General features: G+C 40.8%; 5 protein-coding genes and 3 long non-coding RNA genes across 11 annotated transcripts in view; 5 read left to right on the top strand and 3 right to left on the bottom strand.

Annotated features, from left to right (window-relative positions):
• OSBPL10 (oxysterol binding protein like 10) overlaps positions 1–115,857 on the bottom strand; it is a 134,120-nt gene extending 18,263 nt beyond the window's left edge. Inside the window, 8 exon segments of the mRNA XM_052797493.1 lie at positions 5,676–5,822; positions 26,215–26,369; positions 36,743–36,953; positions 57,895–58,086; positions 71,313–71,392; positions 73,152–73,327; positions 115,460–115,602; positions 115,604–115,857. Coding sequence (XP_052653453.1) covers positions 5,676–5,822; positions 26,215–26,369; positions 36,743–36,953; positions 57,895–58,086; positions 71,313–71,392; positions 73,152–73,327; positions 115,460–115,602; positions 115,604–115,774 — 1,275 coding nt within the window. The 5' untranslated portion in view covers positions 115,775–115,857.
• A 27,905-nt stretch (positions 115,858–143,762) lies between these two features.
• Positions 143,763–178,980, top strand: GPD1L (glycerol-3-phosphate dehydrogenase 1 like). Of its 3 annotated transcripts, none has more exons than XM_052797464.1 (8): positions 143,763–143,851; positions 149,476–149,653; positions 151,031–151,171; positions 161,707–161,845; positions 163,013–163,125; positions 171,965–172,198; positions 172,619–172,725; positions 175,997–178,980. In XM_052797464.1, exons 2-8 carry the CDS (start codon positions 149,546–149,548, stop codon positions 176,091–176,093), a joined length of 939 nt encoding a protein of 312 aa, XP_052653424.1. In that variant the 5' UTR covers positions 143,763–143,851; positions 149,476–149,545; the 3' UTR covers positions 176,094–178,980. The 3 variants fall into 3 exon arrangements, with proteins under 3 accessions (XP_052653424.1, XP_052653411.1, XP_052653418.1); XM_052797451.1 differs by lacking the exon at positions 143,763–143,851 and adding an exon at positions 143,860–144,003; XM_052797458.1 differs by lacking the exon at positions 143,763–143,851 and adding an exon at positions 144,534–144,634.
• A 188-nt stretch (positions 178,981–179,168) lies between these two features.
• LOC128142490 (uncharacterized) lies at positions 179,169–188,529 on the top strand. Its single transcript, XR_008235431.1, has 3 exons — positions 179,169–179,255; positions 181,201–181,322; positions 188,137–188,529. It is a non-coding gene; the product is annotated as an uncharacterized LOC128142490 (long non-coding RNA).
• A 1,359-nt stretch (positions 188,530–189,888) lies between these two features.
• Positions 189,889–191,505, top strand: LOC128142445 (uncharacterized). The gene is made up of 2 exons (XR_008235409.1): positions 189,889–190,093; positions 191,266–191,505. It is a non-coding gene; the product is annotated as an uncharacterized LOC128142445 (long non-coding RNA).
• A 1,852-nt stretch (positions 191,506–193,357) lies between these two features.
• Positions 193,358–229,986, top strand: CMTM8 (CKLF like MARVEL transmembrane domain containing 8). The gene is made up of 4 exons (XM_052797439.1): positions 193,358–193,734; positions 222,034–222,207; positions 226,546–226,662; positions 229,443–229,986. Exons 1-4 carry the CDS (start codon positions 193,567–193,569, stop codon positions 229,524–229,526), a joined length of 543 nt encoding a protein of 180 aa, XP_052653399.1. The 5' UTR covers positions 193,358–193,566; the 3' UTR covers positions 229,527–229,986.
• Positions 229,987–233,966: 3,980 nt separating this feature from the next.
• CMTM7 (CKLF like MARVEL transmembrane domain containing 7) lies at positions 233,967–262,656 on the top strand. The gene is made up of 5 exons (XM_052797416.1): positions 233,967–234,247; positions 257,196–257,369; positions 260,224–260,322; positions 261,339–261,420; positions 261,780–262,656. The coding sequence occupies exons 1-5, from the start codon at positions 234,083–234,085 to the stop codon at positions 261,791–261,793; spliced, it is 534 nt and encodes a 177-aa protein (XP_052653376.1). The 5' UTR covers positions 233,967–234,082; the 3' UTR covers positions 261,794–262,656.
• On the bottom strand, positions 250,865–262,780 carry LOC128146227 (uncharacterized). Its single transcript, XR_008236711.1, has 3 exons — positions 262,694–262,780; positions 252,957–253,158; positions 250,865–252,115 (listed from the first exon to the last, which is right to left on the bottom strand). It is a non-coding gene; the product is annotated as an uncharacterized LOC128146227 (long non-coding RNA).
• A 10,765-nt stretch (positions 262,781–273,545) lies between these two features.
• On the bottom strand, positions 273,546–286,899 carry CMTM6 (CKLF like MARVEL transmembrane domain containing 6). 2 transcript variants are annotated; one of them, XM_052797395.1, is made up of 4 exons: positions 286,686–286,899; positions 280,650–280,826; positions 279,654–279,752; positions 273,546–278,171 (listed from the first exon to the last, which is right to left on the bottom strand). In XM_052797395.1, exons 1-4 carry the CDS (start codon positions 286,800–286,802, stop codon positions 278,022–278,024), a joined length of 543 nt encoding a protein of 180 aa, XP_052653355.1. In that variant the 5' UTR covers positions 286,803–286,899; the 3' UTR covers positions 273,546–278,021. The 2 variants fall into 2 exon arrangements, with proteins under 2 accessions (XP_052653355.1, XP_052653364.1); XM_052797404.1 differs by lacking the exon at positions 286,686–286,899 and adding an exon at positions 285,810–286,192.
• Between the last annotated feature and the right edge of the window lie 1,459 nt (positions 286,900–288,358).

The following is a 288,358-nucleotide window of genomic DNA, read 5'->3' as shown; positions in this document are numbered from 1 at the left end:
GGAGGGAGCCAGCCCCCAGTGGTTTGGATGCAGTCTCCAGTGGCTCCTATCTAGCAACGCAGATGTTGCCAAAGTCACCCTCTTAGGAATAACACTTTGTTAACAGTATTCAGTGAAACATCCTGGAGTGCACTGCAAGACAGACAAGGGCTACAGGACCTAAAATAATTTATTTCTCTCCCTTCCTTCTCCCCACGCTCCACACCTTGTGCAGGACTGTCCCGGGCGGCTCAGAGGTCACTCCTGCATGGCCAGTAAGAACTTCTGGCACACACCAAATTGTCTAGAATCAAAGTGGCTCAATGATGCCAGATGCAGACCAAGAGCTGTCCTCTATTAAAGCAATTATTCTGCTTTCCTCTTTAATTCTTCATTGCATTTACTTTTTCCCTTTCCCAAAACCAACGGCTATTTACAGCAGGCAGGGAGCCATCCTTCAATCATAAACACATTTGCTTTCCCCCCTGCCGCTCCAGCTTGCTATTGTAAGTGGGACCAAACCACAGTTCAGTCCTTTTGGATCCCATGGATAATGAAATAGAAGCTGTCAAACTTTTATTAATCACTTAGTTCTTTTCAAAGAAAACTTGTAAACATGAAAAAAAATTCCAGTCACAACTGCTCAAACACAGTCTGAACAGCTACACAGGAAGTCAACATACCACAACTGCAAAAAAAGATAACCGCTCCGTTTGGTAACATACATGCTCACTCACTCTCTCCTCCTGTATATTATTTACACATATATAGTCTTTTATAGGCTAATAATTTTTATAAGTTTAGATACAAATCAAGCAAAGTTCCATGCATAATATTCCTCTGACTCTACTCTTGCAAGCCTGGAGGACTACATGGTCTCCATTACCAACCTAATGAGGCCCCAAAAGATGCAGGACCTTAATTTTACACTACGCGTGGCAAACTACTGAGTGCTAAAGACAGCCTACAGTCCCCATGGTGGTGTGATAGTGAGGGGCTGAGGAGATTGGTTTTTAAAAGTGAAATCTAAAACTTTGGAAGGCAAAGTGGAAAGGCAGTAGATTTTTAGTAGGTATTTTTAGCTCTTTAAACAATTCCGTCTGACTTGCAGCATTCTTATTCTGACCAAATAGTCATTATCTGATATAATCTTAAAAAAATGCAATTCAGCATTACTGACCCTCAATACGGGATCTCATTTTAATATAAATTGCACACTCAAACATCAGGTTATCAAAGGGGAAACTGACAGCAAAACATAGAAAAACATTCTGTCTAGAAATACTGGTAGTGACTATCATGAGCGCACTGCACAGACTTGGAAGGGCAAAGAAACTCATTTGAATAAACAGCACTCTGCATCCTGTTATGTCCAAGTGTCTCTCTCTAAAGAGTGACCTTTATTAGCACAAATGGAGGAGAAAAAAACTACAGACCATACTTAAGATGATGCAAATTTTATGGTACAACATTAAGACTGCTGTGTTTTCATCCTGTTAACTTGATCATACAGTCCTCATATCTACTCTCTCAAGTACCAGCTGTGTGCTTTGCAGCTACATACTTAACACAGCTACACCAACACAGCCACTAAATGAGATGTCACGAACCACTGGACCCTTATTATTCCATTTCAAGAATCAATTTAAAAGCTGACTAAAGCTTGAACTCCAGCTCAAATGATCTTGCTTTAAAAGGCAAACTAAAATGGAAACTACATCTTTAATTGCAGCAGGAAAGGATCCACTGCAAAATGCAGAATAATTGAATTCTTTCCACAAAAGGAGGCAGAACTACGTATGAAAAATATTTGAGTTTTAAAGCTTACACAACTCTAGTATTACAAAATATGTCTAGAAAATATTGCCTTTTACTAAATAATCTCACAGCCTCCAAGTTTCGATATGCTACACCACCACACACTAACATAGTAAAATAAAAAAAAAAAAAAAGAAAAATCACACCAGTCAATTTTTTCTTTAATTGGTGCTACCTTGATTTTTGCAGAAATAAGCAAAACAGAAATAAACAAATTTGGAAGTGTACAGCATTCTTCTTGCCAGCGTTGGACTGACAGGCACTTGTGGTAGTACTCTAGCTTCCAAAGCAATGAGTTTTCAACTCTTCTGTTGTGAACGCATTGTCCAGAAAAATACACTTAGGACTTATATTCTTTATATTGGTTTCGGATTGGACTACAACAATTTTTTTTTTTTTTGTAATTGCATAAAAAGTCAAAACTGCCTAATTTTTTTCCTCTAAGAAAAAGCCAGCACGACAACCAAATGAACAAAAGAATCTCTGTAGAATAAATACCAAGTTGCTGAAGTCTGAAGAAAAAATCTCCTGATTAGATTCTAAATTGTTAGAATAATCTCTGTTCTTATTCATTCTCAGACTTCAGGTGAAAAGGAAGCAATTTAACAGGCATTCTTCCATTTTCATTGAGGTTAAAAAGAGGATATTGGTTCAAAGCTTGATCATAATCTCCTAGGTTTGAATTCACCTATACTTATTTAGATCTGAATGCAGCTGAGAAAAGAGCGAGCATGACTTCTTAAGAACAGAGATATTTACCCCCACTACTATTTATTGTGAGGCAAAACATGGGTGTCAGCGCCATTCCCTTTTTTTTTGAGAAATCTGACCAAGGTACTCCATACATAGATGTCCTTCTCTTAGAGGTACAAAAGTTTTCCACTGTCATCTGTGTCACTGTGGGAATAAAACAAGCTATTTTCATCCCACTTATTTTAAAATTACAAGGTAAAAGTATATTGACAAGCAAATTAAAAACTTGCGACACTGTGAACATACTACAATGTTAATTTACAACAGGTTGATATTCTGCAGAATCACTGGCAGCCCTTTTACACAGAATGGCAGCCCTTTATTTTTAGCACATATTAACTGCGTATGGAAGGTAAGGGAATGCAAGGGAGTGATCACCCATCTGTACAAACTGTTAGCATTAATTGCCCTCCATTAGATGCCATTTGCCAACAAGTTTATCAGGCTGTCAGTGGTTTGGGGCACTATTTTTCATTTTTTAAAAGTCCAAAGAACAAACAATTTAGAAACTTATTTTTTTCCCTAGCAATTCCAATTTTAAATGAGGTTTAAAGTCCTAGCCCAGTCCAAGGCATCAGTTTTGTATTGTGTTCTGCTGCTGTGAACCGCTCCCCCCCCAACTCTCTCTAGCAGCTATTGAAGTCTATTTGGCCACCACAGAGTCTAGCCTGTTCTAGCAAATCCCCATGCAGACTTAATACTTCATTGCGTGCGTTTTTCTTCACAGTAGATTTTTACCGTTTAACTCCTCATTAAAAGGCACGGCAGCATGACACATTTCAAAAGTGAAGCACCTCTGCAACATTAAATGTGGCTATCATCACCGTGGGAAATTGATGTCAGCACAGGCAAGGCCAAGACTAACATAAGCAATCACGCCATAGGAAAAGGAAATGATGCTGTTTCCTCTGATATGGTACATGAAGGTAATGATTAAGCATCCAGAACCTAAAGCCACCAAGGGCTCAGAAAAGCTGTTTGTTCATGTGTGCATCACGTTACAATCCATTGCTCAGAAAATGAACCAAAGAAACAACCCTAGGGAAGAAGACACAGGAAAATGGAAACATGTAAAACATTCTCTGATATTAGCAACTACTGTGCCACAACCACTTCCAGCAGAAGCTGACTAGCATCAAGGCTACCTGAAATCTGACTTTCACAGGAATAATGAAAAATGAGAAGAGGTGCAGCCAACAAACCAAGCTTTATTGTCACACATCTGTGGCCCTAAGGGCCTCATGTCAGTAAGCAAAGTTAATAAAAAAAGCTGCCAGCTGTCTTGTAATTTATTTTTTTTAAATCCTCAAAATGGTCAGAAAAGTGATGCGCACATGTGGCACGTCTCATTAATACTCATCATATGTGTATTCGTGCATCACACAGGCTAGAGATAGATCTAAATCTGCCATATGTCTGTTCCTCTTTTGAGACTGTGGATATTATATACACACATTCATCCATGCTAATATTTTGCCATACTATAGATCTGATAATATTCATCGCTATCCTCAAAAACTGTGCTCTAAGACACTGTGTAAGAAAGAGGTTATCATATATTTACCTTTCTACTTTTCTTATAAGTGTCTATACTTCTCTTATTTACAGGATTTTCTCTTATTTACATTAATTGTGTGTCTTTGGGGTTTTGCCTCCTCTGCCATGACAAAAAGATGACACTGGAAATCCGGGAAGAAAAACCTTGTTCATTATCAAAGACAAAATGTTTTGAAGACACAACAGATAAGATCTTAGTCTAGTTTAAACATTATGGACTCAGGCAGCCTTAGCAAACCAGCACAGAAAAGAGGAAGAGCTACAAAAAATTGAGGAATGTAAGAAAAACAAAATAAAAAATGGACTGTACATAACCCCAGACATACTAAGAAGTGACAGGTATAAATTATTCACAAATGAAATTATGAAACTTTTGATCTATTTAGAACAGAATATTAACTTCTGTGAAGCTATTCAATAGCTATACTTAGCAACAGATCACAGGATTGCTCAGTCTTAAAAATATAAGTATTTTTAAATACTGTCAATTGGTCCAGAGGAAGCAGAAAAGACTATATTGAGAAACCTTGTAAGAAAGTGATAGTAAAAAGATTTTTATTAATGTGTAAGATCAAAAGGAAAGCAGATGAACTCTTCAGAATATCGAAATGCCCATGAGAAGAATCTCCTGCAAAGCTACTTGATGCACAAGGGAAATTCTCTGGTCATTCCCAACTTTTTTTTATTTGTGGAGGGTGCGTCAGAATGAGCTGTTCTTAGTTGTGGAAAGTGGGTTATAGGGATTTTATTTGGGGTTTTTTAAGTAGAAAACCTTTCCAGAAGGAAAGGGTATTCTGTATCTCTACAAAAATCCATTTGATTATTTATTAAGCCCCGTGAGAAGGTTTCACTGGAATGTAGGACTATTCAAAAAGAGGCATTCCATGGTTCCAGAACATCTACCTCACTTCCAAAACTCTAAGGACTTATGGGAAATCTCTCAGACACCATAACTTCCCTGATCATAACAGTATAGATAAGCTCATAACAATAATGGTACCAAGACCGGAAGGATGCACAGAAGGTTAAAGTGGTGAGCTGCTTAGCACAGACAAGAACAGCGACACATTGAAGACTATAATTTCTTTACCATCATGGGTTTTTTAAGCTGCCAAGTAATTAAATAGAATCCAATCCACAAAGCAGTAACTTGAGTACATACCTCCTTCATCTATACAATTGACGTTATTGTTCCTCAAACACTTGGTGCACCCTGACTTAACATACATGCGGGATACATACACAACATACGGTTGCTTTAACAGACTTACAAAAAAATAAGGAAGAGTTTGGGGGGTTTTTTCTTCTTTTTTCCCTTCCCCTTCCCCCACTCCATCCCCTCATCCCTAAAATATGTGATGTGGTCACTTCATGTGAAAGCTTGCCTAGCAGGAGACAGCACTCCATAGCTCTCTGGAACCACACCTGTTCAGAGGCAAACTTCCTTGTCCACAGGGGCAAAACATGCTCACAGGAGTCACATGTGTGCACACGCACATACACACACAGAGAAGGATGAGAAGAACTACAAATAATGAACAATTATAAAAGAGATACAGTGTCCGTACCCTGGTTAGGTCCATGCCAAGTTTGAGCTGAGAGATGAGATGGAGAATTACACTACGTTGATCATCCATGACTCCTAAATCCTCCTCTTCGTTATCTTCAGTATCTGTCATTTCATCTTCAACTAGGATCAACTCAGAAGCTGAATGCTGAAATGAAAAGAAACATCACCATCTGGACAAAAAGATACAGTATGGTTTTTTCCCCACTATATATGTTTAAAAATGGAGCTGTCTCAATGGAACAAAAGACAGCCCCTTAAAACTAAGAAAAGACGCAAATTCAAAATTTAAAAAATCCAGTAATGGGTTCATAATGCATTTTGATCCTATCCTCCTCAGAACAAGACTGGTAAGTATAAGATGCTAATTTACACATTATCTTCTCATATTTATATTGCAGTGATGCCAGACAAAAATCATAGCATATTAAAGTAACGGGTCTTCTATTTATTAAATAGAAGTACGCGGTTGAAAATGAGTCTTCAAGAGTTTGTTTCATAAATCTCTCCAGCAAATATTCATACTTCATACCTAGATGTTACATGACCTGATTTCACACTAGTTTTTTTTCCTTTCCTCTATCCAACTTTCAAGTTATATATCTAAGAAAGTCAAGACTATTAACTGAAGAAGATAAAGAGACAACTGTAATTAGAGTACACACCTTTGAAAAAAAATCAAAGACATTAGATTTTGAGGGGTTAGGCAATGCCATGAGTCTTTATGACATTTGCAACCCTACGATACTTCACCGCACAACAATGCCAATACTGCCCAGTTTCCAGACATACAAGCTGAGGATCAAGAGAGAGGCATCATGCCATTGCCCTTCAAAAGGAACTTTAGAGCAGAAAGGGATAATGATTTGTGATATTTTATTTCTCCTCAGGGTTTACAATACATTACTAACAACAATCCAAACAGGTGGTAGTTATTTTGTTCAATCCATTGAAACCACTCTGTAAGCCTTCCAAATAGGTATTCAGGTAAGCTTCTTGTACTTTAAAAAAAAAAAAGTTGGGTTATGTAGCCCAGCATTTCATTATTTCCCAAGGATTCCATGCTGTAAATGAGACAACACTACCTGCAAAAGTTAGCATTCCTTCACTCTAAATAGCACATCTGCAGAAAGAGCTAGTTTGTTACATAAAATGAGAAATTTTTCATCTCACTGTGAAAGCCTTTGCAACTGAAGGTTTCATTACAACCAGCTGATATTCAGAATTAGGTTTCAAATAATATTTCTGAATGATCACGTTAGAGACCCCTCAGGTGAACAGCAGCTTGTGTGAGGAGAGTGTCTCTGAAATTTAGTTACTACAGATGTTTCCAAGATGTTTTCTCTCCCCCTTTTTTTTTTAATTAAATGTTTAGGTAGCTATTCCCAAAAGAATAGTTATTTGGTGAAATCCAAGGACATTTGAAAGACACTTTACAATTACTTTATTTAGAAAGTAGAATACGTAGATTGCATAAAACAGAATCTGGTGAGCTATAACCTCAACAGCTTGCAGCTTTTCAAAAGGACAAAGCCACACTTTCTTCTTCCCACTCCCTCAGAAAATAAAAGGAAAGAATGATAAGCCCTTTCTTCCCAAAATGCACAGCATTATTATCCAACTGATGCCTTACTGACAAGTTCAATTAACATAAAACCTGACAACCTCGTACAAATTATCAGTCGGGGAGACATAAAGCACTGAAGCCTGGCTCAGCTGTATAGGCTATGATTTGTTTCGAGGGAGCGTGGAAAAAGCAGTATCAGAACTTACAGTAGATGCTTCCACAGAAGGTTTCCCTTTGATCCAGCTTGACCTCATTGAGAGCACTGAGCTACCGAATAAGCACTGCTGGTTCTGTGACTGCCATGAACCAAGCTCGCCCACAAACAAGCTCCAGCAGGAATTAACAGTGCTAGAAAAAAAGCAAGGGAACCTCCCCTCCTCACTCCCACCCCCTCTTTTTTTTTTTTTTTTTTCCTGGCTATCCCACAAGTCGGAGAGTGTGCATCGGATGCCAATCTGCTCCTTGCGTTTCTAGTCACATGGCATTGAGATCAGTGAGCTTAACTGCGCACAGCTCCAACTGGGAAATGGTGCTGCTGTTTCCCAAAGGATATCCTGGTGGGCTGTTCTCCAGGTGGGGGGCAGGAGGGAGGGTGCACAACTGTGCATGAGTGTGCACAAGTGTGAGAGAGTGAGAACATGCTAGCGGGTAACATGCTTTCAAGTGAACATAAAACAGCTGCATAACCTTTAGCTGTTAACAGCATCAGAAAATAAACAAATTACACATGGACAAGTTTGCAGACTAAATCATATATTAAGAATTTTCTTTTCCTCCTGAAGATCGCACATTCAGCCAGGGACAGAAATCCTTCTTTCTCACCTGCTAAAATAGGTATTAGTTTTCCATGCCTTTCAAAGTATTACTAACAAAATAGCAACTGCCTCTCGTTGCTACTCGACAAAACATGCACAGTGGGGGCAAGCAATCCTATAAACAGTTTAGGTGCTCAGGAAAGCAGCATTTGCATTGCTTTACATGAAAGACTTTTTGCTCATCAGGGAGGGTAAGTACAATGTAACATTAGGATCAAGCGTGTTTAATGACCATTCTGCAATAAGGACTGTAATTTTAATTATCTTAACTATCCCCTATTTTAAGAACATGTGCAAGGGTACCAAAAATCCCACAACTCTGCTATTAGAGTTATCAACATACTAGTGACCTTCAGTACATGTAGAATGGCATCAGTTGTCTGCACCTTTTCTCTTCCCAAGAAAATAAGAACTTAAGTAGCAATTTACAATTTATGTCACAGGAACTGAACAGCAGTCATCTTCAGTAAGCAATATCCTTTCTGTATTTCCCTCTCTTCTCATTAGCTGTTCTAGGTAATTACTGAATTGCTTTTTGAGAGCACAGAAAACAGACACTTCTCTTTTAACTAACTCATATTTTCTTTAAAAAAAACAACCATGTAAGCACAACACAGGGTGTGTGGACATACAGCCACAAAATAGAAAGCTACTGTTTTTTAGGTTTTTAATTCTTTTTCTTTCCACAGAAATAGTATGCAGTTTAGTAGTAACCGATGCGTAAGCATTCAGTAGAATGCAAAAGATTATGCTGAGTGATTATCCTTTAATGGCAGCTTTTCTGAATTATCAGACACAGACATACATTCCCCCCCCCCCGCCTCGTAAAATATAATTGCAAAGCTGAACTAGGAAAGCAGTGATTTGCTCCATTCCTGTGTGGTCCGAGCATGATGTAAAAGCTATTGAGCTGTGCGCAGCTCAGCCTGGGAATGAACAGCACAGCTAGGCTTCAGTGCTAACACTGAGAATCAAGAGAATCAAATACTGAACCAGTTACAAACAAGCACCAAAAAGGTGCTTATATTTAAAATAATTTTAATCAAAATGAATTTCCAACACTGGGCTGAAGCACCAGGATTTTTCAGAAAAATCTGAATGGAAAACAACAGATCATTTCTAGAAATCCCATGAAGGCATTCACTTCAAAGTTTAAAGGCCGAACACATGAAAACACATGCCAGCAGAGAGCTATTTTAAACAGGCCACTTCATTAGAACTGGGATCAATTAATTTGGAGAGGTCATCTGCTGGGATATGAAACGGATGTTCTAGTCAGCAGTCTTCATCAGAAAACATCCTGATTATTTTTTAACAGATGAAACCTGTAAGGAAATGAAATTGTTTCTGAAGGAAACATTCTGCATTTTAAAAAAATGTCTTCAGGAAAAAGACACTTCGACAAGCCTGGGATAGAATCACAGAGTTAAAAGCTACATTTCTGTCAAAGAGCAAACCTGCCTCTGTTCTTCCAAAACCTCTTCCACAAGTTAATTTTTCAAACTGCTTTGCTGGAAATTAAGTTTTAGATAATTAGTTCAGTTATAAGACTCAGAGCTTGGTTTTCCAACATACTTCACAAACCATATCATGCAACAGTACTGTCAAGCATGACATGGATCTCATCTTGTTTATTGGGGGAGGGGGAAGAAACAAATATACAGAATCACAGTATCATTTAGGTTGGAATGGACCTCTTGAGATCAACTTGTCCCACACCCTGTTCAAGCAGGGACACCTAGAACCAGTTGCTGAGGACCCAGTCCAGCTAGGTTTTTATTGTCTCCAAGGATGCAGGCTCCACAACCTCTCTGGGCAACCTGTACCAGTGTTTGACTATCTTCACAGCAAAAAAGAGTTTTCTGATGTTCAGATTGACTTTCACGTGCCCATTGTCTCTTGTCCTGTCACTGGGCACTATTGAGAAGACTCTGGCTCCCTGTTCTTCACTCCCTCCCATCAGGTATTTATACATGTTGGTGGGCTCCCCTGAACCTTCTCTTCTCCAGGCTGAACAGTCCCAGCTCTCAGCCTCTCCTCATGTGGAGGATGCTCCAGAACCTTCATCATCTCTGTGAACCTGTGCCAGACTCACTCCAATAAGTCCATGTCTCGTGCACTGGGGAGCCCAGAACTGCACACAGCACCACAGATGTGGCCTTGCATGCACCAAGTAGAAGGGAAGGATCACCGCCCTCCACCCACCAGCAACACTCTTCCTAATGCGGCCCAGGATGCTGTTGTTGGCCGCCTTTGCCACAAGAATGCATTGCTGGCTCATGGTCAGCTTGCTGTCCACCAAGATCCCAAGGTCTTCTCTGCAGAACTGCTTTCCAGCCAGTTGGCCTCCAGCCTGTACAGGTGCAGATACCATCAGATATCCCCAGATGCAGGACTTTGCATTTCCCTGTGTTGCACTTGATGAGATCCCTCTCTGTCCAGCCTGTCGAGGTCCCTCTCCATGGCAGCACAACCCTCTGGCTCATCAGCCACTCCTTCCAGTTTTTTTATCATCTACAAACTTGCCGAGGGTGCACTCTGCCCCATCATCCAGGTCATTAATGAAGATGTGGAACAGCACTGGCCCCAGTATTGACCCCTGGGGTATGCCACTAGTGACTGGCCTCCAACTGGACCTTGTACCACTGATCACAACCCTGCTGCACCTCTTCTCATTTTTCATGATTCCTCTGAAAGTCAGATTTCAGGTAGCCTTGATGCTAGTCAGCTTCTGCTGGAAGTGGTTGTGGGACAGTAGTTGCTAATATCAGACAGTTTTTAATCCACCTCACAGCCCACTTATCTAATCCATACCCTGTCAGCTTGTCTACAAGGATGTTACAGAAGACAAGGTAAAAACCTTACCAAGGTCAAAGCAAACATCATCCACTGCTCTCCCGAGACGCACCAAGCTAGTCACTTCATTGTAGAGGGCTATCATGTTGGTTAAGCCTGATTTCCCCTTTGTAAATCCACGCTGACTACTCCTGATCACCTTCTTGTCTTTCACATGTTAGGAAACACTTTCCAGGGTTAGTTGCTCTACCACCTTCCCAGGGATCAAGGAGAGGCTGACCAACCTCTAGCTCCCCAGATGTTACCGGAATATCCCCAAATGTTCCTTCTTGCCCTTCTTGACAATTGCTTTCTTCCAGTCTTCATGAACCTCTCCCAAACACCATGATTCTTTAAAGATAACAGATGGTGGCCTTACAATGACATTGGCCAACTCCCTCCATGCTCATAGGTGCATCCTATCAGGCCCCATGGAGTTAAGTATGTGCAGCTTAAGTGCTGCCTAACCTGTTCCTCCTCCACCAAGGGTAAGTCTTCCTCCAAACTTTCCCCCTGATCTCAGAGGCCTAGGATTCCTGAAGGCTGATGTCAGCAGTAAAGACTGAGGCAAAGGCGGCATTGCATAACTCAGCCTTTTCTCCATTATAGTAATAAGCAGACCACATGTATCCTGACAGGGACACACTGAGGACTTGTATAGGACTCATAAGGCAATTCTTCATATAATTACACCAAAATATTCTAAGAATTATCATTAAGGCATGAAAAAGATTTTATGTAGTACAAAAGGGACTGTAGTCAGGAGCAAGAAGATGAATCTTAGAAACTTAAAAGATACTAAAAAAATAACCCTATGAAACATTTCTGCATTGAAAGGAAGATGGAATAAATTACTTGCAGGGCTTGTTCAGAAGCAATATTAAACAGAATTAGCATTTTCAGACTAGGCAAGGATTGCCATATTTTCTGTAGAGTCATCTAATTACAATTAGTTCTACTAGTGCACATAAAAGTCAAAGGCCTCATTTTGATTTTCAGATTCCCTTCATTAATGATGCAAGTTTGCAAGCATCATTCTCCTGGTTTCAGCTGGGACAGAGTTAATTTTCTTCCTAGTAGCTGGTACAGTGCTGTATTTTGGATTTAGTATGAGAATAATGTTGATAACACACTGATGTTTTAGTTGTTGTTAAGTAGTGCTTATCCTAAGTCAAGGATTTTTCAGTTTCCCATGCTCTGCAAGTAAGCAGGGGCACAAGAAGCTGGGAGGGAACATAGCCAGGACAGCTAGCCAAAGGGATATTCCATACCATAGAACGTCATGCTCAGTATATAAACGGGGGGAGTTGGCCAGGAGGCACGGGTCACTGCTCGGGCATCGGTCAGTGGGTGATGAGCAATTGCACTGTGTATCACTTGTCTTTCTTGGGTTTTATTTCTCTTTTTATTATGTTACTTGTCATTACAATTATTATCATTATATTTTATTTTACTTATTAAAACCTGTTCTTATCTCAGCCCAGGAGTTTTGCTTTTTTTTTTTCCAATTCTCTCCCCAACCCACTGAGGGGGAAGAGTGAGCGAGCAGCTGTGTGGTGCTTAGTTGCCGGTTGGGGTTAAACCATGACAATAACTTACACTTGCACTTGGGTAACTTGAGAGCTTGCAAACAGGTTTTCTGTGGGTGTAAGAATAAATATAACTCTGTAAGGTCAGAGAGCTTTAGCACATTTACAGTAATGTGACAAATTGGCCCCATAAGATTTTCACCAGTCTCAATACCAAAGTTAGAATTCTCTTTCTAAAGTAGATACAGTAAGAATACCCCAAAAGTAGTAATATATAATGAGCTGTTAGCTTCTTGCAGGACTTGTCACTGTATCAGAATCAACAAAACTGCACTAACTTGCATGCGTCACTTGTCTTCTCTTCTTCCAGCATGTACACCTTCAAAATATTTAATTGCATTTACTACCAGTTGTGGCATGCACCTGAGAGAAAAACATGCAAGCTTACTGCACCCATCCCTTATTAGCAGTGATTTGAATCTCAAATGTAGCTTGTCAAGTAAGTTGTACTTATTAAACTATTTTATATACAGACTAGCATATTAGCATGCTTTTGTGGTGGGTTGAACCTGGCTGAATGCCAGGTGCCCACCAAAGCCGCTCTGTCACTGTCCCTCCTCAACCAGGCAGGGGGAGAAAAAATACAACAAAAGGCTCATGGGTCGAGATAAGGACAGGAAGAGATCACTCACCAATTACCGTCACGGACAAAACAGACTCGACTCAGGGAAATTAGTTTAATTTATTACCAAACAAATCAGAGTAGGATAATGAGAAAGAAAACCAAATCTTAAAAACACCTTCCTCCCACCCCTCCCTTCTTCCCAGGCTTAATTTTAATCTCAAATTCTCTACCTCCTCCCCTCCAGCTGCGCAGGGGACAGGGAATGGGGGTTGGGGTCAGTTCATCACACATTGTCTCTGCCGCTCCTTCCTCCTCAGGGGGAGGACTCCTCACTCTTCCCCTGCTCCAGCGTGGGGTCCCTCCCACGGGAGACAGTCCTCCACAAACTTCTCCAACGTGAATCCTTCCCACAGGCTGCAGTTCTTCACAAACTGTGCCAGCGTGGCTCCTTCCATGGGCTGCAGTCCTTCAGGCACAGACTGCTCCAGCGTGGGTCCCCTGCGGGGTCACAAGTCCTGCCAGAAAATCTGCTCCAGCGTGGGCTCCTCTCTCCACGGGGCCACAGGTCCTGCCAGAAGCCTGCTCCAGTGCGGGCTTTCCACAGGGTCACAGCCTCCTTCAGGCACCCACCTGCTCCAGCGTGGGGTCCTCCACAGGCTGCAGGTGGATATCTGCTCCACTGTGGACCTCCATGGGCTGCATAGGGACAGCCTGCCTCACCATGGTCTTCACCACGGGCTGCAGGGGAATCTCTGCTCCGGGCCTGGAGCACCTCCTCCCCCTCCTTCTTCACTGACCTGGGTGTCTGCAGGGTTGTTTCTGACATAGTCTCACTCCTCTCCCCAGCTGCAACTGTGCAGGGGTTTTTTTTCCCCCTTTCTTATATATGTTATCCCAGAGGTGCTACCACCAACACTGATGGGGTTGGCCTTGGCCAGCAGCAGGTCCATCTTGGAGCCGGCTGGCATTGGCTCTTATCGGACACAGGGGAAGCTTCTAGCAGCTTCTCACAGAAACCACCCCTGTAGCCCCCTGCTACCAAAACCTTGCCATGCAAACCCAATACAACTGTGAAAGGAGACGTAATCCCATACAGAAAATTGAAATGAATATAGTAGAAATGAAATAGAAAAATTCAGTTTACTTCAACCTAAATCTTGAAACAAAACAAACAAAAATTCCAACACATTTACTTCAATCTCACTGTAAAGACTGAAATCATCATCATCCATGCACTTCTCTAACTTCCAAATTCATAGCCATTTACAGATTAGCAACTTTAAGATTAACCATAAAGCAGCAACAGGTTTTTTTAAATCCAACAAGCTCCTGTTGGATTTATATAGCTTTATATAGCTTTACAACTCTTCAAGAACAGTTCAAATAAAACAAAATGGAACATACTTTTCTCAACATTTACCACCACACCATTACACAACATAAGCAGAGGAAGGGAAAAAGGAGGGTTTGAAAAGCAGTAGTAGAGTGAACTCAGGTCATTGCTTGAGCCCTGGCCTCCATCTTACTGTAGTCTTACTTATGCTTTGGTCCCGGTAGCCCTGTGACTGATCATTGCAAAGAAAGAGTAGATCAAAGATAAAACCTCAAACACACCAACATCCCATATACCCATTGTAATGTAGGCACCTGGATACCGAAGTTCCAGTGACTTTCAAAGAGACTTAAGGCTCCCCAGTGTTCAAGGGTAGATTTTTTTTAAGAGAGACTTAGTGAGCTCAGAACCAAAGCAGAGTTTAAATGGAGAATGTAGAAAGCAAACTTATTACAGCCCATACATCTCAATCTCATCCTAAAAAAGGTCTCTTAAAGGTAGCAAAACAGGTGGCTCAGCTCAGCTGATTTTCTTCATTTACTCTGAATATTTCATAGGAGCCGTCTCCTCTACTGCCTTTGTCAGTAGCTTTTGCTTTAATTGCTGGGAAAATTTTTGCCATAGTATTAATATGCAAAACGTCTACCACCTCAAGGGGAAGCCCACCCCCCAAAACCCCAAACCACACACACCCCTAGTCACAGTTTTCCTAGCATTCAATCGTTACAGCTTAGATATAACAATGATGAACGAAAATTAAAGTTAACTTTTAAAATATCAAAGCAAGTAACAGAGGATGACAATCAAATAAGAAGGATTTTACAATTAAAAAGTGAGCATACTAACTTACAACAACGCTATGGCAAGCAAAAATACCATTTCCTTTTTGCTTTGCTACTGTAATCTACATACAGATCCAATCAGCAAGACAGGTAGCTTTTTCATACAACTGGATGAGGGAAAAATGGCATAATAGGCAGATTTTCTACTACTGTAAACTATGTATACCAGGAAAAATAATCCAGGCATATCTATCTGGATAGATAAGTAACTACTGCATCTGGGTTTGGGGTGTGAGAGAGTGGGGGGTCAAAGCTTTTATGTAATCCTGGATACATCATTCATCATTGATAGGTCAAACCATAGAATACTTGGTAGAAGAAGCTTGCATCAGGAAAGAATGTCTACAAAGTGCCCAGAAATTAATTTCTTACCAAATTTGTTATTTGTGTTTGGTCATTCAGGTCTCCAGAGAAAATAAAAATCTTCAAACTAGGACTATCAATGATTAAAACATCTCCTTTCTTTTGTGTATGGATAATTTATATATATTTTGTGGTTTGTTGTTTGGGGTTTTTTAATTGAATATGCTAAACACATTGGATGTTCAGAAAATCTCTCCAGCTAAGTACAAGTGCAAGGATCAAAGTGTGGCAGTGTAAGGAATCTGTCTATCACACAAGATTAATTGGATACAACACATAATAGCAGAGTCATCTACTGAACCAAGTAATACCTAGCTCTCTCTAGGAGATTCTTACTTCACTGTGAAGCAAGCAAGCAAAGTAGAAATGCACCTTAATACTAATACTTCATAAAGATAGACAGGCTGACATACAGATGATGCGAGCAAAGAAAATAATCACAAAACCTGTATCTTAGGTGAGAAATAGGTCTGCCATCTTTTTCCTTCCCAACAAAACCAATCTGCCAGGCATCTGGAGGCAGGCACATTATCTGGATATTCACTATTTTGAGAGCTTTACTAATTTTTTTTTGTTTTGCAGTAGTATCTATGGGAACATAAGTCTCTTCATTCTTAAAGAACAAGCTCAGAAAGCTTCCTTTTCCTACACTGCAGATGTGTTTGGAAACTCTGACCTGTGACCATATTTAGGGGTAAAAATAACAATACAGCAGTGACAAGGACCAGATAACAAGAGATTTAAGAAGAAAAAGGGTTGATTTGTTGTTCAAAGAATAGAAAAAAAATGCATGTAACATGAAACAAAGGGCATCTATGTTTATGTTGCAGTATAGACTGTGTAAGCCTTCGAAAAAATATTAGAAACTAATCATTAAAATGATTATGTTTAAGAATAAAGAATCAATCAGTGACTTAATATCCTTTTAAACAGAGATCCTCATTTGGGTTACCTACAGCATTGTAATCCTGTTACGCACCAAATAATGTTTGTTGAACCATTTTTTCCCTACGTGTTCATATCTTCTTAAGACAATTCCTCTTGCAAATCTTAATTTTCATAAACCTAAGGTAGCCAGCTCTGAAAATCAACTGAAAAGCAGCTAATTCCCAAGCACAGACTCCACAGGAAAAGACTAAGTACCAGCACCAGTCCACACATCTTGTGAGCATCTTTCATGAAATGAGGGCTACTGAAGTACAGCACTGTTTAATCTGAATCCTAAAACACAAGAGGACTTTGCAGTATTGCATAAATTCAGTAAGAACTGGGAATAAATATTTTTCGTCACTGGTATCATCAGAAAGGAACAGCAACATGAGACTACAAAAAAATGCTAGAGAAAAGCCCCATGGACTTGTCCTAAATTGAAGCAAAAAACCTTGAAGGCTAGCATAAATCACAACAGTAAATTTTATGCTAACCTAAAATCACAAGAAATACAGTATCACATCATAAACAATTTTAACAAAACCTATTCCTAATGCAATACAGATACTAGTGAAGAACAATTTCCTGAAAGATACTCAGTTTTGTTCTGAGAAATCAATTTTTTTAGAAGGAAAATGGCTATAAATACAGCATCTGACACTATCCAAAATAAGTTACTCAGAATTTACAAGCTCACAAACCACACAGTGCAGCAGGACAGATTCCCATCACTGGCCAGGCAGGACTTCAGAGATTGTGAGGGGTCTGAAAGTCATATGCTTGTAACTTTTGGGGAGCTAAGACAAAAGACTGCACTGAGCTACAAGTTCATCAGGGAGACTAACATGGAGGAAAGTATGGCAGAAGGCTATACTCTATCCCCCTGTATTAAAAGAGACCCTCTCTAGAATGACATCCTTGGGGAGAAACTTGAAGAACTAGGAGCAACTTGCCCCATACTCCCACAAAGAAGGGAAAGACAAACACTTTTTGGTAAGGGACCCAGCAGGTGATTTTAGTTGCCCACCAGACAGTACAGCACACTGGTAAGGAAAGGCATCGTACTCTAACGAACTTTTGCTCCTGTTGATAAAATCCCTAGAGAAACGGCAACAGTTTGTGCAAAGAGGTTGTGGGACCTCCGCTACTGGAGGCGTTCAAGACTTGACTGGACATGACTCTGAGCAAGCTGACCTGATTAGCTCTGCTTTGAGCAGCGTTAAGCTGCAGGACCTCCGGAGGTCCCTTCCAACCTGGAGTACTCTCTGATTCCATAATGATTCTGCTTGCAAAGCCCAGTAACTAAAGTTCAGAAGTAACAGAACTGAAGTCATTCAGCCAGCTGTAATTCTATTCTCTTTTATGTCACTTTGTATGCTTGCGAAGCAAATTTATGGCAGAAAAATGCTACCATGTTAGTCAATAATCATACCATTCACATGCAGAAAGAGGGAACAAAAAGATGGACAACTACAAATTTAACCTTTACAATCATCTGGTCTTGCAATACTAATCTATATGTAAATCCAGTTCTCGCAGTGCTATTTCTTATATGCAATATTACATGCCAGCATATTTATAAGAGGAGAAAAATGGTAAAGACATGTTAATGCAAGCAGTATTAACAATCCTTCCTCAAGGGAACATGCTTAGTAAACCATCCTGACTCTTCCTGCAATTTCTTGTCCCATCCATTATACACATACTCGTTGCTGCCACACACACACAAAATAAAAAAATTAAAAAAAAAAACAACTAAAGACAGGCTCAAGTCTTTCAAAAGAAAAATAAATCATTATAAACCATACCAGGAGAACATTCAATGCATATGTGTAACATTGAGCCTGGAAGATTGTCATCTTTTATGCAGCTAAGTTCTTGAGGTCAGTGGAACTCTCTACTTCAAAAGCTTCTAAAATTTGTTCTCAGACTGATGAATCGCTTGGCCCACCTCAGACTGTGAAGACGACTGTGTGGTCTTTCTACACTATAATGTAGAAAAGTCCTGCCTCTTTCATCTTCTCCTTCCAACTCCTCCTCTGAGACAAAGCTTTATAATTAAATACTTTCATCCCAGCTGTTTCCACATTCAGGGCTTTTCAAATAAAGAATCACTAGAATTCATCACCACAAGCAGAAAACCCCATTTTTTTCTAGCAAGACCAGATGGAACAGCTGAAGCCAGTTTGGATGATGCTTCACTAAGCACGATAAAGCAATTCCAACCTGAGACAAATACTCATCATAGAAAAGTTCAGCCCAACTCACTGAAGTCTAGCTAAGTTATTGACAGTCTTAATGAGATGGATAAGCTTACTAATGGGCAGCACTGCCAAATCCACATATATAAACACACTAAGAAATAAAACTGACAGCACAAAGCAAATCAATAGCCGCACAACACATCAATTAGCACACAATCCTGAATTAATATTAACATTGGCTTCAGAGTTCATTTTGCAGAGGGCACAGGTTTTATAATGAACAGAGTAAGCAATTTATCCATTTTAACTCAATTTTTAAGCCTTACTGCAAGGGAACCCGAGTTCTTTACATTCCAATGATTAGTTTTCACTGAATATCACTAGTAATTATGGAATGCCACATGAATCAGAGGCTCATGTTTATTCAAATCAGATGCAAATTTTGTATGAAAGCTTCATATTTTTATTTTAAGTAGAATATTACTCTCAAATATATTATATAGGTAGCAGCTCAAATACATGCATTTTGGAGGTGGGAGTGACTCAACACAATGCAATGGCTTTGACTGGAGCTCAATTTTTATTAATTATTTGCATAAACAGTTTTACCAGAGATTGTTTGCTGACACAGTAACTATTCCAGAAAGCTAGCAGAAAAATAAAATCAAAATTAGCTAGATTATGTTAGTCATTGTCAGTGCTGCTGTACCAGGCTTAGGGTCATTTAATTCTACTTTTAGTGTAATTGTACATTTAATCCTTAAATATACCTTCCCTTGATTATCCTTAAATATACCTTCAATTGATTATCTCAGATTTCATTTTTTAGATGGTCTGCTAGCGAATGGATTAACTGGTACCATCTTTGTCTAGAGATTAATTTATCTATCCAAGTCATTAGGGGCCATTTACTGTGCTCTTCGGTCCAAAAAGTACTTAATCAAGCAGAAGGCAAAAAGCAGAGCACATTCAGAAATCCTGTAATGTCTGTACTAAACAGTGAAAAGGGACTCTCTGTAATACTGCAAATGTTACTCTCCCACCCTGATCTGTTCTCTCTCCATTACTGCACTTGTGGCTAGCACTGTATGTTCATGACTAAGCTGATCTCCCAACATCAATTACACAGGTTTATGTCAAGTACAAAAAGGAACTAAGAAACACTAGGGTCAATTTACACTAGCAAACAATCCACAGTCCTGGGCAAGTCTGCTGAGACACAGATATATAAAGAAAAGGTAATACTGAATTAGAAATCATTTCTTATACCTAGCTTAGTTTCTAAAATTGCAGGAGCACTTTTAAAATTATTTCTTAGCATCTTTAACACATTCTGTAATAGCTCTAAAGGCTATTACATCCTCTGTAAAGGATGAAATATCATCATACTAGGAGGTATACTAGCCTACAGATAGAAAAGAACTTTAGCTTGAAGACATTGGACAAAAACACATAGTCTTTTAAAATGAAGAACTAAACAATTCAGTACCTCCTGTAAATAGCGCAGTTCCTTCTTACAGTTGAAAACATCAAGGTTCAGATCATCCAGGCGACCGAAATATCTTTAATAACCTGGACTTGACTGCCCTTGCAATCACTATCACAATTAAAACCTGGTTTAGCAGTTAGATAATCAGAGCTAAAGCCTCAATCCTACAGAGCTAAAACTTCAATCCTATTAAAAAGACACTTCAATATGGAGCATGTGTACAGTTTCTCATGCACACAAGCAAGGGAAAGTTAGGGACAGGAAAGCAGAGGAGACTGCGTAGATACTAGATCCACAGGATGGAAAGAATCAGCTGGCATGGCATTTTAAGGCATAAAAATCACATAAAGAGAGCTAAATCACAGATGTAGCTACAGCAGGATTTTTGTAATAATTCTTAACTAAACTGTTAGAGCAAAAGAAAATTATTCCTTCCCTCTCAGGTCCCAGATAAGAACAGCCTGTTTCCCATTTGTATTTGGCTGCCAGGGGAGGCACTTGGCCTGCAGTTATATTTTGTCAGCTCAGAAGGGGAATTCTGACACCCAAAATGACAATAACTTGAACTGGAATAGTAGCTCACACATGGAAGTAATTCACATCTTTATTCTAGTTAGGCACCAAGTTTATTACAACTGAATTTACTATGAGACTCAATATTTTAAAACTAATCAATTTCAGCATTTATTGAAAGGAATTTCAAAATTACAAACCCTTAAATGAAAGAAGTAGGGTCACATTTACTGCAGACTGGATACAGACCAAGTTCACGTCACACGCACAGAAGTATTTTACATCAACTCACAGCAGATGGACAATAGTTCTGTTCCACTCAGCCCTTATCCCTGCTTCCACCTGATGTTTCAGGTGGACAGACCAAAAAAAATCCAAAAAAGTAAACTAACTAAAACTTGGAGGCTTATACCAAAAAAAAAGAGTATGGGAAAAAAAAAAAAAAAAGACAAAGATGCTTGATCAGGCATTTCACTGTCAGGGGTTACTTCTTTCAGTGAAGTTAACAGGCTTTAACTTCATGCTGCCGTATATCACAACCCTGAAAGAAAACTCATCTGGGAAGATGAAACAGCAACATCAAGAAAGAACATGCTAAAAGAAGCAAGGAATACACAAGATAATAATCTCTGCTACAATATCTTGTATTTTCTGAACTAGTTTAAGCAGTATCTCAAATGATATCCCTGCATTTCAAAGCAAGAAACACCTTAAGTAACAAAAGCAAGTAAACACCAACACAGTGTTTTATCTAAAGACAAGAATCTTTAGCTGCTCTGTTATTTCACAGGGGAGAAACTCTGCATTCCTGAAACCCTGACAGTGCGACAGACCAAAAAGAAAGGTTTTAATTCAGTTATCTACCACATCAAAACTCAATTCCAGAACTTACTATATCCCTCAAGAATGCTTAAGTATTCAAAGAAAATGGCATCAGATGAGCCTTGTTATTGCAGAGGAGAATTATAAAGATCCACGCTTCTTCATAAACATATAAAAAACACAGCAGAGAACAAGTCATTGGTTTGTTAATGATGTTGCTTAATGCACTGCTGCAAAGTGTCTACATGCTGTGTTGAGAATTAACACAGCTATCACTAAACACATTCAGCCACTTGGTCATGTTGCCAGGAAACTGCTGCCGCTGGCAGCCTGCTATATGGGAAAGACTCCTCAGCAGTCACACACCATCACCCCCCCACCCCCCACCCCAACATAACAAACATCTTTTTAAAATCACTGCTGATCCACATACCTAAAATTATCTTTTCCTTATAAATAACATTCTATAATATAAGCAGCTGAGTCGGTTGTTCCTCAAGGGTAATAATTTAATGGCTTTTTCTATTCCAGACTACAGGTCAATTCACAATTTGTTTGGTTGGTACATCTACTATATTATGCTGAGTGTTAGCCAAAAAGCTCTCACCCATTCCTATAGCTTCTGACTAAGAGATAGAGGTTATATCATAAAAAGTACAGACTTTTTAAAAATAAAAATCTAGGCCCAGTCAAAGAAGAAATTGGAGTTAATTTTTATAGCACTGATAGAGGAACCAGCACTCTCTTCTCATAACTTCTGTAAAAGCAAGGCTCACTTCTTTTGGCAGGTATATTTTGAAAGCTGAACCCCATTAATACACTACCAACTTCTTCAGAAATGAGGATCATCCAAATGCCTAGTTTGAGTTTTTTAAAAGAAAATCATTAAGAGAAATAAGCTTTATTTGAATGACACTTGTGGATTCCTCCTTTTCTCCTACATCTAAAAGAAGCTACCAGATAAATAAAAAAAGAAATCAGGGTCTTCAATGTCAAAAATTTGTCAAACAATGATGTCTAGATGCATTTTCTCAATCTCTGCTGATGCCACCACAGTTACTAATGACAATGTATCTGGACTACAAAAGAACTGGAGTGCGATGATTTGCAGTGGCTTTTATATACAATTACACATACTAAGTAATTAGCACAGTCAGTGCTTTTATACCTTTGAAAATGAACTGGCTACCCAGTGCCAAATCTAGGCTCCTGCCTTGAACACACAACAGGCCAGAATATATTTTAAAATAAGCTTAAATCCAGCACACAGAATTGTTAAAGTGTGTTAAGTCAAACACCTTCGTTAACTTTGGGGGGGGTATCAGACATCATCTCCAGGATGACTACCTGGCTCAGGTAGCATCCTTAGCAGGGTAACAGTTATGTTGCTCAAAAGATTTTTTCTCTTCTTCAAAGCCTGTTCTCTCACCGTCCTTTCTCTAGTCACACTAGTCGCAACAACAAGAAGCTCCAGCGTCCTGTTCGACACTTCGCTCAGCTTGGACAGCTGGGCAGAACCTGTAGCACTCTAGGAAAACTTCACCTCCTCTCCCAGAAAAAGATCTCACCACAGCAGCCAAGAGGTGTAGACTCTGTAACAGGGCATGACAAGTTGCTTGATCTGAAGATGAATATGAAAATACAAAAGCTCCAACTTATGTTAGATGCAACTGTTCACCTCTTCCACAATTCAGGTTTTGTGCTTCAGCCTTCCAATGGGGCACTGATATCTTGATCACAATGATCAAAACTGAAAAATGTATCAGCTACATTTAAAAGAGCACCTTAAATTGCGAGCCAACAGTATCCATCTCGGATAACATGAAGCACACAAGGACTCAGTGGAAGGGAAGATGCAGGTCTGGAAAGAGCTTCCAGGAATGAATCCTGATTCAGGCCACTTTCTTGGGGCAAAATCAAATTTCTGCTTAATAAACTGTACTACCATAATGAAGGAGTTAATGTCTCAAACATTGTGGTGGGGCAAGTTCTGCCCAACAATGAACTCTATATAACCACGAACCCTGCACAGCAAGGAACGACAGGTGAAAAGAAGCCCATCAGCACAGGACATCAGCAACAGGACAGGGAGGGCATGCTGGAGGGTGCGCAGCTCTGTGTTCTGATACGCTGTTCTGATATGCTGAGCAGGGCAGCTCACCATGCATGGCCAAAGATCAAACAATGGTCATGTCTGCAGGGAAGGAGAAGTTACTCCCCAAACGACCCCCAAGCCCACTGACCCATTTCCCAAAGGTTCTGAAAGCACAAACTGGCATGACACTTAATTAGCCTAATGAGTTCGAGTGCCCACCCGAAGGAGGGGAAATGATGATAAACGGACACAAACTGAAGCCCACCAGAACTGGACCTTTAGACTGACTGAACCAACGCTGGACCCAGGACCGGTGAAATCTTTCTCTTTTCTCTCTCTGTCTCTCCCTCTCTCTCTTTTTCCTGTAATCCCTACACCTCATCCCTTTAGACATAAACCGCTGACCAAGTCTGGGACTAGGAGTGGATCCAGCCGCCCCTAGGCTCCTCTCTGAGAAGGAGTCTAAGAAAGCAAGGAGGTCGACTCTGAACCTCGTGACTCAACGGAAGGGCTCTCCTTATTGTCTTCCCTGAACTGATCCCCAAATAAGCAAGGCCTGTAGTATATGTTTGGTGACATATGGTTAGCACGTTACACAGTTTACTGACATAGTTTCGTGCCAATTCTTGTTGCAAGCATGCCCATTCTTGTGAGCAAATAAAAGTTTGAGTTTTGTGAAACATCAGGGATCCTTTAACTCACCTTAATCCTGACCTGGGAATCAACAAACCTGAGTCGTCGTCCTGAGAAATTGGGACATGACACATAATAAAAATTACAAGCATGAGTCCAGCTGCTTCTTGTTGCTCCACCAATCCACAAACTTCCACTTACTGCTTCTGCCAAAACCACCATCTTCAGCTGAGCTTTTTATAACTTAAAAATCTAACTTATTCTCTTTTTTCCCCTCCCTTTTTTCTTCTTTTTTAAGGGCTAGTGCCCCAGGGCCTTCAAATGCAGGCTTCTGATTTCAGGAAGATTGCCCACAAAGCACTGAGGATTCTGTACTACAAACAGTGCTATGCTCCCCCGTTTATATCCATCTCTTCAAGGGTACTCCCTTCTCAATACATCATGAGTTCCACAGGCAAAGCAGTACCTCAGGCCACACACACAACTCAGTAACTCTCATCAGTAAGTGAAGGGGAGGAAATTGGACTTTTTAAAAAATTGTCATTTAAAACAAGTCATAAATGGCTCAACTCAACTGCAAAATGATACCCTGAGATGAGTTAAATCAGCTGCTGCTCTTTATGTTCTTGCTGCAAAGCCCATGCTTCCACATCCCATTTGGCTTTACCAGGTAGTCGGGAATAAAAACATCTAAAAAAAACTTAATGAAACAAATTGCAGTGTATCAGTGAGTAAATTAGTAACTCCCAAAACAAAACTCTTAAATAGCCTGTCTTAAGAGCATACTATAAGAACTGCAGTTGGCTTATCTGAAAAAGAAATTACACAACTTCCTAATAAAAAGCAATTACAAGTAATTTAAACATTGCGATTAATGGACACTAAAAGTAACTGAATTTGAAATTACTTTCTAAGGACAGATCTGGAAGAGGACCAAAGTAACATGTAATATTAAAAAAAAAAAAAAAATCTGGTTTATCCTTGGATTTTTTTAACTATACTCAATTCAAGATACTACAAAAGAACCAGAAAAACAAACAGCTTTATTGACGTCCCCAGCCATTACACATTTTGTTAAAGGTGATATAATTTAATTTAAGCCATTCCAATTGCCAAAGAGCATTCACTAGTAGAAAAGGGTTTCTTCAGCTCTCTTAAAACGTTCTTCCCAGTTCTCCAGGTCTCATGTGCTCCAGGTGCCCTATAATCTGTGGGGTCTCAGAGTGAAGTGTTTTCCTGGTGGGCAGCACTTGTAACCGAAGCAGACAGTAGAAGCTGGAGATGTTTGGCATGGTGAGAGACTTTCAGTGTATGAGATGCCTGATACGCAGCTGTGAGCCTCCTCAAAGAGCCGATGCTTCAGAACTGCCCTTTACCAAGTAAATGCCACAAAAGCACAAATCAACAGGCTGGTGCAGGATGACGCGGACAAGTTCTGCCCATAATCACTTAACAGGAAAAGGGGTCAGAAAACAATATATTTTTCCAACTCAAAGAATAGTCAGCTATACTCAAGAGACACCCAAGAGCAAACAGCAACATGGAAGCAGCAGCGTCTTCTTGTGGTCATAGCGTCTCCTGTCTACCTCAAACCAGCATAAAAAACAAACAGCTTTTTCTGTCACCAGAAGATAGAAATGTGTACTGACAGTCTGTTAATTGTTTTTACAACTACAAAAGAGACTGTACACTTGCCATAGTCCGCTGTCCAAAGTACCTCAGAGAAGCAAAAGCACACAGCAATATCAACATATTTTTCTAGTTTTTAGAGTGCACTTTCGCATGAAACTTAGCATTTTCACAACTAATTTCAAAGAGGATACCATAAAGAAAAAAGTACAATAAATAATTAATAAAAGCATCCACCATCATACATAGTTTGCATCTAACCAATGTCAAGTCTCAGATACAACAGAAACCACCTACAGAGACCTAGCATGCTTACCTCTGTATTTGGTTGTAATGCCTGTCCATCCTGGGCTGCAGATGGTACTATTGCCCATGTAATGTTGGCACTAGCAGATGATAAGGAGCTGAGGGCACCATTTTTCAGTTGCTCTGTGGAGTGCGACTTGGGCCCAGGCCATCCCAGGATACCTTCTGAAGCAGAAATGAGTGTCAACTTACACGAGACAGATTACAGATTTCTTCCATTCATCTCATCATTCTACTAATATAAATGAACTGCTATCTCTTCTCTGCTTCCATGCACAGTTTTACTTTAGTCACAAAAATACTCTAGCATCTTCTGTGCCGATTTATCGGTGATAAGTTTTTTTTTTTTTAAAGTCAACAAAGAAACATTTTAAAACATTACTCCTACCACCAGATAGAATTCTACATAAAGATTATACAACCTGGCACACCTTGGTAATTAAGCAAGTATTCTCCATCCACTGTTTTCATAGTTATGAAGTTATCCAAGTAAACCCTTCATTTCTTCTGCCTGAAATCAGAGTTTTAAGCCTAGCAGCTGTATTTTATTTCTGTCTGTACTATTAAAAGCTCTTTCTAGATTAAGTGCTAAAATGCTTTACTGGTCCCAAGACCACAGTTTAGAAGAGGTCTCATTAGAAAGATACACATTAAATATGAATCAAACAGAATTAGACATCAGAACAACCCTTATTTCTGGGGGCACCTGATTTCCAGGATGGGCCAGAATTTAAGGATTCTAAGACAGAAAGAACGACCAGCTAAGGTGACTGCAGAGTTATTCCTCCCTTACTGCTCTAAAACATAGTATCAACATTCAAATCAGCAGCCCTCAGCATAGGGTTTAAATTTCAGCTATTAATTACACGCTGCTATAAAAGGCAGAGATATGGATAAGAAAATTGCAGCTCTTCAGTCATTACCATAATTTGTATATGAAAATACAATTAGTGCTACAGGGAGGATCTGCTTCTCTCATCACTGACAACTTTTTAAGATGACCCAAATCAACACAAAGTACATTAAAGAACATGCAATTTACCTTCTCCATATCACCAGGGGTTACCAGAGGTTGCATCCTAATTAAAGTAAATGGTCTGATCTGGTGAGGTAATGCTGTGTACTATTACATTAATACTTACATTATTAAAAAATGGGCCACGAATCCTATAGCTGACCTCTTACCAAATTCTAAAGATAAAATAATTAGAGAACATTCCTCTCATCTAAAATGGCACTAAGTTATGACAACATGATAAAACTTCAACTCTACTTGGTTAGCATGATTTTGTGGCACCACCTTTTGCTGAAGAAAGCATAAGCAAATAGTTAAGCATAAAATGATTTTCAGAGAACTGAGTTACCAACAGCGAAAAAAAATCCAGCCTTTTTTTTTTTAATGTTTGTTTCACAAAATGACTCAAATTTCTTATTGCCAAAGGAAGAGCATCTCTGTGGCTCTGCTGTCAGGCCACATACTGCAAAGCTTTTTGGGTTTCAATGACTTTGAGGACTATGCCAGTAGATGTTATAAGACCTGGTCGAGTTATGTGAACCATGTGAGAGAAAATGCAAGTATCAAACAAAGGGTCATTTTCTTGGATTGGCTCTACACATTGATCCTACACATCAGGAAGCTAACATCTGTCCCCATTCCAAGTATGTAGATAAATCAACACACAATGTTGGTATACATGGCAAGTAATGAAGAGCACGGTGACTGTAGTCATAGTATCTTGAGCAACTTGCTGCTAGGAACAAAGGATAACCCCAGATCCCTCAAAACAAGCTGATTCAGAGGATAATCTAAAGATTGTTTTGGCAGATCCAAAATGAACTCTTGCTGCATGGGAGGAAGGAAGCATACCGTCAGCATGAACAATAAAACTAAATTGGAAAATTTCAAATAATAATGTTGGTTCCTTGGAGGGAATTCTCGTCTGTAAACCATCAACAATTTTTTACTTTTTTTGATGTTAATTAGTACAGATTTCAAAGAAAAAAAAAAGGCAAGAAGTTAAAATAAACTTGTTTCATTTTAGAATAGCCACAAAGAGTTTTATGGTGTGTGCCTATGCTTCTCGCTCTTCATTACTTTGCAGTAACAAATCTCAAACTATTTTTCTGTTTCTCCCTGTCAAACAGCTGAATATTGGATTATTGCTGCTATTTTCCTATTAAAAAAAAAAAAAATTTGAACTGACTTCTCTTTATGCCAATCTTTGAAAATAAGTCATCTGATCATTTCCTTAGGCTATCCATTTTCTCTGTGCACACACAATCTATTTGGCCTTCACTGTAAACAATTATTTTTTTAATTAGTATATTTTTTAAAAATCTAATTTCTGTAAATAAGCACAACAAGAAGCTCCCACTTGAATAAATACCTCACTTCAGGGGAAATTTTTAAGTGTGAACATTTACTTCACCATCAGTTATACATTTTTAAAAACACTATACTAGTTTTCCTTTTCAATACAAACACATCATAAGAAGACTATTTACTTCATCTTTCTCCACACATTTTAGAAACTCTCTTACAGAAATAGAAAATGTTAGAATATGCGAGCATGTTTTCCACCTGTACCAAGGGCAATGCTACCCTCATAAAACAACAAATCTTGTCAGCTCAATCAATTTTTAAACAGATCTTAACAATACATTATGACCTAGCCAACACCAATAGGATGCCAAGAGTTAACGTCCAAAGGATAAAGCACATCTGTTTCCTCAACACCTCTGCATACGAGAAAAATTGTTTTGATAAATTCTGTGTGCCTGGAACTTGACTACTTTGCAGAAGAGACATATGCAGTAAAAGATATTAGTCATACGCCACAGAAACCTAAATAAATAAAAAGTCAGCTCTCTGAACAAGTTGAAAAAAATTCCACGCCTAGTTTCAAAGTGCCATCAGGGAACCTTTGGTGATCTTTAATCTACAAATCTTACTCTGAGATGTCAGCACTCTCGTATTATCCCAAGGGAGTTGCCATATACCAAATATAGCAGCCTACTTTTCAGGCAAAAGCAAAGTATGAAGAGAGAATTCATCAGAAATAATCTTAAAATCAACTAAGGTCAGAATACAATCTCTATATATCAAGTGAAAGGACACAACAACATGGCTCCTACTTCACTCACGTTATCAGTTGTACATCCAAAACATTCTCATCTGCACTAGTAGAAATTATTCTCGCCATGAAATAGTACAGGTAGTTGTTCTCTGTCCTATATCAAATAAAATTATTTTATTGGAATTTACTCTCCACAGACTAAGTTGCTATCTGTAAATAACTTGATCCACTCTAATGGAGTTGCCATCTTTGCCACTTTATGGCACTTAAAATTTTTTATCACTAGTTCAATTCCTGTTCTTTTAAAGACTTCAAGAAGAAAAAAAAGATATGAAAACTAAACATATTATGAGAAAGAAAGTTTATCTTCAGAGCTGGATACGAATAGGAAGAAACTGCTGTCTCTGTTCTGTTTTTAAGCCAGCTTTTTGCGCTGTTCTCAGTCATAGCCAAATGCAGCTGACAGAAAGGTAAATTCAATTCTTATTTTGATACACTTCATAATTCTAAAGAAATTCTTAAGAAAGGCAGTCACAAATGATACAAAAGCATTCACAGCTACACAGCTACTTTATTATTTGCTTTAAGACTATGCAAAGCACTACATTAATTAAAACAAAACATCTGTTTCTGCAGTAAACGATGCAAAAATTAGAAAGGACGTAACAAATCCACAACTAGTAAAATCAGCCAGATCTCTTCTATCTGCATAGTGTTGGTTCTGTGGTTCCAGGAGTGAAAACTCAAGCCTGATTCCTATGGAAGTTCAGTGCCTATGTACACACAAAATGACAGCTCTTACAGAAAATACCCCCAAAAAAGCTTCTTTCCTGCTTCCCCTCAACACCGATTTCCACTGTGATGAACATGCAGCAGACAAATCCACCAAGGCACAGGAGAATGCTTCCACATAAGAAAAGTACAGCATCCAGAGACAACCTCCTCCCCTTTCCTTATAGTAATGCTATAGTCCACAAAACCCCATCTATTTCAGATGGCACAATAGGCTGTATCCCACACAAATGCCCTCAGGAGAAACATGTTTCCCTCTCACAGGTGCACACAGCTGGAGGGAGGGAAATCCTCCCGAAAGAGGTTTACTGGAGATTTTTCAGTTAAGCAAGGTTGATAATTTTCTTTTGTTGCTTCTGATTTTCTAGGTACCTGATGTACCTTCAAACTATGTTTTTGCACGATAATTGATGCATGCAATATGCCTAACATCTACCTCAATCCTATTATAAAAACCCTTCTATTTTTAAGTCTTCTGGTCTTGGTTTATAGACTAAAAAAACACTTATGTTTTTCCTGGCACAACTGTAAGCTAACATCTATTCATAAAAAAACCTCTTACAATATACTGTAACTACATTCTAACAAATATCCCCTTAACAATGCAATGGAGAGGCCAAGATTAGATCTGGATTCCCTCCCCTACCAGGGATGGATGTCACAGTTTTGTCTCTCCGCTGAATCCTACAGCAGGCTGAACCAGCAACAGCAAGTGGCAGCTGCACATCTGCTTTTCAGATTAGAAGGACAACGTGGTATTTGCTAAGGCTGTGCAGGACTAGAAAATAACGTAATCTTCCAAAGAAAGAACAACATATATGGAATAATGTATTAGCATTTAGATAGAACAGCAAATTGTTTTGGTTATTCTCGACAGAAGCAAGTCTAGCAATGATGCATTTAAGGGAGACCTGACTGACCATGCCAAATTTAGGAAATTACACCAGTAACAAACAATATGTTCTCTCCTGTCTTCTTTCCTCACTCTTCCCTGACCACAAGCATTTGGCAGGGAAGGGTTAAGCAAGAAAGAGGAGGACTCTGTTCATTTTTCTCTCCTGCCATCTCACCTGCAGGAGAATCCCTAGTTGTCATTTGTTACCAAATTGAAAGCATCTAGATTTTGTCTTTCCTGTCCATTTATTTTCTCCAAAAAGAAGGCAACAGAGAATCTGCTAAAACAAAGTTCAAATACATCCCCCCGAACTCCCGAATCATCCTCAATCCCTTTGCTGCCATGGGAGGCAAAATAAGCAGCATTTGCACATTCAAATGAACTTCAGAAAATCCATGGTGAGGATGGGTTTGGGTTTTGTTTTTTAAAAAAATCCTCAGAAAAAAAGGAACATTCTATTTTACACTTTGGAAAAGTGGGCAAGTGAGAAACAGAAAAATATAGGAGGGGATTCCTGTCAAGGAGATGCTTTATTCAGTAAATGAATGGCTAATGTGGAACACAGACTAAAAGAACGGATTTATCTGTGCAGGCTGCTACTACAAGACAGGATTCTGTCTGCCAAAACACTAAAATTAAAAAAACAGACTTAAAACACAACATAAGCTGGTAAAGCTACTTTAAAACAAACATTCAAGTTTGCTTTGTTTGCAGTGTGGGAGGGAAGGATGTTGTCATGGTTTAACCGCAGCCAGCAACTAAGCACCACGCAGCCATTTGCGCACTCCCCCCCACCCAGTGGGATGGGGGAGAGAATCAGGGGGGGAAAGTAAAACTCGTGGGTTGAGATAAGAAGTTTAATAGGACAGAAAGGAAGAGAATAATAATGATAATAATAATAATAATAAAAGAATTGGAATATACAAAACAATTGATGCACAATGCCATTGCTCACCACTCGCCAACCAATGCCCAGTTAGTTCCCAAGCAGTGATCCCCACCCCCCAGGCCAACTCCCCTCAGTTTATATACTGGGCATGACATCACATGGTATGGAATACCTCTTTGGCCAGTTTGGGTCAGCTGCCCTGGCTGTGTCCCCTCCCAACTTCTTGTGCCCCTCCAGGCTTCTCACTGGCTGGGCACGAGAAGCTGAAAAATCCTTGACTTAGAATCATAGATCATTTAGGTTGGAAAAGACCTTCAAGATCATCGAGTCCAACCATCAATCATGCCCACTAAACCATGTTCTGGAGTGCCTTGTCTACACGCTTTTTGAATACCTCCAGGGATGGTGACTCAACCACTTCCCTGGGCAGCCTGTTCTAATACCTGACAAACCTTTCAGTAAAGAAATTTTTCCTAATATCCAATCTAAACCTCCCCTGATGCAACCTGAGGTCATTTCCTCTTGTCCTATCTCCAGCCACCTGACAGAAGAGACCAACACCCACCTCACTACAACCTCCTTTCAGGTGGCTGTAGAGAGCAATAAGGTCTCCCCTCAGCCTCCTTTTCTCCAGGCTAAACAACCCCAGTTCCCTCAGCTGCTCCTTGTAACACTTGTTCTCTAGGCCCCTCACCAACTTGGTTGCCCTTCTCTGGACACGTTCCAGCACCTCCATGTCTTTCCTGTAGTGAGGGGCCCAAAACTGAACACAGTACTCGAGGTGCGGCCTCACCAGTGCCGAGTACAGGGGAACAACCACCTCCCTGCTCCTGCTGGCCACACTATTTCTGATACAGGCCAGGATGCCATTGGCCTTCTTGGCCACCTGGGCACACTGCTGGCTCATATTCAGCTGGCTGTCAACCAGCACTTATTATAAAGACTACTTAGCAACAACTGAGAACATCAGTGTGTTATCAACATTATTCTCATACTAAATCCAAAACATAACACTATGCTAGCTACTAGAAAGAAAATTAACTCTATCCCAGCTGAAAGCAGGACAGATGTTAATCACAGCAGTCAACAGGCTCTAGAGATACTCTTCTGCCAAAGGCTACACAGGCGGAAAAAATAATACTAAAAATTTTAAAATTTGAAGCGAAGACAAAGGTTTCTTCTACACACTTTTATTTTAAAAGGCACCTGTTTCCTGTCTGCATGCTAAATGAACTCAAGCTTGTCACAAGGCCCTTAATGCTGATTAACAAATACTTTCCATGTACCTAAGTGCTGACATTTTTGGCCAATAAGAAAATCCTTGACATTTTTCTCCCTCCTACAAAAAGAGCAAAATTCCCAAACCAAAGAAGCTTGTATAGATGCAATCTCTTATCCTCAACTCACACTACACATAACCAACACTTTCAGCTAATAATATCCTTCTCCAGCATATTTTTCAATGAAAGAAAAAAATTACAACTAATTTAGCTAGTGATCAATGTACATACCTTTAATAACAACAGCTAGAAATGAATTTGACATTATTTGACATTATTTTGACTCAAGAGTAGAAACATGGGATTTTGCTCCACTGACTGTTCATGTTGATGCACTTCCAAAATCAAGCACTAACAAAAAAGACAATCACAAAAAACCTTCCTTGAAGCTTTAGAGGGGAAATAAAACATGTATTGACTATCCTTCAAGACAAGATTGAAGACTTCAGTTTAATCTTCATGTCTGCTTGTAGGCTTGAGGTCTAGGACTGACAACTCATGAGAAACATGAAAATTAAGAGGAAAAATCATGTCATCTTTAAACTATTGTATGACAAAGAATGCCATAAAAATATTTAAAGTCAAGACCTACACAATCCTAGATTCTGGATAAGATTCCACTAAACTGAATGCCAAGCTGCTTTCTTTCTACTCACGTTACTGGAAACCAAAGCAATAAAAATATTTACATCAAAAGAAAGGAGACATTTTTTTCTGTTTAAAGCTGTAAAGGTCTGTAAATCTGTTTAAAATAGCTACTATTTAATTATAATCTTCGTGAGTGCATTCTGTAAGTACTAGGTCAGAAACTCTCAGCTACTTTAAGTCCTTGCTTTAGAAGCGGTAAGATTACAAGGCCTGCAGTGGACAAAGAAGACGACAGCAATCCTTGCATAATCGGCCATAAAGACTTCAAGGACACAAGCAGAGCAAAGGTACAGAGAAAGCAGAGAAAGTAGGTATCTATCTACTTTTCAGGCAGTTCTCTCTCTTTATGGCATATTAGTGACCAGTTTTGATGCTGAAGGAAGGTAAACTTAAGGGTAAGTTCAAATCACCAAAGCTAAGCTGTTGATTATTTCTCACACTCCACATGAGCAGGACTGTGCTGCTTTGCTGGACTGGACTGCTTTCATGAACTGTGGGCTAGAAGCAAGAAAACAAGTTATCAAATTCCTGTCTTGTCTCTCTCTACAAAATCCTATGGATCCTGCCCCACAATGCCCAGTAGCATCTTGGACACTATGCAGCAGGTAGTGAGAGAGCACTGGGATGGAAACATTTGGCAATAAATTGCACAGGGCCATCACATCTCATGGGAAAGGAGTTTGAGACTTCCTGTCAGAGGAATATATGGCTTTTAGCCTAACAAGAGTCATTTTCACCTGACAGTATCAACAGGTGATAGTAAAGGTCATCATCTTTTGGTTGCACCTTCTGTGTATGAAATTAAGAAAATTCACCTGAAGGACACAGAACTGAAATTAAATATATCATATCTCAGAATTAGAGTTTGCTAGAGAATTACTTAAAGGCATTAGGCTCATTAAGATGAGTTTATGCAGCTTTGATGACTCTGAAACTCTACCAACTCAGCAGAAACATTAAGTCTATCAAAGTATGCCTGAACAAGATTAAGTGTGTAGGAAAATCAGTAATCAAGACTTGTAGGCCAGGTTCTTTCAGGCAACTGTTGCATAACAAGGCCTGGGGAAAAGAAAAGGAGAAAAGAAAAAAAAGAAAAAATCATTTCACAGACTCTTTCAGTCTGGGAGAAGAGACGAAATACTTCAGCAGCTTTTACTTACTTCCTTCTTTTTTTTTTTTTTTTTTAATTACATACCAAAGAATTAGCACACATACACACTGAAGAATTAACTGTTTGAATTCAAGTTCTCACAGTTACACCAAAGATGCTGGCGTGAGCCAGTGCTACAGAATTTTAATTCCTGAAAGGATTCTTATACAAGTTTAAAGTCTTAGGAGGAACAAACAAAAACACTTATTAAATTTTATTAAGTACTTTATAGTCATGGCTTTCCAATTTTTTTTTCAAAAAATATGGGATTCCCTTTCAGCAATTACTAATGTTATGCTTGCTTTTCTCTGTTCTTGTGCACAGATCCTCAAAAATTATTGTCAAGTCTGTCAGGTCAAAATACAGACACTGATTTAACAGAAGATTATTTGGACACATTCAAGGACATGTACAACTCAAGTCACCTATCTCTGACAGTTCACTTAGATCACAGGGACAGGAAAAACAACCTTCAGGGACTTTGAAACTAGAAAGTGACTTTCTTCGAAGGATGCTTTTCATCTTTGTTCGAAACCATTCTCTTTTGAAATCAAATTATATCAAAGAATTCAATTAAATGCACTTTATCATTACCATTTAGATACGTGCAAGGCTTTTTTGCATTTTCTACAAGAAAACCAAAATACAGAAAATAAGAAAATTTTTTTTTAATTTATGTTCCTTTATGAAATACATCAGAATCTGGATGTGGGAAAGTCATGATATACCACAGTATAGGTGTCAAAGTTTTTACGCTGTTTTTTCCTAGAACCCTTTTTACATCATTTGCCTAATTCTCAGCTGCCCCTCTCATGTTTCTGTTCTCCCCACAATGGGAATTCTTCAGAGGGCTTCCTACCTAGCTGTCTCAGCAGCCCTGAGGGCATATGCTGCCCTGTAGTAAACCTACTGTATGTAAGGACAGGTTGAGGGGGAATGTTGTTGAAGCACCTGAAGAAAACATAAAAAGTCACCCCATATCCAGAGTTCTGCTGCTGCTGTTCCTCTTATATCAAGTCCTGCTCCTGCTTTTAGACTAGGCATTGCAGTCTGTGTATGGAAAAACACTGACCACCCTTCCAGAAAGCTAAACGTCCAACTTCCAACATTATTGACAGAGATGTAGAACTGGGTGAACTGAAAAAATTGAGCTACATGGGGACTGAAAGGTTCATGCCTGCAGAGCTCAATGCAGAATCACACTGTTTGACATTTTAGGCTCATAAAAATTTGCCACAGATTTTTTTTTTTTTTTTTTTTTTTTAATAGCAGCATGGAGAACTCTTTCCAGATTTAAAGAAAACCACAGACTGGAATAAATGTGCCTCAACAGCATCCTTCCATGTAGAAAACTAGAAATATCATTTTCACTGTGGCATTGCATAATATTACATATATTTTTATCAAACAAATATGTATTGTGATTTTAATCTAAAAAAAAAAAGCAAAACAAAACAAAACAACCAAGCAGGTTCTGCACTGTCATTAAGAATATAGGCTTATCTACCTGTTCTCCATGCCCCCCCTTGGGTTGTTTTTTTTTTTGGGGGGGGGGTCTTGCTGTCTTCAGAACCTGATTTCCCTCAGAAGACTTAGGACAGCCTCTTTTCCTCCTCTCTTCTGATTTCAACAGATTTTGCATCTTTTTTTAGGCAAAGAAAAAAATTATGATACTTGAGGCTGTAAAAGCTTACAAGCTGCTCACCCCAACGTACCTCTCTCAGGAATGGTTAATTTTGCCTGCTTCAGTATCATAATAAAAAACCCCAAGGCACATAAAGTAACACCCAAGAGAGCTTGTGCTCACCTGATGACAGTGTCCTGTTATGATGCTGGCCCACTTGATGCATGCTTTGCTGTAACAGAGTCAAACATTCTCCAAGGCAGCTCAGGGTGGCAGCAGAGGTAGCTTTTAAAAGCAGCAAGTCCTGATCCAAGGCAGAAAGTGGCCCAGAACTTGGGAGAGCTTCAATGGCTTGTACAAGATTCTTCTGTTGTCCCTCAACTTGGCTCATGATCTGTAAAGGTCCAAAAACATCTGCTGTCATAGGAAATATCACTATGTAGCTGTAAATTCTTATGGGTTGATAGAGTGACTAAATGTGAAGAACTACCACAAATGGATGTTAATGTTCTGATCCAAACATACCATATACTTACCTACAAAAACGAAGGGCTTGAGACTACCAAAGGCCTGTAAAAATGTCAAGACTATGTTAGAGAAAATTGTCTCTTAAAATAGTAGGTTCATAGTAGGTTTAAAAGTGTGACTCATACTTTCTCAAAGTCTTCATAAGGTAAAGTATGAAAATTCTACTTCCTTCTCTGTTACTAATTTAGGCTTAGATTTTCTTTCCTTTATATGTGATCTGAGACACCAGAGGAAGCTATACTGTCCCTCCTCCTTCTTTCCTACATAAAATAGCTAACCACAGTTTAAGAACAGACATTTTTCATTTCTCAAGCATCAGTAAGGAATTTTTTATAAAAAATAAGGTAACTTGTGAGTTTACAGACATTAGCATAGGATGCAACTTAGAGTACTTATTTACTATCAGATATGAATACCAGCTATCAGGGAGAAAGTTAATCTGTTTCTAGATTTGGACCATCCAGATGAAGACAAAATGCATGCTTGTATAGCAGATAAAAACAACATTATTTGAGCAGGCTGTTCTTTAAACAAATTGGCAAGCTTCCAAAATCCTTCTGAAAGCCAAAAGAAAAAGGAGATGTTTAAAACTTCTCTCTCCATTTTTATAGCCTGTAGGAAATTATACATGCACATAAGAAGCCTCTTTTCCTACACTTACCTTGCAAAGAACTTAATGCAAAAACTTAGAGGTTCATACTTGAGGTATCCAAAGCTTTCAGACAAAAATATCTGAAGACTTTGTAAGCAACAAAGATTCAAGCTCCATTTGTCCAAGCTACTACACCATAAAAATGTATTAGTATGAACTTCATGACTTTTGTATTACCGTTATCATATTTTCAAAGTATGGTGTGCTTCCTGTAGCCTACACTGTGGTAAATAGACTGATTAAAGTAGTATACCTTGAGCGCACTGAAAAGCAAGAAAGGAAACTGAACTCAAAGATGCAAATAACCATCCTTGCAAACAAGTTAGAGTAGAATTAAGTGAAAAGCTGTTGTTGCAAGGTTCGTAAAGAAATTTAGCCAAGGTTGCTGAAAGTTACAATAATGACATTTTAATAGTCAACATTTAAAACAGAGGCCAAAGCATCAGTAGAAGCCACAGTCAATTCTAATTCCCTTTGACAGAAAACAAGATCAGTCAGAAGGTGACACAGACCCCCACGATATGCAGCTTCTGGGAACTGCTAGAACCCCAGGCAGTGCTCTGCTTTGAGAAGTCACACAGCACAGAGGGTTGCTTCAAAGCTAAAACAAAACCAAAAGCACCATGGACACACATTTATGCAAATATTCCTCCCTCAGGAAGAGAGCTCAGGGAAGCAATCTGAGGAACAGCTAGGAGAAAAAAGATCATCTTCTCCCTGGAAGACAATATAATTGTATGGAAAACTGCTTCCCTCCTTTTCCCATCCTGCATAAGAGTGTGACATTGAAAACCTGACGTTCTCATGCTTCACAGCAACAGAAATGTTCTATTTTCATTTCTAAGTGACTAGTTTTCCTACCTTTTTTTTTTTTTGCGAGACAAAACTTACAGTCCTCAAGATTTGCTTCCATAGGAAATAAAATCCAAAATAAAACTTTGAAAAACTCAGACATTTCCATTTTCCCCTCCCCCTTCTTCTGCAGCTAAGACAGAAGTGTAAGATAAATTGACCAGAGAGCTTAGGAAACATTTGGAAAATTAACTGAATGTTTGCAGTTATCACCTAGCCCAAAGCTTTACAGGCTTTTATCAACTATATTCTTCCTAGATTAGGAGAAATTTAAATAAAATCAATGATTTATTCTCCCTTCATCCAAAACAAGGTATTGCTGAGTCTTACCATTCTCTAGCTGAACTAAGATAGTTTTAAAGAAGCCTTTTTGATTCATCCTTTCTGCACTACCTAGCTTCACGTTATAGTTGAGATACCAGCAGCCGTTCTACAGACCTGACAGAGCAGAGACACCAGGAACAGCAGCTTCTGTGTAGGATTCAAAGTATTAGAACTTGCTAAACATTTACTGCTCAAGCACTGATCAAAACCACTCTGTTTAAGGTGCTGAATGAACAGAACAAAAAGGAAGAACCTCCCCTATTCTAGAGTCATAGAACAACTCTGTGGCAAAAGAGGAAGGAATTAACGTATATTATTGAAATAACTGAATTTTTTTACATGCTTGCCAATTGTTGGGGTTTTTTAAGTCATTAACAAAAGATATTAAAAGAGTTCAAGTGTGGTTGTTCTAAAAAAAGAATATATCAAAGAGGAGCCCATACAAAAACACCAAACCATGCTAAACAAAACTCATTAAATAACACATTAACCCTTAATAGGACAGACACTAGGCCATGCAGCTATAGCATTGTCCTCTACCTTACTTGTGGGTCTGCTTTTTGCTATCTTGGGGCGAGGGGAGGCAGAGCGCTTGATTTATCAGCACTCTAAGCTGGTTTCAAAACCAGAATGAATAGCTTTGATTTTGAGAAAGTTAAATTGTAACTTTTGTTTTGCAAAGTGAAATAACTTCCTTAATTTTGAATGACTTTGCTCTTACACAGGGTTATTTTAGTACCTTACAGCTCTCCATCCTCCCCATTTGCAAATAGAGACAGCTCAAAGTAGTAGTTCTTTACTTTTTAAAAACACCAAAGACTATTTGTCCCCATCTCCTCATCAAGTCTCAAGCCACTTCTCTTTCCACTCTTGTTTTAGCTTTGGCACACCCTCTTCACCTATAAATAGCTTCTCATAATATGGAAAAGAAACTGCATATTCCCACAAATGCACTCAAACTTCAGAAATACAACTCTATGCTAAATATAAAATAGAAAAACTAAAAGAACTTTCAGGACTACATGTATTAAAAGGAATTATATGCGTGCATGTATCTAACATTAGTAGCCCTTCATTTACCTAACTGCAAAACATTCAGTAAGGAGAAGCCTCAGGCTAGGAAGAGACCAGCTCATATGCATGGCTTGCTCCTTTCTCCACCTTCAGCCTGCAGCAGTAGAACAAGCAGACCACATTATGTGTTCCCTATTAACAGCTGTTCCTGAATCTTGAAGGAGATTCAGACCTTTTAGACTGCCAGAAATTCTCAGGTATTGTCCATATTCTTGAGGTGGGTTAACCCTGGCTGAATGCTAGGTGCCCACCAAAGCCACTCTTGTCACTGTCCCTCCTCAACCAGGCAGGGGGAGAAGAAATACAACAAAAGGCTCATGGGTCGAGATAAGGACAGGGAGAGATCACTCACCAATTACCGTCACGGACAAAACAGACTCGACTCAGGGAAATTAGTTTAATTTATTACCAAACAAATCAGAGTAGGATAATGAGAAAGAAAACCAAATCTTAAAAACACTTTCCTCCCACCCCTCCCTTCTTCCCAGGCTTAATTTTAATCTCAAATTCTCTACCTCTCCACCCCAGCAGCACAGGGGGACGGGGAATGGGGGTTGGGGTCAGTTCATCACACATTGTCTCTGCCGCTCCTTCCTCCTCAGGGGGAGGACTCCTCACTCTTCCACTGCTCCAGCGTGGGGTCCCTCCCACGGGAGACAGTCCTCCACAAACTTCTCCAACGTGAATCCTTCCCACAGGCTGCAGTTCTTCACAAACTGTGCCAGCGTGGCTCCTTCCATGGGCTGCAGTCCTTCAGGCACAGACTGCTCCAGCGTGGGTCCCCTGCGGGGTCACAAGTCCTGCCAGAAAATCTGCTCGTGTGGGCTCCTCTCTCCACAGGGCCACAGGTCCTGCCAGAAGCCTGCTCCAGCGCGGGCTTTCCACGGGGTCACAGCCTCCTTCAGGCACCCACCTGCTCCACCGTGGACCTCCACGTGCTGCAGGGGACAGCCTGCCTCACCACGGTCTTCACCACAGGCTGCAGGGGAATCTCTGCTCTGGCGCCTGGAGCACCTCCTCCCCCTCCTTCTTCACTGACCTGGGTGTTGTAGAGTTGTTTCTCTCACATAGTCTCACTCCTCTCCCCAGCTGCAATTGTGCAGGGTTTCTTTTCCCCTTTCTTATATATGTTATCCCAGAGGTGCTACCACCGACACTGATGGGCTCGGCCTTGGCCAGCAGCGGGTCCATCTTGGAGCTGGCTGGCATTGGCTCTATCGGACACAGGGGAAGCTTCCAGCAGCTTCTCACAGAAGCCACCCCTATAGTCTCCCCACTACCAAAACCTTGCTACACAAACCCAATACAATTTTTCTGAATAACACTATCCTCAGAGAAATCTGCCACCCAATGACAGCCTCACAGAAGACTGAATGCAACGGGAATCATCTCTGATGTCTTCCTCAGTAGGTCATCTGCTCTCTACCGCTTGCTCCAAAACAGCCAATTCACAGCTTCTGTTGCTGCCTGCCTCCTCCTCTCCCTGGCTGGTCTTAAAATCCAGTGTGATTGCTTTCCCTACTTATCCCAGCCACAGCAACTGCTCACTACTCCTTCACAGCTGGAATTGCACCTCCTGGATCTCCCTGTTATGAACACACTGCCAACCATGATGTACGGGACCAAACGGTTAGGTGACGAGATAACAAATAAATGGGTAAGTAGAAATGACTCTGTTCTTGGGGTCACCCGCACAGTATGTGAGAGAGGCAGAAAAAGCTATGAGATACCCTAGGATTGCAAAGAAATGTATTTTGGATATAGTAAGAAGAAAGAACATTCTTTCATACAGTAAATAAGCTAAAATTAGCTGTTAAAAATTAATTTAAGAAATAATAATGAAAAAATAAGGTGCTATTTTCTCTGCTAAAAGAAAAATATTACAATAATTCAGTATTTTGTTGAAATAGTAGATGATATATTAATCTTTCCCATGCAGAGAAATCATCTTACAAAACCTGAATGTCATTTTTGATTTAAGGCTTCAATTTGTTTCTGAAACTAGAAAGAGAGATTCCCAAGTATTAAGTATAATAATAAACTCTCTGTTAAAGATTTTTCCTCACATCCTAAACCAAGGATAAATAGAAACTTCAAAGGAAGAAAACTGAATAGCCACACCTAAATGGAAGACCGTATGACTGCTTTTGACATGATTTTATTTACAGTGGAAATGCTCGTTACTCAGACTCCAGGACTACCAGGCCTAAGTCTGTTTGTCCAGCCCAGATGGGTATTAGGAAAATCAGAATATTTTTCTTTCTAGAATTAGTGATCCTACAGGATTTCACGCAACTAATACAGCACATCACACCAACCTAAAGCAAACAGCAGCTTTAAGCCATCTACAAAACTACCTGATCCACAGCTGTCTCAGGGGCATCTCCCAAGACACAGCAATTTCAAGCTCCCTGAAGCAAAGGAGGAATGACATCAGCCATATTACCTCAAAGGGCAAGCAGACACTCTCCCTTTGTCATACAGGCCATGTGGAGCTGGCCAAGAAAGTAAGTAGTGTCATCAATCCTGTCCTTCTATATAGCAATTTAAATACTTCAGATCCTCCTACCCTTCTTTTGGAATATAAAACCTGAGGAAGATTCTTCAGACCTCGCCAGCCTCAATCTGATACACACATGAACAATTTAAATTTTAACATACGACATTTTCCTTTTTTCATATTGATCTTCACACGTATTGAATCCCTTTATAGTAGGTATTAAGATACACTTACCCATGTGTATGAAAAAACCCAAAACACTCCAGAGAAAAAGGAAAATATTCTTTTAGTGCTGAGAACCCACACAAATTCTGTATCGTCACACTACTCTGTGACGCACTAGAAATCATTCATCAAGGAGACATTCGGCTCCATCAGTTAATAACTCTTTTTCTCTACTGCAGTATTCTCTGCGCACCACCACCAGCAGCACATTGTTTGCCTACTTATCTCTAGGCAATTCCTCTGAATGATTTAATGCAGTGATTTTTATTTTTAAATCCTTTCCATTACTGACTGTATGCAAGTTGAAAACAATTATTAAAAACATGGGAAAATAAACAACACAGTGCTTAGATGAAAAACAGAGCAACTGTAAAAATAAACAGTTGTGTGGGAAAAGCTTTAGACCTTTAAATAGTAACAGAAATGCAACACGGGTCACTTTCTTACCAATTCTAAGTCAAGTTGCCCTTGTGAGAAGTTTACTGCCTTCAAAGGCTGGGAAATAGCCAGTTTGCTTCTTCACTTTGGGGTTGGGTTTTTTTTGTTTGGTTGGTTTTGGTTTTTTAAAAATAAATATAGTGTTATATGAAAACACGATATATATCTCTCTCTCAATCACACACACATACACACTTTCTGGAAATATTAGTTTCCTGCTTTTAGACAATAGTACCAAAAGAAAAACATTTCAGAAGACATTGGGAAAGGACACGAGGAGATACCAGCTTTTCAAACCACCCTAGAATAAGTCCTAAGTGATGAGTTAGGATCTTAGCTGTCATTGTTAAACAAGCATATACCACAGGGGTTTTTTTTATTTTCTTTAATATAAAACACTGCTTTTCTTAAAAGCAAAAGCAGATGAGTGACAGAAGAGAAGAAAGACCACACACAAAAAATAAAAACCTTCGAAGTCATTGTAAACCCAGTACATTGGGTTGACATGTAAACCTAATATAATCATCAAATCTGACCTTGAGCAAGGACTCCTCTTGCAATCTTGACCTGTATTTCATCAACACCACCACAAACTGTCATATTGTAAAAATTAAAAGTTAAAACAGACAACAAATATATATAAAAGTATAATATATATATACACACACACATACACACACATTATGTACCAAGTATATATCAAAATATAAGATATAGATACCTGGAACTCCAATGTTGCTACAGCAATCATACCAGTCATTAATTTGACACACTAGCTACCAATTCAGATCATTCCCACTTAATATTTCCATGAAACTTTCCAGCTTTCAACTATTTATTCTGAGAAAGGAAAGAGCATAAACACACATGCAAAAAGACTATTGTAAACACTGTTAATCACCAGCTCAAGAGATATACCTCTCCAGTTGAGAGCTCTGACAAATTAAGGTAACTTCTACAACTGCAGTAAAAGTGACAATTTTTTTTTTCCAATTTAAAGCATTTTTTGTTTGAGTTTAGCATTTATACCTAACCACTGCAGAGCAAGAGAACTTTTGCCTCGGCTTAACTTCTGAAAAGCGTTCTCAAAATACTCAAGGTCACTTGACCAAAGACATTTTCTGATAAGGATTTATAGACTTCTCTCTTTTCTTCAGTAAAGTCACGTCCACAGATCTTTTAATGGGATTTCATCAATAACATGCAAGCTAGGAAAGCAAAATTACAGCTTAATATATAACTAAAGTGAAAGAGCTATACACAGAGGTTGCTGCTAGAAGTACTGCAGTATATAACGCAAATCTCTTATAAAGAGAATTTTGCATTTCAGCTTTAGAAGTGTCTAGAGTGGAAACATGTACAAGACCAGATGACCACAAAGATGCTTAAGTTCCACAAGTAATATACCTGTACACTTTGCTTACAATAAAACCTGAGCTTTTGACCAAAAAGAACCTCCTTGAGCTGTGAACAGAAGGGAATTCTATCCACAAAGCTTCAATCTGGATGAAGACCCACAGTAGCCTCTGTGAACATTACTATGCCAATGAGAAAAAATATTTTAAGAAGGGATCCTAGAACACCAAGTGAGATATTCTGAAAGCATCTTGGAAAGATGGAACAAGATAATGCCATCTGCATCAATTGTCCTTTCTTGATTACTGCTTCCCTCCCATTACAGAGAAAAAGCACATAATTCTTCGTTATTGTCACCTCATGGTAGCAGCTGCCTTGACCTCAATTATTTTAAAGAAGCAAACAATGAAAAGTACAATTAGAATGATTTGTTATATAATAGTTATTAAGGCTTAGACACATACATTCTATCAATGAAGCTTCAAAGCAGCAAGTTAATTTTCACTTGGCATTTAATTTGCTGAGACATAACAAAAAGTTACGGAACAAACAGAACTATACCTCTGACAATCAGGATGGCAGCTAGTCACCAGGGCACATTTCTTTCCTTTCCATCCTTGCCTCTGCTTTCACAATTCTATTTCCTCCCTCGGAGGAGAATGAAAACAAGCTCCCCTCACCCCATCCACATTTTGTTCTCTTTTCCCTAACCAGGAATCCACATAATCTCTGTTAAGGGAACAACTGAAAAGCCAGTTGCTACATATCTTCATTGTCTCAGCTAATAAAACATCATTTACTTTGGGGGTTTGTTTTGGCTTTTTTTGCTCAGCCTTCTCATTGCGTGCTCTGCAGGGTGGTTCCTTGTGAAGAAAACCTTACAGAACAGAGAGCAAATGTCATTAGGACTGATTCTAAAAGCCAAGCCTAAGACAACCAGGAGAAAACAAGGTGTGGAGAAGGCAGTCTGGCTCAGTTGTTTCCTGTTCTTAGCTATTCTTTCCAATCTGCTGCTTCCATTGACGTCGCTGCTGTTCCACTAGTCGCCATGAGCACCTCCAGGGGCTATGAGCTCTCCAAGGACTTCAGCACAGTATTTACACTCCAGGGAGCAGCTGTTATTTACCAACTCCTGTCATGCACTTTTTAAATTGGTTAGTTAATTTATTCATATACTAGACATGATCCTATGCTCTGTTCTTTACACATCCGATTCCTATTTTATATCTTTAAATTCTGTAACCTGGACACTTGCTGCATATCTTTACAACATAATATCATTCTATTTTGTGAAGACAACATTCATTAATCATTTGATGGGACTACAGACTTCTTACTCATTGGTCTACTATCCAGTAGCTTATTAGTCACACCTCCAAGCTCCCTTGCTGTTAGTTGTACAGCTACAATAATCAGACTTTGTATTTTGTAGGTCTGCATACTATTGCTTTAGCCCATAAGTTTGTTGGATTTGAGGGAGGAAAAAGGGGATAAGGGTCTTTTTTGTTGACGGGTCTGGAAGCCTTAAACATTCCTTCCAGTACCAGAGGAGGAAAAGTAATCTACCTTCCCAAGAAATTCTCAGTCTGTTGCAACTCAGGTATATGGGGTGAAGCTCATCCTTTCCTTCAATGCTTTAAAACAGGCAGAAGCTCAGCAAGAAAAGGAGCTGACCCAACTACCTGATTTACAAAAGCATCTCTCTGTTCAGAAGAACAAAAGACAGGATATACTTAACAGATCTATCTTCAAATACCTAAGAGCATATGAAATCTGTAATTGTCAGCATTCTCTGGGACTTTATGCAGATGCTTTATTCGGATGCAAAACACTCCCAAGGACAACCTGACTGTCCACTCTGAGTTTCTACAGAACCCTGCTTCTTACACTGGGCAAACAGAGAGACACCAGAGAGAGGTTCACAGCCCTTGCAACACATATGCTAGTTAGTAGAAAGGATCTAGCAGTTCTGGCAGGATCCCTGAGAGTACCTCCAGAAATCTCAGCAAAACAGCTCACCTACTTCAGGCCAAAACAAATCAGGTGCTTCCCTTTGCTACCTCAGTCAGACTTCTTATCACACCTCTTTATGACCACAGTTCCAGACTTAAGGTTAAATTCTTGCTTTGTGTACTCACTCTGTCCTTCTCCTCACATGAGAAATTAGTTTCTGAATGAAAGAAAGGAAACTGGCGGGGGGGGATCAATTACAGAAAAGACCTTGTGTCCATGGAGATGGACTAGGACAAAAAGTTCAAATCTTGCCAGAAAATGAATGTTTTCACAGACAATCTTGGATTTTCTAAACTAGAGAATGCTTTTAATCTTAATCAATACCCTGAGATATTCATCTTCCCTTGAATGGCTTCATATTTTATGGCTGAAAAAAAAAAAAAAAAAAAAGCTTTTCCTGTCACCCTCCCAAAATTTGCTAGTTATTCTGAGAATCCCTTCTTGCTGAAGATTTGAAGAGAACACTTCTCCCTTCCAAACCAATATAAACTTCAGGTTCTTTTACCTGTGGAAGAGAAAGATTTACAAACAAACCAGAGTACTAAAACACTGGAGGAAAACAAAATTCCTCTGACAGTGTCAGCTACCTTGAATGTTTCATGGAGCTACTCCACAAGTCTTTAGGTGAGAAGTTAAAGCTTTTCATAAGAGCTGGCTGCCATAATACTCAAGTGAAAGAGCATGATTCAGACAAACTGTATGAATGAGCACTACTTTTCCCCACAAATCAGAGTGAATGGGCTACACATTTTCTGCAAAATTATCAGTATCAGTCTAGCACTGGTCACTTGGCCACTGGAGGGAGATGTCTGGGGATCAGTGTATACTGCAAGAGACACTACAGATTGTCTTTTTTGCCTGTTACATTGGAGCTCCCTGTGGATACTCCACACCTGTAGGTAACGCATGACATCTGCTACCAGTATAAGGTTTGTACAAAAACACAACTAGTAAGTGCTAGGGTTCCTCCACCATGAGGAACCTCTCTTTTCTTGAATCCTCTTTTCTTGAGCATTTGCTAATCTACCTGCTATATTAACCATATCCTACTAACAGTCACCTACTGACACTTACCATTTACTATCAAAGATGACTCAAGGGGAGCAGGGTGTTGGTATCTTGAGGTAAAACCACAGAGAAAAGAAGAAGCAGACAGTGTCTGCCAAGGTTGTTTCCCCTACCCCGAGTTGCTTCCAGTGATCCAGAACCAAAAATTATAGACACAAAAGGAAGGAGCTTGCAAGTTCAAGTAAATCTTGGACAGCAACTGGCTGCCATCTAGCCAAGCAGGAAGCACACTGTTGATATTTTAAACCACAGAATGCAGCATTGAAAACACAGCTTGTAAAAAACACCTTGCAGGACATTATTCTTACACAATTTTACTATAAAAATTACCTCAAAATCTGCAAGGAAAGTAATTAGTTTTAGTGATTAAACATTGTTCATAAGCAGATGTTATTGTATGGGCTCTTCTGAGTTGCAGTTTTTCTTACACATTTCAGAAGGATCACTTTGGTCAAGTTAATAGCTATAGCACAGAGCTTGAAAGCATATTTTGATTATCAGCAATTAAGGCACATTTGTGAATTTTAAGCATTCAAAAGAGCACCTAAAAGGTTGCTGCTAGTCATTAAGTCAACATCAGCAATCACAGGAAAATTCTACTAGTTAACTGCGACATAGCATAGTATTGATAAAACCTGGGGTTTGTACTTTGAGTGAAATCAGTCTTCAGAAGAGAAAAGGCCATGTTGCACTGGAACATGAATTACACATTTCAATATGTGTAGCTTCAAGGATGAGGTTTCTCTCAGAACACATGGTGCTAGATAATGTAACTCTGAATCTTTTCTAATTTCTCGTTTTTTAAAAATGATTCCATTACACCTGGGAATATATAAACACACACAGAGCCATTTAGAGTAGTCCAATATGCCATATAGTACGTATCCAAATTTCTGATGGACATTTCCAGTGATTCTTCCCTTTCACAACACTGCTTATACTTCCTTTCATCCCACTCCCAGGTAGCCACCTAGATTGTAGTGTCCAAGCATAAAATAAAATTTTACTTCTGTCATTTAAACAATTCTCAGGTGTGTAGTATACACCAGAATAACCTTCAATTTTAATCAAAGTAGATATGACTTCCCCATCTGACAGTCAATTCACCTCATTTTCTGAAAAGCAAGCAAACTGTTACTATCAAGGCTATCTAATCTTGCCATTCCTGAGCCTTGAATAAAGTGTACCTCTATGACTTGTGACAAAGCATTCCAAATCCACCCCATTGACTTCTTCTCGTGTCCCAAAGCTGACTGTCAACTGGTTTAAGTTGACATCATAAACTTCACAGCACTGAAGTGATTCAACATACACTACCATGATTTTGAGTAGCCAACTTACGACATACTGTAACATGGCCGAATTGCATTTATACAGCAACTTTTCCACAAATTCATGTGTTTTGTGTATGCTGGCCTAGACCTACCAATAAAACTGCAATTGGATAACCGGGGATCTCTGCGAGAACAACTGCAAGCAGTCATCCCAGAACACAGTAGATATCACCAGAAGAACATGCTAAGCAGTATGTGCAAGAACATTAAGACTATGCTTCTGAGCCAAATACATGAACCATAATAAAAATCAGAAATAATTAATCAATTACAGGTATACGTCTAGTACTTATAATACAAAGCTACTTTAAAGTATATGTCAAATTCAGGCAGATATAGTTCAGTTTAGCTTGTTGGATGAAATGTTGCTAGCCGTCACATTATTAGCCATATTTTGAAAGCATATTGTCAGAAACCAGAATTGCAACCAAGAAGCAGGTAAGCAGCTGTTTAAAAGCATCCGTGTAACACACACACAGTTTCTAAAGCATTCAAAACCTGCAAGCCAAGCATTAGAGATGGAGATCACAACAAGAACATGTAGCAAAAGCTGCTAGAGATCAGGTCTTTGTTAAATAACTGATGAGAGCTATAGTGTTTACTAATCCCATTTGTTGTAAAATCAAAATGTTGCTTGTATTTCTTAGTGTAGCGTGCAGCACTTTGGGTGTTACACAAGGAGTTCAAGATTATAGTAAGTCCCTCGATAAATGTGTATAATAATGTAAACTGAAAATATGTTTATATTATATACACGTATAATAATATAAACCAAAAACACTTAAAATATACGAGCCATTTCTATGGTTACTTTCTCCTGGAGGGCATTTATGTAAGTACTTTCTGTACTTAATATTTGGAACTTGGCTACCCACTTAATATTACATTGTCATCTATTACCACCGAGAACATTCAAAAATATCTTCTAATTAATTTAATAAAAATAGCACTTAAGCGTGGGTTAACAAAATAGCCTATGTATCTTGGAAGCAGTAATTTGCATTATAAACAGAGTTGCAGAAGGTAAGTGCACCTTGTCGCATGCAGAGTTTGCTATGAAGATCACTGCTGCACCAGTCAGACACCCAGAAACTGCACTGAAGCCAAGACCACTAAACAAGCAGCCATGAGATGTGACACCCTCATCTGAAACAAGATATACTGAAGTATGCTTTCTTTAAAGCTTCATTTTCAACCTGTTAACTCCAAATTGAAACCACTGCGGTATTTGTGCTTTAATTATGAAAGAAAACAGCCTTGTAGCTTAAAAAAAATGTAGGTAAGTGTATGACATGCTATGCTGGTTTATATACATATATAAAACAGAACAGTTGAATTCTGTTTTACGTACAAAATTAAGCGACAGTTTTGAAGACATACAAAAGCCGGAGACTGAATTCCCTTCAAATCTGACTTCTCTCAAGCTCCTTTGGGAGCCTACCATTTACTTAAAATGTAATGAAATATGTTAATAACTGTAAAGAGTAATCTTAGTTTCTCTGCAATTGCTTAAGAAAATGAATGCTGCAGCAGTCTCTGAATGTAGCTAACACAGGCACTGTATTATCCCTGATTCATAAATTGCCATTTATTAAATGATTTAAAATTATTGTCTTTGCACATGCTTAATTAGTACTAAACTACAGGCTGAAAAAAAAATTAATGAAAAGAAGCCATGTTTGCATCATTTATATTTTTCAGATTTGGAGAAAAAAAAATAATCAGAAATCATGAACCAGGTTCACTCTTGGCATAACCTGCATGGACAAATGGTGTAATTTTAGTAGAACATTTGCTCTATGATTCCCATAACAACCTTAATTGTCCCTGCCTGGGTATCTGGATGACTCAACCTTTGCGTGAATACAAATCAAATGCACAGAACAAGGTATAGTTTAGGAAGGTGTAACTTATATGCACTCTTAGCGACCTCAAAGACACTGCAAAGGCAAGGCAAAGATTCAGAGAAAACAAGAGTATTCAACTCATGTTTATGTGATATAATAATTACTGGTTTATAGTATTAGAATAATTTACTTTTCCTCATCCCCAAAGTGAGACAGTTAATGCTACTTACTGAATAATTTTTATAAGCACATGCATATTTACTACTTAGGAAGTAACTAGACTGACACTCCCAGAGATTTAAGCATCCCATTTATCCCCTCAGGAGACCTGTTTTTATTGATCTTCACAGTACTAACTTCAGGTAAAATAACCAGACGTAGGAGATGAGACTTCTACAGACTTCTACGGCCTCCAAAGAAACTGCCACAGAAGATACCAAATAATTTCATCTGTTCTATATGCTCTAAATTCGCTTTTTGTCTGTAAGGATATGGCTAGCCAATCACAGTTAGCCAGAACATTTCTGCATGCTTGCACGGGTATTTTCACACTGTATGAGGCACACACATTCCTAGAACTGGGGTCAATATCAATTCAGAAGAAAGTGCAACGATAACATCTGCAGCTGCGCCTCTCAGCTCTCATGTTAGGTTTGAAACTGGTATATACTGTTACAGGTTTAATGCCCCTAAACAAATTATAATGGTTCCTGTTAAAACACAGCTGGGAGCAACCCTTTCAATATCAGCCAGCTCAGCTGCAACTAAGCTGTTAAACATACCTGCAACACAAATTTGTATCGTAATACTTCTCAATTCAAGAAGTATTTCTAAGCACAGTTAAAAAGCAGCAGCTGTAGTATAACTTACACAAGCATGTTCTATGCCAAATAAATAACAGTTGATTTAAGACTTAAGGCCTCATTCACTTTCTATTGACTTCAGCAGACACAGAACCGACCCAAAGGTTTTCTGCTGTCTCTTCTTCACTACCGCTAGCCAAGAAGAAATCATTGCTTTCTGACAAACAGCTATGGTTTTGGGTTGGTTTTTTTGCAAGCACTTTTTCATTATCTGTTTTAGAGTGGAGGCATTAGTCACTGTTTTCCACACCCTGCTAATTAAAATGAAAAATTTGTGACGAGTTTGCTGACAAATGGATGCGTAATACATACAACACATATAAAGTATAGATGTAGTGGTATTAAGATGTAACCTTTTAAGTAATATATCTCATTTTCTGACCAGCATCCATCTATAGTTACAGATTACCTATTTTGCATATGATATGATGCACTTGATTAAAAATTATCAAAAGGATGACCCTTTACCTTTAATTTATTATGTATAGTGGAGGGTGGGAGGAAGACATTTTAAACACAAGCCCAGGAAAAACTGGAGATCTATAATTAACAAAGGGTCCTCCTCTGTGTTCTTTTCCTTCTCTTTCCAAAATTGCCACTCACTGTACCACGATATTATTTGTCCAAATGAACAGAAAACAGGATACTTAGATGTCAGAAGTGAAACGCTATAAACACTTTCTGCAGTATCTATAAACTACCAAGATGAAACTCCCTCGTCAGTCCAACTGGGAAATCTATAGAGTGTATTTACTAGACTAGTTTTGAAGTACAGGAAGACTCTAGTTAAAAGAATCAACCACAAACTGCCACAAAGAAAACACCACAAAGCTACCTTTTATACTAAAACATGTCTAGAAGGAAAAATGGACGTGATTTTACATAACTAGTTTTAAATCTGCCTAGCAAAGGCACAGCAGCACAGACTTCAGCAGTCCTATTGCAGCTACAGTCCATTGTTATCAGGCCTCTCCCTGATAAAGCACCTACATTACTAGGCCAGAAAGACTGAAGTTAGAACAGTTTAGCAGTCCATCCTACATCGACACTTTTTAGTAAGGTCAATATGATGAGGCCATTTCCATCTTCTAAAAGCAAATATTTGACTTATTAGCCATGCAGTGCTGAAGGTCATCTTTGTCACAAAACTAGCTCTCATCTTCCCACACTCCAAAATCAAGATGAGAACTGTCAGTAACAGCAACAGATCTAATGTATAGCACTCCTCCCTGCTTACACAGAAGTTTATCAAACTAATCAAAATTATACACCTACTTTCAAACGGCTCAATTATTAGTAGGATTTTTTTAAATGTTCTTTGTGTATACTTCACACTCCTTACATATGATGTCCTGTTCAAGGATCTGAATCAATTTTTTTACATGCGCCCTTATCACACAACCTTGCATAACCTCAATGCTATGCCAAATACCAAGAGCTACAGCATTCTTTTTGCTAGCACTGGCATTAGATTGATCTTATCCATTGACCATTTTATGTACATACAACAAAAGGAAACAAAAGCAGGATTAAAAAAATTAAGTAAAAAGCAAAACTTGACTTTTTGAAAGCTGAAAAGTAAAAGCTGGCATGGAACAAAAGTCATCAGTTTTTCCCCATACTACCAGCTTAAATACCAATTATGAAATTTTACCACCAACATATTCACAGCTTAGTGTATGTCTTTGTGTGTTTGCACATATGAAAGTCCTGCAAGTTTGAATGCTTCCCTGAGTGGTTTAAGTACTGCATCTGCTTTTTCACCTACAATGCTGCCTGTGCAGTGCTATAATTCTGTAACAGAACGAACAGTTCTCCACGGACAACAGCAAACTTTTTCGCTAACAGTAGGTAGTCACAGTTCCTAATTTTGCTATCCAAATATTACAGTAACCTGAAGACATTCACTTCTCACTTGAAAAATCCCCCAAGTGTTTTAGAATAATCTTTTTCTCCTAGTAACCACATAAAATTGGACAATTGCAGCCCCACAAAATTGCAGGTAAACCTCACTCCATGAAGCCCTAGGTGTAAATCCTAGATTTTCCTATATTGTAAGGGAGAAAGCAAAGAACTATCAGCTAGTTGCATAATTCTGGCAGGAATCAAACAGTAACCATGTTTATATACAGCAAAGGACATGCAAGAAGCAGTAGGACTGTCATCTTACCAAAAAGCAGTCCTTTCCAATTTCTGGAACTGCCCACTGGCACATAAAATAGATGTCACACTGGTGAAGGCCCCATGAAATCTGGATCTCACTGTACCAGATGTTTAGAAACACATGCTGATGACTAGTCCACTGTAGAGCATCAAAAGTTGTAACAAACACCACATTTCTAAGGGATCAGAAATTCCTCTATCGACTTTTTAAAATTATGGAAAAAAAATATTTCTCTAGACTTCTTTTGGTTAAACTCCATTTAATTTCTCTAAACTTCTGTAAATAATCAATGTAAGTTACTACAAAATGTTCACATACTGCAATTCTTGCTTCTTTAACAACAATGGTAACACTGGCAGAGGTCATACAATAGTCAGACGTTCTCAGCCAAAATAAACACCATTCCAAGATGAAGTGTGTCACTATTATTTAGTTCAGTGACAGCTAAAATTTCATATGAAGTGTGATGTGGCCACTTGGCTTTATGTTCCAGTTAATTTTAATCACCTGCAGTAAAGAATTCTGCAAGCATAACTCTTATCACAAATTGCTAAGAGGATAATAGTATGTGTAGTTTAAAAAACATTATTCAATTTCAGGACACACACTTAGGTTACCATAAAATCACTTACCAAAAAAAAATCAGTTGAAAGCATCTCTTTAATCTAAGTTATGGCCCAAAAAGAGAGGCAGGATCTTGAATAATTCTGCATAAAATCCAACACATAGCAGATCAGCTCTCCTAAATTAATGTATGGTGAATTTTAGTTTTGATGTAACATTCCATAAATCAGTACAGACTGGACTATTAACATCAAGTTAATATAAGCAAAAATCTGATTTAACAGAACAATATTATTTTAAACAAAAAAATTACATTATGATGAAAAGTAATACTCCTGAGCTCCTTTTCAATTCAATGCTATACAAAAGTAACTTGAGTATTAAATGTAAAGTTTTTATAGCAGTCAAAAGCTCCATCTTCATGTTCAATTTTAACTTACCAAAATTTTGAAAAAAGGAGAAGTTGTAATTTCACAACAGAAACACTTATTACATGGGTCACTTTGGAGACCTACACAGTTGCTTTTACTACCTTCATAGAATTTTGCATGTCAGTTTGGTGCTAAATAGACCTCTTTGCTATAATCTGTTTTACACTAAAATTCTCTATGCTGTCAAAAAAATAAATAAATTAAATCAGCCATAACAAACAACAGAAGGAAACAACGTTTTGTTTATTCTTACTATGAAAGGAAAAAAGGGGAAAAAGAACAACCAAGTATTACCAAATATCATTGCATTATGTCAAATATAGGAGTACATTTTGTCCTATTTGCAGGATGGAGATACACTTCACTGTTTCCAAATAACATGGCCAAATCAAGAAAAACTCATCCAGAATTGAGTAGCAATTTCAAGTTCAGCACTTCCCAGGGACATTGTCCAAGCTAGTGAAGGGCATATGTCCCATGCGAAGGATACCCCTTTTGCAGCATTCCTGTTTTTCACAGATCTCTCTATATAATATTGTAATATTACCATAAAATAGTTCTAAAATTTAAAAAATACACACTTCTCATTTTCCAGAAGCATATTGACTCTTTCCATTGATTCAACTACAGTATTTTACAAGATGTAAAATTAGTTCATGTAGTCCTATTTACAGTACAACAACAAAAAAAAGCTTATTTGCATGTCAAAGCTTCAATGACTTCATTTTATAAGGGGAACACTAACACAGATCTATAATCCCTTTGCAGTCTGTTCCCTTCATCCAAATCATACCAAACAACTTCCAAACAAAAGCAAAGATTTGGGTGTTGAGGAGGGGATTAATTCTCTCTTATTGTGCTTTTAGTTCCTATTTCTCCTCGCTTCAGATTAAAAAAAAAAAAAAAAAAGGACTAGAACAGATTTAAGTGCACTTTTGTGAAGGCCTCTAGAGCCATCTCTTTATTCATAAATTTAACAAGGGAGGGTAAGATCTAACAGTCACCACTGACTCATATAGGGAACAAGAATATTCCCTGAAAAAAACAGGCAGCATATACCCAAGTTAATGCAATCACTCTGGAAAAGGGGGGAGAAGGAAATGCACAGAGCATGCCATTGAAACGAAATCTGCTTCCTTAATCTGGAAAAACAGACTTATCCTTTCACAAGATGGAAACAAGATCAGTCAAGCAGCCACTTTTTACATGAGACTGGGAAAGAGGGCAGAAGGACTATTTTTACACTGATATGCTCTTTAAGAAGCAGCACGCACACACAAAAATCCAATACACAAAAAGATAAAGTTCACATACTTCCTTATAAAATTTTCTTATGCATTGTTTATCTTGGTACCATTTTCCCTCCCTGAAAAACACTAATTTCTTTTAACCTTCAATCATTACCACATGTTCAATGTCTAAAATTTTTTTTATTGCAGCCCTCTAAGTTGTTCTCACAGCATTTGGTGTTGCAGCTGAGGTATCACTCACATCAAACATAGCAAAATAATCATCGTCCATGATTACAGATTAAAGTCCTGTAATATTTACCTTTTTGGAATGACATTACATTGCAATAGACTGCAAACAAATGAGTCAGCAATGCCCAAGCCTTTTCTGCAGGGATGATACCTAGCCACTTATTCTCTGTTTTACTATAGGCTAGTATTTATTTCTTCCTTCCCAAGTGTTGTTTTTTGCATCTGTTGACTTTTTCCCTTCCCAACTTATTATGATCAGCACATATACTAAGTCTCTCTTTTAAATTCTTTTCAGCCCTACCCAGCTTCATTTGACAAAACTGCAACAGCTCCCACTGTTTATTTTATTAATAGGTTTAAGGTGCACTCTGAATTCAACCTATGAGAGCAAATACATTTAGTAAGGTAGAAACAACTTGGGGGACATGATTGGTAGGCAAAGACAAGATATTCTCATGAAAAACACACAGATGTGTGTTTTCTATAATGTAAAGAAAACATGGGTGACATTCAGACAGCATGCTCTTCAGAGCAAGGAAAGATTATCGTAATACAATAGAGGATACAAGGGAAGTTTTCACTTTTAATATTACTAGAACAAAAACAAGCATTCTTCATCAGGATGCGTAATTTGAGTCTTCATTGTGAGCACACACTAAGAATTTATTCAAACTCTTAATATGAAAGGTCTCCATTTATAAAACATTTAGGGAGTGTAAACTTAAAAGCAGACTCTGGAGATTGCATCTTGATATTTTAAGTATTTTATATGGGTAGATATTTTAAAACCATGTGATAAAAGAATGCTTTAAAGCAGCTAGGCTGCCAACAGTTTCTCTGGTAGAAGGGGTGGGAGGGGAACCTACAAAGGCACTATTAGAGAATAGCTAGAAATTCAGACAAAGCAAAAATAACAAGGGATGAAAGAAAGGTGAAAGTGAGTTCTGTGAAAGTCTGCCATACTATTTAAGCTTAAAACTCTGTACTATTTTTGTTGTCTGGAAGACAGACTTAAATTGGTGTATGAGTTACACTTCTTAAAACCTGGTAAACATGCTTTGAAAGAAACATGCTTTCTTGTTTGCTTTTCATGTGTTTAATATGGACAAAGCATTCTTCCATCACAAGGCCAGCAACAGAAACTTGACAAAAAATTTAAGACTATAGCCATAGAGAAACAAACTGCTGAGTGGGGAGAGCTGTGCCTTCTTTCACATTCATTTAACAGACATTCAAGTTAGGGTTTTTTTTCTAGTTATATTTAAACGCTTCAGGGCCCTCTTTCCAATCTGAAAGGTTTTGCTGCATGCAGCTTAAAAGAGATGTTCCTCCAGCACTGCAGCACCACTGCAAAGTCTCGGAGCTGTGACCAAACTACTTCTTCTTTTAAGCACGTGCACACGCGAATTTTAACATCAGCATAAAAAAGCCTGTATACACCAGACTTTAAGCTGAACCAGAACTAAAGACCACCTTTTGCTCAGCAAGGGGATCAAAACCAAGCAGTCAAACATAAAGTAGGAAACAAAGAGAATTGTTAACCTGTCAGACTTGACTGCTTATTCTAAAGGAAAACAAGCATTTAGAAGTTATAGCAAAACAGCAGATTTTTCTTTCTTACCTCTCTGACTTCATGGAGTTGACCAGAACGCTGGCTCTTCGCTCTTCGAGCAGCTGCAGGTGATTTGTGATGTGTAATGGTTACAACAGTTGGCCCACTTTGATTCATATGTTTCTGGCCACTAGGAGATGCAGAATTAACTGTCCCAGGTGGCAGAAGAGATGAGCTTCTACTTCGTGAGGATGAAATGCTCTAGAACAAGCAATGGGATGTTGATATTAGCAACCTTTACACAAGTAAATAATTTACAATTCAGGCTATAGATTTGTGCTGCTCTACTTTCCTCACAAACCTAAATCTGGAGGTGTATCTGTGCTCAGGACTGATTTATTCCTTCTGAACCATCTGCATTGCTCAGCAGGGATCTTCTTGGAAACATTGTGGCTATTGCCTTTGTGTCTTGGCTTGTCTGAAATTGGCCTTAACAAAAATCTTCACAAACTCTTACCTATTAACATGCTGCTAAGTTCTTACAACCATACTTTTTACAAAAGATTAGAAAGGATTTTGCAGACAGAGTAATGACAACACCAACACAAACATTTTTTATTAAGCCATTGACCTATAGTTCACCAAACTGGTATGAACAGCAAGGAAGAAAAAAAATTTTAATGCTTTCACCTGATGAACTTCTGAAACAGTGCAGTGCTGTTTTCAACTTCAGAGGAGTTGCAATTTTGGCAAGGCCAATCCACACACCAATTAAACATTAACATTTAAAACAAAACATGCCTTAAAGAGTCAGCATGTTTTGGAGTAAGCTTGGGATAAACCCTAAATACAAAAAATGCCAGACATATATCTCCAACAGTAGCTGCAGTGTGAATGCTCGTAACATACAAACTATAAAATCAGTCTGAACATTCAAGAACTTTCTCTGTTCTTATCTAACCATTTGTCAGTGTTGCCATCTTGGTTTGTTTTCTGCAGCCCTCAAACCCAAGTTTTCTTGGAGGTCTTTAGGACAGCAATTCTCAATCAAGCTCAGATGTGCACTAGAGCACCATGGGACATCATATATAGAAGTGCAATATAAAAGAGCTGTTCCTTTCTATTTGAACTGTTGATTGCATCTGTAAGGTTACAGCTGAAACAGAGTAACTCTTACCTCATGAAACAGAAACCACTTCAGAGAGTGACATTTAATAGCACTTTCTTAAAGTGAGGTATATATATACAGCCCTATGGGTGAAATACCATTTCACCTCTCCTACAAACCCTGCACAACTAATGATGGCTGCCTTCAACATTGCTAATACAGTTACCATCAACATGAGGTACCACTCTTGAGTCTGCTGGCAAGTGCACAAAAGTATTACTTGGGTGCGATCTCTCTTCTTATCCCTTACAGGTCAAACTGCAATTCTGGGGTAATTTCATTAGAAGACTTAAAATCCAAGGTGGACAGGTTCCACCTAGCACTGGAATTAAAGTCAGGCATCATGTTACCTACACTGACTGTAAATGACAAGGCAGATTATCTGGCACTACCAAGAAGGAAGAGTGAAATAAATTACATGATCCCTCTGCCACCCCCACACAAAACTAGACTTCAAACTTTTTGTGGCATTTGAAGGTCTAAAAAATGGGTTATCACATTCTCAGTGTGCAAAGAGCTGCTATACTCATAGAAATAAGCATTATTCCATTGGTCTGGACTTACATTTACAAATACTTCCAAGAATGATGGACTGACTCTGTTTTTGCAATGAATATATTCTCTACTACCATGACTAGTAAGATTATAATAATAAGCATCTGTAAAATCAGACATTCAAAAACTATTCATCCTGCTGATAATTCACAATTGCACTAAAACTGGATTTGAGTCTAAGAAAAAAAAAAAAAGCATGAAAAGCAGTGAGTGGAATTTGTCAGAAGGGCACAAAAGGTTGCCAGGTTTTTAACTCATCTTCCATTTGAAAAAGCATTGCTTAGACATAACTACAATTAAATAAGAGCCAGAGGAAAAGGTATTTGGAAGAAGGAAGGGGATGAGGGAAACTGGGTGCAATTGGATTTCCTTTTATAAATAGAAGTTTCACAGAAAAAGACTATCCCTAGTATATAATAGCAGAATATACTTACCAATGTTTCTTTTTTAAACTGACTAGCATCAGAATACTTCTAAACTAAATTTAGAGTGCAGAATAAGAACAAGGTAATTTCATTTTTTTTCAGCATAAAATGAACTTATCTTCCAGTTTAATAAAACTTATTTTGTTTTTAGAATGAAGTTTTCTGAGAATGACTGACACTCCAGTATCATGCAATCACAATATTAAAAATACACGACTGCTAATTTCATATAGCTAAACTGATCCTAAAACTCAGATAAACAGCAGCAATGTAAAACAGTGAGTTTAGCCATTAGTTTTGCTTCAAAGAAAACAACATTCTGTGAGAAGGGAAGTTTTATTATGTTTTGATTTTCCTGGGGGTGGGGGGAAGTTATAGATCTGCAAATAACAAAAGTAACATAAAACAAATATGGAAAAATCCATGCACTGTTTCTGTTTAAATACAGAATCAGGAAGGAATTCTAGGAGAGAGTTGGCTTTCAGAAAAACCAGCTGCCAAAATAATCTCATTTAACCGGCACACTTTGAGAAGTATGTTCATAGATTGAAATGCATGTACATTCTAAGTTAATATCTGTATCACTGATATTATTTGGCATTTCAATGCTATTTTTCCTCAAGACTGTTTCAAACTGCAGTGGACTATCTGCAGCTGACCCATGGATCACAACAGACACCTTGATTGCAGCTCACACCTCACATTTTCTCTCATCACATCACCTAACACGATACGCCTTTCACCAAACCCCACTTATACTTGGGAGTCATAAATTTGATAGTGAACTATTAGTACAAAAGCTGCTAGCTAGCTGTGATTTTTTTAACTGGCTTTGTATCACAAGTAAGTAATGAACACATTTCCAAGAAACAGATATGCCCATCATTTTAGGAGTCTCTCAATCCACATTAGATTTTTTTCTGTGCAAGATTTGCTCTATTTCGTAACACAACTCACTGGGCTACATCACTACACTCCTAAACTGTGACTTGAGGCAGAATAAACAGCCTGTGGGACCACAATGCATTTAAGATGGCTTTTCATTAAGTTTTGCAAAGGCCTGTGGCAGCTCACAGCAACTGCTGGTGGACAATCATTTAGGGCGTGGAGTTTGGGAATCAGTGGAGCAGGAGAGAAAATCAGGAAGAACAGCCCACCTGTAGTTTCAGTGGCAGGTGGTGCTCAAGAAGGCTGTCCTGCTACAGGGTGTGGTGGTGTGCTCTCCCCTCCCGCCCCCCAACCTGACCCGTATTTCCCGTAACCCTGCTCAAGCGATAACTACCAGTGGCGGTCATGATGGATGTGTCTGGTCACGATGGCTGCATCCGGCTCAATGTGGACTCAGGGGAGACAAATAACAGTACAATAGCCGAGGGCTAATTTGAACAATGCACCTGCCTAACCACAGTGCTGGTCAATGTCTAACTTAAGCCAAATTTGGAAGAAACTAACACCTGTAGTCAGTGTGTAAATATGAGTCAATTATCTTACTCCATAAATAGTGGACAGCCCAGGGCCCGTTGAGCTCTCTTGCACGGTAGCGCGCTGCATGCCAGGATCTCGCCTTGAGTAGGGACACCTCTCAAGGTTATTCCTCAAGGTCGAGAGAGTCCTTGCCACAGCAGATTCTCAGTAAGTGATTAATAGCATGCTAAACTTTGAAATCTGAGCTAAGTGATGGAAAGGATTGATTGCGCATATATAATCCTTTAGACATAAACCGTTGACCAAGTCTGGATCCAGCTGCACCCAAACTTCCCTCTGAGAAGGAGCTTAGAAAGCAAGGGGATCCATTCTGAACCTCATGACTCAACAGGAGGGTCTCCCCAACAGTTTTGTCTGACCCTGTCCTCTATGCAGTAAGTATCAAGTGAACCTCGCCATCAAATCTTGTTAAACCTCGGTTGCATTTACTATCAAACACTGTTAAACTGCTGTTTTATATCAATAAACATATTGCTACTTCTCTCTTACAAGTGAAGAGCATCACCCCATCCGTGACACAGGGACGCTAGGTAAGCTCAAATCTCTACATACACAAGTTCACAGCCTGGCAAGGGCTGACCATATCACACTGCCTGGTGTGCCTCACATTCAGCTGCATGCCTTGCCCTACAATAGTGTTATGTGATCTCTAGGGAGTGATCACCTCTGCCAGTGAGCCTCTTCTAGAGTCTTCTCCTTCCCCTCTCAGCACAATATATCAATCCTATGCAGCTCACTGAGCCAGGAAGATTGGCAATCTTGAATTAGCACGTACAGCCACAGTCTGTGCCAAATATCAGAGGCAAATACATTGGTTTGAACAGCTCCTACAGGTCTATAAGCAAGTTTTCCTCACCTTTTCATTTTCTGTCCCTTTATACTCTTCATCCATCTAGCTAACCAATGTTTCCGACCAACGTGCCAGAAAACTCCACCAGCCCAGGACAGAAATCCTGTAGCATCTAATTAGGGATTATTCTTTAGAGGACATCTGTAACATGCAAACCCTAAATGAGCTCAGCACCAGGACCTCTGGCTACCCATGAAACTACCCTTAGGCAAGGCCTCATGATAAATAAAGAACTCCAACTTACAACTTGCAAAAGCAGTCACACACAAAGCGCAGGTGAATGTCTGCAGGAGGCAGTTTCTACAAGCCCTCAAAACCTTTTGAAGTGGGGTTCCACTCCTCAATGCCACAGAGAACAGCAGCAGAGCACTATGCCTGCTCCATCCAAGGAGACAGGGGCAGCAGCTAATCCCTTCTGACAGTTTCTTCCTGCCACTGCCAGAAGAAACCTCTCCAGGAACTACACACTCAGCCCCTTAGGCACTTTTGAATTTCACAACACATTGTCAACACCTATGTCCCAGCCAAATACTTGACTCCTCTTTTGCAGAACTTCTTCAGATTAAACACGGGGAGTGACAAGCATCTCTTTTGCGCTGATACACAGCTGTGCAAAAATAAAAATTTTCCATTTTTGTTAAAATGTTAAAACCTATGTGATGTTTTCTACAGCTAAAAACACTCTAATTACACATCATACTACAACAGTCATTAAAGTCACTATCCCAGGAAATCAAAGCAATGACAGTAACTCATGGATCTTTATTCCTTAACCCCTGCTCTTCTCCCTAGCGCTGCTGGTATGACTGATCTGCCCCTCTTAACTATTATCATATCTTGTTTTCTTTGGACCTACTGCTTTCTGGTTTGCAAATAAATAAATAGATAGTGAAATTCTGATGAAGGGAAGACATAAGCTCTTCAACAATTAGTAATGCATAGTGCCAATAATGAGTCAAGAAATCCACAGGCTGAAGCATCCCAAAAGGATTACAAATATTTTTTCCTGAGGCTACATTTTACCATTGCTCCAACAGTTTTCCTGCTAATAAAATGAAACTAATAAAAGAATAATAAAGCAGCTAATAAAAGATTCATTTGTAACTTGTGTTCATCTTGGTTTTATGACCTAAAGCTAGTTAAAGTATGCTTAGCTAACATAGATTTGGGTTAAGATTTTTATCTTAGTAGACTGTCCATCTCCAAGATAAAAAGGCAGTATAATGAATGCTTCCATTTGGATATCAAAAATCCTAACAATTAAAATAACGTAATTGTAGAACAGTAAGTTCCGACTATACTAATGTTTTCATGACTCATTCTCCCTGGAGATTGCCCTTCCTGCTCACAAAGAAGCTGAAGTGTTTTTCACCATTTACCAGAAGTAAACAGTTTTGTTTATTTTGGAAAGTAAATGCAATGTTCCAGAAATCAATAAACTAATTTCTGAAGTGAATTGTCATATCTGCTTATGGCTGATAATCATCATTTTCACAGGCACTGTGCCACAGATGTTTTCTACAGAATAACACATACTGAAATGACATTCCTTTACTCCTCTGCATATATAGCACAGAACCAATCCCTGCATGCTGCTTTAGAGCAATGAGAAGTCATACGCTATCAGAAGTAATTACAATTTTGAGACACCACCATTCAGTATTTTAATTCCCATCTACTTCTTTTCCAATGCATCCTAAGTAAGCAAACACTGATAAAAGAAAAATACAGACAGAGATCTGTTTCATTTACATTATAATCATTTACAAATACTAAAATGTAAATGACTGAATCTACATAACATCCAAACTTCAGCACTGCAAAGGCAAAAGCTTACGATACGCTTTGCACATTTGTGTAAAGCACCATCTATGGTACTAACTTTTCTGACAGAATATTATAGTGCTTAATCATCTTTAGTAAGGCAATACATGCATCTGCTTTTAAGCAAGAGACTATGATAATCATTCCATCATCTTTTCTTTGTCAAAAATCATTTGAGCAAGCTTATGTTCAGTCCTAAATGGAATTTTTTTCCATTTCTGTAGAAACTGAAAGCAGAGAGCTGTGAGCAACTCTTATCTTCATGCAGCTTCCAAAGCGAGGAAAAAAGGTGTCAAACACACACGCACCTACAGCCAAGCACTGCTTCCTTCTCAGCATCACCACTGTAAGGATTTCCAAAGCATGTTTTAATTAGAAGCACCATTCTTTAGTTGACTTCTCTAGGCCAGGGATGAGAGGAGGAAGCAGACAAGCATACCAGAGGAGGAAATAGTGAACTTGCCCAAAAGGAGAAGAGGCTTGATGTGCGTAAGAGACCCAAAACAACACTCACAAAGACTTGAAACTTTCACTGATCTGGCTTTATGGAAGCAGTTATCATGCAGACATTAAAAATACCCAGTGAATAATCCATTTAGAAATTTAAAGGTATCTCCGTGGACATTCATTAATAAGGCAAGAAGAAACCTGATAAAACCAAAGATCTATGATAGCCATTCTTCCAGCTGTGGAGAAAAATTACACATCTGCCTCATAGGGATTTGATAAAAGTGTTGACCTCAAACTTCCAGGCATTACTACAGGTGTTGTTTCACATTACAGCTAAACTGCTACTGCAGTTGCCACCGAAAAGGGCAGGTTTGGACTTGTTTCTCCACCATCTCTCCATGCTGGCTCTGAGGCCCATTTTGACCTCATGGATAGCCATTCCAGGGAGTTACACCAGAAGAGAAACGGAGATGTAGACACACATACAGAATTTTCTGTGGATTCAGCTCCCCAAGCTGCCTTTCCAGAGGGCTGGATGATGGTTATAACAGGCACCAGGAGCACTGCCTGAGGGGAAAGAGAGCAGGACAGCACCTCACGGAGGCATGCAGTCATCAGGGTGGCTCAGGTTTAAATATGAAGCCTCAGACTAAACCAGAGAAAGGTTAGGTTTTGGGCAGATCCATTTCAGCCATCCTGCATCCAGGAGGAACAAGAGAACAGAGCTTTACCATCAGGGGCTGCTGGAAGCAGTCCAGTTTCTCCTACATTAGTGCTCATCCGATTCCTCAGTGAGCTGGTCAGAAAGCTAAGTCCTTTTTAGTAGGATGTCATTTTTTCTGTTTCTGATGCCCAAGCTAACACAGAACCAGAAACACAACAGAGCCCACACAAAGGGTGGCAGCAGAAGGAAGGCAACTGGTCTGCCATTTACAGCTGAAGGGAATTAGCAACTGAGTTCAGCTGAAACATAAATCCACACCATCCAGTTTTCGGCAGCTCACTGTGCAGCTCCAAACCAGAAGCTGGAACAAGGAGGAGTCTACCCCCTTATTCTAGCACAGACCTAAGCTGAAAGTTACCATCTGAGCACAATTTAAGACAGAAGCTACTTCAACAAGATAAAGGTTTCTGTTCCCTGCCACATTCCTGATAAACACTGAGAAATACAAGGGTTGTATGCCAATCCAGCAACTCATCCACACGTTGGAATTAAGAACTGATATAAAAACCCGTGTTTGGTTTTAGTAGTGCTTTTACAGCCACCATCATTAAACAGTCAAGAAAAAAAGGGGTATGAAATAGAAGAACTAACAAGCTTGTGACAATTTATGGATATAAAATTGTTCTTGGAAGTTACCACAAAAATTATGCATAAGCCTACTTCTTCTTGGAAGCATTTTATATCACTGAATTCCAATTTGACTAATGCTTTAATTAAAACTTGTACAATAATATTCACTTAGAATAGTCTAAAAAAACAGCAAATCCTATCCAGACATAGAAGACTTCTTCCAATGCAGTGTGATTTGGCACTCTGTGGAGATTGAGCAATCTGTAATTAAGCAAAATGAGACTTGTATGGGAATACCAAGAACATTAAGACTATGTTACAGCATGGGAATTATTTGCCAGAGAACATTATCCTTTTACTGCTTTTTTTATCATTAAGATGTAAAATTTAATTAAAACAAAGTGACAGACAGCTTGTGTTACATCCACTTGTTAGATGTATAGCTCACCTTCAGACCATTCATTAGGATGCAACTAAATTTAGTCATTAGTATACAACTTTTTGTTTTTTTTTTTTTTAATAATCACTGCTCTGCTTCATTTCCTCCACCACTCCAAGTCCCCAGGTGAAGCTTTAAAGACAGCAAGGACAGCAAGCCATACAGTGGCATTTTGAAGCAGGCAGTAGCTCTGAACAAGGAAGGAAACCAGTGCTGATCTGGATCCAGTGCAGGAAGAAGGAATGCTCTCCTATGAATATTTCACAGAAATAGTGACACAGCTTCAGCTTTGAAAAAACATTCTCCAAATTCTCATGTTTTCCTATGAATCTCTTTCCAACAATATCTGTTCAAGATTTCAAAAACGTGTTCTCTCTCCAATATGAAAGACCTGTAGCTAAGAGTTGCTTCACTGGTATTCTTGGAAACCTTCCCAAGGCTTGCCTGGTTATCCCATTATTTTTCCCCAGTTAACCTATATCCCACTTGCGTAAGATAAAACATATCCCTCACTCCACATTTTACACTTCCCATTGCACCTCCTTCTCAAGTGTATGACTCCTAAAAAATAGCTAGAAATTTCTGGCTCTCGTTCTTCCTGTGAAAAAGGTGAGTTTAAGCTGTAGAAGAAGCTGCGAGCAACCACTCAGGCTCCAGCTTTCCCAATGCAGAAACATGCCTGTTCCCAGCAGAGACAGAGCTTGGATTCTGTTCAAACTCCAGAAGTTTACAACACGTGAGTATCTATCTGCCTGTTCGTGACAGCGCTATCAGAGACAGACAATTTGTGGTTATCACTTACCACAGCCCTCAAAGTATGAGGAAGGGGGGAAAGAGAGAGATCCAGCCCCGCTGCCATTAGAACAACAAATCACATCATGACAGACCTATCAATGGTAGGGCTATTTTAACAAAATCCAAAAATACAGATTTTTGTCCTCAATTCTGCAAAAGGAAGTCAAACATGTACCCTTCTCTGTGTCATTACAGACCTTTGTATGTAATTCCAGTCCCTAACCCCAACACAAAAGCAACAGTAAGGTGGCTAAAATAGCAACATGCTATTTTATGTAAATTTAAAATATTTTAAACAGCATGTTTCCACCCCCATGCTAATAACTATTATATTATTATATAAAAGTACCTTCAACTACAAGAAAAAAAAAAAACAAATCACAAAGAAATGCAGCAGTTCTTGCTTCCCTTACCTCCTATCAGGCAGTAGTTCTGAAGTAAGAAACTTTGAGGAAAAGAAAAAAATGATTTTTTTCTAGTTTCTGGAACCTCTGTGAAGCATCACTCCCTTGTAACCAGTATCTGATCTCCAAAATCTAATCATTGTAACATAAAAGCTTTTGATCACTTGCTTTTCTAGAGAAAAGCAGAGAGAAGCTTTAAAACTTACTTGTAGATAAAATCCTAGTTAGCACTACATGCAATGCTAAAGTCAGGGATAATCTGCCTCTCAGATAATACTCTAACCCTGAGAAGATAGGAGGGGAAAAAGGAGAAAAGTATATTGAAAAACAGTAAGAGACAAATCTTGTCAAAAGAAAGGTTCCTAGAAACAGGTAAGCACGACATTGCTTCAAGTACAGTACGCTTCTGAAGTAAGAAGCAGAGTCATCAGTGGTCTCATCTGAAGCACATAAATTCCCAACATTTTATTTTCTAGACTGTTAAGCTTAAAAATACAGAAGATATAAAACCCTATTTGCTCTGTGGCTTACAAAAGTGGACAATTAAGAGTGCTTCACTAACAAACATATTAAGTGAAAACTGACCTAGTCTGATTTTAGATGTAGACTTGTAACACAGAACTAAGAAAAATACTTTAGTTTTCTTCAGCATTTCTATTTCATACTAAAAGGATCCGAGCTAATTAAAATGTATGATTGGCTGTACAAACCAAAATGCATCTATACTCCAGCATCCTATTCCAAGTTTCTGTAACTCATCAGTCTTCTAAGAAAAAATGCAAGAACCCTCCTTCTGCTGTTTGAAACAATCTTTTGTTTGGTTCCTCAGTTATGTATGCCCACCACCCCTCAGTCAAGGAAATCCTTTTGTTTTCTTGCACAATGAGCCTAGGAACCAGAAGAAAGCCACAGCAGTGGTATGTCACTATGCAAGAGTACAAGAACAAGTCTAGAGAGATGCTCCCCATTCTAAGCCCTTCCTGTTTCTAAAAGTTGCATGTCAGATCTTCTGTGACAGTCACCATCTTTCTATTTTATAGCCTCCCACTCACTTGGTCAAGACTTTCTAACAACATTTTGCCTTTCAAATACTTTTCAAATCTATGTACACTTTTGGCATCCAAAGCATCCCATAATAATCTCCATTTGTCATTCATCTCCTTAAAATTATTTTGAGTTTTCATCTCGTTTTCTTTGAGAGTCCCCCATACCGATATTAACAACTAGCAAATACCTCCTATTCAGCCACTCCAGAGCACTTACTAACCCTATACTTCCCTGATTTGCCCTTTCCCTTCCCATCATCAGAAAAAGACTCCAGTGTAGCCAAGTTCCAGTACACAGAGTTCATTCTGTACAGAAGAGTAACAAAAGTGATGAAAAGTACTTTCCCCCACTCCAATGTTTCCATTTCAGAAATGGAAGGGGACTGATAAAAGTATTTGAGACAAGTATTTGACAGAGTTAGTGTGGACACATATTTAGCTAACGGTCGCAAGAGCATTCCAGACACCTTTAGAAGGCCTTGAACAGAATAAACAAGACGACAAAAAAAAAAAGATACCAATTAGAAGAACACAGGTGCACATTCCACGATAAAGGGAACTTGGCACAAAGAACCTCAATTCGGCAGTTTATCTTGACCAATTAGACTGAGACAAGTTTCGCATGTTTTAGTTAGTATAACCAATTATGTCTTATGTTTATGCGCGTGTACAGTGTTGATATAACCAATCATTAAGTCTAACTAGGCGCGTGGACAACGCGTGAATAATGTGTGTAACCAATAGTAAAACAGCTAAACGCATGTACGGATGTAACCAATGTATAAAAATGATGTCTGATGCTCTAGTAAAGGGTCTTCAACTATGATCATATTGATCTGTCATTGAGTCCATTATTATGCTCCCGCAGAGTTAGAGCAGTCTAAGTATTTTCCCTTCTGTTCCCTGCTCCTTTCCTGGTAATTCCTAAAATTCTATTTGCTTTTTTTGGACCACTACTAATTGCTGGACATTTTCGATGTTGTAACACCAAGATTTTTCTCTTGACATACTAATTAATTCAGAGCCTATCAAAATATGTAGATACTACTACTGCAGGAGCTCAACATGGAGAGGCAGTATGAAAAATTCTGAACATAAATTATTACTAAGTACAACAGTTTTTACTTAAGGAGGAAAAATGATCCAAACTTCACTTACACAAAGATCAGCTTCAACTCAATTACTGCCGCTCTGGAATGAGATTTTGGTATGAAAAAGAGACACCTCTACAGAATTATTTATCAGGAGCAGGCAAAAAGAGAAAAACAAAGCCAGTATTGAGAAATATTAGCAAACAAATAGAGAGTAGAAGTATAAGAATCACTATGCCATTGCACAAGTCTCTGATATCATATATACTGAACAACAGTTCTACTACCTCATCACAGTACACTGTAGATGCTAAACATTTAAATAGGTTCAAGAAGTGACCAGAAAACTTGTTGAGGAATAATTCATTGATGGCAATTGAGCATAAAAAGTTACCATCTCTATCTAGCACAGGAAGTCCCTGAGCTGCAAACCAACAGCAACTGTGAGAGTATCATGATCAAGCAGAGTTGCACCTTTCCGAATAGCACTGGGCCACAGCTATATAAAGATTGTATTTAATTGCCATGTGTAAGAAATGAAAAAGTACCGAAATACTGAAGTTACTTATTCTCCTTCAAAAAGGTCTTTAATTATACCATAAGTGCTTCTTGACAAGTCCACATCGCTCACAAAGAACAGAAAGTTGGTTTTATTTTACTTCACACACTTCAATGAATGCCAGTCTCCTCAAAATACCATCCATCTTTTCGAAGTCCAACTTTCAAAGATAGCCAGGATCATGACTTTGCAGTTAACATAAGACTGATATTCTCAACATCTTGGGGCAGGGAGGAATCCTTTCTGCTTGCAGTTATATGCATTTTTTTCATATAGTAAACAATTAGTCATGAGGAAAGCAACCTTTTTCATTCTTGTAAAGGTATCAGTAGAAGTGCTTAAAAGACTGAAGAAAAGAGCAGAACTTTTTTTTTTTTAGTGACTTAGTATTAACACCAAAAGCATAAATAAAATAAATACAATAATAATTTATTTCTAATAGGGATTTTTGTTTGTTTGTTTTTAATATCTCCCACTTTCAAAGTGCGTTCTAATTTAAACAGATTCATGTCATTTCTACTTGGAGGCAGGTGACACCCTCAACCCATCATTCTGCAATTTTTGAAGTCCAAACGTTTTACCTGTCCAAAATATTTATCTGTTTGAGGACAAAAATTCTGACATCACTTCCAAAGAGAAATAAATAATATAAATCTTCGTATGATGACCTCTTTCAGATTTGGTAAAGAAGTTGAAGACTGACCACTGCTAACACCTACCTGAAACTTTTATAATAAAGGCCATTAGATCTTATAAAATTAAATAAAACTAATATCAATTAACACTTTTAAATACTAGTCAGGACATCACACAGGTATTTATTAATAAACTGTTTACCCAGCCACTCAATTAACCATGTATTGATAGCATCCAAAATGCACTTCATTAATTTCTCATAAATAGCATAATGTTTATTTATTAAGATTGCCCAATTGACTTAAGCCTGCTCCAGTTAGTGACAAATGACAACTTGCTGCTTTTATTCATAAACCTCTAAACATCAACCCACTAACTGCAGCAGCCAGTCTATCATCCAGGTCATGCTGTTCTTCACCTACACCACTTATAAAATAATAGTTACTTCTCCCTCTTAATTATTTACCTTAGAATTACCTTCCTTGTGATGTTTGGCACAGGATCGAAGCTGAGTTATCCAGTACTGTTTCTCCTTTGCATCAGCAGCTAGAACAGAAACAAGAAAATGCAGGGACTCACACATAAATCGATACTCTTTTTTTGCATAAGAGAAGGTGATGGGCCGGGGCGGGGCAGGGCGATTATTTATTGGTTAGGATGCACTACAAATTCTAATTCACACTACTTAATTTAAGTATGTGTAAGTTCTTCAGTACAATACATCTAAACCTCAACTTAAGATGTCATGGCCAGTTGGAAGAGATAAGCTTGAGTCTTCTTCATAGTTATCTCCAAGTGTTATTAAAAGCAGAATTACCTCAAGGTGACTTTTTTTAATTTTTAATCCACTTTTGTTTTACTTGTCTCTCTTTGTGAGGGACAAGGGCCACACCAAAGCACTTACATCAGTAAAACCTCTGCACTCAGGCTGTCAATCAACTACCAGACAAGCTACCAGTTCCCCAGAAATTTAAGTACTTCTGTTTCAAAGTAGTTCAACTAAATCTCTCTTTAAACATGTGTATCATTTGCATGCAACTTAAATACACAAGGATGAAAACCACAATTTCCCCCTCACATTTTTAAAAAACAGCTTTAAAAATTATTGAAAAGATTATCTGCAGCCACACAGGTGGCTCCTGTGTAATATTAATAAGTCTATTTAGGAGAGAGGTTTGGTTTTGTTTTAAACAAACCACTACTACAGTAATTGTAATTAGGAATACCAATACAGAGTGGGTAATTTCAGCAAACATTTTCTCTTACTTCCTCTGCTATTAAGTATCTCAATGGTTATTGACTCAACATAAAAATTATTTACTGATTTTAATAAAATTTATAGATCTCATTAAATTAAAAGCAGCATATTGTAAGTATTTGATAATCTCAAGTGACTGGAAAAGCATGATAATGAAACCACAAGTGTTCATGATTTCTAGCTGTGCAAATTCCAAAACATTTTAACAGAAACTCTCCCTGGTTGTTCTTGTGTTTCAGTTCTACATATAGAACAGCAACACAGTGTACCACAGGGGAGGAGTCCTGCATACTCTGTCTTGCCAGACAACTGATGAACTGTGGTCAGAATAAAACTAACATAATTTTAAACTTTTGTTACACCATGTCACTTTTTTTTATTTCTTTTTTTTATAAAATAGTTTGATATTAAAGTATCCTGATCAATCAACCATACTGAAAATACCTTAGAATCAGAATACTGCCTTTTTTTTTTTTTTTTTTAAATTATTCCAAAGTAACTCTTACATACCTTATATTGTCTTTCTTATATTTGGGAGCAAGGGAAGGCAAAACTTTATGTTAAGGGTGCATTCTATTATTCCAAGACTGACAAGAACATATTATCTTAACAGCCTTCCACTGGCATTTTTCCCTTCTCTGACCCATCAGCAGATTCATTACTGCACATTATCTGCAGGATGGTGGCAGGGGAGAACAATATTAGAAATTAAATGCTATGCTGTGGACAGCAACGAAAGCTGCTTTTTCTACCTTTGGAAGCAAACAAGAGATACTGTACAAGCAAAATGCCACAGTAACAACTTACAGAAGGCATCTTGAGGTATCTTCCAGCCCTGAAAGTCTATATATTGTAAATTCACACATATTTAACTCCAGATTACTCTTCCAGTGTGTTTTATAATACAGTACGTAACAAGATAGCTGTATAACCACTACTTTCTGACAGTATAGGGAAGTAGAAGAGAAACGAGATATGAGAGAAGAGATGTAGAAGCAGGAATGGGAGAGAAAAATGACTCAGGTGGCACTCCAAACAACACTGTACCTCTCAATTTATACATCTCTCCATTAGCAGAGTAGACCACCAACATGTGTGGCACTTCGTCACTGGGTGATATTATAGCTCCAGCTAAAGACAAGGTTCCACGTGGCTTCTGGTTTTTACTTTGTTCATTCACGAAATACTGCAGAATCCCCGTCTCAAAGTCCAGCACAAAGTACCTGTTCAAAGAAAATGCAATTGTATAGTATTTCTGTTAGAGTTTTTCAGGCATTTAATCAAAGAAGAGCACAGACTGATCTTAAATCAAGATCATAAATAAACAAATGAGATTAAAGTTGTTTCTGTAATAACCTAATTTTATAAGGTCCTGTTATTTTGATCATTAGGTTTGGTTTTCAAGGGTATGTGTGAGCTGTTCTTTTACTCATGTTTCTTTCAGATTAATGGTGAGGTCCACATACAAGACATGAAAGCAAGGAAAGGAGTTTTTAATTTAAGAGGTTCCACTGAAGAAGTATGAGACTGCTTCTTTTGGGGGTTTTTGGCCCCTCCCCTTTTTTTACCATTTATAACCTTGAAAGACATGCTAATTCCCCACAACTAGTCTTTTGAAAAGATGACACTGTTTTTGCAGAGGGATGAGCACAATTAAAGATACAATGGTATTTTCATCTTTGTGATAATATTTCACATTCAGATGTTGAATGTAATTTTGAAAACTGGCCAAGGGAATTGAGCATTCAGTTCCCAATAAGTAATAGGTAGGAAGTATGGACACCCATGTATAAGAAAACAATCAGGAGGAGAGATAAGTAAAGTCTAAATTCTATTTGGTCATTCTGCTAACAAATTCTAACAAGGAAAAAACATTTTTACTGCTGATCATACATTTAGGATCAGGAAATAGTCAGCCAGTGAAAATCAAGTAAGTAAAATCCACAAAAATTAAAAAATAAAAATAAAAAAAAAAGTTTTGACGAAGACAAGCCATGCCACAATAAACCAACTGCTAGGACTGCAAGATCATACAAACAAAAATAAACTAATTGCATTGTCCAAGTGCACTAAATGAAAGTGAAGATGTTTCGATGTTAGTATGTCGGTCTCAAGAGTTGGAAACATAATTTTTCCCCCCCATATAAATCTATATTTCACAACAGCAGAGATCTTAAATTCCATCTCCCTGTGGAAATCATCTATGCTATTACACAGAACAACTATTTAACACTCTTTGCCAAGAGGGGACGGACAGCAACCTCCTGGCTCACATGAAGGACAGTTTGCTATGACTTGCAACAGACCAGAGTGAAGATCACACGAATGCAAGTGTCATGGTTTAAGCCCAGCTGGCAACAAAGCACCAGGAAGCTGCTCGCTCACTCTTCCCCACCCCCAGCCCTGGTGGGATGAGGAGGAGAAAATACAAAGAAACACTTGTGGGTCAAGACAAGGACAGGGAGGGATCACTCACCACTTATGGTCACGGGCAAAAGACAGGCTCAACTTGGGGAAAAAAACAAAAGTAATTTAACATACTACTAATCAAATCAAAACAAGGATAATGGGAAGTAAAAGCAAGCCTTAAAACACCTTCCCCCTAACCCTCCCTCCTTCCTGGCTCAGCTCCACTCCCTATTTCTCTACCTCCTCCCCCCCAGTAGCGCAGGAGGATGGGGAATGGGGGTTGGGGTCAGTTTATCACACATTGTCTCTGCCACTCCTTCCTCCTCAGGGGCAGGACTCCTTACACTCTTCCCCTGCTCCAGCGTGGGGTCTCTCCCATGGGAGACAGTCCTCCACAAACTTCTCCAATGTGGATCCTTCCCACAGGCTGCAGTCCTTCACGAACTGCTCCAGAGTGGGTCCTTCCGCGGGCTGCAGTCCTTCAGGCATAGACTGCTCCAGTGTGGGTCCCCCGCAGGGTCACAAGTCCTGCCAGAAAACCTGCTCCAGCATGGGCTCCTCTCTTCACGGGGCCACAGGTCCTGCCAGGAGCCTGCTCCAGCACGGGCTTCCCACATGGTCACGGCCTCCCTCAGGCACCCATCTGCTCCAGCATGGGGTCCTCCATGGGCTGCAGGTGGGCATCTGCTCCCCCATGGACCTCCATGGGCTGGGGGGGGGGGGGGACAGCCTGCCGTCTCACCACGGGCTGCAGGGGCATCCCCTCCTCCCCCACTCCTCCTCCCCTCCTTCTTCACTGACCTTTCTGTCTGCAGAGGGGTTCCTCTCACGTTCCACTCCCCTCTCTGCTGCAGGTTTTCCCTCCTTTATCCCAGAGGCACTACCACCATGGCTGATGGGGTCGGCCTGGGCCAGCGGTGGGTCTGACATGGAGCCGGGGAAGCTTCTAGCAGCTTCTCACAGGAACTGCCCCTGCAGCCCCTCCCCTGCTACCAAAACCCCACCACACGAACCCAATACACAGCAAGTTACCCCCTTAGCCTCTACTAAAAAAACAACCCTAACAATCTGGCTAATACCACTAACATGGGCATTTGGAATGCATACTATTTGCTACTTTTCCTCTAGATAGGATTAGCATAAGTCATATGAAGTTGTGTACAATATTTCAGAAACTGGGATTATTCAAGACTTCTATAGCTTTGTACACCCCAAATTTGCTCAAGTCACTACTTTGTTTTGAAAGTGGCATTCTGTCTTAGCCCTTTTTCAATATCCCCATATGCAGAACACCTCTAACCTTTCCCATCACGGCATATTTCCAGGATTGTCTTCACATCGTGTTCAAGTTATTGGTGTTCTTCTGGACATGATGCAAGCAATCATTGCCTAGGATTTACAGAGCTTCAGACATTTTGCTTGGGCAACCTTCCTTTGCCACATTTATGCATAACTCTCTACTGCCACCACCGCACCAGAACAAAGATCAAATTCTCTTTCAATTATTACAGATTAACAACCCATGCCCCAAATAATTTTAAGCTAATGCACCACTACACCCCTCACTTCAGCCCTGACTCCGTCTCCCACATCTCCCATAAGCACGTCTCTGCATCCCTTCCCTCACAAAACAAATGGAAAGCCTCCCTTTTGTAACCATGAAGCACATCTCTTTACCTTCCCTCTACAGTTTATCTTCACCACAAAAAAAAAAAAAAAAAAAAGCACTACAGAGATGGCAAACTGAATGCCAACCACCACAACGTTTTCAATAGTAGTGTTAAAAATAAGGAGGCCCTAAATGGAAAGTGCCAAAATTTCAGAAGATTACCTTATTGACTTGTATTACACTAGTACATAACCTTCCTGTTTTGTTTGTCTTCTAAATGATTTTACAATACCGATCTCCCACTTACAAAGCATTTTTCCTCTTCAGGGAAAGATGAGGTACTTAACTGCAGGTCAAAACAGCAGAATTGGAAAATATACCATAAAAAAAAAAAAAAGTCAGACTTGCACATTTCATAGTAAATTTTAGTTTCGCTCATTCCCAGTTTTCCTTGTCCATTTTAGGAATACCTGTTACATATTCAGGAGAAAAAGCAGAGCACTAGACGCAAGTGATGCCATGCTCCTGAGAAAATGACACAGTAGCTTGACCGTAGAGCTAGTGCTTCTCTCCATCCAACTGACAAGTTTTCAGCAATCTCTTCGGGTTTAGCAAACAAGTCTAGGCTTCATATGCAGTGACATCCATTCTGAGCCTGTGCCATCATTATAATTTCATTGTCCTTTTATTGTTCAGGTACAAATCATTTATTTCAGCCTTTGTTATCAGGCCATCTTTTATCCATTACTGCCTTGGAAGTCGTCACTGTGGTTACTGCAATACAGCTCTACCATTAACAAAAGGATGAACAACAGTTTAAAAAAGGGGGGGGGGGGGGGGGGAAGAGGCAAGAAAAATCATCTTCCCTTCTGCTATCAAGACCAAACAATTTGGGGAAAAAAGTTCCTCTGAGTCTGTTAGAACAGAATCTATTAAGTTACATAAATACTACGAGCACTTCAACTCAGAAACCTTTGCATGCTAGGCCAGCAAAGCACTCCCAGAATGACTGTAAGCTCCACAAAGATGGGCTTTGCATTGCCATAACGCTACCCCAGGGAAGGAAAACAGCCATTCGAGTACAGAATACACCTTTACCAGCATAATGGCATCCGAGAGCAGCAACTTCTGCAAATCCACATATGCAGAGACAGCATCCTTCCACATCCTTGTTATCATAGCTACAGCAGTAGTGTTACCTTGACCTTCTGGCCAACCATAACCTATTTTATGTACAGTGTCAGAAAAACAGACCATTAGCATTCGCCTTGTACCTTCAGTTTTCAGTACTTGTGATGATGTCTTAGTTGCCTGTAAAAGCATGAAACATGTTTCCAGTACAACTCAAGCAGTAATCTTAAGAAAGAAAAAAGTAACCAGTTCTCACAAGCCTTCGCATTGCCCTCTTCAATTATCCTGCCTTCCTTCTTGTCCCAGATGAACCAGTTTCTATGGCTGCCAACTTTGAAAGTCATAAGAGAAAAGAGAATTATCTACAGAAACGTAAGTTCCAACTGCCCAACAAAAAACTGTCATGTCAACAAAATAGCTTTCCTGTGACTTTGGAGAGCTCAGGAACTTTTCACAGGCATCATGACAGTGACACTGTTCATATCACACGGAACCAAGTATTTGCTTTTCAAGAGTTATGGTTTGATGTGCAACTCCCCTCTTCACCTTTCACACAGTGGTATCACAGAAAAAGATAGACAGGAGTAAACCACACAGACAACTATACTCTCACAAAAGAAGCAGGGGGATAATGCACTTTGAAAACTGCTAAAAGGATAGGAGAAGCCAGGAAAAGGAATAAGGAATTAAATGTCAAATCAGGCAGTGCAAGACCTCGTACAAAGTGTCGGGGGGGGGGGCAGGGAGGAACAGAAAGAGAAGAAACAGAAGCAGCTTTCAAAAACATTTTCTTCCATCACAGACCAAGTGATGACCCAGTTCAGAGCATCGCAAAAGCGCAGAAGACATGGATACCAGATTCTTTCATTAACTGAGGATGGAAAATGATTATATATACAAAGCAGAACAGAAGTAAGAGAATGGTACATGTCCCATTTTAGAAGCCCCATGTAACTGTATCAAAAGGACAGGGATATCTTTTAACTTGAGTTCCAAAAGTCATTTGTTCCGCACACTGCAGAAATAACAGCACTAACCTCTCCAGAACTGATTAACCTTGCCACCTTATCCTGTATTTTTCTACTGGCTTTGTTCACAGAGCACACATTTGCCCATGCTGTTGTATTTCCGTAATTAATTTACAGATTAACACTGATGAAAACTAACATACTCTTTAGAGAACAGTCAGGTAGGAGGTAGCAGAGTCAAGTTATGTCATACCAGACATACAAACAATTAGTACTATACAGAAATGATGACATAACTGTTACTGACAGACACTTCCAAAAGACAGCTAAATTTTTCTGTTATTCCAAAATTGGACAAAATCATCTCTTTTTTTTTTTTAAATTAATATTCATTAAAAGGGGCCATCTAATGGTAAGATAGAAAATTACCACTTTAATACATTTTCAGCAGTTTTAACTGCTTAAGCACTGTTCAGAGTAGACACATAAAATTACAGGCAAGAAAAAGCAGGCCATTTCACAAAAGAAAAGGCTTGGCCAATGGATTTCTCACTTTAAACTCAAATCCATTCAGAGACTACAGGCTTCCTGCTCCTCTGGCACAGCCTCCCTCAAGCTCCTGGGATTCACTGGGATACTACCCTCTGCCATTCCAACCAAATGCAGACGCATTACCAACCAATATCAATTACAAGATAAAACACTCAGCCACACTCAGCAAACTAGAACTTTATTGCTGTTCTAACAAGTTAAAAAAAACAAAACAAAACACAACCACAAAACAGTATGACACTACCAGAATTTTTTTAAGTTACTCATGAATTTGTCAATATGGCCTGATGACACTTTATTTCTATTTTATTTCCCGTATTTCAAAATCAGCGCACTCTCAGAATAAATACTAAGTCTTATAAATTCTGTAACTATCTGTCTTAATTAAACACTCATCGTGTTTCATTCCTATCCCCTTTATCCATTCACCTTGACAGCCATTAAAAAAAATAATAATAATCAAGCAGAACAAGTATGACATACTAGGAAGCATAACTATGTTGCCTTATGAATTCTTGGAGGGGAAGAGAGAGACTTAAACACTGTACCAATAAACTATTTCAACTGGATTTCATATTCACTGATATGAGCATTGCATTTATTATAGTAATGATTATAATATATTAATGTTAGAATTATATACTACTACAATCATTTATTATTAGTTCCCCATTCAAGAAGAATCTAAGAAAAAGCAATGACTATGGTTTAAAAAGCAATAAAATGCTGGTAGTATAGTAGGAGATGAAAATGGTCTACCAGCAGAGCCTGTCAACAGAGAACAGCAGCTATACAGGTCTTCCATGAGAAAATTTGAGATTTCCAATACTATCCCCATTTGAGGCAATAAAAACAAAAGACACCAAAAAATATCAGAAGCACATGATATGAACATTTCTGATGTAATTTACTCACCTCACTGGATATAAGAATTTTCATTTTCCTATTTCCAGTCAAATTAAGCATTTCCGTATTCGCCAGTGGAAATGCATACTTTAAATAAAAAAAAAACAAAAACAAAAAACCCACCACATTTTTAGGCATTTCAATATTCAATTGTACATCCATAACATGGTATACTGCCCACTGAAGCTGTCACTTGGATGCAAGTCTGCAATGCACCCAAAGGTACGTTCCCAGCAGAAGAAAACATACCTTAAAAGAACTTCCTTCTATTCTCCTCTTATTCCGAACACTTCTCAGAAAACAACCATCTGAATATAAGTTTTCAATACTTGGAATCCCAAGAAGTTTTCAAGGGAGGGCTGCCAAATCTTTCCATTGTGTAATGTATTCCTAGTGATTTGAATTCTCCCCAGACCCTCCTTTCCCAGTTAAGTCAGTCTTCTGGACCAGATTTTGTACAACTTCCAGTTTGAATTCATAATGTGATAGCGGTTTTTTATATAAAGACTTTTGCAACTGGACAACTGCAATCCCAGTCAAATCTTCAATTATGGACTCAATCTGCTAAAAAACTCACCTCTTTTGGAAAGCAGCATTATATTAATTACTTCCTTGGGTTCATAAACTAGCCTACATTGGAATCCATGCTTCATAGTTGGACTGTGTCCAATCCCAGAGCTCACCTGTTTAAAATTGGTATGGATGCCAAATACTGCACAGTAGCACAGACAAATCCTTTGACTAAAGACAAAATCTTCCATAATCTCCAAACAATAAAATGGTTTTCATTGTATGATGACCTAGCACAGCAACCACTTCTGGATGGAGAGGCATGCCGGGTTTCTACAGCAGGCTGGCCTTGGTTTCAGCTTTTTGGAGATCTTTTCCCAGTTACTTTCTCACTGATGGACAGAGAAGCTTTCCTCTCTAAACACCACTTTACCTCTTCCACAGATACATTTTCTCCTAAACCAGTCTCACAATACATACTTTATGGTCTACTTTTTATTTTGCTTTAACCATAAAAATGCAAATTTTTCAGATAAAATACACTGACTTGAAACAGCACGAAGTCTTCACCCTGATTTACAACCTTGATAGGCAACATCACCTTCCCTACCATATTAGAAAAGTAACAAACCATGTATTTCCCCTTCTCGAACTGCTGAATTTATTATTCCAGACAGTGTGACAAATACTATGCTCCACTACACGTTTCAGCATCGAATTAGCTTAAGAACAGAAGCAGCTCACCAACAGAATTCCACTGCCTTCTCCTTCTACCACTTTGTTCTCAACATTTCTGAGTTTCCAAACACGTTTTCCTTTCACTCCATTCCAATTTTCCTCCAGTCACTGCCAGTGATTCCACAGTCCTCAAAAAGAGGACATTTTCAAGAATAAGGAATCAAACTATTCTATAACTCTCTTCCTTTTTTTTTTAAATGTAGTTAAAAAAAAAACTAGATAAGAATTATAGGATAGAAAGTAAATGACTCTGTCAAAGAAAAGCAAAGTTTATGGTTCCAGTAACTGAACAAGATGTCACATAGAAATATTTCATTTTTAAGAAACTGTATCTTATAGGCCATCTTGGAGACAACATTTATGCAACTGCTTAATTCTTTTTTCCGTTCTACCTTGAGCCATAAGATTAATGGAATTATTCATGCCAGTAAAGATAAAGCACAGCATACACATTTGACAGTCAAGGACTTTATTATTAAAAATCATCTCTAAAGTTGTCATTTAAAGCCAGGTGTTGGGAGAACACGTTTACATTTCAGTAACTGTTTAACATCCTTTATGCATTGAGGTTCCTCAGTTTATCATTTTCTAACATAAGAAAACGTAAGAACTGCAGCTTTACTGACTTGGAGCATCTCAATGAAAACTGGATTTTCAAAACAGTAATTTCTCTGCATTATTACAACTGCATATCAGTCAAGCTGAACTACAATTTGCTGGACACTTTTAGAAGTCTTCCATATCTAAAATGGAGATAAGAAATAGAGGAAGTATTATCCACAGCTAATAGATGGACTGCTTGTTTCTGATCATCATGCCCTTCGTGATTTTAACATCCACAGAACTCTCACACAAATAAAATCTTAAGAGAAATCTCTTTTTCTGTTTTCTCAAGTCCCAGCTGATCTTCAAGTTTACAAGCAAGCCTGCTTTATGAACCAAAACATCACTTCTTTCTCAGCATCTGCAGAAGCTACAATTGCTACTGACCAGCTCACCCGTTCATGAACTTCTGCTTGCCATGCCAATTACTTTCAACAGTCTGAAATTCTATATAGTCAGCAATAGACATGCTGCCCGAATTTTATTTAAGTAAAAAGATACTAGACTAAGGATAAATATTACTATTAGTTTTCTAATTTCAAACAGAGTTGCTTAGGGGTTGCTTTTTAGGACTGAGGGAGGAAAAATAGGCTTAAAAAAAATGCATCCATTTTTACCCATCAGGTAAAGTTCATACAGATCTTCGAATTCATACAGACCTATGGAAAAGTACATTCATCACACTAATCTATGCTTTAGCAGAACACACCCACATTGAGGGGTAACAATTGCAGTTTAGGGGCAAACATAAACAAAAGGTACACAGTTGAGGTTGATACCATAAACAGCACTTACTGCACACAGCCCACCAAACTGGCTGGCTGCCCAATGCTACTTTGTGTCATTTAGTAGTCCTTGCCACCTTCCTTTTTATTTGCTCTAAATTCAGTACTACTTAATAATTAAGCAGACTCCAATTTTTGTATTGCAGATCAGAGAGAAAAGGCTAGCAGTGACATAATTGGGGAATAAATGAGCTGGTGCAATCTTAATTCTGGCAATGTTATTATCCAGCTCAATTCAGGTCACAGATTAAAAACAGAGCTTCCAGATAGGAAAATACATTTTCCTTCATAAGAACAACTAAGATCTAAAACAAAACAAGAACAGAGTACTTCCATGTCACTTCTAATAATCTGCATGTAATGAAAGGACATTAAGCTTTAGAAAGACACAGTTCTATGCGATTCTAAAACAAGACACAGGAAACGTCCAAGAGACAACTAGTTATACACACTAACTCCATTCCTCACCTGAGGGGAAGGCAGTGCTCTGTATGACACAAGACTCTGCTGCTAAATTGGTTCTCACTGAAGCCAGGTCCACAGGATAGTCATTTACAGTCATTTGGGCACCAAAATGAAGGAAGTCATCTGGCTTACCCTCTCTCAGTCCCACCTTTCCACCTTATCCAGGAGCAAGACTTTGCTCCTTTGAGAAAGTAAAATTACAGAGACCTACTTTGGAGCCTGTATGGACAACTGCTTCTCTGCTCCAAGTCTTTACATAGTATTGGTCTGTCCCAACTAGCAAAAAAAAAAACCACCAATAAACAACGCAGCTATCAGAAATCTAGCTCTTCATTTTCTTCTGTTTTCCCAAAATCTAGCTAAAGTGGGTTTTACATTAAGATGTTTAGATTTCACCTCGTCATCCCAAGAGGATGTAAAGTAGAATGCATGTACTTTGCTTAGTCAAGCAATACTCTAGCTGGAAAGTACCTTAAGTCTATCCAGGGAAACAACCATTAGGAGGACCTATAAGCAAACTAGGTGAGAAGTAGTAAATAAATGTGAAAAACTGACTCATTTTCTTTCATTACTATAACGAATCACCTACAAAAGAACCCCTAAGCATTGGCGGGGGAGGAATACAAGTAAAAATTGGAAAAAATCTAAGTTCCTTCCCCAAAATAAAGAAAATATATATATATAAAATGAGATATTCAATTACATCTAGCTTGTGAAAGCAGCTTTTCCACATTAGTATTTGCAATTCTTTCTACTCACATTAGCAGTTGTCAAAACTGCTGCTGAGCAAACAGCTGCATCACCACAAAGTTTTAAACATCTCCCAAAACTATGCCAGCCATGCCAGGAATCTTATTGCCTATTCTTTTCTGTAACAAAAACCACACCATAATTGTAAGTGATACAGAAATATTTGACCTTCCATAAAAACATGTGTACTTTTTTGCTTGACACTTTCTGCAATGAATTCCATAAGATTTGACAGGTTTGGCAAGCACACTTCACATCAAAAATTGCCTAGTGCGTAGCATCAACTCATCTTCCACAAAGTACTTACAAAATACAGTATGAAATAAACAGTTTAGAAGATGGCCTAACATACTAAAAATATAACTCTCCAACAAGCTGGAAGCCTGAAATGCTGAACCAAAGGCTCTACCATGTACATTAAACACACTAAGAAAATATAAGCATCCCACAGACCTGTTTGAAGGAAAGTAATCAAAAAGAAGGCAGCACTGAATGCAGTCACTGTGAACACAGCTGCTCAGAGCACTAATGAGTCCAACAATGACTGACACTATTATATATTATTCTTTCAACAGTCTCTGCTTTAAGTAGGGACATGTACACACGCACACAGAGAACACATTTCCAGGAAGGTCATATATGAAGACACATCAATAATGAAGTGAGATTTGACCAACGGCAGTATTTTACAGAAATTTCTGTCTGCTACTTGCCACATTCTGCAGGAAACTTCACAGACTGAAAAGGGAAGATGTGACCTTAGCTTGGTCTTTCTGGTACTTGCTATTACAACATCCATAAATGAATCAAATAAATCCATTTGACAGCCTGGTTCTCGTGCAACGTAATGAGAAAGTAGCAAATTCAGTCACGTAATATAATGCTCCCACAACACACATTCACAGGGAGCCTGGAATTGCTGGTTTTGTATCAGTACTACTACACAACAGAGTTTAAAGAAAACCACGTTCCATTGAATTTGTGTGAGCTAGCCAGGTCTAAATCACAATTTTATCTCAAAATACTATAATCCATAATCCAAATTCTCTACCATTACAGCTACGAAATTTTGGCAATCCCAAACATACATACCCGCGAAAGAGGCCGCTGAACAAAACACATCTATTCAATTGAAATATCCCCACACTCATCTCCTTCACCTTCGGCAACTAAAGCCTGCCCTCTGAACTACATTAAGAGAGATGGATACTATTACTAGAAGGACAGAAAACGTAAGAAGAAAGCAGTAAACCCCCACACGCACACCCCCACATCTACTACACAGCATCTTCCACTGGCCCCATCCTAAACTTTCCTATTACTTCCCTCTTACGGTGTACCAAGGATGAATCAACCCTTATTTGTAGAAGTAAAGTTGGCTTATGTTTCTCCGACTTGTGCCTCCCAACTCTTCCTCTCTCTTCTCCAACAACTTGCATTCCTCACTAGTAAGAACTAACCCTAACTCAACCCAGCACTACTGTTATTGGATATTATGTCCCATCTAGGGGAGGCACCTTCATACAGCAAACACCTGCAAATTTTTAGAACTCTCTTTTGCTGCCAAGAATTACAACTGTATACAGAAAAAGCACTCGGCCATAAGAAAACCAATATGACCCTGAGTTTTTATGCCAGACCTGATGTTAGTTAGGATTTCACCTGGAGATAAGATACTTACAGGGACTAAAATATTAATGAAACAAATAACAAAGGCACAGAGAGTGACCCTGAACAACAGCATGAACGCAGAAGCCGAGGAAGAGACAATTGCTGGATGACAAACCAAGGGATGACCCAAACACCTCCAGGTGGGAATATCAGGCAAACTATTCCGGTAATCAGACCACAAAACAGACCGCAAATAGAAGTAGCTCAAATTACAAGACTACTCTAGCTTCAATTAGAGTAGCTGTAGAGTAGTTCAGCTACCTTAAGTGCTGCTTTTTGCTCAATTTAACAATGAGAGAACGGAAGTTAGGAATATCATTCAAGTATCTTGAGTCAATTACACAGACAAAAGGAGTCTTATCTCAGCCTGAAGTATTGGGCTGCATGTTTCCAAGTTAAAGGCCAGGGAAATTATCTATGTAGGTGAACTCTAATGAGTCTGCTCCTCACAGGTGAATATGGTTCCATGCACAACAGTAACAGCCTGTAGTGGTAAGTCAGGGAACTTCAGGGAGTTGACCTGAATATAAATAAAAAGGACTAAATGTCAATGCAAGCAAACTGGCCATTGGAGTTCTTTCCAATTCATTTTTACTGCTTACTGGATACCAAGGTTGCTTTAAGACAGACTGTAAAAACCCCAAAGCCGCAGGAAAGTTATCTTAAGTCATGCAACTGAATTGTAAATTCTATGCTATAAAATCTGCACTATTTTGTACATAGTAATTGTTGAACAAAATAGCTAAATCACTGAACTGTCTTCACCATCACTTAGCTCTTCTCTCATTTTTAATTATTAAACATGAAATATAAAAGGTTAGATAGGATTCATAAACTCTCTTAACAAAAAGATGTCACCAACCTAGAAGTTTTCAATAGAAAGATGTTGCTGAAAATTAATTAGGGCAGTCACACATGTCATGGTTTATGGAGACAGAACCTCAGTGTTACTATGACCACTCTGCTGCCAACAAGTGAGGGACAATTTACAGAGGAAATGGAGGGATGAAGGACTAGACAAGCAGAACAGTTTGGCAACAGGACATGCCAAAAGGTTTTCAGCAAATTTATCTAAAACTAAGTAAACAGAAATCTGAAGAATCATTTGACACTACAGTCAAGAATAAAGCACTCCACTAGCTAGACTTCCAACCACCATCCAGAGCAAAACACTCTCCTGCACTGGACTATATGTACTATAGGTTAATTATTAGGTTAGTGAAGACTGGGTTTTTTCCTACTTCTCACCAAAACTAGTTTGCCAACATCTTGAACATATCCTTAAAGAAAAGAATTAGTTGGTTACTTCTTCCAAGGCTTATTAGGTGACTGACAGAAAAGGCAACATCAGACCACACTTTGACAGTACATTCATATCGTTCTCTTAAGCTACATAGAGCATTACACTTTCTCCTGATAGCTGCGTAGTTTCAATAGACTAAGCAAGCACACACTGGAAGCAGCAAAGATGTAACTGGAGTACTTTGAAGCTGGAGTACTTAACAAGAAAGATACCAAGACCCTGTATATACTTAAAGATTTTTTCATCTTTTTTGGCCAGGTTAATTTTCTGCCATTTTAGTGAGCTGAATTCCATTACCATGCAATCAACAGGGCTTCAGCGTCATAGCAAAGTAAGAGGGAGTGAGGAGCAGTGAGTAGCATGCAAGGAAATTGTCCCCCTTTTGTTAACAACGTGCTCTTAATTCAGTTCAAGAAAACCCATTAAACCATACCCTCTGAGGACTATTGCAATGGCATAGCGCTTTACTGTATTTATCAGCAGGGATAAAACTGTAGAGAATAATTCTGTTGCTTCCATTATTCTCATTTGGTCTTTTCTATTTCCAACACTACTAAGTATCGTAAGTGATGGCGTATGGTCTGACATTTGGGGGTTTATTTTTCAATTACAGAGGAATAACCTTGGTACTATTTTTTTTTCATTCACTTCTCTCTTATACCATATTCTTGACTTCCATCTCACCACCTGCTAATATAAAAACCTACAAGTGAAAATGCAAATCTACCGTATTTTGTACATTCAACACTCTCAGGCATGCTGTGTACAGATCTAGTTATATCACTTCTGCTATGCTTAAGGGTGACCAGCAGGCAGAAAAAGCACCCTCTTTGTTCCTTCGTGATGTATGAGAGACACCTAGCATGCTCTCCTCTGGTCATATCAGCCTCAAGATATTAGTTCCAGCTTTCCCTAGTCTACCTGGAAGAGTAATGTGCCAGAAACACTACCACAAGATAATAAATAAATAAAAATAAACAAAAAATCATTCATGTAGAGGAAGCAGGGAAATATTCAAGAAGTATACAGGAATCTAAATGAGTCTGTAAAGGCATTCCATCATCTGTGCATGCTTTCTCAGAACATATTTCTGCATTCCAAATCTTGAAAAACTTACAACAGGTACCATTTAAAAATATTAAAAGTCACATTTATTACTGAATACCTGCAGGCTCCAAATCAAAAGTGCCATTAATGCATGCTATGGCAGGAGAAGCCATTATGTCTTCCCGTTGTCTGCTCCCCTCCACTTCATTGCCATAGATCATCACCCCAGCAGAGCAGCAACCAACCAACCCTACCAAAGTCCTGTGCTTGCTGAAACTAAAACTGACAGACTGATGGCAGATGATAATGTATCACTATGCCACATTATGAACAGCAGTGCTGTTGGCACTGATTCACAACCTCTACTACAACGGTTAAATGAGTGAGGAAGAAGCGTGAGTGGTAAACTAGTGATCAGAAACAGGCCTCAGGTAAGTATTAACCAAGACAAATGATCACTTCCCTCTCCTTCAGAAACTGGTGTGCTAGACTTACTGCTAAGTGTGGGTTATGCTTACATACCTTAGATTATCTTCACAAAACACAGCACAGTTAACCTCACCTCATGTCTACAGCTCAGCTGGTTGTAAAACCTCATCCAAACTTAGGGCTCACCACCACTCCTCTTCCCTCCTTCCTGCCCTGCTGCATGGTCACAACCCATCCCTTGGGTCCTCTCTAGTGCTCATCAAACTCAGTGGGAACTAACTCAATTTGCTAAACCAGGGGAAAAAAATATAGAAGGAACAGACGGTTGGGAGAGGGTCTCTACCATTCAGCAGCAAGAATGTGAAACAGTGGCTCATCTTCTGGTCTCATGAAAGCAGTTGGTACAAGCTACCATGAAAGCAAAGGAGGTTGTTTCAGACACCATCTACCAGCTCGACCCAAACCACAAAATAAATTCATGCTAATTATATCAGCACACAACAACCGGAATATGCAAAATAATTTATAACTACTAAATCATTATAAAAGCCTACAAAGATACATAAGCCATGTTCATTTTTTCCTCTTAACTATGAAATAACTTTTACATTTTCTTCTCCTAATCTGCTTTTCCAACATTGTTATTTGGAAGAAAGTCAGAGATTTTTAATTCTGTGCAAGTTACTGATATGAGACTCTAAAGAACATGACATTCCTCTGGAAGCTAAAACCCTTCCAAAAATTATATTTAACCTGATTTACATTTTATGTATTTCCATGGATGAAGACATAGGAAATCAGGACAGACATCCTCTTATAATTGTTTGCATTCTATGTGAACAATTCCATTCCAGAACTACTTTTTCGAAGAAAATACACCAAGTAGTTCTGGTATTTCTCAATACATACAACTCCTTTATGATCAGTAAATTAAAATGAAAAAAAAAAAAAAAGTTAAACATCAGATATGAGTTCTTTAATCTCTAAATCACTTTTAGATAGAAATACAATGTTTTGCACATTTACACCACAGTCCACAGCAATGGTGTAAAATAAACAGGAATTGTTCCCCCAAAACCTCAGTAATTGTTACATCAACATAATTGGGCAAAGTGAAAAAAGCTGCCCTTAGAAAGTGCAAGTGAAAATCAGTTGTAATTTCTCACTTTCCCTCCTCAAGGAAAAATTGCTGATTTGCACTCTAAAAACCTAGTTCAGCTGAACTAGCTTTCCCCTATTTGGTGTCACGTCAGAACTACTGCTCTGTCATCTTCATTTCTTTGTTCCCATCGCTGGCCAACAGCAGTACTCAGCACCGCATCCCAGTATAGCCTATACAATAATAAGAGTGGTAGCTAGCTAAAGAATAATGCAGCCAGGTCAGTCTTTGGGCAGAAGAGGAACTTTGCAGAGTCATCCATCCAGCAGGAAAGAGACCCATTTCCTCTGCACCTGTGAGTGTTATATGGAAACCACTGGCCAACATTTTCCACCATAGGTCTGCAACGGATACACTTGACCCCTAGCCATACTTTGGTTCAGGCTGGCTGAGGAGCAACAGGCCTCACACCCCATGGTGAACCTGTGAGCTGGAAAGCTCCTGGCTCACATACAAGGGAGTGAAGGTGCCTCGGAAAAAATATTTCAAAAGGTGGTTTCGAAACCCAAAAATGCAAGATAACCAAAGTACAGAACAAGATACCACAGCTAAAATGAAGACATCTATCTTGTCTGTACTATCGACTAGCAGACAACTACTTCACTCTACAAATACTACCAGCAGGACGGGCCCAGCTGGAGCTCTTCCTGAACCGCAGCTGGACTGCATGCCAGGTGATCTCCCCTTGAGCAGGGACGCCTCTCAAGGTCTCAGATCTCTTACCTCAGACTAAGAGATCCTTCCTTGCCCAAGGCGGAGAGATCCCTTACCCACGACAGATCCTCAGTAAGTGACTGATAGCATGCTGAATTAATACCCATGAAACATTACTAATCCATGTAGCCGCTCAATATTTTTAGAAACACTGTATGGATAATTCCATTAGACATAAACTGTTGTCCAAGTCTAAGATTGGACCTAGCTGCACCTAGACTCCATAAGGAGTTTAGAAAGCAAGGGGTCCACTCTGAACCTCATGACTCAACAGGAGGGTCTTCCTCACTCTTTGCATCTCCAGTCTGTGTCAATCATTCTAACTCAATTCTAACTCAATTTTCCTTTGTATGTTTCTTCCATGCAGTAATTAATAAGGTGAACCTTGCCGTCAAACTTATGAACCTTGTTAAACCATTGTTAAACTTTGTTAAATTCCATCAAATTTATTGAACTCTGTCAAATTATTATTTGCCTCAATAAAACATATTGCTGCTTCTCTCTTTGCGTGAGGTGCATTCCATTCATCCACGACCAGGTCGCATTCATTAGTCATCGTACATAGCAGTCCTGACTTGACAGCTTGTCCAGCACAGAGAAGCTCACTCGCTGCCCCATTATCAACTTTCAACTACTCCGAACTCCTGGAAAGTAAGCTTTTGTGTAATTACGTGCAAAAACCTTCTCCCAGGCTGAAAACACAGCCTCTCCCACACTAACAACTACTTTACTAATACAAACCTTAGATGGATGGTCAAAGAAAATAGTACAAACAATTTACACCACTCAGCACCAGCAGTCCTGCCATATTAGTTTCCACTGTACTCAGTACTACATCAATTTCCATTTTAAAATTATGAAAAATGGTATTTTTCAGGAGCCTCCTACATTATATATGTTTCTGTCAAATCCCTTGCTATATCTTACTGACTTATTGAGAAGAGTCATATTGGCTGATCAGCTAGCAAGTAGGTAATTGTAAATAAAATTTGGCATCATTCTTAATACAAAAGCAATCAGTCTGCTCTACAAAAAGGCACAAACTCACTAGTAAGTTTTTAAAAGCTTAACATAACTTCTGTTGTCATTCCTACAGTTACAATCACACTAGTTATAAAAGCAATTCAGAAATTGCTGATCTAATCCACCCTCCCACACAAATAAAAAGAGCTCCTTTGCCACAACTGAAATTATGAACTTATGAGCTCTGAACAACTATGAACCAACAGCTTCAAAATAGAAGTTTAAATTCTTCACTTTTGCAATAAACTAGTACACAGGTATTAAAGAAATAATGCTAATAATGAAAAGATGATAGCAAAACTAATTTCTTTTAAACATGCTGACAATGTCACTGTTTATCAATGGTATAAAGCAGAATCACCTGGCTGTATAAGATCAAGCCATGGAACAATGAATTAACTTAATGAGACAAATAAAATGTCTTGTAGAGTCTGCTTCTAGTTCAACTTCAGATTTTTATAGTTTCACTCAGGTCAGGTTTGCGTTCTCCTCTCTTTGGTAAAACCAGCATTAAATATATTATAGCAAAACAACAGGCTTTTTTCCATGTGATGGGAGATAACATCAAGCTGTGAGATTTCTATTATACTTGAAGTGTAATGGTTCTAGCACCAGCTAGAATCCCAAATCTTATTTTTAGTGCCTGAACATTTAGGCTACATTATAAATATCCTCATGAACATCCACAGTCATAATAATTAAATGCTACAGGGAGATTTGGGAAAAGGAAAGATTGAGTTGTTGTAGCTTAACCATTTCCTCAATTAGCAGTTATAAGCAATATGTTTTCCTTCGGTTACCATAAGTCTTCAGCTTTATAAATCAGAAGCAAGCAAAATTACTCTACTGCACTAAGTTTTCTTCAGTAATGACTTAGAATTTATTTTAATGTCTTCCCTTCAAGTGCAGTTCAAAAAAAATCTTCCTTCTAGCTTTTCTCCTTGTCCCTAATTATGATAAAAATCAATGCTGTGTTAAGTACTTCTCTATTTGTCCACTTGTTTGTAGCTTTCTTTTAGTTTAGTCCCAAATGTTATCAACTCTTTGCAAACAGTCTTAACAGATGCTGCTCCTTAGCTGTTACCTGGCACCTCCAACAGACAAGATATGATTTGAGGGCTTCAGAATGTATACCATTATTCCCCCTCTTCCCCAACAAAATAACTCCCCTCACTCATTGTATCTGAGACACCCAAAGTATAATCAGAAATGCTTAAGCAAAAAAACGGGGGGGGAGGGATTCCCGAAGAAATATTAGTCCCAACTGAAAACTGGAACTACAGAGAGATGCATTTTTTTTTAACAGCCATTCCTAAAAACTTACTGTTTCTCAAAAGAAAACATTATAAAGAAGTATTTCTCCTTCACTTTAGGGAGCACAAACTGTTAAGTCCTGTTTCCTAACAGAGATTTGACATTTGAAGGTCACTCCTGCTCTGCAGTGCTCTTTGGTACCCTACTACCTGCCTTCACCACACTCCTCAGTACTCACACTGGTTCTGCACTGCAGCATTTGATAAGGCACCCTCTCTGCATTTCATTTCATTCTGAGCAATGACAAGCAGACAGTATGATAAAAGGACCTTAAAAAAAAAAAAAACAAAACAAAACAAACAAAAAAAAACCCAAAACACACAACCTAAATACACTTGGAGGAAAAACTCCTTAATAACAGGCTAAAACACGAGCAATAATTTTAAGCGTTTCCTTAGACAACTCTAGTAAACACCATGCTTGCTGTTAGAACTGCAATAGCCAGCTTGCCTACTATACATTCCCTGAAACAATGACAGAGCAGGAAACGATGCAGGAGAAGAATTTCAGGAACAAATTCAGTGGCAGGGATTTCAAGAAAGAGAACTTCTTTCCCCTGAGGGGAAAGACATAAGGTGGTCATTTTTTCCTTCAGCAGTATAAACATGCCACAACTTAACTGAACCTCTGAACCCAGTGTTGGCAAATGCATGCAGAAAGGGGGCAGAATAAACCAACTCATAAATGTAAAATACTCTTTAAAACAGAAGACACCCATCACAATTCATCCAAGCACCTAATAGATGACAATGCTATTAGGAAAAAAAAAAAAAAAAAAAAAAATGAAAAATGTAAGCACAGAACCAGTGGAGATAATAAATAAATAAATTGTGAGAACAGAGATCCAGTAGTTTTCACATTTCCATAACTAAGTTACAGTTTCATAATTCTGATATTTTCCTTTAAAACAGCATGCAATTCAGTGTTCCAAGAATTAAATCCAGTTGAGGGAATTATTTAATTAAAGTTAAAACTCAACATGAGTAGGTATTTTCAGCCTCTCAGACATCTGTTCCTGATGTCCTGACACCATCTCCAATAAGCAATCTGTGAGAAACTGCACTATATCTTTTCCTATACCAGCTGCTTTCTCTATTACTATTGACAGTTCCGTTAAGCTTTCCAGCTCCCTCAGTTGAGACACCTATTCCACACCGCTTGTGTTCAATCTGTTCAAATGCCACTTTTGAAAAATCAATTTTTAAGCTCAAAGGGAACAAAACCCAAAAAGGCTTCATGTCATTAGCCTCTTCTCTGGAACCTGAGGTCACAGCTCATCCATCTCTAATTTTTAGCACATGTAACATTTTCATATCTGACCTCCTTACTTTCGAGTGTTTTCTTCTCTTCAGTCCATCTCCTACAGCACTACTCCCCCTACACGTGCTGTCACAGTATCAAAAGCAAGATCAAATAAATGGGAAAGGACAGAGATCCTTAGAACATGGGAAAGAGGACAGGTGGATTCACACCATTCACCTGACCCTACAGAAAATCTTCATATTCAACTGCCAACCTGTTTGTTCAGTACAAGAAGGAGCAAGACTATATCTGGCATCTGTTCAGCCCTCTTCCTCAAGGCTTTAATTCTTCCATTTAAAAACTAGCACAGAGAAAAAGTAAGAACCCAAGTTATGAGGCTAACAGTCATAAGCTGCTACAGTCTGCTTAGAAGGTCCAGCTATTTCCTGCGGCTCATCCCTCAACTCAGGTACTCCCACCACAACTTCTGTGCCCAAGAAGCACCCACCATCTGACCCCTCTACAAAAGGTAATGCACAGGCAGACACTTCCAATATTCTTCCCACACTGAGAGGAGCACAGCGTGCTACGGGGAGCTCTGAGCTCTGTCTAGGTTTGAATGATCTGCCAGCCTTTAGACCACAGCATAGCAAAAACACAGTATGTCTTACAGGATTTCTTTTGGCCAACATATAAACCACCGCACTGAATGAAGCAAGCTATGCTATACCTGCAACCTACCCTTTGCCATTGAGCCCAGGGGCTGTGAATTAATTCAGTATAGCTCAAAAACTAACACCAGTCTGAGCTCACAGGCACAGATGAACTCCAGGCCACGAAGCACTGAGCACACCAAAGCAGGGCTGCGGGCAGCTGCCAATGCCAGCCATCAGAAACCACCACAACACTCTAGAGTGTCCCAAAAGCACGGTTATCACCCGCCTACGCCTTGTATCAGCTGCCTACGCCTTGTATCAGCTGCCTACGCCTTGTAAGCGGCGCAGGGCGCACAAGGACATAAAGGCTGGAAAAGCACTGTATTACCAGAAAGCTGCAGAATTAAACTTGCAATTTGAACCACTGACCCCCTGGGAAGGACAGAAGGGATGAACAAGGCTGTCATAACCGACAGGTTATCAATTGCTTACTGTCTGCAACTGATTCTCATGTTTGTACTGACATCTGATAGCTTTGCTTCAAGATACTGGCTGTTCTCATAGCTCCTTATGACTATCAAGTCTAAATTAGTATCTTAATTAAAAAAGAAGGATAAGAGTACCAGCAAAGTCATTATTTTCCCAGCATAATTACATTTTCGCTAGGGTTTCTACTATTAAAATATAACAACTGGGGGGAAAATTAGCAGTCCTGTTAGCAAGTTATTTAATGACAGAAGAAAACCAAGGAATTAGAAGCTTCTGGTATTCCAGTCTCTGGTTGTGTTTTTCTCATCCAGGAGCAAAGAGACCCAGCTAGACAGAATGACCCCCCACATCAGGTGTCCTAGCTTTCACTTCTGGGGCAAATTACCAACTTTCCCCTAACCAGTGCAATTTGGGGCTTGGGAGGAGAAGAGGATATTCTGAAACAAGCCTCAAAAGCATGTTTAGATTAAAGTGCCCTCCCAGAGAGAAACAGAGACAAGAAGAAAAGGAAAACAAAAATATGAACCACATATTTTATCAGCAACCTCCAGGTCCCTTGCATTTCACTATCTCCCTGATGATGAATTTACTTGGCACACTAAACGGCATTCCTTACTGGGTGTGGAACCATTGCAGGCATACTGTATGAAGCCTGGTAAGCATTAAATAAAATGTATACAAACACTTAAGTGGACAGGACTTGCATCAATTACAGCTGTAGTTTTTACAAACAGAATATGGAATTACAGAAATACCTTAGGATGTCCAAAAAATCTTGAACAAACCAAAGATAATAAAGGCTCTGACAATGGAGGGGTGGAGATGGAAGGGAAGTACAGCATGACTGCACAGTCAATTAAAAATAAATCCATGGAATTTTTACAGACAGATCTTCTACAATAGGAAGTAACTGTATTAGTAAAGGTTACCATACTACGTAAGAGGGTTTTTCTTCTCAGCACACATTATGTTAAGGACTGGCAAATACAAGTAGTTCATATTATCACTGTATGTTTAAAAAATGGCAGAAAAAGTTTCAAGTATATCCAAAACTACTCCTACTTTATTTTTAGATCAACTAGATTTCAAGTTGACAGCTTTTCAATATTCAGAAGCTATTTTGTTGAAGCCAACTTTTTAAGAACAAGAACATATCAAGAGAAAGGTACTGACTGTACTGTATTACAATAATGCAATCCAATAAGGTTCAAAGCATAACCACATCCCATCAATGGATATTATAGCATAAATTTTCAATTAGCTGCCTTGAGTCAGCAAAGTTTTATAGAGGTTGTATCAGAGTTCACTGACTGCTTTGCTCATCCTTGGTTTGCGATGCCCTGTCCTCTGCAAGAATCATTGCCAGGAGCCAGCAACTCTTCAGTGTTACTTTCTAGTCTGCAGCTAAAAACATCAAGGAGTAAGGGACCTCAAGATATAATAACCTTCCTATAAACTGAAAGATTAATGTTTAGATTTGAAACCCACCTTGTAATCAATGAAAGCCACTTGTGGATCTCAGTTTTACATCAAGAAAAGAAAAACATATACGTTACACCCAGCAATGATTTAATGAGGAAAGACTTGCTTAGTTAGAGATCAAGCACTTCTTCCTCTAACCTCAGTAGTGTAAGCATCACATTTGAGGCTTGTTCAAATTTTGTGAAGTACCTATGATATTCTCAGATGAAAAATAAAGCTTTTTTTTTTTTTTTAAGAAAACACTATCACCATAAAATATGGTGTTAAAAGTTTAAAAAGGAGAATGGTTGTGCTACAACTTAGTTTTACTAAGTATTTTATTTTTACTGAGTAATGTATTGCAATACTGGCAAAGATGCAAGCAATACTGACGACTTTTTTTCTTTAATATATTATGGTGTGTTTGAAGTATTAATAACATTTCTAAGAAAACAGACAAGTAGAACAGTTTGAAAACACCTTTTCATCTGAAGTGTGCTTATCTTCATCAATCTAGGTCATCAAAATGCCAATACAAAGCTTCTGTATTCAAGAATCTGGCTCCCCAATTTTTTCTGGTAACTGCCTCACTTTCATCTAGCTATTTTTGGCTTGTGCATATATGTACATTACTCATACAATTTATGTGGAAGAAACACATAATAACAAGAGCTGATTACCACCTGCAAAAGCAACACAAAAATTTAAAGGTAATTTCCAGGTAGAAAAAGACATATACGTGATGCCAGGAGACAGCTGTCCTCAAACCCATTCTTCATTCCTCCTTCATTCCACACTGTGTACTACTTATATAATTCACTGAGGGTATATTCTCTATAGCAGTTCTAGACACAAATTATTATGATATATTCTAAGTGAATACATGGACTACCAGATACCTTCTAGTAGACAAATGCTTTCTGAACACATCTGTTTGGACAGTAATTTTTGTGCAAGTTGATAGAATAAAACATCTGTTTTTAAATTTGTTCTGTGTTTTTACTGTAGTTTTTATAGCAGCTGTTATTTTTCACTTTCAAAATGCGGATAATTTATCATCTAGGTTCTCAAAATTGAACCACATGAATGTTGGCATTTCTCCCAACTGCAAGTTTCATTTAAAATATTATTTCACTGACAGAGCCTGTTCAACAAGTAATATTCATTCCACTCATATACAAGGGGCTAAGAACTCAGCTATGTTACACTAATGCCATTTTTTGAGAGCTGCATATATTTTTAATATATATTTACATAGAAGAAAAAATGCAAAAGGCAAGTTAAGGTCTTGCTTTGGGAATTTTTGGAATTCTCAATTTTATGTCTTCCTTTCTGCTTGTTCTTCCTAGCTTTTGAAATTATTTTTTTCTTTAAATCCATAGTCTAAAAGTTCCTGGTTGGAAAGAATGAACATATCCAAGACCATGCAGTATTTTCTTTACGCATGATATGGAGGAAAATACGATATACAAAGTAAGGATCTTGCTTGCAAGATCAGCGTGCTGGCTCATTTCCACCTCTTCTCCACCCCAGCTAGTTCAAACAAAGCTCTGCAGAAACCAGACCTTTCTCACATGCTGCATCATCTTAGGATAGTTGGAACTTATCAGCTTTCTGTGCCAATACTTTGCAGTCCAATAGGGTTTGCCTTGCCTTTACTCTTAGGTCTATCAATTCATTGACAGAAATGAGAAGTTTAAGTTTCTATGTTTGGTCTTTATCCTGACAGTTGATATGCAGCCATCTTCACAACAGAGTATCTTGTCAACACTGTTTCTTAGAAACATATGTATAGAGTCCACAGAGTCCATGAGAGGGTGGTTTCATCAATGTGTTGTGAGTTATGCAGTGTATTAGCCATGATCCTTCTGAAGAAAGCATATTTAGATTTGCGAGCAACAATTACTTCCAAAGACCTTTACGCATTAGATTGCTGCTTCATATATATATTTCTAAAAACGTTGTTCTACAAAAATCCAGATCCTCATTGTTTTAATTAAAAATAAAGAAACAATACTTATAATCTTTAACAGGAAAACAGTTTCATCATCACATATGCTTGAATTCCCACATAAACAATATTGTATTTAAAAGGGCAAAGGTAAGTCTGGCACATCAATATATATCCAGGTGGACACTGTCAGTAGCTACCTCTGGCTGCTATTCACATCAGTCATCTACTAGCCTGAAATGAGCTCTGCTACAGAAGGTGGCAGAGGAAAGACAGCAAAACCAGAAAAATTGTCACTGCGTTACACATTCTGCAATTTAGAAAATACTAATTTCCTCTCTAGTTCTTGTGTGCCATTCTTAAAGGCAGAATTAAAATAAATAAGAGCAAATTATCTCACTTGGGTTTCCAAGACTTCATTCTGAATTCATGTTATATGATTTCCAGACATTCTTTTTTATTTTTTTAAAAAGTGGTAAAGGTCTATCCTTGTGCTGTCTTCAGTTCAGTATCTACTTCCTTCCCTGCTGTTTCTTCCCTTTCCCTCCATCAGTTGTCCTCCAGAGGCTTTAACTCCTTTTCTAAACCTCTCCCACCATTCTACATCTCTTCATTCCTCCCTTGTTCTATGTTTTATTACCAAACTACTCTTTCCTTGCACTTGCATTAATAAAAATAAGATAAAGTTTGATACATGAACCCAATTGCTGTTGGCCAAAATCAAAGCCTACTAACCAGAGGAAAAAAGAGGGGAAAAAAATATGGGAAAGACAAAACCCACACTACACCTTACTGTGTAGAAAGCAAACCTTCCAGCTCAAAAAAAAAAAAAAAAAAGAAATTTCTTTATTCCATTTTCAAGAGCAGGAGCTTCTATGAAAAGCTTACTGTGGTAGGGCACCCCCACCCCCACCCCAAAAAAAACCCCACTCACCTTCAGGAGAGGTTTTTGTGCCATTGCAAAATGCCCAAATGCTTGCAGCAATGAATAACACGTTTTGCTTCTCCATTGTGCCTACACTTCAGTATCCTTTTCATGATCAAGTTCATTATCTTCCTCTTATCACCATGATAAAAGCAGTATGGAGAAAACCGATCAATTCCCTGCCACCTCCAAATAATGGCAACAGACAAGTTGGCCATTTCCCCTCTTCCCCCATTTTTTTTTTATTTTATAAATTTAAGGAGAATAGCAGCAGAATGCCTGGTCTTGCCTGCATTAGCTTAAGCCATTCTCCTTTTACCAGGAAGGTTTTCTCCGTATTCCAAAGCTAGAAGAACACACACAGCCCTCTCCTAGTGAGGTTAAACATACTACTCTGACGCCAGTGCGTAGATTTTCCCACAGCACGTATGTGTCCGTTACATGAAAGCATCATCCTATCTCGACTGAAGATGTAGCAACCACTATAGCTGCAAGTGGCAGTGTGGTTCACAATTCTGTATATAAGGTAAATGCAGAAGCTTTATCAACACAGATGCTCAACTTATATTTACGCAATTCCTCTAACTTTTAAATATACTGTTGAATGACCCAAGACAAGCTGTCCCATCACAATTCTTAACTGTGCTCCAAGTCCATTCTCAACCAAATCAAATAATCATTGACTTATTTTATAAAAAATCTTGGGAACCTGATGAAAGGCAGACTATATAAGGCGCAACTCTTAATACTGCAACAGTTAATCTCTAAAAGGCTGTGTAACTGAAGAAAAGCCACTTCCTAGGTCACTGAGAAATAGGTACTTGATAAATGAACTTGTAGTAATAACTTATTCAAAACCACAGAAAAATATTACATTAGGGATTTCAACTTACAACCATCCAACTGATAGCCTAAGGTCTTTTCAGTCAAATACCTTAAGGCACCTGCAAATACTGTACAACACTCTTGAACGGGTGCACTGGACTGGGAGATACACAACAGCAACTGCGTTTAGCCTGTAGAAGGGTCCTGAAACAAACACCAAGTATACAGCAATTAATACTACGTATCAGTGTAGCCCTGTCTTTTATTTTGTAGAATAATACTCCAAATTTTAAACTGTAATTTTATCGGAAAGACACTACTAACAAAATTGTTAGGTTTCACCAAGCATATAGTGAATGATTCAAAATGCTAAGGTTCATCAATACTTGGTGCATCCAGCTCCTTTCCACCAAAACCAATGGGAAAGTTCCCAAACTGAAGGAAACTACACTATGCAAATATTTTAAAAAGTATAAATGCAACAGCCTAGGTAATTGCATACGCCTCTCAGCCAATCCAATGCTCAATAAAGTAACACAACAGCTGATACAGTACATTTTTAAACAAACAAAAGATATTTAAAGCAAGATAATTAACACTAATGAGTATGCATTTACTAAAAACAAGTTTCCTCCAGAACACCTGCTAGGTTTCTGATATCACAAGTTTGCTTCATAATACTAACAGCACTGAAGCAATGTTCTAATGCAGGCAGCGCTGAGTTTTAAGTACAATAAAAAAAATGAACAAGACACATTAAACGCATTGAAAAACAGTTAAGAGATGGAGCCAGCCTCAAAATATAACTAAATGAGGATCTGCGAGTGAATGTATTTCTAATAGGGTTCCTTGGCAATCAGTTCTTGGCTTTGGAGTGTTTAGCAATGACCTAGATGGGAAAAAAAATTTCCACAGAGATTGCGGATGACATGAAAGTAAGCTATCATCAGCAAACAACATGCATTCCAATACTGTCAAAATAAAATTATACATGTCATGACAAAAAGTCATAATTACAAGATAGAGGATTTACCTGGAAAAGCACTGACTCATAAAAATTCAGAGTAAGGAAAAATCTACTGATTATTTTGTCCAAGTAATTCTTCCAGCTAATAATCAGTTTCCTCAACTATATTTTAAAATTATTGTCTTCTGTAAACAAATAATTAACTACTATTTTTACCCCCTCAAAAACAGGGCATGCACGCACCATGAGAAAGCCCAAGAAGTATCACTGGGGATATGCAAAAACATGCTAACCATGGAGAGAGCATACTGCGAGGAGACAGCTCCCACAGCACTCTTTTTCATCACCTTCCCATCCAAAAAAGGATAGTTAAGTGCTACTCTTCATTTCGACACTTCTGGCACTCATTTTGGTAGTACTATGCCATATGTTACTGGATCAAGAAGTATACCGGATATCAGGAGAAAACGGCATAACAAGCACCAGGGTGTTGGGCCACTGACAACTTAAGCAAAGCAAGTAGGAAATAACAAGAGCCTGGGTATGAAGATACCTGTCTGGAGAACCCAGGCAGCACCAGGGAACATGAGGTCTCAGTGTTTTGTGTAATTAGACTAACAGTTAAACTTACGAGGCAAGATGAACAACCTAGCTTTCAAAAAATAATGATGAAGACCTGAAAAGCTAATGGTCTCTGAACTTTTTAAGCAGGCAATATTGAGTTGGAGGAAATGGGATGCATTACCCCTGTATTTGATCCCCAGTGCAACCACAACTGAAACTGTACACAGTTCTGGTGTCCACATGTGAAGAAAAACATTGAAATACCAAATAATAATCAGAACTATCATAAACTATTAAAATTACTCGGAGATCTGACTTGCAGCAAGAAAACTCCATTGTTCTAGATACTCCAAATACAGACAAAAGATAACCTAGCCTGCCCAAAAAGACTGCACACAGAAATTAAATTTGATATGAGGTATCTTCAGTCTCATGCACAACCAGCATAATGAGATTCAGTGAAAAGTCAAAGGCTGACGTATTCAGAACAACAGGCAATTTTTTAAGTAGTGATTAAAGGTGGCCAAATTGTTCCCATAGCTATGGTAGAGAATCCTCTATCACTGGAAGATAAATTCTCAGATAGATATCCACAGAGAAACACACGTCTAGGTGTAACAGAAACCATGACAAATTCTATGCCTTGTGCTACATGACTGGCTAGTTAAGGACCTATGTTCTTCAACTTTAAATTACCTACTAATTAAATGCCATCTTCAAAAGAGAATGCAGTAGCATTTAGACAGTGTTTACTGCAACATTTTTATATGCAACAGTTAAATACTAAGCAAACTTTGCCTCCCTGGATTAGGTTCCAAAAAGTAATCAAACATCTCAGTAAGATATCCACAAAAGCCTACAAGATCTAAAGCACAATACCGAGATACTTGAAAATAAAGTTGTGGAAGTGTATTAGGACCAAAGAAACAAACTCAGCATTTTCAGTTGAACCAAATTTAATACTTTTTGGTTTCATCATTCATTATAATACATATTTAACAAATACAATTTTAGATTAAAAACCACTAGTTATGGCAATTTTAGCATCCTTTTCACTTAGAAGGTTCAGCCTTTTAAATACATCATAAAGAACAAAGCAAGAGTATTAGGAGAAGCTAAAGCCCAAATACATTCTTCTTATTAAACAATTGTTTTTAAATATAAAATGACTGAGGAAATCTTTTGAATACTTTTCTTATACACTCATAAAAAGACTCCAGGCACATTACTTAGTTTAACTTAATTACTTACTGTCACTTCTCCTACGTGAACAAAATCCATATTCATAAACTGGTGGGTTTTTTTAAATGAGCCAGCAAGTGCACGTGTGCTCCCTCGAACCACATTTATCATTGTGATGCCAAGCACAGAAATCACCATTCAAAAAGCTAGCAGCAAAATGAGCTAGTAGTAACAAAACCCAGATAAGGGTAAGTGCTTCAGTGTTGGTGCCAACTGCCACTTCTTTTCACTGTCTGAAAGCTAAGTGTGACATCTGGGTGAAAGGAAGACCACGCTCTATTTTGCCTATCACTTCATTCCCTCTGGTACAAGACTGCTGCTCAGCTCTGAAGTGCACTTGCAAATCCCAAATATATGCCCTGAGTGAAAATGCCCAAGTCTCATTTGTTTTAAACAGATTTCTTCTACGTTACCATCAAGCATCTTATGCATTAGATTCTTATGCATCATACGAATTTATTCTCTGCATAGGCATAAGCAGCCCTGACACCATAGGACACAAGCAGCTGAGGAACAAAGAACTTTGGTTACCTGCCTGGGGACAAGAGAAATATCCATGGCAGTTCTCCAACCAGAATGCACATCTCCACAGTGCAAACCAATTCCTTAACCACAAGACCATCTTTTCAATTTCAGCCTGAGATTCAAAGTTGTCTTCTTCCAAATGTTTCTTGTAAGCATCACTGAAGGGCAGAGAATGATGGATTTCTCAGCCTCCCTCTTACCCTGTTAAAATTCTTTCTCTGACTCCACTGTTTCAACGGCCTTCTCCATTATCCCAACAGAGCTAGTTTAGAGGCAACAGCAAAAGCTATTCAAATTAAATCAACCAGTTCATGATTAAACCAGTTAGGTTTAATCAACCACTAATGAAACAAAGACAAAGTGCGTGTTAAGTGAAAGTTCTAATTTTTCTACAAAGAAATTAGGGATATACTTTTAAAGATATTACTTTTTTTTTTCTTTCACTTTTTTGTTTTGTTTACTTTTTTTTAAGTGAGCATTAATGATACTTACGGGGAAAAAGTTTCAACACAAAAAGTGAAAGAAGGAGAGGAGAAAAAAAAGAAAGCTTACATTTGCATGTAATTATTTCTGCTACACAGATTTCAGGATTAAGAAAAAAAGATTAGTGTCTTAATCCAAAACAGAACTTATTAATAACTGATTTTTTAACATTTTAAATTCCAAGTTTATCTGAAACTGATGACAGACATCTTAATTTCAGTAATGTAATATATGAGACTCCTGAGTGTTCAGCACAGAAAATATCCTATTAATTTGTTCAACAGAACTAAAACATGTTGGTTTTAAGTAGTTTTCTCCCTTTCCACATTGCCTCCTACTACAAACAGAATCTACATGTGAAGGGACAACACAGTTTCTAGTAAAATCTCTTTTGCAAGTAAAATCTTTAGTAGAATGTTAGCCCAATATTATCAAAATGCCTTGAAAATTTAAAGTTTCCACAACTCCTAACAAATTATAATCAAGGTTCCAAAATTTAAGGAGCAGATTTCCAACAACAACAGGAGAAAGAGAGAAGGTTGCATCTCCAGCTCCTTAAAATGGAGTTGCCCCCTTCCCAAACGCTGCAAATAAGTCCTGGAAGGTATTAAAACACTACACAAAGCCCTGTATAGATATGCCAGAAACACACTAAGACAAAAATATAGGCAGTGGAGCAGTTGGCATTTATCTGATTCTAGTAAGAACACAACAAATTCCCATTTCAGCAAACGTCACAAACATTAAATAGGCACATGGTTATTTTCTCCCTCTCAGATACGTTCTACTGTTAGAATCCTGACAGTATGGTTTATCCTGTATTTAAAAAACAGTTTATTTCTCTAGGACAAACTTCCCTCCCAGCAGCTATATTGGTATACTTACAGAACTACAGTCATATAGTTTGTTCAGCAACCATCTACTCATTTTTTACACTGGAAGAAGACCACAATTCATTGCTAGAACAACTTGACTGGTACCATTGAAGAGTTAGCAACTACTAGAGGTGTTAACTACCCCAAAGCCCCCCAAGCAGATATGTCGATCCCAAAATTCTGCAAAAGATGGACTAGCTAATTCAGAGGGAGGGAGAGGGGGATTATTACGGTGTTTGAAGTATCTTCATCAATTCCCCTTCCAAGAGGTCACAATCTCTTTCTCCAGAATATATATAAAATTTAAAAAAAAAAAAAGTTACATGCAGATTTGTGTAGGTGCTATAGCACAAAACAGCATTGACATATTTTGTCAACATACTGAGAAAACGACCCTCCTGTAACAGCTACAGTCAGAGCAGCACAACCTCTGGCGGTATCCTAGCTGCTGTTTGGGATACTGGAAACACGGAAGAGTCTTTCCGTGGTGGCAGCAGTCAGACTGCAACTATTCTCTGCAACTAGACAAGCAAAGAGACCACACCACAGCATTGTGAAGCCCAGTAAAGAGACTGAGTGCAAAAAAAATCCCCAAATTGCCCCAAAGTACACTTTTTGTTGACATACAAGGAATGCAGCTAATCCCCAAAAGAAGTCTAGTGGTGCCCAAGCACGAGAAGTACATCGGGCATGATTCATGCAGACTGGTAACACAATGTATTTCTCAACTGAGAGAGTAAACAGGAATAGGCCAAAGTAATGCTTTAGAAAACACCTGGGCTACAAAACAATTTACACAGAGCAGTTCAGCTCAGAAAAGCAACAACAACGTCCATCAGCTGGGGCTCCATTTGTTGTTGTTACAAATCCAAATTTAAGCCCCAGCCCAAATACAGCTGATCCAGGGGCTTATACACACTTGCAGGACAAAACCCTACAAGTACAAGTACTAAAAACACTTTAAAGAAAAAAGTGAGGAGGGGGAGGCAACCACATGTGAGTTTCACACTACCTTGGGCAAATGGAGTTTTAAGACTTTTTACAACATTTTACCAATCTATTCAAAAATAGGATGATAATGCCACAGGCAATAAGTATTTCATTAATATCAATTTAATTCATGCAAAATAGGTTTTGCATGACATGAGATGATTCTACAGAGATATATTTGTCCATCAAACCCACACAACTCCCATTTAAAATACAAGCTACTACCCTCCCATACACACAGAACAAGTAAATCCCAACAGAAATACTTTGTAACAGTACTTCAATTCTGAGAACATAATTATTTGTCATTTCATAGTAAAGACAGTCAGATGCCCCAATGTCTCAGACCAGACACAAGTGTTCTCATGTCAAAGCGTCTGTGTGTTAGATTAAGTTCTGCTCTCTGCATTCATACCTGTGTAAATCCACAGAAAGTTACAGACTTCAGTGGAGACACTCTAGGTGCCCAAGCCCCTTGATACCTTTATCACACAACAAACTGCCTCAAAGCAACCAAGCAAAAAACAGCATTTCTTTCTGCTTCTTATAAAGCTGAAGAACCTCACTCATTTCCAGATCAGGTCGTGCTTGACCTGCTAGAGCAGAACAAACAGATTTCTTCAGTAATAAACAACAAACCCTCAGAAATTCTTAAACTAAGGACTAATGCAGCTCCCCAGATTGACTGAATTTGAGGCCTTCAATTACTTCAGTTAATGCTTATAAATGCAGTGTTATGCTTCAGTATTCATACTCAGTTGCCTTAACCAAAATAAGACTACCTTACATACACCTGTGTCATGGTTTCAGCCCAGCCGGTAACAAAGGACCACGCAGCCGCTCGCTCACTCCTCCCGCCACCCTCCGGTGGGATAGGGAGGAGACGGAGGAGAGAAAAGAAAAAAACCTGGAACCTCGAGGGTTGAGATAAGGGCAGTTTACTGGGACAACACAAAAAAAGGTTACAACAACAACAACTGTACTAATAAAAGAATATACAAAAAGAGTGATGCACAGCGCAACTGCTCACCACCCAGAACCCGACGCTCCGCCACTTCCCCCACCGAAAGTCGAGAGCTCTCCCCCCGGCCCGCTCCCCATTTATATACTGAGCATGATGTCACATGGTATGGAATAGCTCCTTGGCTAGTTCAGGTCAGCTGCCCTGGCTATGCCCCCCCACCTCCCAGGTTCCTGTAAAAATTAACTCTATCCCAGCTGAACCCAGGACATTATCCACCCCTTATTCTATACCATCTACATCATGCCCAGATCTTACATTTTCCAATCAACTACTACCACTTTCCTTGTCATATATATATATATATATATATGTATATGGACACCCCCCCCCCACACACACAAATAGTATTCCCTTAGTCGATGGGCTATCCCTCCAATGTGTCCATCAATTTTATTTAGTCCATGACTTTGGGGCTCCATCTGTTGTAACAGTTCTTCAGGGTAAGAGAGATGGTGTGAGGTGTTAGGTTGTTGTATGCTGCCTCTGGAACTTGTGGCTGGTACATTTGGTGCAACCCACACCCTTGGCCTGCAGGTCGAAGAGGCTGATCTTGAGGAAGTTGCTGGGCGCCAGTTCAAGTTCTATCACTGTTGTACTTGGCTTAGTTTCAAAGTCCACCCCTCAGTCATTTGGGTAATTCTTACAGTAACACCCTTGATATGGCATATAGACACTATAGATACAATGACATACATTGGCAGGTTATTTAGCAGTTAAATATCATACAGCCTAATTCACTGGCTATTCTCTCCCAAAACCAAACCTCCCTGAGGTACACATCGAACTTCCCCATCCCTCTGCATCACCCACCAGGTGTACCCAGATCCCTGAGCAAAAACAACCCCTTGGATGGGTTTGTCTCTGCTTGAGGGGGGACTGACCCAGACTGTCTTTCCTAACATACTCCTCATGCGCACTACAGGGACTTTATCTCCTTCTACAGTATGTGGAAGTCTTGGTTGGGCGGGGCCAGCCCGATTGGCAGATCCTCTAGTATTAACTAACCAGGTGGCTTTTGTTAAATGTGTATCCCAATGTTTGAAGGTTCCACCCCCCATTGCCCTCAATGTAGTTTTCAGCAGTCCATTGTATCGTTCGATTTTTCCGGAGGCTGGTGCGTGATAAGGGATGTGATATACCCACTCAATGCCATGTTCTTTGGCCCAGGTGTCTATGAGGTTGTTTCAGAAGTGAGTCCCGTTGTCCGATTCGATTCTTTCTGGGGTGCCGTGTCGCCATAAAACTTTCTCTTCAAGGCCCAGGATAGTGTTCTGGGCAGTGGCGTGGGACACAGGATATGTTTCCAGCCATCCAGTGGTTGCTTCCACCATTGTAAGCACATGGCACTTGCCTTGGCGGGTTCGTGGGAGTGTGATATAGTCAATCTGCCAGGCCTCCCACTGTTTATATTTCAGCCATCGCCCTCCATGCAACAGGGGTTTTAGATGCTTGGCTTGCTTAATTGCAGCACATGTTTCACATTCACGGATAACCTGTGCGATAGTGTCCATGGTCAAGTCCACCCCTCGATCACGAGCCCATCTATATGTTGCATCTCTTCCCTGATGCCCACAGGTATCATGGGCCCACTGAGCCATAAATAGCTCACCCCTACGTTGCCAGCCCAGGTCCACCTGAGACACTTCAATCTTGGCGGCCTGATCTGCCTGCTGGTTGTTTTGATGTTCTTCAGTGGCCCGACTCTTGGGTACATGAGCATCTACGTGACGTACTTTTACCACTAGCTTCTCTATCCAAACAGCAATATCTTGCCACAGTGCGGCCGCCCAGATGGGTTTACCTCTGCGCTGCCAGTTGCTCTTCTTCCATTGCTGTAGCCACCCCCATAGGGCATTTGCCACCATCCATGAGTCAGTATAGAGATAGAGCACTGGCCACTTCTCTCTTTCAGCAATGTCTAACGCTAGCTGGATGGCTTTCACCTCTGCAAACTGACTCGATTCACCTTCTCCTTCAGCAGTTTCTGCGACTAGTCGTGTAGGACTCCATACAGCAGCCTTCCACCTCCGATGCTTTCCCACAATGCGACAGGACCCATCAGTGAACAGGGCATATTGCCTCTCATTTTCTGGCAGTTTATTATACAGCGGGGCCTCTTCAGCCCGTGTCACCTCCTCCTCTGGCGACATTCCAAAATCTTTGCCTTCTGGCCAGTCCGTGATCACTTCCACAATTCCTGGGCGACTGGGGTTTCCTATGCGAGCTCGTTGTGTGATCAGTGCGGCCCACTTACTCCACGTGGCATCAGTTGCATGATGTGTAGAGGAGACTTTCCCTTTGAACATCCAGCCCAGCACTGGCAGTCGGGGTGCTAAGAGGAGCTGTGTTTCAGTACCAACCACTTCTGAGGCGGCTCGAACTCCTTCATATGCTGCCAATATCTCTTTTTCAGTTGGGAGTATAGCGAGCCTCAGATCCTCTGTATCCCCGACTCCAAAACCCCAGGGGTCGGCCTCGGGTCTCCCCAGGTGCTTTCTGCCAGAGGCTCCAGGTAGGGCCATTCTCCCCAGCTGCAGTATAGAGCGCATTTTTAACATCTTGTCCTGCCCGGACTGGCCCAAGAGCTACTGCATGAACAATCTCCCGCTTAATTTGTTCAAAGGCTTGTCGTTGCTCAGGCCCCCATTTAAAATCGTTCTTCTTTCGGGTCACTTGGTAGAGAGGACTTACAATTTGACTGTAATTTGGAATATGCATTCTCCAAAAGCCCACAACACCTAACAAAGCCTGTGTTTCCTTTTTATTAGTCGGCAGGGACACAGCTGCTATTTTGTTGATCACATCCATGGGGATGTGACGACGCCCGTCTTGCCATTTTACTCCTAAGAACTGGATCTCCTGTGCAGGTCCCTTGACCTTACTTTCTTTTATGGCAAAACCAGCCTTCAAAAGGATTTGGATTATTTTCTTCCCTTTCTCAAAAACTTCTTCTGCTGTGTTGCCCCATACGATGATGTCATCAATGTATTGCAGGTGCCCTGGAGCTTCACCTTTTTCCAGCGCAGCCTGGATCAGTCCATGGCAAATAGTGGGCCTGTGTTTCCACCCCTGGGGCAGTCGATTCCAGGTGTACTGGACACCCCTCCAAGTGAAAGCAAACTGTGGCCTGCACTCCACTGCCAAAGGAATGGAGAAAAATGCATTAGCAATGTCAATTGTGGCATACCACTTAGCTGCCTTTGATTCCAGTTCATATTGAAGCTCTAACATATCTGGCACAGCAGCGCTCAGCGGTGGCGTGACTTCATTCAGCCCACAATAATCTACTGTTAGTCTCCATTCCCCACTAGATTTCCGCACGGGCCATATGGGACTATTAAAGGGTGAGTGAGTCTTGCTGATCACTCCTTGGCTCTCCAATTGGCAAATCAGCTTATGGATGGGGATCAGGGAGTCTCGGTTGGTGCGATATTGCCGCCGGTGCACCGTCGTGGTAGCAATTGCCACCTGTTGTTCTTCAACCTTCAGCAACCCCACAACCGAAGGGTCTTGAGAGAGACCAGGCAGGGTAGACAGCTGTTCAATCTCCTCCGTCTCCAGTGCAGCTATACCAAAGGCCCAACGGTACCCTTTTGGGTCCTTGAAATACCCCCTCCTGAGATAATCTATACCAAGGATGCACGGGGCCTCTGGGCCAGTTGCAATGGGGTGTTTATGCCACTCATTCCCGGTTAGACTCATTTCAGCTTCCAATACGGTTAGCTCTTGGGATCCCCCTGTCACACCAGAGATACAGATGGGTTCTGCCCCTTTATAACTTGATGGCATTAGGGTGCATTGTGCACCAGTGTCTACTAGAGCCTTATATTCCTGTGGGTCTGATGTGCCAGGCCATCGAATCCACACTGTCCAGTAGACTCGGTTGTCCCTCTCCTTCACCTGGCTGGAGGCAGGGCCCCTCTAATCCTGGTTAGAATATCCGTCACTCACTTTTCGCACACGTGAATCAGAAGTCCCTTCAAGAGGATCAGAAATGGGATCAGCCCATCCACTGCGTCTGGGGGACTGCTCACGGGAAACTGGAGCAGCAGCTTTCCAAGAAGAATCCTCTTTTCTGGTTGCTTTTTCTCGCAACTCCCGTACCCGTGCATCCAGGACTGAGGTAGGTTTTCCATCCCACTTCCTCATGTCCTCTCCATGGTCACGCAGGTGAAACCACAGGTTAGCCCGTCGTGTGTACTTTCTCTCTCCTCTCTCTTGGGCAGAGGAGTGCTTACTCCCAATAGCTGCAATGCGGGCCTGCACAGGTGGGGAGGAGGACATATCCACTTTGAATTGCTGGAACTCTCGGGACAATTCCTCTACAGCCGAGACACAGGCCCGTAGGGAGGAAGAGAGACTTCCTTCGTATTGCCGGAGTTGGACAGCCAATTCATCCACCATTTGCCCATAGCCTTCTTTCCAGGACATTACTGCCAATGAGTTGGCATAGGTTGGTGGTGCACTTCGTAGAAACTTCCGCCACATCGGTTGTGTGCACTGGACTTCATCTGGATCTGTGGGTGACTGCGCATTTTCTGGATCATTATAAATCACCTCCAGCACGGCTAATTCCCTCAGGTACTGGATACCTCTCTCCATGGTGGTCCACTTGCCTTGGTGACATGTAACTTCATCTTTGAAGGGGTATCTTTCCTTTACACCTAACAGAAGTCGCCTCCAGAGGCTGAGGACTTGCGTTTGTCTCCCAATCGCCTTGTCGATGCCCCCTTCCCTAGACAGAGATCCCAACTGCTTGGCTTCCTTACCCTCTAATTCCCCACTACTAGCCCCATTATCCCAGCATCAGAGCAGCCAGGTAACAATGTGCTCACCTGGGTGGCGGCTAAAATCTTTTTGCATGTCACGCAACTCACTCAGGGATAGAGATCGGGTAATTATTTCAGGTTCTGCTTCTTCCTCCTGTTCTCGCAATGACCCTGGTTCATCTTCATCTCTCACTAAGCGAACTGATTTCTTTGTGTGTTTCTTTTTCTGTACAGGGGCGACTGATACTGGCATAGGTTGGTTCTCTGGTTTAGCTGCAGTATCTGTCACCGGGGTTGGGGTAGCCACGCTGCCTGTTGCCGGGGTAGGGGTAGCCACACTGCCTGTTGTCGGGGTTGGGGTAGCCACGGTGCCTGTTGCCCTGTTTTCCATCTTTTCCCCCTTTTCCCCCTGAGGGTGCTGCCTAATATCAAGCAGTGTTTGGTAGAAACTGGCCAGGGCCCAGCACAGTGCAGTGACTTGTACGTCTTTGGAATAGCCACTGCATTTTTCTTTCAAATATTCTACCACTTCATGAGGGTTCTGTAGTTGTTCGGGAGTGAACTTCCAAGCCACTGGAGGTGAGAAGTTCTCTAGATACCTGCCCATATCCTCCCACACGCCGTGCCACCCATGAATATCCAGCTTTGGGGCAGATCTCTGGGTGGTACTCTTAAAGAGCCTTTTTGTAGCCCTAAACAAGACCTGAAACATATTCAGGAGGCATAGCACTAACAGCACACTGGCTTGCGCATCCCAAGGATATTCAAAATTCTCAAAAGCTGTTGTAATTAGTCGGAAGGAGAGAAGGGAGGCGAACGGATGGGGGGAAGTATCCCCCCCTAACTTCCCCATGGATTGAGTGTAATTACCAATAAAATCCGATAGAAGGTGCCCGAAGTATGGAAATGATATCACTGCCTCATACAGATACCAGCTTAACCTCATGACCAGTGATGTAATCATTTCACAAGTCGACATTGCCCAGTACAGCAAAATGATAATCCCAATCACTCTCCCAGAGGTGAGAAACATAACTACAGGCAATACATAGAGCACATAAGAACTTACAAAACGCCACCATGTAAACAAATGAATCAACATTGTGACTAACATCTATTTACCTAATATAAGAAATGCATATGACAAATTTGTTTCAACACGCTCTGGCCAGATCTGTCGTTATCTCAACCCTTCGTGCCCCACGTTGGGCACCAAAAAAGGACTGTAGTGGTTTCAGCCCAGCCGGTAACAAAGGACCACGCAGCCGCTCGCTCACTCCTCCCGCCACCCTCCGGTGGGATAGGGAAGAGACGGAGGAGAGAAAAGAAAAAAACCTGGAACCTCGAGGGTTGAGACAAGGGCAGTTTACTGGGACAACACAAAAAAAGGTTACAACAACAACAACGGTACTAATGAAAGAATATACAAAAAGAGTGATGCACAGCGCAACTGCTCACCACCCGGAACCTGATGCTCCGCCACTTCCCCCACCAAAAGTCGAGAGCTCCCCATTTATATACTGAGCATGATGTCACATGGTATGGAATAGCTCGTTGGCTAGTTCAGGTCAGCTGCCCTGGCTATGCCCCCCCACCTCCCAGGTTCCTGTAAAAATTAACTCTATCCCAGCTGAACCCAGGACAACCTGTTAAAGGACAACTGATAAAAAAGTGACACTAGTTTATTATAATTCAAATTACAATAATTTCTTTAGACTTGTAGAGGCTACTCTGCACAGTAAGTGTTGGATAAGCTAGGAAACCCTTTCAACTTCAACACCACGTGGCATAGCTAACATTAAATACATTTAAATTATTTAGGCTAATGGATAAGGAGCTTTAAAGAAGAACATTCCAAATGCATGATCACTGAACTCTGTCAGTTTTTGCTTTATTTTTCCATTTTATTTATATTCATGCCATCTGGCTGTATTGATCATGCAGTTAAACAATCTTGTGTTTTTTTCAGATGAAGTAAATTCAAAACTAATTTGTATGATCTTTCAGTAACACATACACTCTTGATTGATTTGCAGGTGCCAGCTATGAAGTCACTTACCAACTCTTATAGACTGAGCTCTAATTCACAGAAAACATACTCCATAACAAATATTCAGAAGGCTAGACAGACAACCACACTTGAACCCACGGATCGCTAGTCATTTATTGGACGTTATGTAACAAGACCAACTTTTGTAAGCCTCAAGTTTCAACTCTTCTGTTTAGAAATTGTATCAGATTCCCTACCCCAAAAAACAGATACATACATCGACAGAACAGAATAAGCGAACAAACTAAAAAAGTTACTTGGCCTAAAAGCTCAGTGTCATCATAAACCGCTTGCTCAACAGCCAAATTTATAGAAAATAAAACTGGTAATTGACAAAGCATGATAAAGCAGCATTGAAAAAAGACTGCTAAAAATAAACAGACATTAATTTCCAGGTGTTATAGTAGAATTGTTTAAGTGACGTTTAGCTTTTTCCCATGATGTTTTCAGATAAAAGTTTCTTGGACATACACAGATTATACATGCTATTTCAAGCTGTCAGCCTTATCAAAGATTTAATCTGATCCCAAATACAACAAGCAGGCAGTTCTAGACCCAAAGATTTATAAGCAATGACCTGTATTTTGTAATTTCATCAGATTACATGAAAACGACCCTTAAAATCACTCAGAGTAAAAAGAGTTACCATTTCTACAAAAAGAGATGGAGGTGTCGGGGAAAAAAAATGGGGTAGGGTGGGGTCTTAATTTTCAGTCATGCATTTTAGTCCTACATTTTAGGTATCAAAATGTGTTTATTTGGTTTTTAAACAAAACTACGGGAGGACTGCATAAATCAACATATACAAGTCTAATGTGAATCTAGCACAGAACTGCAGTAACCAAGAGACAGTACAGGGCCTTCCCTACGTCTACATTGAAGCAGTCTAGTTTTATGGAGATGAGTGTGTATCCAAATCATACCAGACATACTGATTATCACTCACAGCTGGTGCACCTATGCATGCCTTCCATTGTATGGAATCAGACCAGCTCCTGAAACTTTTCAGAAAGTACTGCTACAGTACTCCTACCACTGATTTAGCCCCACACCACTCAGCATCATAGCATCATGGGCATTTGTGCAATTTAACTCTGCCACTTATAAATGCTTTAAAATTACTGTCAGAACATCAAGGTCCCAGCCATTCCCATGTTCTTACTGCTTGGGATCACTTAATATAAGCAACAGCAGGTTTTGGTAGGTTTGGGGTTTTTTTGGTTTTTAAAGGTTTATGCAGAGGTTTGTAACTAGTCCTGTAAATGTCCTCCTCTTCAAAACCATCACTGTGATGCCTTACATTAAAAAGTCAAGCTTCAGATAGATACTCATCTTCATCCATCCACTGAGAGGACAAAGTTTAATAACAGAAAGTAATACACTAATAAGAAATCTTCTCTCTTGATTTCAACAGATCCCAATACAGCATTATTAATTCCACAGTCTGGCTTCGACTCTGTAAGAAATTTTGCACTGAGACACTAGATTCAAAACCAGACCTTCCTTGGGACTCCCACAGATGCATGTCAGCCGGTCCACACCCAAAAAATTGCAGGACCAGGGCCTGTCACCGTATCAACATAAATTACGACTTGTCTAACAGGAAGGACATAGCAGCAGAGGAGATCTTACTGAGCACACAGGTAACTGTTTCCGCTGTCCCACCCCGCAGCAAGAAAATAATAGCCATAATAATCACAAGCATGGCGTTTTCCCCATTTCTTTTGGGACCATCTCACCCAGTTTTTCATTCTTCAGTCATCCAAGGTAACTTCACAGAAGAAGGAGACTAACCCGATAGAAACGGAGCCTAAAAACGGAAGGCTGCCGGGAGAACAGCATGTGCAGCCTGAGTCCTCCCCTGCCCCCGCCCGCACCTGCGGCGGCGGCGGCGCTGGGGGCCGCCGCTCCGGCCGCCCTGCCCTGCGCCCCCCGGCTCGACACCGGGCCGCCCGCCCCGTCCTTACGCCCAACTGGTCCTTCGCTTGGGAAAACAGACAAGCAACGCAAAATGAAGGGAAGCGGACGCGGAGGCGAAGGGAGCCTGGCCTCGGGCAGGGCCGGCGGCACAGCCCGGCCTACCTGTCCGCGGCGGCCGGGGAGGGGTCGGGGCGGGGCGGCGGCGCCAGCTGCCCGGACACCATCTTGGGGGCGGCCGGGGGTGAGGAGCGGCGCCCGCTGGGGGAGGACGCGGCCCCGCAGCGCCGCCGGGGGCCGGCCCAGCGGTTTACCTGCTCTGCCAGCCTTGCAGAAGGTTGGTGTATTTGCTGAGCGTCCCTTCCAGCACCGGCTCCCGCCGCCTGCCGCTGCCACCGGGCGCCTGCGCGCCCCCCGGGCTGGCCGCCGCCGAGCCGGGGCTGCTGCCGCCGCCGCCGCCGGCCCCCCCCCCCGCCTCCGTCCAGCCTCCCCGCGGCCGCCGCCCGGCCCGGCAGCCCGCGGCTGGCGGAGGAGGACGAGGGCGACGAGCCCGCCGACGTGGGGCGGCTGCTGCTGCGGCTGCTGCTGTTGCTGCCGCCGCCTTCGCTCGCCGCTGCTGCCTTCTCCATGGGGGCCCCGCGGCGGAGGCTGCGAGCCCGCTCCGGCCGCGGCTGCCGCCCGTGCCCGGCAAAGCCCTGACTCACAGGCGGCGCGGAGAGGGGGCGGCGCCCGCAGGAGAAGGGGCCGGGCCGCGCCGGGCGAGGGAACCGCCGCGCCGCCTCCCCGCGAGTTGCTGAGGGGAGTTGGCGGCGCTCGGTCCTCCGCGGCCCGCCGGGCTCCCGCCCGCCGCCCCCTCGGCCGCCCCCTGGGCCGCCCCGCCTGCCCGAGCCGGGGGCCGGGGCGCCGCCCCGGCGGCGGGAGCCGCTCGGCCGCCGCGGGCCGCGGGAGCCGGGCAGCAGGCCCCTGCGCGCGGGCGGGTGCCACGCACACGGGCGGCGAGGGGGGAAAGGCGTGACCTGCAGACGGAGCGGGTGGTGCAGCGAGGCGGCCCACGGGCCTGAGTGCCCGCGCACCCCGAGCGGCGACACGCCCGCGCATGCCGTGCGACCCCGGAGGAAACGGTGCCCGGCACGCGGGGCGGAGGTGCGGAGCCATGCAGGCGCGCGGGCTGATGGCGCGGGGAGGGTGCCCCGCGTCCGCAGTGCCAGGCCCGCCTGCCTGGGGCGGGGAGGGGAGGGACCCCAGCACGCAGGGCCGGGCAGACACCCGTGCCCATCCCCGACAGGCCTCACACGCACACACGTGGGGAGCAAGGAACGCAGCGGCTGCGTGCAGGGTGTACTCGCAGAAACGCCACGGGAGAGGAGGATGCCCGGGCTATGAAGCGTATGACTGGCACTCACAAAAGCTGTGCCCACCAGAGCGCAAAGCATAGCGCCGGGGAGGGGATTTCTTGGTACAGGCTGATAAACTCCACTGCCCGTTACCACAGAGCGTGACACCAAGGAGATGACTGTCCGTGATACAGTACACCAGCAGCACAGAGCAGTGCCTGCGCTCAGTGAAAAATCAAGAGGTGGGTGGTGTGCCCAGCAGTCAGGAGCACAACAGTTGTGCCCAACACACAGCACGTGCTGCTGCACATAATGTGTACTGGCATACCGTATCGGTCATGTCATTCATCCAGACTTTGCAAAAAATATGATTCTGGGTTACGTCACCCACCCTGAAAACAGGGGATGTAACCTCAAGATCACTGTAAAAAGCTAAGCAGATCCTTGTACAGTCAGCTCGGTACAAAGCTGTGCGGTTACATACCCTCAGATCACTTCTATGGCCATTCTTGCTGCATTAGTGAAGCGCCTCGGTTTTGTTACAATACGTGTCTTCACAGCATACCAGAGATGTGGTTATTCTTGTCATTTTCTAACTGGAGACCTGAAATGCAGAGGAGCTCGGAGAGTCCATGACAAAATATGAACTGAGCTTAGCTCCTGTGCTTTCAACCCTGTGGAAAGTTTTACAGTCCTGTCTACCAGAGATTTTTTGAGTGTACCGAGTGTCCTGAGCCCCCTGTGTTCTGCACCTCAGAAGATACACAAACCATCTGAATCCACCTGCAGTTAGAGGTCTCCATTCCCCATATAAATCAGCATAGAGAGGAGGGCTCCTATCTTAGATTCTCCCAGTTTTCTCTCCGGAAAATCCTACCATATGTGTTGTGGTTGGGTAGCTGAAATGTTGGGCAACCTGATCCTGAATTTTGGGTGGTTAAACTTCTCATGTTGTAGCTAAATACTGAGGCACTGCAGTCTGGAAACTTGAATTTTAATGTAGTATTTCATTGGTGGAACATTTAATGCACATCTCTTGCGGTACAGACGAAGATTATGAACTCAGTTATTTGTTAAAACAGAATATTTTAGAGTAACTACTTTTCCAAGTCAGAGCTATTATTTAAGATGTTCCTGTAAAATTCCCCAATCATTGTTTACTGTGGAAAGAAACTCCATGACTACAACCCAAAAATCCTCATTCTTAGGCTCAACTCCACTACTTCTGATGACCACAGTTTTCAGAAGGCATTGGAATGAACAAGGCATGCTCCTTCAGGAAGCTCAGGCCCTGCTCGCTGGAGATAAGGATAAGACCTTTTCATTTCTCCTCATAATCAGTTACAATTCCAGAACGGTGGAATAAAATGCTTTAATGAAATAAGAGTGTAATCACATCAGCCACTGCAACACATTACCTATATATGTTCTACATTATAGGTAATGAATGTAATTTTTTCTGCCTTCCACAGAGTTTGTTGGAAGAGAATTATGTCAGGAAAAGAAGCCGCCTTACACAGGTATAGAGAAGCTTCTCCATACCTTTCTATACAATAAAACTCAAGTAAGTGGTGCGCTCATCAGGGTGTTTCTGAAATGGACAACAGGCTGTAAGGACATTATGTCTCCAGGAGAATTTTGCAAAATCCCAAAATGTTCTTCACTGCTGCTAGAAGGATCACGGTGATGTGATAACATCATAACATCCTCTTACAGGTTATAAACTAGTGAGTAGATAGGAAGCAAAACACAGGAATAAATGGCCACTTTTCAAATAGAGGGAAACCACTACTCTGAGTTGGGATCTATGTTATTCAGTGTCTTCTTAAATCAGAATCCCTTCATTCGCTCATAGTTAAAACTAGAATCAAGTGCAAAAAATAGTAGAAGGATCTCACAGTAGTGACTAAATCACTGAAAAAATGGCAACTGAAATTTAATGTTGCTAAAAAGCAAAGCAAAGCACATGGAGAGAAAATAGCATTTGCTATGTACGCATAAAGATGATCTATAAATTAGCTATAGCTTCTTAGGAAAGAGATCTTGGAGTCATTTTAAGTAGTCCTCTGAAAACCCCATCTCCATTGTTCAAGGGTAATCAAGCAAACACCTGTGATGAGCTTATTAGGAAAACAGAAGTAACAGCATGCTGCTATATGAATCTATAGTACAGCCAGTGTCTGTATACTCTGCATTTATAATATGCCTTCAAAAAGGACAGAGTAAAAAGAGAAGAGGCATAAACCCCAGCTTTTCTACGAGGAGAGAGCTAACCGAACATGGTTTTCAGTTGGAAGAGACAACCAGTGTACAAGATGGTATTCAGGTTAATAGGAATGATTCTTCACTCTTTCTCATGAAACAAGAACTATGCGGCAGCTGGTTTAAAACACGCACAAGAAAATAGTTTTTCTCATGATTTGTACTTGTAAAACTCATTGTTATGAGGTGGGTTTGGATGCCAAATGTCTAGAAAGATTAAAACAGCAGTTGGTTTTGAAGAACCTTTAAACAAGGTTGACCAAAGTGTTTTGGACATATTCAAAGTTCAGAAAGGCCCTAAACTTCTCTTTGAAGACTGTTTACTTTATTGATGAAATAATGCCTGCCCTGTTCTTGAGTCTTTCTCTAAGCACCTACTAGTGGAAGGAATAAAGTACTGGACTAAATAGACCTTTGGTTTAACCTATAATGTAGCTTTTCATATACTAAGAATTCCTCCCCCTTGGTTAACCAAAGGTCCTTTGAGTCAAACATTGGCACTCTATGCAGCTTTTAGATTGTATTTAAGCGAAAGAGTATGTAACTCTTCTCATCCCTTTTCCCTTCCCAGTATGTACATACTGTTGCAATCTAACAGAGCTGGACAAGGTTTCATAGCAATCTTGATATCAGTGAGCCCCTACCCTCATTTATTTTAAGTTATTAATGTTCTTCAAAATGACTGAACCTGTATTTATCTTCTTTTACTAGCTAATGGTCTGTCCCAGTAGAGCTAGACTTCAGGGTAATACGCACTGACTTTGATGCAGTACTGCATGATACATGCTTTGTTACAAGTATTCTTAATTAGCTATTTATTAACAGCAACCTGCCTAATGAAGGTTCTCACTGTTCCCAAGGTAACACAGCTGCTACATTACAGTCCTCCTTTAGAACGCTACTTTCACTCTCTGATCAAACCAAAATTTTGCCTCTTTCATTAAGTACCCAAAAGAATCAAAGTAACTTATTGTTTATCCCACCTTTTAGAAAGCAAAACATCTGGTAAGGTAACAAATTTGATATTGTTTGCCCTTATCAGGAAACAGAAATGTTTCTCCATCCTTTGCTAAGCTACACAGTTTTAGCTTCTAGAACAAGGTCAGCTCATAATCCTTTGGCCAATTTCTGTTTCCTGGTTACCTTGGTTTGGGTTTCTATACCTTTTTAACGCTCCCATAGCAAACAGTTTCCTAGAATTGCTTTCCAGTTTCTTTTTCCACCTCCTCCCACCACCAGATTTCCACACAACTTCTTACCATCATAATCATATGGAGGAATTTAACTATATGGTCTACAGAAACTACTTCCGCCCTGTTGACATTCAAGCATTGACTCTATTCCATGGAAATGCCTCAAGGCTTGCTAAGTTTTACTGTCTCCTCCTTGCCCTACAGAGTTCTCCTGAGACACTGCTTCATTTCACATGAGCTTTGGAGACTAAAGCCATCTGTTGCTAAACTGCAGGAAGTACTTAGGGCAAAAACATACCACTGTGCACCTCTATCACCACTGTCTATAGACATCAGCACTGTAATGACTCAGACACGATCCCTAAAGTTCAGTTCATGCCACAGTCATACCTGCACCAAGCCTGCTCTCACTAATGCTTCCCCAATTGTCTACAGCAGCTGCCAGAGAGTGAATGCAGCAGGCAGAACAGTGCACGGCAGCTGCATGTCCTCCAGTCCTTCCTCAGATCAAGTTCCATAGATTCCTGGACTTGAAGGGTCTAAAAGAAGCAGTGATCCCTCTAATCTGGCCTTTTTCATAACACCGTCCAAGAATTGTAATACTATGTTCTATCTCATATAATGGTTTCACTTAGATTTAACCAGCACGTCATCCACGAGTAAAACACTTCTGACCTGAGGATTTCAAGAACTTGTTGAAGCTACCATTAACTTTGCAGTCTGCCAACTTTAGCATTGGCTTTGCTGAATCAGTATGCATCTTATTCTCCCTCTCTGGTTCCTGTAAGCCTGCAGTGTATGCTAAACATGGTTCTTCGCCACACTTAATCCTGTTGTCAGCAGCTTCTCATCCAGGTTTCTCATCCACCAGCATAACCATCCTTCTAAACCTCACTTAACTTAAAGCTGGTGAGAGGGAAACAGTCAAGAGAGATGCAGCATATGGCAAAAGTACACGAAGTACCTTTGCTGCTAGAAAAAATTGAGCCGAGGAAACAGAGACTTGCATGCAGGGTAACTTACTCTACCACGAGGCGTTACAAATTCATTTGGACTGAGGTTTGTGCTGCCACAGCTAGACTCTCATAGCTTGTTTACTCTGCTGCAGTGCACTGCTCTGTAATTTGCAGGTTAGACCAGTTGAAACAAAACTTGATCAAAATGTCTGAGCCTCTGGAAGACAAACTTTGGGATGGTTAGCTGGAGAGAATACTAGTTTATATTATGCATATGATATATATTTGCATTGGATGTCATTAAATGTGCCTGAGAAAGTGACGTGTATGACAACCATGACGAAAGGTATTTTCTACATAGCTACAATCAGCCCTTTGAACTGCAACTGGAAACAAATAGGAAACCAGTGCATAAAGAAACTAAGTGAGCATAAATATCACTAACACTACATATTGTGTATTTTAGCTAGTGGGAACAGCCTTATTCTGTGCCAGATAATGTTTGAACAGTTGTGTCGTGGTTTAACCCCAGCCAGCAACTAAACACCACGCAGCCGCTCACTCACTCCCCCCCACTCAGTGGGATGGGGGAGAAAATCGGGAAAAGAAGCAAAACCCGTGGGTTGAGATAAGAACGGTTTAATAGAACAGAAAAGAAGAAACTAATAATGATAATGATAACACTAATAAAATGACAACAGCAATAATGAAAGGATTGGAATGTACAAATGATACGCAGTGCAATTGCTCACCACCCGCCGACCGACACCCAGCCAGTCCCCCGAGCGGCGAAACCCTGCCCCCCCACTTCCCCGTTTCTGAACTGGATGGGACGTCACATGGTATGGAGTACACCGTTGGCCAGTTTGGGTCAGGTGCCCTGGCTGTGTCCTGTGCCAACTTCTTGTGCCCCTCCAGCTTTCTCACTGGCTGGGCATGAGAAGCTGAAAAATCCTTGACATTAGTCTAAACACTACTGAGCAACAACTGAAAACATCAGTGTTATCAACATTCTTCGCTCTGAACTCAAAACATAGCACTGTACCAGCTACTAGGAAGACAGTTAACTCTATCCCAGCTGAAACCAGGACAAGTTGTTATAGGTAGTCGCAAATACAGTTCTTTAAAATAGATTCATTCATACACTGAGGCCAGAAGAAAACACTGAGATTACCTAGCATAACCTGCTGGATAACGGTAACCCTTTTTGGTTTGATGTGGAATTACAGATAAATGTCGATATACCAAATCTTAACAGCATGCAGGCATTTTTACCCACTGTTTTTCTAGCACCATAGTTAAACATTTAGAGATTTGAAAAGTACACTAGCCCACTAAGGATGAAATTCAGATTCAAGACCAGGCTGAGTTTACTCAGTGCCGGTCTCTTACATCGTATCTCAAACCAGTGCTTAAGCTGTCTTTTATCCCCCTTTTTTGGAGAGCTGAGTGGTTCCACTGGAATCTGCCAAATTTCAACATTTATTATTCATAAGGCATGAGGCTGTGTATCACTGTAAAAACACCCAGCTTAGTGTCCATCCACTTTCTAAATTAAATATCTATGCACCTGTAATCTTATGCCTAATTTGCAAAATCATTTTTTACATCCTAAAAGTACTGCTATAGAGCACTTATACTGTAGAGTGTATATTTATTGATAATATGGTGCTAGCTTATGCCACTTAAGCTCTGACCTCATACTCCACCAACAGCAATTTGTATAGTTGTTTGATAATAGCATGCAGTATCTTATAGCTTAAGAAGTAGTCTCATTCAAATTGGACCAGTCTCTAATACGCTTATTCACCCACAGCAGAGCTGTGGTTTACTCACATCAGCTTTAAAAATACTATTTAGCTAGTTCGGGAATCCACCACACAATGGGATGACAGTTTAAGAAAAAAGGAAAGAACTATGCGCTAGAAATTAAAAACAAAACACAAACATTTAAGATTTTTTGGCACTGCAAAAGGGAGAAAAATTCAGTTAATAAAACTTTCTAACAACTACTTATGCAGAAAGTACTTCAGGTACTAATTTCAGACTCCATTCTGCAAGCAGTTTCATCTACAGAAACCTAATTGAAACAAATACAAGTTTCTAATGCAACATGACTGACTCCTTTTTTACCTACAAATCTGCATAAAAAATACTGATAGGTCTTTCAATATGTGTGATTGAAATATACAGACGTGACAAAAGACAGAGTATATTTGAAACTTTCTGAAACTGCAGAACCTCATATTAAAACAAGCATAATGTTCACTCCCTTTTTCATGACAATGTTTTAGAAGCTGGGCAGATTATAGAAATTTCCTAGTTTTTTATGAGTAATGTTAACACAAAATGCAAGAAACTTAGAGCAAATTGTGATACCTGTATTTTAACTGTTTTTTACTATCAAAATAAATCTCTTGAAAATTCAGTAAACTACTGAAATATATTTTGCCATTCAGTTCTAAATTTTAGCTCTCACCAATAAAACCAATCAATAAGCATGTAAAAGGCAGTAAAACTTGGGGTTTTTTTACAGTTTGGGGGTTTATAGCCTTGGGAGTTATACTTTGATTAACTCTGGAATGTGTGATGTGTGCAATTATCCCGAGCTAGGGATGACATTTTGTTTGCCAGGGTTCACCACTGAGTGATTTTAATTTGGCTGATAACAGACAAATTATAATAGCTTGTGAAAAATGCGTGAACCAAAAATTTCTTACACATTACAATAAATAAGATTAGTTTTAAAAAAAAAAACATAACAGGAGTGTGCTGCATATTGCCTCATTCATGCAAATGCTGGGCTAATTCTTTTGTGGTCTGCAGGTTTAATGCTGATATAACAGATAGACAACATTATGTTCAGCAGGACCCCACAGCACAGAATTGACTGTTATCTTCACTGATTCTGAAGAGTAGTAGAAACTGAGGTTTATAAAAGCCTGACAAGGTCATTTATCTAATCCTCTTCTGGTTGCAGGACAGAAAAAGACAGCCATATTTTTTTCTCCCTCTTCTCCAGTGAATTTGCTTGTCGTGTTTGCTCTCTCATATCACACTCGGCCTTGACAGGAGTATCCAGTGGAGATAACCTCAAATATGCAAAGAGCTGAATTATGATTCCGTCTCTCTGGTTTCTGAAACTCAGCTGTCAGCTTTGATCTTTGTCTTTTGAGATCCTATTCTGCAAAATTGAATGTGCATTCATACACGGCTTGATATGAGAGTATTTGCCATGATTTCAAAGGTAGAAACAAATGTTAATTTTTTAGAATAAGCAAACTACAAGTTCAGGAAGCTGCCATTTTTCAGTTTAACTTTTCCTAACCTTGGTCATTTCCATAGAGGATGCCTGGAACTGGCACTCCTTAGCTGCAGTTTCACAAATCCAGATATTCTAAACTCTGAGCTCTGCCAACTTCAATCAATCATAAACTTCCCCTACTATGGTGATACTGTGTTACAGCCTAAAATAGGGCTATGCTTTCAGCAAATGAGATAGCATTAAAGTTATGAAAGTTGATAAAACAGATTCCAGACACAAACAACTTGAAATGACAATAAGAGGAAGAATCCAGGGGTTTGCACACACAGAGAATTTTCTTCCTTCTTTATAAGATACACAGGAGACTGGAGAAATTTGTTGTCATTTTTCTGACATCCTCTTTGTGTGAAATGAAGAAGGAATGTCTAATCTTACTATCCTATTGGGGAAAAATAGGGACCAATTCTGGGGGACCTTGAAATCCTGATCAGGAGAGGTCAACCCCTAATTGACAAGACAGGCATTGGATCTCTAAAAAAAAACTTCTCACAGATATTTGAAACTGTCATCAGAAATAAATGTTTAAACAATATTACAAAGCTTTGAAGTGTCTCAATAAGAACTTTCCCCATCTAAAGTAGGCTTCACTTAATTTAATGTCAGATTTATAGGTTCTGTAAGTTCTCCACATAATTTTCAAAACACATCATGAAAAACAAATAGAAAGGAGCTGAGGTTTTAATATAAATATCAGATGGAACAGGAAAGGTCTTCAAAAGATCATGCACCTCCTGTTTTTTTTAGAAGAGTGCTTGAACAAAATCATCATCTAAAAGCTATAAATAAACTCATACATAGCATGTGCTTCATAAACTGGAATAGGGTCTTATTATGGGAAAACAAAGCCCATATACTAATGTAATCTGATGCCAGATTCCTTCATGTCAGAAATCAAATTCATATTGCTTTTAGCAGAGAAGGGCATAGAATTCTATTGCTGACAGGGAAAAATAGGGCTTATAGGCAGAAACAAAGACAAGAATCAGTCAGTTTGAAAGAGTTTTAGATTTTTTCTTTGCTAACAACGAGGACTGTGACACCACATTCAGAGCACCAGCAAGGTCTTTGGCAGTTGCTATTGCCTTATTTTGGCAGCAAGACCTGTTCTTACCAAGTTTAGACAACACTTTGATAGCAACACAAGTGGCTGGTCTACTTCAGAATTCCCAGTGGAGGTGGAGCTGCTCCAGTGTCAGCCTGAGTGTAGTGGAGAGTTTGCCAAAAAAGGCTGGGTTAGATGCAGTCTTCACAGGCTGCACATAAACCACATTTGTCAAAATCCTGGCAGTTAACTGCCAGGAAGTTTATAAACCAGGGAGAAACAGAAGACAAGTCTCCTGACATAACCACAGGATTTTCTCACTCTCATAGAGCTTCAGAAGGAAAACTGATGTTGTTTGATGATGCAGTGCACCAGAAATAATTCAGAGGTCATCGACCACAGACAGAGATAACCAAGCATTTCAGGGTAATTTGAAACTTAGGAAAATTTTACAAAGGGAAACAGATCTAAGCAAGCCAACCCAAGCCAAAGCACAAGAAAAGAAAAAGGTTTAAGGAAAAAAAAAGGTTTCTTTGCATGAAAGTAAACTGATGCCCTGATGCCATAAGTGTTAAGATTATTTTTGCTGAGTCTAGTAGTTTTAAGGGAAAATACCACTCCTATCTACACAAATTTTATGTATAACACTTCTGACACATTCCTTGCACTCGAGTAGTTTTCTTCACAGACAATAGGAACTGTGTTTATGTATTCAGAGGTACTAATAGAGGAACTGTGTTTATGTATTCAGAGGTACTAATAGCCTTATTAATTAATAAATGTGGGAAGAAATAAACAAAGCAATTTCTTTCCACTTTGTTTTTTCCTAATATTTCCCTACTGTACAATTAGCACAGTTCTCAAAAGTAGAAATTCTATGAAGTGGTTTAAATGCAGTACAGGTCCTCAGGCTTGAGTCTAGCTAAAAGAAAAAAATAAAAGTGAGGGAAAGGTAGAAAAATAATCTTGCATCACCCTCTTTCTCAGGAAAATTGTCCACTTTAGTTCAAGTCAAGAGAGCTAAGGTTATGACCCTCTTTTTCTTTGACCAAGAGCAGTTTGCTTCAACCTGGACTGTGGAGGTAGAAATAAACAGCAAGCAATATACACTATCAGTTTACAAAAAAGGAATTAATATCCATTTGTAACATAGAACCAAGGCAGCACATTTTTCATTTACAATCTGTAGCACAATGCAATTGATGTTTCTTCCTTGGAGAATAAAGTTATTTTCTTCTCACTAATGCTGCTCGTAGCTACCCAGGAATGCACACATGGAAGGACTGACCAGGAAGCGTGTACCTTCCTGTTTCACTGGCTTCTGAACTTCCCCTACATTCTCTGTACCGTTAGTGGCACCCTCTGTGAAGAGCTACGCCTCTGAGAAATTTGTGCTATAGAATAGACAAGATCAAGAAATTCAAGCCCAAGTGGAATCAAAGCACTTAATGTACTTGATCTCTGCTATGCATCCTGTGTCCCAGAGTCTACTTAATGTCACATAACATCAGAAATAAAATTAAACTACATATCCTAAAGGCTCAATCACAGCTCTAACTCTCTAGAAATACAGCAGACAATGGAATGAAGTTCAAATGCTGTTATACTGTATATACAAAAGCAATAGGTATCATTAAAAGAAAAAATGACATTGAGAAGGTCGCCTTTTTATGGTCGCTGGTGCTGAAATACATGGTACGTTTAGGCATCTCCTATTAATATAGGTCAAAGGAGGCAGTGAAACTGCAGCATAGAAATGTAAAAGAAGTACAATAGCTGTGCCATAAAATGAAACACAAAAATGTGGTTTTATCTAGGGTACAAGATTACATTAGAAGTATCTGTGGCTGAATGAAAACTAAAGAATCAAATTTGTTTTCTCATGAAGAAAAAAGAATATAGAAATCTAGGACACAAATAAACAACTTCAGAAAACACTTAAAAGACTGGCAGATTTAGAATTAAATCTGGGCACATTATTTAGAGTTAGCTCAAGATCTGCTAGATCCAGAACAAGGCTTCTAGCAGATGGATGGCAGTCTAATTCAGCAGACACGACCGAAAATTCAAAATGCCAGTAAAAAGGATGACTCAGTATGAAGTTCACATCCACATGGTAATAAGGAATAAGCATACAAAGCTCAAAATCGAAGTCAAGCAAAATGACACAAGAAGCCTTACATTCTGTAATAGCCAGCACCACCTAGGAAAACATGTCACAAAATGTATGTATAAAGAGAAGCAAAAAAATCTAATACATGATGTCATTTTGCAAGAGTGCACCAGCAGAGTGCACAACATCAAAAAGGAGATGATGAGGGCCTCATTAAGTCTGATTAATTCCTCACAGGAGTTGTACCAGGAGATGAATGGACTGTCAGCTAGAAAGCAAATGGGAAATATATTGCTTTTTGCACCAGTGTCCAGCTTAAAACTAATGTATTGCCAGAACTGCAGAGTTTCTAATATAATGCCACTAATAATAGAAGACAAGCAATAGGACTTAGATCTCACAGTGGTTAGCTTTTCCCACAGACATAATATATTAATTAGGCTATATTTCTATAAATTATGATAGTGTCAAAGGAAAAAAAGCCCCAACTTTTGGATTAAAAGTAACTAACGACCTTGGTCTTACTAAGGAGGCCACACTCAGAGGCAAATGGAAAGCAAAATAATTCAGGTTATTATGAAGACATCTTCCTAAAGAATAAAGAAGTCCTCACAGAGTATAGAAAAGAACTGGAGAAGTTCAAGCACTTCACATTTCATGCCCCTACTAAAGTTCCCCTTGGCCTAACACATCATGAGAAAAGACCCTGAATGCATTATTTTGGGATTCACAAAGCAAACAGAAGAATCAAAAGAGCAAACACATTTAAACATCATAGAAAAAATATTCCACTTAGGCATGGATTCCAAAGAATTCAGCAAATATTTAAAAAAGGAACGTGTTCCATTTTCTCAAAGGGAAGGAACACTCAGGGAACATATCTGATGCCAAGGATTTTTCTTCACTGAATGCATTCTCAAAATCTGCCAGATACATCTGCAATAGCCTATCCTGAAAAGCCTATGTATTTCACTTTTCCCTTGAGAAAAGACTAAATCATATTTTTCTTTAATCCAATATTCTAATAAAATCTCCAAGGTTTAAAGGTGCCAGAAAGTGCCCAGTTAATGTTGTAATTAATGACTACAAAGTCAATTTTCCATTTCATTATAATTTGGACAGCTCACACACTTCAGAAGACTTCTAATTACATTACTGATGATGAATTTTGAATGGTCAGAGCACGCATGTTTGCGCACATTTTAGTGCCTTCAAGGCCAACACACTAAACAATTAAAAACTTCCAAATAAATCCTCTTGCAAACTTGAAAGCTAAGCCATAAACTACATTACTAAGTTCACTGTTATTACATCAGATCATTTAGTCATGCAATAGAGTTTATGGGTGCACAAAGAAAGGCAATGCATCATCTCTACTAGCAGCAAATATGAAGATCTGAATCTCCAAGAGAACTGATAATACTTCTTCTAAAAGATGCAGCAAATTTTATAGCAGTTGAGAAGTGGCTTCATTATCTACTATGTTAATTTATTCTTCAATCCAAATGTTTTTTACACCATCCTGGTATCCATTCTTACGTATTAGGTAAAAACTAGAACATCAGAGCAGAGGAGACAAGTTTGCAGATATGGGGATAACTATAGGGAGGATAGTCTCCTTGTGCTAATAATTGTAAAGAATTTTCCGCTTTAACCAAATGAATACAAATTAGACTATCTGTTTTGGGTTTGATTGGCGAGGTTCTGGCAGCAGGGGAGGGGGCTGCAGGGGTGGCTCCTGTGAGAAAATGCTAGAAGCTTCCCCAGCTCCAAGTCAGACCCCCTCTGGCCAAGGCTAAGCCCATCAGCGACAGTGGTAGTGCCTCTGGGAGAACAGATTTAAGAAGGGAAAGCTGCAGCGGGGGAGGAGATTGGAATGTGAGAGAAACCCCTGTGCAGACAGCAAAGTCAGTGAAGAAGGAGAGGGAGGAGGTGCGCCGGAGGAGGAGATGCCCCTGCAGCCCGTGGTGAGACGGCAGGCTGCCCCCCCGCAGCCCATGGAGGGGAGCGGGGGAGCAGATGCCCACCTGCAGCCCGGGGAGGACCCCACGCCGGAGCAGGGGGTGCCCCCAAAGATAGCCATGACTCCATGGGAGAGCCCGCGCTGGAGCAGTCTGTGCCTGAAGGACTGCAGCCCATGGGAGGGACCCACGCTGGGTCAGTTCGTGAAGAACTGCAGCCTGTGGGAAGGACTCATGCCAGAGAAGTTCATGGAGGACTGTCTCCCATGGGAGGGACCCCACGCTGGAGCAGGGGAAGAGTGTAAGGAGTCCTGCCCCTGAGGAGGAAGGAGCAGCAGAGACAATGTGTGATGAACTGACCCCAACCCCCATTCCCCGTCTCCCTGCACCGCTGGAGCGGAGGAGGTAGAGAAAATCAGGAGTGAAGCTGTGCCCGGGAAGGAAAGAGGGGTGGGGGGAAGGTGTTCTAAGGTTTGGGTTTTACTTCTCATTATCCTTGTTTTGATTTGATTTGTAGTAAATTAAATTGATTTTGTTTTTTCCCCAAGTTGAGCCTGTCTTTTGCCCATGACCATAAGTGGCAAGTGATCCCTCCCTGTCCTTGTCTTGACCCACGAGCTTTTCTTTGTATTTTCTCCTCCCCATCCCACTGCAGGGGAGGAGTGAGCAAGCAGCTTCATGGTGCTTTGCTGCCTGCTGGGCTTAAACTATGACAACTGTCAAACAGTGCTAGAGCCTCTCCTCTACATAAAAAGACAGCTATTGTTTTGAGACAGTAGTTTGTGGCATGCTGTTTACTCTCAGAGTGGGTTTATGTAAATGAAAGTGGATTTATCCCTTGTGCATATTCAAAACTAAAACTCTTCTACTTAGAGATATCTGCTGATATTTACTGATATCTGGTGATATCTATTGATATCTAGCTACTGATGTTTAGTGGATTTTATTCCTATCAGTAGTGACCAAAACTCAACCCTTCTTCAGCCTGTTTCTTAATCAACATGATTGCATCTTATACTCCCATCATTTACGCCTCCACAACCCTATCCACGGCAACCAAGTTGCATGAGCTTTGGGGATGAATACTTCAGGCTCTAGAACATTATTTTAGGTCTGAATACCACATTAATACACATAAGCATTACAAACAATGAAGTTTTTCTATCCAAAATTAAAGAAAATCAAAACTAGTGATGAAATTGTTAATATCACCACAGTTCAACATTATTTTTCTAAGAACCTGCAGGGATTTTTTTTTTCCTGTTGCTTCTCCCACACCCAAGTAACCAACTGAGGCATCACTCCGGAATTTGGAACTCATACCTCTTTTGGAAATGCCTCTGTGAGCAGGGACCTAAGCTAGCTGCTAAAACCAATGAAGCTACCCATAAACGACAGATTTTTAGTTTTGCTGTGAAGAGCATCCCTGTCATTCTTAAACATAAAGGGTGGAGACTCAAATTAGGTCCAAACTGGGAGATTAATTCAAATAATTTACTAATTTTAAGAATCACAATAGAAATTGACATGTTAACTGGCTGTAAACTTTGTTTTGTGCCATATCTTGTTTGGAAATGTTCAGTCTAGTATCTGCTTTGTCTCCATCTTGGTCTTTTGCTTAGTCAGCTTGCATACAAACTCTCTAAAACCAATTAAGTCCCCCTATGTTTGAACCTTAGCTGCATGGGACAGGATTTATTGTCGGGAAACAGCAACTCCCTCTAGTGCCAAAGGAGCTTCCTCCTTCACAGCACACTAAATTATCTCCAGTGAAAGTCATTCTTTGCTGATCGATATCATGTTCTTGTTATAAAGTTGCATTCAGGAGTCTTCTGTTACCAGGCTTTGTTGTACCTGCTAATACAAGTGTTAACAGGCACTAAAATATAATAGAAAAAAAACATTTCTGTGCTAGCAAATCAGGACGCTGTTGGGCATTGATGATTTTTTCTTTGAAACAAATGATGTTAAGCTGTCCTGGTTTCAGCTGGGATAGAGTTAACTATCTTCCTAGTAGCTGGTACAGTGCTATGTTTTGAGTTCAGTATATGAAGAATGTTGATAACACTGATGTTTTTAGTTGTTGCTAAGTAGTGTTTAGACTAAAGTCAAGGATTTTTCAGCTTCTCATCCCCAGCCAGCGAGAAAGCTGGAGGGGCACAAGAAGTTGGCACAGGACACAGCCAGGGCACCTGACCCACACTGGCCAACGGGGTATTCCATACCATGTGGCGTCCCATCTAGTATAGGAACTGGGAAGGGGGGCGTGGGGGGAATCACCACTCGGGGACTAGCTGGGTGTCGGTCGGCGGGTGGTGAGCAATTGCACCGCGCATCATTTGTACATTCCAATCCTTCCATTATTGCTGTTGTCATTTTATTAGTGTTATCATTATCATTATTAGTTTCTTCTTTTCTGTTCTATTAAACCATTCTTATCTTAACCCATGGGTTTTGCTTCTTTTCCCGATTTTCTCCCCCATCCCACTGGGTGGGGGGGGAGTGAGTGAGCGGCTGCGTGGTGCTTAGCTGCTGGCTGGGGTTAAACCACGACATAAGCACACTGAAAAGCTTTGGTGTACATACTCAGGCCTATCAACTGGCTAGCTGCCACCTTTGAAAGCTGTTTCAGAACCCCCTGGCCTTTCACAATTTATGGCAAGTGTATGATTTCCAACTAAACAAAAACATTGAAATCAGTCACAGTTACTCTGGATGCTAAATTTGTCCTAGGTGTCGATACTCAGTAGGTTAATATGCATAGGCTCTACCATGGAATAACAAAAGAGAAAGTTGGAACACCCTCATGGGAGTTTTTATGCTCTGCAGATAAGATAAATAAAGCCCTACGCCCTTGAGTTACAAACTAGTTACGGCAGATCAGTTCCACGGGGGACATTCCATGCCGGCTTGGTATGCTGATAACAGGGTTTGGATGTGCTGGTACTGTTAGACTGCATATACTGTACACAAATGTTACTGAGATTGTCACACTCGATGTAGAGAGGCTTTGCACACATTAGGGTTGCACAGTTGCATTGTTTTCTGATGCAGAACAATTGAACAGCACGAAGGTAAAGGCAAAAAAACAGCCTGCTGCTGGTGAGAAATAAGATTGCATCTCGTTAAAGGTGACCAGAGGCAGCAGGAAAGCTGTCCTACCTCCATCACAGAGAGGTGACTAGCCTGCAATGCTAGACCTGCCCTCCATCCTTTAGAAACACTAAGCACTATGGGTGGAAAGGAATAGGAAATGGGGTTTATAGAAAAGATTTCTCTAGAAACTCCTGTTACAATGCTCTAAAACTTAAATAATGATCTGATGTCCAATAATATGTGTTTTTAAACCTTTATAGGATCACTTATTATGACCTACTGTCTAGAAAAAGGATGAACATGGGAAACAACCAGCTGCTCTGCTGTTTTAAGTTCAGAAGCTGAGGTACAAGCTGCGCCTCCTGTAGTGTATGTGGTGGCCACTTACAAAGCAGACAAGCACAGGGCCATATACATGCCCTGTGCAGATCCATAGCAGCAAGATTTAGCTCTGTATGTTGCAACGTGGCAGAGTTCTGTACAGCGCACAAGCTAAAACAGCACAAAGTCAGCATACAGAGAATTAGGATCTCTACACTGCAGATAGAAGGGGTGAAGACAGTGGGGCCAAGAAATGATATGTCTATCCCAGTGCAACTACCAAGTACAATTTGGCTTTCTTATTCCTGTAACCTATACTTTTTTTCTTCCTGGGATCACTGACACCCTGTGAGTCCCACATAGTAGAACTTCTGCAGATTGTATGGCTTTAAACAACTGATACCCCACAACCTGGTCTTCATCAACAACCAGCTTGGCTTGGTACTCAGCTCAAAGGCTCACAAACTTCCTTCCTGCTATAAAGAACCACCCATTATGAGAATGTCACCTGACGTTTAACTAAGTAACCAGCCTGACTGCCCAGGTGGAGCAATGGGATAACATGATTCTCTTAAGTCTCCCAAAAATCTCTTAAGGCAGTGTTTCTGTGTCGATTATGTATTTTGTGGCTAGTGAAACATTGGCTGGCATAGCTGCTGGAGTTTTTACAATTTGCATGAAGAGTTAGTAAGCTGCTTTTTACTAAATACCATAATCGTTTTGCTTGGCAAGTAGAGTGTATTTTTAAGATATAACATACTATAGATAAAGATTTCGTTTATCCTACCTGATTTATTTTTAATATGATCTGACATAATAGAGTGATTTGCTCCAATTCTACAACAAGGGAATAAGAAGATGTTTTCACTTCCAGTCTTAACTAGTTTTGTAATCTGGAATAATTTGGCTTTTGTATATACCTTCCTTGTATGAGTGAGTCGTGTATTGATTGTTAGTTCTTATGGCCCTAGTCCCTAATCCTGCATAACTTTACTCAAATAAACTGGCTCTGCAGCTGCTCAAATGAGTGAAGTCAGACAGGAACACAAGTAAATTGCCTTTCTCTGCAGCTGATCTTTGTTCTGTTGTTAGTCTTTCTCGTACTTTCAGCGATGAAGGATCAATACAGGTACATGCGCATAACTAAGAAAATGGTTATGCATTTGCTGTGCTAAAAGTGAATCTTAGATAAGGCTGCGTCGTTATAGCTTTTAAAGCTAGTGTAGAAAAATATTTCTAGGTTTACCTGTCAGGAAAGAGCAAGAATGAGCTGCTTGGCAAAGGAAGGTGAGCCAAGAGGATAAGCTAGGATGGCAAGCAGATGGGAGCAATGCCCTTCCTAACAAGGGTGTAGTCCCACACTACCTGAGCAAGAAGAGCAAAGCAGGTCCAGTGACAGTAACCAGGTTCAGCCAAAAGTCCACTGATGGCCCGACAGCTCTGCAGACACCTGGCAGGTCCAATGTCAACCCAGGGAGACAAGTCAGGAAGGCAAGATCAGGGCTGGCAAGGTACAAGGCCAGGCATTGCACACATGCAACATAGTTCAGGCAGGAATGGACAGCAATGCCTAAGCTGAAATGCAGCTCCTGAGCCAATGGGTGGAGTGTGCATGGATGGAAATGTGCATCCTGGTCCCATCTGAGGCTTCTCACAGCTCTTTCTCATGACCCAGCTGTCCTTAGAGCAGTCTGATCCAACCTTACACAGTTGTGCCACACCATAGTTGCCTGTGAAGAGAGGCAGCCAAAGCCTGGGAGATGGGGAAGGAGTTCCAGAGGAGGCTTACAGAAAAAGATGGCTACAGGCTGGTCAAGGCAACTGTAGCCTGTGGGCTCACTGAGAGCCCTGATAGCAGCTTAGTTAAAATGTTTTGTAAAAGCTTTTTAGCTATCCATTTCCATTTAAAAACAGAGTAGCCTTCTCATATTTCTTACTCTCCTTGGTACACCAAATGTTCACAAGCCCATACACACCGAGGCTCTCATTTTGCTTAAAATGAACCAACAGTTACTTTCTGATTGATTGTTTCACAGTGAATTTATATTGTTTATTGTTTCACAATGTTTACATTATGAAAAACATGTTCCATGGTTCTCAGTTCAGTTTCTCTTGATAGACAAGACAGTTCACTAATTTGTTCCAAAAAAATGGCAATGACATATAATCAAATTTGAATGCAACAAAAAAATCAATCATGGAACTGCATACAATTTCACATAGTCTATGTCAATAAAAGCTATTAAACAGTAACAAACTGACTTTCAAACACAACTATTGAGAGCATCAGCTAAGCATATCATTGATCTAGCAGGAATTGCTGGGCACAATTATTTCTAAAAATCAGTCAATACATTTTTCTACAATAATCTTATCTGAATGTTTTCTTCAGACTGCATAAGACTGAACACTTGATATATGGAGAGGAATGAAGACACATACATATCTAGGTCAACATTCACTATGTTAATGGAACTGCCTTCACTGTCTCAATCCTTATTCTGGAAATCCCAAACTGCACATCTTGTGTTACTAAAAACTTGTTGTGAAAGCACTGGGACTGTCTTTCCAGAAACTTTCAATCATCTGGAAGTGTAGCTGTGTGCCGGTTAAAATTAATTCTAGATGTAGTAAAAGTCACCAGAGCGCAGCAGAGAGAGACTATAAGTGATCTATCTTGATTCCAGATCATTGGACAGTGCATCAGATTCCATTATGGATGAGAGAACTGTGTGGTCACTTAGCTTCTCATCATGTGAATTCAACTGACCAGTCAGTCATTTTACATCTTGACCAGCTAGAAATAATTTTCACTTCAAGTCCAGACACTTCTTTACTATCAGATCCTTCACTACAACGCTGTATTAGTGCCAAGTACCCCTTCAGAGTTGCCCAGTGTCAGCATGATGCTAGCACACAGCACTGTACCTAACAATCCAAGAAACCAGTAGAAGCAAACAGCAACACTAAGAAAATCCTGACTATTGCTTGTCAAGAGCTTGCAAGACCACTCAAAACTCTCTTACGTTAAAATGTGGAGGCAATGATGCCAATGAATGTGCAGCAGATCTGCAGTCATCTGTGGCATCACAGTCATAAACAAAGAGGCACAAACCATTCCACTCCAGTTAAAGCAGAGTTTTCCTAATTGCAGCATTCCATGGGATAACGGTACATGCAGAGAGAGACCTGGTATTCTTTTTGTTCCTAGCTGAGAACAGTTATGTCACATGGACACTAGCCAGTGCAGTTTATCTAAAGATCCAGATTTTAATTTCATTGCACTTTTTTTCCCCCCCTCAATAATGCCCTTATAGTCAACAGACTGCAGGAAAAAGTTGATACATGATCCAAATCTTTTTTGATTAATAACTTTGCCAAAATTTTATGTAGCATTCCACTGAAATAGGGATAAACAGTAAATAATTTCAATTCACTCTTCCTAAACCTCAATTATACTCTATATGTGCTTGGCAATAGCCGTGTGTAGCTATAGGAACACAGTTCCAGGGATTGGGGCTGCACAGTAGTGGGAGGCTCACGTTAGAGTTTTGTGAGAGATCCGGTCACTGCACTGTCTGGAAGGCAGAGCAACCATGCAAGCAAGAGTTATCCACAGAGCAGAATTCAGTGAGGAGGGCAGGACATAGCTGCAATAAGCACCAGAGTGGAGGCACTAGTTAGTGTCTAGCAGATGTAAGGGTCACATCAGAGATACTGATCTATGCTTTGCAAATTGAACACTTTATCAAAGCTGACTGTTAAACAGCAGGGAACTAGGCCTACATTCTTACACCATCACCATTCTCCTAGCTTCCAAAGACAAAGGTCTTTGTTATTGTTTGCTCTGGGGAGGAAAGGTTAGAAAGAAAGCATTCCCTGCATGCCATCAAAACGGTTCAGTGACTAAGGTGAGATGAAGACTAGTTCAATTTCAAGAAGATAAGAATGGAAGATAGAAAAGAAAGGAATGATTTGAGGCCATCTGCACTTCAAAAAAATAAAAGAAATTCCACATATGTAGAGCAAAGCTTGCCTTTATTTTTTCTTTTGTAAGAGATACTGTTTATATATAGGACATAGCAATGACAAGAAATCCTAAAAATAGTTCTCCACTGCCTCAAGGTTTGTCCTGGTTTTGGCTGGGATAGAGTTAATTTTCTTCTTAGTATCTGGTACAGTGTGTTTTGGATTTAGTATGAGAATAATGCTGATAGCACACTGATGTTTTCAGTTGTTGCTAAGTAGCACTTATCTTAAGTCAAGGATTTTTCAGTCTCCCATGGTCTGCCAGCAAGCAGATGCACAAGAAGCTGGGAGGGAGCACAGTCAGGACAGCTGACTTGAACTAGCCAAAGGGATATTCCATACCATAGAACATCATGCTCAGTATATAAACAGGGGAGCTGGCCAGGAGGGGCAGATCGCTGCTTGGGCATCTGTCAGTGGATGGTGAGCAATTGCATTGTGCATCACTTGTCTTTTCTTGGTTTGGGGGTTGTTGGGGGGTTTTTTTGTTATATTCCTTTTCATCATCATCATTATTATTGTTAGTATTATATTTTATTTTACTTTAGTTATTAAGCGTTCTTATCTCAACCCACAAGTTTTACTTTTTTTTTCCGATTCTCCTCCCCATCCCACTGGGATGGGGGAAGACTGAGCGAGCAGCTGCATGGTGCTTAGTTGCCGGCTGGGGTTAAATCATGACAGATTGTAGGCAAGAAACACTTACCTGGCAGACACCTGTATTGCCCAAAATCAGTTTTGTGTATTGCCCTCAGCCCACATAATTCTGTCTCTGTTTTATATTCACAGTCTGTATTCCAGAATACAAATCTAATAGCAGTAAATTGCTTAGTCAGACATTTTACTTCATATGCTATGGACTGAGACAGTCATTCAACAAACACTTCACGATAGAAAAAGCAGATAAACAGAGCTAATTCTCCTATTTGATTGTCTGTGTGGACTGCACGTACAACAATTTGTGTGTCAACACCAGGTGGGGGAAGAAAGTGCAGAAAGGGGAATGAGAAACTGGGAGAGGATGGCCTTTTTACTGACCCAAAAGATTTATCATGCTATGACCTTAAATAATAATGATGCAGCACAAAAGCTTAAAGGAATAATTTGTAACAAATTACCATCAGTAATAGGTTACCTGAAAGAATTGCACCGTGTTCGGCAGGCAGAGGAAAAAACAGTACCAGCAGAATCTGTAAGATACAGAGAGAAAGTCTTTATGAAGTTAAAATGAAACATTTATTTTCCAGATTTCTCCTTATCTATTAAGCTTCATAATTTGTGCTTGACCTAGGTTCCCAGCTAGATTAAAAATTTATTTAACTTGTAAGGCCCGCCAAAATGCAATATGATCTCCAAGAAAAGCTGCAAACATTCTTTCTTCTTTGAGAATAGAGAAGTGATCTATTTGGAAGACTGACTTATTCTGAAGGAGCCTGTCAACTTTGCTTGAGGTGGGAAGTTCTCTACAAACAAGGTGAGTACATTTGCTTCAATGTAAGAAAAAGTAAAATGGCTTTTAACCCTGTTGTGGTTTAACCCCATGGAGCAACTAAGCCCCACACAGCCACCTGCTCGCTCCCCCGGGGAGAGAAACAAAAGAGTAAAAGTGAGAAAACTCGTGGGTTGAGATATTTCACTAGACTCTAAAATACAGTAAGGCAAGCAAGCCCCATGGCAAGCACAGAAGCCTGCCCATTAATAGCTAAACAGCAATAACAGCTATAAATTTGATCTAGCACATTCCAGTCAAACCTGTGGTTATCTCAAATCCTTCGAGCCCCATGTTAGGCACCAAAAGGGACTGTCATGGTTTAGCCCCAGCCAGCAACTAAGCACCACACAGCTGTTCGCTCACTTGCCACCCGGTTTGTTTGGAAGAGAGAATCAGAAGGGTGAAAGTGAGAAAACTCATGGGTTGAGGTAAAAGACAGTTTAATAGGTAAAGCAAAAGCTGAGTGTGCAAGCAAAGCAGAACAAGGAATCCGTTCACTATTGCCCATCAGCAGGCAGGTGTTCAGCCATCTCCAGGAAAGCCAGGGCTCCATCACGCCTAATGGTGACTTGGGAAGACAGATGCCATCACTCTGAACATCCCCCCTTCCTTCTTCTTCCCCCCAGCTTTTTATTGCTGAGCATGACATCATATGGTCTGGAATATCCCCGTGGTCAGTTGGGGTCAGCTGTCCCAGCTATGTACCCTCCCAACTTCTTGTGCCCCCCCAGCCTCCTCGCTGGTGGGGTGGGGTGAGGAGCAGAAAAGGCCTTGGCTCTGTGTAAGCCCTGATCAGCAGTAACGAAAACATCCCTGTGTTATCAACACTGTTTTCAGCACAAATCCAAAACATAGCCCCATACTAGCTACTGTGAAGAAAATTAACTCTATCCCAGCCAAAATCAGCACAAACCCTCAAAACACCTTCCGTTCCTCATTAACTTTTTATCCTCAAAAATGCAGAATAGTCAGCCAAAGAGGACTGGGAAGTCTGAGGTGAGAATGGGCATAAAAAAGAAACATTTCAATAAAGGTGTGGAGAGCTGACAAAATAAGCACAGATAAGTGGTAGGAAAACAGGTTATGTGAAGAAAGGATGAGGAGGAATAGGGAGTGTAGTTGAAGGGGAGGAAGTCTGAGTGAGAGGGAAGGTGAAATGTTTGTCCCTTTTAGCATTTCCTGGCCTTCATGCGCATTTGTTTTTTGGAGACTTTAAAGCTACCCAGCAGTCACTGGGAATAAAAACCCAAAAACTAAAAACCAAACCTAACTACTTCCCATTCTGTACACCTTCAAAAAAGTCAAAGACTGTGGGACATGAAGAGTGCTTTCTTATTCTATTATTCAGTTACATCTACATTTGTTTAATTTAGGCAGGACCTCATCTTCATATGTCTTTATGATGCTTTAGAAACTGAGGTGTCTTATGAAACTGTTAATTATTATATCTTAGTCTTCCCTTTGACATCATCTACTCGGAGAGGCTGAGCTGTGCTACCTAATCCCTACCCATAGTTAGGCTAAAGAGTTTATTCTACTAAAGAAGTCACACAGTTTTGCCAGCCACACACTCACACAACAGAATGTATGTAAAAGAAATTCCGACAAAATCAGCAGAATTTAGAATGTCTCAAGATGTGTTTCAAGACCTTAATGTGTTCCAGTGCAATAATTACCTAATTATATATAAATCAGATTCCTATCTTTTGTACAGAACACTAAGAATAAAATGAAAGGAAACTGCAATTTAATGCTTTTAAATGTATCCTAAGAAAACTATTTTTTATAATAATCTATTCAATGAGAAAATCAGCATATTTTCCAAGCAGGTAATCAGGACTGTTTTCAGAAATTTGCAATTAAAGCTAAATATTTATACTATTGTAGCTTGCCTGTATTTTCTAGTTGCCAGATGTTTCTGCTTTGTACAGGACTCTCTGCAGTTGTAGATTAGCACTGACATATCATATTATCTCTGGGTACTGAGTTTTGAAAGGAGCTTGTCAGGTTTTGATAAATGCTTGGATGTCAGACAAATAGAGAACTTCCTAGAAAAAGAGGAACAGGCATCCTAGCAATATCTAGAATAGCTAAAATAGATCAATAGATTAAGCTGTAAGTGCAGTGACTGCATATAAGTAGTCTAGAACATGCAACTAGAGAATCTCAGAGCTTTATACTGCCCTTATATAAGTTGGTTTTGTTCTTCTTAATGGATGCTTAATCCATGCTGTCTTTTTTATCAGCATGTGTACAGTCAAATGAAGCACTGAAGAAAAATATGGATCTATCTCTACTGACATTGGATCAACAAAGCACTTAACTACAGAGGAAAACTGGAAAACAAGAACGGTGATCTCATTGTGTATTACTTGCTCCCCCATCCAAACTGTATCTTTATTTTCTTTATCAATCTTCCTCTTTTTTTTTTTTTCTGTAATGGAACTATAGGTACCAAACTATCTGCTTTCTGACATGCACTAGATAAATTTCATATTGACTTAGTCTTTTGGGGTGTTGGACATGAAATCTGTCAAATCTTAGTGGTGGTTTAATAAACCCAGATGCCGGCTTCACCTGTCAGAGGAGCTCATACTGCTGCCATAGCAAAGCTGTCATAAGGGAACATGTGCTTCTTCCTCAGCTGCTTCCATACCAACCCCAGAATCTGAAGGACTTAACACCTATAATTCAGGCAAACAGTTGCTTAGCTTGATCTATTATGACCCATAGCTGTCTGTCACTTCCCTTTGGCTGTTTGCTGTATAAGGTTCAGGAGAATGGAATATGCACTTGAGTATCTGTGATTTAAATTCATTGGTTATACCTGGACTCTTACGGCTACACCATGAAAATGTGTTTTTTTATGAAAGAGGCTGCTGTTCTGATTTCCCTGAGATTACCTTTCAGATTGCCTTTGCTCTTAACCCATCTCATTAGCAATTAAAGGTAAGATGCCAGACTCTGAACTCAAGCCACTAACATGCAAAAAGTCATTTCTTCTGCCAACCTTGAGAAAAAGATTAAAATCTCCAGCTGAGGTTGGTATAGCCCACTAGGGTGGGAGGACAGTATCTTCAATCAGTACAGTTAGATTGCCTGAACACATCTGTCTGAGTCTGCAGACAGGGCATAAAAGAGTGTCTTTGTGTTCTTGCTACCATTAATGATCTGGTAGCACTTGTTTCAACAGTAGAAAGGTTCTTTCTTGCTCCTTCATCTCCATTGTCTGCAATGTTTTTATTTAAAGGATTGGCCACTTCTTACCTCAGATGCAGCTTAAATTAATCAATACTCTATTAATTGTCCTGGCAGCCAAGAGGGCAAACCACATCCTGGGGTGCATTAAACACAGTATAACCAGTCAGTCAAAAGAGGTGATTATCTCACTGTATTCAGTGTTGGTGTGGCCTCACCTGGAGTACTGTGTGCAGTTCTGGGCCCCACAGTTTAAGAAGGATGTGAAGGTCCTTGAATGCATCCAGAGGAGGGCAACAAAGCTGGTGAAAGGGCTGGAAGGAATGTCCTCTAAGGAGCAGCTCAGGACTTTGGGTTTGTCTAGTTGGAGAGAAGGAGGCTGAGGGGCGACCTCACTGCTCTCGACAGCTTCCTGAGGAGGGGAAACGGAGAGGGAGGTGCTGATCTCTTCTCCCTGGTATCCAGTGATAGGACGCATGGGAATGGCTCAAAGCTGCACCAGGGGAGGTTTAGACTGGACATTAGGAAGCATTTCCTTAAGAGGGTGGTCAAACACTGGAACAGGCTTCCTAGAGAGGTGGTTGATGGCCCATGCTTGTCAGCGTTTAAGAGCATTTGGACAATGCCCTTAGTAACATGCTTTAATTTGGTCAGCCCTGAATTGGTCAGGCAGTTGGACTAGATGATCACTGTAGGTTCCTTCCAGCTGAAACAGTCTACTCTATCCTATTCTAATAGGCTAAAGTCTCTATTTGGAATGGTACAGGTAGGTCTCTGCAACGTAATTCTGCAATGCATCTGAGGATTCTTCAAGATGAATATGTGTTTACACTATATTTTGGCTGTTAACAGAGTTTTCATAAACTTGAACTCTTTAACTAGACTGCAGTTTAGTTCGTGGTGAAGATGTATGTTAAAGTTCAGGTTGCAGGCTGCCAGTAAGACAATGACAATTCTGTGTAAAACAGAGAAGTACACACAACCTCATAAAATGCTGCAGACTGATGGACCATAGCCTTCTAGACTGCTGAATAATTGTCAGCTTTATGAGAAAATCTATAGAAGTTATAATTTGTCTGTATTTTTTATATTTCCCATTTAGCTTAATACTTTCATCTTTTCTGTCCAGATCATCAAAATGATCCTGAAGTGCTTACATTAAGGATGTACTTTTTGCATCATTTTTATTCCCCTATTTCATTAAGTATGTAGACTCCAGTCGCTTGTTGTTCAGTTTTATAGGACTATCCCTTCCCCAATCCCTCAAAAGCTAGGCTGGACATTATCAACTCTGATCTCTGGATGCTTAAGGCAAGTGCAAGCAAAACACTCCCTCACAGGACTCAAATAATAATGAGATGAGGGTTTTCTCCACATTAGGAAATGCTACCAGTGGAAATGAAGATACTAGTGCAAGCAGATTGGATTTAGGCATGTTTGGTGCTTTTTTTCCCCTCTTCTGGTTTAGTTTAATTTGATACCAAACCGGCATTGAGGTAAATGAAAACCCCGCTTTAAACAGAAAGGAGAAAACCAGGTAGCAGTTCACACTGCTTCAGTTCCAATGACCCAAAAGGCAACTGAGCTGGTCCAACTTTTCCTTTCATGTAGCCTCTCATTGAAGGAGCATTTCCGGAACAGCTAACACCATCAGGTCCCTAGCAAGCCACTTGGAAAAGGTACAAGAGAAGAAGTCTGCCACAGCTCCCTATAATGAAAAGCTCAAAAGGGTATTGTCTTGATACATGGTTTATTCTAATAGAGAGAGGGGGGCACTATCTTTGTGCAGAGACAAGAGCATTGTATTTGAGTGCTTCCAGGTTATTATTAAATACAGCTAAAGGTGTCAGTAGAAATACACCATTGATTAAAAAGTTTATTACGGATGACTTAAAACCATCTTACCAAACCAACAGCTCATCTGCATTTTTTTCCCCTGGAGAAGCATGGGGGAAGGAGAACAACATGATATTGGCTAAAGGAGTATTTGAAAACACTCATATTTCTCTCGTTAAGATCCCCCCAGGCCTGGCCTGCTTTACTACTTGATACGTTGGTTCCTCCACATCTGGGCGCTTCACAGACTTACGCCGAAGCTATTCAGCGCTGCTCCAGCCCTAGAAGAGAGCAAAAGAGTTTTGTTGTGACATATATGACTGAAATGTGTGGTATCAGTCGAGTAGAAAACAGTGACAGTAAGGATATGGCTCAGTGCCAGCAGCACTGCCACTTTTGGCCGAGGGCTCCCGCCATGGAGGTAGCCTCCGTTAGCCTCGCCCTCCATGGCGGGAGCCCTCGACCCCTCCCCAGAGCCGGCAAGGGTGAGAGAATGAGCGACGCGGTGCGGAACTACACTTCCCGGCAAGCCGCAGGGGCGGAGGGAGGTGAGAGCGATCCCCTGACGGCGGAGGCGGGGGAGCGTGAGGCGGTCTCCTCACGGAGCCCGTCGCCGCGGCCATTGGCAGGGAGTGGGTGGCGCTGCCATGGCGCTCGCCGCGGCGCCCCTCAGGGTCTGCATCGTGGGCTCGGGGAACTGGTGAGTGGGGCGGCAGCCCCTGAGAGGGCTGACACCTCAGCGGCGGCCGCGGCCTGACCTTCCCTGAGGCTGTGCCTGCCCGGGCCTTGCTGTCGCTTCCCGCGCAGCGCTGTCCTTCCCGCGGCCCGCAGCCGGAGGGTTTCGCGCCGTGGCCGCGCTCCCCTCGGGGTGGCGGCGGTGAGGGCAGCCGTGCCCCGGAGGCGACGGCCCCGGTGCCGGTGGTGAACCACGGTGTCGCCGGCAGCTGCTAGCAGGGCTCGGTCTGTGGGGGACTTTTGAGCGCGCTTGTGCCGTACGGGTGGGCTTCTCCAGCCCTCGGTCTCCCTCGGAGGCAGAGGTACTGCCCTGAAGTAAACGGAGGGAGAAGCGGCAGAGTCGAGCACCCTGTTTTGGCGTGCTTGTAGGCACCCGTCTGTTCTGTGAAGACGTTATTTTGGGATTATTTTTAGCCTGGTATTTGTTGTGTGGTGTGTGCGATGTCAGGTGGCATAGACGTTAAAGATACTGAACATTTTATCTTTTTTTTTCAGCAGGTCATTGCTAACTAAGCGCTGCCTGTAGGGCTTCTGTAACAAGTCCACTTCTCTCCAAAAGTGTTGTTCGGGGTTTCCTGTGTTAGCTGTTTTCCAAGGTAGTTCAAAGAAGAGTTGCAAGACGCTAGGTTATTTGAAATACCTTCTCTTTTTCAAATTGATTATGCTGAGGCATACTGAAGGCTTGAGACAAGGTTTTATTGCTGCATCTATCACTAGCTTATAATTAGACTTAAATAAACTTACTGTTGTGTCCACTGAAAGCAATAGATTTACTAAAAATTTCTCTAAGAGGAGCATCATGTTAATAATCCTTTGGCTTGCTTGTTCAATTTCTCTGCCATTCCTGATCACTGTTTTTACTCTGGATCCCTATTTGCCATGAATAAGTTAAGTACAATGTGTTATATAAATGTATCTTCACAGTTTGTCACTTTAATTACTAATGCTAAGCATACATTATTTCTGATAACGTTCTGGTTTTTAAGACTAAATTTAAATTCAGAGGACTTTGGTGTAGAGCAAGGTACCACAGTTTATTAAACAAAACTTAATAGCCTTTTGTCAAGGTGATCTTATACTTGTTGCTCACGCCCTGCCCCCTCTGTGCAATTGGCTTTTGGTGCTGTTTTGCATAGTTAAAAATATCAGCAGCTGCCAAGTTGTGTTTTTCTTTGTGATGGCTTGTTCAGGGAATGGCTGACATTTCAGTGCAGCATCTCTTGCTTTCCTTGCACTAGCTTGTAAGATGAACCGGGAGATTCTGTGCCTTGCAATATGTTGGAAATTATGTAGTTAGACATATCAATCTTTTAGGAGTATTGTTGCCATTCTTCCATGCTTGAAATCTAGCAAAAAGTTTTGCAGGAAGTTTGACTGCATTTATACTTGATTCACTGTGAAACACACTTGCAGAAGCAAAAGGATACGTAGATATTACCTACTAGCAATAACCACATGCATATATATTTTGTTTTCACCTCATTGGATCAGTTTAATAACAAGAAAAGCTCCTGCCTAACAGGGTGGATATTTGGGTGGCAAAATGCCCATATCTGTGATGCTGAGAGAAACAGATAATGCTATTATCAGACATCGGCTTTTTTCTTTCTTTTGGGTATAAATGTATTCAAATAACTGGTAGCTTATTTCATATTTAGTAGCAGTGTGGCAATTTTTTTTGTAGCAGGAAAGCAGAAACCAAAGCAATAAAAAATTTTAAATTGCAAATTATTTGATGTGCAACAGCTCTCCCATCCCCAACCCCCCCTCCCCCGCCACCCCGAGTGTTTCTGAAAACAATAATTCTTGGAGAGGTAGATGATTTCTTCCTCAGAGTCCAAGGGATGACAAACACCAAATCCTGACCACAAAGAGCACTGTGGTTCTAATACATGCAACCATTGAACTAAATAGGACTTAATTTGAATTGTGTACCTATGTGCATTTAAGTGCCTTTTTGAACTGGGGCCTGTGGTCCTAAAGTGGAAGCATTTAATGCTCAAAAGCAGGTAAATAGAAAGAAATTGAAGCATTTATATACATCTTGTCATTGATGTTTTGGGGTTATATATTTTTGAAGCCTGGATTACTGGAGTGTGTGACTGGTGTTGCCTAAATTGTAAGCATGTAAGTAGTTGAACTGAGTGGGGTTTAGCATCTTTAGCAGTTTGGAGACTGTGGGGTTTTGGGGTTCTGTGCGAGATGATTCTGTCCCACAAGTGCCAGTAACTGTATGGACATCTTTGCCTTCTCACAGCCCTTTCACCTATATCTGGGGTAAAAAAAACACTAAAGGAGCTTGGCACAACAGTGACTGTTTAGAAGGGTTGAGCCAATCACCTTGGATGATAAACTACTTCCAGTCAGACTTGTTTGGTCAGTTTGCTAGGGGGAAGGTCACCTTAACAATGAAGTTGACTTGGCAGTGGTCACTCAACACCTGATGGAAGATCATGGGACAGGACAGATGGCTAGCAAGGCACCGAAGAGCAGGAGCTGTGCTTTTTGCTGGCCTTGCCCATTTAGGGTTGCTCAGCTGCTGGATTAGTGATTGTATTAGGATCTTTAAGATAGGGAATAAAATAAGCTTTCTTGAATGTGAAGAGCGTATACCTTGGGAATATGCCTTGGAGCCTCAGGATTCAAGGACAGTGCCCAGATTCAGTGAAAGCACTGCAAACGCTGTCTTGGACACGTACTATATAGCCTGGTCTTCTGATAACACTTGCAGGGCAGGTGAACAAGGTGTGCATGGCCGGAATTTATCCCTGTCTGTTTTACTAGAACCAGTTGTTAATTAATCTGATTGCCCAACTTGAACAGAAACTGTAGAGTTCAGTAAGAGATGGGAAGTTACCAGAACAGAGGGGTTCATATGGCTATGAACTTGCTGTAGAAAAATGGGAGGTAAAACTTGTGGCTTAACTGAGGTGATTTTACAGGGACAAGTGGTAGAGCTAGCGTTAATGATATTGTTTGCACTTGCATGTTGTGACCTCCACTGATGCTGGTATCAGGGCAAGTTCAGGAGTTTCTGGGTTTTGTGCTTTACTTTTAAAGTGATGAGGGGAAAGCAGACCAACTGTGATACACTGTAACAGTAAAGGGCAGGAGACAAAGTGGGTGGTCTTGCTCAGTGAGCATCAGATACAGTTTTTCAGAGGTGTTAAATAAGTGTATGTGATTGTACTTGGGTGTACCTTTGATATTCGTTGCAAGGAAGAGAACTGCTCTTTAGCGTGCAACTACCTTGTATTACTTGAATAGCATTAACCATCCCTCAGCGCATGTCAGGGTTAAGGTTTATGAGGGGATCTTTCACTATGTTTTTTCTTGTGTAACTGAGCTGCTGCAGGCACCAAGTCTTGCAACCTTCCTCACACTAGAACTGTTATGGCTAGGAATAAATTGGCAAGAATTCCCATTCCTTTGCCTTGCGATGTGTTAGGAGCATACAAGACGAGCCAGACATTCCAGTAAATTATTTCAGAGTACACACTGAGGAGTATTAGGGCACAGAAGAGAATATAGGCTTGCTTGTTGGATTAACAGGTGTGGGGAGCTGATATTTCACCTTGCATAGAGCAGTCCTAGACTGGGTGTCAGTTGTTTGACCTTGCTTAATTCAGTCCTGCAACAGTTGTTGCGACATGACCGGAAATGAGGAACCAGAGAAGCCAGTCAGGAGAATCTTCCTAAATTCAGGAACTAAGACTAGGCAAATCTTCACTTTTTTCGTACAACATTCAAAGGCTGAGAAAAAGACAGCTAAGGCATTTAAGTGCTAAATACTAATAGAATTAATGTCTCTCTCAAGTAGCACACGCTGCCAAACTTTATGCTGGCAAACTGTTTGAAAATCCCAGTCGGTCAGTTGCTGAATCAGTTATTTCTGTCTTTCTCTATCAACCCTAAGCACACAGAATGTGTAGTGAAGTTCAAAACTGAAGACAGTGATTTGCCAGGATCCAGACTTTGTATATAAATCTGCAGTAGTAAATGTGCTTTTGTTCAAGGAACTCAAAGCACTTTCTGAGGAACACATACTTGTGTTGTGTTGAATGTGATTCATACTGTTTCCGTGGATCTGAAATTTGGGGGTTGAGCTGGTGAATTGTCTACCATTGCAGTGGAAGACACTGTGTGCATGCAGATCTAGAACATGAACTTTATAAGAGATGCCTGACAACTGTGGCTTCTGTATCACCTCCTGAACCCAGGGGAATTTGTAGTGTGTGAAGTGCTGTTAGAGAAACAAATTCCAGTCTTTTAAGACATACAGTTTTATGGTTTAACTGAAGAAGGTTTACTTAGGATACTATATTTTTTTCTGCTACTACGTAGAAAGTGACTTTAGGCCTGTGATAGCACACATCTTTAATATAGCACAATGAGTTGTGCCATATTAAAAGATCTTGAAGCAGAATGAATCTACCTGGTTTAGTTGCCAGCTGTGAGTTTATTACAAGCAATGTCCATAATAAATTTAGGGGAGTATGTGAGTATAACTAGATTTGAAAAGTTCAGGTGTTCTTACCTGCTAATAAAGTGTGCAGTTTCCACACATGCACACATGTAAGCCTCAGAGCAGTGACTCTGTGTATTTTTATCACATCTTTCTAAATTTCTTTTTTGTCTGTTTTCTAAGTTATCAGTCATTATGAAGCTGCCTTCTTGTCCCAGGAAAGGAAGTTAGGTTAACAGCTTTTATAAAATTACATCTTTTTCTTCCATATAGCATTCAGGCTAGGAATGGAAGGGAAAGTTACATTTATTCCTCTTCTTGTATGTAGCTTCAGTAATTCTGATTAATTTCATTGTTGCTTAGAGATTTGAGTAGTAAAATTCATCACCATCCTACAGGTTTCACTGTGTGCTGTTCTTGGGGAGAAAATGAGGCTAACTAATGGAATTGTCTGCCTGCAAATTCAGAGGATGCCGTTGCAAAGTTAAATTCTGTGAGGTTGGCAGCATAACCATAAAGCTTATAACTTACACAAGATATAAATGCTTCTTGGCTTTAAATGCATACCTGTATTGTACAGCAATTGATGGGTCAGTCATCTTAGCAAAGAAAGCTTCCTGTTTCTTAAAGGTGAAGATGATCCATTTTTAAAATTGAGTATGTCACTTTTACCACTGCTTTGAAGATATAATCTGTTTGATTTGTGGAAATACGGTAACCTAAACTCTCACTGGATAGGCAATAAGCAGTCATGTTTTCAGTAAATGCTTCAGTCCAACCTACTCTAGATGTATTTGAGAGAAAGCAGCAGGTGTGAATGACTGGTGTATTTTTCCACTTGTTTTAGTAGATCAAAAATGCTACTTAGTAACTGGTCCAATAACCTGTGAATTACTGTTTATTTTAAAGACAATCTCTTTCTTTTAGAGCAAAATCATAGTTTTTTTAGAATATTTGTTTTCTTCCCTGCAGGGGTTCTGCGGTTGCCAAAATAATAGGCAATAATGTAAAAAAATTGCAGAAGTTTGCTTCCACAGTGAAGATGTGGGTCTTCGAGGAGAATATTAATGGGCGAAAACTGACAGATATCATAAATAATGAACATGAAAATGTAAAATATCTCCCCGGATACAAGCTGCCAGATAATGTGGTAAGGCTCAGAAGCTAAATTCTAGTTATGGAGCAGAGGGAATATTACTCATGCTGTGAATGGAGGTAGAAATTTGTTTTGTTAACACCTTTAGGGTTTATAATATTTCAGACTGCATGCTATTTTACTGATGAGAGATCAGAGATTTGAACGTAAAATTATGCAGTTATGCAGGTAGGTAAATCCAACGCACCGTACCCTTTTTTTTTTTCCCCCAGTCTCATTATTGTCTGTATGTTACTTCAGCTTCTGTATAAGGAAGCAAATGTGAAAATGAGGGCTAGATTAACAGCTCTGACCATACCCATTAAAAAAAAGACTTTGGCCTCAACTTTGGAAGGGAGCTGGCTGGTCAGTGAGAATTGAAGGGATTTCAAGTACTCTGAAACTCTTAGAAAGTATTACAGGATGAGAACTAGAGTATTTCTCAAGCAAACTGCAAGCCGTTGGCAGTTTATCTGATTCTCAGTTGTGTTTCAACTATGTGCAGTCAGATCAGCATATTAGATGTGGCATTGCCAGGGCAAAACAGTGGGACTCCACATCTATTCTGTGTTGGTGTAACATGATGGTGGGTGGGCCGGTAGTGACTCTGGCCCCCAAAAAATTATAGGAAGAGGCTGCAGAAGCTGACAGTTCAGTCGAGTTTTTGGCCAGGAAAAACATGAATCGCCATGCATTGCAGTTTTCTCTTTAACAATGACACTGAAATCCCATTTCCCTACCCTTCAGCAAGTGTGGCGTTTCTGCTGTCCACTACCTGCTCATTCAAGTCAAATGCTTTGTACAAGTCCAGGTAGATGGCGTCTGTTGCTCTTTCTTTATCCACCAATGCTGTAACCCTGTTGTAGGCCACCATATTTGTCAGGCACGATTTGCCCTTAGGGAAGCCATGTTGGCTGTCACCAGTCACCTTGTTATTTTCCATGTGCCTTTGCATAGTCTCCAGGAGGATCTGCTCCTTGATAATAATATGATAATATTATTATCATATTACATATTATATATAATAATATTGTTAAATTATAATGATTTATAAAAAATGATATTATTTTGTCAAAGAGAAGGCAGCTTCTTATTTTATGTTTTCTTACTCAAAGTACTTGTTTGAATGTTATGGAACACTTTGAATTTTTGTGGCACTAACCATGCTGGTGGCTGTGAAGATGCCCCTTTCAAGACATAAACCAACTTATTTGAAAGCTTAAATTCCTCTGCTTTTCTGGGAAGTTTGTTACTGCTTATTTTCCATGATGAAGCACAGTAGTCTGTAGCATTCAGTGTAAGACCAAAATGTGCTTTTACTTATCAGATAACACTGGTGTGTAGTGTTAATTTTAAGAAGTTATGTGGCCCTTCTCTCCTGTAACTACACAGGTTGCTGTCCCAAACCTTAATGAAGCTGTACAGGATGCAGACTTGCTGGTTTTTGTCATTCCTCATCAGTTCATTCATAAAGTCTGCGATGAAATCACAGGACGAGTACCCAAGAAAGCGCTTGGTATAACTCTCATAAAGGTATAATAAATACTATGCATTAATAATAACCAGGAATGTGTCATGGAATCTTCTAAAACAAGATGGCTTGATATTTTGATATGAAAAGTCTCTTTGCATTATTCACTTGATTGTTCCATTAAACCTTTCTAGATATAAGACTGGAATTTGTCTTGGTCATTAGTGGATTGTTATGAAGTGTTTTATTTTAGGCTAGCGCTTGCAGGAAGAGGAAAACGAGGCTTTTCATAAGACTTTTGAAAAGAAAGAGGGAGTGAATATGTTTTGCACCACCAAGCTTTCCAATCTTTTATTTGTTGTTTCCAAACGCATCATTAGATGAAGAACAGAGCACAAGCATAATGCTTTGATTGTTAACACACATCCCACACGCCGAGTTGATCATTTTAAGAACTGCTGAGAGAATTTCATGTGACTGAGAGGATAGTGCTCTTGTTCATGTCAAGTATTACGTTGCAAGAAGAGAGTCTGTTCAGCATGGCCCAAAAAGACCGTTTGAGCATAGGAAATAGGAGAGGCCAGAGGTACAGGAAGTGTTTCACTGGTGTGTTTGTAGTTTTGGTGGCAGGAGAATTTTTAAATGTGAATGAGCTTCTTCCCCCCGCCCCGTGTGTTTATCTGCAAAGAATAAGCTATTGCCACAAGGTTTGGAAGATTCTGGTTTGTTCTTGCTTTGTACTTAGTTGAAAGCAGGCCATTTTCTCAGCACACATTTCCTTGTTCACTGTCATTTCTGGAAAATGATACATTTATGGATCTGTGCTCAAAAAGAACACCCCCCCCCCCCATCACTACTTACTGCGAGCTTGTCTCTTTAGTTTGGCTAACTAAGCCCATCAAATCTGTATTGTTTTGTCAGTGCTGACCTGATGTATTGCTGAGATGTATGAAAAAGTAATGCTTCCAGGTGTACTTGCTGCATTTTGTAGAAAAACTTTTCATATTGTAGAAGGATAAAATAAGGCAGTGTTAAAAGAGCTGAATGCATAGAATCAAAACCACACAACTGTCCTAGATGCCGGTAAGTTTATTGCTTTGAAGTTGTCCATTTATGCTTCTTTCTTCTGTAAGCTCAAGATTAAAGTTTATTCTCCTTTAATTTGCTAAATGTGATTTATGTTCTCATGTCCTTAGTGATAGGAATAACTCCAATGAAATTGGTGGAGTAAATGAGGATTTATGTCAGCATATCTGAAGTCAGAGTCTGGGCCTATGGGATTACTGCTCTGGGTATTGATTACCAGTGCTTTAATGGAGTGTTGATTAATGGCTATGTTTAAAAAAAAAAAGGGGGGGGGAAGGGGATACTTAGCTTTAAAAAAAAAAAATCCAAACCCTGAACAAACAAAAAAAAAACCCAAGAAAGCAAAAAGCCCATACTTAGTGTAGTGTAAGTAAAATAGTGACACTTGCCATGCAAAGCAGAGTTGATTACTAGGCAGCTTCCCACTGTCACATTGTGACACTGCTTCAGTAAGCGGTCTTTCGAAAGAAATAGTGTGAGGCCTCTTAATTTTTTTGCGGGAGAATGCAAAGTATGTTAGCTTTTATTTTTTGTGCATCATTAAAATTATCATTTAAGAAGAAAGGGCAGAGATTTAACACAACAATGAAACTAAGTAGTAGAGGCAGGAATGCATTCTTTCCTCTACTTCTGCAGCTTCTTTATGCATGCTGTTTTCACCAAAGTCATATTTTTAGTGGTCTCATTATGCTCAACACTAATGCTATTAAAGTGACTTGTGTTAACTTTGGCAGTTAAAAGTGCAGTTCTGCTCTGCAAAATATCATTAGTGGGACGTCTTGTTTCTGTTCTTTCTAAATTGCTTGGCAAGTTAGCAGTGTGTCATCTTTTAGTCTTTTTTTTTCTTTTTTTTTTTGCCAGTCTAATCTTCAAGCAGAGCCTATGTCTGATAATAAAACTGAGTCTTTGGGAAATGAAGACATTTTTCTGCTGATTGATCTGCATTCCCATTGAAACATTTGCAGCTGTGTTGCTTTACCTAAGTTCTGATCACTGATGTCTATGAAAACCTAACAAATCATTGTGTAGGTGTGGGGGAGGAACTGTATACAACTTACGATGCGGTACAGCAGCAAGCACAGGAAGCAGAGTAGGTGGAGGTCATTCAAAATAGTCTTCAGGCAGCCTCAACATCAATCTCATTTTCACCTACCTATATATAGGCCCCAGGGACTGCTCTGGCAGGCATGTTAGGATGTAAGCAGTAAGACCACCAAATTGGACTTGCATTGCCTGGGGATCATTGCTACCCCGTGGAAATTCCCATATGTTGGAGCCTTGGTTTTGGAGGGAGGGAGATGTGTTTGCTTCTTCTCCTGTCATCTGTCATTCAGTATTGGATTTAACTCTACAAGAAACAGGTGCAGTTCTCCTTGACTTTGTCAGAAGTTGCATCTGTTTCATAGCGGAGCTGAATTCGGCACCTACACCTCTCTGATCTCCTTTCACTGGGATGAATAATTGTTGTGTTCACGTTTTTGGAGTTGTTCGCAATCTGTGCGTGCTTTTGTTTATTAATTGCCTACTTAGGAGGAGGGGCCTTACAGTCGTTTTGTGGGGACATTATTAACACTGTGAGGGAAAAATACAACATGTACATGTGTGCTTGCTTTCAGATTCTTTCTGTATGGCTCATTAAAGATGAGAAAGCAGAGCTGTGCATTAAGTGATACAGATTGAAAAAATAATGCGGAAATGCAAGCACTAGTTTAATTGGCTGGTTTTATACAGGCATTTCTGCATGTCTCTTGATTGCACCATGTTATTTAAGGAATAGCACCTCTGATGTGTGGAAATGCAAATTACTGCCTGCCTGAAATGTCACTACTGGCAACGTACAAGTGTGTGTGTGTGTATATGTGTATCTGGAAGTAGTAGAGGATCACACTGCCCTTTTGCCTTTAAGTCATAATTCAAAATTACCAATCCCCGAAAGTACCAAATCCCCAACATTAAAAAATAGTACTGTATAAAAGGTGGTATACTGTGGGAAAGAAAGACCATTTCAGTAGCTTGTCTGCCATGTCCCTGTTCTAAAAACTCAAAAGGAGTCTGCATTTAGCAGGCTAGAAGAAAAGGGCTTTGTGAGAAGAAAGTGCTCTCATTTGGAGTTCTTGGTTCAGGCAATTCCAGGTACCAGACTCTCTTCTCCATTGCAGCATTAATCTCTGGGGTGATCTCTTCTAAAGTCCTATTTCTGCCCCTACTTTCACGCTTTGTAAAGAGAGCGTTATAAATACAGATTAAAAATATCCTTAGAAGTTAAATTATTCTCAGTTGTTCAGCTTTCTACATATCTGTGAACAGCTGTTCCATTTGTAGCAGCATTCAAAATGATTAAACTGGGTTTCTACTAGTAAACTGTTGTTGGTATTATACACAAGGGGATCTGTCTCTGGTATTTCAGTTCAGATACCTCTTCACAAAACAAGGTATTGGGACGCCATTTTGTGAGGTTTGGTGCAATTTCAAATCCAAGTGCAGGCCTGATTCACAACTGATGGATTGGTGATTCTTCACTGGTTTTAGTAAGGATACACTGATAATAAGCAGCTGAGATTCTGAACTAACAAAGCTGATGTCCTGGGTTCAGCTGGGATAGAGTTAATTTTTACAGGAACCTGGGAGGTGGGGGGGCATAGCCGGGGCAGCCGACCTGAACTAGCCAAGGAGCTATTCCATACCATGTGACATCATGCTCAGTATATAAATGGGGAGCGGGCCGGGGGGGGGAGGTCTCTCGACTTTCGGTGGCCGAGCGTCGGGTTCCGGGTGGTGAGCAGTTGCACTGTGCATCACTCGTTTTGTATATTCTTTCATTAGTACCGTTGTTGTTGTTGTAACCTTTTTTTTTTGTGTTGTCCCAGTAAACTGCCCTTATCTCGACCCTCGAGGTTCCAGTTGTTTTTTTTTCTTTTCTCTCCTCCGTCTCCTCCCTATCCCACCGGAGGGGGGCGGGAGGAGTGAGCGAGCGGCTGCGTGGTCCTTTGTTACCGGCTGGGCTGAAACCACGACAGTCCTTTTTGGCGCCCAACGTGGGGCACGAAGGGTTGAGATAACGACAGATCTGGCCAGAGCGTGTTGAAACAAATTCGTCATACGCATTTCTTATATTAGATAAATAGATGTTAGTCACAATGTTGATTCATTTGTTTACATGGTGGCGTTTTGTAAGTTCTTATATGCTCTATGTATTGCCTGTAGTTATGTTTCTCACCTTTGGGAGAGTGATTGGGATTATCATTTTGCTGTACTGGGCAATGTCGACTTGTGAAATGATTACATCACTGGTCATGAGGTTAAGCTGGTATCTGTATGAGGAGTGATATCATTTCCATACTTCGGGCACCTTCTATTGGATTTTATTGGTAATTACACCCAATCCATGGGGAAGTTAGGGGGGGATACTTCCCCCCATCCGTTCGCCTCCCTTCTCTCCTTCCGACTAATTACAACAGCTTTTGAGAATTCTGAATATCCTTGGGATGCGCAAGCCATTGTGCTGTTAGTGCTATGCCTCCTGAATATGTTTCAGGTCTTGTTTAGGGCTACAAAAAGGCTCTTTAAGAGTACCACCCAGAGATCTGCCCCAAAGCTGGATATTCATGGGTGGCACAGCATGTGGGAGGATATGGGCAGGTATCTAGAGAACTTCTCACCTCCAGTGGCTTGGAAGTTCACTCCCGAACAACTACAGAACCCTCATGAAGTGGTAGAATATTTGAAAGAAAAATGCAGTGGCTATTCCAAAGACGTACAAGTCACTGCACTGTGCTGGGCCCTGGCAAGTTTCTACCAAACACTGCTTGATATTAGGCAGCACCCTCAGGGGGAAAAGGGGGAAAAGATGGAAAACAGGGCAACAGGCACCGTGGCTACCCCAACCCCGACAACAGGCACCATGGCTACCCCTACCCCAGCAACAGGCAGCGTGGCTACCCCAACCCCGGTGACAGATACTGCAGCTAAACCAGAGAACCAACCTATGCCAGTATCAGTCGCCCCTGTACAGAAGAAGAAACACACAAAGAAATCAGTTCGCTTAGTGAGAGATGAAGATGAACCAGGGTCATTGCGAGAACAGGAGGAAGAAGCAGAACCTGAAATAATTACCCGATCTCTATCCCTGAGTGAGTTGCGTGACATGCAAAAAGATTTTAGCCGCCACCCAGGTGAGCACATTGTTACCTGGCTGCTCTGATGCTGGGATAATGGGGCTAGTAGTGGGGAATTAGAGGGTAAGGAAGCCAAGCAGTTGGGATCTCTGTCTAGGGAAGGGGGCATCGACAAGGCGATTGGGAGACAAACGCAAGTCCTCAGCCTCTGGAGGCGACTTCTGTTAGGTGTAAAGGAAAGATACCCCTTCAAAGATGAAGTTACATGTCACCAAGGCAAGTGGACCACCATGGAGAGAGGTATCCAGTACCTGAGGGAATTAGCCGTGCTGGAGGTGATTTATAATGATCCAGAAAATGCGCAGTCACCCACAGATCCAGATGAAGTCCAGTGCACACAACCGATGTGGCGGAAGTTTCTACGAAGTGCACCACCAACCTATGCCAACTCATTGGCAGTAATGTCCTGGAAAGAAGGCTATGGGCAAATGGTGGATGAATTGGCTGTCCAACTCCGGCAATACGAAGGAAGTCTCTCTTCCTCCCTACGGGCCTGTGTCTCGGCTGTAGAGGAATTGTCCCGAGAGTTCCAGCAATTCAAAGTGGATATGTCCTCCTCCCCACCTGTGCAGGCCCGCATTGCAGCTATTGGGAGTAAGCACTCCTCTGCCCAAGAGAGAGGAGAGAGAAAGTACACACGACGGGCTAACCTGTGGTTTCACCTGCGTGACCATGGAGAGGACATGAGGAAGTGGGATGGAAAACCTACCTCAGTCCTGGATGCACGGGTACGGGAGTTGCGAGAAAAAGCAACCAGAAAAGAGGATTCTTCTTGGAAAGCTGCTGCTCCAGTTTCCCGTGAGCAGTCCCCCAGACGCAGTGGATGGGCTGATCCCATTTCTGATCCTCTTGAAGGGACTTCTGATTCACGTGTGCGAAAAGTGAGTGACGGATATTCTAACCAGGATTAGAGGGGCCCTGCCTCCAGCCAGGTGAAGGAGAGGGACAACCGAGTCTACTGGACAGTGTGGATTCGATGGCCTGGCACATCAGACCCACAGGAATATAAGGCTCTAGTAGACACTGGTGCACAATGCACCCTAATGCCATCAAGTTATAAAGGGGCAGAACCCATCTGTATCTCTGGTGTGACAGGGGGATCCCAAGAGCTAACCGTATTGGAAGCTGAAATGAGTCTAACCGGGAATGAGTGGCATAAACACCCCATTGCAACTGGCCCAGAGGCCCCGTGCATCCTTGGTATAGATTATCTCAGGAGGGGGTATTTCAAGGACCCAAAAGGGTACCGTTGGGCCTTTGGTATAGCTGCACTGGAGACGGAGGAGATTGAACAGCTGTCTACCCTGCCTGGTCTCTCTCAAGACCCTTCGGTTGTGGGGTTGCTGAAGGTTGAAGAACAACAGGTGGCAATTGCTACCACGACGGTGCACCGGCGGCAATATCGCACCAACCGAGACTCCCTGATCCCCATCCATAAGCTGATTTGCCAATTGGAGAGCCAAGGAGTGATCAGCAAGACTCACTCACCCTTTAATAGTCCCATATGGCCCGTGCGGAAATCTAGTGGGGAATGGAGACTAACAGTAGATTATTGTGGGCTGAATGAAGTCACGCCACCGCTGAGCGCTGCTGTGCCAGATATGTTAGAGCTTCAATATGAACTGGAATCAAAGGCAGCTAAGTGGTATGCCACAATTGACATTGCTAATGCATTTTTCTCCATTCCTTTGGCAGTGGAGTGCAGGCCACAGTTTGCTTTCACTTGGAGGGGTGTCCAGTACACCTGGAATCGACTGCCCCAGGGGTGGAAACACAGGCCCACTATTTGCCATGGACTGATCCAGGCTGCACTGGAAAAAGGTGAAGCTCCAGGGCACCTGCAATACATTGATGACATCATCGTATGGGGCAACACAGCAGAAGAAGTTTTTGAGAAAGGGAAGAAAATAATCCAAATCCTTTTGAAGGCTGGTTTTGCCATAAAAGAAAGTAAGGTCAAGGGACCTGCACAGGAGATCCAGTTCTTAGGAGTAAAATGGCAAGATGGGCGTCGTCACATCCCCATGGATGTGATCAACAAAATAGCAGCTGTGTCCCTGCCGACTAATAAAAAGGAAACACAGGCTTTGTTAGGTGTTGTGGGCTTTTGGAGAATGCATATTCCAAATTACAGTCAAATTGTAAGTCCTCTCTACCAAGTGACCCGAAAGAAGAACGATTTTAAATGGGGGCCTGAGCAACGACAAGCCTTTGAACAAATTAAGCGGGAGATTGTTCATGCAGTAGCTCTTGGGCCAGTCCGGGCAGGACAAGATGTTAAAAATGCGCTCTATACTGCAGCTGGGGAGAATGGCCCTACCTGGAGCCTCTGGCAGAAAGCACCTGGGGAGACCCGAGGCCGACCCCTGGGGTTTTGGAGTCGGGGATACAGAGGATCTGAGGCTCGCTATACTCCCAACTGAAAAAGAGATATTGGCAGCATATGAAGGAGTTCGAGCCGCCTCAGAAGTGGTTGGTACTGAAACACAGCTCCTCTTAGCACCCCGACTGCCAGTGCTGGGCTGGATGTTCAAAGGGAGGGTCTCTACACATCATGCAACTGATGCCACGTGGAGTAAGTGGGCCGCACTGATCACACAACGAGCTCGCATAGGAAACCCCAGTCGCCCAGGAATTGTGGAAGTGATCACGGACTGGCCAGAAGGCAAAGATTTTGGAATGTCGCCAGAGGAGGAGGTGGCACGTGCTGAAGAGGCCCCGCTGTATAATAAACTGCCAGAAAATGAGAGGCAATATGCCCTGTTCACTGATGGGTCCTGTCGCATTGTGGGAAAGCATTGGAGGTGGAAGGCTGCTGTATGGAGTCCTACATGACTAGTCGCAGAAACTGCTGAAGGAGAAGGTGAATCGAGTCAGTTTGCAGAGGTGAAAGCCATCCAGCTAGCGTTAGACATTGCTGAAAGAGAGAAGTGGCCAGTGCTCTATCTCTATACTGACTCATGGATGGTGGCAAATGCCCTATGGGGGTGGCTACAGCAATGGAAGAAGAGCAACTGGCAGCGCAGAGGTAAACCCATCTGGGCGGCTGCACTGTGGCAAGATATTGCTGTTTGGATAGAGAAGCTAGTGGTAAAAGTATGTCACGTAGATGCTCATGTACCCAAGAGTCGGGCCACTGAAGAACATCAAAACAACCAGCAGGCACATCAGGCCGCCAAGATTGAAGTGTCTCAGGTGGACCTGGACTGGCAACGTAGGGGTGAGCTATTTATGGCTCAGTGGGCCCATGATACCTGTGGGCATCAGGGAAGAGATGCAACATATAGATGGGCTCGTGATCGAGGGGTGGACTTGACCATGGACACTATCGCACAGGTTATCCGTGAATGTGAAACATGTGCTGCAATTAAGCAAGCCAAGCGGCTAAAACCCCTGTTGCATGGAGGGCGATGGCTGAAATATAAACAGTGGGAGGCCTGGCAGATTGACTATATCACACTCCCACGAACCCACAAGTGCCATGTGCTTACAATGGTGGAAGCAACCACTGGATGGCTGGAAACATATCCTGTGTCCCACGCCACTGCCCAGAACACTATCCTGGGCCTTGAAGAGAAAGTTTTATGGTGACACGGCACCCCAGAAAGAATCGAGTCGGAAACGGGACTCACTTCCAAAACAACCTCATAGACACCTGGGCCAAAGAACATGGCATTGAGTGGGTATATCACATCCCTTATCACGCACCAGCCTCCGGAAAAATCGAACGATACAATGGACTGTTAAAGACTACATTGAGAGCAATGGGGGGTGGAACCTTCAAACATTGGGATACACATTTAACAAAAGCCACCTGGTTAGTTAATACTAGAGGATCTGCCAATCGGGCTGGCCCCGCCCAACCAAGACTTCCACATACTGTAGAATGGGATAAAGTCCCTGTAGTGCGCATGAGGAGTATGTTAGGAAAGACAGTCTGGGTCAGTCCCCCCTCAAGCAGAGACAAACCCATCCAAGGGGTTGTTTTTGCTCAGGGATCTGGGTACACCTGGTGGGTGATGCAGAGGGATGGGGAAGTTCGATGTGTACCTCAGGGAGGTTTGGTTTTGGGAGAGAATAGCCAGTGAATTAGGCTGTATGATATTTAACTGCTAAATAACCTGCCAATGTATGTCATTGTATCTATAGTGTCTATATGCCATATCAAGGGTATTACTGTAAGAATTACCCAAATGACTGAGGGGTGGACTTTGAAACTGAGCCAAGTACAACAGTGATAGAACTTGAACTGGCGCCCAGCAACTTCCTCAAGATCAGCCTCTTCGACCTGCAGGCCAAGGGTGTGGGTTGCACCAAATGTACCAGCCACAAGTTCCAGAGGCAGCATACAACAACCTAACACCTCACACCATCTCTCTTACCCTGAAGAACTGTTACAACAGATGGAGCCCCAAAGTCATGGACTAAATAAAATTGATGGACACATTGGAGGGATAGCCCATCGACTAAGGGAATACTATTTGTGTGTGTGTGGGGGGGTGTCCATATACATATATATATATATATATATGACAAGGAAAGTGGTAGTAGTTGATTGGAAAATGTAAGATCTGGGCATGATGTAGATGGTATAGAATAAGGGGTGGATAATGTCCTGGGTTCAGCTGGGATAGAGTTAATTTTTACAGGAACCTGGGAGGTGGGGGTCATAGCCAGGGCAGCTGACCTGAACTAGCCAAGGAGCTATTCCATACCATGTGACATCATGCTCAGTATATAAATGGGGAGCGGGCCGGGGGGGAGGTCTCTCGACTTTCGGTGGCCGAGCGTCGGGTTCCGGGTGGTGAGCAGTTGCACTGTGCATCACTCGTTTTGTATATTCTTTCATTAGTACCGTTGTTGTTGTTGTAACCTTTTTTTTTGTGTTGTCCCAGTAAACTGCCCTTATCTCGACCCTCGAGGTTCCAGTTGTTTTTTTTTCTTTTCTCTCCTCCGTCTCCTCCCTATCCCACCGGAGGGGGGCGGGAGGAGTGAGCGAGCGGCTGCGTGGTCCTTTGTTACCGGCTGGGCTGAAACCACGACAGCTGAATATTCAGCACTTCTTAGAATCAGGTCTTTGAGCATGGAATAAAAACTGTTACCATCACCTAGAGTTTAGTCCTAATTCTTTAGGTGCTACCTTCTATGAAAAGACAAGTGCTTGGAGAGGTCACAACAACAGCAGAAGTTTTACCAGTAGCAAGTCTGTCATCTCTAGTCTCTATCTGAATAGGCCTACTTGCACTTCTCACCCGTGAACAAGACTAATTGTGATGTGCTTCTCTACTGTATCTAATGAATGACTTTTTAGTAATTCCATTTAATGTTGGCTGCAGGGAATAGATGAAGGCCCGGAGGGACTCAAACTGATCTCTGACATTATTCGAGAGAAGATGGGAATAGACATCAGTGTGCTGATGGGAGCTAACATTGCCAATGAGGTGGCAGCAGAGAAATTCTGTGAAACCACAATAGGTACTGTTCCAAGTAATAAGAATGTTTAAAACATGCTCCTGTCCTCACAGTTGCACGCCAAATAGCTCAAATTTTATCATTTTTTATCAGAAACTGTTGGGTTCTTTTTATTCTAATGTTGAATTTCCTAGAATGTTTATACTTCCAAAAGTACTAGGACAATACCAGGAATAGGGGGAGAGGGAGGAGTGTGATTTTACCTAGTCTCACTAGGGTTGTGACTTTAGCAGGTGAAATACTAAGGATGCTTTCTGTCACCCTCCACATAACAAACTGCTTTATTTCATTACTGTGCTTAAGATTTTTCTTGGGTCTGTATGACTTTATATGGATAAATGATTATATATTCTGTACTCCAGCTCAGGTGTTATGGTCACAGACAGTACCTTTATGCATGTTTGGGTTGTGGGTTTTTTTAAGGTAATAATATCTTATTTTAATTTCTCAAAATAATTAGTTCCCCCAAAAGCCAGACATGGTTTTAGTTCTGTGTTGATGTCTGCACACCTTTGCAGCACAAAAATGTGCCTCGTCTTGGATTTCACAGTGTCTAGATAGTCGTGTGTGTGTATACACATACAGGTAGTCATACGTAATAGCACAGAGTTCATGTTATTTTTTCAGTGTTAATGTTTACAGTTTTGTGCATTTTTAGCTTTGTAAACTCTCATTAACAGCTTTTGCATTGAACTTATTTTTGAATGGCTGAATTGCCTCTTAGTGCTTAGAAACATATGTCAGTGGCAGCATGCTCAATTAATAAAACTTCCTTGACAAGCATTTATCAGTGGGTATTCTTCTGGAATGCAGGCCTTAAAATAATTGGTAGAATTGCACCTGCTATATTTTTAATTCACCTTTGTTTTATTATTAACTGTTCTTTTTAAAGAGAATAATCAAAAAAAGAGTGTAGAGAATTAATGGAATTGTTATTTAGAATCTGTTGCTGAGCACACAATGAATTATGAAGAAGTCCAGAGTAACTCAGTGCAGAGCTTTTTAAGTGCAATGAAGACATGTCTGTAGTCACTTAAAACAGGAGTCTGTTTAGGATGAATATAGAACAACCATATCTCTGCTTTTAAGTATTTTGGCTTGCACAGAAAAGGCTAAATAACACCCAAATAAATTATTAATTTTTTAGCCTTCCTTTCTGTCTCTCAACAGGCAGCAAAATCTTGGAAAATGGCCTTCTTTTCAAAGAACTCCTGCAGACTCCAAACTTCCGAATAACTGTAGTAGATGATGCAGATACGGTTGAGCTTTGTGGTGCTCTGAAGGTAAGATTAACAGGCTGCTGTTGGTACACAGATGGAACAGTGATCCTTGTAGAAGAAAGAGGGTATTTTCATTTAAAGAATTAAGTTTATTGTGCTTTATGTAGTATATAAAACTGCTACATAACATTTCTGGAAGAACCAGATGGGAACTTAGGGAGCAGCATGTTCTGAGAGTTGGCTTTTAGACTCTTGTCTCACCATCTCCCAAGTTCTCTTTCTACACCTTTCATGTAGCTTACACACAGTCATGAAACAAGTGTTGATTTCATCTAACTGGTCAGCATATTTCTAAATCCATCTTAGATCCCTTTTTCTTTTTGCAACAGTGTGTTCACAAAAAGAAAGGGAGAAAGAAGTTGGCATTAATCCTTTGTGTCTGTTGGCAAAACTGTTCCCTTCTTCATTGACTTACACAATGTGAGCATTCTTATGTTTTGTATTTTGTGGACATACGCTGCATAAGGTTCATGTGGATAACCACATACAGAAATGACCTGAATAGGAAAAAAGTTATTTTGGACAGTTACTCATCTGGAATTTTTTTTGGTAACAAAATTGATGTTGACAGGAAGCAAAGGCTAGCTTAAACATACTCTTAATGCTATTTTTTTCAGGTTAATTTACAGGCCATTTGTGAAAGGAAGGCATTAGTTGCTTGGCACCCTGGCCAATTGTCGTGGTTTAACCCCAGCCAGCAACTAAACACCACGCAGCCGCTCACTCACTCCCCCCCACTCAGTGGGATGGGGGAGAAAATCGGGAAAAGAAGCAAAACCCGTGGGTTGAGATAAGAACGGTTTAATAGAACAGAAAAGAAGAAACTAATAATGATAATGATAACACTAATAAAATGACAACAGCAATAATGAAAGGATTGGAATGTACAAATGATGCACAGTGCAATTGCTCACCACCCGCCGACCGACACCCAGCCAGTCCCCGAGCGGTGAATCCCTGCCCCCTCCCACTTCCCCGTTCCTAAACTGGATGGGACGTCACATGGTATGGAATACCCCGTTGGCCAGTTTGGGTCAGGTGCCCTGGCTGTGTCCTGTGCCAACTTCTTGTGCCCCTCCAGCTTTCTCACTGGCTGGGCATGAGAAGCTGAAAAATCCTTGACATTAGTCTAAACACTACTGAGCAACAACTGAAAACATCAGTGTTATCAACATTCTTCACATACTGAACTCAAAACATAGCACTGTACCAGCTACTAGGAAGACAGTTAACTCTATCCCAGCTGAAACCAGGACACCAATAGTACTGTAGTTATCTGATGTCTATCATGGAAGATAGGTGATCCAATGGGTGTAGTGGTTTAGTAGGTAATTTGGCTTGCTTTTTTATTTTTTATGTTTTGGATAATTATTTTGTATTGCTTTGTTTTCTCTGTTGAAATTATTTGTAAACTACACCATTCACTTGCAAAGCTACCACGCCAATGAATGATGCCTTTAAGCTAAGGAGTTCTGATTCCTGCTCAGCGGGAAGTAGATTGGTAGCTATAATAACATAATTTTTGGCACACTGGTTTTCTTGATAATTTTGTCTTGAGAGCTGTCATACTGGAAGTCCTGAGAAGGTGGAGGCCATGGGTCTGTGCATTGGGCTAATGGGATACACTTTGGTGTAACATGCTTTGGAGTTACTGTGTTTATAGCAGTTTCTCAAGATTGTGGAGCTCATAATTTTGCTCCACAGCCATTGCTTTAAAATGCTGTGGTGATGTGGGAGGTTAGCAGGAGAAAAATCCCTGTGTATAGACCCATGAAATTAGTCAAAAAGTTTTACAGATTTATTTTTCTTTGAACTCTGCTCAGCCTGAAGTTTTCTAGCTAGCTGTAGTGGGTTGACCCTGGCTGGATGCCAGGTGCCCACCAAAGCCGCTCTATCACTCCCCCTTCTCAGCTGGACAGGGGGGAGAAAATATAACAAAAGGCTCGTGGGTCAAGATAAGGACAGTTTAATAAACTGAAAGCCAAGGTCACGTGCGAAAGCAAAGAAAAACAAATGATATTATTCTCTACTTCCCATCAGCAGGTGATGTCTAGCCACTTCCTGGGAAGCAGGGCTTCAGTACGCGTAGTGGTTGCTCCGGAAGACAAAAATGCCCCCCTTCCGTCTCCCTTTACTTAGCTTTTATATCTGAGCTGACGTCATATGGTATGGAATATCTGTTTGGTTAGTTTAGGTCAGCTGTCCTGGTTATGTCCCCTCCTGAGATCTCGCCCTGCCCCAGCCTGCCATTGAGGGGGGGGCAAAAATGTTGGAGAGACAGCCTTGATGCTGTGCCACCACTGCTCAGCAGTAGCCAAAACACTGGTGTGTTATCAACACCTTTCTAGCTACTGATGCAGAGCACAGTGCTGTGAGGGCTGCTATGGGGAGTATTAACTCCATCTCAGCCAGACACAATACACTAGCTTAAATTCTTGCTTGATAGAGGAGTTCTGTCCCAGGTAATTTTTATTCCAGATAAATCTCGTGAAAGGGCGCTAGAGATGAGTGTACCCATCAAACTGAGCAGCTAGTCAGCAGACACTCAAACTCCACTGTAAAGGTCCAAGTCAGGCAAGATACCAGTATCTCTTTGGAAGTGCAGAAGAATTTAAATAAATTGTTGTTCTTGACCTGGAAAGATGCTGAGGTGAAACTTCCTTATTTTCTTTGTAGCTCTGTTTTGTTCTTCCCTCCTGCTTCATTATTCATCATATATCCTGCAGACTGAACTCTATAGTTGCATTTCTAGAAAGCTGTATATATTCTGTGTGCTCTGGTCATTTGGTTTTGATTGCAGTATATTTTGTTAACTGAGTTGAGACTTCCAAAGAAATGCATGGTATGAGCTCTAAACAAAAAGCAAATTAAGGATAGATTAACTTGTTTAAAAATACTATGGATTTCTTGCCTGATTAAAAGGCATGAACTGGTATAAAGTGGCATAGATGAGTCATACTAATATAGATGATGTTTTTTAAACATATAACTCTTCCTTAATCTCAATGAAAATTTAATTAAAATCATATTTTTAGAAGTAATTTTTAATTTTAAACCCTTTCTAGTTTAATCCTAAATTTGTACTGACAGCATGTAAATAATTTCCTGAGCTGTTTTTAACTCAAACATTGCAAAATTTTGTTAATGCATTGGGAACATGTATGCCTCTGAAAGAAAATGAAGAAGCTAAAATTAAACAGATGGGTATGTTTTTATTGCCTGTTCAAAGCAAAATGAAAAGCTCAGATGTGAGTAGTGAAATGTAAACCTGAGCTTTTTTTCTTAGAAGTTGTACATTCTTATTATTAGGAGAATTGTTTGCTGAGGGTAACAACAAGCACTTTGCTTTTTTATGATTAATCTGATAATCTTTGTAATAAAAATATGAAAAATAAGCATCTTTTCATGTGATTGTTTTTAGGGAAAGACCTAAAGTGTAGCTTCTGTCAGCTGACAGTTACTTTATTAAACTTGGAAAGTTACTTCATGAAAAAATAGTAAAAATTAGCATTATTTAACCTTCTGAAAGGAGGAAATTCCTATTTCAGAAGATGACAGTGTCGTGTTGTGTGGAGAGACAGGTATAAAAAGAGAGGTTCTACTGTCTTTCTATAGCAGTGCCAATTCAAAATGTCAGCAGCATCACTGCAAAGTATGGCTTAGAGGACAGAAGTAAGCAGGCACACATGCTAGTCCAGACTGTCTTTTTGGATGTGGAAATAGTAAAAGCAACTCCTGTATTGGCATTTAAAGGATGAGAAATAGTACACTATGAGAAGTAGTATATTCTCCCAGTTTCTGCATTTTTCTATAAATACCAGCTTGGAAAAGGAGGCTTTTCTGGTATTTCTGGCATAATAGACTAGATCTTGTTAAAAGTCTATACTTAACCTTGCACTTTATTTCTGCAAGCCTTTGTAAGGAGGGAGGATTTTCAATGTGGATGCTTGCCTAAAGGTTGGGAAAAAATACAGAAGGGTAACAGAGAGTGCTCTGAGCACAGCTTTCCCTTACAATAATGATAATTTTAGGTTTGAAATCTGGTTTTTGATACATATTTGCATTCAGACTGTAATAATAGGTATTGCAGCTGGGTGATCATGAAAGAACATGTGCTTGATTGCTATTTATGTACATATACATATATATATGCATATATATATTGAATATCCACTTCATTTACTCTATTTATTTTTTGTGACAATGGGCTGAAGTATAGAAATCAGCACAGTGAAACTGCAGTCTTGTGTCAGCTTGAAGACTGGCTGAATAGGCAATGGCAGTCAGTTTACAAAATCTGATGATACTGGGGAAGAGCAGCTGTCTACAGTAACTTGTTGGCTGTAGGAACAAAAAGTGCTTGGCTTGTTCTTCTCAATCAGGATTTTTTTCTTCTGAGGACTGAAGCACATTTCACATTTATTTGTTGACCTTTTCTAAGGATAGAGGTCAGAAATAAACAAACTTCAAATTTAGATAGTTCAGTTTCAAGGTGTCCAGTTGGCTTTACAGGCAGCCTGACCCAAGGCCACCTACAAGTTCCAGCTGCCATTTGCCAGATGATGAAGGGGCCTTTCTAGGAAGTGCTTAAAGGTTATGACACCACGGTCAGAGTAGTACGTGCAGCTATGCATACATATGGATGTGCTCCTAGTTGCTGATGGATGTGATACTGCAGAGTAGCACAGACCCAAGGTTGTCACCTCTGAGGTGTCCTTAGAGTCCTTAGTGCCTGTGCCAGTGTGTGGTCTTACAATTAAACAGCACAGATGTGAGGCAGGGCTGAGCTGGTGTATGAACCTAGCAGCATACTTGAGAGGCAATATAGATAGACATTGGTAGCTGCATTCTGGCGTGTAAACTGTACTGGAATGACGTACCCAGTGCAGTGGTGGCGGGGGTGTGAGTGTGAGGGAAGGAGAAGTGAGAATCTAATCTCTGGATATGGCAAAATGGCCATGCTCCAGCTGCCTGATGTATATGTTCAGGGATCTGGAGAGTTAAAAACCTTCAAGTGGCAGCAGCCAAGGATCAAGACAGATGTGACAGTTACTGTAGGAAGGAGAAGGAGCAGCAGCTGTGGTTGCCTTTCAGGTTGCTTCAGGCCCATCTCTAAATCTTATGGCTCCAGCTTAGCCTTAAGCAAAGAAGTAAGAAGTATAACGATGATTTATTATTTACCAGGTTATGTAACCCAGCATTATTACTTAGAAAGGTGGTCTTGCAAAGTGTGTTTATGGCAGTCACTGTTGGATAGTCAGTCTAGGTACTGTAGAAGTTGATTGTGGTAATTACTCTTTCCTGAGATTAAGTGGAAATGAAATCCATTATTTCCATTCAAGTTTGCCAGGAGCAAGCAAGCAGTTTATGCTTAACCTCTCTGACAGTCCTGCTGATACAGTCTTTGATTTGTTGAGTCTTCATTGGACCTCTCTCAGCCATGATGTGAAGCAAGGAGCTTCTCCAAGTTCATGTGTAAGCAGGAGGGAAAGCAGGCTGTGCTGAGCTGTGACAGTACCTCAAGGAAGTCTGGACATCCCAGGTGAATTAACATTTCTGCTTAGTTCTCTAATGATCCATTTAATTATGGAGAGGTAATGGTTGCCTCAGAAATGGCCTCTGAAGCTGTCTTTATGAGCACTCCACAAACTTACTGTAAACAGAGTAGGACTGTAAATTGGATATTTCTGAGCACTGACTGTGTAAGAAAACAATCTGTCAGCAAAGTCTGCAGACTTGTTAGCCTTGGTTTCTTGGTCATCTATTGACCTTGCATTTGTGACCTCTGGCATGTTTGCAGCAGGTCATGTGCAAGTAAAAGACACTTTTTCTCATTTGTTCTGACACATACTGTGAGCACTGCCTGGCATCAACATTTCTTTTCTGGAGCGTAGCTTCACTATCCCGGTGATAAAATAACTGAATCCAGTCCTTTTTCATGTTCTAGAATAACTAGGACTAGGAGTAACACCAGCTTCTGGATACCAGACCAGCTAAAGACTCACCTGTTAGTGCAAAGTATTTTAGTAGTTTAAAACCATATGCAATATAAAAACGCCCTGTGCATCTTGCTTACAGGATGCGTGCTTTAATGTAAAAAGCTGTTAATGCCAAGATGGGGGAAATGTGTTTGCTCAGGTGTGAAGTGGTTTTGAGAGCTCTGAATTCCTCAGGCCAAGAGGACCATTGTGTTGCAGTCATTTTGGGGTTGTTGTGACAGTATTTTTGAACATTTGGAACAACAGGTTTGTCTGTAGGCTAAAGTTGTCCTTGCTTATTGGGCTCTCAGACCCCCATGTTGTGTACGCAAATACAGTCAGTCTTTGAGCTCATGGAAACATGGGCTCTCTCCTGTTGCACAAATGTATGCCCATTGCATTTGCAGGAACTCTTGTAACTTCAGGTGTAGGCTTTGGCAGTGGCAGTGTTCAGGATCAACCATATCAGATACAGAAAGATGTTTTTGCCAGATAGATACATGATTCTCGCCCCCCAGTCTGCTTCTCAGAGGATTACTATACTGCTAGTGCCGTTAGGCTCTTGTGTGCTAATTTGTGTTTTGCTTATGCATCTTCCTGAAACAAACTCAGCTTAGTGCCTGCACCCAGAGATTTCAAGTACAAAGCTGCCTGTTTTGGTCTTGTTTTGGACTGAAAGATAACTCAGTCTCAAGTTTTGTGAGATTTTTTTGTTGTTTTGTTTTAAAAAGGAGTGGCTTGTCTTTCAGTAAGGTGTAACTTTCAGTGTGGTATAATTCAGTTCTCTGCAGTGTATTAGACATGAGAGAGTTGTCATAGATTCTTCACGGACTTAAATGAAACCAGATGGTAGACCTTGTAAATTCATAGTTGTGGCCTGAGGGTTATGCAGACCAGATTATAACAGTCTCCTAGGCATGGCTGTGTGTTCTAGAGCATAATCAGTTGTCTTGTTTCCTCATTATTTGCAAACTATGTGTAGGAACATACAATGGGGACATTGTACAAACGAGGAGCTTACTGTTTCAGAGTTAGACTCACAACTTCCCTTCTTCCCTATGACATTTCCTCAGAAGTAACTAGTCTTGGTATGACTTGCTTAAAACATTATTTCTGTTGCTCCGAAGAGAAACATTGCAAAAGGTAGAAGTAGACAACAGAATACCATAGGCCAAATCATACTGTAAATTATGATCAGGTAAGCTCCTTTGAAGTGGAAAGTCAAAGCAGGCAAAGTTGGAGGGAAGGGGAAGCTTTAGTATTGGAGTGTTCAAGAAGTATACGGAAAAAGCCCGGAGGTTGTTCAAAAACGTTTTAGTTTTCAGCTGAGCGCTAAACACTTGCAGACTTCATGTATGTGTAAATTCCATTTAAATGGATTATCCCATCTGAAAACTTCTTAAACACCTGTTTGACTTCCTCTTGTTTTGCCACCAAATGAATAAATATTGGAGGTTGCTCTGGGAGAGGCATCTGATAAAAACATACCTTGACTGAATCACCACAGCCAAGATTTAAGCCAAAGTGATCTGAAGTACCAGCTTTAAAAGTCTGATCATCTTTTGCTGCTTCAGGTCTGATGTTGAGATATCTGTCTGCAATTTTTAAGGTCACCTTTAGACCTCAGCTAGCTGCTCAAAAAGCAATGAGTCATCCTTTGACCTCATTTGATTCAGAGTCATGTAGCCATGACTGGCCACATAGCACTGGAGCTGCCTGCAGTTTTTGGTTCTTACAGTCCAAAAAGCAAAACAAAACTGGCAGTTAATCAGCTTATTGCTTTCATTAGCAGCTTCTGACTGTTGCTGTTTCTTAACCAACAGTTAAAGTTGGTTTGGTGGTTTGGTTTTTTCCCCTGCATCGGGTGCTACATTAGGTGCCGTAATGTTGGTTCTCCTGTGGTTTCTGTTGCAGTCACTGCTGCTATTGTTGCATGCAAAAAAGTATTACTACATCTATTGCTTCCTTGTTTGCTTTATCAGTACATCAGAATGCTAACTTTTTTGGAGTGTTTAGGTTTTTGGTAGCGATTGGGGGTTTTTTTTGGTAGGGGCAAACTAACCATGGCTAGTTGCTGAGTCCCAGGCCAGAAAATAGCTTTTATACTCACATCACTCAAACGTCTCTCAACTAATCTCTATGTTTGTAAACCAGAGAAGGGACTGTATGGCTGATTGTTCATGAAGAAACAGCACATTCTTTGTAGAAGGCTGTCACCAGGTCTAAGGAAAAAAAAACCCCGCAACATTTTTTGCTTAGGAAAGGTCTTCCTGTGTAATGAACCTTCTGGGAATCCTTGATTAACTATTACTGTTATAGGAACTCTGCATACTTGAAAGGGCTGAATACTACTAGCTTGGCTGAATTTGGTCCCTTAGCATATCAGCATTGAAGTCAATAAATGTTTCTTACATTCAGTATTTAATCATAAAGAAAATAAATGGATAAAGGGACTGTGGGATGTCTAGTCTAACTTTACCCCTACCTCAGGGCAGGAACAGCTCAATCTAGATAAAACCTTGTTTGGGTGTAGTGTAACCTGTTTGTTCTTAAAGATAGTCAATAATAACAGCTCCACAGCCTCTGGGGCAACTTGTTCCAGAGCTTTAACTATGTTTTTATCATTGGAAATACTTAGTAATGTAAGGCTTGTCATCTTTTTTTTTTTTTTTTTTAAAGGTTATCCCATAGACCTCAAAATCCCAAAACCAAAAAACCAAAAAAACCCAAACCAACAACCTAGTCTTACACTCGTAATGTGTTTGCAGTTCTTAAGGGCATCTGCACTCTGTCTTTTGGTGTCTCCTAGGATTCTGTAAGCAATAATTGACTCATTTCCCATTTGTTTTTTCTCTTCTCATTAGAATATAGTAGCAGTAGGAGCTGGATTCTGTGATGGCCTTTGCTGCGGTGACAATACCAAAGCTGCTGTTATTCGCCTTGGCCTAATGGAGATGATTGCGTTTGCCAGAATTTTTTGCAAAGGGCAGGTGTCTACTGCCACTTTCCTGGAGAGCTGTGGAGTTGCTGATCTCATCACAACATGTTACGGTGGCCGGAATCGACGTGTAGCAGAAGCATTCGTTAAAACCGGAAAGGTACCTTATTCCCTGGGTGAAATCCATTGTTGCAAGTACTAGAACTCCTGGTTTGTTGGAGTAATAGTACAGTTATCTGAGACATGCTAGCTGTACTGAGTGAGTACCCTTCTCTTTCCTGTCATTTTTGAGAGTGTTACAAGGCTACAATGAGTGTAAAGGTGTTAAGAAGGAAGGCTGATTAAAAAAAACAAACTGGAGAGATAAGATGTTGGGAGATGCAGATTTAAGAAGGAGAATATTTACAAACAAGAATATAGGAGAATATTATATATGCTCACTCAAGGTTGCTTTTGAGAAAGGAAAAACCCTCAGTAACATTTTTTTTTTTCCATCCAGATGGTGTTGTCAGGCTTATGAAAACTTTATCATAGCTCTCCTTTTCTTCCTTTTTTTTTTTTTTTTCCCTCTGTTGTTTAGTCTATTGAAGAATTGGAGCAAGAGATGTTGAATGGCCAGAAACTGCAAGGACCACAGACTTCTGCAGAAGTGTATCGCATCCTCAAGCAGAAAGGAATGCTGGAAAAGTAAGAACAGATGAAGCACATTCCGCATACCCCTTTTTTATCTCCATAATTCTTTCTGCATATTTGGTGTTGATATCTTCATGAAGGTAATAGACAAAAAGAAAATCACTGTAATGAGAGTAGCTTAATCCCCAGTTAAAATCACAGAGAGAAGTGAATAGAACCTCAAAATGCTATTGCTGTAGATAGAGCTAATAGTGTGACGTTAAATTTGTGAATGCACTTCTGTTTGCAGAATATATTATTGCCTTCTGCTATCACAGAAAAGCATGTGAAAAGAATAAAATATGTGAAAATAGAAGCTGAGCTTCCTATAGAGACTTGTGAAGAGGTTCTACAGCTCATTTCATCGTAGTAACTTCATTACTTATCTTCAAGGAGAGGAGCTTTGTTATTAAGGATCTGTATAGGTGATCATCTGAATAGAGTCGCTGTTTCTATCCACATGGATTCTAGCTTAGATACCGCAGTTCTGTTTCCTAATGTGAATTCCAGTTTGGTCGAGGATAAAACCTGCCATTTGTTTGTGTAGGTCAGGGGTTTTTTGTGGTATGAAATTAAGCAGGTTGTCCTGGCTTGTTCATTTGTATTCAAGTCAGAACATGTATGATTCCTAAAGCCACACACACAACTGTCTCCTTATGAGAGTAAGGATATTGCATCTATCTGTTCCTGTTTGTAGAGGGGGCAAAATCAGAAATAAATGACTGCCAGTCAGAAGACCAAGCATTGTTACTTTTTTTCCAAAGCAGTTTTAAAAGTCTAGTTTTAATGGATCAGCTGCATTAAATTACTTATTTTTTAACATTATCTTTGGATGTAAGGCACCTAAGTCTATCTCTGCAGCGTGTAGTAATTCAGCTAACTGCAGAAAAAAAATTAATTAAAATGTTGGCTTCAGTCTTTGCTGTTTATGATTCCCTAAATGAGACAGGATGCTGTGTTTGGGGTTTTTTGTTGGTTGGTTGCTTGCTTGCTTTTTTCCCTGTTCTATGTTACAACAAATAGAGCATATTATAGAAGACTTTTGGTTGTGTTTTTAATGAAAAATGTGAAAACAGAGAGTTGCTTATTTGTCTGGTATACCAACATACATGTGTCAATTCTTCATAAAAGGTCTCATTCAACAAGACTTTTGAAAGCAACTTTCAAAGTGTTTTTCAAAAACTCTCCTGCTACTGCTTTAAAACAGAAAACACAGTAAAACAGCCATGGTTTCAAAGTGAAGAGGTAAGACTCTAGTAAGAGTAAGATTTCATACTCTTACCCTACAAAAAGAGTCCCAAGGCTACACAGAAATATGCAAAAGTCAAAGTTCAGTAGAAAAGCCTTGGTGGCAGGGTTGATGCCTATTGGTATTTACAGTGCAATTCGTTTTTTCATTTCAACAGTTGTAGAACTAGCCCTATTAATGTGCTCAGACATAAGATGCATTTGGAGTTTGCTGGCCCTGAGCCTGCAGTCAGCCTTGATTCTGCTTTCCCCATGTGAAGCATGGCAGACCTGTGCACAGCAGAGTAATGTTCTCTGTGATAAACAGCAAGACTTATGTATCAAGATGTGGTTTGTAGTAGTGGTACTTCTTCACTGAGAAGTAACTGCCAGTACTGTATCTAAAGCTGTGTGAAACTTGCTTTTGCTTCAGAAGGTTCACATGTTTTGTGGCCGCCTCTGGTAAAATCTCACATAGGCATAACAAATTTTATTTTAGCGCATACATTTAAATTTTTATGGTAAAAGCAAATTCAGCCCACCCAGCCCAATATATTCTACAAAGTGAGTGATAATTGAGGCTTGTTAATAGATGCAAAAGTTTTTGTGTAAATTTTTTTTCTGCATATTTCCTAGTAAGTAATTTTGCAACCTAAACAGTGTAGCACTGGATTTGAAAGAGCAGCTATTTTGCTATTGCTGCTATTTTTTTCTTGTTGCCCACAGAAATAAATCAAAAGAAATGGACATGCGTTACATAGCAGGACATTAAAATGTTTCAGATGATAAAAATGAAATTCTACATTTGGAATTGAGCACTTCTAATAAAAGCCGTAGAAACAATGGTCTGAATTCACAAGCATGTCCGTTCCCCCACTTTTTTCCCCCAGTAACACAAAGTATTCTGTTCAGCCAGGTACAAATCCTGTATCTGCCCCTGAGAATGCAGTAGTCACCATGCTGTAATGGTACTCCTGAATGGCTCATGGCTTCTCTTGTGACCTCTGGTTCACTTTGAGGAGTCTAGTTCAGAGCTATGTGGCGACACCAGAATAACTTCATTATAACGCATTATAGCAGAGTGTATGGGCAAGCACATACGGTGTTCAGTACTGGTTGGGGGTTCTGCTCAATGCTGCATTTGTGAATTACAGATACAGCTTTAGAGTGACTGATGGGACCACTTTCCTGAGCAGAAAGTCCTAGTCCAGATGTATTCTGAATCACTCAGAAATTAACTATTTCACCATCTCCAATGCTCCTTATTTTTTATTTCAGTCAAAATAACGTAGTGTGTTTGGTCAAAATTTATCAATATAAAAGGCCACACTGAAATGGCGTATTTATTTTAGTGAACAATTAATCCCTAAAATTCACCAGGCTCTGTATGAAAATGGGACTTGTCTGGCTGTCCCTGTCCAGGATGGACAGAAAGCAAATATGAAGTTGTGTAAAGCGTCTTGGCTGTAACAAGTCTGCAGATTATCAGAGAAGCCTGAATAATTTGGGGGTTGTTGGAAACGTGGCCAATTTAAAAAAGAAAAAAAGAAGAGATAGAATTTAGTGTTTCAAAATCCACATTTGATTTTGGTCTCTTATTAAAAACTTGACCTTCAATTTCTTCTTGAGGCTCTTTGTGTCATGTTCTGCAATTGTATTATCAAATTATTGCTCAGAGATAATGTATAACTGATGTGCCAGTCATCCCTTTTAATCATAGATGAGTACTGCTATAAGAATGTCAAGGAAAGATGCAAGTATTTTTAATTTTTTAATTTTTTAGATAACTTAATGGTTGTGCCATACATAATGAATGTTGCAGGCTCCATTATAGCTAGCTAGGCTTCTGAGAGTGACTCATTTTAGAGATGTGTGTAGGTTCTGTATTTATCCAGTGCTTTTCAACCCAGCTTTCACACTTGACAAATACTAAAAGAAATTGATTTTTCAGTCTCTCTCTTTTCCCTCCCTCTCCTCACCCCACTTTATTTCTTTCATTTAAGAAAATGTTACAGAATAAACTTATGCTGCGTTTGCTTTCCCCACCTTGTTTCCTCAGGTTTCCACTATTCACTGCTGTGTATCAAATCTGCTATGAAGGGAAGCCTGTCAGAGAGATGATATCCTGCCTTCAAAGTCATCCAGAGCACATATAAAATCAATCAGGCCATCGTACTAATGCAGCTTTCTGCCTTTCAAATTTATATCTGAGTTCAAGTGGATGTATCATTAAGCTTCATTCAAAGCTGCTCACTAGGCAACAGTAACAAGATGAATGTCTCTGGATGGGTATTGGTTTTTGTTATACAGCCTAGTTTGACATAGCATGTAGTGTTGGCTTGGTGATTGTTGTTTTACTGGCTAAAATACAGCTGGTTTAAGACACGCAATGCAAAAGTTGTCCTACATATCTAGTGTATATACACAAGTGTACTTTGTGTGTGTTCCTACACCATTAAACACAATGTGTTGTTGTCTCTTATTAAGGCCTAGTCCAAAATCCACCAGACACTGTGGGAAGAATCCCACTGGTTTTGATGGAGACTGAATCAAGCCTGTAACCTTGAAATATTAGGAGTCTTTCTATTAGAACTTGGTTTTATTCCATATACACAATGAAATTTTAACATTTTGCATGCTTAAGATTATATTAATTTAAGCAATATTAATGCAAAACGAGTGGTAGCAGTTATTCAGGGGGCTACAGGGATATTTTAATGAACTCTGGTGAAGAATATTTTGATTTTTGAAAGTCTAAAACTGTCGGACTATTTTGAAACCAATTTCTAAGTGAATTTAAAGTTTTTAATTACACTGTTTTAAAGGGAATATGCTAGAGGGGGATCATTACCTCCCCTTCTGTTTTTTAATCCTTGCATTTTTGTATTTCTCCGTTTCTCCCTTGCTGTTCCCAGGTGCTAGGCTCTTCTAAAATCCCATTCCCCAAAACAAGTGGGAGATGTTGACCTGGGGATTCTGAACCCTGGAGCCTAGGGTTCATTTTAGTGTTGTACCTGTGGTCATTCTTCACTGGTATTGTTTGGTGGGTGGGGAAGGATATTCTTGGGTATCCACTGCTCAAAATTGTCATGCTGTGTTTCTAGTTTAACCATCAGCTACAAAGTGTTGCACTCCACGCAAGACTCCAAGGAATGTTTGGGGAATTCCCTGGTAGATCATGCTTGTGTCGTCAAAAGTGTTATGTGCCAGTACACTGACCGCATTCATTTCAGTGCCTGCCAGTGACTGACATGTCAACTGGACTGTAGTCCTGAACCAGCCTCTCCAGAGAAATGATGAATTCTGAAGTTATTCTTTTCACTGGACAAAACTTTAATGGGTGCTGGAGCAAGTCCTTTATGACCAAGCTCCCAGAAAGCTTCTCAAAGGCATCTGTCTCTTTTATTCCCCAGGTATCTCAACTTGTTTTTTTCAGGCACCTTTCCTTTATCAGGGAGGTTAATTTTATTTATTATTGGAAAATTTGTGATTTTATGGAGTTTGGGGGTGGGGTTGGCTTGGTTGGGTTCTTTGGGACTTCTTTTAAGAAGGTTGATGCAAGAGAAGATAGATAAATCAAATCTGACTTGCTTTTCTTGTATACTAAACTGTAATTTTTTTGGTAAAATATATGCTGGGTACATAAAGAGTGGACTCATTCTTGCAGCTGGGAGGCAAGGGTTAGCACTGAGATTTACAGAGCTCAACAAGAATGCCCATCTGCTCTGAATATCCACTCTAAACCTCTGAGCAGTATCAGAACTGTTGTTCACTGTTCTCAGTGATGTTTTTAGGCCAGAAATTGTGAGCACAAACCCATCCTGAAGATTTAAGTTGTCATTCAAAACTTGCTAAAACAAAGGGGATGCCTGGGAATAATTGTCGTATTTAGTTAAGTAGCGTGGATTACTCTGAAATAGGCAAGCATTGGGCCAGCTTTGTATAGACAGGAAGACGCTTCAGCTCAGAGGTGCCGTTTCTTGTGCTCCTATAATGCTTTGTATTAATTTTTGGAAGATCTTGTGAATATCATCAGATATTCATTGATGAGAAAAGTTATTTTGCCTTATTTCTGATTTAGTGCTAAATATAACAGATGGCTAGAAGTTAAGTAACATCAGGTGTTTGTGGCAATTGAGGAAATCACTGGTAGAGCTGACTTGGAGTAAGCACTCTGCTTAGACAAAAGGATGTGTTAAGATTGGAAGCACTGTTACACTAACGCACACGTGGAGCATACACTCCTCATTACTGCATAACTTTCAATGTGTCTGCTTATGCTTCGTGTTGTTTTTTTTAATACCAAGCTGATTGGCTTTGCCTTTATATGTGTATATATACATATATATATATATATAAAAATAAACTTTTTTTTACATGCAGTATGTAGAACAGTAGCATTTTGTAAGATACATAAAGGGCTATATGAGCTAAATGTGGTAAATTAATATATATTTTAAGATGATTTCTTTATTATTCCAATACTACTTCTACCACTGAAACCCCAAAATCTTAATTGTTCTTGTTTTGTACGGAAGCCTATTCTAAGGCAAATCTAGAAAAAAGGTTTTTATGGAATTCTTTCCTCCAGTCTGTAATGATATTCATGTTCTTTTCAGACAAAAAGTGAAGTTTCAGTAACTAAAATAAATTATTTAAATTTCTATAGATACTTCACCATTTGTATTTGATTTTCAGTGCTTGAGAACATTCAGCTTGGCACTAGATATTTTTCCCCCACTAATATTTGCTGCTCATTAGAAGACTGTGATATGATACTGGAACTGAATGATCAGAATCCTGTTCTACAAACACTCTGTTTTGCCTAGTACTGGGATAGTCTTACTGAAAACATTAGCCCCTGTGTAAGGGGTCGTAAATGTGTAACTAGTTCTTGATTTATGAACATTAATTACTAAGGAAGGCATTATCTTCTAGTGATACATACTCAACTTGCCCTAGACGTGTACTGATTTTGTTTAAAGATTGTGAATGTATACCCATTTGAAGAGTTAGTACAAATAAACATTTTTCTCTTCAGAATCACTTTGGTTTCTGTTGTCTCATTTTACATGGCTTGTCATTAGTATTTTACCCACTTGATGGAATGCAGGGTTTTATGGATATCGTATGTAATGATAGCAGATATGAGATTGCCATGCAAGAACTTAAATTTTAAAAAGAGCTATCTGGCATCCAGATGTCAGCGTTTTCATTTCTGTCCATTAGTGAAACAATTATGGTGTCTGACCTCTGAAAACAGGTTCTCATCTTCAGTTCCTTGAGTTGCTGTGTGAGCCACTGGAGGGCACTGGTGGGTAAGTGACCAATTCCCCCTGCCCGCAGTTACTTTTCTTCCCATTTATTTCTGAATTTCTTTAGGTTCCTGTATGACTGCAGCTGTCTTACACTGTGTTCCTTGTATTTGGAGATGGTTATAGTTGAGCACCAGATGCATGTGTTGTAGATCCACTGGAAGTGAGAGAAGGAGCTTGCTATAAAACACCCAGCACCTTACTACCTCTGCCCCAGGCCATGTCTTGCCTGTCATCTAACACCCTCCCAGTACAGGGCAACAGCCACTACCTCAGCTCTTGGACGTTATGGTCTGAGAGATCTTTCAGCACCACTTGGGTTCCTGCAATGTGTGTCCAGCAATGCTCGTTTCTGTTGCATCTTGAAGTTGCAAGAGCCTGGAAAATGATGAGGGCACATTGTGTTCAGTTTTGTCAGTTTTTACGTCAGCTAAAGGGGTGGGAGGTGTCACAAGTGTTTAACCAGGGAAGGGAGGGTCTACTATTTAGTTGTGGGGCACCATACTGTAAAAGAAGTATGGGGGTTTTGATGAACAGAATAACGCACTGTCTGCCTGAAAGCCTCAAAGCCTTTCACAAAATGAGACCAATGTCCTAATTTCTCATTTACGGACAGGGATACTGAGACAGGTAAAGGTCATTGCCTAGCCAACCTGTGACTGGGTGCATTTTATTCCTAATTTTAAGCCAGATTTTCAGCCATTAGGTCATTTCTCATTGTACTTTTAGCTCAAAATTGTATTTGTTTTAAGAGTGCATGAAATCAACGAGTAGAATAAATATGTAGGTATCTAAAACATACCATCCAAAGGGCCTTTAATTCTAGTAAGTCTGAGTCAACAGGAAAGTAAAAAACATCACAAGATAATTAGGATGGATACATTTCTTTCATATGGGCATTATCTTCTGAAGGGGTGGTGCTTTCTCACTAAATCAGTGCTTACAGGCTGGGTGTCTTTGATAGTCTGACTGTAAATATCACCCAGGCTGGCCCTGAGGTACAGGAAACACGGCAGACAAGAACGCAGTTTCCAATGGCCTGTGCTGATGCTGCTTCATAATGCTCCCACCTGGGACTTCATTGTAAGGCTGGAGTCACAGGGGCTGGTTAATGCTGAAATAAAATGTTGTCCCAGAACACATAGCACTTCATATTATTAGAAAGTGTAAAACTATTTCTCTTCTGCCTGCCTCCTGGCTGCACAGAGTTTTCTCCTGTGATTTGCCATGAGCTGATAGAAATCTGAGCACTAAAAGGTAACACTTCTATTTTGAATAATGGATGAGAAGAGCATCTGCCTTCAGTCCCAGCATGTGCAAAGGAGAGGTGTTTGGCATTCAGATTAAATGAAACCTAGTTCTCTTAATCAGTCTGTTCTGACTTGCTTTCTGATTCCTGCCCATATGCTTTGGGTAGGGACTTTCAGATACTCTCAGTCTATCAGCCTAGTCCTGCTCTTATTGAAAGCAATTGCAGAACTGGGTTTTAAGAGGAGAACAGTAGGGTGATGCCCAGCAGAATGGTATTTCTGTCGGAGTTCCCCATGCATAAATTGAATTTACCTATTTGTTATATTTACCTATTACCTACAGTATCTGTTTTAGAGAGATGTTGTGAAGGGTAATTGTAGGGAGCACTGGGAACCATATGTTGATTATTTCAGTAAGTTACTAGAAACAGCATGAATTACTGCTTTTAAATGCATGTCCTTCTTGTAACTCATGCTGAAGAAATTAGTGAGTAATAAATAAAGCACAGCTCTGACCTGTGAGCAGTCTTGATTTTTTAGGTAGGGGTGACTGCCAAAGTCTGGTCAGTATAATCCATATTGCACTCTGTGATGTTAGTGCTGCTTGTTGTCACTACACTGCGCGTTTCATTTTCTTACCTGGATGGGAGTCATTTAAGTGTCTTTCACCTTACAGCTTTTCTTCGTATCTATTCCAGCTTCCCTCTCCTCTTTATGGAGCTGCACCTGTATGTGCTATTTTGTAGCAAACCTTAAGAAGCCTTCTTCATATCAAAAGGTGGCTGTGTGTATACGCACATGCATATGCTCATCTATACGGGTAAACCCTTACCTACCTTCTGTTGAACGTTTGTGTGCACAAGTAAGCCTTGTAAGGGGCTGGGAATTTTGCACAGGCTTTTAGCAAGGCTGACAGGAGGACTGATGTTCAGGTGCCTTTGCACCAGCTGTGTCCATCCATTCATTTAAAGGTGTTTTGCTGTGAAGCTAGCGCATAGATCTCTTCCAGACCATCCTACAATCTCTGGGATGGCAGTAAGTCAGCTTGGATTAATTGAAAACATTGCTACTATTTTAGGGGAATATTATCGCATCTATGCCACCGGCCATTGAAGCTCTGAAATGCCACGTTTGTAAAAAACAGTGTATAGTCCATGCTTAGGTGAAAATAATAATGACATTAATTGAACTAGTTTGCCCTTTCTTTCTCCAAATCCAGGTTCATTATAAACCCCATTTCAAAAATTGCAAACTACTGCATCACATTCTTGTCACCGAAACATGCTTCAGCTCTCAGTGTGATAGATTCTTTCTGAATAGTTTCTTTTGAGGACTTAGTGAATATCTTTCAGTTTGATGATTACTGAGCACAGGCATGTGGTGGGCTCAGGAAGTACAGCCTTGGGGATTTTTAGTTTGCTTTTTTGCTTTTTGAAGGCTGGAGAGAACTGGAAAGCGAGCCAAATCTGCTAGCAAGCACTGGCTGGGTTGCTGATCTATGTAAATAGTAACATAGAGATATTTATGAAGCATTAGTTAGTATTTAAAATGCAAACTTCAAACACAAAATACTTGCATCACATCCCAGTTTCTGTAAGCCATTTTTTTAACATGCTATTGTGATACATGATTTTGAAGGCTCAAAATACTGACTTGAAAGCATTTTAGCAAAGTGAGCTCAAAACAAGCTGCTCTGTATCGTGATAGCTGAGCAGAGACAGCCTCAGCTGTGCCTGTGCTTTGGATTAAAGCCCAGTTTTTGTACAAGTGTTTTTAGTGATGTATTTAAACCCAGTTTGGGGATTTTTCTAATTTTGAATTACTGTGCAGAGTTGCATTTGAATGTGACAGAGGTGCTTCATTTGGGGGGGGGGGGGGGGAGTGTTTTGTTTGGTTTTTTTTTTAATGTAGCCTTCATCAGCATGATTTTCTCCAAGCTTTAAGTTAGGTCGTAACTGCAGTACCACTTCGTCATGACAGTCTACCCTTGTCTGTGTTTAGTCTTATCCTCCAGTTTTCTTCCTTCATCTGCACTTTTTTTCAGGTTGTAGGCTACTACAGAGAAGGAATACCTTTTGTTATTCCCAGAATTTTAGCCAGCATGGCAAAAAAAGATCAGCATATTGCCATCTGCATTTAGCCTTGTCTTATGTTTGTTGCCCATTAGAGAGGTTAAGGGTGGAATAAGGGCTTCCAAACTTTCATACTGTTGGGTTTAATCATTCTGCCACTTACGTCTTTATTCATCTATTCACTGTTTTAAAACAGCAGAAGCTCATGTTTTTTCTTAGTGGTATTGCCTGGTGCAGTTGCTCAGGCCGCTTTAAGTCTCCAGAATATGTGAACACACCAAAATCTTGGTACCTAGCAATGATCTTCTTCACCCAGCCAGAGTGCTTAAACTTTATAACAAAAGCTGCTTAAGTAGATTCTAATGTATTCCTACTCTAGAGCCATAGTATCCTACACTTAACCTTTAGTGTACCTAGTTACAATACTCATTTAAATAATCTTTTTTTTTTCCCTAAGAAATTTTGTCTCCAACTTATCCATGACTATACATTATTCACAGATATATTCTGAAACTTGTAATTTGGCTGCTTGTAACCATTTGGCAGAGGAATGTGCAGTTACCCAGTATGACAATTTCTAGGTGTAGCTTTTCTTGCAAAATACAATGTGGTTTTCTTGACAGTGCTGGGCATTCTCAAGCCGCAGAGGTGTTTCCTAGCAGGCACAATTAGCTTTCTGAAAGCAATCAGATTAGAAATGAGAGAAGAGAGTGGAATGGGGTTGGACTGCCTACCCTACAGGTAAATTGTTTTAAGTGTGACTTGTATGTACTATGTGTGGAGAAGAGAGGGAACAGAATTCAAAATATTGCACTTGTTGGAAAATAGGGAGTGAGACCAAGTCAGTTTTAACCAGTGCGAGAGCTGGTAATGCAAGAACATGCACTAAAATGCAGGAGGAGTGAAGTCAAAGCTGTTGAGGAGTTATTCGAGCCTCTTCTGGCCTGTCATTCTGTACCAGGCACAGCTTCACGGTAACAGCTTAGTGCAGCAATGTTCTCTTCAAAACGAAAACCTGGGAAATGTCTCCTCAGAGAACTAAGCAGTTGCTCAAGTGGAAGAGAGATTTCACAAGCACACTTGGTATTATCAAAATGCACTGAGATATATCAATTGCTGTTGAAGTTCCCCCTCCCTTCCATGTATCACTTTCCAAGCAAGAGATGGAAAACTCTTCAGATGAGAAAAATATGTTGTTCATGCACTCTAGACAGCTTATACAGAGGAAATATGCAGTTTACTCACTTTGCAGTAGGATTATAAGAGTTCAGAAAAATGCACTGATAGTCATGAGAAAGGCTGGCAAGAGAAATAACTGTAACCTCCTTGGGGTAAAGACCCCCATTCTTTCTTGCACATGCTGCATTTAACAAGTGAGGAATAATGAGAAGCGTTGGCTACCTCTTCATGAGTTCATGATTTTTCTCAGAGCTAAACTAAGCAGGATTAGGTCTGACTAAGTACTCGGAGATAAGCCTTCAAAGCAAAGCTCCTCAAAATGTTCTTCCTGAAATTCTGGGGGAATTTTCTTCCTTCTCTCTTGTGAATGCAGATTCAGAGCTAGAAGTGGGAGCCCTAGTAACAGCAAGGTACCCATAACCCTGGCTATTAAGGTTTTTGTGTGATCTTAACAACCAAATATTATAATGCTACCAGCAGCTGTGGCCTGGTGTTACCAGAGGTTGAGGTTAAATGATAGAAATTGAGCAAGAAAACTCCAGGAACAGTCCTGACTCCTGGTGCATTTTTATCCATCTAAAATAGGTCCTGATCCACAAGTGAGCTGGAATTCTTGCTGGTTCCTTCCACCTGAGAACTTGTGTGTTGTATACAAGCTCTCCCCAGCACAAAGCCAGCATCACTGGTTTTCTCATTGCTACTGTAATCAATTCTAAAGTGAAGAGTAGGGGACTTGGTTACATGATTTGTGAATTATCCCATATTATGGTGATGGGGGCACAAGAAGCACTTCTGTGAACTGATTGCATTTAGATAGAACCTGTCATGTCAGCATGCAGGCTGAGTCAGGGGAGCATCTACGGAGTGGTAAGCAGGTACTGGGAGGTTTGAACATCTCTGTTCTTCTAATGTTGGGACAGTAATTAGGCCCAGACTGGATGTTAGGAAGCAGAGTGAGTGGAAAGGCTTGGTATGGGAAAATTTGAGAAGCACAGCTCCAGGTACTTTGTTTTAATTACTGAGTTGGACTAGACTGATTTAAAACTCATTATGTTACAACAACTGGGAACTCTGCACCAGGTAATCAAGCCTCAGATGACTCCCTCTTGAATGCATCACTAGAAATGACAATGTGGTTTATTGTCACGGAAGTTATAGGGTAAATAAGCAGGGAACCTAAACTATTTGAGGCAGCCTGATTGAGTCAGGATGAAAGCATTTCAGCTGGGCTGTTACAAGGTAGTTTCTAGGATCACTGACTGTGCTGAACATGTCCTAAGGAATCGGTGACTTCATTCCCCGGGACTGCTTGCTGCCTACCTGCCTCTGTGTGTTAAATTCACATTTTAAAAAAGGAAATGCATGCACGTGCACAAACAACACTTGAACAGGGAAAATGCTTAATTTCCAAGTCTGCTTTCAGTTGCGAAGTATTAGTGTTAACATACAATTTATCTCTGTTCAATGCAGTTTTCTTGGGCTTACCTAGTCACAAGTCTTTGTGTAGCTAGATAGAGTTTTGGAAAGATTATTTTGCTTTCAAAGGCATTATCTGGCTTGAGATGATTAGTAAAATATATTGAAATCCAGTAGGCAGATCTTAAGAAACAGCTGACCTTCATATGCATTTTGATATGGATTTGGAGTGTTTGGGGTTGGTGGTGATTTGGGTTGGCAAATTTTTTTATTTTCTATACTGCCTTTGAGCAAACACAGCTTACTGCATCTGCTTTAGTCCAGTATTGCTGACTGATTATATTGCATTGGTGGCTTTTTTTGGCACAACTTATGCCAGGGAATTCACTACCACATACACACAGCTTCTCTGTGTAGTGCGAATGGAGAGACTATGCCTCTCTCTGTCCCTCATCTTACAGCTGATGCTTGCTAAAAGTTATTTTCAATCACATTAATGGAATACTGTGAAATAATGGTTTCTTTTTCAAGGCAGGGATACATATAGAGCAAGTGTGTGTGGGGTGTAGTCCTTCTAGACCTGCCTCTTCTTCACTTCCCCAAATTTGGAGGTGAACTTGAACTGTATCTCTCGCACTCAGATGAGGTAGACTGCGGATCTGCAACTCCTCCATTCCCCTCTCCTAGAGAGGCAGTTGTCATGCATCTTCATGGCTCCCTTTCTGTGCTCTTGTAAGAAGACACGATTGAATACTTGTCTTTGTATTAGAGATGCTTTCACCAGCATCTTTTTTTTTTCCCTTTTCTGTGTGTGTTTTTTTCTTCTTGCTGGTTGCCTTACACGTGGGAGTACTTTTGCAGGCTGCAGGATGTCACCTATAACTCATCTTCCGGTTAGATAGATACCTTGAAATACCCCTTAAAATATCCGTGTCGTTCATTGCTATTTATTAAGATAATTTATTAAATCCTGCACTTCAGCACTGATGAACTTAAGTAATCCCCTTACTCATATTTCTCTTACTTGTGAATTACACCAAGAAATCCTTCACTAGTGAATTCAGACAGCACATAAAAGTCGGCTTCTAGCACAAGAGGGACGCTTGTATGCAAGAAATAATCTCAGATTTCATCAAAGTAACACCTGGTTTGAATATATCCTTGCTAACTTTGATGTTTTTCCTTTTACTGCCTGCTTGAACAATGAATCATGAAAATATGACGTCCCTTATTAGTACTTCACTGAAATAGTAATCATAACATCACTTTAAAAGAAAGCACAGCAGTTTGATGCATGACCTTCATTTGCACACACTGATACAGCTTGTTTCCTGATTGAATCCTTGCGAGGAACGCAAGTAAGAAATTATTTGATTGGCATACTTGGAGAACCATACTGCTTTTGTAAGATCATATGTTTTATATATTTAGTGACTACTTTTTTTTTTTTTTTTTAAATAATTGTCTGGGTCTAGAAGACATTCTTTCAATGATATAGGTATGTCTGTGTGTGTGTGTGTGTGTGTGTATGTGTATATATATAAAACCAGTTTTCTGATGTGCTGAGATGAAGGTTAAGCTATTGCACTACCTCTCCTCATCTTCCTTCATAGTCTTTTAAACTATTGGTCAATTCCACCTGAACATGACAGAGTGGAAGAGTACTAAAAGATGTCGAATTCTTGTAAATGCCAAGAAAATGTGCTAACTGGGGATACCCTCTTAGTAGAAAAAAGCTACATGGAGTAGACTGATCTTACAAATACCCCCACTGCACCAAGTACTTCCAATGGAGTCTGAACTTTCTTGAACATTAAGGTGAGCCAACCTCAAATTTCATAGGAAACGCAGCTTTTTAATTGTGGGGCTTATGGGGACATCTGTGTTATAACAAATGTCATGTCAGAATTGTCTCATAGTTAGCATTAAGCTAGACATTCATAAATATATGATGGACTTAATTCACCTCGATATTAGTAATTAGAGCCACATCAGAGCATCCTCTGCTTACTCCAAATCTAATACTGCAAACCACAGGGCTGTGCCAAGTCACATAATTTAAATACCTAGGTAATGAGGATGCCCTCAGTAGAAAGGCTGTATTTTAGCTGCACTATGGGCAGTTAGTAAAATCCTTCTTGATATGTTTTTTCTCATGGTTCAAAGAGCTTAGATAGCCTAACTCCTATCAGCTCTTCTTTAAATCTCCTAAAATCCCTAAATGAAAACCTTCCTTTCTTCTGAAATTCTTTTTTCCCTCACTGATCTAGCAAAGAAGCATTATACGTGCTCAGTAGCTAGTTAGGAGGGTGATAAATGACTTGACAGGATAAGCTTTCTCAAGACATGTCATAAATGGGATAAACCTTTGTTCTGAGGAAATTCCAGTCCCTTCAGAATTCAGCCCATCATCCATCCTCTGACTGCTCTGTAGTCTGACACCATGCACCATTCTCACACAGCCCAAAGCCTGCAGTTTTCAAAGCAGACTAACTGAATAGCGAAATTTAACAAAATTTGGCTTTCTGATTAATTTAAAAATTCCAGCAGGTTTTGCTAGACCGGCAACAGACAACACACTCTGTTCCCCATAAATACATGCAGCCATAATGAAGAAATCATTCTCTCTTCTATTTATCTTCTGTTTCTCCAAGCTCCCATTTCTCTTGCAATAGCTATTTTCAGGATCCTAGAACAGAAGAATGTACTAAGTGTCTTGCATCTCTGCAGCTATTTTTTCATGTACTGACACAAGACTTAACCAGGTATCAGCAGCTTTGCATGCTGGTTTTGTGCATATCTGTTAACACTAATGCTATGAAAGCATCCAATAATTATTTATAGTCATGAGCAGTGCTCTGTATATTCTAAAACACTGGTGGCTGCGCCTCTGTGTCCTGCTTTGAGTTAAATTTGACTGTGTTTTGTGCTAGGGAGATTTGTTTCTTTGGTTTTGTTTTGTTTCAGGGCTAAGCTGCAAGCAAGTTGATGCCAGAAGTTATGAAGTGGCTCTAAACTCTCTCCCTAAACATGGATGATGTTGTGATGAAACCGTGGTGGAGTTGTTCAGTCTTTCATTAATTATCTAAAACCAAATATAACTGACAGTTGTTGAAGGTGATCTTTTCCTCCAGCTGTTTTCCACTGTATAAACATTACCTGCTGTGATTTACATAAACACTTAGGCAAATACCATCCTCAAGGAGTAGAAAACATACATGTCTTCAGTGGAAACGTTTATATTGTCAAGTACTATAATCACTAGTATGTGTTTGTGCCATAGTAATATCTAAAGGTCTATGGAGGACCAGTGATCCCAATGAAAGTATTTATGAGTGTGCCTCAGGCACAGCCTGTCTGGACACACTTAGGGGCTGAATAAGTTCCTTCCTCACACAGCATGACACACTTAGGGGCTGAATAAGCTCCTTCCTCACACAGCATGACACCGGACACTCCTGAATATTCAGGTGACTTGTGATTTGCAGGTGTGAGAAGGCATGGCCACGAGCTGCGCTTCGAGCTGTGCTTGCAGGCTTACTGTAGAGAAAGGCAGCTGAGGGCAGCTGAGGAGCAGCCTGTGAAATAAAATATGGGCATACTCTTGCAGGTGCATTACAGATTTGAGGTCCCCAACCCCAAAGTTTGAAAACCACAACTCCCATTATGAGAAGATTTGTACACAGACTTCACACTTCCCACTACAAACTCTTCTCTAAATTTGAGTAGATGCTCTCTCTGCCCTGAAGTTAAGCATACATGTACAGCGTGCAGGGACGGTGTTCTAAGTACAAATTGGCTCTGGAGGAAGTAAGCAATTTTTCCTCAGCACAGTATCTAAGACACGGTTGTGTTTCAGGGCTGGGAGGGATTTTTAGATTCCCAGAGCAGATAAACAGCTGGTGAAAGGCTAATGCACAGAAAATACATGGCTTATGTACTTCATGATTTCTTTTCTTAGCACAGTCTCTATCGCCAAACAGTTTACTTAGTGTCATGATAATGGGTTTCAAAACTGAAAAAAAAGAAAAATTCTTAAAGTCAGCATATTACTGTTGACAGCATGGAGTTAATTCTCTGTATGGCAGTGCATATGCTCTAAGACAGCTTTTTGGCGGGTAAAATGTCTGTGTGTCTACAGTCAGGCCTTTGTCCTTATAATTCAAGTAAGCGTCATGTAAAGAAAGAAATATTTGCAAGAAAAGGAGTATGGAATATAAGCAGCTAAAATTTGCATTTTCCAGCATTAGGGTAGTAACATGTATGTGATGATCAAATGCCATGCAGTCATTACTTGGACTGTAGCTTCAATTGGTATTGATTTTACGTTTGTTAATTTTGAGGTGCCCAAGCTGCAAAACCAAACAAGCCTTGTGTTCAGTAACACCATATACACACACAGATCCTCTACAGATTTGCAGAATAATAGCCATTTTGAAAATATGGGCATCTCATCTATTCTCTCTCTGTTGCAGCAACATTAGAAGATCCACATATCTCAATCATGAAAACCATCATTACTTTGCAAAATACCGGTTCATACACAGAGTCATTTGCCTTGATTGATCATTAGGCGTGCCTATAGCACATGTCACTACCAAAGTACAAATCAAGTATTTCTGGGTTAGTATAAATCAGCTTTTCCGTACGGTCATAAGCCACAAAAGAGTAATATATGTTATTAATTGTTTACTTAAATGTGTTTGTAGCTCAAAGCCTACACTTTGCTGATTCCAAAAAGCCATTAGGAAATATTCCAAACGTTTCTTGATTTAATGCTAACTAAAAATATCTCATCCTCAGATTAGCACAGTGGGATGTCAAGGGTGAGAATATTTGTCCTGGACATCCGACACGAATCCATATTCCTTACGTAAGACCTGGGTTCCACGGAAAGTACAATTCCTTTCTTGCCCTCTTCAGAGTAAGTTCCCTTGGCTTTCTTAGATCAGTCCTAGGTCGTTTAAAAACAGTAACTTTTTATTGTTGACTGAAATCTGCTGATGACCAGTGAAAAATCTCAACCACCTTTCCTTTTTTATGTTTACTTGTTTTTCTTGCCTAAAAAAAAGTCTGAATAACTTTGGCATTTGAAAATTCTAGGATTTGGGAGGGGGGAAGGGACGCTGTATTTCAAAAACAGAAAACCAGTTCAGGAAATTCCAGTCAGCTCTGCTCCTTGGGCCTGTGAGTCTACTTTAATTAGCACTTCCAGTTGGCCAGATTGTTGCTAAGATGGTAGTTCTAGAGAGCTCGATCAGTAATCTCAAATATGTTGATACCTCAGGATTTGAGAACCAAACCAGCTTAAATGGAAGAATCTGTTAATTAGATATTGAGATGTTCAGGAATAAGCCATTTACTTAGAAACCTGATAATACTTCTATCGGCTATTTTGCTTTTACTAAAACATTTACATTGAAAGGCTTCACTGAATTACATATTTTTTTCTACTCACAGTTTACTTTATTATAGTAGTTGACAAACAGAGGTTACAATCTTGACTGGTGTTTAAAAGCTTCACCAATCCTTCCCTTGAAAGGTTAATTTAAAACACAGAAAATGGGCCACCTTCTTCTCTCTTGGTAGTTCTGTAATAAAAGGTTGATTGTTCAAGCAGCAGCATTCAATTATTTTGTTTCTGATGCTATCTACATGTAAAAAAATCTAGCTAAGCTCAGGTGGTCCCTGCAGGCTTTCCAGTTCTAGCCTTCAGTGCGAGGATGCAAAACAAAAAATTAGAGCCTCGCAGTTAACATTCAAAATGTAAAGTGTTATGTTGTCAAGTTAAAGAATGAAATTTGCTTCCTGGAATATCAGTGATATAGAAAAGCTTCTGGAGTGTTTGCCCTTTTTTTAGTAAAATTTATTCTTCGAATATGTTTGCCGGAGAAAAATGTGCTAACTAAGGAGTTCAGAGTGGCAGCCAGGGTTCAGGGAAGTTGCTCAGAAATGTAGCTGTCCCATTCTTGTGGAATTAGTCATTATACTAGACCTCTACAACAGACACTGAAAACTTATGCTATATTAATAGATTTAATATAGTTGAAACAGAAAACAAATGGTTCCCTATCTGTTTTACTTCTTTTTCCACAGGACCTGGGATGCTCAAATGATTGATTTGCAGACCAAAAGCAATGAAACTTATTGCTGTGATTGTGATGGTTGAAAGAGAAACAACACTGACCTCCAGAAGTTTAGGGAGCAAAATAAATACAGAGTTTTAGCATTATGCATGAAAACTGAGACCACTGAATAACATCCTGGAAACATGGTGAGAATAGACATCCAGTGTAAAATAAATCAGCTCTCAAAGGGAGAGCAATGTGAATGACTCAGACCATTCTGAAATTTGTATTAACTTTGCTATTGGCATGAATTTTAGTCCCACATTTACTCATTTTTTACTTACTGATCTTATAGGTGGGAAACTGAAAAGACAAGAGTCTTTCAGAGGAGAAAATTGATGCTGTTACAATGGATCCTCACGAACAGCACCTCAAAGTGGCTCTGGCATTGGAAGGAAGCTTGGCAGCACTGAACAATCAGATAAAGCACTTTTTATTTGCAAGCCAGTTGAAGCAGGTCTCTAAACAGACCAGTGCACAGATGTGTTCTGTTCCTTTAAAATCTCAGCTCTTACTTAAGAGAAAGGGATCAAATAGGAATGCAACCAATACAGAAATGCTGGTAACTCCATAAAAAATGATGGTTTTGCCAAAAAGTGTAAAATTCCTTGTTCATGACTGAGATGTTGTGTTAAATGCTTTGAGTTCGTGGTTTGCTAATGGTCTTTTTTTTTTTCCTCACAAAGAAATTATATGACCTGTCTGTCATGTCATATGCTGAGTGGCTGGCATCTCACTCTGATGACCTGCAGCTGCTGTTTACAAAACTCTGCTGGATTTCTTCTGCCATCTTAAATAAAAAAGTCACCAGTGCCTATGAGTACACGGAGGCTCCACAGAGCCTGAGCCAAGACACACATTCCAAGAAGCCCATGGGGCCTGTGCTGTGACACACTTACACTGTGAGTGGAGGCACAATCATGCACAAGAACCAGTTCCTTTGGGTAATTCACATTTCCCGTATTTCTGGGAGAAACTCTGTCATCCTCCTCCTCCCTCCCCAGCTGATTCAATCCCTTGTGGAAAGGTAATACTGCAAAATCCATCCTTTGTTAGCCAGTGGGAGAGCAGCAGTAAACAATTCGAGGACAATAGCCACCAGACATATGGAAAACACTTCATTTTTACTGAGCTGCCACATGCAAATGCTTTGCTAATGAGAATTCCTGAACGTTGAAAAAAACTATAACCTGCTTTCTTGTTGTTGAAACACCATACTTTTTGTGGAATGGAAGATCACTTTAGAAGCTCTTAAATGACCCAGAAACGATTTTTTTTTTCTTTAAAGGCAACACTTTAGACTGGAAAAGTGCTAAAAAATATAGGTTAGGGAACAGCTTGACACTGTCAGGTAGTAGGCCAATAATGACCTCATACTTTCCACTTCTAGTGACCTTCATGGCTTTTAAAAAGTCTTTTGCATCATGGAGACTCTTGGTTGTTTGGCAGATCCCAGCTAAATCCCCATTTCCAGCTCCAAGAGGTCTGCGGTACCTCCTAACCTCTCGTTCCCTGCCCGCGGCACTTCGTGGGCACTTCTCTCCCAACAGTGTGCCACCCATGAGCGATGGCAGCCAGCGGGGACGACAACCCGCAGCGCCAGCACGTCTCCCGTCAACGTTTGCTGCCCGTGGAGCCAGGGGCGACAGTCTAGATGGACGACGATGGCAGGGGGCTGGGGTTGGACCCCCCAAACCGCGCTCACCCATGAGGCTACGGCATGGTTTCCTGCAGGGTGTTCTTCCAGAGGATGGCCAGCTCAGCTTGGCTCCTCGCCCACACTGGAAGCAGACGTGGTCCCAAGGGTGTATGAAAGTCCGGGAGGTCAGGCGATGGTTTCAGAGGGGCCCCGCCGTGCCCCCTCAGAGGGCCCTTCCCTAGCGCCGGGGGTCCCTCGCAACACCAACCCCGGGCCGGCGTCCCCCATACCGGCCTTGGGCGGCCGGTCCCCAGCACCCGCCCCGTAAGGCGGCTGCCCCGCCCGGGGGGGGGGGGGGGGGGGCAGCTACGGGACGGCTGGGCGGCCCCCTGGGCGTGCGGCACCCCACCGGACCCGCCTCCCCGCCCGGGGCCGAGCACCGAGCACCCTTCCACCGCCCCTCCGCGCTGAGGCGAGGGGCTGCCCGCGGTGCCGGGGCCACACAAAGCGGCGCGCGGCGGCGCCTTTCCCGCCGCCCGTCAGGCGGCAGCCGCCCCGTCCTCCGCCCGCCGCCGGGCTCGGGGCTGGCCGGGCGGGCGGCCGGCGCGGGGCAGCCCCGCGGCGCCGAGGATGGAGCCGCCGGTGCCGCCGCCTCAGGAGCCGCCGCGCCCTCGCTCCCACACGGTCACCACCACCAGCAGCTCCTTCACCGCCAACCTGTCGGCCAGCTCCAGCACCCTCGCCTACGACAGGGAGTTCCTGCGGACCCTGCCCGGGCTCCTCATGGTGACCGAGATCGTGAGTGTCCCCGGGGAGGCGGCGGCGGCCATGGAGGAGCCGGGCCGGGGGGGTGCGCGGAGCGTCGGGGGAGCGTCGGCCCGGCCCAGGGCGCTCAGCTCAGGTTTTCGGGTCACCGCCGTGGAGGGTTCCCGCTGCCGTTTGGAGGTCGGGCTGTTTCCTCTCGGGTCATCGTCTCCTGATGCGGCTTCGAGGGGTCCGTACCGGCAGGTGAAGCGGAGGGAAAGGGCTTGGAAACAAAGACCGGGGGCGGGGGGGGCACAGCGCTCCCGCCTCGAAACTGTCGACAGACGCAAAAGTAATACAGGGCATGTGCGGTCTCTTTAGTCTCCCGCAGCGCTTGCGGTATCATCGCCTCCTGTAGCGGAAAAATGAGTTTTGGCAGATCAGGAACTGATTTTTGGAGGCTTTTCTTTAGCTACGTTGGTTGTACACGCTTCGTACTTTATAGCGCACAGATAACCGTGATGTGAGAGTTAATTAAGCAACTTATCTTCGTTTTGTAGGTCAATAAAAAACGTTTCCTTAGGCTCTTAGTGGTTAGATACACCTGTGCAGAGCGGGATAGGAACTAACACCTTTTGGTTTTGGTAGTGATTTTATTTTTTGCAGGTACTTTATAAGCTGTAAACGAACATACAGATGGTCAGGCAGTATGGGGTTTAGTCATTTGTCTTAGTGGTTAGGCAGTGAACAACGCAGCGGTGGGATCCCTCTGCAGGCCTGCCTACTCTTGGTGTCTTAAGCAATAAATACTCAGCATCTCCGCTTAAAAATAATGCATTTCTTTTTAAGTCTGCTCATCTACGCTATTAATAGTTAAGGAACTTAAAGAGCTGGTTGCCCCAACAAATTTTTTGAGTTTTCTGTGTGATGATTTTGCTTTGATGATGCTGGAAGGATTAACTTATCTGACCAGATTAATTTTCAAGGCTTGAAAACATTGTGCTTCACCAGAGCAGTGGAATGACTGTTGGTTTTGCTGACTTCAAAGTTAAAATAACCAAGCAAAGCTTCAGGCTGAAATGTGGTGTAGGACCCCTGGCAGGAACAGTGCCGTCAGAGAGAGGACGTGGATTGAGATGGCAGCTGCTGTGTGGGCAAGTAGTGGTGAGGGTGTGAAGTCAGAGCCTGCTACCAGCTGGTACCTTGTATGCTGGCATGGTTGGGAATTCTGGCCATCTTTAGTAGGTAGGTGATTGTAGGCTTGTTTCAGTTGTTAAATACAGGGGATGCTTCACTGTTGGAGTTGTGGTAGATCTGTGAATAAAGAAGTCTCAGTTTTTGAAAGAAAAGCTGCTTTCTTTTCCATTCTTTTTCAGTTACTAATTACAACAGAACTGTGAACCTTTCCTGTACTTTATCTGAAGAGTGATCCCACTGTAGATTGTTAGAGAGGTGCCCAAGGCTTTTGCCAAGCCCTGCTGGGATGCCATATATTCAGCCTGGCTACAAATACTGGATCAGCTGCACTTAGGTTGAGTTACATGGCCACAGGGCATGGACAGGCTCTTGCTTACTTTTTGTTGGAATTGTGCTTTCTAGTTTGTGTTGACAGGTGATGATATTTGTGTAGCTTACCTTTCTAAACAGAGTGACGATGGTTTTTAGGGGGACTTTTTTTCTTGTTGGCCATTCTTGACTCCTGGAATAATTATAAAATCTTCAGCTACCATTTTGAGATGCTTGGGTCCACTAATATTGACATTTAGAGCCAGCTTTGGTTTAAGTTTCATAAGTACTTGAGAACACATTTACCAGCTTCAGAAAGAACCTCAATGCTACGTGACTTTGTAGGCTAGTGTAGAGTTGTGTCTGCGCTACAGGCTTCCACTTACGTATTTTTCTTGATCAACAGTGTGAAGATGTACAGTTCCTGGCCAACTCAAAGGCACCAACAGAAGTCTCTAATGTAGATGAACTTATACTGGTATGTGATGAGGTATTTGAGAGAATGGAGGGCAGTTTTAATATGAAGTTGAAAGCAATAAGGCAGGTCCTACAGAAGTAGAGTATTGCTAGAAAGTGCCTTTGAGGAAATACTTCTCGTTCTTAACCCCACTTATTTTAAAGCGGGTAGAGTAACAGTTCTTCTGTGAAATTCAAGGAGAAGAAAAACATTAGTGAATACCTTGATGTGGAATTAACTGAAATAAACCCAGTTATTAAAATCAAATAAGTGAGTTTATATGTGTGTGTATATATATATGTTTGTTATTGGGTTTTGATCAAACCTTTTCTACCAGTTCTGTACGTTCTTTTTTTTCTGAGAAAATGTGCTTTAAGAGAGTGTGACTAGCTTTACACAAGATCTCTATTTCAAAACTGGCTGTGCATATTCAGCAGTAATGGAGTTGTGTACCCTAAATCAGTCAGTTCCTGCCTGTTCTGATCGTCTTATATACATAAAAGTTGTGGCTTGCCTGCACAGATTAGCTCTTCAGGATATTTCTGACCCTTAGTACTGACCCCCAGCGCACAGCATGATCCATCTGCTAAGGATTTGCAAACCTGTAAATGGGACAAACTCATATGTGTGTCTGTATTTCAGTCTCAGGAGTTTGTAGCCTGATTATTTTCAGTCTAAGCACCAAGCTCTGAAGTGCAGCAGCTGTGGTAAGAGCATACCTTTGCTTCTGCTGCTCCTGCTCTGGAGACACCTGCCAGACGGACAGGGAAGAGGACTGTTTTTAGTAATACCTGTTATCACTGCAGCTACTCATCTGCCAGACACAGCATTTATTAGGATACTATGTTAAAGCTAACCTACGGGTGTTAAACAGCAGTGCTAAATGTTCTGAGAATTTGCACTGTGGGGCTGCATAAATATTTGATTATTGCTGCTGTCAGTCAGCGATATGCATGCAGCAAGAGGAGTGCAGTCTGTGACTCCTCCCTCTGAAACTGGAGCTTTCTTCTCTGTATAGGCAAAGGGCAAATCTGTGTTATTCTTCAACGAAAGAGAATGGAAAAGCACAAAGTTACCACATAAATGAAATCTTTCAGTCCCTTAAATGAAGGATCTTGATCAGGTTTTGCTCTTACCTCCTTAATTTGGGTGCTGTGAAGATGAATTAACTGCTGCGTGGACTTCCATGTGCACTGGTAACCAGCGTACTTCTGCACTGAGGCTGTGGTTTAATGGCACAGTAAATTCAGCTTAATGGCTCCTACTAAGAGATTCTTTGCAGTGCTGCAAAACACTGGTCTGCTATTAACTCAGTCTTCTGTTGCCAATTTGTTCAAAATGAGTTAGCTTTATAAAGACAGGTTTTATGATGGATCAGGTATTATCTGTCTTTTACGTAACTGCTTTAAAGCCAGCATAAATCTGGGATGAAGTTGACTGTGCATATTCAGCAGTAATGGAATCATGTACCCAAACGTGGTTCACATTAATTTTGTAATGCCGTTTGGCCTAGCACTGCACACATCTAGTATGAATGAACACAGAACTGCAGCCTGAAATGTAGGCTAAATTACCTGGTGCTGATAGATTTCCTTTGCCTTCTGCATCTGCCTCCATGACCAGAGAGCGTGCAAGGTTTCCTGCCACTTACTGGGAAAGAACTGGGGTCCGTTTATTTCAGTGCAATAGAACAAAATAGAAAATGCCACTGGATTTCTGAGAGGCGCCTTTGGGAAGTGGCATAAAACACAGGTTTGGTGTGTGGAAGCTCATCCAAATTACTTATATACAGAAGTAATGATGCTTGCTGAACAGGACAGGGTCTTCTGACTCAGGAAACAGATTCACTGGCCTTAGTTGGCCGGTGACTACTGACAATGAATTTATCTGCATCTCCTTAACTTCTCTGAATGACTTCTCTGTTCATGGAACATGGATACAAATCTTTGTAAGGCACACTGAGATCTGTTGGTGAAAAGTAGTATGTAAGATATAAGTGGTGTTACATAAAGTCTTTAATTCAGATGTTGTTCACCTGAGTTGACACTGCAGTAGAAATACCTCCTATAGAAGATAATTGATACTTATTCCTATAATGGAACACACGCCCCTGCCCCCAGAGGACTTATAGTTTCAAAAGAAGGACTTATAGTTTTGAAAGAAGCAAGTATAGCAATTTCCACAGATGTCTCTTGAGTGTTTGTTTTCTGTACAGTGATGGCCCAGAAAGACTATATATTTGTCTTCCTGGGAATTTGATGGCCAGGATAAATGATGGCTAGTGATACCTTCTCAGCGCTTTAAATCAGCTTCTCAAGTCAAGCATTATGGATCACTTTGGTGGAGAGTTTTGTGGTTGCTATGGATGTAGTTATAAAAATATTTACTTTCTAGCATGATGACATTGATTCCTTCAGATTGTTGCTTCACACCAGCGTGTTCCTAGATACAGTCTCTCGTAAAACTTGCCCTACTAATTTTAAGGCTTGCAATGGCTATTTGTCCTTAACAAAAACAAGTACTACATAGCTTGGAAGGTTGTTACGCTGGTGCTGCAAGAGAGATCTTGTGATAGAGTAAATTTTGGTAAATTGTAATTACAGCTGCATTTCTTCATGCTATTCTATGCAGATTATTCTTTCAGTGAAATGCCCAGAATAAGATAAGGACTTGAAATAGAAGCCTGATAGGAGGTTACTTACATTATTGGCACCACATAAAATTATGGTTTGAATTTACATTTCTGGACAATAAAAATTGTTTTGATCACTGTTTCATTATTCTTCAATTGTAAGACCTTCAAAGGGTAATTCAGAAAAGAAATCTTGTTGAATTTGTTTATTCTAGTAGAGTGGTGAGCCTCAGAATATTAAATAGATATTGAAAGTTATGTCAGAATTAAGATATTGAGGTTACCAAAACCAGAACAACTGAACATGTCCAAATGTTTGTTCAATAGGCTTTTGCCTCCTTTTTTTCCTAAGAGATGCATCAAAATCTACAGATATTCAGGTTTTGAATTGTTAGCAATAAAATCATATAAATGTGAAGAAAAACAGAAGTAATACAGTGAGACCATGTACTGTGAAAAAGCTAAAAGACAAAAATTGTACTTAATATTTTTAAAGCTCTCCTTGTATTTAGCTTTTTCTTTTAGTCTTATGTCCTCTCTGACTGCAGTTCAGAGTTTTGTGTATAGATCCCATGCTCCTCCTGCATCCCCAGTTCTTGGAATAGCCCTCAAACACAGAAGGAATTTCATAAAGCCTCTTTCCTCACCTGAGTAGCATCAAGAGTTTCTCTTCTATCAGGAACAGTAGAGATTTTTTCTTTTTGTTTTCTTCTTGTAATGCAATATTTACTCGAGTTACAGTGTGTCTGCTTGCATGTAGTTGACAACACTGAGGCACCTTCTGATGTGTTGAACAAGTGATTTGCCTAGAGGAGATGTACGTAAGTGTGGTCTTAAAATGATTCACTTTGAATTACTGAGTGAAAAAAAAAAAGGTATCCTGTACTAGTCAGTCACTTCATCCAGTAGCTTCATCTTCCTGTGCATGAATAAGAAAGCACACATATAAAGTCTCAGCTCTCTCCTTTGCTCTACATCAGACAAAACTCTCACTGAAGTCAGGTTTCAGTTCTCCCTTTTTAGGTGCTGTTGTTCCACTGCTAACCTTTAGTGTAACTGTCCTTAGTGTAGTGAATACACACCTATATGATTTCCATCTTCCTCCATGATCATATAAATGTTTAAAGTTCTGTTTCCTTAAAAGTCTTTGGTTTCCTGGACAAGATCAGGGTGTGTCGTGGTTTAACCCCAGCCAGCAGCTAAGCACCACACAGCCATTCGCTCACTTCCCCCTCCACCCAGTGGGATAGGGGAGAGAACTGGGAAAGAAAAAAAAAAAAAGTAAAACTCATGGGGTGAGATAAGAACAGTTTAATAGGACAGAAAGGAAGAGAATAATAATAATAACAATAATAAAATGACAATAATAATAAAAAAAGAATTGGAATATACAAGTGATACACAATGCATTGCTCACCACTCGCCAAACAATGCCTAGTTAGTTCCTGAGCAGCAATCCCCCCCCAGGCCAACTCCACCCAGTTTATATACTGGGCATGATGTCACATGGTATGGAATATCCCTTTGGCCAGCTTGGGTCAGCTGCCCTGGCTGTGTCCTCTCCCAACTTCTTGTGCTCCTCCAGCCTTCTTGCTGGCTGGGCATGAGAAGCTGAAAAGTCCTTGGCTTAGTATAAACACTACTTAGCAACAACTGAAAACATCAGTGTGTTATCAAAGTTATTCTCATACTAAATCCAAAACATAACACTACACCAGCTACTAGAAAGAAAATTAACTCTATCCCAGCCAAAACCAGGACATGGTGTTTCCTTGGGAAGAGAGAACTGTTTGGGGGACACACAAGAAAACAGAAGCTTTAGGAAGTGTTGTCTGGAACATGCTCCAAGTGCAGATAGAAACAGCATTAGGACTGACATGCTAAGAAGGTGAAAATGCCTCTCAGATAGAATGCAGATATTTTACAAAAGGTCAAAAATGCAAAATATTCTCAATACCTCAAGGTTAAGGTGGAATATGTATGAAAAGTCATTATCCCTTCAAGAGAAGAATGCTTTAAAGACATACTTAAATATCAGCTTTGTTCTTTTATATATATATATATATATAAATGTGAGTATGTATTTATTTTTTAACTTAGTTTTTCTTTTGAATAAAGTGCATATTGGAACGGCGTGATATTTCTGCACTTGCCCCTGTTCCAATTCCACAAAAGCAGTAGAAAGTGAGTCCTTGCAGAGAGGACCAAGCCCTCTTTTCTGGGGTCAAATCACAAATAGATTTTAGCATCCATCAGACCTTTGGCAAGGTATTTCTGTTCATGTGGCCTGTGTCAGTTCCCATGGAAGCTGCTGGCACCGATTCACCTGTCTCTGAAAGGAGCGGCTCAGGTATAAGACTGGTAGAACTCCAGTGAAGGAGGGACTGAGTAAGGAAAGAATCAAGTCACTGCTTTCAGTGGGAGCTGGATCTGGTCCAAGGAAGGCTTGGTGTTAAGCTTAAGTTAGTGAACTGAAAGAGGCTGGGGTCTTGGTTCCACATTCATTAATACTGGATTCAGGCTTTACCAGATGACTTCGCTACACAGACTTGGGTCAGTCCTGGGTGTGACTGCATTTTTGCCAAGTTTGAGCACAATACCGAGTGCTTATCCTGTTTGTTTTTGCAAGGTGTGGGTGTGCAGATGATGCTGATGCAACCACAAGTTTGCTGAGACAAAAATCTTGAAAGCAAAACAAAAACAGTTTCAACAAATTGGTATCATTACAGGGATGCTGTCCTGGCATTTTGTTCTAGGCAGCCACAATGTTTCTGGTGCAATGAGAGATGCACTAAAATCAGATTTAGAACTGGGGCAACCTAAGCAAGCATGGTAATAATCAGCAAGATGATGTCAGTCTTTGGATATATCATAATCTAGTTACAAAGAACAAATATATTGAAAAATCCTAGGTAGGACTGGAAAGAGGCCATGTGGGGAAAGCAGCCTCTCTGATCATACTCTAGTAATTGCTGTTTGTATTTAGCTGATGGTCTGATGTGCACAACTTGAAAGGAAACCTGTCAAGAACCTCTCCTTCATACCTGAAAACCAGACTGGTTTGTGTCATCAGCTTCAAATGTGACTGCTGTGTCCGGGCCTGGATTTAAAATATTAAAGGTGACACTGTTTCACACAGAATCCATTTACGTAGCTTGAAAGCTGTACAGCTACTAAGAGGGTCCCCCCCCTTTTTTTTCCTTTGTATGTGTGCATAGTGATTACATGAAAGAGTCCCTTTAATATGTATTTTAGCAGCATTTGCTCTCTTCATTCAACAGTAGTGCTATTTCCAAGGCTGTGGCTTCTGCAGCCGGTAATAGCTGAATGTGGCAGTGCAGTTTTGAGAGAACTATGAGGAACCATAGGAAAAACTTAAAAGGAGACATGGAGAGTGTTGCAGGCAGGAATTTAAGCATTTGGGGGTAGGGGAACAGGCGAAAAACCCCTACAACAAAAGGGAAACTTCTGCAATGTGCCTTTAAAATGACACTTCAACTGATAAAATCAGCCTTGGTTGTCTCCTACTGGAGACAGCCACTGTAGGGCAGACTCTGGCAAGGATCAGGTGAGGGGAGGGTGAATCCGTGGCTGGATGCCTGTTACTACTGCTGTAGATTTGAAAGCATAAACGCACAATTGTCCTCTGCAGGCTCAGAGCACAACTGTGATACATGCTAGGGAGGGTGGTGCTTTTATTCAGTCCTTAGAGGGGAAAAAAACCATGGAAAAATGACAGCATCTGCATTGATTTGGTTTTAGTTTAATTTCAAAACCATGATCTACCTTGCTACCAGTAACATCATATGCTGTTTCAAAGAGCTAGCGTGTGTATAGGCATATAAAAAACCATTAAAAAAATATTATTACAGCTGAAGGCCTTGGAAATTAAGAAGCGCCAGAATTGATGTTTACCCTGGCAGTGTTGGTTTGGTATTGGATTGTGTGCAGACCATGGTATCCAGTCAAAACCTGCGTGATCATGTTACTTTTATCAAGAAACTTCTGTCACAGTCATTGCACAGGAGAGTTTTTCTGGGAGTGACTGGGATATTGTGCATACAGCATTGGAGGAAGGCATGTCGTGAGTAAGGAAGGGGATTATTCAAAGAGAAAGGATGGTCTCCTGGCTAATTGCTTCCTTGGAAAATTTGATTTTTGTCTTCTGCTTGCACCACAGTGTTCCTGTGGGATGCTAGATAAGGCAAGTAAGCCTTACATTTCAGTGTGCTTGCTTTTCTCCTTGTTTTCTGAATCCCCAGCTTTGGGTCTGAGATGCAAAAGAAATGATTATTTGCACTTGTAGCTGAAGTCAATAGGAGCTATGTTCTGAAAAGGCAAAATGCAGTGCCGTATTAAGTGTTGTGGGAAAAAAAGAGTTTTCCAGTGAAATTTGGCAAGAAGTACTTTTGACCTTCATTTCAGTGCACTGTCTGTAAAATTGGGGTACCATACTTCTTTATCTCACAGAGATGTGTTTAATAGTTTACTAATGACCTGTGAGATAATTCAGATAACAAAGTACTTTTAAAGAGCCCAAGCAGATACAAAGCTCTGATTTGCATGCAGGGAGCAAGTCTGCAGGCCACACAAGTAAACAAGGAGAAGGCAAAATAGTGGAAGGCATTAGTTCTGAATAAGGCTCTCCCTTCTGTTGCTGCATGCAGGTAGTGTTGTAGAGAAGGGGAAAGTATGTGGTCATGTAATTACAGACTATACCATAATGTATACTTAACTAATGACAGAATTAAGATGTGTGAAGAACTTCTTTCCGGCACTGTTGCATACTTAATTGAAAGTATTTCAGCATATGTTTGTGCCTGTCTCTCTCTTGTCCACTCTTCTGCTTCTTTGTCCCAAGTCCTAATTCTCCAACTCTTTCAGTTGTGGTTTTTTCTGTTTTGGTTTTTTTTTTTCCCTTCATTCCTTCAAGCCTTCCTGCCCAGCAGCTCAGGGCAACTTGCTGAAGGCCTGCTTTGCACGATCTTCATCCAGTCTGCTCTTCTTCAGACTTGACACAGGCAATTAACATAGAAGATGCAGCTCCTACCGTAAGAATTTGGCAAAATGGGGCCTTATGAGAAGAGGTGTGAGGCAACTGAAAGAATAGGCTCCGCTCAATATGAGACATCCAACTTTAATGGTTTCATAAAGCTGTTGGTGGACAAAACTATGAAAAACACTGTTGTGTTTTAGAACAGTATTAGAAGCACTGATAGTGATACAGTGATTTAGGAGGTTATTGGTGAATATTGTGACATGTTTGGTTCTTGCATTGTGGAAGGTTCTTTCTTTTAAATAAACAAATGCTCTTGGCTGAGCCATAGGCACAGAGCAGGTTGGACAGACTTGGGTTTTGTCAGACCTACCACAGTCTTGTGATGACCTCAATGAAAGATTTTTAGAAAAAGGCTGAAAAGTTCTTCAATATAAGACTTTTGGGATGCATGGAAAAGCAGGATCTCTATTGGGATCTCTGATATTTTGAAGCCTTGCTGTGTGCATAAGCCATGTTCATTGGACTGTGCAATACAGTTACAACAGTTATTTACTATTGTGGATTGCCATTTGACCTCCAAGATGAAAATATTTCTCCTTCCCTGTGGTGTTACTAAGATATAGCACAGTACAAATGAATACATTATTAGTGTTCTTTTTTCTTCTTCTAATGCACAGATATTTGGCTAATGACAGAGTCTGGATGCCAAATGAAATTCGTAATGGACGGAAAGACAGTTGCCATTGGGAAACAACTATATTTAGTTTTGGAAAATCACAATCCTTATTTTTCTCTTTTGAGTAGATTCTTGCGTTAATGGTACTTAACTTTAAAAGGCAGTGTGCAAGAGGAAAGTAATGACCTACTTAGAGATGGCTTCTCTTGTGGTTTGTTTTCTGTTTGAATTATGACCTCCATGTGAAGATGTATAAAACCAGTTTTGAACATATGACACAGGCCTATAGAACTGTAATTGAATGGTGAGACTTACCAAGAGTGGAATAATGATAAACAACTTTTTATGTTACTATTTACATCCTCATTGTTCCATTTGGTATATTTAAAGAATTTTCCCTGTTTATCTTCTCAGCAAAAAGGGTAGGAATCTTAGCCAGGAGAATAAGGTTTCCAAACATTTTGTTCAAACTTGGGATTTCTTTCTAGACTTTGGCAATCGTGAAACGTGACCAGACACTTGTACAAAGAACTTGACATTCTCTTTATGCAGTAACAGAGAACTATCTAGCAAATGTTTGCCTGAAGTAAGCAAGTCAAGATAATGTGCTAAAGGTGAGATGGGGTCTCTTAGAAAGTGTTTTACGAGGTCAAGTTAAAATTAAACTGAGTACGCAGCAATAAATGAGTGGAATTCTCTAAGCTTGGTTACATCTAATTTTCACTTTCTTATTAAGCTGAACAGTGGAATGCTAGCCTCAGAAAAAAAAAACAAAAAAAAAAAACCCAAACCAACTCAGCCCAAACTATGTCTGAAATAATTTTCACTAAAAACTGAGCTTTATTTCAAAATGCCTCTTCAATTTATGCCTCTTGGTTTAAAAAAGGTGAAGTGCATTTTAAAAGAACACTTAGTTTTGACTTGTGTTGGTTGCTGTTTCTGTAAGATTACATAAACAATGTACACAAACAAGATGACCCTGAGAAGAGGTGCAAATAAAGTCCAGATGAGTTGATGGGAACGAAATCAGACTAAGATCTAACGTACACAAACAATATTGTTATGAAGAGAAGGTTATAATGAATCAGTTCTTGATGCTATTAAAACCTGTTGCAAATTTCCCATTGACTTCAGTCATCCCAACATATCCGCACATGAAATGAAAAGAACATGAAAGCCTACCTACTGCGAAGGCTGTACACGCTAATTGGCGCTTATATTGTTTGTCGGGCTCTTAAAGATCAGCAGCTCCTTTCCGATAGTCATTTCCTATCCACTTGTTAGCATTTGGTAAAGGGGTGGCTCTGTTGTTCCTTCCGTTCAGCGCCGGAGAGAAGCGTATGCCCAGAAACTTTCCCCACTTGTTTCTTTTGCCAACTCCATGGATTAGTCTAACAAAAGAGATCACCTCCCTTAAGACCTTTCCTGTCCAATACCTCTGTGCGGAATACTTGCTGTCAAATTAGGTTGAGATTAGGAGGAGCCTAATTAACACTTTTTACATTTTTTTGTGTTGACCTACTGTGCTAAAATTGACTTTGTAAAAATGAAAGGCACAGTTAACCCACTTGTTACTCAGATTCCCCCCAAAATTCCTACAAAGCACTGTTATGCTACCAGTTTGTTTACCTTGTTTCATATGCGCAGTTTCTTTAGCTTGAAGAGTAGCTGATAGATGGTAAAAGGGGAAGCTGTGCAGATCCATTCCTTGGACATGCCCTTTTATAACCCAAATGTCTAATTTACGTATTTCTTTAAAGCTCCCTATAGTCATGTATCCCACAGTACAAGGAGATGCCTTATTTTGTGATGAAGCATTGGTCATTTTCTTACATCCACATCACCATAACCTCATGGTACTATTAAATCCTAGGTGTCAAAGCAGCTCAACATCACAAATGTCAATCTAAACATGTTTCTTCAGTCCAACAATTGAGTGTGTCCCATAGTTTTCCTGCCTTATCACTGGATTATCAAACAACATATGCCTTCTTCTGTATCAAAGGCAAATAGCTATGCATGCTGCGTTCTTCCTTTTCCCTTTGTGTGAACTGGCAAAGCTCGCAGCTAGTGATGTCTTTCAGTGCCCTAATTCCTTTCTGTTTTCTCGGTTTTATTTGCTAAGACCTGTAGTATTGTTGGCAGTAGGAGGTTACATTACGTGCCTCTGTGTCTGTGCACAGTTCATGATAATGGGCCAAGTTTTCAATGTGTGTGGATTTGAGAATTTTGGTATAGCAATTGTTGGTAGCTAGAAGAAAGGGGTACCTGTAAAATACTACTTTTGTAGTCAGGGGTTTTTTTTTTAGTTCTCTAAAAAATTTTCCCTCTCTGATTTGAATTTTCACTCTGATTTGAAACTAGTAATATCATGCTTTGGGGCGCAAATGTACTAAATATCTCTGCAAACAGACTTTTTAAAACAAAAATCCACCATATCGCTATACAGGCTTATGGTTTGCCCTTCCCCCTCTCAGCGGGAAAACAGGAACTTCTGAGCGGGAGGTAAATAGCTGAAATACTCAACAAAGAGTATTTGAACAAAGACTGGTAACACTATTGTATCTTTATTGTATCGACACTATTGTCATTCTAGGGAAGAAAATGTTGGGCAGAAGAAAGCTGTGATCCAAATCTGAGGAAGGAGAAAGGGGGAAAGGTGTGGAGGTTAGCTAAGTAAATATAATTTAGTTGGTTGTGTATATTGGAGATGGTATAATATAAACAGAACTACAGGGAAAGGCTGAGGTTTTTCAGAAGAACCACTTGGGTGGGAAGGAAGCCTGCTGCCAGCACAGAGCATACCCTCAGCCTGTAACCCCTCAGCTCCTTGGTTTATGTTACCTTACCTAGAGCTCTCCTCCTTACAACTTTGGCATGTGTGCTGTATCACTTGCTGCTGATAAATTGCAGGTCAGATGCAGATAGCTTTTGACAAAGTTGGTTGCTGCATTTTTGGATATTGGTACTGCTAGCTGCCTGCCAGGTCAGGTCATGGCTGCCTCCGCTAAACCAGCAGCTGACCCAGTCACAGTTCCTATTGCCTTAAACCATGATGAACTGTGACCTGAGCACTGCAGAGGTGGTTGACTGGTAGGCCGTTGCAAATTTGTGCTGAAGGCTGACAAGGTGACTGCCCTCTAGTTACTTGCCTTACTCATCTGCCAATGGTTGATGGTGTAGTAGCCTTGTCCTCTCTTTTCAAAATTTAGTCTATGCCCATGCACAGGACCATGCCCTGAGACAGAGCCGGTGCCCTGATGTGCTGCCTCAGCTTCTGTAATGCAGGGGATGGAGGGAGGTTGAATGGGATGGAGAGCAATCAGTGCTTACATTTTAGACCAATATTTTGATCTCATGCTGAGGAGATTTGCCTGAATTTTAGGGCAAAATTCTAGCCTGTGCTAGGATTGTGGGTACATTTTGCTAGATATGTTTGATTGTACCAGTTTTCAGTCTAACAACATGCTCGTCTGCCAGAGGAAAGTACTATGCCTGCAGAGGAGCTAGAAGGAGAATGTATGGGGAGTACCTTTCTGTTATGAGGTATATCTGCTCTAAACATTTATCTTTCAGGCATGGAAGATCCACTAATCCATAGTAATCCCTGTAGTTTGCAGCAGTTCTGACATCTGTGAACTGTATTGGAAAATCAGATTTAGAGACAGAAATGGAGTTGAGTATGCTTGAAAACCTCAAATCTATTAGCTGTGTTGTGGGGACAGTGAAGCGTAAGTGCATGCAGTGAGAGCAGCAGCTAAGAAGGACTTGTTCCTGCTTGTTTCTTGACTTTTCTGTGTTTATGTATTATAGGAGGTAAATACAGAAGTTCTCATTTCAGGCTGGTAGCTCTTAAATGCAGACAGCTGGAAAGGTCTCCATGCCTTGCTGTTCATTGCAGCTCACAGTTTAGCATATGGTGATATACCAAACCAGTGATTTGTCTACCTCGGATACAGTGGGCAGTGGAGTGCAGTAATTCAGGAGCAGCTTTGTATGCAGTCACTCTTGCAGGGCAGCAACCTCTGGCAGAAAAGCAGAGCAGACATCTGAGGGACATTAAATAATTTCCACTCACTTATTTAAATCTGAATAAGCCAATGTCTTCAGGCCCTGAAAGTTTTTTTTTTTTTCCTTGATTGGAGACTTTTTTTTCCTCGCACTAGAATGCTGTCATTTGTAGGCAGTTGTTGTGTTCTTTGTTTACATGAGGCCCATTGAAGCAGTTGGAGAACATTATACCCTGCCTCACACACAGGCATATATACTTAATTTATGACTTTGGTAGTTTGAATTTCAAGTGTCAGGTATCCCACGGAGCTTTTTCCTTTGTTCTTTTATGCTGCGTGTACCACTTGAGTATCTATTATGGAGAGCAGACAGGCTGTGAGAAGTCCTTCAGGCTTGTGGACTTTTTTTTCTTCAGAACCTTAAAAATGAAGTTGTGGAGCATGGTAACAAGGACTTCTCTAAAAGCATGACTGATCTGCAGTGTCTTTTTACATGTTTGTCCAATTAGTTTTTTTCCTTTGGCATTAGTATTTTCACTTGCATGTAATTCTTCATCTTAAAGTTGCTTTTGTACCCTGAACTTCTCTGCAAACAGTAATTGTGGAACAGTGGTAAAACCTCTTAAATAGATCTCTGTTGAAAACTTCATTCTGGATTTGGCCTGTTCTTGATTCTTTCAAAGTAAACTCTTTCAACAACTACCATGAAAAGAAAAAAGATAATGAAAACAAGAAGGGAAAAAAAAGCATAGCTTGTTGTCGGAAGCAATGTTAGTATTTGTGATTACCTCTCGTTCAGTTGTGTCTTGTCAACAATTTTAAATATGACTCTTAGTGCAAAGTTATCTTTGATATATCAGTGACAGATGGATATTTCAGAAATGGACATGCCTGGAAACTGACTTCAGACAAATTCAGATGAGAAGCGGGGCTGAGGTTTTTCAACAATGAGAGTAGTAGGCATATGGCAGCTTATTTAGAGACAAGATGAATCTTATCATTGCAGTGTCTATGCCAAGACGTCATCTCTTTCCAAAAAGCATATTGTAGGTTGAAATCTTTATACCATTGCCCACATGGCCAAAATGGTCCTTTTTGACTGTGAAGTCTGTGAACACAAATGCCTCCAGCAAAGCATATGCTAATCTTAAATATTTATAAGCATGCTGTTCTTCTATGTTGTTAATGCAAAATGTATTCAGGAAGGAAAGCAATTTTGCCAGAGAAGGAAAAAGATTTTTCAATGAGGTATTTCTACAACATGTGGATCGATCTTTGTAAAATCCTTAATCTCTACCTAAAAACATGGGTAATGGTTCCTGGGGTTGGACTTTTATATTTGGGATTCAATATAGAAATAGTCAAGAGGTACAATAAGCTTCTAAATAGTCAGACAACAACAGATCTGGATGCAGGCTTATTTTCTCATGTCTTCTGTTTGTCAGGCAAGGGAAACTGTTTCAACTTTTGGTGGCTAGAGGATTTTGCCTCACAGTGAGAAAAAATTCTGTATTGTACAACACCAATTTCTGTGGCGTTCAGCTGGAAATTAAAAGATACTTTCATTCTAAAAAAAAAAAATAAATCTTCTTTTTGAATGAGCAGTTAACATTCTCCTCCTGTTTAAATGGATGTAGAATGCAGCAGTAGGCTTTCTTAGCAGATACTCTCTTTGATTTTTCCATTGCATCATATCTGGCTTTACGGCTGTGTATCTTAACTATAGGGCAAAATAAAAGTTATTCCCAAAGAAGTAATAAACTTTCTATTTTAATGTAACAGCTAAGATTTGTGAAACAATGCTGTGTGTCCGCTAATTATAGGCATCTCTATTTACATGGCCTAACAGGAAGCTGGAGATGTAAAAATAGCAACAAAGAGCCAGTGACATTATTAATAAAGCAGCTGTATACAGCATTGTTCTCCTGAAGAATGTAGACACCATTTAAACAAAGTGGACTACATAAATAATCAGTCATAATTAATAAGTAACCATTGTTAGGAATTATCTTTTAAAAATAGTTCACCTTATTAACGTACAAACAATGGCAGAATGACTTTCTTTGTGGGTATGTGTATTTTACATGGACACATGCACCAAATGTTAAAAGTAACTTACACAAATCATTGCCATTTATTGAGAAGCTGGTATTTTTCTAACATCAGGAACTGTATTCCTTCAGGGAAGATGTGAGAAAGGAAGATAGAGTGCTATAAAACTTCTTCCAAAGGAAAAGTTTGTATGTAAATAGAAGAGGCAAGATTAAGGTAGAAGAACACTTTTCACTTATGTATGTTAATTAGAACAAAAGAGCAAACATTTCCTACCATGATGTTCCATTAAGAAACAATGGTAGTGGTAGTAATGAAAATAATAATAAATAGCCACATTGGGGAAGACACATACAGACAGACACGTATGACCCTGTATCTTTTGAACTCAGAATCTACTTCTGAGCTTTTCCAGTTTAAATAATAAAAGAAAAAAGTAAAAAGGGATTACTGACAGTTAGAGATTACTGAAGCTGATAGTCTTTTTTTCTAATTTTTCTGTGCAAGGGAAATAATTTTCTCACAGCGCACTTCTCAAAAGTACCAAAACAAACATGTATTCAGTGTACGCAGCAGGTTAAACTTGCAAACTCACAGTTTGTATGCATGCTTTATAAAGGAGAACTCAGAGCACAAGGACTATACCATGGTCTTTACCTCCACAAACACCTCTCTGCTACTTGACTTGAAAGCCTGCAGCTCTTCTCAGAAAAACTCTCATATGTGAGTGAACCAGTCGCTACATTTGTGCAAACAAAAGGTAGAATGTTAAGCTTGTCATCTGCCCCACCCAAGAAATGCCCCCCAAAACCCTAAACTGGGAGGGGGCAGACCCAATCCCACAGTTAGGCTGCAGCTGCACTCCTGAAACTCTGTCTTGAGAAGAGATACAAAATTCATCATCAATTGAAAGTCTCGTTAAATGTGAGGAGATTGCTTCCTTTGTCCAAATCTTGGCTTCAAGTCTCAAAATAAGAATTCAAAAAGCCTGCCAGTATGGTTTTCCTTTCTTTTTTTTTTTTTTTTTTAGTTAAATTGCCACAAAGAAGCACTACAAGCCCTTTTAAGTCCTTCCACCAACTAATTGATATTCCCTACTAATACGAGCTCTCAAATCTGCACATAATTTTGTAGTATGAAGATCTTTTAAAATTGAAATCAATGAAATCATATGGCATTGTATGAATTTGATGATAGGACTCATCACAAATCAAACTGCATCTCATGTGGGTCATATAGGATGTATTTTTCTTCGCTATTACCTGGACGGGGACAGGGCTGTTTAGAGGACAAACTTGTGAATGTTACTTCTTGATGAAATCAGCTACAACTTTTACTCAGAGCTCCAAAATGCATTAATATTTGAATGTTAAATCCAAACCATTTAACCTTGTAGTTTCACTTATCTTTATGATTTATAACCAGGCTTTTGAAAAGAAAAAATGATTGCAGTATGGAATTTATTTGCTAGTTTGAAGGTGTTTGTACCGAATCTTCAAGCTTTTCCCCTCAAAAAAACACCTCCAGAGGCTGCACAAAAGCAACCACTAGGAAACAAAGAAATATGTATCCTGTGCCATGTGTGTCTCTGTATGGCTATTTTGCTTTTTAATTGTCTGCTTTAAAATTCATGCTTGAAAGCAGCATTAAGTGAAAACTTCCTCAGAAAGTAACTGAAAAGGCAGATTATTTTGTGTTTGGATCTAATATACTATTACTTCACATTTTTCTTTCTCTGCTGCTGAAGAGCAAAGCATGGCAGGAATTCCACTGAGTAATTCCCAGCTCCATGATACCACAGTGTTTGCTGTTACAGTACCACTTCTCCCAACTCTGTCCGGAAGCTGTGGAGATAGTGAATTTCAAATCAACAGCATTGCTACACAATAGCAAGGTGTTTCTTTTTAGGAAATGCTAGGTGGTGGGAGTAATCCCTGCCTCAGCTGGGCCTTGCTCAAGTGGAAGGAAAAGGGAGCAGCAGTGTTCCTTTTATTCACATCCCTCATGATTTCTAGATAAGAGGCCAGGCTGTCTCCTTGTGTTTGGGTCACGTTTAGAGGTTAAGCACTGTGGAGGTCATTGCCTTCCAACTGTTTCACCGGGTGCCCTTCTGGGGAGGTAAGTGCTTTTTAGGACAGGCTGTTTGTCTTTGGTGGTGTTTTGCACCACCCCTCTTTATTTTTACATTAAACTGTGGCCCCGATGGAGATGCTGATAGCAGTAACCAGTGCGTTCCCAGTCAGCTGCAGCAGCTCTGAGGCTGGTTGCAGGCCTTTCTCCTAACTGACCTGGGACGGACCCAGCGCGCTGTATTCTGCATAAAGGTACTTTCGTCAGATAATAGAACATCATAGGCAAAGATGAGGCTGTGTCTTCTGCTGTGGCTATGTAGATAAAATGATGGCTAGCACTGTGTTAGCAAGGATATATAAGTTAATATATGCGTAGTGCACAGTAACCTATATAAATGTCTCTGTGTGTGCAGATCCTCAGGCAAAACACAAGTGTTAAGTCAGAATTTACAGGCACCAGTAAACAGTAGCGTGCTCCTGAATGCAGCCCTCAAAAACCTTAAAGCATTTGATGTGGAAAGTGCCCTGGGACAAGGACCAATCTTTATGCTTTGTACCCATTTTAATGACCTGTTAATGATCAACCACTGCTCTGCTGAGAAGATAGCTTTTATGATGATATAATTCAAGCCAGTTTCTTCACCATTGATTGAGATTATTCCTCGTAATTCTACTCTAGAAACAAATGGTATATTGATGTGGCATGTAGTCATCCCATCCTATTCTATTAACACTTTTGCAGCTTCCAGTACTCAGTTGCCAGGGTCTCTTGCAGGAAAGTAAGGCAAATTAAAACCAGAAGTTAGTAATGGTGGTTGTAATGGATCTGGTCAGTGGTCTGCTTAGTCCACTATTCAGTCTCTGATAATGACTGATACTGAAAACTTACGGAGGAGTGTAAGAAGGAGCACATACGACAAGATCCTTCTCTGCTATAGTTTTCTAGCTTCTAGCAAACTGCACATTTAGGAATTTCTAGAGCTGAAGGTTGCATCTTGACTATCGTGTATATAGGTATTATATACAGACAGGCCTGACCAGTCTTCCAGGAGTGTGTATGATGTTTCCTGTGGCAATGAATTCTGTAATTCGGTTATGTATTGGTTTTTTTTCTTCTTCTGGATTTTTTTTTTTTTTAAATACCACTTCCTTCTGTTTTTCAACTTTCTGCCTGATAATTTAGCTGGATGCTTCTTGTGTTTCAAGTCCTAATCCAGTCCTTGTTCCTTTCTTTATGCCAGCCAGCATTCTGCAGATTTCTGTCATAAACTTCAGTCTTCAATAGAAAATTGGATGCATCTTTTTTCCAAACTTAACTTTTTTTTTTTGCAGGAGCCATTCTCTGTGCCTTGCATAATCCCACTGAATCATTTTAGAAATGGGAGAGGAATGAACAGAACATACTCAACACATGGGTACACCATCGATTTATAAAGCACTGTGATATGTTATGTTTGGTGGAGTTTTTTATCTTTTATTCCTTTCCTAACAGTTTCTAATCTTCCGTTGTGATGTTTTTAATCACATGGAACAAAATTTACAACCGAAGCACTGTCTTATTTCTTGTTTACCTTCTGAATATCCACTACCCTACCTCTAGTTATTTTTTCAGACAAAAATTCCTGAGAAACAGTAAGAAATAAACTCCTTTGTAGTGATTTCACAATTTTGATGAGAGATGGGACAGTCTGTGTTTTCCAGAAAACATCTCCTGCTTTTTTAATTTAAGCTACCTCTTTTTGATCTGTTACTGGTATTAGCTTTGGTCTCACACATTCCACACATATTTCTCAGGTGAAGCAACGTTCGAGCATTGTAATACGCTGCTGGTATGGACAGTATGGTTTCCTTACTCTCTCCCACCCCAGAGTTATTTTTCTCAGCTGTCAGTTGCAGTAAGCCGGAGCACTGTATCACAGAAAACTCCTCACGCATGAGTTGCAGTGTGATCAGCGGAGTCAACAGTGGAGGCTAGAGAAGGAGTACCTTTGTGATTTATTCATTTTACTAGGCGGTAGACTCATTAAGGTAACATGAAATGGGGGTGTGCTACTGCATTTTGCTCAGGTACTATTGTCTTTATGCCTAGGCAGCAACTGGTACTGCAATACCCATTCTGATCAGAAAAATAAGCTTCCCGCTTGCATGCCAGCCACTGCCTGCCTGCCTCTCTCTGCTCTTCCCAATGAGACTTTATAGTTTCTTGGGCACTCCTACAAGCTGGCTTTGCCTCTCAGTGTGAATCCTTTTGTAAGTGCAAGCCAATACCCTTATTTATGCATGCCGCAGCTGATTCAGTACATCCTCTCTGTCTGGCTGATCTGGATGATGAGTGTCACGGTCTGATCATCAGGACTAGCTCTTCTTTACTGGCTCAGGTGTGGGGAGGTCTGGTGCCCAGTTTTTTAGGCAAAGGCGCTCTTGGACTCTTTCCTAGGGAATTGGGGTAGGTGTGAGAGGACTTCCCTGCCCCATGGAGCTGTGGGAAAGGCACTGGAGGTCCATCAGGTGTTGAAGGGCTTGGTTTGAATTCTCACTCTGGAATAGATGTGCTCCCTATCGAATGAAATGTCTGCTAGCGGGCCTTGACCCATTTCAGGCCTGGGTCAGGAGTTTTTTCTCTGTGGCTTGTAATAGGATTTGGACTAAGCTCTTGAGTAAGAGAGTTCAGTCTTTAGCAAAGATGTACTTCTGGAGCATATTTTGGCACATGCTGCTTCCAGTAGTTTTCTGTCTTAGGAAATCTGCCCTAAAAACCAACTCTGTGGGGGAGTTCTCTCAAGTGATGGCTAGTATTGCCAGTATCTCGAGCCCTCACATTTCATCTGTAGTGAGGGGTGGTTGCTGGTGCTGCCATGGAGCCAAGAGCATGACAGAAAGTTTGAAGACTTGTGGGAAGTTTCAATGCTGAAACTAGTTACTTGAAAATAATTTAAAAGGTATTCAGACAATCTTTAGAAATTCTGTGAAAGTAGAAGAGACTGAATTTTGCACACTTTTATACAAATAGAAATGTTTTCAAAGGTAGAGGAGACTTGAGATCTGTAGCTGCTACTCAGTTTGACACTAAGAGTTGTACTGTATAAATGATAAAATACTTCATTGGTATGTCCATTATGACCACTGGCATGTTTCTGCGAGCACTGTGGATTTTTAAATTTTGCTAGGAAGGCAAAGCCCTGAAAAGTCTCAGCAAAAACACTAGCCTTCTCTCTTATTTGGTGTACAACCTGCAAAAACATGCAGAATTCAAAGGAATTTTTTTCCTGTGTGTATATAGAGCCCAAGTTATCTTCTGTGCGACTGTCTCACTGGAAGACAGTCTGGGTGAATCACAAAGCTTTCCTTCACCGAGGAGCTCTTAGCAAAATAAATGCTTCCAACTGCTGGTGACACCGAATGCTTATGGAGGAAAAGTGGTATACAGTATTGTCAGTAAGGAGGGGGCCGGTAGCGACTGGCTGATGTCAACTCATTGTAATGTTTTTTGTTAAAAAAATGTTTGGGAAAGAGAAGCAGTAGGCTAAGGCAATGTATTGATTAGATTATTACAGAGAACATTAACATGGTCCTTGAAATTTCAAAGACACTTAAGCAAGGATCTTGTATCTCTAAAAATGTAGCTGAAAGATGTTTTTGAATTTTCTCATCTTTGCGTCTTTACTCAGTGTTAACAAATTTTATTTAAGTTTGAATCCTTCCAGTTTTAAAAGCTAAGTTTTAAAACATGTTTATCTCCTTTGACTGCAGCACAGACAAGATTTTTGTATTTTGTATTTTAGTCTGGATTGATATTTGATTGATTTATCCAGTACTTACAGGCTTTCACCTTATTTTTTCTTAAGCATTTTTCCTCCATGGACATTAAAATACAATTTTCTAAGTAGTGGGGAAGAGTTTTGTGGGTTTGGGGGTTTTATTTTGGTTTTGTTCGGTTTTCTTGGGATTATTTTGGTTTGGGGTTTTTGTTTTGTTTTGTTTTTTAGGTAAAACAAATAAATGATCCTTATTTTGCATGGTTCGTGGGTAAACCTAAGTTTGATGTTGCTGTTGTACCCAGTATGGAAGTGAACCTATCAAAGTTGCTTTGTGCAGACAGTCTAACTTAACATAACCCTTGTGAAAGATTTCTGTATATATATCGCTTATTTCGAGCCTTCCCTTTCAATCTGCAGGGGTTTGGCAATGTATGCAAATTGCCCCTTTGATGTTTCTGCTGGGCATCTGAAGCCTGTGCCAAGTGCCCCCCTTCTAAAGCGTTTTTCTAAGAAAAGCAGTGATTGTGCTCCCTCTAATGGCAGAAGGCGGAATTGTTGTATGTTACTTCATCGATCGTGTCTGAGAGCACAAAACCTCAGATTTAAAGACATTATTTAAGCGCAGTGCAAACATTTACTCCATTGAGCCATAGCTGGAAGAAAAAAAATATCGTTCTGTATCTGTCAAATATAAGACAATTAAATCTGCTTGTTCTTACGACTGTCTGTCCTGGGCATGTCTTACAGGAACAATAGAGGAAGAATGGCCTTTTTTCCCCCTCTTTAAATAACTTCCCGCTCCCCCCCGGACACTTTGATTCACAGTATAAGACCCTGTGTTTTGGTGTGTGATCCATGTCACAACAGGTTTGGAAGATATTTGTTAATCTTACCAAATGCTTACAAACACCCAAGGGGTGGTTGACTAATCAACGTCAAATAAGGGGAGCCCCTATAGTACTGAACTGCTGGTCTTGGCTGCCCTTAGGGATCCTTGCTTACCCTCTTAGTGCCTGATGAAAAGCATCTCCAACCTTGTCTTCCCAAGGGTCATGAAAGGTGAGATAAGAAACTAGGGAGCAGGCATGAGAAATGTTCATGGTCTCCCTGCCCACAGGAGACTCCCTGGGGTTTTTTTGCCTGCAGAGAGTAGCCAAGGGAAGAAAAGGATGGAGGTTGAGACATTCATAGACTGCTTGTGCTGCTGCTGAGGTAGCTCCTAACTTGTGATTTAGTAGTAAAATAATGATGTGCAATAATTTAGAATGGTCTCTCTTTCTTCTAGCTGTAAAACTCCTTTCTTGGGAAGGAGAGGCAAGATGTCTTGCTTTCTACTTGCTGGATTCTGTCCATGTTTAGGTGGCTTGAATACAGGAGACAACTGTTGCTGCAAATGCACAACTCTTCTAGTCTCCTACCATCATTTCCATCTGTGCCAGTAGCAACTCTGTATAAATCCTACAATACTTATGCATACAGAGAACTGAAATGGTCCTAGGAGCCATCTCTAGGATAAAGAATAGGAAAAGCTTCAGGCAAACATGCCAGATAGGGTTTTTTGGTTTTTTGTTTTTTTTTTTTTTAATTTCATGAAACTAGATGAGCCTTGTTTTTTTTCTCCGTCAGTTCTGCCACAATGATACTTCTTTTTCTTTTGAAAGGGATGCATAAACATTTTTAACTGTGTTGCTGAGTTAACCACTCAAGATGAATGCTGCAGAATTTGTAACACTAGCGTCACTGGAGAGGAGTCACTGCATCATAGGCTTTTTAAATATAGTTTGCAAGTACGAATTCAGTTCTGCAGCTTTTAAGCTGCTTCAAAAAGCAAAACTGGATACACCAATTCAAGCTCACACCTGCTTTCATACCTGCTGACTTGTACCAGCAACCTGAAACAAGATGTGCCTCATCTACTAGGCAACAAAGCCATATTTTTTTTTTAAGTGACTAAATAGTCCAATACTTTTGAAGTTCTCGGCACTGCGGAAAAATTATGGCACTTATTTAAGGGTTTGAATATGCAATTAAGCATCTAATTTTAAACCTGCATGCTCAATAATATTGGACTTTGCTACAAAGTTATTTCCTTTTCATGGTATCTGCTAACTGCTGAAATATCCATTAGTACATTTGACATATTAATGCATTCTAGTAATGGAGGTACCTGATCAAGCAGCAGCCAAATGGTCACAAAATAGATGTCCAATGTGAAGTCAGAGGCTGCAATAAACAAGGGAAAACAGCTTGCATTTATCATGTACTGAGTGAAATCCCTATCTCCCATCTGACTTGAAAAACTGGACCCAGTTGGTGGAACCCTTATAGTCTTCGGACCCAGCATCCCCTCTCATCAACTACCACATGCATTGTTTTCTTCAGTCTTCTTGATGCTTTTTCCTCCCTTTCTCAGAGTCATTTTTTGCAGGATTGTAGTATGTTCCTGTAATTCTAAATAAGCATATTCTGACTTGCTCATAAATTAAAATCAAATATATAGCTATTACCAATACACTCTAGCATACTTGGTTATAACAAGATACAGGTCTTTCCCAGTTACTGAGTGGAGCTTTCTCCCTTGTCTTTGAGCTGATCTGAAGCAGTGAAAGTAGCTGTGTACTCTCTGTGCACACTGTATTACTGTGGGCACTCCCCAGGTATTGCAGTTGCTGGTCTTTGCTTTACGGTGTTGCATACCTCTCACTCACTTGCCAGATTCTGTACACTAGATGCTCATTGAGATGTCATTTGAATATAGTCCAGTTATTCCCAGTGGGGAGGTTTGTTATCAAATCAGCAGGAAAAGCGGCATTCTTGGCTCCAGCAGATGCACAAATGTCATCTAGTTTGTACTGATCTGTTGAACAGCAAATGTGTAATACAAGGGACAGTCAGAATGTTACGAGACAGGCTTTTAACACGAGGGAAACTATCTCAGTATTTAACATGCTGAGAAGACAAGCTAATCACAGAAGACTTGTCTAGATGTCTATGTTCCTTTGACTCCTTAGATATTTTGTAGATGCTGATGGCCAGTGTGAACTTTAAATCAATTTATTGTGCATGTTTACATATGCAATAAAACCCTTTGCCATATCATTTAACTACACAGAGTGAATTGTTGACCATGAGCTGATCTGACCTTTTCAGGTCTAATCAAGAAATCTGAAATACTATTTCAGCCTGTCAGCTCCAGTAATATGCAGTAAGAGTATCTGGATCTAACTGAAAATGTCAGATGCGCTCTAATATGAAACCCATCAAAGTTACGATGCATATGAACGAAGAACTGGTTAAGAATATAAATCTGTAACATCCGTGGTGCATCTCAATTACTTAGATAAATTGTTCTGCCATTGATATGGGCTAGCTAAAAACATGCACTAAAAGCAATTCTTTGGAATACATATGAGATGTACAGCCGCTTAAATATTAAAATGATCTTGAAAGAGAGGTGATAACACCAGGTTAGAATATTACTGGAAAAAAACAGTGACCATTTAGAATACCAGTGCTCTAGTTAAAGTCTTGCTAGCTTTGTTGTGTGGTAATATAAGATTAGTGATCTCATGTAAGCTCAAAATTTTCCTTTTTAATTTTAAGAATTTGCTGCTTGTGAAGTTTTTACTCTTTCCAGAAATAATCCATTATATAACCTGAGGTGTCCTTATCAATCTTATTTGTGTTGAATTTAATATTAAGCATTTTTCATAGTCTTGTGCTTCTTATGAAAAAGTCTACTTCTATTTTTAAAAGCTTTCTAAAAAGCAACACTGTTATCGGTATGTTATGGTATTTAATGATGTTTAATTTCTTTGTTTTCTTTGTCTCATCTTTGAAGTTTCTGTTCTTGGTATTTACTGGATATTCAGATCTAGGATAAATCTGTGTTCAGTAATTATTTATCAAGCATGAGACCAATTATTCATTGGTATAATTTCTGCATGATGAATTTAAATTTGGGTTAAAGTGGATGGGCACAATGAAAAGCAACTTTGTATCCTAGGAAAATGGTATTTTGTTAGCTAAACAGTCTATCAAGATTGTTTAATCTTAAAGCAGTTACACTAAAATGGAGTTGGTTTTTAATCTAACCATGGGTAGTTTGTGCAATTTGAAGCATTATTAACTGAATTGCTACTATTAGTAAAATGTTGTTGGAACTAGAATTAAAATGAACTACGGGAAGCATTGCTGAACCGATAACTTTGCATTAAGGAATAGTGTATATTTTAAACCTACCCAGTTAATGCTATTTGAACTGTTCTTGTGAGGCAATGCTGCCCTCCCCTGGTATGCTGCGGAAAGTAGGAATTTTTATCCCAGTCCGAGCGAGTTCTAGAGCTTCCTGTTAAAGAGAAATTGCTGAATTGTTGAAAACGGTGGAAAAAATGCTCTTAAAAAGACCACTATGTGCCTTCTTTATTACAAAACACACAAAAAAAGTAGTGGAACAGGCTTTTGTGTGGTGCTTCTATGTATGCATGGTGCAGATGTAGATGAATGTACAAATAATATGCAGGAACATACTGTGATCACACAAGACAACAAATTGAGGGCTGAATTAAGTTTGGGTGGCAATTTGGAGCATGAAATGAAGACAAAATAAACAGATAGTAGGTAGCTGCTGAAAGTTAGCGGAACTGATTACAATAAACTTTTGTTTAACAGTATAGTTTTGTCTCGTATATAATGTTTAGAGATTTATCAGTAATGTTTACGTGTTCAATTCTGCAATAGAAAAGTAAATGGGACCATGGCCAACAACGTGCATGGGAATAGCATTAGCCCTTGTGCAAATGAAGCAATAGCAAAATTGCCACCTTCTGTCAGGGGCTATTGGTTACAAAGATACCACCATAGGCTCAGGAAGTCCCTCCACTGCACATTCCTGAGAGCTGAAGAAGGTAATCCAAGGAAATATTATAATTGCATGGTCTATTCTTAATATATTTTTTCAGACATCTGTTATTAACCACTGCTGGAAACAGAATATTGGGGTAGAAGGTTCTTTATATTGTCCAGCTATGGCTGTTGTCTGTTAAATAAGTGCGTTGCTATTGGCTTTAATTTTGTCTTCCTTCTATTTCTCACTGCTAGGCAGTTTCACCATAGTCCAAATAGCAGAAAGAGATGAGACTTATTTCAAATACAAGAATTTTAGTTCCCACATCTGACTCCAATAAAGTGTGTGTGTGATGGGGCCTGGTTTTTTTGTTTGTTTTTAAGGTATAAAATATCCCTTTCTTTTTATAGTTAAGATTTTTCTAATAGCTGGACAACTTGCAAAGCACACAACTTTTCTTCCTGTGGCATATGACTTGACTTCTGTTTTCTTTGCTCCTCATACCTCTTAATGCATTGGAAATCACCTAACACTAGAGAAAACTGGAGAGAGTATGTTAAAGTCTCTGGTTCATGCGTTTCTTCATGTCTTAGATGTGAACAGATTGCCAGATTCAGGATCAGGACGGAGTTGTTTTCCCCAGACTGGTTTGCCTGAGGACTTTGCTTGAGTGTGAGTTCTTGCCTACTACTTAGGGTCAGGTCACTTGGGAGATGTTTTAAGAACTGCAGAATATAATACAATGACATTCCCAACCTGATCTGCTCTGGTCCAGCAGCATGTTACAGTGGTGGTGGCTGTTGGTATTTTACTACTACCTTTTATACTGAGGTCCTAGGAGTTGTTTTGTGTCTATGGTGCCTGCCAGTGCACAGAGCAGGCGTGGACCATTTTGAACTAGACCCCAACTACTCAGTTACCTGTGGCTGTGGCAGATGGGAGCTGAAGATCCCAGTAGTCCTTCACAGGCTTCTGTTTCTAAAGTGACTTCGCTGACTGCAGAATAGTGGTATATACCTTCATGCACGTAAGCTAGTAGGCTATAATAAGCAATCCTTTTGAGAGCTAGCTGTAAAACTGCTGCAAGTATGGCTCCATAATAGTTAAAGGTGAGCTAAATCAACACCGAGATGCCTCATTCTGCCTTTCCCTTTGTGACACCCTGCCACAGCAAAACCAGTTTTATATTTCTTTTTTTGTTAGATTAGTATTCTGTCAGTGTAGCATCCCAACTCAGCTCATCAAATGGTTATGTGAATGGCAGTGGTGTCATTCCTTGACCTAGAACAAATGTATGAGGTCTAAGACTGTGTAACGTTTTCTTTCTTCTCCATAACTTTTGCAGGTACTGGGGCTGCTGGTGTGGACCCTGATTGCTGGAACAGAATACTTTCTATACCCAGCCTTTGGCTGGGTGATGTTTGTGGCTGTGTTTTACTGGGTTCTCACCGTCTTCTTTCTGATCATCTACATGACAATGACCTACACCAGGATCCCCCAGGTGCCGTGGACCACAGTGGTAAATACACCCATTCTTTGTTGTTTCAGGTTTGCTAAGTTATGAAGCAAATAAAATATTGATGCATTCTGTGGGTGTAGTTAACCAACTGTACTTGTGCTTTTTGCAGATTTTTCCCTAATTACTGTGTGGCTGCATACCTGCAGTGTTTAACCTTCATGCTACCCAGATACTTTTAAAACAATTCCTATGATGTTTCACTGTTTCGTTCAGCGGTTGATGTAGTGACTTGATTTTTAATAAAGTGCATGTGACTGATACTTAGCACAGTGGCGTCTTTTTCTCCCTGTAGTGATTACATCCCATGAAGAATAAGTCTGCTGCTGCCTCTGAGCTAATAGACATGGCCATATGGCTTAAGCAGCAGAAATCCCTACTTGAATCAACACCATGAATTGGAAGTGGGGCCCTGGCTCTTAAAACATGAGTCTTCCTCTGCTAAAGTAAAAGCAAAGGTGGTTCAGAGGTAGCAACAGTCTGACAATCCATATATGCCCTACTGTGAAATTGGTGCTGAAAATTAGTGTTGTATATATGTACAATATGTGCCATGTAATCCTTTGCTTTTAGCTCAAGACTTAATGCAAATCAGATAAACAGCTAATGTAATTACAGAAAAATTTCACAGGCACTTAAAATTCACATCCAGCTTTTGTGGTTTGAACAAACCTGGCTAGCTGTACCTCTCAACAGTATATTTTTACATGATTTTCATAACAGGCTGATGTTCAGGGTAATAGATCCTAAAAGTCATTGTCATCTCAGCCAACTGGCTATTTGTGACCATCCAAGAATTATTATGAATTTTAGCTTTGCATTTGTCTGATACAGTGAGATACTGTTCTTTTTTTTTTTTTACTAGCTAAATAAATATTATTGACTAGAATTCTGTTATTTTTATGATATAATATATTTGATTTCTGTCTTGCAAACAGCTTGTTATCAGCTATGTTGTGTATATGACTAAAATTGAATACTCTTCTTTTCATCTTCCCATTTGCTGCTGTAATAAATATCCAGCTATAGCAATTATTAATAAGAACAACCAGGATTATGTTCAGATAGCTTCTCTGTTTTCAAGTTTCATGACCAGCAATTACCATTAAGGCTGTAACACTGCTATAGAAATGTTGGATTGTTTCAATTACAGCAGTAATGTGTCTGGGTACATTTAAAGGTGTGGGGTTTTTTTTTTCCCCATTGCGTTAGATGTAAGTTAAGTACATTTAAAGGGAAAGCATCTTTGTATCCATTTGGATACAGCTTTAGTCATTACCTCTCTTTCATCAGTTTAAAACTATTATCAGACATCAGCTGCACATAAATGAGTTGCCCCTGATAGTGGTAGACAAGCTGGAGTATTTGATTTGTTTCTACGTCATATTGAGTGTATTTCTTGCTCCAAGTTCCAAACATATTGTAGATATGATTACATAAATGTAGGTCCAAAAGGTAGTCTCCTATTATAGTAAAGGATAATATGAAGAGAAAATAAATGCAAAATAAATAAAAGATGCTTGCATTCCAGCTTATTTTGCCCTAAGCTATGAAAAATGCTGTTGGGAACAGCCTTTGAATTGGATCTCTGCCACTCCTGGCTGGCCAAGAGGAATGTTGGATCTCTTTTCAGATAGATGTTGTTAATGTCTTCATTCAAGAGAGCGTGACACGCACCTTTTTGAGTGATACACACCTTTTTGAGTGAGTGAGTTTATACTCCCCTTCCTCCTATTCTCTGAAGTATCCTGAATTTCAGTCTCTGCTAGTTATTGCTCTGCCTCCTTAGGCGACAGTTAGCTCAAACTGTGCCTATTGTATGCAGGATCCAAAATTACATCTGGACTTCTCTGTCATAAATTCACTTTTTGCAGGTTAAGCACATTACCAAATTGCTTAAGATGCAGTTACTTTTACTGCAAATTAACCCAAAGGACGTGCTTCAAAACTGACTCTCCTTAATAGTGCAAGTTCTTTGCTAAAACAATCAATGGAAGCTTTTAAAATCTGGTAAATTTGAATTTAAGAAGCAGATGGTAATTTAGCATGAACCATTTGGTTTGAGTAATATATTGGCAGTAAAGGCCCAATCAGCTTGCATTGCATTCCATCTTCCCCAACAGTGTTATTTCCCAGAGCAGCACTTCTCAAAAATTGTGTGCTTTTTTCTTTTCTACATGACAAGATATTGCAGGGATTTGTAGCTTTCCAGGGTAATTGAGTCTTTTTGGAACAGGAAATCTAAAAATAACAACAACAAATACTCTAGACAATCAAATTTGGAGTTTGAAAATCAGTGCTTTACAGAAGTTCACCTGAACCTGCCAGTTGTTGGCATCTTATCCTAAAACTGACAGTTTGATATTTTATTGTTGTAATGCCCAGATAAAACAAGAGAGGTGAGATCTGTGGATAGACAATACCTCTTATTAGATCAACTGATATAGGTGAGATAAACCCCACTTTTAAATAAGTGTATGAATCAAACTTCAAGTGCCAGGCCTTGGACTCCATCTGAGTGCTGAGGCACTGCCCATGGTTCCCTGTGGAAAGGTGGGTAAGTGGCTCTTTTCCAAATGCCCTCAAGTTGCAAGGACTTAGGAACCACAGGAGGACGGACGTGCATGCCCTTCAGCCTGCTCTGAAAACTGTAAGAAGGTTTGTTGCATGGGAAGTGGTGACCTGAAGACTGACGTGTTGACAAATGACAGCACAGCATGCTGTGCTCTGGAGGGGCCTGCAGTTGAGAAAGCTTGTGTTTGGGGAGTGGCTTCCCTTCAGAAAGTTTTGAACCCTGTGTGTCACGGGAACCTGTGACAGTGGGCCAGGCTCCACCAAGTCTGAAGTAAACTCTGCCAGAACCAAATGTCCTGGCGATGGATGTGAGCAGCTTCCATACCAACCACTTCAAGCTGTCGATCCACGCTTTGGTGCACTGAGGGAATTGCTGATGTGGATACAGCTGTTGTCGCTGCCTTCTGAACTTCTTGGGCTGCAGCTCTTTTTTTTAGATTCTGCCAGAGTTAGTGACTAGTGAATTCAATAGAAAATAATTGGCATATATTCCTAGCATCCACTGGGTCACACCATGGCAATTAGTAAGTTGGAGCTGCACCAGTATGGCGACATTTAGAGACAACTGGGGCAACAGAGTTAAGGGCTATGATATTCGTGTGACACTCTGGAGTGCAAACATGGGGCCAGAAGCTGAAAGGAGCAGATCATGTACAACATTAGGACCTGCTCTAAACTGAGTTACCAATTCCTGCAATTGTAACTAGGTGCAAAGCATGTCATGGGTGTTCCACTTAAATGTGGCGCCAGTGAGCTAAAAGTATATTTTATGGCCAAATTCATATGCCTTAGACAAGTAGCAGGGTGGAGTTTGGGGGGATTTTCTTTTTAAATAAGAATGAACTTCTTATAGCCATGACCAAGTAGTGAGTAAGTAAAGGACAAAGTATTGAACTTACTTTAAAAAACACCCTCATACCTTTTTATCTTTTTATCTTCTTATCTTCTTAGACTTCCATTCTCCCTTCATTTCCTGTTCTCTCTCACATGCAAAACCTGAACAAACTGGTTTTGTTTGTTCTCTGTAGTGTTGTGTGAGATCAATATTACCTGCTTTGCGTCTTTCTTAGTAATGAACATAGGTACCCTGAGACATCAACTATGCTTCTTGGAAGAAAAAATGCAGCATCTACCATGGATGGGTCTCGATGACCCATGTAGTCCATTCAGACCGTTCTCCTCCTTGGCTTTATCTGTTTCTTTCTCCTCTCAAAAACAAGCAGAAGGGAAAGGTGGAAGAATACAACTGAAAAAATTACACCCTCTTTATCTCCTTCAGAAGTGGAGAAAACAAAGTTTTGGAAGCTTTATATTCTTCATATGCCACGAGTTATTGATTCTTACAGTGTATCTTTGTGTAGATTAGAAATGTAATCAAATTGCAGTGTTGTTTTGTTTCTTTTTTTTTTCACGTAGTGTCATATTCTTGCTGCCTAACACTTAGATTGTGATAACCAAACCGTGTCCTTATTTTCATGTTTGGAAAATCACAGCACACCAGTTTTAAGACTTTTCTGGGTTTAGTGTGATGGAGAGAACAGTTTCTCCAAAATGTGCTTTAATGTTTATGGATCTTCAAAATAAATTAAAGTTAAATTTTAATCTTGCACATAGAAATTTGGAAGAAGGTAAAAATAGTTAAGAATCACATTTCTTGTGTACATAGCATGTGTACGTTATATTTCAGGGGAGAGTTTTGTAATGTTGGAATAGAAAATGGTAAGAAATGCATGTGCATATTAATTATGTTGTTTGTTTTTTCAATAGGGTCTGTGTTTTAATGGAAGTGCCTTCGTTTTGTACCTCATTGCTGCCATTGTAGATGCATCTTCAGTTACCAAAGAACTGGACAGTCACAATTACAACAGCTGGGCAGCTTCTTCAGTGAGTTCATTTTTTGTTTAAATAAGTTCTATGTCCCATAAAGTTATATCAAAAGAAGGCTTGCTGGGAGTGCCGGTTGAAATGCACACATTCTGGATTTTGAAAAGCTGCAGACTGATGTAGAAGCTTATACACAAAACCTATACGTAGCTGTAATTTAGTTCATAGTTTTTGGAGGTGACTAGAAATTCCACCAGGAGATGACAGTTACACCAGAAAAGGCTGTAGTGTTTTTAAGATCATACTGCTTTTCCCCTCCCCTGCCCCCATTTATTACCAGCTCTCTGGCAGAGGGTATAGCCTGCACATCAGAGTAGACAAAACAGGTTGTGTGAGCACCGAGTCACCTCAATGCCCTTGGACAACTTCAAAAGCAGTTTAAACTAACTCAGCTAACTTTGCACATATGTGGATAAGATGCATTCAGCTTTTTGTGGGCTGAGCCATATACATAGCACCTTTGGGAAGGTCCTGAAGCGGTATTGCTGTTTCTACAGTGATCTTCCTGTTACAGCCTCAGCTTTTGATAGTCTTTCTTCTGAGTTGGGTGGGTAACGCCTGAAAAATCATGTAACTTCCCAGTGTTTTAAAGTGGATGCAAATCATTAATTAGTCTGACATTACTGTCTTACTACTTAAATTTGGAAATCCAAAGCAGTCAGGCAAAGTGGGTGAAAAACAACTTTTTTTTTCTTAAAGAGCCATGTCACTTTCTGAGTAGGTGAATGCATTGTCTAGCTAAGTTAAGGGAGTTGTAAAAGAACTTTTTGCATGTTGTGGCAACAGTAGTCAAATTCAATTATATACAGTAATTCCAAATTACAGCTACTTTGCTGACTGTTCCTGCTTCTGCAGTTGTCCTCTCCGGACTATTCACAGATACTGTCTTCTGTCTGAAGTTTATTGTATACAACCATGAATGCAGAGACTTGAACACCCACTCTGTTTTTGTCTTGGGAATTGGATAACTACGTCCCTGTCATTTCATTGGTGTTCAGGGGCTTCTCCCCTTGGCAGTTTGTAACTATTGATCTGTTACTCAGCCACTGCTGTTGACAGGATCCTGCTTGCTGCTAGATAAGCTTCCATGCTGATTCAGGTTTTATGCAAAATGCATGAATGCTCAGTGTCTCATGGGATGTTTGGAATCTCTTCTAATACCTCCTAATAGTGTTTATCTAATGCACTGTCTAAATAAACTATTAAATGTAGATTCCTGCTTTCTGAACCCATTAAGGGTTTCATGGATAGACGTTTGTGAGAATTTAGCAAATCATCTATCCCCAACAGTCTTTCTATGTTAGAAAGCTCTTAGATGGAGCTTTTATTTCATAAGAAACAAAAATATTGGAAAAGAAGAATGCTACAATTTTCTATTGTAATAATATTTTACACCATCATCTACAGTTTTTGGTGCCACAGATTAAATTTACATTAGACAAGACTCACCGAGAGCCCTCTGTTGGAAGGCTTAGTTTTACTGCCTCTAGGCATGCTTAGCAGTGCCTTGCTCTCAGAGCTGAAGTGACTACCCAGGCCAATGATGGTATATAAGCAAGAAACACTGGTAGAATCATAAAATATTTTTAGGCTGGAAGGGACCTCTGGAGGTCATCTGGTCCGGCTCTTTCCCCCCTTAAAGCAGGGCTAACTCTTATGAGGCTACCAGGGCCTTGTCCGCTTGAGTTTTGAGTATTTCCAAGGATAGCTATTCCACAACGCCTCTGGGCCCCTGCTGCCATGTTTGATTACTCTCCCTGCGATTCCCCACCCCCCCACCTCACCCCCCCGCCAATACCTAACTGAAATTTCCCTTCCTGTAACGTGCATTTGTTCCCTCTTGTCCTATCATTGCTCACCTCTAAGAAAAGTAGTGTTAATCCTATTTGCAGTGTCAGCTTTATTTGGTTCAGTTACCAGCACAAAACGTTCTGGTCTTATCGTAAGACCATTTTGAACATTGTCTATGTTCAAAATGCAGTGATGAACAGGAACTTAACCACTGGCACTGAGTTGGACTTTATCAGTACAACTGAAATAGTTCACAGCTGTTCTTTGGTTTCTGTGTGCATATGCTGCAAGGACTGTAGAAGCAACACCACTGATACTGTGTAGTTTTAATCTTTAAACATAAAATAAATCTGGCCTGCTACAGAAGGCTTATTCTGTAATCAATTTCTGACAAAGTAGTAATATCTCAACGTGGTTGCTGTTGCTGTTACTTGCACTGAGGACCTCTGGAGCTGGTAACCTAATCGGTACTGCTGTTTGAGAACATGTCTGGGCCTGCATTTTAAATCCAGGTTTTCTCTGTAAACAAACCTGTTGGGATGCACAGTGTGCCATACTGAGGTACAGGTGGGCTGTAGGCAATTTCTGGAACATAGCAGCAGTGCAGGAGTGTTAGCTTGAGCTCGCACTGTCCCATGGACTACCCCTCAGTCTTTACCAGCAATTAATGTTAAAAGCAGCAAGTATAGGATTGGTGGGAGTCCAATCTATAAGATCCACACTAAGGCAGTATAATGTGGAGATATGAGTTGAAATGTGCCATGTTTTGTCTGCTTCTAGACCCATATTTCTGAGCAGAATATAAACTTACTTACACAGTGTTGACTGTGATGGCCACACAAGTACAAGGAGGTGAAAGAGTGCCATTTTAGTCAGCCTGCTATTTCTCCTTTTTCCAAATCCCATAACTATTTTTTTCATAGAAATGACAGTGCTCTCAAATATATTTTTTTTCCTAATATATTTTTTTTTCCCCCTTCTCTCTACAGTTCTTCGCCTTCGTGGTTACCTCCTGCTATGCTGGAAATACGTATTTTAGCTTTATATCTTGGCGATCGCGAACTTTGCAGTAAATATTTTGTTAAAATGAATTCTGTAGTATAAAATATCTTGAGGACTATACTCTTCTGACAGAAGCTTGGAAGAGAGATGAGGTCTTTTTGAACATTTCTGTTAGAATTGACACAATATATTTTAAGCTGAGATTATATGATTATTTATAATATCATTCCATCTTTAGAGACATCTAACACCGACTTTGGACTGTACAATAAAATTTCATACTGCTTCTTTAAAAATTAACATCATATTTTTCTAGACATTGTATAGATGTTATTACTAAACCTGTAATAAATCTTACTCAGACAATGTGCCAATTTTGTAAATGTAACTTTTTAAATGTTACAGGTATACTTTTGATACTGAATGCTACAAATCAAAACTAAGATTGATACTGTCTCATTATTGTGTATAAAAAGTGACATTGTGCAGAAAAAAAACCACCCAAAACATTAAAAGTAAATAAATAAATGACCCAACTGTGCATGTTTTGTAAACTGAGAGTAAAAGTTTGCTTTTTAAATTTCTTTTTCAGAGTAAAATACATACTACTAAGAATTCTGATGATCCTGTCAGTTTGCATATTCTAACAGCTTCTCACAATCAAGAGATTGCTTTTGGAACCTGTTACTGTAGCGCTGAAGCTTGTTGAAGGAATGTTGCGCCTGAAACACATTATTTTAACAGGTTTCTCAAATCCAGCAGGCTCTGGGGCGTTAAGTCTAGACAACACTCCCTTAGTACTCAGTGTTTAACCTACTGAGAATATTCCAAAACACCTGCTAAAGGTAATAAATTTTGTTTCTCAGGGGACTGTGTTTTTCTCTTTTCTCCTCAGATTAGGCCATTAATCTGTCCTCATTAAAATCTGGGCTTCTACATTCTATTAAATGATATAAAGATTAAATCCATAGAATTGTCAAGACACCAGTGCTAGAAACAAAGAATTATTCCCTCCTTTCCTGTCTACTGGCATCATCTGAGTTGTTAGTTTAACAAATGAAGTTTTTAATTTGACAGTAATTTAAATATCTTTGAGTCAAGCAGAAGTATGACAAGATTATGACTGTCAAAACAGATACCTTTGAAAATTACTTTCAGATACAAATTACCTAAGGAATTTTTTTTCTAGGAATTATATGGAGAGTTGTGATTGTTTTGATATTATTTAAAGTTTTTCTCATTTAAGTAACTGCTGGGAAATCTTTTATTCCTGGATTAAGAAGATTTGGACTCTCTTCTAGTCTTCAAAAACTTAGCTGGACAATTCTATATGGTAGTAGAGAAATCTTACTACTTAAAAAAAACTTCTTTATTTCTCCCTGTAACTAAATGGTGTGTGCTTACTTACATGCATGCCCTGCAGCAAAGAAGATTTATCAGCAGCCAGCTAATTCTGTTTTCAGTCACATTGTTTTGTTCTTGATTATCTGTTGGAGTCACGGGATTTCAGTGTAAGGGAAGCCAAGATATTATTTTAAAACCTATATTTGTCTGCAGATTGCATCTGGCCTGTACAACAAAGGTCAGGCTGTCTGCTGCTTGCTAAAATTACCCAGTTGTGAGGAGGAAGAAGGGCTACCAACTATGCATTTTATCTACACAGATAAAATGTGTCATTAAAATCTCATATGCTCTTTTCCATTGCTGGAAAAAAAATCAAAGCCATAAAAATGATCCAAATGTCAACTGATAAAATGCGACTAGAAATATAGCCAGAATTAAAATCTCATCAGTAAAAATGCTTTCATAGTAGTAGAAATTCTTTCTTAAATGATATTTGAGGTACCTGTCTTAAGTCAAAAGAACGTGACTTTGCACAAACGTTTCATGATTTTGTGGTAACTGTGATGGTCTGGTCTAAAGTCATAACCCAGACGACATTTGTGGATAGAGGTAATAGGAGGGAGTAGAGCTAAGAGGGAGTAATGTGTTTCATCCAGTTTACCAAAAACTGTCATGGAAACTGTGTTACATGTCAGAATAAACACATTTAACGAAGGACAAAACCACACTATTGCCAGATAAGGAATGATTCTGGCAAAATATCTACCACCTCTCCGAGTCCTCAGCGCTGATCCTCAAGGGAAGATGTGTGGCACGTCTTCCAAAGGCAAATCTGTGAGTTGAATCCTTAATTCTGAATTTGAAAAAATACGCACTAGGCAGAAATTTGCTTTATGCTTGGCCCTGCTTATTTTCACAAACCAGAACATATCTGCCTTACTCTTTCCTTTTAGAAAGATAATTATCTTGCTTCCCATGCTCTTTCTCATCTGTCTCATTTCTCAGCTGTTCCCCAGGTACCAACTGTCTGTTTTTCAAGCGTTCTGAATACCTAGTTAAAATTGGAGGAATCGGTACAAGCTGAGAATTACTTCTGAAGTTTGCTCCTCCTCTTTCAGGCCTGAAGAAAGGCATAAGCACCCAAAAGGTTATCGGTCCTTTATTAGTCTTAAATACTGATTTGCAAACTATGACTTTTGCCTTTGTATATTCTAATATTGATAAAGAAGATAAGCTAGCAGTGGTTTATCATATTACAATTAAAACAAGATTTGTGGCTGCAGGCATTGCTTAGTGTTCATAAGACTGAAAGAAACCTTATTTAAAGGAACAACTGGTAAGTGATGAAATCATTAGTGAAATTCGTAATACAGATATTTAGAAGAATAAACAAAATGCTCATCAACTTGCAAAATGAAGGTATTTGACGTTATAAATAACTTGTGTCAGACAAACAGTCTGAAAAATCTGTCACCCACATACATAAGGATACTTGATGTCAACTTATGGCCATCAAATTTCATTTTTAAAGGAGTTGTCAGTACCTCTTACCATCATCATACATGATGCACTTAACAAGATGAAGTAAATAGCATGAGAACTGTAATAAAAACTTCAAATTCAGCAGTGTTTTAGACTGACTTTGTGCCAGTGGTTTACAGAAGATGCCTGTATTTCTGAGTAGAAAGTATGACTGTTATTCTACTTGTAGTAATTTAAAGGTATGTCTATTTCACTGGGCTGAACTCAGATCAGCAGGGCCCCAGTCATATACACAATTTCAAAAGAAGCTAAGAACTAAAGAACCTGAATCAGCAGGTAAGAAAAATATATTTCTTAATAGGAAGTACGGAAGTTGCTAGAACCTTCCTCCACAGGGCTTGCAAGAAACGTATAAATGTGCATGCTTCTGAACTTGAAGTGTAAGGAGAAGAGGAAAAAAGAGAAGCAGCTGTTTAAAAAAAAAAAAAACAAAACAAAACCAAAAACCAAACTCTTTCTCAGCAGCTAGCATTTTACTCTTGCGGAGACTGGCAATGTTGTAGCTTTGATATCTAATGACACGAGATAAAATTGGATGGGACAGGTAATATCTTTTATTGCAACTACTAGCTGGCTTAATAGAAGCCCAAAACTATGTACTGCTTTAATCTATTACAGACCATTGCCCACACTGGCGAACCCTGTCTTGCTCATGTAAATTGCTTACGCTAGCCCCTTATTTGTGTTGGAGATCATCTGAACTTGCCCGTCTTCCCTCCTAAGACAATTTTAGTTTTATTAAATACTAAATATGAACAGAATGTGCATCCTAACTGCAGAACAGAGCAGCAGAAGCTGGGGTTACTACTGTGATGAGTGCAAAAGCAGCATATGCCCAGCTCGGAGGCCTGCTATTACCTCACTTGTTTTGCTTTCTGACAAGTTTAAAAATAACTTGAGGAAACACATAGCTTCCTTTGCTGAGTTGTGTTAGTATCTCTGCACGATTTAATTCAAACAATGGGGCTGAGACATTTGGACAGTCATTGCAGTGCTGCCTGTCGCTGCCCATTTGATGCAAATGTTACTTCTTTTACGAGACCATGAATCAGAAGGTTTGGGTTTTTTTGGCGAGAATGCATGTTGCGTGGGAAGATGCTGTTCGCAGCTGTACCTCCAACCGCGAAGCACCGGAGCAGCTCCCCGCCAGGGACATCGCCGGCCGGCTTGTAACAGGCCCAGGGGCCGTTTATCACCGCTCGAGTAAAGCCACGAACCGCTGGGGTGGCCGGTTCCGTGCGAAGCTCCCCTCCCGGGACCCCGCGGCGTACAGCCAGGCGTCCCTCTCCCTGCTTGGAAGTGTTCGCTTCGGCCTCTATTTTCACGTAACCCAGCTGCAAGAAGGGAAGAAGGGCCGGGCGTCCGGCTGCAGCCGCCGCTCCGGAACGGTGCTGCGGGGGGTGCCGGCTCGGAGCCGCGGCACGGCCACCCTTCGCCTGCCCGAGCGGGGCTCCTGCGCCCAGCTGCCGGGCTTCGTCCCGGGCCCGCCCTGCGCTGCCCGACTGCGGCGGCCTCTCCCCCCCCCGGGAAACCCCCCGGGCTTCTCCTCGCCCGCCCCCTCCGTGGCCCCCGCCCCGCGGCCGCGCCGGCCGGGGAGCGAGGGCGGGCGGGGAGGCGCCGCGCTCCGCCCGGCCCCTGGCGGCCCCGGGGCGCCGCCGCCCGCCCCTCGCCGTCCCGCCCCGTCCCGTCCCGTCCCCCTGTCCCGGGCCGGGCGGCGGCGAGGGGAGCGCGGGAGGGAGCCATGTCTCACGGGGCGCGAGTGATCCGCACCGGGGTGAGCAGCGGGGGGCCCGCGGCCCCACCGGCCGCCGCCTCCTCCTCCTCCTCCTCAGCGGGCGCGGACGCGGAGCTCATGGACGGCGCCTATTTCCGCTCCTGCGCCGGCATGCTGAAGGTGGCCCAGATGGTAAGGGGCGAGCGGGGCGGGGGGCGGCCGTTGTTGGGGCCGTTGGGGCCGTTGGGACCCTCGGCCCGCGCGGGCGGCGCCCTCGCCCCTGCTGGGTGTTTCTCTCGGCAGCGGGTCCGGAGAGCGTCGTCGGGGGTGCTGGGGTCGCAGCCCCTTGCCGTCCCGGCCGCTGCGATTTTGCTCGTCGACTCTCGCAGCTCGCGGGAAGAAGGAGCAAGTCCCGGTTCCTCTGGCCAAGCGAAGTGCTCGGATCTGTCGGGAGCTGCCTTCGCCTTTTCCTAAGGCAGCGATGCGCGCTTCCAGTCAGATGGACCTACGCGAGCCCGCGGTAACGCTGCTCGCTCGCGGTGCTGCATGGTGGTGTTTTGATAGTGGTAGCTAATGGTAATTATTAGTATTAACAACTTCTTGCCATTAAAAACAATGGTAACATCGTGATGGAAAGGCACATCAGGCCCCTAGCGGAGTACCTAGTTCTTTAGGGTGGGTAAGTTTTGGGGAGAAAGCAGGGCCTAGTGCCAGTGCCAACAGCGGGCCGGTCAGGGTGGGCACCACCGCTGAGACCGCTAGTCTGGCTGGCCCTGCGCCCTCTCTGTCAGAGACCTCCAGGCATTGATTGCCCCAGCAACCCAGGGAGGAATTTGGGAGACGTATGGCTCAAAAGCAGAAGTTCAAAAGAAATCGATAGCAGAGAGCTGCCAGGGTCAGAGCTGGTGCCTTCATTTGGCTCAGCGCAGGAAACCTTGCTCCATCCAGATACGGAGAGGATTAACAGAAGGATAAGCTATTTCTCATTTCTGTGGCACATAATTATTCTTAGTCCATGGAGTGATTTGGCAGCTTAATTCCAGTAACGGCAGTGAATAATGACGGATGGCTAGGAAAGAGCGTGGAAGATGGCATGTAGCGATACCTCCTCACATACAGTTTCATCCTGCAAAAACTTGTATCTTGACAACATTTTATGGTGGAGTTGTTGCCTTCATTTTTGATAGCCCCCAATGCCTTCCTCCCCCCCCATTTATTTGTCTAGTCATTTTTTTTAACCTGTGTAAGTTATTAGCATCCACAGAGTCCTAAATTGACAGTAAAAGTTAGGAATCATTTTGTTCTAGGTTACAGTGGAGCAATATCAGATCCTCAAGTTTCTATTTAAAAAGGCACCGAATTTCTTCTAGTTCATTAATAGCCATCAGCTGCCTTTAGAAATGAACCTCGGTAGCAAGAGACGTAATTGAATGTGACTGGGCATGGCTACCTGCACCTGCTGAGCTCTCGTACTGTGCTCGTGAGACCTCAGCGTTGTCCCTCACTATGAATTCAGTTCGGCAGGAACTCAAATAGTTCTCTGCTGCCTTCTCTTGGCTTGGGTTGTTCCCAGACCATCCTGTGGATCTGGAGTATCTTTTCAGGAGACAAATGACATTCTTTTGAGCATGTGTCTACATTGCAAATGAACCTGTAGTCCTAAAATGGTAGACTCGTGTTTTGCTGATTAGCTAAAAGTCTATCCTTTTGCTTTCACCACTGTGGGAAGAACAGTTCCTTTTATCAACTAGAGGTACCTAGTCCTCTCTGCTCTCCATCCTGCTGTGGTGTCACTACAGCTGTGACGTGTGACTCTTACAGCTAGCACAAGCATGCTTATTTGTGCTGAAATTTCAGGTTTTGGTGCACATGTAAAGTTTACATATTTTTCTGTAAATCTATGTAATTTTATGTAATACTTCATACTTTACATAAAATAATATTTTATCCATGATGTTCAATATCAAATTCATCAGAATTTAAGCTAGTGGCTTTCTGCGGTGACTTTAACAGAAGTTAAAATAATGTAAATTAGTTCCCCTTAGCACTCTTTCAGCTTCGCCTTCTTACATTTTTCTGCTTTCCAGCTTGCCTGTAAATAACATCAGTGGAAGTTACCTCAGGTATCCAAGGAGCTTTGGGCAAATTAACTTCTTTTAATAAGGTATCACAGTAGTGTTGTTTTCTCAAATAATTCCCTAAGAAAACTAGACGTTTGTGCTGCAGTGTGTAGAAATAACCAGGATAGGTTGGTTCTAGATTTAACTCCTGCAGCCAGTAAAATACGGAGAGCTAAATATTTTTGCACCTCTCCTTTATCTCTTCTCAGACAGTAATTTTCACTATATCCATGGATCCATTTGTATTCACATTCAGTTCTTCTAGTAAGAAGTGTTTGCAGTATCTTTCTTTGAAAATAATTCCTTATGCTAAATCTATAAACATTCCCACATTAGTGTTAATGTGGCTGGTGGGACTGTGGTCTTACCAAGAAGGAGAACCATTATGTTGGCAGAAGACAAAGGTAAGGTCTTTTGGGTTAGACATATATGACACTAAATTGCATACTGGGCCTCTGAATGGTTGTGGTTATGAAGAGGGAATGTTACTGTTTTCTCTTTCTTCCTCAATCCCATTTACCAAGAAGTAAATGATAACGAGAGAGAACAAGAAAGAAACATTTCATCAGTTACTGTAATGTTAAGGGCTGTTTGCAGTGCTTACAAGCTAAAAAAATATTTGATTGAATGTATATGTGCATGAAATAATTCTAATAGGTGACATCAATAAGCTATGGAAATTGTACAAAGGAAATAGAAGATAATGTTACAGCTGTTCTTCTGTAAGAAAGATGATAACACAAGGACTAAAACCCAGCAATCTTGATCAAGATGAAGAGATTGTGCAGCAATCTGATGATTACTGAATTGTTGCTACTGTCTACATGTTACCAGTGCTTTCTCTCCACATTCTGGATGCTGTGGTGTCTAGCACAGAATGAAATTAGGAAGCAAAAAATGTGTTTCTTGCCTGTAAGTCCACACAAATTCCTTTTCTTTTTTGCTAGAGAATTTCTTTAACCTTGCAGAATGATTATAGCTTTGAAAAGATAATGCTTTTTATGCATGGAGTTCCTGGTTCTCTAATGCTTAGGGAATGGTCTGTAAATACTTTGAAAATAAAATGGAGAAGAAAACATAGTTCTGTGACTTGTGTATTTTGCATGGCAGTAAGACAGTTTGAAAGCTGGTTTTCATGCGTGAGTATTACTGATGTTAGTAGGGGCTCCATTTTCAAAATCCAGTCTGAATTGATGCTGTTATTTTAACAGGAAGTTACGAAGTATCTTCAACATCTAACCCACTTCAACTGGTTTAACCTGATGGTGATTAATATAGCTTTTTTCTTTTCTTTTCTTTCTTTCTTTTTTTTTTATTTTGTATTTGCAGTTTTGCCAAGATCTCTCATATTCACAGGGATACATGCAGGATCCTATTGTGGCCACTTTGGTTCTATAGCAGCAGTGTACTAAGTGCATGAGTGGGTGTGTATCAGTGTGCACAATACACTTATGCCAGAGAAGCTAAATAACTTGAATTTTAGCCAGCTTGGCAAATCGATACACGTGGCAATCTTCAGTATGCCACGCTAACTGTGCTGGTTTGTTTCAAGCGCATTTGCTCTGTGTCCATGCTACTGCTGGGTTGTTTTATTGTAAGACTTTCTAGGAACCTATGTTACTTAGCTTGGCGAGTTCTCAGTAGATGGGTTCTTGGAAGCCCTTTGAAGCATCCTGTGCCATTAGAGAGTGCAGTATGAATTTACATCCATATTGTCACCAGGGTGGCTCAAGTGGCAGTGTTCATAGATTGAAAAAAGTCTGATTCAGCTGAATTTCTTGTGGAGCCCTTATGTGCCTTTTGTATTTTTACAACTGAATTCTGGAGGATGCCACAGACACTGTATTGGACTGGGTCCTGCTTTCAGCACAGCCCATGTTTGACAGTGGAGCCTCTATAGGTATCCCACCATGTTAGGCAGTTGGCTGGTAGGAATGGCTGTGATGGTATCACCTGTCCAAAGTGTCTGATGCAGAGATTTGCAAGAGCGTGACCAATACAGACTGAAGAGAGAAAAGAAGTGTTGAGAGCTCACATGTAGAAGGAGAGCCATCATGGCACAGCACATGTTTGTGTAGGTGTCACAGGCTTCTCAAATTGTTCTTGGGCTATTCCTCATTTCTAGACTCTGAGAGGTGCAGAGGTGGCCCATGGCCTTTTTTGCCTCTCTTTCACCTCCTTCAGGTTGGGCCAAGCTAACTTTGACCACAGTTCAGACTGAAGGCGATTGTTCCCACAATAACAGTGTTACTGAGCAGACAGTAGTTCTGGCAGGGTAAGCACAGCCTCAGAGTACAGGGTGTTTTAAGCTAAAAACAGTGCTGATTCTTTCAGCTCAATATGAACCAGGAAAGAGCAGTTTCACCAGACAGAAAAGAAGAAAATCAAAGTTATCTTCTCAAGGCTGAAGAAAAAATTTGCAAACAATTGCAAGGTAAAAAAGGATAAACTCACAATAAAAGTTGACAACATCATTTTAACTTGTTAGAAATGCTAAGGCAATAGTTAAAGCTTTTCTGCTGAGTATCTATTTAATTTCCAAAGTATGTCTTACCAAAGGCAATTACATACTTGACAAGTGAATAGCCAACAAGACAGTCTGTAATTCTGAGTAACTTTGAAGTGTGCTGAAACCCCTCTGGGTTATTCATATACTAACATACAGTTGGATAATAGTATTCAAGAGAATATTAATACATCTAACACTGGAAGCTAGAAGGTGCTGGTAGTTAGGCTGCTGGAGCCAAGATCAATTTCTGAATGTGTTGGATGATACCAGAAAAATTTACTGGTGAGCTAAATTCAGAAGAAGTTAAAATGTGAAAAGAGAGCAAAATCTGTTTGTGGAAGAAGACAATGCCTAATCAAAATCATTGATTCAGGAAAAGGAAATTCACAAAAGCAAATGATGATTTGAGAGCTACTCAATTTTCTAACTTGATCTTGAGCCTGAAACATCTTTCTGTCCACGGAGGTGATTGAAGTAAAACATCTAATTCTTTGCAGCAGTGCGTCAGTGGTGTATAATTTTGCCTGTATGGTATATAATTGGACTCGATGATCTTGAAGGTCTTTTCCACCTGAAATGATTCTATGATTCTATGATTCTATAATGCTGCTCAGTCAGAAGAGAGGGATTCTGGTGATATGCAGAGATGCTGAAACTGTAAGCCTGTCTCTGGGTCTTGTGTAGACTGCACTTTCAACTTTCCCCTGCTATCACTCTGTCTATCGTTCTTCAAAGGAAAATAATGACCAGAAGTAACAAGCTTGGTGAAAGCTGCCAGATGCTAACCTACAAACCTTAGATTCAAACAGTTCTGTGTTCTGCTTGACTTTTCATCTGGCTGATAACAGAAAACATGAAAAATAATGCTGTAATAGCTATCAGTGATGTCATGACATATTATACAAGAAGTCTTATTTTGAGGCATGCAGGAGGCATTTTATGTTTGCAAAGAAAATAATAATTGAGGAACACTACCCCAAGAATGTGCAGGTGTCTCCAGTCTGCAACTATGTGATAAACTACTGGCTAAGCAATAAGAAATGGAACATGTTTTTTAGCAGCAAAGTTATTTTCAGGCCAAGGTCAGAGCTATGTGTTGTAGCTGCTAATTATTTTTGTTGTTCTGCTAGAAGCTGCAGTAAAAGGACCTTGCTTGGCATGCTGAGCAAAGAGAGAAAAAAATTTATCTAAGTCTTCGATGGCTCCAAAGTAAGCAGGAGCAGTTGAGTGAGCAATGTCCAAGCCTAGTAATTAAAACCCATAGGTCTGGGAAGTCCTGTTATTTCCACACTGAGATCACTGAAACAGGCTGGCTTGACCAGTTGTATTTTTTCCATGCCTCTGCTCTGGGTGGCCACTTTACAATTTCTGCCCAGGTATTTGCGTAAGAGCTGGGAGCACACAGTGTGTTCTCTGTGTGTTAACCAAGGAGTGCTTGGTGGTAGGCTGACACAGTTTTATTTGATGAGACAAAATTTCACAAGCAACACCAGTTTAAGGAATTTTCCCTTTCTGTCTCACCTCCATGCAGCTGTTCTCAGCTGCAGTGATGCAGCTGTTCACAAGATTACACAGTAAACCAAACCAGGGAACTGATGTAGCTTTACTTCAGCTCTCCTTTGGTTTTGCGTAAGCGTTTTTAGACAACACTGCAGCCATAGAGACTACTGTCAGCAAGAGCAAGTGTCTGGCGTATAAGGGCAGGAACTACATAAGCCTGAAGTGGTTCCATGTGCTTCAGACCACAAGCTGAGAATGTAGTCCTTTTCCTTTTTCTCTTGGGCAGGGGAAGGTTTTGTCCCATCTGTTTTAATTTCTATCTATCTCTTTCAGCAAAAAAGAAACTAGTAATTTTACTGATGTCAAAACTGCTCTAGAAGGCTAAAAAATCAACTCCAGTACATTTTGTAAAAAGACAGTTATAGTCATTGTTAAACACTAGGGAATCTCTGTTCTGAATGGGTCAGTGAATGTTTTATTTGAATCCTAGAAGAGGCTTCCTAAAAGCACAAAGCTGGAGCTACCTTTCATTGCTCATTTGGCCCATCCATTAGGATTTGTTGCAATACATTCATTAGCAACTTAAGTGCACATGTAGTGCTCTTTGTATAGAGGTGATTGAACAAGGTTTAGCAAATACATTTTCTGAAACAAAACAAAAAAGGAAATGAAGCCTAGAAATTTACCACATCACCTGAGATGTGTTTAGTATGCTTGAAAGAGCAGAGTGAAGTATTGGCAGTGGTTTCCTGGCACATTTGTTTTACAGGAAGTTAGATTTGCAAATGCCATTTAAAAATCTTCATCAGGTGTACATGGAGTCCGTGGATAATAAGACGTGGTGAAAAACATGGGTTCTTACTGCTCTGTGACTTTCCTTTAAGACATGCAAGTGTGGTGTATCCCTTCTCTTCACTCTCTTTGGAGATGGTGTCCCTTTGAACATCCTCCCCTCCTGCCACAGAGAAAGAGAAACCAGGGGATCGGTTCTTTTCAAGTGTGGTCTCCATCTGCTTGGAGCCCATAAATGATAAAGAGCATTTTGCCAAGCATCCTTCACTAGGTTCAAGGGCTGTAGAGGCTGGAACAATCTGTTATGTCTCATTGTGATCCAGTAAAGCTGTGGCCGTACCTCAGTGAGGGCAGTATACCTGACCGTGAGGCTGTTAGGTACCTGCTCCGCATTACCGGTCTGATGGAGTATTGTCCCCCAAAGCCAGACACTGCTTACTATGAGTAAGTGTTTCCTCCGCTCCCCTCCCTGGGGAGTCCTTGTGAGGTATTCACTCAGTACTGCGGCTGAGTTGTCTCCTTTGCGCTGTTGTCACATCATGTGTGCTGTGGCCTTGTCCTCTTATTTTGTGGTGAGATGTAAAGTATGCAGCAGCCAGAAATTGCTACTTTCTGTACACAGAGCTCAAAGTCTAAAATTGCTGTGATTTCCCTTCACCCACCTGTGAGCTTCCTCTTTTTTGCGTAACTCAGATTCTTAAGGGATCATCACAGCTGAAACAACTCCCTGCACTGTGATGCTGGTGATTTGATGAATGTAATGGTGAGTACAGATGTGTCTGACTGGTGACTGCAGCTTTCAAAGCCAAAGCAAATTTGGCTGCTGTTCTTGCAACAACAGCAGCAGCTGCAATGTTCATGGCTTCCTCTCCTGCTCACAGCTTCCCTTAAGGAAAATGGAAGTGCGATGATGACAAGATTGAGAAGCTGCTTCAAGGGGGAATTTTCTTAGAATGTTTTTGGTAGTTAGTGTTTTTTAAAAAAAAAAAATACCATTAGTGAGTTCAAGAAACAAGTACTGACTGCTGGGAGAGAAGTATGCTGTTAACCTGAGATGACCAGCAGCAGCTGCAGAACTACAGAATGACTTGGCATACTTTCCTGCAAGTCTGTAATCACACTCTGGGAAGGCCACTTCGAGAGCTCTCTTACCTGTTTGAGAAGAACACAGTCCCCAGTTGCTGCTTGTCACCTGCTGGCTAATTGAGCCTTTTGTAGATTGCTTGAGTGAAGCTTCCTAGTAGATACAGGAGTGCTGTCCCCGCGTGTTTGAAAGGCCTGCCAGTCTCCAGGTGGTCACTGAAAGCTGTCAGCTGTGACAGGGACACTGGGGAATCTCATCTATTTTCATTTTTCCCCCTCATTCATCGCCCTACGCTTCTCTGGCACCTTGCCAAGCATCAAGTGTTTGCACTTAGGAAAGGTCATTCTTTTGTGTGCTATGGCCTAGTCTGATCCAGCGGCTAGGTTGTGATGATGCCGGTTGGTCTGGAAAATGTCATTTTCGGAAACTCTCACCTGTTTTTTCCTGATAAAAATAATGATGTGCCAGCACAGCTAACAACATGGACATTGGTGATGTAAATAAGTCCTCCTCTTATTCGAGGAGACGTTGCTCAAGGCTCTGTTGCCATGACTAACAAAGCCTTTGCTGGAGATGACAGATAAGAACTTTTTAACTGCTGTCTGTGCGACTGCCAGCTGTCAGTGTGGTGTTCTCTGGGGCAGGGAGAGATACGGCAGGTGTTAACTGAAGATTTGAATCAGTCAAGCAATAAATGCCTCAGACAATGAGAATGGGTTGTGTTGTGAGCAGCATCTGTAAGGGCGAGTGATGAACAGATTGCTTGCTGAGGGTTAGCAGGCATAGGCACTGAGACTTCACTGAGCAGTTCCTAAGGTATTCCTTATCTCAGTAACAACTTTCAGGAAGATGAGATTGCATATGCTTTTTATTTTTTGTGCATCTAGTTTGATAGGTTACTAGAATGATAATTGCTATGAGGTACTGGTTTTGTGTTATATGTTCCTATTTAAGTAGCTCTATGCTTTTAGGTATGTACTGGATATCCAGGTCAAGGGGGAAACTTTGCAGCTTGCTGTGCAGAGTTTGTGGGTGTTTGTTAATAATAAACGCTGTGTACCCTGGGCTTCAAGCAGCCAGCCAGTCTGAGGCAGGCTTGGCTGGTCAGCCAACGTGGGCTCCTTCTCTGTAGGTGGTATTGCCATGCATGGTTGGTAAATCCATTTTTAGACAGCCATGAACTTTATCTACAAGAGCTTTATAGCTCACAAGTAAGGATTAGGCTCTTTCTATATTGTATATTACTGACATTATGGGACTTTATTGACTATTTAAAGGGCAACCAATACAAACAACCCAAACAATATATCTGACAATGATTCAGAGCAGTGGTTTCAGAGGTGCCTTACTCCTACAAGGAGCTCTTCTTCCCAGCTGACCAAAAGGAAGTATGGCAGGTGAGGTGGGCAATCTCCTGCCCCCAAGGAGGGCTCCCTCTCCAGACCCAGGGTTGGTGAACTCTGTTGCTGCTTTTGCAGCAACAGCCTCAAAGGACAAAGTTCTCCAGCAATGTTTACATACCTTAGGTGTCTGTGTACTTCCATGAGCATGTATGTTCCTGTACATCATTGTTGGATTCCTTTCTGCCATCGAGAGCCACTTTTCTCCCATTCCTTAACACAGCTGAAACCTCTTAATTTTTAGGTTGTCCCAAACCAGCTTTGGCTGGCTTACAGTTCTCCTCCCAGTCCTTTTGCTTTTCTTGCCTCAGAAGCACCTTGCGTGCTTGGGGAAGTCTTTCTCTGTTTACACAAACCTATCCACACTGTAGACTGTCTTCCCCTGTCATTCTGTCTGACTCTCAGATTTACCAGACTGAGAGAACAGTTAACATGGCTCTCCAGGAGGATCTAGATGTTGGAAGTGCTTGCCTTGCAGAGGAGAGAAGTAACAATCACAGCTTGCTATGCAATTTATGAATCTGCAGAGATCTGGTTATATTAATCCCTACATTTTTGGCTGCTGTCACCACATCCTCCACTTTTTACTAGAGGACTCTGGAGATTCAAGTCTCTTACAGTGTTTTTTACTTCCTATAATCTTCTGAATTGTGATATAGGGATTCTCCCTACCATGCAAGATAGATGGTCTTCTACAGTGGAGTGAAATACAGCAGGAACTGCTTGCATGCTTTTTGCAGCAATCAGGTAGTATTTTTCTAAGTGGGCAGTTGGCTTGGTGGTGTAGGACACAGGTTCCCAATGAGCACCACAACCAGTACCTTACCTAGGAGGAGGATAGAGAGCACAGGTTGAGCCAGTGATTGTATCTGCGCATCTGCAGATAAAACCAGTTATAGAGGATGTGTCCCTGCTCTTACCTGAAACAGCAGGTTCATCTATGATTTGGGGACTATGACTTGATTTGAGATGGGAGAGGCCACTGGAGTGGGTGGCAGGCTAGCTGTTACATGGGGGCTGTTGCCTGCACAGAGAAGTAATTCCTTATTAATAGGTGGACAAGCTACATGCTCGCAAAGTATAGGGTTCTCCTGGCCTTGTCCAGAGTAGTGCCTTCAGTCATTGCAGGTGTCTAGAAAGACATAAGCACCTCTTTGACAGTTAGAGGGAAAGCATCTGTGTTTCCCAGGGTTAAAACCCTGATAGGGCATTTGCTGTGTTTAAAATTCTGTTCCTATCCTTTGCAGACATGGTAACAGTCAGCTGTGCCGTTAATACTGTTTTGCAATGAGTTTTACGTGTTTTGGGAATTGTTTGTGACTTGAATATGGCACTTGTGTAATGTTACTCAATTATCACTTACATTGCTGCAGTATTTTGAGTGTTGTGTGTGCATCTTTTATGTAGATTGGAAAAACTTACTGATAATGCTTTTACAGTTGAAATGTTTTAAATTTAAGTTGATTTTTAAAACAAATCTGTTAATATGGGATTGGAGAGAAAAGAAATAAAATTATGAGGTTGATGTTGGTAACAAACTTGTATTGTGGTGGGATTTTTTTAATTAATTCATTGCCTGATGAGAATATAGTACATTCTTTGCCATATAACTGTGAAGTCCTCAGCTTTCAGTTAATAGCGTACAGCATTTTATGATGTTTTTCAGTGTGGTGCAGGCAGCTGTGGGGATTGAGGCAGGGAGCTAGTTAAGCTGGCAGTGGTGGGATTGAAGTATTGCATACACTGTGATCAGTGGTAGGCAGGACTTAATTGTAGCTAGTCATTACAAAGAATTGCCTTTTTAATGGTCATGGCTAACACCCTGTAACAAGGGCTCTTTAATAATGTCATTCATATGCTGGTTCTTGATTACCCCACATCCTTTTCTACCACTGAGGCCTGTGCCTGAGCAGATAGATAACTTCTTATTAATAGATAAAGAATACCACTTGCTTGTACTTAGGATTGTTCTCTTATCTGAGTCATAAGGGGTCTGAATAAGATTATTTTGCCTTTTCTCACCCTCCAACCATTTTTATCTTCAATAAATAGCCTGTGGATGGTGGTGCACAAGAGAAGTCACTTACCAGAGGTCAGGCAGCCTCCTTATTTTAGCAAAGCAGCCAGACAAGAAGGAAATCTGCCCAGACACAGGGGCTGAGAGATTATTGTGCAACCAAAGACTGACTGCTTCACAGAACCATGCACTTGAAGGCAGCTGATTTCATCTGTCATTAGTGAAGATTTAAATGGACTATTTTTTTATCTTCCTTTTCTAGTAGGGGTTTGGCTGTCAAAGCTCACATTTCCAACACCGCCCTGGAAGAAGAACATCTCGATTACAGCAGTAGTCGATGTTGTTGCTTAAATTAGCTGAACCAGTCTTGCATGAACTACAATTGTAACCTTGGCCTGTGCTTCACTCATCTTTCTGTTTTGGGAAGCTGTTCAAAGAAATTGTTTTATTCTGTCCAGAAATATGTACTTAGTACTATATTGGTGTTGCTTCACTGTGTTGAGGTGTAACGTTCGGAAATGCACAGCCGCAGTCAGTGACATTTCTCCAGGGCATGGTTATCCTGATTGGCTCGCTTAGGGATGGAAAATTCCACTTACTATCTTGGCTGGTGTTACAAGCTGGAAACTTTGACTTTTTTCGTTCAAATACAAAAAGCATTTAGCTCTTATTATATTGGGTTTTTTAAAAGGCTGTGATAAAACTGAGTATGAGTCAGTGCTGTTCCTTGCTCCAAATATGTAGACAGTTTCTGTACAGTTGCTTGCACTAGAACTTGGGTAAGTTTTAAGAGAGTGGAAATCAATCAGTTTTTATCAATTTCATGGATAGTTCTCAGGGTCCTTCTCTTTTCAGATTCAGGAGGAGGGACATTAACGCAGTACAAAGGTTCATCAGTGCTCCAGTAAGTGCAATGGAGAAGCTCTCCTCTCAATGCTGTTTTACAACATTGGGGGCGGGGGGGGGAGGAAGCTGTTTCTGTCTTCTAGAGGGTTAAATTGTCAGAGAAGGATGGAAAGGAAAAGCACTTTCAGGTATTGCCAACTACCAGCTGGAGACTTGTAAACCACAGCTGCTGCCTACAGTCTTTGTACAGGGGTAGTACTATGCTGAATCCTGTCCCCTGACCTTTTTCCCCTGAATGGTGCTAATTTTTAGTTAGCTAATTGCAATGCATGTCCTGATGCAAGGGAGTGGGGAAGACAGCTAGGAAATATTAGAGGAGGTAATTATGGTGCGTTTGCATGTATAGAGGGAAATTCGGATGGGAGAGAACAAGAGATATAAAGGAGAAGAAATATGGAGTGTAATGTAGGGAAGGAAGAGGAAAGGGGAATAAAGAGCAGAAAAAAGGAAGCACTGGAGACAAAAAGTCATAGTACAACTTCTTGCGGGAGAGTATAGCAGAGGGGAGTACAGTCAGAATAGAAAAAATTCTGAGAAAAGCAAGAATGTGGTTGTACATTGCATGGCAAAATAATTCAATGAAAAGATAATGCAGTGCTGGGTGGATTATACGTGGCAATGTGTGTGTCACAGTATTATGGTAAATCTTTGGGATAAGAGTTATAGTGTTTCTCTAGAACTGGGCACCTTGAGGCAATTTTGCTTCTTACTGACATTATCTTTCCTCCCTGCAGTTTAGCTGGCATTTCACATCTTATTTCTATACAGAAAAAGAAAATTATTATCCATAGTTAAAAGTTACAGAGTAACACAGCAGTTTCAGCCTGTCAGTTCAGTATATGATCTTGGGATTTGCAAAAACCACGTTCAGTTCCTTTCTGCAATGATTTTTAATATCGTTCTTTGTACTACTGCAGCAGCTGGAAGTCCCAGGCAAGGAGTAGGCCACCTGCAGTGGGTTAAACCCGATCAGCAGCCAAACACTCACTCTGCTCTTCTGCAGGATGGGTAGAAAATAGAAGGAAGGCAAAAAGACCCATGGATCAAGATAATGGCAGTTTTATAAGGAAAGCAAAAGCTGCGCGTGCAAGCAAAGCAAAAAGAGGAATTTGTTCACCACTTGCCATTGGCAGGCCGGTGTTTAGCCACTTCCTGGAAAGCAGGACCTCCGCATGTGTAATGGTTGCTTGGGAAGACAGATGCCATAGCCTCAAACGTTTCCCCTTATACCTCCTTTTCTTGAGCTTTTATTGCTGAACACAACATCATACGGTGTGGAATGTCCCTTTGGTCAGTTGGAGCCAGCTGTCCTGGCTGTGGCCATTCCTAACGTCTTGCCCACTTGCAAGCCTGCTTGCTCTGGGGTGAGGGGAGGGAGAGGAAAGAAAGCTTTCCTGCTGTGCAGGCACTGTTCAGCGGCAGCCAAAAGAGTGATGTGTTATCAACACTGTTTTAACCACAAAGGCAAAGCACAGCGCCATACAAGCTGCTGTGAAGTTAAGTCTATCCCAGCCAGCACACCCAGTACATCACCACTGTATGGGGTGTTGTGCAGGCACAGTGGGAAAGGGTAACCCTTCCTTCGCAGTCATTAATAGAATTGAGAAAGAACAGCTGGATACAGGCAAGTGATAATGTGCGGTACAGAACAGTCAGGAATGGTCAAGAGGATGAACAGTAAAGTAGCGTTAGCATTAAAGATTATGCTTCCAGTTATGAAACAGTTTATTCGCAATGTCTTGTGCATGGTGGTTTTTGTGCAACACATGATAACAAAGTCTGTTGTAAGTAAATAAGTCACAGTCAGGAAATAAATACCAATTCCCATTTTACAGCGAGCTAAGACTCTCATTTTTATCTTCTGTGGTATAATGGCAACAAATCAACCAAAAAGCAACCTGCAAAAGACCAGCTTTTTTCTACTGTTTTATTTGTTCTGTGTCTTCCTCCTTGGATGTTTTAGGGTCATTACCACACATATTTTCACCCATGCTTGTCTGTTACATCTGACCTGTTGATTGTTGATTTGGGCTTTTGGGGGTGGGGGTTATGGGTTTGGCTTTGGTTTTTTTTTAGTGGGCATCTATTCTCATTCAGACTACAAAGGAAAACAGTCACCTTGACCTAGAGGTTTATTAGCAGTGCTCAACATTTTTGCCTTATTTTACATTCTAAAGTGTTTTGAAGGGGAAAAACTTTAGTACAATGCATGTTAAGTCTTTATTAGTCCTCATTTGGCAAATGGGGGAGCTGAAGCAGCAAAATACGTGATTTACTGAAGTTCAGACAGTAAGATGGTATCGTGGTTTAAGCCCAGCCAGCAGCAAAGCACCACGAAGCCGCTTGCTCACTCCTCCCCACAGTGGGATGGGGAGGAGAAAATATGATGAAAAGCTGGTGGGTCAAGGCAAAGACAGGGAGGATCACTCACCAGTTGTGGTCATGGGCAAAAACCAGACTCGACTTGGGGAAAAAACAAAAAAATCAATTTAATTTGTTACCAATCAAATCAAAACAGGACAATGAGAAGTAAAACCAAATCTTAAAACACCTTCCCCCCCGCCGCCTTCCCAGCTCAACTCCACTCCCAATTTTCTCCACCTCCTCCCCCCCAGCAGCACAGGGGGATGGGGAATGGGGGTTGGGGTCAGTTCATCACACGTTGTCTCTGCCGCTCCTTCCTCCTCAGGAGGAGGACTCCTCACTCTTCCCCTGCTCCAGCGTGGGGTCCCTACCATGGGAGACAGTCCTCCACGAACTTCTCCAATGTGAGTCCTTCCCATGGGCTGCAGTCCTTCACAAACTTCTCCAGCATGGGTCCTTCCTACGGGCTGCAGTTCTTCATGACCTGCTCCAGCGTGGGGCCCTCCTGCGGGCTGCAGTCCTTCAGGCACAGACTGCTCCAGCACGGGCTTTCCCATGGAGTCATGGCCATCTTTGGGGACATCCCCCTGCTCCAGCGTGGGGTCCTCCCCAGGCTGCAGGTGGGCATCTGCTCCCCCGCTCCCCTCCACGGGCTGCGGGGGGACAGCCTGCTGTCTCACCACGGGCTGCAGGGGCATCCCCTCCTCCCCCGCTCCTCCTCCCCTCCTTCTTCACTGACCTCGGTGTCTGCACAGGGGTTTCTCTCACATCCCACTCCCACTACTCAGTGTAGGTTCCCCATTCTTAAATCTGTTCTCCCAGAGGCACTACCAGTGTTGCAGATGGGGTCAGCCTTGGCCAGAGGTGGGTCTGACTTGGAGCCGGGGAAGCTTCTAGCAGCTTCTTACAGGAGCCACCCCTGCAGCCCCTCCCCCTCTACCAAAACCCCGTCAAAACCAATACAGGTGGTTACAAAACTGGGGTCAGAATTCAAGAGCCAGTGACATTCAATTCCTCCCTTGTTTTGTCAGTGTTTGTGGAAATGTGTAATGCTCAGGACTTTAGGCTTTCCTTTAGAGTAGGCTCTTGTCAATATTGGAGATCATGCTGTATTTATGTTTGTGCAGGTAGCTCTGTCTAAGGAAAATTTAGTTCTCTCCAAATGTTACAAAACAATTAAGTATTGGTAATAAAGCCAGAGCTTTATTTATTACATCCATTAAAGCAGGACAGTAGAAAAAGATCATACAAAGCACTTGCACAAATTGATTCCTGGGTTATAAAATTGTTCTGCAGTCAGATAAACTACAGTGTTCTACCACATGATCAGAAAATGCTTAGTGGTGCCAGCTGGCCTGTGGGTACCTGGAGAGCAAAACAAGTCCTTTCTTATGTTATGGTTCCTTCATTACACTCAGGACACTAGTGAGGAAAATTGTATCTGTAATCTCTTGACTGGTAGGCATGCACTTCTGCCTGCCCCTTCCTTGGAGCAGGTGATTCTCTATTAAGCTGCTTTGAACTTGCTGGCTTGATCCAGGTTCTTCCATCTTTACTGGTACACGCCAGCACAATTGTGTTAGTGAAGGGGAGCCCAGCCTATTAGTCCTGAGAGGCAGGCAGCTCTTGGGCAGTTTCACGGTGGCCCACATGACTGATGACAGGACTGGAAGCCGCAGGAGGATCTAGCCACCAGAGAAGCTGAGGACTGTGTTGCTGGCTTGCTCTTGGTTGCAGCATCATGCCCAGTCCACTCCTGTGAAGCTAGGATGTTTGGAGGCAGGCTTTCTCTGTAACCTAATTGCATCTGCAGGACTATAGCCAGCCAAGAGTAAGTGCAGGGAGTTAGGTGGAATTCAAACCATCTGAAATCAGGAGTACAACAGTGTCTGGGCCTAATGCCACGGGCCTTTTTTCCAGTGTGCGTTTGCCTTAGGAGTAATTGGAAGTTGGATCTTCCTCCTGTATATAATCTTTTCCTAGTACAAAGGCATGATTCTCTCCTTTCCTTAAGAAGGTGTTGAATTTTCCTGCAGTGGAAGATTGACTTCCTTGAATTGTGAAATACACATTTTCCTTGTCTTTTACTGAGTGTAATCAATGACCAATGGACTTTAGATACTCATTCTTTGACAGGGACAAGAAGAAACAGGGAGGAAAATACCTGATTTTTAAAAAGGAACAGCATTTCCAGGGAACACTTCAAGTAGCATTTTGTAGCACAGGGAAAGCGAATTTATCACTCTTTTCCAGTCCTTCCCTATTCTCTCTATCCTGAAAGGTACAGAAGGAAAGTGTGCCATTCTGAACAGATGTCATCTCTATGGGCAGGAAGGAAGATCCAGGGAACTACAGGTTTGTCAGCCTCACCTCAGTCCCTCAGAAGGTGATGAAGAAAATCCTCCTCGAAAGCATTTCCAAACACATGAAGGACAAGGTGGTCACAAGTAGTCAGCATGGATTTACAAAGGGGAAACCATGCTCGAGCAGCCTTACTGCCTTTTGTAATGAGGTGACTAGCTTGGTGGACATGGGGAGAGCGGTGGATGTTGTTTACTTTGATCTTAGTAAGGTTGTGGTCTACCGTAACATCCTTGTAGACAAGCTGACAGGGTGTGGATTAGATAAGTGGGCTGTAAGGTGGATTAAAAACTGAATAGATGGGCCCAGAGGGTTGTGATCAGTGGTACAAGGTCCAGTTGGAGGCCAGTCACTAGTGGCATACCCCAGGGGTCAATACTGGGGCCAGTGCTGTTCCACATCTTCATTAATGACCTGGATGATGGGGCAGAGTGCACCCTCGGCAAGTTTGTAGATGATAAAAAAACTGGAAGGAGTGGCTGATGAGCCAGAGGGTTGTGCTGCCATGGAGAGGGACCTCGACAGGCTGGACAGAGAGGAATCTCATCAAGTGCAACACAGGGAAATGCAAAGTCCTGCATCTGGGGATATCTGATGGTATCTGCACCTGTACAGGCTGGAGGCCAACTGGCTGGAAAGCAGTTCTGCAGAGAAGACCTTGGGATCTTGGTGGACAGCAAGCTGACCATGAGCCAGCAATGCATTCTTGTGGCAAAGGCGGCCAACAACAGCATCCTGGGCCGCATTAGGAAGAGCGTTGCTGGTAGGTGGAGGGCGGTGATCCTTCCCTTCTACTTGGTGCAGGCAAGGCCACATCTGCGGTGCTGTGTGCAGTTCTGGGCTCCCCAGTGCACGAGAGCCATGGACTTACTGGAGTGAGTCTGGCACAGGTTCACAGAGATGATGAAGGTTCTGGAGCATCCTCCACATGAGGAGAGGCTGAGAGCTGGGACTGTTCAGCCTGGAGAAGAGAAGGTTCAGGGGAGCCCACCAACATGTATAAATACCTGATGGGAGGGAGTGAAGAACAGGGAGCCAGAGTCTTCTCAATAGTGCCCAGTGACAGGACAAGAGGCAAAGGGCATATGAAAGTCAATCTGAACATCAGAAAACGCTTTTTTCACTGTGAGGGTGGTCTAACACTGGTACAGGTTGCCTAGAGGGGTTATGGAGTCTCTGTCCTTGGAGATATTCAAAACCTAGCTGGACACCATCCTGGGTAACCGGCTCTAGGTGTCCCTACTTGAGTAGGGGGGTTGGGCAAGGTGACCTCCAGAGGCGCCTTCCAACCTCAACCATTCTCTGATTCCGTGATCCTTGCTGTGAGCACGAGACACATAAGTGGATCACACCTTACAATTCCTGCATGGCTGGGACACACGTTGTGCTGCTGCAGCCCCTCTCTTGCCTCCAGCCCTCAGTGTGGCTGGTCAGCCTGGCCCATGCCTGGCACATTGAGCAAGTGGTGTCATAGCACAGGGGAAAAAGGGTCTTGGGCCTTGCCCACATCACTTAAAGGCAGCAGCAGCATAACACCTGGCCCTTCTTTGTTGTGAAGATTATATCTCCCAGCCCATGTCCCATCTCCCATTAACATCCTTGAAAGATCTGTGCTTGTTCACCCTTTTTTAGGAACCATGGGTTGGCTTTTGAAGGAAGACCATATCAGAAAAAGCAAATTATGTTTAATTTTTGGCAGAGCTGTGTTCACTTCAAATCAGAATGGAGTTAAGGCTTGGGAGCTTCTGTCAGTGCTATTCAAGAGCCAACATTTTCCATGGCCACGTTGCAGAGGATGTCGTTGCCTTGTCTCCAGCTCAAAACAGAGAAGAGAATGCAGACTCTTACCATCTTTCTTTTATGGTGTCTGTTCTGTCTGGTAAGGTGTTGAGTGCCTCCTGGCAATTGCTGACTGCCTTTAGTTCATGTTGGCTTCACTGTGAGATAGTTCCTGATATATACCAGTGTTCCTAAACACACTTGATGACTCACTTCAAATATCTGGTCCAATGGAAAGTCAAGAAGTGGATTAGTTTAAGCCGATCAACTTCTGTGAAACAGAGTAAATATGGAACTTACTTTATTTAAATCCAAAAATCTCTCCTTGGAGTTGATTGATGCATATGTTCTTTGTTCTGCTTTCCAGAAACCAGAAAGCACTTAAACAGTAGCGTCCTGCAATATGTCCCTCACCCCTTTTGTAATGCAGGTCTAAAGCCTGGATATATTTTGTGGAGCACATTGAAATCTTCTAATGAGACTGACCATCACTGGATCTGTACTTCTGGTCTGACTGGCTTGCTGGCTATGGGTTGCATGTCTGCTGCTCTCACAATCTGTGAAATACTATATTCAAATGGAAATGGCAGTGCCCTAATTTTTTTGTGCCTCTGGTTTTTATTTTCAAGATGTATTAACCTGCTCCCCGGAGCACAGATGCATAAAGAACACTCATAACGTTTGATCATTTTAATGCTTTGCCATTCATTTCTTTCTCTCTCTCTGTGCCACAAACTGACGTCTGGATATATGTTGAACTGTATCTCAGACAAGTACATATTAATCATTTTAGCGCTCAATTTCAAGTTCTCTGGAAACAGGAATTCCAGGGGGAAAAAATATAGTCATCACCCAGTATATCATGATAAACCAATATCTGGTGAAGGAACTTTGGTATTTGTCACTTTTAAAGGACAAATAATATTATGTGGCCCTATTTCCTACATGTTAGCATTCTTTTTCAACAGGTGAGTTTTAAACGCTGACTGTACCTGCTAGCCATGCAGGCAATATAGTGTGGCAAACATGGTATAGCTTTATTATATGAAGTTGTTGATATGGTCCCTTTGCACTTGTCCTGTGAAATAGCATTATGTGCCTCCAGTCAGAGAACCCTCTTTAGAAATTGCATGTAAATTTCATGTTGTGAAATTTATGCTGAGAAAGGAAATCTTTGAAAGAAATACCTGTTGCCACACAGGAATTTCTTCCTACCTGTGTGCTGAGGCACATCTAAAACCAAAGAAGGGAGAATCTTTACTAATTGTTTTTGGAATTGTTTTAATTGTGAAGTAAACTTGAAATGGAAAGCATGTTTGTTCAAATCCACATTTCTACCCTGTTCTTAGGATCTGAGCAGATTCTAAACTGACTGGTTGGTACCTTGTATCTTCTTATTTCTGAGGAATAGAACACCTCAGATGAATTTCCTGACCTTGTCCTTGGATGGCTTGCATTCTTCCTTATGCTTCTTCTCATTTTTAAATACCTTTTAACTGAAAAAAAAATACTTTCATGCTTCCATGAAGTTGAAGGAGCCAGGTCTAGTTTAAGCTAAGTTTTTTTTACCAGTGCTTCTTATTATTTGGATAGTGATTGTATTTCAAGGATCCAGTCCTTCTTATCCTTTGTACACAGTAAAAAAGTTGCTAAAGTTAATGGTTCAAGCATTAAATGAGCCTATAGGCAGATGTAATATTTCTGTGAATTAGCACTTCCTTCTCGATTTGTACAGTGTAATTGAAATTGAGAACTGATTATTGTGAAGACATCTGAATAAGGGAGACCCCTTTTAGCCCTTTGTGGTTAGAGAAGTGTTGTCCGTATCGCACCTTTATCTAAGAGCAAGATTCAACGCTTGCTGTGACTTCTTGTTGAATCTTCCTATAGAATGAAATTTCATTAAACTTAGTTTTCATTTTCTTATTAAAATAATAGCTGTGTGTCTGGCATCACTTCAAGTGTTCTCCTAGATTATAGGGTAAATAACCTGCTGATCTCCTTCTGATTGTTCGAGTTATTCAACAGCTAAAAGTCAGACGACTCTTTGCTTAACTGACATTAAGATTCAAGGAACTGAGATGGATGGTCTGTGGCAGCCTGAGCCAGCGTGGTTACTGGCTGCTGCCATCCTGCCTGCTCAGTGCTCCCTGTCCTTTCCACTGGAGTCCTAGCTTCTCCCTCACACTTCCTTGCTCACCTGACCCTGCCTTGTGTGATGGCAGAGTCAGAGTAAAGCTATTCGGGTTTTTTAGTAATTCACTTTTCTGCTGGCTTAGTACGCTGAGGTGGCTCAGCACAGATGAGTAGAGGAGCCACTACACGACAGGGAATGAAATCAGGGTGGGAAGGAGAAGATGACAAAGGCCATGGCCCCTCCTGCAACCACAGCTTAATGTAGACCTGGTGTATGTAGACATAGATTGGGCAAAACTTCATTAAAATTATCTCAGAATTGAAGAACTGGGCCAGAAGTCTTTAAATGCTGAATTGCGGAGAGCATTGCTTTGTCATCTTCTAAGAAATGTAGCATCTCAGAAAGCTCTGCCATGCACAAGATGCAGGACTTTGTGCATTTAGGATTCCCCAGTGGCTAGGCTGTGAGACCCAGAGAACAGGCATGGCACAGTCAGAAGCACTAAACATGCAGGATGCTGCTATGATGTTACACTCCCAAATCAGAGGGCAGGAACATACTTTGGGGAGACAGGGACTGAGCAGTACCATGCATTTTCAAAGGCACATGTAACCTCCATTCTTGAGAAGTATTGAGGATGATCTAGCCCTGCACCTCAAAGTCCTGTCTTTCCTACCCTATACCTATTTCAAAGCTAAGAGGAGATGTAGGCTTACTTTAGTGCAGAAGCCTGTCACTGCCTTGGACTGAGCATCACTTACAATGCTAATATTAACCCCTTGGACTACCACAGTAAAAATAGTGGAGCTGGACCAGATCTAACAATAGCTTAGCCACTTGTGTGGGAAAGGATCCCGGAACATTGACTTTTCTCTTTGGAGCCACCTTTTTGAGGTGGTTCACTGTTGTGACATTGATGTGGCTGTTTGGATGAAGTTTGGCCAAGGTGACAAGTTCTCCTGAACTTCTTGTGAAGTTCTTATGTGTGTATAGAGCTTTTGGTTGCCCTTGAAGATGCATACGTTTAGCCTGTCCACTTAGAATCAAGCAGGTGAAACTCAGTTAAAATTACAGCAGGGAGAATCTAAGCTATGTTGTTTGGGTGTTGGGGTTTTTTTCCCCTTTTAATCTTAAGGAAATTATTCTGATAATGGATGCAGTTGGTTAGGAGTTTGGCAGATGAGTGTACAGGAAAGGATGGTGCTCCATCCAGCCAAGTGCTGGCCTTCTCAGATGGTTTTTTAATGTCTTGGAGAAACACTTAAAATGTGACTCATTATTGCTCCTGGCTGACTTTGGATGAACTAAAAATTACAGTGGCTGAAAGCAAGCATTGACAAACTCTGTAATAAGAAAATATTTGGGTATATCCTTGGTAGATTTATTTTTACCACCCAGGCTAGCCAGGCTGGTAGAAGCAGCAAGATTAGTGAAATAAACAAGTAGCTTTAGATTAAAAAAATAAAATAGCTTTTGTCCTTTGCAAGCCTACAACTGAAAGAAGTTATACAATAATGTTTTATAGTTTTATGTGACAATGTTAACATACTAAAGCTTTATAACTATTGTATTGGGGGTGGGGTGAATTGATCATTTCCTCCAAATGTTTATATTATTTGCTATGATACTACCTTATAGTCTGCTAATAATCCTGCTCTGTAGGTGTTAGAAAAGGAACGGTAAAACTGTTAGCTCAGTTGGAGCCAGGTCCTCCCATTTTGCATGTGAGAAATCTCACTAAATGGAAGTAAAGGTGCGTGTGTTCATAGGCACCTTCATTTCTACAGCTTTCAGTGATTTCCTTCTGAAAGTCCATGAGGTTTACATGCTTCAGTCACTGGTGCAACTCCAGGCATTCAATGCCTCTTCTCTGTTTGAGACCTCTTGTGTTGTACATAGAGAATTCTTCAGGTTGGATTCTTCAGGCTGAAGCTGCTGCTTTCCTTCTAGCAGTTGGCTCTTTCCCCACTCTTAATGGTTGTTTTAGCTCATTTAACAGCAAATTTTAAAACATTATTACCATGCTCGTTACTTTGTCCTCTGTTTTGTTGGGACCATCCAATTTACATTAGATATTTGTCCTCTAAGTGCCATTTTGTTGTGTTTTAAGTCATCTCCACAACCCTCTGAGCGCCATTGTAAAGATCTTTAATGTGCCTTTTGTCTTTCAGATCTCACTGCTGGTTGGATTCATCAGTGTAAATAATTCTCCATGGACGGATTACAGTGCATACAGCTACTTTCAGATTGTTACCATGTGTGACTTGGTTATGATTTTGTTCTTCTACATTATCCACATTTTCAGAATCTACAGGAAGCTTACTTGCGTTAGCTGGCCACTTGCGGTAAGCCTGTTAGATGGTCTGGGATCCTTGCCTCTCCTGTGAGTTGATGTCTCAATTACTTAGTCCATTTTCTTGTGCTATCACACAGTGATAGGCTGTCTTTCACGTAATTCTTTTTTGCCTTGCATACAAATCCTTTTGTTGCTTTTGTTGTTAGTATTCGTTTCAGCAGATGCTGTAATTCTAAGTTTTTTAGCTGATTTGGATCTGCCCTCCTTTACACAGGTATAAATCCAGATTTACTCCAGGGAAGGCAATAGCGTTATTCTGAGACAATTGAAAAGAAGCTACTGATTATCAAGCCTTCAGCAGATGGGTCCTAGCTCAGGTCATTTATAGCAGCTAAGGGATTGCTAGAGTACCAAATCATAGCATTAGAAATAATATACTACTTCCTGTCCCAAAATAAATTCTACGAGTGCTATTTAAGTTAAATATATCTCTTTTTGGTATGGTTTTAGGTAACTTAAACAATAGCAAGAAATAGGAGCCTCAGCCTGATTGCCATAGCCTGGCCATTCCTGGGATATCCTGCAGGATGTTCCTGCCTCATTCCCGCATTTCCCCTGCAGATCCATCTCTCATATCCTAGCAGAGAACTAACAAGCAGCACAGAAAATGTGAGACCTGAACTTCCTCAGTAGCTTTGAATAAGGTCAGCTAACAGAAGAGTCCTGCATCCTAGTGTGGGATGATGGATTTTAATAACCTCTTGGAACATGTCTCCCTCACACATAGTGACATGTTAGTTCCACAGAGGAAGGACCGAAGGGGTGGGGAAAGCCAACTGGAGAGACGTAGAAGGATTTTGAGATCCAAGAAGTGGTTGGATGGCATTTAATGGAAGCTATGTAAGTAGTTTACACATCTAAGATAACAGTTTGTCCATCCATCCACTTCTAACCAGAGAGAAAAATTTAATTTTCTTTTTAGCTGAGGAATACAGTTAGACTTGCACCCCTTTTTATTTTTTCAAATGTGTACCACCATCTGTCTCTAGAAAGTACTTCTTTATCTGGAGGTAATACAGATGCAGGAATTGAAATATGGGATTGAAATAAGCTAATAAATGGCAGCATTTAATGTGTGCATTGCTGTAACAGGACTATGCCATTTTGACCTCTGCGTAGGCTGCTTTTGTTTTTTATGGTGTGTTTAATCATTCCTAAATGTTCCAGAGTCACTAGTGAGTTTAAGGCACTGCAGTTTGTGGCTGGTCAGCTTCAGATAGCTTTGTGGGATGTGATGTTCGAACATCACTGCTCTGTTACAACCAACTTCCTTTTCAGTCACATATTGAAGTATCTTTAGCACAGAATAGGAAGACCTGTAAGAGACTTTGGGAAACTACAGCTGGTGTTTGGCTGAGTTTCCTGGCAGGATCTCTTCATTGCAATCAGGGGTGTGATTTGCAGTCAGTAAAGCTGCGGTGGTTCAAGAAGTTGTTTAGCACTGACGTCTTTTAAAGCTGGGAAGTATTTCTCCAGAGGGGCACTCTCTCAGCCCTGCCAGGGGTTGGTTCTCCCCCTAATTTAGCCTTTGATGATTCTTTTGCACCTTTGCCCATCCCTCGGATTCCTCTGAAGTAGTGGGCTGTGTACACTGGTTTATTTCACGTCTCTAAGGAGGCAGTGGTGTGCCTAATTTGCCTGCTGCATCGTGGACTAGCCAGAGAAGCCTCCTTATGGAAATAATTTATTCTAGCAAAAGCAAGGGTTGACATCTTGGTTACCTGAAACAAGGTTACAAATGAGGAAAGTAAGTTGCAGTCTCAGAGCCTGCTTTATGGCGAGATCCTCCTTAGCTGTTTATAAACACCTGAAGAGAGGGAAGCTGTGGTATGGTATGATAGACTATTTCTCTTCTGGGATTTCCTTGAACAATTTCCTTTTGGGACTATATTCTTTCTCCTTTCGTTTGAGATGGAATCTCTGCTCTCTCTTATACATTGCATTTGCTTGGTTCATGCTGGTAGTGCAATGCAGATAACATAAGCAGATACCCTCCTGCCCACCCCACCATGCAAAAGAAACAACCCGTGTTCAGTTTGCAAACACCCATAGGTTGCCATAACCTTTGTGAGGATTCAAAATCTAAATCCGCAGATAACCTCTGCTTATAACAAGGTAAAATTGACTCCTGGACTGATACTCGTCACACTAGAGAAAAGCTTAGATGTGGTGCCTCAGCGCTCTCTCAGAAAAACCCGTGGCACCATGTTTTACTGCAGGACAGCTGGAGCCACCCTTACAGACTTAGGAGCCTGGGTGTTGGTTATGAGGGTCTGTGTGGTTGTGCTTTTTATGGCTTCCCACCTGTTTCCAGTCTTGGTTGATGTAAATTGTTAGTAACTCCAGCAGTAGATCCACTACTTGCTCTCTAAGATTATCTGAAGTAGGAGCATTTGGTTTTCCACTTATGCCATTTGCTCCCAGTTTTTGCCATTTCATATAGGCTAGAGAAATATGTCCTTCTCCCTTCTTCCAGAACTGTCTCTTTAAGTAAGGTGCATACTCCATGCAATAAAGATACGTTTCACCCTCAGTAATGTACCACGTTGAATAGAAAGGATTGCATCCATACCCAGTAAGTAGATCCAGTGACATTAGTAGACCTGAAGATTGGCCCTCTTTCCTTTTTTGAACAGAAAGTCAGGTATGGTACAAAATCCACTCACAAAGTGGTTTTTTCTCTTTTTTTTTCCCCCCTTCTTTTTTTTTCCTCTTTTTTCTTTGACTGGTGTTTTGTCCTCTGGGTTTGAGTAACCTTTGCCAACTTGTTTTCATTCTGAGGCATACTGAAATGCTTTCCTGATAAGTTTCCCTTCTGATACAGGCTGTGCTTGTCTTTACAGGAGTTTCTTCATTATTTAATCGGTACAATTCTGCTTCTCATTGCATCGATTGTAGCAGCATCCAAGAGTTACAATTTGACTGGACTTGTGGCTGGAGCGGTAAGACTGTGTTTATTAGTCTTGACACTTTTTTAATTGCAATATATATTAAGTAGGGCATTGGAAATCTATTACTTGTAATTTTATTTTCTTACAGACTTGACTTGCTCAGTCTTACCTTCTAGCTCATTTCAGTGAATGTTCTGTAACACAATGCCAAGAAAAATATTTTGTTGTGAGACTCCAGTCTCTCCACTAAAGTGGGTATTTGTCCTGTCAGAGAGTTGAAACCAAAGGCTCCTGCTTTAACTCATAGGAACTAATGTGTATAGGGGAAGAATTAAGACAGTTCAGTTTTGACAAGTCATTGTTGTAGCAGCTAGAAGTTACCTAAAGGGTTTCACCCCAGCCTTCAGCTTTTGATGCCTCCTGCTCCTGAACAGACCCCTGTTCAAGATAATTTCTCCTGAGCTAAAACTCACTGGGGTCCTGGGCTGACTTACTGGAAGATACTCCCTGCCTCTGTTGGCTGGAGGGTTTTACAGAGAGAGGCATGACTTCTGAGTGTGGGCAACAGTATTTTCACAGCAGCAGGACCTGAAATACAACTCCTCCGGAATAAAGAATTACTTTCAGAAACTTAGTCCTGATGATGCAAACAGACTAGAAGACTTACCTGACTCTTTTATTTGGTAGATGGCAGGGAAAGACTTGTTTGAATGGGGCAGTAAAAGAGCAGTAATCAGAGGAATTAGAAAAAGTCTTTTCTTTGTTGCAGAATCCTAGTGAGAAGTCTAGAAGGTGAGACTCTGTGCTGCTGTCCAGCTTTTTCTCCCTCCTTGTATATGACTCTCAGTCTATCTTGCAGTCACTGTTTTTACAAGACATAAGCTGCTATTATACTACGGAAACTTTTATTTTTTTAGTATATTGGCAGAATGCAGTAAAAAATCACTTTGGGGGGTCTGTTAACGTCATAAAATATGTAGCTGGATATACAAGAGTGTCCATACATTCATGGAATATGTCATCTAATGTTCTGTAAGTATTTGTGGTTTGTTTGTTTTCTCATCCAGACTTTCGGGTTCCTAGCTACGATCCTTTGTGTTTTAAGCATATGGTCATCTTACAAGGTTTCGTGCATCACGCAGTCAACAAGTAAGTATCATGCTTAGTAACTGCCAGAATGCTTCCCAAAATGAATATTTATAGTTTCTGCCACAGGGCTGTGTCTACCTGGAAGGATTTATTAACGTCCTGTTCCTTGTTGCTCAAAATTACTCATAAAGCAATAATTCCATATTTTCTGCCAACACAGACATTATCACAGCTACTGACAGCTGTTAACAACTAACTACAGGAGCAAAATAACTTGCTTCTAGCAAGTAGTGAATGTATGAGTGCTTTCTCTTCTCCCTCCCCCACCCGCTACCAAAAGAAGGCTTCCTGTGTATTCTGTAATCAAATAGATGAATTCGTTTGTGGCAACGCAAGTGACACTGTCTTCCTTTTCAAAGATGCATCTGTGTGACTCCTTCATCTCTGCAAGACATCTGCCTTCCTTACAAAATAGGATACCAAAGAGGAGCGTCCACTACTGAGGAGAGAGCATGGGTATTTTGTTACTAGCCTGGACAGCCGGTAGCGTTTGAAGATCTACTTGAATGCCTATGCAAAACAATGTTGTGAACCAAAGTTTTTTGCTCTCCGCACTCCCCCCCCCCTCCCCAAGAAGTTTATAATGGAGAACCTGCTTTTTATGAGCTTTACAGAGAAAGACAACTTCTGTCTCACAAGCCGGGCTGTGGTCATTTCCAGCTATTTGCAATAAGTGCATTTAAAACTCATTTGGAGAGTCATTTGGTTCTCCTTTCAGAGGGATGGAAAAATTCCTTCTGATTTCCTCCATCTGTTTACAGAAGGGAAATCCTGAAAATTCCTACCTGATTCTTAACTTCCAAAGGTGATTTGTTTAACGAAGGAACTGTTACAAACTGATTTGTGCCTGGATAAGCTGACCCAAGTCTTTGTTATCTCTTTCTATCACAACTGTGGACTTTTTCTAACATCAGCTCAGCCAGCACCAAAAACTATGAACTGCAACTTGAATACATCATTACAAACACTCCCTACTAGCCCCAACAGTACATGATGAAATCAGGTTTTTTCTCCATGAATTTTTACAGGTTATTATCAATCAAAGATTATTCTTAAAAACTTCCCTCTGCCAAATACAAGAAAATACATCTCCAAGAATATGTGTTTAATATTTTGTGGGATCTTTTTTTTGCCTTTTCACAAATATTCATTTGTAAAATGGGTATTTGTAAGACCTGTTCTGTAGAAAATTTCTATGCATTTCCTATAAATCATTCTCTTTGGAGTCTAACAGTGTTTATGGAAAGGCCATTGTGAATTCTTTCACTCTTACCTGCAGTTTGTCCCTTCGTCTGCCTCTGCTGGGATCCATGCTTTTAGAGACTCTGCCCAGAGCCTAGACAGGCGGAACAATTCAGTTTTGTCCAAGCTGGTATTGTCATGAAGTTCGATGTAGCTTCGAGGCTGAGACAATGCCTTCTTGGCATCTTTGTCTTTCTCTCCTTTTGCAGTCCATCTCTGGTGAGCTGGAAATTCTTTGCAGGAAGAAGGGAAGCACAGGCCCCTCGTCCTTGGTGCTTCCCCTTTTGTGTCTAGCTGTGAAGTAGAACTCGTAGTTATAAGTTGGTCTCTTCTGTCAGGACAAATGCATGATGGTGCAGCAGGTTTCTGCAACAAGTAGGATTTATACAGTTTACCAGGTTCAATCTGGAGGAAAAAAGCATTTTCTGGCCTGCTACACATTTTTCTGTTTGTCTGTGTTGTGGTTTAACCCCAGCCAGCAACTAAGCACCATGCAGCTACTTGCTCACTGCCCCTGGTTTGGTTGGGGGAGAGAATCAGAAGGGTAAGAGTGAGAAAACTCGTGGGTTGAGGTAAAGACAGTTTAATAGGTAAAGCAAAAGCTGAGTGTGCAAGCAAAAAGTGAAACAAGGAATTCATTCACCACTTCCCATCCACAGGCAGGTGTTCAGCCATCTCCAGGAAATCAGGGCTCCATCACACCTAATGGTGACTTGGGAAGACAGACTCCATCACTCTGAACATCCCCCCTTCCTTCTTCTTCCCCCCAGCTTTATACGCTGAGCATGATGTCATACGGTCTGGAATATCTGTTTGGTCAGTTGGGATCGGCTGTCCCAGCTGTGTCCCCTCCCAATTTCTTGTGCCCCCCCAGCCTCCTCGCTGGTGGGGTGGGGTGAGGAGCAGAAAAGGCCTTGGCTCTGTGTAAGCCCTGCTCAGCAGTAACAAAAACATCCCTGTGTTATCAACACTGTTTTCAGCACAAATCCAAAACTCAGCTAAGTAATTTAATGGTCCTCTCAGAAAATTCTTTTTGTGCCTCATAGCAGATCATCATACATTGCCGTTTGTTGCCACCTGATATTTTTCTCTCATTCTAATATGTGTATCTTGACTTTGATTTTTTTTTTGACAAGGGAAATTGGCCAACTGCCAAAGTGTCAAAAATTTGAGTAAATACTTGAAAATAACTGAGCAGATAACCTGGAAAGGCAGCAATCCCCCTCTTCATGGTGCACAGTTTCTGTGATTCTGCTTGCTGTTGCTTTTCACAAGTGCCCTATTTACAGCAACATAGAGCAGGAAACAATTGCAAAGAGCTAAAGTCTGCTGTTTGTGGATGGAGGTACACATATTCACTCCAAGATAAACTGCTTTGACATTAATATAGAGGATTATTCAAATAAAACTATATAATAGGGAGTTAGAACATTATTAATTTCATATTGACAAGTTTTTATTTCTTTACAATGTCCAACTTTGGCCTGCTTTTCTGCCCCATACCTTCAGATGACATATTTTGTGTTTGGTCAGAAATGGGTCGCTTTTTTCTTTTTAACAACCTGAATTGAGCGTGCCTCAAAGGCTCTCTGGCTTAAGAGAACAGACATCCTTCTCAGCTAGAAATCCCCTGTCAGCAGAGTCAGTGATGGTTCAGGCTTCCTTGCCCTGCCAGCACAGGACTGGTCCAAAGGACATACATGACAAGGGACTAATTCTGGGCACTTTGAGTGAAAATACCTGCAGAAGGTACACAGACACACATGTGTACACACACATATATGTATTTTTTTGCAAGAGGGGTGCTTGATCACCAGTTCTCCTGCCAAGACTGACTTAACTACAGTTTTTGGAAACCAGCACTCTGACTTTAATTTGGAGTGACATGGTAGGTATTTAAGGATACAACCTCTTCTGTTCCCTCAGAGGAAAGAGAAGTGCTCTATTTCTCCTTCACCTCCCAAGATGTCACCTCAGGTGATTGATAGTAGGCACCTTCCTACAAGCTGTAACCCCTCTTGGCAATCCTGTGGGAAACCAATGTTCTGCTGCACACAGCATAAATGCAGCTGAGACCTCAGGGCTGTGGTGGCTGTGGGGAGAAGCACCTGCTAAGGGTTGGGGCTGGACCCTGAGCTTGCTCTGAAGAAAAGGCTGTTTCCACTCTCTGCTGGAATTGTGTCCCCTCTCCTGGCACTACACTAGCATCTTTTTTTCAACCTCCCACATCACTCTGTCACTTGTCAGCATGTGGGGGAAAAAAAAATAAATAGGGGGAATTTCATGCAGTCTGACAACCAAAGAATTTCTGAACTATGCTCTGTGATCATCCAAAGAATATGCTTTGCTGCAAGTGCACTTGTTTATATTGGATCAAGAGAAGTAAATTACAAGTTCCCTTTTGGTTTTTGTGCCTATCGACAGGTCTAAGGTATGCCTGCAGCTCTTGCTGTTATGACAGTGCTGGGTCCATAGACCCACCAGATAGATACTCTTACTGCAGGATGCTTTCAGGCTGGAAGACTGACATCTCTGCTGCCAAAGCTTCCTCGCTTCCCCCAAATCCTCCTTGTGAAACATGTCTACCAAGAAAAGCACAGGTTTTGCTGGTATCACCAGCTCTACCGGGGGTCTTTGAATGACAGCTCCGTCTGGCAGGGACTTTGGCACCTCACTACTGTAGCCGTGCCAGCAAAAGTGTTATAAGTTTCCTTTGGTGTCAACCTGGTTCTGAAAGCTCCATCTGTCTGCAACTTCGTCAAATATGGGATTCCAGCTGTTTTAGAAATAAACTATATGTTTGCTATTTGGATAATGTAAAGGCTTTGAGAATCAGATTGTTGTCTTGCTCATTTTTTTCCTTCCTCTACTAGAGCAGTGACTTTCTCTCTGGGGAGTGTCAGAATACATCCTGTAACTGGAGACCAAGAGGTAGGAGCCACAGAAAAAAACCATTCCCCTGCCATTGTGTTCAGATGTGCGGGTCTCTGACTATCCCACCCAAAAGTTGTCCATCCTCTTCAGCTTCAGGAAGAGTGTAGTATATCCCTTGAGCCAAAACAGGTAGAGTTTGGGGTTCAGTTTTACTGAAAATTAAAATGTAAACATTGGGAGGAGAAAATAGGTAGTACAAACTGTTTCATGCTGCCAAAAAACTAAACCCTGATGTTTGAGCTCTGGGGGCTTGAGATAAGTTAGAGAGTGAATAGTGCTTTTGTCAGGTAGAAACTGGGAAGATGAGAAGGGGAAATGAAACTTTTAAAAAAAGAGGAAGGGTGGCTTTGAAAAGCTTGAGGACCACAGTACTGGATGAAGACACTGCAAGTTATGTGACAGCTTGCACACTTTTTCTGTTGCTCTGAAATGGTTGTGCTTTGCATTGTGTGAACTATGAAGGAATGGGTTCTTTGCTGCTAAAAGACTTTGGGAACAAATCACTATGTGGGGGGTAGCAGGACACTAGGCTAATGATAACTTCTTTTAATGAAGGGGGTGAGGGGGCAGCGGTGTTGAGTGATGCTCCAGGGAAGAGGACTGGGAGCTTATTAGGACAAAAAAGGAGCAGGAGACAAGGAAGAGCAAGTACAAAAATTAGTAGAAAGCTTATGAGAGGAGGAACTAATGTGGGCACATTATGCACTAATAGAAATGCTGGCAGATATGAACAGTTTCTGGCTGTGTCAGTACTTAAAGGGCAGACCTGCCTGGAGTGATGGAAAAGTCTCTTTTCTGCTTGCCTGCTATGTACATTTCATACCCTGTGTCTGGGATTTTCATGTTCTGCTAAAGCTGCGGGACAATGCATTAAACCTGACCCAGAGGCTGCGGAACATGGCATCAAATTGCCCCATGTTCTGCCCTATTTTAACTTAAAATTGCTCAGGGCTCCACTGTTCTTAGAGACAGCACGGAGCAAAACGCTGCTGCTGAGCATGAGAGGCTGTGTGCTGGCCAGTGGCCTTGGCCATCCCTCTGGCTAGAGGCAAAAGTACAGACCTGCTTTTAGACTGAGTGTCACCTGAAAGCCAAGGAAAGCTGAGTTACATATCGCTGTGCCCTACTGATGAGCCTGACACTGGGCTGACATTCAGGAGGTGCTGCTGGTTGTGTGAGATGGGGAGAAGTGGGTACCAGAGAAATGGTCTGTGGGAGGCCCACGTCCTGTTCTTTCTGCCTGCAGATTTACACCCAGGTGTCAGGAGAGAGCCCTCACCACAAAGCTCTAGGGTATTCTTAAGCAATCCTCCTGCTTAGGCCGGTTCAGTTTTCAGACTGGAGCACAGGTGCAGGTGCCATGCCCTTGGCTTTACTTTCGCTCCTCTGCAGATGCACAGGGCTGCATGCTTGCGAGGCCATCCCGTTGGGAACAGGCAGGTCTTCGTTTCGGTCCCTGGTCCCAGGGCTTGTTTAACCCTGCTACACGGAAGCAGGTTGGAAAGTCACACTGATGCTTGTCATCTTCCTCTCCTGGAGAAGGAGGATTACTTTCTTCCAGTACAATGGCAGCTGGAAAACAGGAAAAGCAGTAAGTGCTATTGGCTACTCCTTCCTATGCCTGTCTCTTGTAGAGGTCACTGATTACCCACAGCTGGCTACTCCAGAGTTTGTTTCTATTCTACCTGTCCCTGAGTCCAGAGTCTTAGCAGACTCAGCTAGTCCCTTGGGTCAGCACTGCTTTCTCATGGCCAGTATAGTAACTATGCGCTGTTGTTGATTACTAGGGACTGACCAGTATACAGTGAGTTCCCACCATCAAGGAGCTTGCATCCAAAAAAAAAAAAAAGCCTATATTTATAAACAACTGATGAAGTAGCTTCATATCTGCATTGGTTTACCGGGTTAATGACTTGCCCATTTATTAAGTATCAGACAAGCTCTCATCACCTGCCTGGACCAGCCCCTCTGCCTCGGGGCAGTTGGCAAAAAAAAAAAATCTGTCTGCTTTTTGCCCTCTGCCAAATGTCTGTCTGAGCTGCACTGACAGTGAAATTGAAGCTGTCTGGCCATGCCCAGAAGCAGCCCTTCACGCAGTTAGGAAGCTTGAAAGTTACAAAAAAAAAAAAACAACCCCAGAAGAAAAAAGGGAAAAAAGAAAAAAAAAAAAAGAAGAGTTGCAGCATCACAGGAGTTTCCTGCCTCAAGACTGCTAAGACAAGCTTTCACTTTTACATGGAGGCAGAATTTAGATACCGAAATCTTTGGCTTTGTTCTGGCTTAGTGCTGCGAAAGCTTGGCTTTAAGACGCCAGTGTTGAATAGCCAAAGGCATGATATTGTGGCTGCTTGTTACATGCTGGGGGGGGACAGTAGTATGATAGGGCTGATAACAAGGAGGCTGAGAGGGACCTTGCCTTTTGGGGTGTGTGTGGGGGGAATAAGGAGGGCGGAGCTGGAAAAGAAAGTGCAGCTGAAGAAGCTAAAATCAAAGGGCCACTGCAGAGTAGCAGTGCTACGCGACATTTCCTGAGCGAGCAGCTCAGAACAGTGCTGTTCCTTGGGTTAATGTTTTCACATCGCTTCCTGAGCATGATATGACCTCCAGCAGCACCTGGTTTTTGCATATTGCTGAACTACAGCTTTACAGAAAGGCGCATAAGATAAATATTTTCAAAAGCAGTTTTGTCACTGGGTAAGTGCTAACTGTTTTTTGGGTGAGACTTGTGTTTGAGAAGAGCATGTCCTTCAGAGCACCAGCCAGCCATGAAGGCCAGAGCTTTTGAAGCAGGAGAAGGGCTTAGGACATAGATAAAATGACTTCAATTAAAATGCATTTTTGTGGATCCTGGCTTGAACCAAGTTAAATTCAAAATGCCCAAGATGTTGTAGATTTCATATATTACTCTTTAGATGTTTACAGACCTAGAATAACAGCAATGCACAAAGCAACCATTTGAAAGGAATAAACTGCAACCTCTAAAGCATTAGCAAAAGAGCAGCAGTCCTGCCCTCTTCACTGTGACAGGAAATTCAGCCAGCAGTGTGAAGTAACACAGGAAGGCACAGGCGTCCCAGTGCCAACGCTCGGTGCTACAAACCCCCGGGTTACTTTGGCCCTAAAATGATATCAGCCCTGCCTGGTGGGCAGAGGCAGTGCCATGTACATCACCTTCAGAGCCCCTCTTGCCTGTGACCCCAGAGAGCTGTGCCCACAGGCTGGGACCGTGCAAAGGTAGACAGGCAGCTGCACGGCAAACCAAGCACCTGGGGAAAAGAGGGAATAGCAGAGAAGAAAAGGAAGAGACTGAGTGCTCTGTGCTTTGCATGTGTGGGTACGTGTAGAAAAAAGTAATGTGTGGTGGTGAAGGAAACACCTGCATGTTTCTGTGGCTGATGAAGGGGCTACCAGAAAGACAAGAATACGCCAGCTTTTGAAGTGGAGCTGGGGGGTGTGTGGATGATGTGATAGGTCAAGCAGAGCGGTGGGGCAATTCTCCCCTCAGGGGTGAATATCCCCAAGCCACTAAGGTAGAGTCATTGCTAAATTAAGTATGTCTGAGCCACTTGTTCTTCTCTTACATGTTTGCACTTGTGCAGGAAGAGCAACAGCAGACAAGCAGCCCTCTTGGCATAGGAGGAATTGTAGCAAGACTCTAGAAACCTTGGGAAAAAAAAAACCTCACAGGTGTAGACTTAGAGCCACCTAACCCTTAGGCAAACAAGGACAGACTAGGAAATTAGAGACAGCACTCATCCTGCACCTATTTTTACAGCCCAAAGAGAGTAAATACTATTCTCCAAGGGAAAAGCACAGTGTGTTTTGGAGCCTGTTTGCATGGGACTAGCCTCAATACCCAGCCATTCTCCCTTGCATATTCAATGAAGAAAGAGAAGAGCAAAAGTCACAGCAGCAGTGACTCAGAGTGCAGGAGTTACACCCCCCGCCATTCACCCTCTAGACGTGCCTCTTCCTGCATCAGCTGCTGGGGGTGGGAGGGGGTAGGGGGTGAGCTTGGCCTCCCAGCTGGAACATCTCAGGGTAGGACTGAGGAGATAGCCCTTCTACTTCCCCGTGTGGAGTTGGGACAACACCCACTTCTTAATTCCAGCAGTTGCATCTCGGCACTTAACAGAGCTAATGCAATAGCTGGGTGGATGGGTAGAGACCTGGCTAGGAGTTGTATATCACCTCAAAGTCTATAGCTAGCCAAAAGCATCCATTTGCAGCTTCCTTGTATTACATCTGCTAGCCAGCTGTGATGGTAGGGCATAACTCCCCCCCTCCCCCCCAGTACAGCCCTGCCAGCACACACAATTACACTAACACAACTTTCTTTTATTGAGATTATTGGGGATTGTATGAGGTGGACCAGTGCTGGTAGCTTCATACCACCATGAGTACGAATCACAGCTCTGCTGGCATAACTCCTTTTAAATCAGAAGTGCTTTGTCCATCTAGCACAGTTTACTGTTATTTCTACATCTGTAAATCACTCTTGACATAAAACCTAATGATCTGCATCCCCCTTTTTCATGAACCCCTGCCAAACAAGAGCACAATGCTGCAGCTGTAGCTATTAAGCTGTGGTGGCAGCAAAGCGCTCCATTAATACCTCATGCTCAGCAGTTTGTGATGCACGAGAGCTGAATAATTATGCCCTTGTTACCCTCAAATGAGAGGCACAATTGCCAGAAACAAGAATTTACAATTAAAAAACTGTATCAAGTCAAGGACAACATTAGTTCATTCATAAAACAAGCCTTTCTGAGCAAGAGGACTATGAGGCAGAAAACAGACAGGCTTACGTTAACGAGACGGTTGTTTCTAAAGCTGTATTGTACCCCCCCTCAGACAGACCTCCATAGCCACTTTATCCCAGCTGTTTTGAGAAACAAGCTAGCAGAGCTTTAGCCAAAGCTCTTGTTGCGATGAAGTGCACTGGTAGGGGACGTTTAGTTTTGATTTGAGGGACAGGGATGGGAAGCAGGGCTTTAACAATGTATCAATAACCACTGATCTGCAGCCTTTGAAACAGAGCAGACAGGCATAGGAGAGTGAAAATGGGTGTTGTGTTAACAATAAAAATAGAAGTGGTGAGAGTCGTCTGTCCTCCTTTCTGAGGATGCCTAATTGCTCACACCAGGGTAGCAGCTCCTCATCTTTGGTTAGTGGTGTGCAGAGACCACAGAACAATTAAGTTGCTGTTCCTGCTTTACCTACAGCTCAACATGAACAGGGATTTCAGAATCATATCTGCACTGATATTTTTGGAAAAGTGACAGCTGGTGCAAAGGAAGTAGTTAAAAGGAGGGCTGTAGTGCAGACAGAGTTGCATTATTTTGAGCAACATTCCACCATTCTCTAAGCAAGGGTAGGACATATGGTAATAAAAAATTTGTTATGCTTTTTTCTTACAATAGCATGCTTTCAGTAAGTCCAAGTGAAGACTAAAAAGAGAGTTCTGAAGTACACCCCAAAATTAGCACTGCAGAATAGTACATGCTTTCATGCAGCACATCTAGCAACAGATACCTGACTGGATATTTGCTGTCCTCATCTGGCACATGAGTCATGCTACAGAAGAATGTGCTTATGCTGTCACCTCCTTGTGAAGCCCTGACTCTCACCTCAGGACTTGCCAACTTCAAAACGGCCAAGTCTGTTTTATTTTCCCAGTCCTGTTCTAATATTCAGCCAAGAGATAATAGGTCATAAGAAACAAACTGAATGAGTGATCAGGATAGGCAGGCTGGTCAAAGCAAGTGTCGCTGGCGTGTCTGGAGAGGACTGGAATTGCAAGAGGCCCCATCTGGCATGCTTTACAGCTATGTGTGCCTACATTTCTGTTTGTGGACCCTGATTTTTTTTCCAGCGTGCATAATTTGCATTTTTGGATAATAAGCTTCTCTCATTTAACTTCTCGAGAGTCCAGGAAATGCTCAGGTACTCCCCATTCCTTTGTTCTCCCACCCATGATCTACAGACCTTTCATTGAAAACCACAGCATAGTACAGACCACAAAAATCTTCAAAGCCACCGTACAGTGTTATAGGTGCAGATGTAGACATGCAGCTGAAGCTTGACTTCGTAATAAAAAAGAATTTCTAAAAACATCTCTTGACAGGTTACAAAACAAAAGGAATATAAGTAAAACCCTTTCAAACCGCTTAGCTAAAGTATCTCCTTGAGAAAATATTGATCTGATTGTATTATGGAAAAACCTTCAGGCTACATTTTGAGAAATAACCAAATGGTTGGAAACAGTATCACTAAAACGCACAGTTCAATTTATAGCCACACTGACAAAAGAAGAGGGCAAGGGGGCTTCAACTCCACTGAAAATACAGGTGGGAAGAGGGCGGAGTCCTCCAGACCAAATCATTTCAATCACAGGATCGCCTTTGCCCTCTTGTGGGCAAACTTCTCTCTTGCAGCTTCTCAGCAGATCCCTGTGCAGACAACTGCACCGTGCAGACGCCACGAACAGGATGCAAAAGCATTGCTGGCCTTCCTTGTGCTCCCTTTAGCAGGCAAAGAATAGCTATTCTGAATGCAAAGAGAAATCAAACCCCAAACCCAGCCAAGTAGTTAACCTTGCTTAGTTCCTGCACGACAGCAACGAAGGAGGCTGTGTGATAAAGCAGGTGGCCGGTCGTGCTCCTTGCTATAAGGAGAAAGCCCACCTGAAAGCAAGGAAACACCTACATGCCTTGATAACAGACATGCAGGCAGCAGTGACCAGGAAAGCCACAGACTACCAGCCTATATTCTGCCCTGCTGCGCTATTCTCACAATTTACAGTAAACTAACTTGGATTATGCTCCTGAGAAAGGAGCCGTCACGATTCTAGCAATAACATGACTTAAACTGTGTGGTCATGCTCCAAATTATTAAATCTTTATTAATCTTTCCTAGGACTTCTGAGTTTTCTCATGCTGTGTAAATCCACCACTGACGTACCCTTTTAATACATTTTGCCTCAATTGTTTTCTTGCATCTAGTTTTCAAATGTAATTAAAAGCATTAAAGACCTTTTTCCCTTATGAATCCTTATGGTTACACTCATCTCTGGCAACTTCATCAAAGAGACAATTTCACTTTTAATGTTATGATATAAAGAAAAATATACCGTGGCTTTCCAATTTCAGTGCTGGCAATGAAGAAAGTGCCATTCTCCTCCTGTTTACAAGATGACCACCAGGTAATAAGCAATCTGGAGGATTATGAAACAAAAAAGCTACCCTGCCAGAAAGCATGCAGGTTTATTTCCTTTTCCTCGCCCCCTACCACTGACAATCAGACAAACATTTTTAAAGGATCCGGTGGCTCCCCCTCAACCAAGTAACTGTCACCTGCATTTTTCTACACCAGAAGAAATTCTTTGCTCTTAACACTTTTTGCTAGTTTGTGCTCCTTCCTTCAACGAAGTCTGCCACTCTGTTTTTTTCTAGCTCCAAGTAATCAAGACAGTAGGAAAGCAGCACTTGAATTATGCTTGTCACAGTAACCTACAGACCACGGTAGGTGTAAAGGCTATTGCAGACTAATTTGGTGGGACCCTATGGTAAGAGGCAATACTGACCTTATCAGACCTTCCCCCGGAAACCTGCAGTGACAATATCCAGCTTTGCAAGCTGGACCCTCTTCCCCAGTAACACGCAAACACAATGCAAGCTCTTTCCTCCAAACCAGGAACAAAGACTGCTGTTATTTCCTATGGTTGGCTCAAGGAGAACTGCACAGCAACACCAAATCATAGCAGCAGAAATGAGAAACACTTAAGTTATTTACTAATATTTTATTTTAAAAATGATTACAAAATATGTTAGAAAGTTCTTAAGACCAAAAAAGCATAATACATTAAAAAAAGACCACAGGTTTAGAATGGAAAAATATTTAAGCATTTCAAAATTATTTAAGTGGAAATTCAAGGCAACACTGGCAACAAGACTGTATAAAATTTTTATTTTATATATATAAAACCACTTATTATTATCCTGATTTAATAATCATTAAAAGTCACTTAAATTCTCAAAGGTATTAAAAGTGATATAGCTCTGAACAGCATAAAGTTTACTATCTAGAGAACTGCTTATGTTTACAGCAATAGACTAAAACAAAGATGAATTTCCATCTTAAAGGCACTACCAGCATCTTGATTTGTTACAATTTTATATATAACCTTTCAAACATTTCACCAAGTATGTATTTCCCTTCAGTGTAGAAAGCTTGGTATTTTTATTGCACAAATTTGAACAAGGATCACCGTGACAGCCATTATGCAAAAACATCTTGTGCAGAGCTCAGAATTGTGTGAGACAGCTCACTGCTTTTTCAAGTTGGAGGGTGCAAACGTAGAACTCAACTGTAACAGACCACAAGCCTTCCCCACTATTTTTAAGCACAGAGTGCAAGCAAGAAGGCACAATTTCTTCACATATTTAGAACACAAAGGGCACTGGTAGCATTGTGATTTTAATGTGGGCTAAACACCAAACACAAAAATGAACATTCACAATCTACACAACACACGTGCAGATTTTCAGAGGAGAAACTCACAGTCCAGCCACTTAACAACAAGTCCTCACATGTCCTGGAGAATCCTCTGCACTGATTCTCAAGGCGCTGTAAACAAAGCCTGAAAGTGGGTGCAGAGCCTTTAAATATTTTTGGATGGGCTCAACTGGAAAAGACGAAAGCTTTTAATGTGTCTGAGCAGGCTCGCAACACCACTCCCAAGCACCATGGTGAAGAAGGGAGAAGACAATCCCCAGGTAGACGTACTGGGCCAGTTGCTTCTTTCCACAGGTTTTACTGCCAGTTAAGATTGTACAGAGATGGTTACTTTGCAAACAGAAGAAGAAATTTAAGGCAGTTGCTTGTAACAGCACTTCTGCCAGAGCTCTCACCACTCTCCTGAACAATCCCTAAACCACTTGAGTCAAAATCAGCCACCTTAATTTAAGCAATTTAAATAGCTGGTTTAAATAAAGTAGGCTGATTTCATCAGAAGCAGGCTGGGAAACAAGCAGTCTGCTTTGCTGACAGAGCACGGGAGGGGTAAGAGACATCCAGCCACACATGCAGAGCTCCTGCAAAACCAGATGTTTAATCCAGCTCCAATGCCATTCTCTGGGATCAATCTAATTAAAAGACAGACACTCAAAGCCTGGATCTGACACCAGAAGCATCAAAGGGGGCACATTAAGACTGCAGGAGACCAGTCTGCTCAGCCACTGCAGCAAGTCTGTCCCCCATCTAGCCTGTGAGGGCAGAAGAGCCAGGAGGGACACACACATGCCCCTTTACCTTAGGAAGCTGATACAGCAGTTAAGGAAATGACCCCACAGAAGCAGAGAACAGCATACACACTAGCAAACCTGCTTCTCAACTATTTTAAAAACATAACAAAAAGAACACCTCATACTTAATAAGCCTAGGATTAATAGTACCACCATGCAGAAACTGCTTTGTTAGCCAACAACTGGTTTGGAAGCAACAATTTAGCAATTGCCTTGAACCTATACCCAATATGTGACTTGCTTGTAGTATTAAACTACTATGTGACAGATTAATGCCAGCTAAACAGCATCTGGAGTGGAGCAATATGTATTGTTGTAAAGAATAGCAGGACTCTTCCTATTAGTAAGTTCCTGTGATATACAGGAAAACAACTAACCAGTTTCCCAAAGACTACCATTCGTTGTTTTCATTAGCTGCTGGCAACGCTTGCATCCCTTTCAGTCAGAGATGGAATCTGATCCTCCAATCTATGCATGGATCATTCAGTTGGTGAAAGAATGGGTATAAACTACCTACTTGGAACAGCTAAAATGAAAATGAAAAACATGCCCAAACACCCTTACTCTAACAACCCAAAACATGCCAGGGATGCCAGCATGTATGTAGTAAGAGAATCCATCAAACTGTTCTGCAAAGGTTGGCAGTATGCTTCAAAAAGCCTAATAGTCAGATCATGGGAGTCAGTCAAAGTCACTTCTTCTAACACCAACTCCTTGTGGCACCTTTTCATAAAGGTAACTTGCTCTGTATTTCAGTTTCTCTCTGAAGTGTCAGCAGTAGATATCATAGATAGGGAGGCTGAGGCAGAGAGATGACTTTACAGATCCCTGTCGGTACCACTATTTCCAATTCAGGAATGGACACCAATAACAAAGCACTTAGGTGGAGAAAAGTCTATAGAAAAAGCAACCAAAACCCAGAACTCTATTCACATATTTTCAAGCTGAGAAAAATTACAAGAAAAATTACCTTATGATAAAAGTCTTGTCATGGTGCTGCATTGCTTAATAAATACCAGCAGCAGAGTGTTACTCTTACACTATATTTACAGCTTTTAATTATAGATCAAGATTTAGAGACTATAGACATTTTGATGTGAAAACAAATTCAGTAGAATCCTGGGCAATAAAAAAAAAAAAAAAAAAGAAAAAACCTCTTAGAATATTAATCATAGGTATGGACATGATCCCCAAAGTAAGACATTGCAAATCATAGCAGAGATATTTTTCATTATGGCAAGCTTCATATCACCAGTAACACTGCTTGTAAACAAAACATCTCTAATCTATCCAGTTTTCAGAGACAGCTACAGCAAGCTCGGTACACCCAGACTGAGATCAAGTTTTAGTGCAAACGGACACTAATAAATACAAGGAGAAAAAAAAAAAAAAACAGTCCAAAAAGCATTTCTTTTTTGCAAAGCAGAAATGCTATGAAGGAAAGTATGTCTTTTATGCATGGCTCTGAAACCAAGCTACAGCTTAAACTTGATGCTTCACACCACCTGTCAAAATTTTACATCCTCCAAGCAAAGTGTAGTGTTAGGCTTAAGTCTCAGAGCTTAGAGAGAGAACATCACAAATTCATATTCATCAGAAAGTGGCAGCACTGGAAAAAAACTCTGACCTTCTTTTACAGTCCTTTGTCTTACAACAGCTTCCTCATCCTTTTCCAAATATAGCTTGCTCAGCCAATTTCTGGAGGGCTTAGTCTCAATGCTGCCACAACAGGTTACAGGACTATAAATTTGTCAGACTAGGGTATTGATGAAATGGGAGTTAATGCCTGGAAGACACAGCAAATGTCATGAGCACTCAAACAAGAATTGTTTTTGCATAATCAGCTTTTTCTCATTTGCTTTGGTATTTTGGACATCTCCTGGCTTACAGCAATTTGCTTTACTTTTGAAGGCTCTCCTCTTAAGTGAGGTCTAGCAGTCTTGCTTCTACCTCAGACATTTGAAAAACGCCTTTTCACCACTCCATTTCTTTTACAGCCATCAACGTCTGGTCCAATATGTCCGTCACTTGTCTGCTATGTGTTGCATCAGTAGTGTTTCTTGCAGTCATACAGCCTGTTGCTTTTAAGACACATCAAGGGTACAAGTGCTAATTTACCCGTTTACCAGCTGCCTTAGTAGCAAGAAGTCTCAAGCTAGTGCCCTATTTATAAACAAAGAAAATGGTGGGGTCCATAACCATTCTGGCAATACTTACCATTAACTATGCATAAACAAGCTGCATATGGTATTAATCCTGCAAGTAATATTCACCAGGATAGTATTAACCCTGCAAGTAATATTCACCAGAATAGTACCAACACGCTGTAACATTTTTCCCATTGATGTTCAAATTGCCACTTTTTGGGTTACTTCGTGAAAATATTTATTCATCTTTTTCCTCTCACAGCTGGCTTTTCAAGTTTCTTCCTGTAACTTTTGTAGCTTTCAAAACAATCCGAAAGAAGATTCTGGCGCACAAGTCCAAACTTTGACGATCATGGGGTGCAAACTGTCTCCTTAATATACCATTACATTAGCCCCCCATAAAAACCCTACACTCGCTATTCCATTAAACTGATCTCCACAGACAGAACTGAGACATATGAATAGTAAAACCAAAACAAAACCCCTTATGTAAGGATAAGCATTTCTGTTAGGCTCCAATTAGGTATCCCTTTTACATTCACAGTTTGACCAGTAAGTACAAGAATGAATTCTGCTGTACTAATCTATAACTCATAACAGAATTATCTGGTCCATTTATGCAGAAAATATCTTTAGGTTATAGCTCAGAATTTATGCATCACACATTAATCTTTATTAGTCACCTCTGTCAAAATCAAATCAGCACACTGTTGTCCTTAAGTTATTCTACTTAGACAAAAGTCTTTTTAGTGTGTGTCACCTGGAGAGGTAGCAGGACCAGTTATTAAGCAGGACCAGTTACCTTAGAACATGATGCTCAAGATGCCATTACTTGACCTAAGGACCTATAAAAATTTGTGATGAGCAATGCGTACAAAATTGGTTAGAAGGGAGACAGAAGTTGTTACCTACAGCGCACCGAAGGTTCATTTTAGTTTGCTCCATTCAAAAAGAATGACATAATTCCAGAAAGTTAGCTTTGTTTATTCAGTGGCTGATTTTCTGTGTAACTCTGAGCATTGCCAGGATTTTCAGAGGATCCGTCGACATTTTGTTTCCGACTGTGAAAACACTCTATAATAACTTCAGCTGAAAATGCACCACTTGCAAGAAATCCAAACACCTGTGAAATTGAAAGGAATATATAATTTTTAAATGTACAAACATTGTTTGGAGAGATTTGCTGGACAATTTACATACATTAATAATGCTTATATATAAAGTTTCCAGTCCTCCTTAAATCGGTAGTTCCATTTAAATTAGAAACAGATCAGAAATCATAATTCTAGCACATGTAATGCAAAAGTTTTTACAGTTCTCATTCTCTTAATCAAGTGTGAACCATACAATATGTTCTAAAGAGCCCTTAATAGTAAAAGTATATTCATTTTATTGCAAAAATTAGTTATTAAAGAAGCATGGCATTGGTGGTATAGCAGAATATTTATCCAAGAGATGGCTGCTGATTAAAGGGACTAAGTGAATAAGAGTAACATGTGGAAGGTGAAGGGAGATAAGATCCACAGAGCCTAAGCAAGTTCTTACTGGGTCAGCAAGGGGGGATGAAATGACATTTTGTTAATGACATTTCATTATTAGTCATAGCAAGATAGTGGTAAGGAGAAGGTTGTTTTTAGCAGCTTCTATCAAACAAGGATACACACACATGCCTTATTCTAACTTTTACGTAAATTTCACACAACTGGTTTGGGCCAAAGCAATTTGACACTAGTAAGTCTTAAATCACAATAGTTGGGGTTTTTTTCCAACTCCAGAAAAAAAAACTTGAAAGAATTTATACTCAAACCATTAGGTTTGAATATATCAACATCACAAAAGATGACTATACAAAAGTGTGTATCTCTAATAGCTTGTGCTGCCTGTGGAACAGAATTATTTTGCTTTCTTTCCTAACTCATTTTTTCTCATTCAAGAATAAAATAAAAATTTTATCTTTTAAACTCACATATTCACAATTCCAAGGTTATTCAAAAGAAGTGCCAAATGAGTGAGGAATTATGAGATCCACAGCATCCCAAAGCCTCTTCCGTGTCCCCCGGGAGATGCATGCCCTGTTGCGCTTCTATTTCTGTCACTGAGGAAACTGCTGCTCTTACTGCAGGCTTTGCAAGTCAGCATTCTTCACATATGCTTTATAATGCCTGGTAAAAGGCATGGTTTCTTGCTGACTTTGTAAGGAAGTGGCATTATGAAGGGACAATTGAGGAAGAAAGTAGGCATTTCAGATATCAGAGAACTGGGGAAGCTGTGAGAGATGGCAGCATCAAAACAGTGACAGACGACGGGGAATAATACAGAGCCAAGGCAGTGAAGTCTGAGGAACCCAGAAGCAAGCCACAAACACTGGGGAGCTGCAAGTGCATGCAGAGCTTTCCAGCAATCCTGAGGAATGCCTGCTCTTTGGATTTCCTGCGGTTAAGTTTCTGGAAGGTCTTAAAAATAGCTAATTCCTCCTGAAACATCAGAATGCACTGAATTCTGTTCCCTGCCCAGTTTCTTCCCTGCAAATTCAGTGAGGTTTAGAGGGCAGAGAAATTCACATACAAGATAAACACAAAGTAAATGATGCAATTTTAAGACTTACACATGCAGCATTTTCAACAGCAGACCCAGAGCTGGTCGCAGCAAGCACTATTGATGCTAACAGAAAACAGACAGCTATGGCTCGCATGGTCCATAAATTCTGCAAATATAAAAAAATGAATGTTACAGAATTGTAGATATACTACCTGAAAAAGAACAAGCATCATAACAGCAGCTGAGTTAATCTGCCAGTGAATTCATGCTTGGAAACTTTGATGATAGTGGGAGCTTCAGAAAATATATTGTACAGCTATATTCCAAACAACATTCAACATAATCAACTATTTAAAAGAGTCTGCATGACATACTCCCCTGTTTTTGTCATCTTTAAGTATTTCATTCATTTCACCTAACTTTTTTCACAATCAAATTCAAGCTCAGGTCAACCACGCTAGCATTATTCCCTATGCAAAACATATGGGAAATCAGAAACCTGTAAGTAAATGTGTTCATTCAAATATCTTACTACACTCCCCTATCTGTACCTTCATGTAAAAAACCTACTGTTTGCTCTGAAAACAAATAGGAAGGGACACTCATAAGACAGTGTAATATTCCTACTGACTGTACAGAGCAACTTTGTGCCACTGCTGGATCTTCTGAAATATAAAAGCATAAACTGTAACAAGTATGATTATTACCAAAAAGGAGGTAGGCTACACCCAGTAGGAAAATAGATAGGGTAAACAGGCAAGTTACAAGTACCATGCTGGCAGTAAACTGTGTTCTGTATATGTACATATATGCAATGACTATGCAGTAGTATTAGTCTGCGTGAAAGACTTTCACACAAGTTCTAAAATCCTGCAGGTAACCAACATGACAATTTTGGAAAAAGTTATTAATATAAAAGGGACTCTCAAAGTTGACTATAAGCTACTTTAATCTACCCTTTAAATAGAGGAGATTCATTCTGCGTAGCCTTTTTACTCCGCAGTAGTCTTTAAGCACTTACAAGAAATGGTTTGTTTAAAAAAAAAAAAAAAAAAATCCTTACCACTGTCTGTACTTTATCTTCCCCAAATGTTTCATATACTTCAGTGCAATACACACACAGGATCAGAAGGCTCAAAAGAAAGGCACTGCAGCTTGTGAATTCAAAGAAGTAAAGTCCACCACACTTGATACAATCCTCCACAATTTCTTCACAAATAACAGCCAGAAGAGAGAGAATCTGCAAACAAAGAACATGCTTGAGTTGGATCAAGTCTCTTAATATCTTCAGCAAATAGACATCTCTGATATGAACGTTAATAAAGACAGCTGTAAGAAAAATCCTCACTCTACAAAGAACCTGGTAAAATTCTGCACTGTTTTCTTACAGGCAGAAATAATCACAGTGACATGGTTTACACTTGCTGTTAAAAGTTGGTCAATAAACTACACTCAGGTAAGCTGAGCACACACCGCCAAATACAGGCTTCTTGATTAGGCAGTCAAGATTCCTGATTTGTGGTTTTGTGCGATTGCCAGTTGGAAGCAGACAGGGCAGACAGCGTGGAGAGCACACATCCCACTCAGAACGAGCAAAAATACTATTGTTTACTACTTACAACTGCACTTAATTTTAAATGCATTTGGGTTCAGGGCAGAGGGGGACATTGGACGGCATTGACACAGTCAGCTACCTCCCTGAACGTTTACAGCTGACGTTACCTCCCTTAATAAAACTTCAGAGAAAGTGCATGTAGCTAATAGCTCATGTGCTTATGACCCAGTAACGACACAAGCTCAGCTGTACTTGTAGGAACCAAAACTTTAAACTACGTTTAACTATGCTGGACAGTGCTTAACCTATGTAGAAGCTTACGTTCACCTTCCTGCCAGATTATGTTGTGAGGAAAGAACGTGAGTTAATTCCTGTACAGTCACCATAAACCTGCTCCTGGATTTTCTACTATTTTATTGTACAAGAAAGAATACTGCTTTATTTAAATGTTCTCTCATTTTGGCTACTTCCTGCTAATTTCCTTCATCCCATAAAGTTGACACAGCATTACAGATCCTTGTACTAAGGAGTTCACCAAATTAAAACAAAACCATTAGTAGGAATCAGACGCAGTCATAAAATTGAGACTGACAGAAAGATGATGATCATATTTTTAGTAAGAGTATATGGGCAATAATGAGGTTGACAGTTCTTCTTTAACAACGTAAAAAATCAAATTCTAAAATTCAGAACTGTTCTTGGAAAATAACCACCAGCCTTTGGTTTCAGCTTTCTGACAGTAAAAATAAGAACAATAATTTAGCACTTGGGAACTGTAAATTCCCCCTGCTAAGCCAGACCTCATAAGGGTACTTCAAAGCATCATGTTTTGAAAACACTGCAATCATATAAAGTAAACAGGATCTCAGAAAGGGAAAGAACCGGAGCTGGGCAACTGCAATATTACTATCAGGCTTCCACATACTTCCCTTCTCTTCCGCAGTGGCTGGCAAGGCAAACTTCTCAGCAGCCTTTGCACCTAAAACAGTGACTAAAATGGCTGTCCGAAGAATGTTTTGAACTCTGAATTTCCAATTTTTAAGTATTTTTTTGCATTTCAAAAGATTTGCTTACAGCTGCGTCCAATGACTCAATTTCACATTTTTCACAAGGTCAGCTAAAGTGTGAGATACATTTTCATGCATAGTTCTAGCTTTTTTTATCAGCACTGAAAACTGAATGCCATCACTTTCACCTGGGATGAAACAGAACAGAAAGGAAATAAACCTGTCCTTAAAAAGAATTTATAAGCCCAGATAACCATAATATGATCTAAATAACTGAAAAAACCTCTCTGCTGAGTGTACAAACAAGTAGAAAAAAATCCCACTCAAAGAGTAGCTTAGCTATAAAGTGTTCAGTGTCAAATAAGTGAGATTTACCGAGTGGAGTCCTATGTGGGACTTGTCCAAGTCAATATTCAATTTTTTATTAATAAGCTGAATAACAAAATAGAGTACATCATTAAAAAAGCTTTGGCTTGAAGAACTTTAATCAAAGTAGTGTATCAACAGCACATTTATAAGCTGCCAGAGAGTTCTGCTTGGATTTCTTAACTTGCTTCCTGATATCACTCTGAGAAACAAAAGGGATTACTCTGTTGTCCTACTACAAAAAGAAGAATACTTTTAAATACCACTAAAAGAGTAGCTCCTAATTTCAGCTTATATAGTTACAGCTATATAACATAGCAAGAAGTTTTTACTAGTATTAGCCAGAAGATTACCATCTCTATTATTCATCTGCATTTTAGTAACATCCCGCTATTAGATACAGCATAAATACATGAGCCACTTAAAACAAGCCAGGAGATTTCACATTTCATTCAGTTTCCCAAGAACCGTTCTGCTAGAGATCCAACTTCATCTGTCAGCATTAGTCCTGGGATGAGCGCAGACCTCTACAGGCTTACATGAAGCAGCCAACGCTCCTTCTGTTTTGTTTTTATATCTGCCTCCTCCACACCGATCCCATGGAGAATCCCTAGCAGCTGATGCCCAGAATATCACTACTGCTTTTGTCTGAGCTGTCAATAACAAGTGAAGAGGGGCAGCTCAGTAGTTCCTCATTTTCTGGACAGCTAAACCTTCTGGGCAGAGCTTCTTTCACCCTGAAGCCCAGGGTAACGCCTGAAGACAAAAGCAGGCAGCCGCCACCTTCCTTCCCTCTTGCCCAGAGCCCTGCACTGCTGCGGATGCAGTGCCAGTGTTAGTGGGCAGGCAGAGATTACCCGGCAGGTAGGTCAGGGCACAGATCGGAGCAAGCAAGGGCTGCAGAGGGGTGCACAGGGACACAGACAGGCTGGCACCAGGCTTGCTGGTTCCTGCAGGAAAATCCACACCTCGCCATATGCATGCACTGCTTGCTGTAAAGGGAAAAGCATCGTTGGAGATGCAGTTTTTAACGTCTTTTTTTAAATTATTACTCCTAACTGTCCATATGTACACCAGAAATTAAACATCTTCATCTGTGCCTTACCAGCAAGAAGTTATTCATTACTACCGACATTACTGTTGGAAGTTTCTACACAAGTGTCAAGTTTCTAAAGTAGATTTAATAACTGAAAGGCTACAAAAGAACGCTACAAAAAAAAAGCAGATCAATGAACTTTCCAACAGGCCTCTGAAAATGCTCAGCAGTTTCTAGTACAAAATCTTCTAACTGAGATGGGTGCACATATTAATTCTGTAGGTCTCCTCAATCAGGGCTAATATAGGAAGTGAACAGCTCAGAAAAAGAGCAGATGTTTAAGACTGAATAACCAAAATGCCCTAACTGGAAAGGAAAATTGTAAGAGTGAAACAATAGTTGATGACAGGTATTTCTGTTTTAGATAAGAATTCATTTCTACCTCAGTCTTGGCACAATATGCGCTGTGCCATTTAGCTTTGTGCAGAATCTGAACCAGTCATAGACTAACAAAAACATTCCACCTATATAAAAAAAAAACCAAACAGTCTAGAAACCCACGCAATAAGCATGCCTCCCAGCATCCTTTTGGCAGTTACATTTTCCTTATTTCATTTGCCCAAAAAGCTTTAAAAAACAGACTAAGATTACAATGTATGGCATTATTAATCAGAAGAAAACCATTTCTAAGGTCTAGAAACCAGTTTTCTGCAGGTCAGTTCGCAGTATTTTGCGAAACACTTGATCACTTCTATAATGAAGACAGCTGATTTTCTGAGTGCAAGACCCTGTTTAGCAGTCCACACCAGTGCTTATCAGTGCATAATTCCAATAACAACCACTACTGTAACACAAGGCTGATAATGACCATCACTGGCACTTCCAAAAATCAACGCTTTCCCAAAACAGGAACATTTTTCTTCCTGCAGATACTGAGGCTTCCACCTTGAGGAAATTCTGGGGCTCGTTTAAAGTGTTTTGACAAAGAACTCCAAGATCTGTGCGTTTTGACAAAGGGATACAAAAGGGGAAGGAAAAAATGTTGGAAATTAGGAAGGTGAACGACTGTAACTCCATTTTCTTTTTCTTCTCATTGAAGGACAGGTACAGGCCATAAACTGCTAATTCTTTAGAATCATATCAAGCAGCTACCCATCCTGTTCAGGATAATCATAATTTTCCTTTTTCCTACCTAGAAAGCTTTTTAAATAATGCCTCTGTTCAGGTAAACAGTTTAAGACTTTGGTACACCAGTAAATTTGCCTATGTAATGGTTTATTTTAGTTGGTGAACCTACTTCTATAAATGATCTGCTTGTCTGGGAGCAACAGCCAGCAGATCTTACTTTATTAATTTCCAGTAGATGAAGCAAAAGTTTATGTCCTACTATACTTATTTATTTAAAGCCTTCTTGGGTGTGATTTATTTTTAAACACTCTTAGAAAACATTATTTTTGGCAGCGCTACTGTTACCTTTACCACCACTCAAGAATCTTAGAATATTTCTGGTTGAGGGTTTTTACTGTGTGTGAAACAAAAGTTAAAAACCAAACGTCCTCTTTTCTGCGATGACGAAATAATGAGAAAGGGTTGGAAATCACCTACAATTCCCATGAGCATGAGACATCTGACTAAAAAGCCACTTTGTTGGCTGGAAAACGTACCCTGACACACATTTACAGTCAGCTGCCCTTTCCCACCGGCTGCCCTTTCCCACCGTCAGTTTCACTGCCTCCCTGCCAGTACTTAAGAATGATGCTCCTCCCATCCTTATCAGTGGTCACACTGGCACATTTTGGAAGAGCCCATCGCGGAGTGTAGAACAAATGGGAGTCTGAATCACGCACTCAACTGCTGAATGCGTTCGGGAATAACGTTACACACAGCAAAACGCAAGCAGAATATAAGCCTTCTATTTCCTGGTGGGCACAGGACTGCCCAACACAAAGTGATGCACTGCAATGTCTCATACAATAGGCCACCATCAACACTGCACATTTCTAGTGCAATTTTCTACCATGAATCATGGAAGAAATGAGTGCTCCGACTTTAGCACAGGCAGCGCAGCGTCGTAAACTTACAAACGGGCTGCAGGGGCGGCAGAAGAGGGAGGTCGGATTTGATGACCCAGCAAGCCCTTCCCAGTTCTACTGCCCTACCCTGAGGTTCAACCAAAGGCTTCTACCTCCTGTTTTCATCCAACGTGGCCCTCAGAAGAAAATACTAAGTTTCCTGTGAGGCTTCCCTCTGATTTTTAACCTTAATGACAGCAGGCAGGTGAACCACACAGGCTGCAGCACCGAACCTTGGTCGCATGACACACGCAACCATCAGATGTCAGCACCTGCTCCCGGAGCTGCAACACGAAAAAGGAACACGGCTGTTATTTCCCCACCATAAAATAATCTGAACCTGTACAGACAATGGTATTATAAGACACCATGCCAGCTTTCCAGCTGCATTACAAGTCTGTGCAGCTTTAGTGACGAAGAGCAGAGGCCGGCTCTGCCTGTGGTACCTCTGAAGTCAGGCTTTCGGGTGGAGCGAGCCCCTTCCCGACCGACAGAAACGACTCCCCTGAAGCCTGCGTACGGCCGTCTCCCCCAGCCTGCGCTTTGCCACTGAAGAGTTTAGGTTTTTAAGAGGCGGGTTTTGAGGATTGCCCCAAAGCCGGAGGTCATGATAACACGCCCATTTCTGTACCAAAGTTGCACTTTCGGCAAGCAGGGACATCTGCAAAGGACACGGGCGACAGCCGGCGGCGCGGTAGCAGCTGCTCGCCCCCACCCCGCCGCCCTCCCGGCCGGTCCCAGCCCCGCGCACCCGGGCGCGGCCACCTCGGTGAGACTTTCGGCCTCTCCCCGCTCCGCCAGGCAGCCGTTCTGCCAGGGGCTGCTCGCTCCGCGCAAGGCCCGGCACGTCCCCGGCCACGGCGGGGAGGGGAGGGAGAATGACCGCTGCCTGCGGAGGTGCGCGGGCGGGCGGCCAGTCGGTCGGTCAGTCAGTCAGTCAGTCAGCAACCGCCCGCCGGCGGGCGGCAATGGCCGCCCTGGCCCCGCTCCCCCGCCTCGGCTCGCCGCCGGCCGCGCCCGCCGCTTCCCAGCGGGGCTGAGGGGAGGCGAGGAGGGGACTCACCGCTTGGAGCGCTTTGGTCGGCAGCCGCCATCCGCGCAGGTGCCGCAGGGTGCAGCCGAAGGGGCGGCGGGACGGCTTGGCCTGCGGCTCGGTGGTCTCGTTGTAGACGTTGTCCATGGCCGCGCCGCCGCCGGCCGCCAGCTGGGGGAAAGCGAAAGCAAAAGGGCGGCGGGGGCGGGGAAGGGGAAGGAGAAGGGGAAGGCGGCGGCGGAGGAGGCCCGCCTAGGCCCCGGCGGGACGAAGGCGCTTCCTTACAGCGAGCGCCATCGCCCCCCGCCGGCGGCCGCGGCTGCCGAGGGAGGCGGGAGAGGGACGGCGGGCCGCGGGGGCTGGGGGGCCGCGGGGCGGTCGCGCAGGGGTTGCCTCAGGCCTGGGGCTGTTCTCAGTTTGGTAACGGGTGCTTATTAGGAAGAGTTTACACGATTATTTACTTGCCTGTTGTCACACGAGATTACGACATCAGAAGGATTTTTTTAAGCCAAAGCTTTCCCTGCTTATATTCCTTGTTGTCAATGAGAGAAAACACTAGTATCCCTGGGGAATCTCTACTAATACGCTTCCATACCTTTTCCCAGATCGACTTTTAAACAGCTTTTGGTGCCTATGTAAGAGTAGATCAAGCCCATTGAATGTAAGCAAAGGTGTGTTATGTTCACTTCTATATTATTAATGTGTTATCCACAGAACTATTATGGTCCTTCATAGTCAAGTTCAGATATACTTCACTCACTTGAATTCAGTCAAATACAGTCTACTGATAGAAAAGTTGGCAATTTGCTTCATATGTGCCTACGGAACAGAGCAGGCTGTTCAGACACTGCCTCTCTTCAGAACCTCACAGGGAAGTGGAAGGATGTGTGCTACAGTGACCCATGAGGTAGGTGCTATTTTTAACTCCACCAAGGGCCACCGTTAACTGGATAAATGGAGTAGTATGAGCCAGATAAAAGCAGTTAGGCCACACTCTGTGCTGAATGCATACCAGCAGGCCATACACCTGACCTCCCAGTAAGACAACACAAGCCAGGGGAACATGCAGGGTCACCAGGCAGGATGATACAGACTTGTCTGTGCCATAAATTATGTTCAGCTGCAGGAATTAGCTTGAGAGGCAAATGAGCAGGGCAAGTCCTGCAATTCCCAAGGTATGGGAGTTTCTACTAAAATAAGTAAGGTATTGCCATGGGTGTGCCCTAGCTTCTGCCTGGGGTTGGGATGAGTCTAATGTAGCTCTGCTGGCACAATCCCAGACTGCAGGACTGAGCAGGTGGGTGTAGTCAGTAACGTTTACTGTTACCACTTACGAGTCCCCAGTGCCTTCATTACCTTTTTTTTTTTAATATGTACATTATAAATAAGATCACATTACAGAGGCTGGCATCTCTCTTCTGAAGGAAATTCCCTTTTTGTTTTGTTTTCTTCCTTGATAATATCTCAAAACTGGCTGAATAATTTGAAAGCCACAAAGTGTGTGACTAGGCTGTGCTGTGGTCTGAGGGAGACAGGACTTAACAGAGGTAGAAGCAATTGTCTGTTCTTTTCAGGTGTTCGGTAGCATCTAAGGCTATTTTGTAGTTGTTCCCTTTTTAATCTTTACCAGTGTCTTGATGCAGCATTGCTAGATTGTGAACACAGATGTTAGTACTGACGACAACTGTCTTGAGGAGAGACTG

Source organism: Harpia harpyja, chromosome 1, assembly GCF_026419915.1.
Source record: "Harpia harpyja isolate bHarHar1 chromosome 1, bHarHar1 primary haplotype, whole genome shotgun sequence".
NCBI lineage: Eukaryota > Metazoa > Chordata > Aves > Accipitriformes > Accipitridae > Harpia > Harpia harpyja.
Note: the sequence above shows the minus strand (reverse complement) of the source record. Positions and strands in the feature narration are given on the sequence as shown.

What these genes read in the sequence shown, in the direction of transcription:
- GPD1L (XM_052797451.1), top strand. Translation starts at nt 143,951, where the DNA reads ATGGCGCTCGCCGCGGCGCCCCTCAGGGTCTGCATCGTGGGCTCGGGG. An exon ending in ATCGTGGGCTCGGGGAACTG is followed by an intron (nt 144,004 to 149,475) that starts GTGAGTGGGGCG and finishes TCTTCCCTGCAG; the next exon opens with GGGTTCTGCGGTTGCCAAAA. An exon ending in ATTCTGTGAAACCACAATAG is followed by an intron (nt 161,846 to 163,012) that starts GTACTGTTCCAA and finishes GTCTCTCAACAG; the next exon opens with GCAGCAAAATCTTGGAAAAT.
- CMTM8 (XM_052797439.1), top strand. Translation starts at nt 193,567, where the DNA reads ATGGAGCCGCCGGTGCCGCCGCCTCAGGAGCCGCCGCGCCCTCGCTCC. An exon ending in TCCTCATGGTGACCGAGATC is followed by an intron (nt 193,735 to 222,033) that starts GTGAGTGTCCCC and finishes TAACTTTTGCAG; the next exon opens with GTACTGGGGCTGCTGGTGTG. An exon ending in AGGTGCCGTGGACCACAGTG is followed by an intron (nt 222,208 to 226,545) that starts GTAAATACACCC and finishes TTTTTTCAATAG; the next exon opens with GGTCTGTGTTTTAATGGAAG.
- CMTM7 (XM_052797416.1), top strand. Translation starts at nt 234,083, where the DNA reads ATGTCTCACGGGGCGCGAGTGATCCGCACCGGGGTGAGCAGCGGGGGG. An exon ending in TGCTGAAGGTGGCCCAGATG is followed by an intron (nt 234,248 to 257,195) that starts GTAAGGGGCGAG and finishes TTTGTCTTTCAG; the next exon opens with ATCTCACTGCTGGTTGGATT. An exon ending in GCGTTAGCTGGCCACTTGCG is followed by an intron (nt 257,370 to 260,223) that starts GTAAGCCTGTTA and finishes TTGTCTTTACAG; the next exon opens with GAGTTTCTTCATTATTTAAT.
- CMTM6 (XM_052797395.1), bottom strand. Translation starts at nt 286,802, where the DNA reads ATGGACAACGTCTACAACGAGACCACCGAGCCGCAGGCCAAGCCGTCC. An exon ending in CGACCAAAGCGCTCCAAGCG is followed by an intron (nt 280,827 to 286,685) that starts GTGAGTCCCCTC and finishes CTTTGTTTGCAG; the next exon opens with ATTCTCTCTCTTCTGGCTGT. An exon ending in CTGTTGAAAATGCTGCATGT is followed by an intron (nt 278,172 to 279,653) that starts GTAAGTCTTAAA and finishes TCAATTTCACAG; the next exon opens with GTGTTTGGATTTCTTGCAAG.